The 276,658-nt window shown below is 48.1% G+C and overlaps 19 protein-coding genes and 1 long non-coding RNA gene across 50 annotated transcripts; 12 read left to right on the top strand and 8 right to left on the bottom strand.

The window, feature by feature from the left end:
- Window positions 1-15,070: 15,070 nt before the first annotated feature.
- Window positions 15,071-18,764, bottom strand: SPAAR (small regulatory polypeptide of amino acid response). 3 transcript variants are annotated; one of them, XM_037998263.2, is made up of 2 exons: window positions 17,081-18,764; window positions 15,071-16,532 (listed from the first exon to the last, which is right to left on the bottom strand). In XM_037998263.2, exon 2 carries the CDS (start codon window positions 16,261-16,263, stop codon window positions 15,991-15,993), a length of 273 nt encoding a protein of 90 aa, XP_037854191.1. In that variant the 5' UTR covers window positions 16,264-16,532; window positions 17,081-18,764; the 3' UTR covers window positions 15,071-15,990. The 3 variants fall into 3 exon arrangements, with proteins under 3 accessions (XP_037854191.1, XP_037854192.1, XP_072877870.1); XM_037998264.2 differs by having other exon boundaries at window positions 17,114-18,764; XM_073021769.1 differs by lacking the exon at window positions 17,081-18,764 and adding an exon at window positions 16,982-17,047.
- Window positions 18,765-18,822: 58 nt separating this feature from the next.
- HRCT1 (histidine rich carboxyl terminus 1) lies at window positions 18,823-21,002 on the bottom strand. Its single transcript, XM_007968770.3, has one exon. It carries the CDS (start codon window positions 20,427-20,429, stop codon window positions 20,067-20,069), a length of 363 nt encoding a protein of 120 aa, XP_007966961.1. The 5' UTR covers window positions 20,430-21,002; the 3' UTR covers window positions 18,823-20,066.
- Window positions 21,003-21,397: 395 nt separating this feature from the next.
- Window positions 21,398-26,020, top strand: LOC140712965 (uncharacterized). The gene is made up of 3 exons (XR_012094833.1): window positions 21,398-21,829; window positions 23,186-23,237; window positions 25,298-26,020. It is a non-coding gene; the product is annotated as an uncharacterized lncRNA (long non-coding RNA).
- A 25,896-nt stretch (window positions 26,021-51,916) lies between these two features.
- LOC103219870 (NADH dehydrogenase [ubiquinone] 1 alpha subcomplex subunit 5-like) lies at window positions 51,917-52,630 on the top strand. Of its 2 annotated transcripts, XM_073022196.1 has the most exons (3): window positions 51,917-51,978; window positions 52,013-52,045; window positions 52,375-52,630. In XM_073022196.1, exons 1-3 carry the CDS (start codon window positions 51,917-51,919, stop codon window positions 52,628-52,630), a joined length of 351 nt encoding a protein of 116 aa, XP_072878297.1. The 2 variants fall into 2 exon arrangements, with proteins under 2 accessions (XP_072878297.1, XP_037853504.1); XM_037997576.1 differs by lacking the exon at window positions 52,013-52,045 and having other exon boundaries at window positions 51,917-51,986; window positions 52,461-52,630.
- An 8,474-nt stretch (window positions 52,631-61,104) lies between these two features.
- LOC103219206 (olfactory receptor 13J1) lies at window positions 61,105-62,043 on the top strand. Its single transcript, XM_007968771.3, has one exon. It carries the CDS (start codon window positions 61,105-61,107, stop codon window positions 62,041-62,043), a length of 939 nt encoding a protein of 312 aa, XP_007966962.2.
- A 9,843-nt stretch (window positions 62,044-71,886) lies between these two features.
- Window positions 71,887-74,562, top strand: LOC103219207 (olfactory receptor 13C7-like). The gene has a single exon (XM_007968773.3). It carries the CDS (start codon window positions 71,887-71,889, stop codon window positions 72,871-72,873), a length of 987 nt encoding a protein of 328 aa, XP_007966964.2. The 3' UTR covers window positions 72,874-74,562.
- A 2,860-nt stretch (window positions 74,563-77,422) lies between these two features.
- Window positions 77,423-112,516, bottom strand: TMEM8B (transmembrane protein 8B). 6 transcript variants are annotated; one of them, XM_073021759.1, is made up of 13 exons: window positions 101,795-102,523; window positions 97,156-97,345; window positions 96,601-96,808; window positions 90,549-90,682; window positions 90,006-90,274; window positions 89,080-89,405; window positions 85,712-85,805; window positions 85,390-85,513; window positions 85,160-85,302; window positions 84,793-84,971; window positions 78,879-79,025; window positions 78,589-78,705; window positions 77,423-78,341 (listed from the first exon to the last, which is right to left on the bottom strand). In XM_073021759.1, the coding sequence occupies exons 1-13, from the start codon at window positions 102,300-102,302 to the stop codon at window positions 77,934-77,936; spliced, it is 2,847 nt and encodes a 948-aa protein (XP_072877860.1). In that variant the 5' UTR covers window positions 102,303-102,523; the 3' UTR covers window positions 77,423-77,933. The 6 variants fall into 6 exon arrangements, with proteins under 6 accessions (XP_072877860.1, XP_072877859.1, XP_072877861.1 ...); XM_073021758.1 differs by having other exon boundaries at window positions 77,423-78,345; window positions 101,795-102,521; XM_073021760.1 differs by lacking the exons at window positions 97,156-97,345; window positions 101,795-102,523 and adding an exon at window positions 93,586-93,640 and having other exon boundaries at window positions 96,601-96,727.
- On the top strand, window positions 102,601-113,498 carry FAM221B (family with sequence similarity 221 member B). Of its 2 annotated transcripts, XM_073021765.1 has the most exons (7): window positions 102,601-103,286; window positions 105,623-106,250; window positions 106,411-106,554; window positions 111,895-112,005; window positions 112,509-112,706; window positions 112,894-113,013; window positions 113,397-113,498. In XM_073021765.1, the coding sequence occupies exons 2-7, from the start codon at window positions 105,623-105,625 to the stop codon at window positions 113,432-113,434; spliced, it is 1,239 nt and encodes a 412-aa protein (XP_072877866.1). In that variant the 5' UTR covers window positions 102,601-103,286; the 3' UTR covers window positions 113,435-113,498. The 2 variants fall into 2 exon arrangements, with proteins under 2 accessions (XP_072877866.1, XP_072877865.1); XM_073021764.1 differs by lacking the exon at window positions 113,397-113,498 and having other exon boundaries at window positions 102,612-103,286; window positions 112,894-113,312.
- A 3,347-nt stretch (window positions 113,499-116,845) lies between these two features.
- Window positions 116,846-118,993, top strand: HINT2 (histidine triad nucleotide binding protein 2). 2 transcript variants are annotated; one of them, XM_073021767.1, is made up of 5 exons: window positions 116,846-117,044; window positions 118,170-118,310; window positions 118,405-118,509; window positions 118,615-118,687; window positions 118,797-118,993. In XM_073021767.1, exons 1-5 carry the CDS (start codon window positions 116,964-116,966, stop codon window positions 118,808-118,810), a joined length of 414 nt encoding a protein of 137 aa, XP_072877868.1. In that variant the 5' UTR covers window positions 116,846-116,963; the 3' UTR covers window positions 118,811-118,993. The 2 variants fall into 2 exon arrangements, with proteins under 2 accessions (XP_072877868.1, XP_007966984.1); XM_007968793.3 differs by having other exon boundaries at window positions 116,851-117,044; window positions 118,808-118,993.
- Window positions 118,994-119,092: 99 nt separating this feature from the next.
- On the top strand, window positions 119,093-122,182 carry SPAG8 (sperm associated antigen 8). Of its 2 annotated transcripts, none has more exons than XM_007968790.3 (7): window positions 119,093-119,862; window positions 119,965-120,796; window positions 120,921-121,095; window positions 121,298-121,343; window positions 121,427-121,541; window positions 121,670-121,732; window positions 121,847-122,182. In XM_007968790.3, the coding sequence occupies exons 1-7, from the start codon at window positions 119,825-119,827 to the stop codon at window positions 122,027-122,029; spliced, it is 1,452 nt and encodes a 483-aa protein (XP_007966981.1). In that variant the 5' UTR covers window positions 119,093-119,824; the 3' UTR covers window positions 122,030-122,182. The 2 variants fall into 2 exon arrangements, with proteins under 2 accessions (XP_007966981.1, XP_007966983.1); XM_007968792.3 differs by having other exon boundaries at window positions 121,670-121,750; window positions 121,847-121,951.
- Window positions 122,183-122,243: 61 nt separating this feature from the next.
- On the bottom strand, window positions 122,244-170,953 carry NPR2 (natriuretic peptide receptor 2). 6 transcript variants are annotated; one of them, XM_037998268.2, is made up of 24 exons: window positions 170,860-170,953; window positions 154,814-155,027; window positions 141,740-141,802; window positions 141,448-141,630; window positions 131,526-131,639; window positions 131,097-131,232; window positions 130,771-130,865; window positions 130,413-130,545; window positions 130,103-130,187; window positions 129,494-129,623; window positions 129,257-129,331; window positions 128,960-129,037; window positions 128,623-128,727; window positions 128,427-128,498; window positions 126,191-126,350; window positions 125,876-126,031; window positions 125,628-125,796; window positions 125,323-125,469; window positions 124,719-124,842; window positions 124,467-124,535; window positions 123,257-123,431; window positions 123,087-123,185; window positions 122,727-122,818; window positions 122,244-122,594 (listed from the first exon to the last, which is right to left on the bottom strand). In XM_037998268.2, the coding sequence occupies exons 2-24, from the start codon at window positions 154,814-154,816 to the stop codon at window positions 122,529-122,531; spliced, it is 2,529 nt and encodes an 842-aa protein (XP_037854196.1). In that variant the 5' UTR covers window positions 154,817-155,027; window positions 170,860-170,953; the 3' UTR covers window positions 122,244-122,528. The 6 variants fall into 6 exon arrangements, with proteins under 6 accessions (XP_037854196.1, XP_037854193.1, XP_007966973.1 ...); XM_037998265.1 differs by lacking the exons at window positions 141,448-141,630; window positions 141,740-141,802; window positions 154,814-155,027; window positions 170,860-170,953 and adding exons at window positions 137,676-137,881; window positions 138,704-140,195; XM_007968782.3 differs by lacking the exons at window positions 141,448-141,630; window positions 141,740-141,802; window positions 154,814-155,027; window positions 170,860-170,953 and adding exons at window positions 137,676-137,881; window positions 138,704-140,195 and having other exon boundaries at window positions 129,494-129,614.
- On the bottom strand, window positions 163,530-178,469 carry RGP1 (RGP1 homolog, RAB6A GEF complex partner 1). Of its 3 annotated transcripts, XR_005240408.2 has the most exons (10): window positions 178,314-178,469; window positions 177,816-177,950; window positions 177,312-177,448; window positions 176,950-177,033; window positions 176,702-176,851; window positions 176,279-176,425; window positions 175,939-176,066; window positions 175,553-175,742; window positions 170,515-175,020; window positions 163,530-169,988 (listed from the first exon to the last, which is right to left on the bottom strand). XR_005240408.2 is itself a non-coding variant. In XM_007968780.3 (9 exons), exons 2-9 carry the CDS (start codon window positions 177,929-177,931, stop codon window positions 174,797-174,799), a joined length of 1,176 nt encoding a protein of 391 aa, XP_007966971.1. In that variant the 5' UTR covers window positions 177,932-177,950; window positions 178,314-178,469; the 3' UTR covers window positions 163,530-174,796. The 3 variants fall into 3 exon arrangements, 2 of the variants coding, with proteins under 2 accessions (XP_007966971.1, XP_037854197.1); XM_007968780.3 differs by having other exon boundaries at window positions 163,530-175,020; XM_037998269.2 differs by lacking the exons at window positions 176,950-177,033; window positions 178,314-178,469 and having other exon boundaries at window positions 163,530-175,020; window positions 176,702-176,912; window positions 177,816-177,924.
- MSMP (microseminoprotein, prostate associated) lies at window positions 173,547-174,711 on the top strand. Its single transcript, XM_007968779.3, has 3 exons — window positions 173,547-173,676; window positions 173,908-174,016; window positions 174,391-174,711. The coding sequence occupies exons 1-3, from the start codon at window positions 173,547-173,549 to the stop codon at window positions 174,569-174,571; spliced, it is 420 nt and encodes a 139-aa protein (XP_007966970.1). The 3' UTR covers window positions 174,572-174,711.
- Window positions 178,458-190,860, top strand: GBA2 (glucosylceramidase beta 2). Its single transcript, XM_007968778.3, has 17 exons — window positions 178,458-179,345; window positions 183,001-183,092; window positions 183,296-183,411; window positions 185,819-186,037; window positions 186,671-186,910; window positions 187,104-187,206; window positions 187,370-187,523; window positions 187,601-187,726; window positions 187,924-188,096; window positions 188,305-188,409; window positions 188,616-188,723; window positions 188,822-188,973; window positions 189,094-189,200; window positions 189,352-189,494; window positions 189,573-189,688; window positions 189,788-189,979; window positions 190,279-190,860. The coding sequence occupies exons 1-17, from the start codon at window positions 178,987-178,989 to the stop codon at window positions 190,555-190,557; spliced, it is 2,784 nt and encodes a 927-aa protein (XP_007966969.3). The 5' UTR covers window positions 178,458-178,986; the 3' UTR covers window positions 190,558-190,860.
- CREB3 (cAMP responsive element binding protein 3) lies at window positions 190,727-194,948 on the bottom strand. The gene is made up of 9 exons (XM_007968777.3): window positions 194,811-194,948; window positions 194,567-194,717; window positions 194,428-194,495; window positions 194,224-194,313; window positions 192,487-192,593; window positions 192,328-192,396; window positions 191,598-191,682; window positions 191,416-191,500; window positions 190,727-191,334 (listed from the first exon to the last, which is right to left on the bottom strand). The coding sequence occupies exons 1-9, from the start codon at window positions 194,937-194,939 to the stop codon at window positions 191,000-191,002; spliced, it is 1,119 nt and encodes a 372-aa protein (XP_007966968.2). The 5' UTR covers window positions 194,940-194,948; the 3' UTR covers window positions 190,727-190,999.
- Window positions 194,949-195,538: 590 nt separating this feature from the next.
- On the top strand, window positions 195,539-231,279 carry TLN1 (talin 1). Of its 2 annotated transcripts, none has more exons than XM_007968776.3 (57): window positions 195,539-195,645; window positions 201,928-202,087; window positions 202,319-202,416; window positions 202,681-202,810; window positions 202,918-203,070; window positions 203,309-203,451; window positions 203,564-203,691; window positions 205,029-205,089; window positions 205,732-205,836; window positions 206,152-206,307; window positions 207,039-207,140; window positions 207,436-207,512; window positions 207,726-207,906; window positions 208,092-208,205; window positions 208,318-208,426; window positions 208,663-208,871; window positions 209,035-209,133; window positions 210,149-210,316; window positions 210,495-210,789; window positions 211,371-211,537; window positions 213,374-213,502; window positions 213,677-213,793; window positions 213,868-213,981; window positions 214,182-214,316; window positions 214,471-214,599; window positions 215,345-215,447; window positions 215,600-215,808; window positions 216,538-216,657; window positions 216,870-217,067; window positions 217,269-217,408; window positions 217,581-217,674; window positions 217,777-217,866; window positions 217,980-218,102; window positions 220,143-220,286; window positions 220,726-220,887; window positions 221,130-221,270; window positions 221,365-221,546; window positions 221,718-221,850; window positions 222,068-222,169; window positions 222,253-222,423; window positions 222,508-222,657; window positions 222,770-222,871; window positions 222,951-223,070; window positions 223,804-223,950; window positions 224,122-224,288; window positions 224,446-224,629; window positions 224,720-224,845; window positions 224,946-225,062; window positions 228,238-228,423; window positions 228,533-228,640; window positions 229,147-229,252; window positions 229,452-229,576; window positions 229,683-229,808; window positions 229,937-229,999; window positions 230,112-230,294; window positions 230,445-230,573; window positions 230,701-231,279. In XM_007968776.3, the coding sequence occupies exons 2-57, from the start codon at window positions 201,958-201,960 to the stop codon at window positions 230,824-230,826; spliced, it is 7,626 nt and encodes a 2,541-aa protein (XP_007966967.1). In that variant the 5' UTR covers window positions 195,539-195,645; window positions 201,928-201,957; the 3' UTR covers window positions 230,827-231,279. The 2 variants fall into 2 exon arrangements, with proteins under 2 accessions (XP_007966967.1, XP_072877858.1); XM_073021757.1 differs by lacking the exon at window positions 195,539-195,645 and adding an exon at window positions 199,937-200,044.
- Window positions 231,280-238,595: 7,316 nt separating this feature from the next.
- On the top strand, window positions 238,596-247,595 carry TPM2 (tropomyosin 2). Of its 4 annotated transcripts, none has more exons than XM_007968808.3 (9): window positions 238,596-239,571; window positions 240,031-240,156; window positions 243,817-243,950; window positions 244,045-244,162; window positions 244,257-244,327; window positions 244,789-244,864; window positions 245,046-245,108; window positions 245,281-245,350; window positions 247,444-247,595. In XM_007968808.3, the coding sequence occupies exons 1-9, from the start codon at window positions 239,458-239,460 to the stop codon at window positions 247,524-247,526; spliced, it is 855 nt and encodes a 284-aa protein (XP_007966999.1). In that variant the 5' UTR covers window positions 238,596-239,457; the 3' UTR covers window positions 247,527-247,595. The 4 variants fall into 4 exon arrangements, with proteins under 4 accessions (XP_007966999.1, XP_007966997.1, XP_007967001.1 ...); XM_007968806.3 differs by lacking the exon at window positions 244,789-244,864 and adding an exon at window positions 244,457-244,532; XM_007968810.3 differs by lacking the exon at window positions 247,444-247,595 and adding an exon at window positions 246,354-246,667.
- A 167-nt stretch (window positions 247,596-247,762) lies between these two features.
- CA9 (carbonic anhydrase 9) lies at window positions 247,763-256,186 on the bottom strand. Its single transcript, XM_007968813.3, has 11 exons — window positions 255,398-256,186; window positions 254,217-254,246; window positions 253,884-254,054; window positions 253,609-253,751; window positions 253,416-253,508; window positions 251,796-251,862; window positions 250,322-250,479; window positions 249,668-249,812; window positions 249,526-249,552; window positions 248,835-248,916; window positions 247,763-248,705 (listed from the first exon to the last, which is right to left on the bottom strand). Exons 1-11 carry the CDS (start codon window positions 256,062-256,064, stop codon window positions 248,645-248,647), a joined length of 1,644 nt encoding a protein of 547 aa, XP_007967004.1. The 5' UTR covers window positions 256,065-256,186; the 3' UTR covers window positions 247,763-248,644.
- Window positions 256,187-264,825: 8,639 nt separating this feature from the next.
- On the top strand, window positions 264,826-269,452 carry ARHGEF39 (Rho guanine nucleotide exchange factor 39). Of its 7 annotated transcripts, none has more exons than XM_007968817.3 (9): window positions 264,826-265,044; window positions 265,252-265,346; window positions 265,625-265,745; window positions 265,988-266,106; window positions 266,727-266,797; window positions 267,047-267,175; window positions 267,378-267,607; window positions 267,850-267,938; window positions 268,116-268,675. In XM_007968817.3, the coding sequence occupies exons 1-9, from the start codon at window positions 264,907-264,909 to the stop codon at window positions 268,126-268,128; spliced, it is 1,005 nt and encodes a 334-aa protein (XP_007967008.1). In that variant the 5' UTR covers window positions 264,826-264,906; the 3' UTR covers window positions 268,129-268,675. The 7 variants fall into 7 exon arrangements, with proteins under 7 accessions (XP_007967008.1, XP_007967006.1, XP_007967005.1 ...); XM_007968815.3 differs by having other exon boundaries at window positions 267,773-267,938; XM_007968814.3 differs by having other exon boundaries at window positions 264,827-265,044; window positions 267,773-267,938; window positions 268,113-268,675.
- CCDC107 (coiled-coil domain containing 107) lies at window positions 268,919-271,797 on the bottom strand. Of its 3 annotated transcripts, none has more exons than XM_007968821.3 (6): window positions 271,597-271,797; window positions 271,351-271,502; window positions 269,641-269,701; window positions 269,459-269,549; window positions 269,248-269,360; window positions 268,919-269,166 (listed from the first exon to the last, which is right to left on the bottom strand). In XM_007968821.3, exons 1-6 carry the CDS (start codon window positions 271,700-271,702, stop codon window positions 268,943-268,945), a joined length of 747 nt encoding a protein of 248 aa, XP_007967012.2. In that variant the 5' UTR covers window positions 271,703-271,797; the 3' UTR covers window positions 268,919-268,942. The 3 variants fall into 3 exon arrangements, with proteins under 3 accessions (XP_007967012.2, XP_007967013.2, XP_007967014.2); XM_007968822.3 differs by having other exon boundaries at window positions 269,269-269,360; XM_007968823.3 differs by lacking the exon at window positions 269,248-269,360.
- Between the last annotated feature and the right edge of the window lie 4,861 nt (window positions 271,798-276,658).

The raw sequence follows: 276,658 nt of genomic DNA, 5'->3' as shown, positions 1-276,658 counted from the left end.
ATAATTACATTAATGTGGTGGCATGCTAGATGCTCTGTGCTCTGTAAAAATGGACAGGACCAGGCCAGGCGTGGTGGCTCACACCTGTAATTCAGAACTTTGGGAGGCCGAGGCAGGAGGATCATGAAGTCAAGAGATCGAGACCATCCTGGCCAACATGGTGAAACCCTGTCTCTACTAAAAGTACAAAAATACAAAAATTAGCCAGGCATGGTGGCGTGAACCTGCAGTCCCAGCTAGTTGGGAGGCTGACCTCTGGAGGCGAAGGTTGCAGTGAGCCAAAATCGTGCTACTGCACTCCAGCCTGACAACAGAGGAAGACTCCGTCTCAAAAAAAAAAGAAAAAGAAAAAAAAAGGGCAGGACCCAGTCTCTGCTCACGTGGATAAAGACATCAGACAGTTTAGATGCTCACAGAAGGCTTTTATCAAGAGAAATAGTTTGTTGTAGGTACACTAAATTTCTGAGAATATTGGAGGATTATTTAAAGAGAGCATTTAGAAAGGTCATCATTGCCATTTTGAGAATAGAACTTTGAAAGTTAGTTTTGTTTTTAAATGCAAATAGAAAATTCATGTCTATCAAAAAGTAGCTATATGTGCCTAAACTGAATACTTAGTCAATAAAGTTTAAGATACTGTAAGCAAGTGGATCACATTACTGGTTTCTCTGATTTGTACCGTGAAATTATCTAGTTGCTATAAGTACACAAGAATGTCATCTAGTAGACACTCGAATGAACTACAAATCCTTGGAAGGTCAATTCAGACAAGCAAGTGTCATCTCGTCCATATTACCATAGGTTACCAGACTTCCGGATCTTACAGCCAGTGTAAATTTTAATGGAATTATATGGGATTGCCAAGATTTTATCTTGTCTAATTAGGATGTTAAACAACAATAGCTAATACCACCTACTACTAAAAAAAGACATTATAACACCTCCTGAAATAGAAAGAACATAATCCTGGAATAAAGAAAATGTACTTCAAATTGCAAATATTTAATTTTATTTTAAAAATGTACCATATTGCCTTTTTTTCTCATTTAGAAAATGAGACCTGGATTTTTTTTTTTTTTTTTTTTTTTTTTGGAGACAGCATATTGCTCTGTCACCCAGGCTTGAGTGCAGTGGCACAGTCACAGCTCACTGCAACCTTGACCTCCTGGGCTCAATTGATTCTCCTGCCTCAGCCTTCCAAGTAGCTGGGACCACACGTGCACACCATCAGGCCTTGCTAATTTTAAAATTATTTGTGGAGACAGGGTCTCCCTATGTTGCCCAGGCTGGTAACTCCTGGGCTCAAGAGATCCTCCCACCTCAGCCTCCCAAAGTGCTGGGATTATAGGCATGAGCCACCGTGCCTGGCTAAGACCTGGAAAATTTTATAGACAGGTAGGTACCAATACATAGGCTGGTATATGGGAACTGCTGCTCAGTTAATGATTCTTTCTGCATCCTTTGATTGAATATTCCCAGCAGTGGAGAGGTGCTATCAAAAAACTACCTCCTTCCAGTTCTGATGGATAGGAGGTTTCTCTTTAATGTAGGGTAAAGTTGGCAGCCTCCACCTTTTGGTTCTGGTTTTGGCCTAGAGCCCTCCATGAAGAAGGCTAAATCTTTTTTATTTACATGTGTGAAAGCAGCTCTCAAACCCAATCCCAACTCCTATAAGTTCTTCCTAGACTGAATCCCCAGTTCCTTCAGCCAGTTCCTAAACCATTCACTGGCAGAGCAGTAAGGTACATGTTCTAGCCTTTGAGTGGTCTGGTTCCTACAAACTAAAGATCATAGGCATAGAGGCCGGGCGCAGCAGCTCAGACCTGTAATCCCAGCACTTCAGAAGGCCAAGGCAGGTGGATCGCTTGAGCTCAGGAGTTTGAGACCAGCCTGGGCAACATGGCAAAATTCTGTCTCTAGAAAAAATACAAAAATTAGCTGGGCACAGTGGTGTGTGCCTGTAGTCCCAGCTACTCAGGAGGCTGAGGCGAGAGGATCGTTTGAGCCCAGGAGGCAGAGGTTGCAGTGAGCCGAGATTTCACCACTGCATTCCAGCCTGGGTGACGAAAGTGAAACCCAGTCTCGAAAAGAAAAGATCATAGTCATTTGTGAAAAGACCTTTGAATATTAAAAATCTGAAAACTTCTTTTACCAACTTAGAGCAGTATAAAAGCTTACTTATTTATCAGCCTTCTTGGCAGCTGGGAAGACAGGCATGCATGAAACCACAGCCTCTTCTATTCCAAATGTATCATCCATTATCACTAGATGCAGTTGCCTCCCCCACACCCTCTGAGTCACTGGGTAATGCTACGGTCTTTCATTTTCACCTTCATTACAAACCTTTCAAGGATTCTTGCTAGTGGCCTTTGCTTTCTCTCATTCCATGAAATAGAATGAGTATTCTAGTGAAGTGGGCAGAGAAGTTTGGCTTCACGGATAAAAGAGGGCTGAAGAAAGCAGAAACAGGGAACAAAAAGCAGATTGGTCATTTCAAAGTTGCTTTCCTTACAGGGTTAGAGCAGAGGGCACTTATTATTGTGCTGACTCGGGGTGATTGGAATCTCCTGTGTTTTTGGAAAACTGCCTCATTTCAAAGTCCAGTTTGATGACTTGGCAGTTAGCACAGGTGACTCCGTTCTGGTTTGATCCGGTCTGCTGGGGCCAGTGTAGGAGGCTCATCCAAAACAATGGCCTCCTCTAAACTATTTAACAGAATACAATGCATTGGTATGCTGTTTAATTTGTTTCAGCTCTGAGTGATAGAAAACCACATATCAATAGCAGTTTAAATAAGACTGTTTTGCTTTGGTATAAAAGCCTGGAAGAAGTCTGTATAGGACTGATATGGGCTCCCACAGTATCAGGAACCCAGGCCCCTTTTATCTTATTGTTCTCCCAAATGTGGCTTCTACTCCCAAGGCCACCTCTGTTCCAATCTGACTTATGTGGCTCCAGCCATTATATCCACATTCTGGCCAGATGAAGGAGAAAAAACAAAGAAGAGTATTCCACCTCTATTTAAGGACATTTCCCAGAAGTCACACACCACTTCTATTGGCCATTCCTAGTTCCAAGAGGGACTGTGTTGATGTTATTGCTGTTTTCTAATAAGGAAAAAGAGGAAAACTGAGGTTAGGAGGCAGGTAGGCCCCTGTGCACAGGGTCAGAGATAAAGTCAAATGATCACTGATGCAGCTCTGGTGATCAGCCCCTCTGAAAAATCACCAAACTTAACACCATATCCTAAGGACTCCAGACCTACAAGCCCCTAAAATGAAATCAATGAAAATGAGCAGTGGCCAAAATTGGGACCCGTGAGAATGTATCCAGTAGGATCATGATCAGTCAAGCAAATGGGTTTAACTTGGGTTTCCTGGATTTGTGTTTTGTTTTGCTTTGTTTGAGATGGAGTCTCCCTCTGTTGCCCAGGTTGGAGTACAGTGGCACAATCTTGACCCACAGCAACCTCCGCCTCCTGAGTTCAAGTGATTCTCCTGCCACAGCATCCCGAGTAGCTGGGACTTCAGGCGCGTGCCACCACGCCCAGCTAATTTTTGTATTTTTAGTAGAGATAGGGTTTCACCATGTTGGCCAGGATGGTCTCGATCTCTTGACCTCATGATCCACCTGCCTCTGCCTCCCAAAGTGCTGGGATTACTGGCGTGAGCCACCGCGCCCGGCCGGATTTGTGTTTTTATGCAGGAATTCCTTCCCAGCATTTCTCGGAAATATTATGTTTTTCCAAATGTCAATTTCTGAGAAAAAGAAGTTAAGATAGGTTTCTAGATAGGAACCTGGTAAAAGTGTTCTCATGTGCTAATTAAAGCTTAGCAATCAACATGTTGAACTAGATGTGACTAGTTCAAAGGAATCCACTGACACCAAATCAAAAGCGAGAGTAGAAAATACTGAGGCACTGATTGGAAAGTTAAGTTCTAAATGGAACTGGGGAGTAGAGGAGAGAAAAGGCCATCATCTAATCAGTCTTCCGACTGCTGTTGCCAGGGTAGAGGCAGTGCTGGGCTAGAGCTGGCTCAGGAAGAGCCAGTTGTGTGCCGCTCTTCCCAGCTCTCAGTGACATCACCTCAGTACCTGGGCGTTGACCATCGTGGGAGCGGTTATGCTTCCCCTCAGAATCTGGCAAACCCTACATATCAGAGCTTTTTTTTTTTTTTTTTCCAGGAGAGTCAGTTTACCAGCACACACTGGTTACAAGTGTGTGTTTGTGACCTAGTCTGCTTCTAATGGTAAGTCATTTTTGCAAATAAAACAAATATTGATAAGTTTGTACACATAGGATACTTCTACAAGTCCTATGAGCAGTGTCGGAAAAAATAACAAATTTTGAAAGCAAAATAAGTCTTGAAATTGGCAAGTCCAACAAAGTGATTCTGTGAACTTCATTAGTGAGTCTGAATGTTAGTTATTTGAACACTTCCCAATAATGATTGCTGGCATTTCCACGTGTTGAATATTCTCTATAGGCTAGAGTTCTTTGTAAATACTTTAACAGAAGAGATGCAAAAAGAAGACATTATTGCTGTTGTAGAACACTCCAAAAGGAAATCAGAAATTGCTCTAAAATCTGAATTAGTAAGAGCAATATTGATCTCAATGGCAAAATCAAGACCAGAATAAGCAGACCAAAAAGTAAAAATAAAAATAAAGCATCATTTAAAAAGGAAATCAGCTTCTATGAAGCAACATGTACCCTAATGGCTAACTTGAAGACATTAGGGGCACACTCAACCAACATCAATGAAAAATGAAAAAAAAAAGTTTTCTACATTTAGAATATTTGTCACAAAACAAAGATCAAAACTATCAGATGGAGCAATTAAAGTTTTGTGTTTTAAAAGTTCATTTTAAAAATAATAACTTTTAACATTAAATGTTTGTGCTATTTTTTTCCATTTTAAGTGATTTTTATCTGGCATTTATTTTGCAATAAGTTTCCCTCCTTTTTAATGTGTTCTATAGCCAGTGTCTATATCAGGTGGAGATAATTTTTACGTTATTGAAATAATCTTGTCACAACATATTGGTTCGTAATAATAAACCACAAGGAAAAGGTCTGAAACTTTTAGCATCAATTTGTCACTGACAATTATTAACTGTTTATTATTCTGGTCACTCATTATTTAAAAGCATGTAAATATAATGTTATAGAAAATATGAGCCAGGCGCAGTGACTCACACCTGTAATCCCAACACTTTGAAAGGCTGAAGCAGGAAGATAGCTTGAGGCCAGGAGTTCAAAACCAGCCTGGTCACATAGTAAGACCCTGTCTCTACAAAAGAAGAAAACAAAATAGCCAGGATTACGCTAATGGCTAACATGAAGATGTTAGGGGCACACTCTATAGACATGTACCTATCTCAGCTACTCAGGAGGCTGAGGAAGGAGGGTCACTTGAGCTCAGGAGTTGGAGGCTGCAGTGAGCTGTGATGGTGCTACTATACTCCAGCCTGGGTGACAGGGTAAGATCCTGTCTCAAACAAACAAACAAAAAAATGTAGCGTATAATTTCAGGAATGCTCATGAATTCCCAGAAATTTCAATTTCTCATTCCTGAATACTGAACAGAAGTATTAGTTGGGAATTTGGAAACATTATTCTGGAGCTTTCAAACCTTTTAAAGCAGGAGACCCCTTTTTATCAAGCAAAATCTACCTGGGGAACAGAAGATATAAAAGAGGCAAAAAGGAGGCTCTGGCTGAAGGAGAGGGGAGAATAAGGTCCTGTGCTGAACTTCGCGACCGGTTTGTTGAGTGACTTGTGGTGGGGTCCGTCACTTTTGCATCTCTAAGTCTCGGTTTCCTCATTTGTAAACTACGGTTAATTCAGCCTGCTCTACTGGGCCCCGAGCCTTGTTATGGGAGACAACTGAGAGATGCCTGGGAAAGAGCTTTGTAAACTTAGGACTCCTTGAAGGCCATTATGTGCCAGACAGATGTCAATGTCGCTATTCCGAAGCTCTGCACTGACCTCAGAGGGTTTGCAGCCTCACTGAGGAGAGGGGACGTCCACACACTGGATACAACCCTTGTTATAGGAGTCAGATGGGCAGAGCTGGGACTGGAGCCCTGAACTCCAGTGCCTCCTCCCGGCCGCTCTCCTGGGACCATCTCTCTGCCAGTGTTTGTCTCTTTTACGGACTGGGGCTCCAGGGTGTAAACAACACCTTGAGTTTAAAGTGCAGTCAGTCATTCTGTAAGTAGCCAGGATCAGGCTGTAAAACAGAAAATGTTATCCCTCACATAAAAATTATGGATTATGAAAAACGGAGTGTGAGTTTTGAGGAAGTTCAAAGTTCACTGAAATGGAGGCCAGAAAGTTATATTTTAGTCTGGAAGTGCCATAAAATGTAAAGGAATATGTCAGTTCCCCTTTCAGAACTTCAGCTCTCACCTCCATAGAAGCCAGCAGGTCTTGAATGACTCCACTTTTCCACTCAGAAGATCCACAGCGTCTCATTCCCCAGATGAGCTCACGCAGAAAAAGAACTCAAGTTGGTCCATCTGTTTCCTGAGTGGCCTTGCTAAGTGAAGCTCTGGTCTCCCTCAACCCAGGGAGTCCTTTTTGCAATTAACAGTTGTTTGTCACAGAACAGGATAGTCAAGTTTGCTTTCTTAACCTGTACTATCTTAACATTTAAAAAGTTATTATGTGTTAAAATAGAAGGCCATTGATTTGAATTAGCCTCCTTTATTGAGCCCAGCAGACCAAACCAATATGAAGCCATCACGCTTAATGAAACTAATTATTTTAGGAATATGTTCTTGCAAATGGTTGAGGTTCAGTAAGTCGCACAGCTGAACTTAATGAATTACAGTAGGTCAGCTGAGTTGAATAAGCTAAGATGTTTAGATAGAACTAATCAACCAATTAAGCTGTAACCAATTAAGCTGTCTCTGTAATTCACTTCTGTTCTCTATCTACAAATGTTGCCTAATCACGGTGTTGGCCGGAGTTCTCTGAACCTGTTTTGGTTCTGGGGCTGCCTGATTCCTAAATTGTTTTCTGTTTCTCTTTGTTTTGAATAATTTTAATTGCTCAAGTAAATTGTTGAACTTAATTAGTCTAAGGATTTTTCCTTTTAACATTGTAATTAAAAGGAACACATGCTTGTTCAAATAAGGTCGAACAGGACAGAAGGATGTGAAGTAAAACGTAAGCTTCCTCTTTCCTCCAAGCCTGTCCCCCAGAGGCCATCACATCCTTCCCGACGTTTTCCTAGGTTCATACAAACACATATGCATATGTGTAATTTAGGAGTTTTTTTTGTTCTTATTTTTGTTTTCTTGAGAAGGAAAAGTGTTTTTTGTTTGTTTTTGTTTTTGTTTTATGAGACCGTTCTGTAACTTGCTGTGTTTTCTCTATGTATAGAAGGCAGTTTCCAAGTCAGTACATTTTTGTAATGGCTGCCTATTATTCCATTTTTTTGTGGCTGTATCATGATCTTTATATCTTTCCCAATTGATGGGTACTTGGATTTTTATAATGTTTTGCTAATAGAAACAATACTATAAGAACATCCTTGGACATACATGCTTGCACACTTGCACAGGTGTTTGTGTAGGGTAAGGATAAGGATGACTGGGTTTGCACATTGCCCGACACCTGGTACAGGGCCTGACAATTGCCACATTACCACTCTCATCCTACTCAGAAAGAAGTGTAATTTCCGACTCCCATCCCTGTCTCTAAGGTGGTCAGCCCACCCATACTCCAGACCCAACAGCCTTCTTCAGCTCTAAGACCTGACCCCCTCAGACGCCACCTTTCTCTTGTTTCTTGGTGGCCAGGAATAGATTTAACTAGAGGAGCTAATTCAAGGCTAAGTCTTTGTGAGCACTAATGGTTGAGCTAAGAATACTCTGTTGCTATAACAACTTAGCATAAATATAGTGGCTTAAAACAACACAAATGCATTATCTTATAGTTCTGGAGATCAGAGTCCAAAATAGGACTCACTAGGCTAAAATCAAGATGTTGGCAGGGCTATGTTCCCATCTGGAGGCAACTGGGGAGAATGCATTTCCTTGTCTTTTCCTTTCTGGTTTCTAGAGACTCACATTCTTTGGCTGGTGGCCTGTTTCTGTCTTCAGGTCTTTCTTTCATCACCTGCCCTGACTCCTCTGCCCCCCTCCTCCACAGTAAAGGGACATTTCTTACTGCAATGGGCTTGCCCAGATAATCTGGGATAATCTTATTTAAGGTCAACTGATTAGCAACTGTGATTTCATCTGCAATCTTAATTCCCCTTTGTGAACACATTTTCTCAGCTTCTAGGGATTAGGACATGGGCATCTTTGAGGGACCATTATTATGCCTACCACAGATAGCGAACTCTGAAGGTGGGAACAGAGGCCCACCCAGTAGCCCTCTAAGGAGTTAGGTCTGTGTCCAAGAAAGAGCCGTCTGGCAGTTGGGTGGGCAGGGGTGAGGTGAGGCCAGGGAGGCCCCTGAGGAGATGACATGGTGAGGTCTGTGCAAGGACAGTGACAGTGGGGATGATGGAGGACATGGGGTGGGCCAGTTGACTGGCACCTGAAATAGGAGGCAGCCACCCCTTGCCTTGGGCCAGGCCCCACACCAGGGCTGTGGCTGTGGCTGTGCCTGTATCTCAGGAGGATGAGGACAGAGGGACCCTGTATGGGCCACCACAGCCCTGGCTTCCTAAGTGGGGTCCATAAGCAGCTGACAAGGCCTCAGCCTGGAAGTCATAGGTGGTTGCCAGGAAGCCCCTCCCCAGCTATGGACCCTGCTGTCTCCCTCCACTGCTGGGATGGGGAAGAGTTGCCTTGGCAGGCTCCTCAGCCTTGCCGGAACTGGGGACCTGGGATTAGGAGCCCTACCCTGTTCCAGGAGGTGCAGGCTGGGTGTGGGTACAGCCAGGCCTCTCACTCAGGCTAGTGAGCCCCACGCCGCTCCCTCTACTCTCCTCAGCCCACCCAACCTGCCCAGAAGCTCCAGCAGCAACCCCAACACCCAGAGTCCAGTGTTCCTGGAAACTTGGTAAACCCCCATGCCCTGCAACTCCCCAGCCTTGCCTACCTCAGCCATGTGAATTAGGCAGAAGAGGGGTGTGTGTGCATGTCCTTATCATTGTATCTGTTCTGAGAAATTCATCTGCCCCCATTTTTGTGTCTGTGTCTGACTGTGTTTTTGTATCTCTATCTTAAATTGGAGTTGGTTTGTTTTATAATTTTTAAAATCATTTTTGTTCCTTTGTTAGGTTCTTGCTTTCTTATTCAAGAGCAAACCATTCATTATGAGAAATTCAGATAAACACAAAGGGAAAATATTTAAAATGCACAAATAGGCGCGGTGGCTTACGCCTGTAATCCCAGCACTTTGGGAGGCTGAGGCGGGCGGATTACCTGAGGTCAGGAGTTCGAGACCAGCCTGGCCAACATGGTGAAACCCCATCTCTACTAAAAACACAAAACTAGCCAGGTGTGTTGGTGCCTGCCTGTAATTCCAGCTACTCGGGAGGCTGAGGCAGGAGAATCACTTGAACCCAGGAGGCAGAGGATGCAGTGAGCCGAGATCATGCCACTGCACTCCAGCCTGGGCAAAAAGAGCAAAATTCTATCTCAAAAAAAAAAAAAAAAAAAAGGTAAGAAAGTAAGAAATAAAATAAAATGCACAAACAATCCCACCCACCTAGAGACAATGGCCTATCAACACCTCGGCATATAGCTCCTCCACATCGTCTTCTATGCATCTAAGTGTGCAGCCACATTTATAGTCCTCTAATTTCCTTTTAATTTACCAATACATGATAAATGCCCTTTCAGGTTAATGAGTTTAGATTTACCTCATTGTTGTTACGCCTGCCTAGCGTTTGATTCTGTGGCTATGCTGCGATTTGCCAGCCCAGCCTCCTGCTGTTGGTGTCGAGGTGATTTCTAACTTTTCACTATTACGAATATGCTGGATGGAGGCACTGGGCAAGGGGTGCAGGTCTCTGTCTTCAGCTGAGTCTGCCTTTTCAAATGTCATGTCCTCAGGGAAATGGGGACCTGGCAAGGTACAATGACCCTTTTCTACTGCCTGGAACAACTGGTTTCCTTTAAGGAAGGTACTTTTCCGGAAAACATGTTATTTCAAGGCCTCCTAGATTCCGGAATAAAGCCTGTCCCAGTGAGAAACGCCACCCGGGTTTCAGGTCCAGGAATGCAGAGAAAGAGCAGGGTGAGGGTTGGAGGTGGAGGACGGGGGGCAGCGGGGTGGGGCAGACCTCTTTCCCTTGACCGCTCCTCACAGCTGTGTTCCCAGGATCTTCACTCTCACACATCCTCTAGACAAGCCAGGATGGGATTCTCATCTTCTCCATACAGCCAGGGAAACTGAAGCCCAGCAAATGAGTGGCAGAGGTGGGGATTAGCCTTTCCAGGTCCCCGTGGGGGCTGGGATGGGACTGAGCAGGGTTCTCCCTGCCCTTTGCCCCATGTAGAGCTGACAGAAGCCCCAGGAGGTGAAGGGGAAGCAAGACCCGTTGCTCAGAGAGGCACGACCTGTATCTCTGCAGGTGCAAAGCCTTAGGAAGGCCTTAAGCAGGCTGGGTCAGGACTGATGTCTGTCAACCCTTAATTCCAGCCCTCCACAGAAGTTTACTCTATGGTGGAGGCTTCCTGAACTGTCCATTAGAACTGTAGAGGGCAAAGACCTGCTTCTTCTTCAAGTCAAAGATGCAGACGGGGCCGGACGTGGTGGCTTACACCTGTAATCCCAGCATTTTGGGAGGCCAAGGCCAGTGGATCACTTGAGGCCAGGAGTTTGACACCAGCCTGGTCAACATGGTGAAATCCCGACTCTGAAAAAAAAAATACAAAATTAGCCAGGGGCAGTTGTGTGCACCTTTAATCCCAGCTACTCAGGAGGCTGAGGCACGAGAATCGCTGGAACCCGGGAGGCAGAGGTTGCAGTGAGCTGAGATCGTACCATTGCACTACAGCCTGGGCAACAGAACCAGACTCTGTCTCAAAAAAAAAAAAAAAAAAAAAAGCAGATGGGTAGGTGCCAGCAAGGCTTTTGCTCAGGTGAACCTGGGGCAAATCAGATCCCCTGGCTCCCTTCCTCCTGAAGATATGAACAGGGCCCCTGAGAATTGGCTGGGTGCAGATATCACTTATGGAGGAAAATGACAGCTTAGCATTGTTCTGCAGATTTGGTATTCGCCCAAAGTGGCTCACAGCGTGGGGGCTCGGTTCCCTCATCTGTAAAATGGAGTTGCTGTAAACACTCATGAGAGGACACAGAGGAAGCATGATGTGCCTGATGTGTCATAAAAGTCCAGTAAATGGGCCAGGCGCGGTGGTTCACGCCTGTAATCCCAGCACTTTGGCAGGCCGAGGCAGGAGGATCACGAGGTCAGGAGATCGAGATCATCCTGGCTAACACGGTGAAACCCTGTCTCTACTAATACAAAAAGTTAGCCGGGCGTGGTGGCGGGCGCCTGTAGTCCCAGCTACTCGGGAGGCTGGGACAGGAGAATGGCGTGAACCCGGAGGCGGAGCTTGCAGTGAGCCGAGATCGCGCCACTGCACTCCAGCCTGGGGGACAGAGCCAGACTCTGTCTCAATAAATAAATAAATAAATAAATAAATAAATAAATAAATAAGTCAGTCAGTCCAGTAAATGGAACCAGCAAGAGAAGTAGAATGAATGGAGAGAACGCTCGGTTTGGAAGCTGGGAGGCCTGAGTGCAAGTGTGGCTCCGCCCCAGATTCCAGGGTGACCTTGCACAGCTGCTTCCCTCACTGCCGCCAGATAAGCACTCCTGGCTTTGCTGCATGTTGGCGCCAGCCTCAGTCTTGTCCCTGCCGGCCACCTCCTGCCCTTGGGGACAGTAGAAGAGGCCACTGTCACAGAGAGAGGCTTCCGCTGCCCTGTTGCTGGGCCCCTCCCACTTCTTACACAGCAGGCTGCACTGGGGAGAATGGCAGGAGTACCTGGGACCAACAGACACCACAGCATACAAAAATACACACACACTCACTACACACAAACAGCTTACACACACACCACAGCATACAAAAATACACACACTCGCTACACACATACAGCTTATATACACACCACAGCATACAAAAACACACACACTACACACATACAGCTTACACACACACCACAGCATACAAAAATACACACACTCACTACACACATACAGCTTACACACCACATACACATCATACACACTCAAAACACACTACACACATAGAACACACACATCTTACACATATATACCATATACACACTTATACCATATACACACCACATACACTCATGCAAAACACACTAACATACAGAACACACACACTACACATATACACCTTACACACACACCACACATATCACATACCACACACACCACAACATGCACTCACACTACACACACTACACACAGTTTATGCACACACCACACACACACACCACATGCACATCTGGTGTGAACGTGTGTGGGGGGCTGCCCACTTCCCTCCACTCAAAGCGTCCTCATCACTGTCACCCCTCATGCTGCAAAGCGCAGGAGCCTCATCTCAGCTCCCCTGTCCAGCCCCCTGTGCTCTTGCCCTGCAGGTCCGCTCTCTCCGAACCCTCTCCCCCTCCATAGGGTTGCCAGATAAAATGCAGGGTGCCCAGTTATACTTGAATTTCAGATAGACAATGAACAATGTTTTAGTGTAACTATGACCCAAATGTTGCATGGGACATATTTATACTAAAACAAATTCGTTACCTGTCTGAAATTCCAATTTAACTGGATGTCCTGTCTTTTCATTTGCCAAATCTGGCAACCCCACACCCCCAGTTCTCTGCTCCCCACTCTCCCCACCTTCCTGTCTCAACTCCTGTTGCTTTTCCTCGGTCCCTCTCTTTGTCAGCCCATTCCAGGGTGCTGGCCTTGGCAACCCTCTTTTTTCAAACTCCTGCTCTCCTGGGACGGCTTCTTCCACCCCTTGGATCCACCTCCACGTGGGGCTGGCCTCACTAGCATCCTCCGAGGATCTTCTCTCCAGCTCCGGATACAGGAGCCGCCCTCCCTGCAGCGACAGCATGTTGCCGCACTGCAAGTGCCTCCAGAGGCTGGGCCTGCCAGCCTGGCAAGCAAGGCTGCATCTCTGCTGCCTGCGTCATCCACTGCCCGGAAACATGCTGGCCAGGTGTGGCCAGAAGCACTTCCCCGGGAGCCGGCTCTTGTCCAGCCTCATCTCCTTGTGCCTGGCCAAGCTGAACTGCTGACCTCCTTCCCCCACATGCGCTCAGAACCCCCATTCATGCTGTTCCCCCTGCCCGCAGTACCTCCCCCAAATTCTGCTTTCTGAAGTCCCCTCTCTTCTCCAAGTCCAGCTCACAAGGCCTCCTCCTCCCAGCTCCGCTTCCTTCCCCGAGCACCTACAGTGTGTTATCTGCAGGCTTATCTAGGTGTCCACGGGGTCCAAATGTCTGGTTGACCCCCACGTTCCCTTGGCAGGGCTGGGTACACAGTCAGTGTCCAGGCAGTGTTTACTGAATGGAGGAGTGAATGAATACGTGAATGAATGCATGGGTAAGTAAGGCGGCATCTACTCCAGGAGGAGACGGATGGGTGGGTGGATGCGTGGGCAGATGGGCAAGTGAACAAATGAAGAGCATGCCGGGCTTGGCAGACAGCCTTCTCCTGCAGAGGGAAGCCAGGCTCCCTCCCCATGCCCACTTCATCAGCACTTTGTTTCCACGGCCCTGTGATTCTAGCCTGCAGACCCTCCCAGACCGACGTAGTGAGCGTTGTGACCACACAGTACAAGAGCAGAGCCCTGGGCCTGGCTCCTGGTGAAGGGTGCCTGAGCTGGAGCAGAGCTGACTCTGGCTGAGGAGAGGGGGAGACTGAGGCCCACTCTTCTCCCTTCCAGATCTTGCACAGCCGTCTCTCCCATCATGAATCTCCTGTGCCCAGGTTTTTCTTTGTGTCTGGACACACTCACCCACCTCTGACCAGTCCAGGTTCTTCCAAGAACAGGACCCCACTGAGTTCCTATGGAGATGTGCTGCCCAGGTCCCCTTTAAAGGAAGGACTTCGGCCAAATGCAATGGCTCACACCTGTAACCCCAACATTTTGGGAGGCCAAGGTGGGAGGATCACTTGAGGCCAGGACAGTTCAAGACCAGGTTTGGAAACATAGTGAAATCCCATCTCTACAAGAAAAGGATTTTTTAATTAGCTAGGCATGGTGGCATGCACCTATAGTCCCAGCTACTCAGGAGGCTGATGTGGGAGGATTGATTGAGCCTGGAATTCGAGGCTGCAGTGAGCTATGATCACACCACTGCACTCTGGCCCAGGTGGCAGAGTGAGTGAGATCCCATCTCCTAAAATAAAATAAAAGAAATAATAATAATAAAATAGAAAGGAAGGACTTCGAGGCCTGCCTCAGCTGCAGAGAGCTGCCCTGGCTGAGGTTAGACCCTGGGGGAGGGGAGAAGGACTCAGAGATGGAGCAAAGCTGTGGAGATATTAAGGACCTGCATCACGGTTTGACTTCTTCCTCTACCCAATCTTGCTTCTTCCTTCTTCCCTTTAAAGGTGATAAATATCTTGCACTCAAACTTTGTCTAACTGTTGCTTTTAGAGAACACAGCCCTCAAAAGTTCTCTTCCCTCCATCTCCAGGGCCTCCCCACATGTGCCAGTTCCCTTCTCTGTGCATCTCTGAAGGCCCTGTGTGCAGGGCTGGCGTCAGGAGTGTCCAGAACATGGTCCCAGGACCTCCTGGACCTGGACTGAGCCCCGCCCACCATGCTCCTCCTCTTCCCTCTCTGTCAGCTTCACTCTCTCCCCGCCCCTTCCCACCCCCTGCCCCCACACCTCTCCAGCTCCAAGCCACTCTCTCTCAGAGCCCTTCCCGTGGCAGCCACATGGCAAGGGCAGCCTGTCTGAACACCCTTAGAGGCCAGAGCCCCCCTAAAGCTCAGTCCTGCCCTCCTCAACAAACAGGTCCTGGGAGAGCCATCTATTCAGGACTAGACACAGACATAAGAGCCAGGAGGCTCACAGTTTTGCACCCTTCAAACCAAATTCCTTAAATATAGTACAGCATTTATTCCATGGCCACGGGAGAATGGGTTTTCTGTTAATAAAAACTGAATATCTCCTTATTTGTGATGAAAACAAGAGCTCTGAATGTAACATAACATTTTAACTTGTCTGGAATTATCTTTCGGTTCCTGATTTTTCTGTCACTCTGAAGTGACACAAGTCATTCACATTCTCTAAGAATAGAAGTGACCTGTTGGAATATAGCAATAAAGTCTCATTAAAAATATGTTTAAAAAATCTTATTTCTGGCTTTCCTGTCAATAAAACATATTGTACTTTCTGTGGCTCTTATTTTCTGTTTCCTTTTGTGGTTTTTCAAATCAGATTTGGAAAGGCCCATAAAAGGATATACATTTTCAAATCAAAAGTAAATCACTTGTTCCCAGGAAGCACCTCTTTGGTTTCAGAATTTTAGGGCTGATTTCAGGCAACTGGCAGCAGGCCTCCGGGTTGGGTTCTGTGCAATGTGCAAAAGTAATCAATTGGGAGAGCAAGTAAGAAGCGGTTTCTAAAAATGGCCACTCGAGGGTGCTGCGTGCTCAGGTGGGAGTCATAGGCACACCGTTTACAATACATTCCAGTGATATTTCAGTGGCCGGTGTAGATCAGCAAAACCAGCCGACTGTGCAGTCCGGCGCTGTGTCTGTTCACTCACTCCTCAGACCCCTCCTAAGCCCCATCCTGTGGGTCGACCCTGGCTGGGCTGTCAGGGGTCCCAATAACAAGGATCCCCAAGCCTGGAGGGCAGAGAAGGCTGGAATGGGAGGAGACAGGAAGTTCACAGTACAGCAGGGGAAGGACAGGGAGAAGGCCCTGGGAGGAGGGGAAGGCCCAGGAAGGCCTGCTGAGGGGCGAGTGAGTCTGACCCATTGGCACAGCAAATCCTGGGGACTCAGGCCTCACATGAAGGTCCAGAAGTCCCGGGCACTCGGCACTGGCTGGGCATGGCGACCAGGCCCTGTGAAGAGAGAAGCCTCCTGGCGAAACGTGGCCACCGTGAAGCTGCGGCCAGGGCCCCCCTGAGGATCCTGGGCCCTCGAGTCACAGCTGAAGCAGCAGAGGACGCAGGTGATGGCCACAGTCACCACGAACAGCACCACCACCACCCCAATCACTGCCGTTTCCATGGCCCACTGAGCAACCTTAGGTCCTCTCAGAGCTTTCGCTCCCATCCAGAACAGGAGGCTCTTGGCGATCGCAGGTGCCCGGTGCTCCTCCGGCGGCTCTCCCTCTGTCTCCTAAGAAGATGCTGCTCCAAGTCCCTGGGTTGCTCCTGCTCCAGGCCATCAGGCACCGCCATGTGGCCCCACTGCGCAAAGCTCAAATCTCAGATGATCTCTGTCTATTTTCTAAGCCTCAGGCCAGGCCTCCAAGAGCTGTGGTCAGCTCCATGTCAGCTTCTAGAAGAAGCACTGTCCTGGAAGACGTGAGCACAGACTCCCTGGACACGGAGGAGGTGGAGAGGAGGGGTCAGAAGACGTCGCACAGAGACAGCCTAGCCAGCCCTGGCCCTCCCGTGACGCCTACGGATTTCAAGAGCAAGTTACACTCAGACCAAAGACAAAATACTCCCCCTACTGTGGATGCAGGAGTATCCCGGCTCCTCCCCAGGAGGGACCTTGGGCCAGTCCTTCAGTTGGCCTATTTGCTGCCTCCCCAGCCTGTGGGGGCAGGGACATGAGGAGGGAGGAAGGCATGCGCCAGCTCTGGGCAAGGCAGGGGACACTCACGGGTCACCCCAGGTGCCAGGGCCTTCAGCGGGGGCTGGAGGCAGGGGCAGGTTGCATTTGGCCTCCTTTTCTGCATGGCACTGGGATCATGCAGTTTAGATAGAGTATCGTGTTCTTCCCCGGGAATCCCTGCCCTGTCCATGACTGTGGGGCTGTTTACCCAGAGGTCCCGGAAGAGCCTTCTTAGGTGCTGGCTTCACCTGCCCTCTTTGCTGCCTGCTCAGCCCGTTGCTCACACTCTTGTACTATGAAGACTTACCCTGGGCTTCCCAAGGACCAGCCCTGGCTGTACCTGGTGCTGCGGCCTCCTGGACTGGTGGCTGTCCCAGGGACCTTGGCGTTTCTCCCTGGGTGCTGCAGCGTCCGTCCTACTTGGAACTTGGCTCCAAGATGTCTGAGCAACTGTGAGCACTTCCTGAATTCTTTCCTCCAATTGTGAGCGAGGGCCCAGGACCCACACTGCAGCTGTCCAACCCCCGCTCAGCAGTTATCCTGCCCCACCAGGCGCACCCCAGGCCATTTCCACCCTGCTCCCTGCCAGGAGGTCAGGGGAATAAGCTAGGCCCAGGCAACTGAGTTAGTCTGCCAGGTCAGAGCCCTTTCACACCCAACACCTCCTGAGACCCCCACCACTTCTAGAAAGGAGACTGGACTATTAGCCCCACTTTGTCCCTATTCTGGGAAACAGAGTCGTGAGAACAATAACTCCAGGCATGGGACCTCACCAGACATGATCTCATATAACCTCCCCAGCACCTCTGCATAGCGGTAGCAATACAGCCTCCATTTTATAGATAAAGATCCTGTGGTCATAGAGGTTACATGACCTGCCTGTAGCCCATTCTGAATTAGCCATGTTAACAGAAGTGAGCAGTGGCCGAGGAGGGACCGGCCTCCCTCCACTCCTAGCTCAGTGCACTTTCCAGTTACCGTGGGACCATAGAGCGACCATCTGATTCTGTGATTTTACTGATCTGGGTGCAAAGTGCCAGAAAGGGCAGAGGGCTGGCCCAAGTTCACACAGCCTGGGGCCTTTTCAGTTTCTCCAAGGCCCAAGGGAACTTGCTTTAGAACCAGTATTAGGAAACTGGCACTTTGCACAGAATGGGAGAGCAGCTTTTCAGAGCAAGCAATGGCCTGTCGTATTCTCAATCTGTCCCTTTTCTGAGATGATGAGACCAGCTGGGCCCTGGGCTCCTCCTCCACATGGAGCAGGCTGTGGGCTGCAACAGGAAGCCAGTTCCTTGGATTATTTGTATTAACTGGGATGGCCAGAAGAAAGGAGACGATGGGCAGATCTGCAGGGCCTGTGGTTTCAGATTGAGTTACCAACATCACCTCCTTAACTGGGGTGATAGAGGGCACCAGGGGACTATGCCTCAAGCTTGAACATTTGTTCCTTTGATTTCTCATCGCCTGTTCTTCCTATGTGCATGCAGCTGTAGGCCACCTGCAGATTGTCTGAGTGGTTCCTCATTTTTAAACTGGAATAAAGGCCGATTGCTCAGCGGGTTCTCTCCTGCCCTGCATAGGCTTCCTTTCCTATTTCCGGCTTTCAGGGAACCTCCTCTCCGTCTTTGATTCATCTGTGAAATCAGCCTGGAGATACTTGGGAAAGGGGCAGGGCTGCAGGGAGCAGCCAGAGGAGTCGTGGCAGGAATCCAGGAGGGGGATGGAGGGGGCTGGGCTAGGCAGGGCATGGGAATGGAGAAGGGGGTGGATTTGAAGGACACTGCAGAGAAAAATCAACACTGCACGGCAGCCTAGGGTCCACTTTCCCAACCCAGAAACCTAAGGTGGAGGAAATCAGTGTGAATTTGCCTCCTTCTCTCTCTCACACCCTCCTCCTCCAGCCCTCACAGAGAATCCACTGGGAAATAGAAAGGAAAGAGGACATTCTGTTCCCGTGAGTCACCAGGCCCCTGACTCTCTGGCCTGCTCTCCAGCCCCTCCCCACTGCCTCTCCTGGCCCCCAGTCCTCATCTCCCCCCACTTCCCACCTCATCTCACAGGCACAGGCTGAAGGCCTCAGAGCCAGACTTCCTCCCTCGCTGTGGATCCCACCAGCTGTTCACAGAGCATATTCCAACGAGCCTCCAGGCTTTGGCAAGGGGGCATCTCTGTTATCCAACCCATTTCAGAGAAGAGGACAGTGAGACCCCAGCATTCTCTCAAGGCCATCCAACACCTTGCACCCCAGCACCACAGACTCCACTTTAAAAAACTCCACTCGCTGCCTCCTAGCCCTCCCTCCACGCACAGGCACCAACTGGGGCAGGATGGCTGAAGACACAAGGCTTGGAGAAGAAACCCTGACCCAGTTACCAAGGAAAGTGGATTCAAGGCAGCTGGTGGATGGGGCTTCCTCAAGTTTCAGAGCTCAGTCTGCCCTGGACATGGGCTGAAAAGAGTACAGGGGCAGAGCCCTGGGAAGCGAGCCTCACAGCGGCTCCAACCTTCCTCTCCCCAAGGCCCTGGACTGTCCCATGGAAGGCCAGAGCCCTGCTGGTGCACACAGGACCTGCTGTGGACAGGGTTTTGTGCAAACCCTGAATCCTCCCTCAGAGCTCAGAAAGAGCCCACCCAATTCTTCCCACTCCACAACCAGCCCCTAAGACCCAGACAGAAGCTGCCTGCTCCAGGCACACACTTCCCATCAGAGAGGGAGGTCCCAGGGCAATGAGGACACAGGCCGGGCAGCTCCTGCCCTCCCGTTGCAATCAAGAGCCTCTTCACAAAAGCTTCTTAGTGGTTTTTATTTTCTTGGACTAAGGCACCGATGAATTGACTGTGCAGCCTCGTACTGCCTTCTCCAAACCAAAAGGACATTCTCAGGGCCTCTCCCAGTGCCCCGCCCGCCAGAGGCCTTTCAGCGGCCTGATGAGGAGGTCAAGACAGGCACTTCACATCCACTTGTGTGCTGGCTCTGCCAGGACACCCTTGTCACTTCTGGGGCTCACTGGTAGTTACAGTCACAAGGTGGGCTGTCCAGCCCCAAAAGAGCACCCTTACTCTCCACTCCCCAAACCCTTCAGCACTTCAGGCCCCAGTGTTCTTCAGTTCTCTGCAGTCATAGTACACTGGGGCATAGCATGCAAATGCCGCCAGAGCAAGCCCCAGGCCATTGTTCCCCTCATTCACCCCAGAGACGCATCCTTCCACATGGAAACATGGGGTCCACTTGTCCTGGGAACGGATGGCAGGGCAGGGGCAGCTGCTGTCCATAGGCACCGGCGGCAGCAGCCTCAGCGAGCGTGGCGGGGGTGGTGGCGGTGAGGGTGGTGGTGGTGGTGGTGGTGGTGGTGGTGGTGGAGGTGGTGAGGGGTGTGGCGGGGGTGGTGGTGGTGGAGGCCCACATTCGGCACGTGAGATACGTGGCCAGGATGATGGTGATGGTGGAAGATTCCCAGGTGGCCCCGCCGCCGGAAGGGCCAAGGCTGGGCCCGGCGGACTCGGTTTCCCCCTGCAGCTATACGGTTCCTCTCCACGTCACAGTCCTGCCGTCCATGGAAAAGGCAAGTGGCCAACAGCAACAGTAGCAGCAGAACCGCCACAGCAGCGCCTGTGATCCATCCCACGAGGGCCGTGCTCCCCAGGAGGCCCAGCATCTGGGAGCCGGACAGTCCCTCTCTCCCCAGCAGCTCCTCACTCCTTTCTCTCCTTCAGCAGCCTCCGCTCAGCCCTCTCAGTCACTGAACTTTGTTGTCTCCGCTGCGGGCTGGAGAGCAGCCAGGGAATGTGGGCGAAGCCTGTTTGGACTTGCAACTGCTGGCCAAGGGTGAAGCCAGGCTGCTGTTAACTCTGAGGAGGCCTGGCAGGGAGGCCGGGTGGAGACAGAGGAGCTGTCAGAACGGATCTGGTTGAGGGAGGAGCCCTGAGTCTAGAGGAAAGAAATCCTCCTGCTCCCTGCCTCAGTGACTTTCCCTCTCCGGGTTTCAGTCTCCTCTCAGAGACTGTGTGGAACAGAGATGAACAACACGGGCTTTGGAGCCAGACAACTCACTTGCTGTGAGATTGTGCACAAGTTACTTAACCTCTCTGTCCTCTGTTTCCTCTTCTGTAAAATGGCTGCTAACACTTCCTTCCTTAATAGGGCGTTCTGAGGACTAAAGGAGTTGAGATGCATAAATCAGCAACACCAGCTCCTGCACACGTTTGCCATTGATATTACTGCAATGGACTCCATGGCTCAGGAGACATTGTCATCTGAGAGTCTGTGATTCCCTGTCCTGCAGCCTGCAGAGCCCTCCGGGGCTGAGTCAGGCTCTGTCAGATGAGCCATCCTGAGCTCAGTGAGCTTGAGAAGCTCAGGGAGGCACGGCAGGCAGATTTTGCCATCCAGGGAGGTCCTCCATCCGGCTTGTGCTGGGAGGCAGGAGGGTCTGGGTGTCCGCCCAAGTTTGCTGGGAGGCAAGAAGGAGGCCACTGAGCTCAGAGAGGGCAGGCACAGGCCCAGCCTCCTGGTTCCCAGTTCAGCAATCTCAACTGGCCATAAATGGCATGCTCCTTGCTCTGTCACACCCCCCCTGCCCAGCAGTGGTGAGTGCCATTCCTACCTAGTGGAGCATTTACAGAGCGGCAGGATCTGAGGGGGCCCAGATCCTCTGTGTTCCTCCTGGGAGGCGCCGCCCCATCCTGCTGACAGGCCTCAGCCACAGGTGCTCATTGTCTCTCTGGCAACCCTTTCTGCTGTGGGCATGCTGGGCTGTTCTCCAAGCCCTTCCTCACATGCAGCGGGGCTCCCCAAAGCCCCAGCTCTGTGTCTGGCTCTGCAGGGTCCCTCCAGGCTGAGTCCCCAGCCCCTCCCTCCAGGCTCACTTCCCCGCCGCCGCCGCCGCCTGGAGGAATGTCTGCAGACACCGCAGGGCTGGTTCTCTGAGTTCTGGCAGCACCTCCACCCTGTGATGTTGGGCAAACCCCTCGCCCTGACCCAGCCTGTCTCCTCTGCAGAACTCCCAGGGCAAGAAGTGACCTCCAGGGACCCTTCCCCCTCTGACCTCAATCTGAGGTGAGTTCTCTCAGGGAGGCCTGAAACCCTTAATGAAAACCCTCAGCAGATGAAAAGGCTAAACATTCCCTTCAACCAAATTGGGCTCAGGGGGCAGCAGGTTTAATGAATCCTGGCACTTCTTTGGTCCTTGGGGGAGCCACTTGAACTTTTAATGATGCTGGAATAAGAACTCCTCCTGCAGACTCCTGGGGCCCTGGGAGCCTGGCTGCCTTCCCTAGGGAAGTTAAGCAGGGAAGTCTGCTGTGAGGAGGAGGAGGAAGCCAAACAGGGGATTTTCGTCCTCAGAACTTCTCCAAGAAGACTCCCACCCCACACCAGCCGCTGGCGGTGGGGCAAGACCTTACAACTATGAACCTGAAGAACTTCAATCAGCAAAAAGGGCCCCTTGGAATCACCCAGACCTAGCCTTCACTGACAGATGGAGAACTGAGGCCAGAGAAGGGAAAGATTTCCCTAAGTTCCCCCGGCTTTGTATGCTAATCTACACAGCAGGTACTCAACAGAGTACTGTCCCTGCAGTGAGGGAGCCGTCCAGAGTGAGAGCCCGAGATCAGCAGGGCCTTCCACAGAGACAGTTGGAAGATGAGGTGGAGATGCGAATAAACCTGGAGGGCGCAGGGGTTGGGGGGCCCCCTAACACATACACATACACATGACATCTGTTTCATTAGGTGCAGGTTCACTCCCCATCTGGGTAGTAGGATCCCAAAGTGAACATTTGATTAGATGCTTTGGGCACTCGTGGGGGCAATGAGGGACAGCCATCGAGAATACAGTCCTCCGTGACTTAACCCATTTATGCCTAAGGTTACAATTTTTTGAATTTTTGCAATCAGACCTTGGCAATGACCTTGATCAGTAGGATAAAAATAACTCCCACATGCTTAGCATTCCAATAATGGAACACCAGGCATAAATGTTAAGAAGTGACACAGCCAGGTGCAGTAGCCTGTAATCACGGCATTTGGGGAGGCGGAGGGGGGTGGATCATTTGAGCCCAGGAGTTCAAGACCAGCCTGGGCAACATGGCAAAACCCTGTCTCTTTAAAAATTACAAAAGATTAGCTGAGCATAGTGGCACATGTCTATAATCCCAGCTATTCAGGAGGCTGGGGCAGGAGGATTGCTTGCGCCTGGGCAGTTGAGACAGCAGTGAACCGAGATCATACCACTGTGCTCCAGCCTGGGCAACAAAGCAAGACCCTGTCTCAAAAAAAAGTGACAGAGACCTTCTTGGAGGCTTGACTGTACACTGTACACAAGGGTTTGCAGGACTGATAACTTTAAGGACACTGTGGCTGTACTTCCGGATCCCCCGCCTCAGAAAAGCTTGTCATTGTATTTCTTCCCCAGGGTTGGGACTTCCTAGCCAAGGAACAGGAGTTCTAGACCACACAGCTGATGGGTAAGCTTTTCGAAACTCATATTATTTAGCTTCATGCCCATATTTCCAGGGTACACAGACTCATGCACATGCTTGTAAATCAACATTGCTCTGTAGGAAAACTCATACACCAATAATTGTGTGTGCACACACACATGTAAATATGCACAGGTGAATACAAGTTCCAGACAACTCAAACTTGTGCTTGTAGTAGCTGCAGGTGGTTCTTGGCAATCTAGCCATAGCAACCACATTGTTTTCACTAATTGGTGGCACCACCTAGTGGTGACACTGTAAATAAATCCGTTTTGTATTCTGACCTGTCAAAAGTTACAGTATCTGATGGTTGTTTATAGGTCATAATTTGTACCCATGCATTTAAATCCTCTCTATTCCAAGTTCCTATTAAAATAGACAAAGAGGCAAAAGAGGGAAAAATCCTATTCCACACCAGAAATCAATAAAAAAAAAATCAAATTACTGGCCCACAAACTTTAAGGAATTTCAACAAGATACAGTACAAATGGAGCCAAGCTGATGCGTGTATTGACTAAAGAAGGACATTCCTGGGAAATAATGGAGGATACACCCCAGGAAAGTGTCCCTATAGCCCCATAGTAGACAGCCAGGACTAGGAACAAGGCTGAGATGGGCGTAAGCAGGAAACAAATTGAGCAACCTTGGGAACTGCGAATGCCTACTCACAGAGAAGGTAGCCAAGGCTCAGTTCGTCTTTTGGTTTGCACAGAAAAGTAGGGACATTGGCCAGCAGGTTTCTAACCCAGGTGCTCGTGCCAGTTAGAGAAGGGGGGACATTCTTCCAGCCAACCTTGGACTACCTCAACAAATAGTGAAAAGAAGTTGCAGAGCAGAACAGCAAATTTCTCTCCTGTTCTCAGAAGCTCTCCCTGCCCTAATCATGGTCGATGGGATCTCCCAATCTAGAAAACTAAACTATAAATATTCCATTTTTCTTCTTTTCCCATTGCCTGGAACCAACATGTTTGAAAATGACCTACATATCTTTCAGAGGACCCATTTCAAATCTCAATTCCAAACATATGTAGATCTAGGTCCCTCCATAAAGTGAGCAAATATATAATAATATCTAGACATACAAAAAAAGATGTAAGTTATTATATCTTTATCATTAGGGTTACTAGACTCTAAGAAACAAAAACAGTAAAATTCCATAATTTATATTGTAAATACAATTCCAAAATCAGCCTATATATGAATATGGAAAATATGCAAAAACAGGAAATTTATTTTCCAGTTAAAAACCAAATCTGGAAAGATTGCTTTGAGAACCTTCCCTATAACTCAGAAATAAATAAATAAATAAATAAATAAATAAATAAATAGATTAAAAGAGAGAGAAAGAAAAGAAAATTCCAGAAATCAAATATACCTATATAATAGGCATTCCAGAAATAGAGAATAGAGCCCATGGAGAAACAATCATGAAAGAAATATAAAGAAAATTTCCTGACTTGAAGAATTAACTCCTTAGATCAAAAAGTGACTTAGTACTCAGCAAACTATCTATCTACCTATCTATCTATTTAGAGACAGGGTCTCATTCTGTCACCCAGGCTGGAGTGCAGTGGCACAATCACAGTTGGCTCACTGCAGCCTCGACCTCCTGAGCTCAGGTGATCCTCCCACCTCAGCCTCTCAAGTAGCTGGGACTACAGGCGGATCCCATCATGCTGGCTAATTTTTTTTTAATTTTTTTGTGGAGACAGCGTTTTGCCATGTTGTCCAGACTGGTCTTGAACTCCTGGGTTCAAGCAATCCTCCCAACTTGGCCTCCAAAGTGCTGCGATTATAGGTGTGAGCCACCACACCCCGCTTAAGGAAACTATTTAAAGAGGCCAGATCATTTAGTTATATCCAGGTAAAATTTTAACATTAAAACAATAAAGAGAAACCAAATGGTATAACCATCACGGAAAACACTTTGAATTTTCATATAAAACCAAACACACTCTACCAGCTATTTACTGTTTCTAACTATTTACCAGCACTCACACTCCTTGGAATTTACCCAAATAAGCTGAAAACTTTTGTTCACACAGAAATCTGCATGTGGATGTTTATAGCAACTTTATTCATAATTGACAAAACTTGGAAGCAACTGAGATAGTGAATGGAAGCAGCAGGTGAACGGATAAATAAACTGTGGTACACCAGACAATGGAACAGCATTCAGCACTAAAAAGAAATGAACTCTCAAGTCTTGAAAAAACATGGAGGAAACTTAAATGCGTATTGCTAAGTGAGAGAAGCCAATCTGAAAAGGCTACATATGCGTGATTCCGTCTATTTAACATTCTGGAAAAGGCAAAACTACGGAGACAGTAGAAAGATCAGTGGTTGCCAGGGGCTGGAAGGAGGCAGGAGGTAGAGCGCAGGGAATTTTTTAAGGCAGTGAAACTATTCTATAAAACACTAGGATAGTGGATACATGTCATTTCGAAATTTGTCAAAATCCATAGAATGTACAACACCGAGTGAACCCTAATGTGAACGATGGCCTTTGGGTGATGATGTGTCAACATAGAGTAGATTACAGCAAATGTACCTCTGTGTTGTGGAACGCTGGTAATAGCGGAGGGGGGATTCATATGGGAAATCTCTGTAGCCTCCACTCAAGTTTCCTGTGAACCTAAAACTGCTCTAAAAAATAAAGTCTACTTTTTTAAAAAACAAAAGGAGTAAAGAAAATAATCCTACAAACCACAATAGGAGCTGTTTGAACTGTTTCAAAAAATAGAGACCCTTTTTTATTTTTTAAATTCATATAACTTACTTTATAAAACTAGCGTAACCTGATACCAAATATAAGAATCATATCACAAAAACAATACAAATCTCAGAATTTTTTTTTTTTTTTTTTTTTTTTTTTAGACAGAATCTCGCTCTGTCATCTAGACTGGAGTGCAGTGTCATGATCTTGGCTTACTGCAACCTCCGCCTCCCGGGTTCAAGCGATTCTCCTGCCTCAGTCTCCTGAGTAGCTGGGACTACAGGCACATGCCCCCACACCTGGCTAATTTTTTGTATTTTTAGTAGAGATGGGGTTTCGCTGTGTTAACCAAGATGGTCTCCATCTCTTGACCTCGTGATCTTCCTGCCTCAGCTTCCCAAAGTGCTGGGATTACAGGTGTGAGCCTCCGCACCTGTCCCAAATCTCAGAATTCTAACAAACTTATGTTATATTCCTAGCAGAACATTGGGAGACGAATACTCCATAAAATAAATTTATTCTAGGAATGTGAGGGTAGTTTCATATTTTAAAAATATGTTGCAATTAATTATATTAATAGGTTAAAAAAGTAAAACCATATGATCATCTCAACAGATGTCAAAAAGTAGTTAATAAAATTCACTATGCATTCCTGATAAATACAGGGATACCTCATTTTTATTGTGCTTCCCAGATATTGCTTTCTTTTTTTTTTTTTTTTTTTTTTTTCCCCTTTTAACGTATTGAAGGTTTGGGCTGGGCTCAGTGACTCACGCTTGTAATCCCAGCATTTTGGGAGGCCCCGGTGATGGATCACTTGAGGTCAGGAGTTTGAGGCCAGCCTGTCCAACATGGTGAGGCCAACCCCATAAAAATACAAAAATTAGCCAGGCATGGTGGCTTGCACCTGTAATCCCAACTACTCAGGAAGCTGAGGCACAATAATTGCTTGAACCCGGGAGGCAGAGATTGCAGTGAGCTGAGATTGCACCACTGCACTCCAACCTGGGTGACAGAGTGAGACTCTGTCTCAAAAATAAACAAAAACAAATTGAAGGTTTGTGGCAACCCACTTCGAGCAAGCCTTTCGACACTATTTTCCAACAGCATGTGCTCACTTCATGTCCCTTTGTCACACATTTTAGTAATTCTCACCATATTTCAAATGTTTTCATCATTGTTATATCTGTTATGGTAGCCTGTGGTCAGTGATCTTTGATATTACTATTGTAATTGTTTTGGGGCACCATGAACTGTACCCGTATAATATTATTCAATAAATGTTGTGTGTATTCTGGCTGCTTCACTGACTAGCCCTTCCTCCATCTCTCTTCCTCTCCTAGGGTTTTCCTATTCCCTAAGACACAACAATATCAAAATAAAGCCAATTAATAATCCTATAATGGCCTCTAAATGCTCAATGAAAGGAAAAGTCACGTCTCTCACTTTAAATCAAAAACTAGAAATTATTAACCTTAGTGAGGAAGGCATGTTGAATGCCAACACAGGCTGAAAGCAAAGCCTCTTGCGCCAAGCAGTTAGCCAACTTGTGATTGCAAAGACAAAGTTCCTGAAGGAAACTAAAAGTCCTACTCCAGTGAATACATGAGTGATAAGAAGGCGAAACAACCTTATTGCCGATATGGAGAAAGTTTGAGTGGTCTGGATAAAAGGATAACCAGTCACAACATTCCCTGAAACCAAAGCCTAATCCAGAGCAATACCCTAACGCTCTTTATTTCTATGGAGGCTGAGAGAGGTGAGGACGCCACAGAAGAAAAGTTCAATGCTAGCAGAGGCTTAAGGAAAGAAGCCATCTTGATAACATAAAAGTACAAGGTGAGGCAGCACTTGTACTTTTGTGATGTTGAAGCTACAGCAAGTTATCTAGAAGGTCTACCTAAAATACTCGATGAAGGTGGCTACACTAAATAACTGATTTTTAATGTAGATGAAGCAGTCTTCTATTGGAATAAGATGGTATCTAGGACTTTCACAGCTAGAGAGAAGTCAATGTCCGGCTTCAGAGCTTCAAAGGACAGGCTGACTCTCTTGTTAGGGGTTATTGCAGCTGATGACTTTATGTGGAAGCCAATGCTCATTTACCATTCCCAAAATCCTAGGGCCCTTAAGAATTATGCTAAATCCACTGTATTGATTTATAGATGCCTGTGCTCTATAAAAGAAAAAACAAAGCCCAGATGACAGCACATCTGTTTACAGCATGGTTTACTGCATATTCTAAGCCCACTGTTGACACCTACTACTCAGAAAAGAAGATTCTTTTCCAAATATTACTGCTCATTGACAATGCACCTGGTTATTCAAGAGCTCTGATGGAGATGTATGAGGAGATAAATGTTGTTTCCATGCATGCTAACACAACTTCCATAATGCAGCTTATGAATCAAGGAGTAATTTCAATTTTCAAGTCATCTTATTTAAGAAATGCATTGTGTAAGGCTATAGCTGTCATACAGAGTGATTCCTTTGATGAATCTGGGCAAAGTAATCTTTTGTGAAAGGAAGGCTCAATCGACATGGCAACATTTATTAACAACTTATTTTAAGAAATTGCCACAGCCACTTCAACCTTCAGCAATCACCACCTTGGTCAGTCAGCAGCCATCCACGTGAAGGCAAAGTCCTCTACCAGCGAAAATATTACAAATCACTGAAGACTCAGGTGATCATTAGCATTTTTTAGCAATAAGGTGTTTTGTTGTTTTTTTTTTTTTTTTTTGAGATGGAGTCTCACTCTGTTGCCTAGGCCAGAGTGCAATGGTGTGGTCTTGGCTCACTGCAACCTCTGCCTCCGGGGTTCAAATGATTCTCCTGCCTCAGCCTCTGGAGTAGCTGGGACTACAGGTGCATGCCACCACACCCGGCTAATTGTTGTTGTTGTATTTTTAGTAGAGACGGAGTTTCACTATGTTGGCCAGGCTGGTCTCGAACTCCTGACCTCATGATCCACCCGCCTCAGCCTCCCAAAGTGCTGGGATTACAGGCGTGAGCCACTGCACCCAGCCAATAACGTATTTTTAAATTAAGATATGTACTTTTTAGACATAATGCTATTGCACACATAATAGACTATAGGATAGTGTAAGCATAATTTTTTATGCACTGGGAAACCAAAAAATTGATGTGACTCACTTTATTGCACTGATTTGGAACTGAACCTGCAGTATCTCCAAGGTACTCCTGTGTTGCAAATGAGTAAAAAAAAAAAAAAAAAAAAGTGTACTATTAGGAGGATACTCTCTTAACATTATTAAAGGAAAAATATCTCAAACCAGTAGTCAACATCATGATTAATGGTGAAAAAAAATAGGCCTGTAATCCCAGCACTCTGAGATTCCCAATGAAACCAGGAACAAGTTAGAATGCTTACTTCCACCATTTTTAGTTAGCTTAATACAATAACAACATATAATAAAAGGTAGAAATATTGGAGATGATCTGATTATGTATCTAGAAAACTTGAAAGAATATGCCGGAGAACTATTAACACTAATAAGAGTTCATTTAAAAATTCAAATTTTTAAATAAAACTTAATTTAAAATTTTTACCAGGTGCAGTGGCTTATGCCCACAATCCCAGCACTTTGGGAGGCTGAGGTGGGCAGATCACTTGACGCCAGGAGTTCAAGACCACCCTGGCCAACATGGTGAAACCCCATCTCTAAATAATAATAATAATATAAATTTAGATTCTAAAATTTAAAAAATACAAAATCAGTGATTTTCCTACATAACAGCAATAACTAATTCAAAAACAGAATGAAGGCATTATTGATATTTAAAACAAAAAATATAAAACTTCTAAAAACAAACAAGAATAAACTTAACAAGAGATGTGGAAGACCAACATGAACAAAAGAAAAAGCAGCTCTTCACTGACAGCTGTGAAAGAAGACCTAACTGAAGCACCACACCATGCGTCTGAAAGGGAGGAGCCCGCATTATAGTCCAGGCTACACTTCAGTGGATATGGCTCCTGTGAGACTTGCAAACAACCTGCTACAAGTATCTGTTAAATAAATTCTTATACGCTATAGAGGTAATATTTTTGAAAAGTATTAATATACTTTTTTTGAGATAGGATCTTGCTCTGTTGCCCAGGCTAGAGTGCAGTGGCATGATCACAGCTCACTGCAGCCTTGACCTCCTGAGCACAAACAATCCTCCTGCCTCAGCCTCCCAAGTAGCTGGGACTCCAGTTGTGTGCCACCACGTCTGGCTAACTTTTTTTTTCTTTGTAGAGAGGTGGTCTCGCTATGTTGCCTAGACTGATAACCTGCTTTTTAAAGTTACTTTTCCAAATATGTAAGTTTCTTCCTAGTTGTTGCAGAGCATTCGCCTGAAGAGTGTTGAATTATTACAAAAAGAATGCAAGGGAGAAGGAGTTTAATATGCATGCAATCTTTGACCTTCAAAATTGGCCTTTGCCCTGCAAGTCAAGCCAGTTTCCTAAGAGGATTTTCCAAATTCTTTTTTCTCTCCTTTTCAACATACTGAATCAAGAACCAAATGAGGACCCAGCCCATGCAGATCTCCCATAATGTAGAAAGCTCCCCTATTCCACATGCGACAGCCATGTAGCCAAAGTTTGAAGCTCTAAGGTAGATGGAGGCCATGATATCCAGGCCTGGGAGAAGCCTGGTTCCTTCTGGCCCCAAGGGATGATGGGAAGGAGAGAGAAGAGAGGCATGAAGTACAAAATGTGTGTGGCAGCTACTAGGGAGCTTCAAAAATAAATGGAGAAGGCTACAGGAAGACAGGGCTAGAGGTGAATACACTGAGGCACTGATGTTATTTGGATGGGGAGTATGGTCTACAAAATCTAGGTATTCATGAAAATGTGACCTCATTTGTACATGCAGGGTGGTTAGTGCTGGCAATGTTTGTGTTACACATATAAACACACACAGACAGAAGTCTGAAGGGCTACATGACGCAATCTTAACAGGGCTTCCTCTGAGCAGTGAGTTTGCAGGTGACTGCTTTTTATTTGGCGTTTCTACATTTCTAAAACTTGCAACAATAAACATTTTACTTGTATAATAATGAAAGCAACAAAAGTTATAGCACCTTTAGAAAAATATTCAGAAAGCACGCCCACCAAGTAGAACAGGTCTGCATCCCAGCCAAGTGATCCACCCCATTCACCAGCAAAGAGAGCAGCTAGACCCCAGAATAATAAGCTTCATTGGTGTCATTTTAAAGATGCCCACCGGGCGCGGTGGCTCATGCCTGTAATCCCAGGACTTCGGGAGGCTGACGGGGGCGGATTGCCTGAGCTCAAGAGTTTACAACCAGCCTGGGCAACACGGTGAAACCCCGTCTCTACTAAAATACAGAAAAATTAGCCAGGCGTGGCGGCGTGTGTCTGTGGTCTCAGCTACTCGGGAGCCTAAGGCAGGAGAATTGCTTGAACTCGGGAGGCAGAGGTTGCCGTGAGCCGAGATCGCGCCACTGCACTCCAGCCTGGGTGACAGGGAGAGACTCTGTCTCAAAAAAAAAGAAAAAAAAAAAAAGATGCCAACAAGTGGAAGAGGTGTCCTAGATTCGCTGTCCTTGGGGATGTGTGGGAGCTGATTAATCCAAGGGGACTGCTTCTCCCACCCTCCCTGGACAGCGTGTCCATGGGCTTTGAGACATGTACATACAGTAAACGCAGTGAACTTTCTTGAGCCTAAGTTTGCCCTCATGCACAAAGAAGGAAGAACTGGAGAGAGATTGAATCTGTGCAGTCTAAGGTTTATTGCTCTCTGGATTTTCAAGTCTCTGTAATTTTCTGAAATCATTATCTAAAGATAATTGTGACATTTAGAATTATATTCATCGATGTGACTAACATCTGTTGAACTAGACTCTGTGCCTGGTGCTGAGGCTGGGTAGAAAAAAGACAATCCATGCCTTCCAAGAGCTTTTTACCTAGGACAGGAGACAGAAATGTAAATTATTACAACACACTGCGTAGATTCTGGGACCTAAGTGTTCACAAAGAAAGCACAAAAGAAGTCATTTATAAGCAATAATCTCTTTTCCTTTTCCTCCCTATTTTAATAATTGCTAGAATAATTACACTTTCAAATGTATCTCATTTAAATCTCACAACAAACATATTGTCCTGACATTACTAGGAGGCTTAGAGAGTTAAAGCTCTCACTGTTGCTGGGCACGGGGGCTCACACCTGTAATCCCAGCACTTTGGGAGGCCAAGGTGGGTGGATCACCTAACGTCAGGAATTCGAGACCAGCCTGACCAACATGGCGAAACTCCATTACCTACGAAAAATACAAAAGAATAGCCTGGTGTGGTGTCCAGCACCTGTAATCCCAACTACTTGGGAGGCTGAGGCAGGAGAATCGCTTGAACCTGGGAGGCAGAGGTTGCAGTGAGCCAAGATCGCGACACTGCACTCCAGCTTGGAGGATACAGTGAGATTCTGTCTCCAAAAATAAACAAATAAATAAATAAAGCACCCACTCTGGCTCACGCAGTAGTAAACGACAGAGCCAGAATCAAGTGCAGACCTGCCTGACCCCAAAGCCTACCTCTAACCCAGAACAACATTGTGCTAGACTGAGAGATGTAACTGTACGTGATGCTTCACTCAGAAAGCTTGCTCTCTGATGGGAAAGAGAAGTCATGTCTCTGAGAATCCACAGGAGAGAAAATCAGAACACAGGCATAAGAGGAAAATAAAGAGGAAAAGGAGAGAAGCTTTCAAGTTCTTTTGTCCTGAAATTTGAAAAATCTCCTGATTAAACTTTTGTAGAACAATGTTCAAAGAGATAATAATTTCCTGAGTGGGTTTTCAACCTATCCTACACACACATAAAAAGAAACACTTCTAAAAAGTAGACAATAATCAAAAAATGTTATGGGGAGATGGTTGGATAGACAAATTGATATGTGATAAATGTAGCAAGCAGTTAGCAATTGTAGAGACTAGTGTTAAGTGTATGGCTATTCAACTGTACAATTCTTTCAACCTTTCTGTGTGTTTGAAATATGTTTGAACTTTTCCCTATGTTTCAACCTTTCTATATGTTTGAAATATGAAGAAAACACACAAAAAATATTGGGAGAAAAAAGTAGACAATAGTTGTGGGAGAAAGTAAGTGAACAGAGCTTTCTAGTGCTGTCCAATATGGTACCCACTAGCCACATGGCTATTGGTCACTTGAAATGTGGCTAGTCTGAGTTAAGATTTCTGTAAGTTCCAAGTCTTTGCTATTGTGAATAGTGCTGCAATAAACATACGTGTGCATGTGTCTTTACAGCAGCATGATTTATAATCCTTTGGGTATGTACCCAGCCATGGGATGGCTGGGTTAAATGGTATTTCTAGTTCTAGATCCCTGAAATGTCCAACAATGATAGACTGGATTAAGAAAATGTGGCACATATACACCATGGAATACTATGCAGCATAAAAAATGATGAGTTCATGTCCTTTGTAGGGACATGGATGAAGCTGGAAACTATCCTTCTCAGCAAACTATCGCAAGGACAAAAAACCAAACACTGCATGTTCTCACTCACAGGTGGGAATTGAACAATGAGATCACTTGGACACAGGAAGGGGAACATCACACACCAGGGCCTGTTGTGGGGTGGGGGGAGGGGGGAGGGATAGCATTAGGAGATATACCTAATGTAAATGACAAGTTAATGAGTGTAGCACACCAACATGGCACATGTATACATATGTAACAAACCTGCACGTTGTGCACATGTGTCCTAGAACTTAAAGTATAATAATAAAAAAAAGATTTCTGTAAGAATAATATACACTCCAGGTTTCAAAGACTTAGTATACAAAAGAAAGTAAAACACATCATTAGTAACTGTTAAATCTTGTCTACATGTTAAAATAATCGTATTTTTGATATATTTAGTGAAATAAAATGTTATTGAAATTCATTTCACCTGTTTCGTTTCACTTTTCTAGTGTGGCTACTAGAAAATTTTAAATTCTGTTGCTTGCATTGTATTTCTACTGAACAGTGGCACACCTCACACCTAGATGAATCAAACGTAGACACTGATCTCAGAGAGCAGAAGGTCTAGGTCCTGTGGACAAAACAAGCCTAAAAATCATCAGATGATTTCAGCACACTGTAATCTCAGTGACTTTCTTGCTTGTGGATGTCCACTAGGTGTGTTTGGATTAGGCTTGGGGCATAACTACTTTCCTAGAGAATATTTAGAAATATGTGGGGGCATCTGGCGTTATTGGGATGACTGGGTAAGTATTTAGTGTGCAGGATCCAAGCATGACAAATATCCTACAATGAGTGTGATGGTCCCGTTGAAGGAAGACTTGTCCTGCCCAAAACATCAGTAGTGCATCTGCTGAGAAACCCAAAAGTAGAGGAAAAGTAACACTCCCCTTTCTTTCCTCTGGTTGAGGACTCTGAGGTCTGTTCTCCATCCCACATTGGGGCAATATTATTATTTCTTTTTATTTATTTATTTATTATTTTATTTTATTATTATTATTATTATTATTATTATTATTATTTTGGGATGGAGTCTCGCTCTGTCCTCCAGGCTGGAGTGCAGTGGTGCAATCTCAGCTCACTGCAACCTCCGCCTCCTGGGTTCAAGCGATTCTCCTGCCTCAGCCTCCCAAGTAGCTGGGATTACAGGCACCTGCCACCACACCTGGCTGACTTTTTTTGTATTTTTAGTAGGGATGGGGTTTCACTATGGTTGGCCAGGCTGGTCTTGATCTCCTGACCTCAGGGGATCCACCTACCTTGGCCTCCCAAAGTACTAGTATAGCAGGCGCGAGCCACCACACCTGGCCAGCAATATCATTATTTCTATAGAGTCAAGAACAAGGAACTTCTTGGGATACTGAGTCACATAATCCAATTCCATGCCTCCTTAAGGGTAAGAAAAACACCTGGGACAGTCAGGAACACCCAAGGGATTGACTTGCAGGAAACCTGTCTGATTCTGGAGATTGCCAATAGCAAGTTTCAATTAACCCAGACTAATTGGGCTTCTGGGAGGCTGTCCCCAGAGCTCAGCATGCCAGCCTCCAGCATCAGACCCTAAAGTGCCACGGTGGCAGAGCATTTCTGGGGATGGTACCCAATGAAAATGAGTCACTTCCCTGGTCTAATCTCAGGAGCTGGAGCTATGGGAGTTGGAGAGTGTGTGGGTGTCCCGTGTAACTCAGGTTGAAGGACTTGGAGTTCCCAAACCTCAGGAAATCCCAGAAAGCTTTGGTTGGGGAACAAGTAAGGGTGTGAGGACTCAGACAGGAGAAGAGGATCACTGTCAGCTTGTGAAAGGATCAGAAATCCATTCCCAGGAGGAGGTTCAGAGGTCCAGGCAAGAGATGATGGATACCCATGTCACAGCAGTGGCAGAGAGAGCAGCAGGTGGAACAGATTTCAAATCCATATCTATTTTTGAGATGGAATTAAAAAGACTTTCTGAGTCATTTGATGAGGAGAACAGAAGCAAGAGCCAAGCATAATTCCTACGTATCTGGATCGGGCAACTGTGTGGTAAAACAGGCAGGAGTAACTTTTTGAGAAACTTGCCAGTGCAGGCGAAGAGAGAGATGAGGCAGCAGCTGAAAGAGAGAATTATGCCAAAGATTTTTACTGTAAAGGTAAAGAAGATTGAGCTTTATATTCTCAGTAGAGTCACCAGAGGAGAGGGTCAGGACTCACAGAATGAGGTCCCCAGAGAAGGGAGAGGGATTAGAGTCAGGGAGAGGTGGAGTAGGATGTTTTGAGGTTGATGTTTTGTCTCAGTACCCAATGTCATGAGTCTCCTGTTCTCTAGAACCTTGACACGACCCTCCTTGGGCCTCATTTCTCTCTCTCTTTATACCCATATTAAATTTTTTTTTTCTTGAGACAGGGTCTTGCTGTGTCACCCAGGCTAAGTGCAGGGGCACGATCATGGCTCACTGCAGCCTTGACCTCCTGGGCTCAAGCAGTCCTCCCACCTCAGTCCCCCAAATAGCTGGGACTGCAGATGTGTGCCACCATGCCTGGATGTGTGTGTGTATGTGTGTGTCTGTGTGTGTGTGTGTATGTGTAGATAGGGTTTCACCATGTTGTCCAGGCTGGTCTCGAACTCCTGGGCTCAAGCAATCTGCCTGCCTCGACCTCCCAATGTGCTGGGATTACAGGCGTGAGCCACTGCACCTGGCCAAAAAAAAAAATTTCTAAGCCTATGTGCTATGTACTAGAAAAGTCTAAAACACAAGACTAGTTACAGAAAAGTGGAAAGCAAACGGATACAAAAGATATATAATGTAGGCTGAGTGCAGTGGCTCATGCCTGTCGTCCCAGGACGTTGGGAATCTGAGACAGGAAGATCACTTGAGGCCAGGAGTTTGAGACCAGCCTGGGCAACATGCCAAGACCCTGTCTCTGCAAAAAAAAATTTTTTAATTAGCCAGGCATAATGGCATATGCCTGTAGTCCCAGCTACTCAGGAGGCGGAGGTGGGAAGGTTGCTTGAACCCAGAAGGTCAAGGCTGCAGTGAGCCATCTTCATGCCCCTGTACTCCAGTCTGGGCAACAGAGCAAGACTCTGTCTCAAAACAAAAAAAAAAAAAGGAAAGAAAAGAAAGAAAGAAAAAGAAAAAAGGAATATAGAGCAAATACTAATGAAAACTGGTATAATTATATTAATAACAAACAAAGTAAATTTTAAGGCCAAATGAGATAAAGAGAGTCTGTATGTAAATATAAAAGATAATTTTCACCAGGAAGATATACCAATTCTAGTCTCATATGCACCTAAAACATAGTCTGAAAATATGTAAAGCAAACACTTATAGAACTCTCAGGAGAATTTCACAAATTCACAATGAATAAAAAAATTCTAACACATATCTTTAAGTAATTCAGAGCCAAAAAGTCAGTAGATATTTAGATTTAAACAAATTAATTTTAAAGTTTGAACAAATGAACATATACACGAACATTACCCTCAACAAACAAGACACATTATTTTCAAGCACACAGAATATATTTATGAAAAATGACCAGAAATCAAGTCATTAAGCAAGAATAAAAATGTTTTTTCCTATTGCTGCTGTAACCAATAACAAAAGGAAAAAAATTTTTAAAGATGGCATCATACAAACCACATTCTCTGACCACAAGGAAATTACATTAGAAATTCAGCTAAAATCAATTTTAAAAATTAAAAGGTTTACACAAAAATATTATTTGTTGAGAAATTAAGAAATAAACACTTCTGAAATAATTAAAAGAAGTAACAGTAGAAATTAGAAATTACTTGGAACCTGACAGAAACAAAATACTATATATCAAAGCTCATAAGATTAAATGAAATCATCATTTATATTGAGAAAAAAGAAAGTCTGGGATTTAATGAGTTTAAAAATTGAAAAAAGACAAACAGAATAAATACAGGAAAATAAAAGAAAGGAAATAATTAAAATAAGAGCAGTTAACAAAACCAAAATTTGATTCTTTGAAAAGACTAATAGAATTAAGAAAGTTCGGGAAATATTTATTAAGAAACAAAAAGAAACCAGGCACAGTGGCTCACACCGACAATACCAGCATCTTGGGAGATAGAGGTGGGAGAATCACTTGAGCCCAAGAATTCAAGACCAGCCTAGGCAACACAGTGAGACTCCATCATCACAAAAAAAAAATTTTTTTTTAATTTTTTTAATTAGCTAGGCATGATGGCACCTGCCTGCTGTCCCAACTACTAGGGAGGCTGGGGCAGGAGGATCATTTGAGCCCAGGAGTTTGAGGTTGCAGTGAACTGTGATCATGCCACTGCACTACAGCCTGGGTGAGAGAGCAAGACCTTGTCTCAAAAGGAAGAAAATAAAATAAAATAAAGAAGGAAAGAAAATAAACAAAAAGAGTGAAAGCACAAATCAAATTTTTTAAAAAGGATATCACAGATACTTCATATATTTTAAGACAAATGAAAAGATATAGCAAGAGGAAGGAAGGAAATAAACACTGGAGTAGAAACTAATGAAATAGAGAATAGAAAAACAATAGAGAAAATTAACAAAATCACAAGTTGGATTTTTTTTTCTTTTTCTTTTTCTTTTTTTTTTTTTTTTTTTTTTTTTTTGAGACAGGGTCTCACTCTGTCACCCAGGCTGGAGTGCAGTGGCACAATCTCAGTTACTGTAACCTCCACCTCCCAGGCTCAAGTAATCCTCCCACCTCAGCCTCCTGAGGAGCTGGGACTATAGGCCTACAACACCATGCCCAGCTAATTTTTGTATTTTTAGTAGAGACGGGGTTTTGCCATGTTGGCCAGGCTGGTCTCGAACTCCTGACCTCAGGTAATCCACCCACTTCAACCTCCCAAAGTGCTGGGGTTACAGGTATGAGTCACCGTGCCTAGCCAAGTTGGATATTTTTAAAAATTAACTAAATTTCAAATCTTTAGCTAGATTAACCAAGAAAAAAAGAGAAAAGACTCAAATTACTAGAACCAGAAATGAGAGACATCACTACCAATCTTACAGATATAAAAAAAAAATTATAAAAACACTATAACGATTGTGTACCAAAAAAAAGCAGATAACTTAGATGAAATGGACAACTTTCTAGGAAGGCAGAAATTACGAAAAATGACTCAAGAATAAATTAAAAATCTGAATAGACCTATAAAGAGTAATTTAAAAATTACTTTTAAAAACTACCCTACAAAGAAAAGTACAGGCCTATATAACTTCACTGGTGAATTTTACCAAACATTTAAAGCATTAATATGAATGTTTCACAAACTCTTCAAAAAATTAGAAGCAGATACCAAGAACATTTAATGGAAAAAGAACAGTGTTTTCAAGAAATGGTGCTTGGACACCTGGATATCCAAATGCAAAGAATAAAGTTGGACACTTACCATACACCAAATACAAAAATAGAATGAAGGTCTAAATGTAATAGCTAAAACTATAAAATTCTGGGAATAAAACATAAGCTCAAATCTTTATGATCTTGACTTTGGCAATGGAATCTTAAATATGACACCAAATACACAAGCAATAAAAGAAAAACTAGATAAATTGGACTTCATTAAAAATAAAGTTTTGTGCTCCAAATACACTATTAAGAAGTGAGAAGAGGCCGGGCATGGTGGCTCACATCTGTAATCCCAGCGAGGGATATTTCGGGAGACTGAGGAAGATGGATCAACTGAGGTCAGGAGTTCAAAACCAGCCTGGGCAACATGGTGATCCCCCATCTCTACTAAAAATACAAAAATTAGCCAGCGAGGTGGCATGTGCCTGTAATCCCAGCTACTCGGGAGGCTGAGGCACAAGAATCGCTTGAACCCGGGAGGTGGAGATTGCAGTCAGCCAAGATCACGCCACTGCACTCCAGCCTGGGCAACAGAGCGAGACTCTGCCAACAAAAAAAGAAAAAAAAAAAGTGAGAAGAGAATCCAAAGAATGGAAGAAAATATTTGCAAATAATATATCTGATAAGGGACTTATATGTAGAATATATAACTGTTACAACTCATTAATAAGAAGACGAACAACCCAACTTAGAAACAGGCAAAGGATTTGAATAGACATTTCTTCAAAGAAGATATAAAAATGACCAATAAGCACATGAAAAGATGTTCGATGTCATTAAACATCAGGATGCAAATCAAAACCACAATGAGATACCACTTCACACCCATTAGGATGACTAAAATCAAAAAGTCAGGTGATAGTAAGTATTGACAAGGATGTGGACAAGTCAGAAACCTCATACTCTCCTGGTGAGAATGTAAAATTGTGCAGCTGCTTTGGAAAACAGCCTGGCAGTTCCTCAAAAGGTTAAACAGAGTTACCACATGACCCAACAATTCCACTCCTAGATATACACCCAAGAGAAATGAAAATCTGTGTTCACACAAAAACTTGTACACAAATATTTATAGCAGCACTATTTGTAATCGCTAAAAGTGGAGACAACCCAAATATCTATCAACTAATGAATAGATAAATAAAATGTAGTATAGCTGTACAATGAAATATTATTTAGCCATAAAAGGAATGAAGTATTGTTACATGCTAGAACATAGATGAACCTTAAAAACAACATGCTAAGTGGAAAATCAGTTACAAAAAAACATATATTATATGATTACATTTATATGAAACTTGAAGAATCAGCAAATTTATAGGGCTAGAAAGTAGGTTAGTGGTTGCTTAGGGATTGGAGGATGGGGGCACAGGAGGATAGCTACAGGGTACCAAATTTCTTTTTGAGGTGATGAAAATGTTCTAAAGTTGCTTGTGGTGATGGCAGTTCGACTCTGTGAATATACTAAAAATCTTTGAATTATACTCTTTATTTTATTTTATTTATTTATTTATTTGTTTATTTTTGAGATGGGGTCTCACTCACTCTGTTGCCCAAGTTGGAGTGCAATGGCGCAATCTTGGCTCACTGCAACCTCCGCCTCCCGGGTTCAAGCGATTTTCCCACCTCAGCTTCCTGAATTGCTGGGATTACAGACCACCATACCTGGCTAATTTTTGTGTTTTTCATAGAGACAGGGTTTCACCATGTTGGCCAGGCTGGTCTCGAACTCCTGATCTCAGGTGATCTGCCCACCTCAGCCTCCCAAAGCGCTGGGATTACAGGTGTGAGCCACTGCAACCAGACCTGAATTATACACTTAACATGGCTGAATTGTATGGTATATCTCAATAAAGTTGTTCCCCCCCAAAAAAAAACAAAAAAGAAAATATAACAAATTAACTTGAAAACCTAGATGAAGTAGAAAAAGTCCTAAAAATACATAATTTGCCTAAACTGATTCATGATATGACAGAAAACTTATAACCATTTAAAAAATTGTCAGTAGTTAAAATCCTCCCACAAGGTGAACACTAGTTGCAAATAGGTCCAACTTACACAAACTATCCCAGTATAGAAAAATATTATAAGCTAGCATAACCTTGAAACCAAAACCTGACCAGACCTTATAGAAAAGGAAAATTATGAGACAACAGCCTTTATGAATATATATGTAAATCCTGAAAACATATTAACAAATTAAATCCAGGAGTGTATGGAAAACCTTATAAATCATGACAAAGACAGATTTCTTCCGGTAATACAAAGGTGATTTACCATTAGAAAATCAATTAACATAATTCATCATATTAAAAAAAATGAAGAAGAAAGATTACATTATCATCCCAATAGATGTGAAAACTATTGGACAAAATTTAACGTTCATTTATGATTTTAAAACTCTTAGAGAAAAAAAAATGAAAAACAGTAATATATTATGTCTTCATTTGGGTGAAAAATAAAGGGAGAACGTGTGTGTGTGTGCACGCGTGTGTGTGATGACTGTCGTTACAGTGTCCAGAGCGGAGAACTAGGTTATGAGGTGACCTGAGTGGAAGGGAGAGTTTGTCTACATATCCTTTTCTGCCTTTTGAATATTGTGCCGCAAAAATGAACAGACTATTAAAAATAAATTTTAACTTAACAATTAAATTACATTTGTAAAAAATGCTTAGCAAATTAGGAATTGAAAGAAACTTTCTTAACCTGATAAAGAATATCTAAAATCAAACATCACTGATATTTGCAGCTGGGCATGCTGGCTCATGCCTGTAATCCCAGCACTTTGGGAGGCTGAGATGGAAGGATCCCTTGAGCCCAGGAGTTCAAGACCAGCCTGGACAACATGATGAGATCCTGTCTCTACCAAAAACATTTTTTTTTAGTTAGCGGGACTTGATTATGTGTGTCTGTAGTCCCTGCTACTACTCAGGAAGCTGAGACAGGAGGATCACCTGAGCCCGGGAAATCAAAGCTACAATGAACCATGATAATGCCACTGCACTCCAGCCTGGGTGACAGAGCAAGGCCCTGTGTCAAATAAATAAATAGACAGATAAATAGATAAATAAAAGATACTTGAACGGATTAAAGATCAAGAGCAAGACAAAACTGTAATCCCAGCACTTTGGGAGGCTGAGACAGGCAGATCACCTGAGGTCAAGAGTTTGAGACCACCCTGGCCAACATGGTGAAACCCAGCTCTACCAAAAATACAAAAATTAGCCATGTATGATGGCACATGCCTGTACTCCCAGCTACTCCGGAGACTGAGGCAGGAGAATCACTTGAACACGGGAGACAGAGGTTGCATTGAGCCGAGATCACATCATTGCACTCCAGCCTGGGCGACAGAGACTCTGTCACAAAAAAAAAAAAAAAGCAAGACAAAGATGGCTGCTCTTACTACTTATTTTCAAAGATTATTATTCAAAGATTATTATTCTCAAAGATCTTAGCCAGCACAGAGGCCTAATAAAATATGTAAAAAGGAATACGGATTGAAAAAGAAGAAACAAACCTGTCATTATTTGCAGATGATGTTTGTCTTCAAGAATATCCAAAATAGATAAATTACTACAATTATTGTGATAGTGGAGCAATAATCCAGGCCTTAAAATCAATAAACAAAAATAACAAAAATTAATTGCATTCTAGTATAACAACAATAAACCCTGAAAATGTTATTTCCAAAATTGATCCTATTTACGATAACATTAAAATATAAAAAAAGCTGTTCCAAAAATAACAAATGTACAGAACCTTTAATGAGAAAATTTTTTTAATGAAATACATTTAAAGAAAATGAAAGCAAATGGAACAATATACCATGTTTATGGACTGGAAGACTCAATATAAAAAAGATATAAGTTATCTCAAAATTGCTTTATAGATTCAAAGCAATTCCAATCAAATTTCTGAAAAGTTTTTTTAGAATTTGTCAAGCTAATTTTAAAATTTGTATGCAATCATCAAAGCATTCTTGTAAAGAGAATACCAAAGCAGGGATATTTGCCATACCAGATAACAAGAATTATCCTAAAGCTCTTGTAATCAAGACTGTACAATATTGCTGCAATGATAGAAAAATCGCCCACTTTAAACAAAGAACTCAAGGGCCAGGTCCTATTCTTTCCATTATATCCACTTGGAATTTCTATTATCTGGATTTGAAATGATGAATATATCTTTCACATTATCTAATATTTCTTTTCATATATTTGCCTTTTTATATCACATTTGGGAGTATTCGTCAACTTGACCTTCTGGCTTGATAATCTGCTCCTCAGATGAACACATTTGAGGAGCATATTATCATTAGAGGAACTAATTCACTGAGGTTTTTTGTTTGTTTTTGCCTTTATTTCAATAATCAACAGAATCTCTAATTGGTTTTTATTTTCATATGAGCTTGTTATTGTTCCATGGATGAAAAATCCTTTCTTGTCCTTCCAATGGTATAAATTACACTTCTTTCAAAGTCTTGTTTACTTTATTCATGGTTTTCTTCAACGTTAGTTTCTCTTTGTTGGATTTGGTTTCTCACTTTTATGATGTTAGTTTTCCTTTGGCGTGTACTTATTCTTATTGTCAGGTTTATCTTTTTATTTAAGGTTCCATATTGGCCTGTCTGTGGATGTGGTTTTCATTGACTATCTCCAGAAATTATAAATGGGAGGATATTGTTTGTGCCCCTCATCCCTTCAGAGATTTCTCTGAGTTTCAAGTTCAAGCATTGGCAATGACTGACTCCGCTTAAGGGCAAATATCTGTGATGCTCACTGCTTCAACCTGCCCACTTGCTGCAAATTAGAGTCCCTAACTAGCCATCATGATGGTTGCCCCAGGTCCCTCCTTCTTTTCCTTGTAACTGTTGCCTCTGAACTAAGAACGCCTCCAGAACCACTCCCCTTATTGCAGTAATCCCTTCCTTACTTTGTTTGGCTGTGGTTTCTTCCAACAATTCAATCTCATCTGCTTACCATTTTTCAGGAATTCCTGAACATTTCTTGTTGGCTGGTAGCACTTTCTCTTGCTTTTCAGCACTGTTAAGAATTTATTTTCTAAAATACCTGGGAATAAATTTAGCCAAGAAGATAAAAGATCTCTGCAAGGAAAACTATTAACCATTGATGAAAGAAATTGAAGAGGACACACAAAAAATAGAAAAAAAACTTCATGTTCATGGATGGAAAGAATTAATATTGCAAAAATGACCATACTACCAAAGCGACCTACATATTAAATGCAATCCCTATCAAAATACCAGAGACGCAAGATCTTACTTTCTGGACCAAATTTGGGACATAAGTTTCTGATTTATAAGTTGACTGATATGAAAAGCCATCTAAATTCATAAAAGTGAAACTACATTTGAGGGTTTCCCCTCATTGAAAATGACATAAAGATAATTATAAAGCTTAGAGAAAGGGACAAGTCAGTGAATGGACTGCTGGATTCTGAGAGAGTAGATTCTTTTAACACAGATATGGGCTCTTTCCTCAGGGTCTCCTAGCAAACAGAAACTAACAGAACCCACAGAGGCAAAACAGATGATTACATAACTCGGGCACACAGATTTTATGTCTACCAGATTCCTAGCTCTGTGATCCTGCTGCCATAGGGAACTCCCTGGGCCTGAGCCCTGGAGCCCAGGATTTCACAGCTATTCCAAACCCCATCCCCAAAGATCACAGAGAAGAGCCTGATGGCCACCAGGGGGAGCCCAGAAGCTGAAGCTGATCAGTTCACCTGAAATCAATCCAACATCCATGCCTGACAAGAATAAAACATAGGAAAGAAGAAGGGTTTATCCCAGAAATACAAAGATAATTCAACATTAGCAAAAAAAAAACCACATTAATATAAATCACTTTATTAACATATTGAAAGGAGAGGAGCCATATGGTCAGGACAAACTAAAAGACCTGAATTGATGGAAAGACAAAAGACAATGTTCTTGGATGAGAAAACTTGATTTTGTAGTGATGTCAATTCTGTCCCAAATTAGCCAATAAATTAAAAGCAAAATCCCAGGAGAACTTGAAATGTGACAAGCTGATTGCAAAATTTAGCTGAAAAAGAAAATGTGCAAGAACAGCCAAGAAATGATTTAAAAAGGCTGGTAAGAGAGGATTTGGCCTAGCAGATATCAATATAAAGCTATAAATCACTATAAAGCTATAGTAATTAAAACAGTGTGACATGAGGACAGAAAGAGACAATAAAATTTCTTTAGAACATAACACTGGGTCCAGAAAGAGACTAATAAATTTGTAAGAAATTCGTATATGAGAAAGGTGGCATTTTTTAAATCAATGAGAAAAAAATGACCTTCATAATAAATTTTATTGTGGCAAGTAAATAAGCTTACTTATCCTACCTCACTGACTCAATAAGTAAATTCCAGATAAAATAAAAGTTAAATTGAAAAGTAAAACTTTTAAATCATTAAAAGAAAATACAAAAAGGAGAATGTACTTAAAACCTTCAGGATATTACACAAGAGACAAAATGAAAAAGAAACTTGCTACCCCAAATAATTAAACTCCTATATAATAAAAGATATCATATACAAATAAAAAAAGTAACTGACATAAAATGTTTGCCACATATGTAATACACAAAGAAATACTATAGAGAATATATAAAGAACGTCTAGAAATCAATATTTTCAAAATTAGAAAAATGAGCACAAAATATGAAGAGATAATCAACAGAAGAAAAATGTTAATAGCAAAAAATGACAAATAGAATTATTCTTAACATTTTTAGTGATCAGGGAAATGTAAAATAAAACAGCAAGATATCCTTTTTCACCCATTGTAATACAAAATTTAAAAGACTGAGGCCGGTAAGGTGGCTCAAACGTGTAATCCCAGCACTTTGGGAGGCTGAGTGGGGGAGAATCACTTGAGACCAGGCGTTCAAGACCAGCGTAGGCAAATAATAAGACTCCATCTCTACAAAAAAATTAAAAGAATCATCAGGGTTCGCTGGCAAGCTCCTGTAGTCCTACTTACTCGGGAACTGAGACAAGCGGATCACTTGCGCCCAAGAGTTCAAGGTTACAGTGAGCTATGATTGCACCACCGCGCTACAGCCTGGGCAACAAGGCAAAATTCTGTCTCCTTAAAAATTTGATTTAATTTAATTTAAATTTTAAAATAAAAAATAAAAGACTGATAACACCCAGTATCAGTCAGGATATGGAGAAATGGGTACTGCTGTATTCTTGGTGGAGATTTAAATTAAGACAGCATTTCTAAGCGCAATTTAGGGCATCTTTCAACAATTTAAATAAACATACCTTCAATCTAATAACTTGCTGTCAAAATATCTATCCTAGAGAAGTATTTGTACATGTGCCAAAGAGTCATGTAAAATGATACGATTTGCAGCATTGTTTGCATGGCCAAAGAAAACATTAGATATAACCTAAATGTCTAACAACAGGAAATACTCAAATAAGCTAAAATATATTCACACAATAGAATATTACATATAACTTTTTTCTGTTGCATGTTTGTTTGTTTTTGAGACAGAGTCTCGCTCTGTCGCCCAGGCTGGAGTGCAGTGGCGCAATCTCAGCTCACTGCAAGCTCTGCCTCCCAGGTTCACACCATTCTCCTGCCTCAGCCTCCCAAATAGCTGGGACCACAGGTGCCCACTACCACGCTCGGCTAATTTTTTCTATTTTTCAGTAGAGACAGGGTTTCACCGTGCTAGCCAGGATGGTCTCGATCTCCTGATCTCATGATCCGCCCGCCTCAGCCTCCCAAAGTACTGGGATTACAGGCGTGAGCCACCACACCTGGCCCTACATATAACTTTCAAAGAAACAATTACATAAAAATATCTACGGTCAGGTGCGGTGACCCACCCCTATAATCCCAGCACTTTGGGAGGCTGAAGCAGGTGGATCACCTGAGGTCAAGAGTTCGAGACCAGCCTGACCAGCGTGGTGAAACCCCATCTCTACTAAAAATACAAAAATTAACCAGGTGTGGTGGTGCATGCCTGTGGTTCCAGCTACTTGGGAGGCTGAGGAGAATTGCTTGAACCTGGGAGCCGGAGGTTGCAGTGAGCCAAGATCACACCACTGCACTCCAGCCTGGGCAACAAGAGCGAAATTCCATCTCTATATATATATAAATATATATGTGTGTGTATGTGTATAAATATATATATAGACAGAGAGAAAGTGTGTATGTATATATATACACAAGACATGGTATATTGTTAAAAGCAAGCCTCATATATTAAAGAAAGACACAGAGGATTTTAAAAGACTCTAATAAAACTTTTAAAAATAAAAAATACGATTTTTGAAATTAAAAAAAATCAAATGGATGAATGAACATGATATCCTGGATTGGATCCAGGAACAGAAAAATGATGTTTGTGGGAAAACTGGGAAAATTTGAATAAGCCTATAGTTTAATAGTGCCAATTATGTTTAGTTGTGCCACTGCTAATTTCTGAGTTTTGATAAGTATTTCATGGCTATATAAGATGTTCACATTAGGAGAAGCTGGTTGAAAGTTATACAGGAAATCTACATCCTATCTTTAGAACTCTTCTGCCAATCTAAAATTATTTCAAAATTTAAAACAAATTTCAAATGTATTAGATGAAATTAATAACAGACTAGAACCTGCAGCAGAAATTATTAGTAAACTTGATACCATAGCAATATACATTAACCAAAATAAAATAGAAAAAAATATAAATAAATAAAGTATCAGTGAGCTTTGGGACTTCAAGTAGCCTAATGTATGTACAACTAGAATCTCAGGAAAAGAAGCAATGAACAGAAAAAAAAAATGGAAAAAAAAATGATCAAAATTTTTCCAAACTTTAAAAAAAAACCTACGAAATCATAGATCCAAGAATCTCAACAAAGCCCAAGCAGAAGAGCATGAAGACAGCGACACCAAGGCAAATTATAATACGATTGCTTTAATCAGTGGTAAAGAGAACATCTTAAAAGCAATCATAGAAAAAGACATGTTATATATAGAAGAACAAACATAAGAATGACGGCAGTCATTGTCAGAAACAATGCAAGCCAGAAGACAGTGGTGCAGTATCTTCAAAATGCTAAAAGGAAAATTCAGCTGTCAGAATTCTATACTGAGCAAAATACCTCTCAAAACCGAAGTTAAATAAAAATATTTTCAGACATACAAAATTTGAAAGACTTTATTACCAACAGACCAGATCTATAAGAATATTAAAAAGAAGTCCTTCAGGTGGAAGAAAAATGTTATCAGAAGGAAATACCTATCTATACCAGGCAATAAAGAGCTCTAGAAATGGTAAATAGGTGAATACATATAAAATATTTTTACTCTAATTTTTAAACCTTTTAAAACACAGCTTGGATGTGGCCAATAAGAAGCTAATAAATTTTTTAAAGGAAGGAATATATAACATAGTTGACTATTGGAAGCAAAAGTAATAAGGTATTATAGAATTTTAACAGATGTGGAATTACGATATATAACAACAATAGCTCAAAACCCAGAAGAGGCGAAGTGAAAGTGCACTGTTGCAACATTTATATACTATAGGTGAGGTGGTATTATATTAATTAAAGGTAGATTAAAAGGGGAACAAATAACAGATGGAACAATAGAAAACAAACAGCAAGATGAAATATTTAAATCCAACTATATCCCTGGTCATTTTTAACATAATTTGTGTAAGCATCTAAATTAAAGGACAGAGATTGTCTGATTAATTTTTTAAAGATCCGGCCAGTCACGTGGCTCACGCACTTTGGGAGGCCGAGGAGGGCGGATCATGAGGTCAGGAAATCGAGACCATCCTGGCCAACATGGTGAAACCCCGTCTTTACTAAAAATACAAAAATTAGCTGGGCATGGTGGTGCGTGCCTGTCATCCCAGCTACTCGGGAGGCTGAGATGGGAGAATCGCTTGAACCCAGGGTGGAGGTTGCAGTGAGCTGAGATCACGCCACTGCACTCCAACCTGGCGACATAGCAAGACTCCATCTCAAAAAAAAAAAAAAATTAAAGATCCAACTCTATATTAATAGCAAAGTAGATATTAGAGCAAAAATATTAACAGGGATAAAGAGGGTCAGTTGAAAATGACAAAGATGTCAATTCATCAGGATAACATAACAGTCCTAAAAGCTTATATATCTAATGACAGAGCCTCAAAATACATAAAGCAAGACCTGACAGAACTGAAAGGAGGAACAGACAAATCTGTAATTGCAGCCAAAGATTTCAACATCCCTGTCTCAGTAGTTGAAAAATAAGTAAACAGAAAATTAGTAAGAATACAGGAGACTTGAACAATACTTTCATCCAACTTAATTGATATTTATAAAACCCTTCACCCAACAACAGCAGAACACCATGGAAAAAGACAGCTAAGGAGAATTCTCCTGGGGTCAAAACAAACCTCAAAGACTGGCCTCAAAACTACTCCTGCCCAAATGTAATTGGATCAGACTGTGGTGCAATGTATTCCCCAGCACATGATCAAAAACAATAAAGCAATCAGATGACAATTTGTGGAGCCTAACACTGGGTGTGATACCAGCAGAAGTAGATACTTTTACAAATAGATCAGGAAAAGTGACAGTCAAATGGCTCTGCTAAAACCACGGTTATCCCAGGGTGAATGTGCACATATGCAAGGCTACAGTCTCTGAGGAAAGACAGAGGCTTCATGCTGTGGGATAATAGACTAAATTAAATAGTCTAGCCAAGTCAGTAGTAAAGAAGTAAAAAATAACAAAAGCATGCTACAAAGAGGGGTGGAAGATCGATATCTAGAGTGGCTACCATATATTACCAAAAATAGAAAGTTTCAACAAAAAAATTATGAGTCATGCAAAGGAACAAGAAAGTATGCACACATGAAGGGGGAACACAGGCAAGAGAAACTGCCAGCCAAAGGCCTCAAGTCATATTTAGCCAATGAAGATTTCAAGCATCCACTATAACTATATTCAAAGAATTAAAGAAATTCATGCTTGAAGAACTAAAGGATCTACATATTTAGTGCAACTCCTATCAAAATCCCAATGATGTTTTTGCAGAAATAGAAACATCCATCCTAAGATTCATATGGAATCTCAAGGGACCTTGAGTAGTCAAAACAACTTTGAAAAATAACAAAGCTGAAGGACTCACACTTCCTGATTTCAAAACTTACTACAAAGCTACAGTAATCAAAACAGTGTGGTATTGGCATAAAGACAGACACATAGACCAATGGAATAGAATGAAAAGACGTAAACCCTCATATCAAGTGATTTTTGTCAAGAAAAATTAGACTATTTAGGAAGGGACAGTTTTTTTCAATAAATCATGCTGGGAAAATTAGATATCCACATGCAAAAGAGATTCTTTTGTAGTGCCAAATACAAAAAAAAAAAAAAAAAAAAAAAAATTCAAAATGGACAAAAGACCTACCAAAAACTATCAAACTTTTAGAAGAAATCACAGGGCAAAAACTTCATGAATTTGAATTTGGCAATAATTTCTTGGATATGACTCCAAAGGCAGAGGCAAAAAAAGAGAAAACAATCAACAAATTAGACTTCATGAAAATATTAAAATGTTGTGCATCACAAGACTATGTCAACAGAGTAAGAAAGCAACTCACAGAATGGGAGAAAATATTTATAAATTATATATCTGATGAGGGATTCACATCCATAATATAGAGAGAACTCTTAAAACCCAAAACAACAACAAAAAAATAGTGCTATTAATAAAAGGGCAAATAACTTAAATAGACATTTCTCCAAAAATCTATACAAATGGATAATAGGCACATGAACAAATGTTTATTGCTAAATCATTAAGGCAATGCAATCAAAATTACAATGAGATAAGATAGTCCATCTCACCCATTAGAATGGCTGCTATAAAAAAAAAAGAAAAAAAAAACAACAGAAAATAACAAGTGTTGGTAAGACTATGGAGAAATTGGAACCCTTGTGCACTGTTGGTGGAAATATAAAATGGAAAACAGTATGGCAGTTTCTCAAAAAATTAAAAATAAAATTACTATATGATCCAGCAATTCTACCTCTGGTGAGGGGTGGGGGAGTAAAGGAAGCTATGGTGACAATTTCTCATCAAATAGAGAATATTAATAAAGAGATAGAAACTATTTTGAATGGAAATTCCAAAATTAAATGTACAATAACCAAAATGAAAAATTCACTTAGAGGTGTTCAACAGTAGATTTGAATTGGCAAAAGAATCATCAAACTTGAAGATAGATTGATAGAGATTATATAATCTGAAGAACAGAAAGAAAAAGGGATAAAGAAAAATGAACATAGCCTTAGGGAAATGTGAAACACCCTTAAGTGTACTAACATATGAGTGAGATAGGATTACCAGGAGAGAAGAAAAAGAAATGAACAGAAAAAGTATTAGAAGATATAATGATTGAAAACTTCCCAAATTTGTTGAAAAACATTACACATCCAAGAAACTCTACAAACTCAAAGAAACCCACCCCAGACATATAATAGTAAAAGTACTTGAAAGACAAAGAGAAAACATTGACAGCAGTAAGAGACAAATAACTCATCACGTACAAGGGAATGATAATAAGATTAGCAGCTGATTTCCTATCAGAAACAGTGGAAGCCAAAAGACAGCAGGCTGACATATTCAAAGTACTGAAAGAAAAGCCTGCCAACCAAAAATATTAAAAACAGAAAAACTATCTTTCAAAAACCACGGCAAAATAAAGACATACCTACATAAACAAAAACTGAGAGAATTCATTGCTAGCAGACCCACTTTACAAGAAATAGTAAAAGAAATCCTCTAGGCTGAAAGCAAGCAAATACAGATGGAAATTCAAATCCACGTGATAGAACAAAGAGCACTGATAAAGGTAACTATATAATTATAAAAGGCAGTTTTAAGTGCATATTTCTTATTTCTTCTCCTATTTTTTAAAGAAATTATATAAAACATTATATATATAATTATATTCTTGGAGAAAATGTATACTCTAAAAATTACAAAATATTGTTGAAAGAAATTAAAGAAGATCCAATTGGCTCATCGGCACGGTCATGGCAGGTGTGCTGAAGAAGACCACTGGCCTTGTGGGATTGGCTGTATACAAGAGTCCACACAAGACAAGCAACTAAAATCAGTCTGCTAAAATGTAAGAGGCTAAGAATATTGTACACAAAGATCCTTGATGTTCTTTTTTTTTTTTTTTTTTTTTTTTTTTTTTTTTTTTTTTGAGGCGGAGTCTTGCTCTGTCGCCCAGGCTGGAGTGCAGTGGCACTATCTCGGCTCACTGCAAGCTCCGCCTCCTGGGTTCACGCCATTCTCCTGCCTCAGTCTCCCGAGTAGCTGGGACTACAGGCGCCCGCCACCTCGCCCGGCTAGTTTTTTGTATTTTTTAGTAGAGACGGGGTTTCACCGTGTTAGCCAGGATGGTCTCGATCTCCTGACCTCGTGATCCGCCCGTCTCGGCCTCCCAAAGTGCTGGGATTACAGGCTTGAGCCACCACGCCCGGCCCGATGTTCTTAAGCGAACCCCTAAAAAAGCAGCATATAGAAAGTATACAGAACAGATTCCAAATGAGAAGCTGACTATGGTTAAAGCAGAACCAGACGTTAAACAATCAGAAGACCAACTTCAAGGTGTTCAAATAAAAGAGGTGATTCTTCAGGTTGAAAATGAACTAAGTCTGGCGAGAAAAATGATGCAGTGGAAACCATGGGAGATGTTCATGGAGGAGCCTCCTGCCAATCAATGGAAATGGCCAATGTAATTAATAAATGACTGGTGGGTTGATGGGAAACTGAGATAATTAAATATTTTGTTATATTAAGAGCATATCCATATTATTGACATTTTATGATCAAGAAAAGAAATATAGAAAATATTTAAGAGACTTAAAATTAGTGATTATGGTAATACAGTCTTGTGAATCAATTTTTGATTTATAAAGTATTCACAAAATTATTACAAAGATGATATTTCTTAGAACAGAGAGGTCATGGAAAGATTTGAAAATTAATTTTTAAAAATCCTACAGATCTTCAGTGCAGAGGCCATAATCCAAAAGTAAAGTTTCTTTAGTAGTATCTTCAATACATCATTAATTTTTTTATCATCCTGAAGAAGAAAAAGTCCTTAATTATTATTGTCTAAACAAATGTATAGATCACTGTTTAAAGTAAATGATAAGAGTGAATATTTTCGAATGTGATAAAATAGCACAAGTGGCTGGTGATAAAATTTGAAATTATAGTTAACCTCCTTGACTGTAATCTTACGTATGTAAAGTAAAATTTAAATATATAATTAGGCCAGGTGCGGGCAGTTGCATCATTTGAGATCAGAAGTTCGAGACCAGCCTGACCAACATGGTGAAACCCCCATCTCTACCCAAAATACAAAAAAATTACCTAGGTATGATGGTGTGTGCTTGTGATCCCAACTACTCGGGAGGCTGAGGTGGAAGGATCACTTGAGCCCAAAAGGCAGAGGTTGCAGTGAACCCAGATCACACTACTGCACCCTAGCCTGGGTATCAGAGCAAAACCCCATCTCAAAGAAAAAAAATTAAAATTAAAAGTTAAAATAAAAATAGGCAAAAGAGCTGAATATACATTGCTCCAAAGAAGATGTACAAATAGCCAATGAGCACTTGAAAATATGTTCAACGTCATTAGCCATTAGAGAAATGCAAATCAAAATCACAATTAGATACCACTTCACTCTTACTATGATGGCTACACATATATAAAATTTTTTTTGAGACAGGGTCTCACTCTGTCACCCAGGCTGGAGTAGGGTGGTATGAATATGGCTCACTGCAGCCCTCAACCTTCTGGGCTCAAGCTATTCTCCTGCCTCAGTCTCCCAAGTAGTGGGGACTACAGGCACATGCCACCACGCCCGGCTAATTTTTGTATTTTTTGTAGAGACGAAGTTTCACCATGTTGCCCAGGCTGGTCTTGAACTCCTGGTCTCAAGTGATCTGCCCACCTCAGCCTCCCGAAGTGCTGGGATTACAGGCGTGAGCCACCACATCCGGCCAAGATGGCTATAATTTAAAAAGCAGATAATAACAATTGTTGGTGAGAATGTGGAGAAATTGGAACCCTCATGTATTGGGGAAATGTAAAATGGGAAAGTAAAATGATACTTTCCATTTTGGAAAATGGCAGTTCCCCAAAAATCTACACATAGAGTTTCTATATGACCCAGAAATTCCACTCCTAAGAAAATATCCAAGAAAGGCCAGGCGCGGTGGCTCACGCCTGTAATCCTAGCACTCTGGGAGGCCAAGGCGGGCGGATCACAAGGTCAGGAGATCGAGACCACGGTGAAATCCCGTCTCTACTAAAAATACAAAAAATTAGCCGGGCGCGGGTGGCGGGCGCCTGTAGTCCCAGCTACTCAGGAGGCTGAGGCAGGAGAATGGCGCGAACCCGGGAGGCGGAGCTTGCAGTGAGTCGAGATCGCGCCACTGCACTCCAGCCTGGGCGACTCTCAAAAAAAAAAAAAAAAAGAAAAAGAAAAGAAAATATCCAAGAAAAACGAAAATATACATCCACACAAAAACTTGTACACAAATGTTCGTAGCAGCACTATTCATAATAGTCAAAAAGTGGAATCAACCCAATGTCTATCAACTGATGAATGGGCAGATGAAATGTAGTATATCCATACAATTGAATATTACTTAGCAATAAAAAGAAATTAAGTCCTGATACATGCTACAATATAGATGAACCTTGAAAACATTAAGCTAAGTAAGAGAAACCAGTCACAAAGGGAAACATATTTTGTAATTTCATTTATATAAAATGTCCAGAATAGGCAGCTCAATAGAGACAAAAAGTAGATTTCCTAAGACTGGAGGAGGCTGAGGGAAAAGAGGAGTGACTGCTAAACAGTATGGGCTTTCTTTTGAAAGTGATAAACATGTTCTAAAATCAACTGTGGTGATACTCAAAACTATTGCATTGTACATTTTAAATTCGCCCATTGTACACTTTAAACTCCCCCATTTAAAGTGTACAATGCAACAGTTTTGTATTTGAATTGTACATTTTAAACGGCGGAATTTAAATGGGCGGCTGCATGGTGTTTGAATTATAGCTCAATAAAGATGCTATTTTTAAAAAGAACTAACCATTGATTCGCACAACATGGATGACTCTCAAAATAATCACGCTGAGTGAAAGAAGCCAGATTTTAAAAAGAGTACATTCTGCATAATTCCCTTTATGTAAAATGCTAGAAAAGGAAAGTAATCTGCAGTTACAGAGAGCAAATCAGTGGTTGCCTGGTTGGGGAAGAAAGGAATGGATTACCAAGGAGCATGAGAAAAATTGTGGGTATATTAGATAAGTTCATTATCTTGATTGTGGTCATAGTTTCATGACTGTATACATTTAAACTAATCAAATTATGTGATTTAAATGTAGTTGTACATCAATCATCCTTCAATAAACTTGCAACAAAAAAGCATACTAAAAAGTCACAAGATTATTTATATGTATAGATATACATATATAATCACAAGACCTATTTCTATGTATAGATATACATACGCGAATGATCAGAAAAGTATCTGGATAGATAGACACAAAACTAATAACAATAGTTACTTTTGGAAAAGTAAAAGTGTAAATTTATTTTGTGTAAATAAATAAAATTCTAATAAACTTCCTTTTAATTTTAAAATAGTGAAATAAAAATCTAACAACAATACCTAGTTCCAAAATAAAATGACCCTAATTTTTAAAGAGCCCCTTGGCTGGGCGCAGTGGCTGACACCTGTAATCCCAGCACTTTGGGAGGCCAAGGCGGGAAGATAACTTGAGGTCAGGAGTTCGAGACCAGCCTGGCCAACAGGTGAAACTCTGTCTCCACTAAAAATACAAAAGTTAGCCAGGTGTGGTGGCGCATGCCCGTATGCCTGTGGTCCTAGCTACTCGGGAGGCTGAGGCAGGAGAATCGCTTGAACCCGGGAGGCGGACCTTGTAGTGAGCTAAGAATATGCCACTGTACTCCAGCCTGGGCAACAGAGGGAGACTCTGTCTCAAAAATAATAATAATAATAAATATAAATAAATAAGTAAATAAAGAGACCGTTAAGCCTGCAGAGACATGGACTCTGAAAACTGTCGAGAACCTCATGGAGGAACCATCAAGATGGATGCTCTGAGCACAGGGTAGAGGGACCAACTGGAGGAACCCAGTCACTGGCTGCCTGGGCAGACAGGCTTTGCATTGACTGAGGGAGATAGGATTCAAGGGTGGACAAGTCAGTGTCAGAGTTAACCCAGGGCCATGCTCCTGCCTCACTAGGTGGTGCTGAGCTAGCCCCTTCACCCCTCTAGGGCAGTTCTCCCCCTAGACAGTGAGCATGGGTTATGATGGCCTTTAAGCACTTTCCTGCTCTGATAGTCTGTAATTCTACTGTGCTTCTTCATCCAGTTCAGTTCACTCCCCTATTCACTTTCCTTGATTTTGCACTTTTGTAAGATCCCTGAGAGTTGAGCCAAGACCTCTAGCTCCTCACCTGGAAAGCAAGTCTGCCTATCATTTGTTCACTCACTCATTCATTTATTTTTACATTTATTTATTCATTGAGAATTGCTTATGTGTTCATTTAATTGCTCATCATCCATTCACATATTCATTCTGTAAACATTCCTGGGTCAGCACTGGCTGGGGCCTGGCCTAAGAGGATGGTTCCTGTCCCTTAGCCACTTTCTCCAACTTTTCCACACCAATTAAGATTTCTAAATAGATTCTTTGTAATTGGGTCTTTGGGACATTATCCCTGAGGCACCCCAAAGTTTCTAAGCTGGGCACATTTCCTCTCTTCTCTCTAAATTTCCTCAGGGATCGCACAGTCCCTTGGTGCACAGAGTGCTTTGAAAGGTGCCACCTCCATATGGCCTGCCTGCTCCCCTGGAAGCTGTCGGCTGAGATGGAGCTGGGTGCTACCAGGTCAGGGGGTCCCTGGCTGCCCACAGTAAACTACTGGCCTCTCTGTTTCCTAATTTTACCAAACCTGACACATTGCCAAGAAACCCACTGAATTCTAAGCAGTTTGTGTAATTCTGCCAAATTCCAAAAGTTCCATTTAATTCTATCGAGTTGCAAACCCTTTGCTGAATTCTATGAAAGTTCAGGCATGTTTTCAGAGTTTGGAAAGCTGCGCTGGTGTGAAACTCCATGTCCCATCCACCAGGATTCTCTACGTTTAGGAGGCTTGGGCTTCCTTCTTTGAACTGTGTCCCCCTGGCTCCAGAGAGAAAAGGTCCCTAGTCTCAAACCCTCTGAAACATCCTCCAGTGAGCCAAGGAAATGGATCCAGAGAGCCTGAAGGTGAGTGAGAAATGGGGATGTGAAGGCAGAGGAGGGAGTCAAGAGCCTGAGAAGAACAGGGGCCTTGGCTTCCCCCTCTGATTGACTGTGCAACACTGGGCAAGCTTCTTCGCCTCGCTGGGCCTCGGTTTCTCCATGTATAACAGGGGGGCAGTCCAGTTGATCTGTGAGACCCTTCCCAGCTCTGCCAAGGTGTCACCTAGGCAGGGACCAGCCCGTGTTTGGCATCCAGCGGCTCACTCCCAGTTTGCCTTAGCCACAGAACATCGCAGCAAGACAGGAAGTCAGCCGTGGCCAGGCTGGCAGTCTCAGCTTGGCCTTCAGAACCTGGGAGAGGAGAGGAAGGGTGACATCCCTGCAGGCTGGCTGGGATAGGAAGCAGATAAGAAGTGAGAGAGAAAGGTGGGCATTATCCAAGAGGTCCAAACACAGGGCCATGGAGTGAAGAGGAGAGAAGGCTCAGCGCAGCCTTGGGGAGGATACAGGAAGGCTCCCTGTGGAGGTACCATTTGAACTGGTTTTTCTGTAGCATTCTGCCAGGAGGGAGGTGGGGGCAGAAAGAACATCACGGGCTCTGCAGACAAAGCTTCCTGGCCCTGCTTTGGGAACCAGAGTCCACAGCATCGGTCACATTCCTCCTCCTCCCGCAGGCCCCACCCCCTGGCTGAAGGGCAGAAGGAAGAGCCGGGTGGCCCCAGGTCTTTTGCGGCTTGCCCCTGCTCTTGGGCTGCCGTGTCCTTCTGGGTCGTTGTAGGCAGAGTTTGCTCCCTTCCCTCAGAGCTGCCCCTTCCTAGAGATGCCCCTGCTGCCCCTCCTGGCCGTGGTTTCCACATGCCTCCTCCCAGGGACAAAGGCATCTGCCCAGCCCTCTGAAGCACCCTGGCCCGGGTTCAAGGGGATGCACTACTGGAGCTGGATATGTGTGTGCACACATATGTGTAAGAGACAGTGAGCAGTACCTAATGTGTGTACGCTCATATGAATGACAACACAGGCACACACGTGAGCCTATGTGTGGCTCATACTCACAGGCACACATTTGTGCACCTGTATGTCACACAGGTATTTGTGCATTCTCCTGTAGGTGAGTGCACATGTGGCGGCCTGTATGTATATTCCAATAGGTAGCCAACACTGCAGATGCTTCCTTGTGACTTTTGGGAATAAACTGTAGTACCTGGAACCACGCAAAGAGGAAGTGGTGCCTGAGCCAGCCACTGGGGCCTCATGATGCCATCTCTGTGTCGCACCCTAGCCCTGGCACAGTGCTTGTTTCTGTTTGTGCCCTGTTAAATGGGGGTCCCTCTCCAGGAACCCAGCCTCAGAGTTTCCCTGCTGGAAACTCCAAAGTCTTGAAGGAAACTTGTGGCTCACATGTACCTGGGCCCATGGTGAGTCTGGACACAGTCAAGTGAGACAAGACTTTTTCTCTCAGGCCCTAGGACTGGATCAGAGATCTTGCTGCAAGGCACCCCCAAACTCCCTGAGGGAGGGCCTCCATGTGTGGGGTTAAGCTCTGAACCCTACACTTACACTCTGGGAGAAGAACGAGTAGCCATAGGGGCAACCCACCTGGAAACCTCATGAGTGGTGAAGGCCCAGTGAGACCTAGAGAGACTCCACTTGTGACCCTTCAAGTAGCCTGACAGCAGAAGGAAAGGAAGAAAAATATGTACAGGAGTAATGAGCTTCCTGTCACTAGAGGGAAGCAAACAGAAGCAGGATAAGGCTGGGTATGGGAGGTGGGGGGAGGATGAGGCTGGGTATGGGAGGGTGGGGGGAGAGTGAGGCTGGGTATGGGGGTGTGGGGGGAGGGTGAGGCTGGGTATGGGAGGGTGGGGGGAGAGTGAGGCTGGGTATGGGGGTGTGAGGGGAGGGTGAGCCTGAGTATGGGGTGTGGGGGGAGAGTGAGGCTGGGTATGGGAGAGTCAGGGAAGGGTGAGCCTGAGTATGGGGGTGTGGGGGGAGAGTGAGGCTGGGTATGGGAGGGTGGGGGGAGAGTGAGGCTGGGTATGGGGGTGTGGGGGGAGGGTGAGGCTGGGTATGGGAGGGTGGGGGGAGAGTGAGGCTGGGTATGGGGGTGTAAGGGGAGGGTGAGCCTGAGTATGGGGGTGTGGGGGGAGAGTGAGGCTGGGTATGGGAGAGTCAGGGAAGGGTGAGCCTGAGTATGGGGGTGTGGGGGGAGAGTGAGGCTGGGTATGGAAGAGTTGGGGGAGGGTGAGGCTAGCTATGGGAGAGTTGGAGGAGGGGGAGGCTGGGTATAGGAGAGTCGGGGGAGGGGGAGGCTGGGTATGGAAGAGTGGGGGAGGGCGAGGCTGGGTATGGGAGTCAGGGGAGGGGGAGGCTGGGTATGGGAGAGTTGGGGGTCCTCTCTGCCTAGGAAGGGTTTGCACTCAGCAGCCTGGGAGCACACCTGTCCTCGGTGGTCCCTCACATCTGGCACCACCTGGCATGTAGTAGGTCCTCAGTCACTTCCGGGTTCTGGGGTGAGTAAGTGAGGGAGGAATAAAAGACAGAAATGGTCTCCTGTAAGGGAGGCACTGAGAGGAACTGTGCTCTGCCCAGGCTTTGGCATCATGTCCCATAGGATTAATGACACCGTGCCAGATACCCTGGAACACTAAAGAGAGGTGACTTACGCTCTTTTGCTGGTGAGAGGATTGTGGCAGCATGTGGGGCACAGATGTCCATCTAAAATGCTAAAAGAACAAGCATTGTTTGAAACCTAATGGAGGCATACACCCACTCTGAGCATGGTGTATGCTGGGAGGGCTGGATTCTAGCTTCACCTCACCAGAGACCTGTTGTGTGACCTCAGCATCCCCATCTATACAATGGGAGATCCAACAAGTTGGCCTCTGGGCACGTTCCATGCTAATACCCTAGGAGTTCATGAAGTCAAAGCAACCCTGGCTCTGGCCCACAGAACAGAGGGGTTTGGAGCTGAGCCAAGAGCTCCATCAGATTTTAGCTGGGATACCCACAGGAAGGCAGATTATGAAGGTCCAATCCACACAGGGTAGCTAATGAAACAGGCCCTGGGCAGGGGGCAGGGGAACATGCCCACCAACAGCCTTCAAGGTCAGCAGCCCCTCTGACACACAGCACGGTGTATGCTTTGTTCATGGACACTACACCAGGCCTGAAGAGACAGGTCAGACCACTGCAGGCCGAGGACATTCCAGACAGTGGGAATAGCAAATGCGATGGCTCAGAGGCTTCCTTAAAGCCAGGAGAATCTCCACCTGCTCAGAGACCATCTAGCCCAATAGTTCCTCAAAGTGTGGTACCTGCACCAGCAGCAGAAGCATCACCCAGACCCACCGAGTCAGAAACTGGGTTTGGGGCCCAACAATCTGTTTTAAGAAATTTTCCAGGTGATTCTGGTGCATGTTAAAGTTTGAGAACTGTTGATCTAGCCCACTGTTTCCCAGACTATGTTCATAGAACACTTACCTGCAGTAGGTTAACGGGTGTTCTATAAAAGGGGTCCATGATCAAATAAGTTTGGGGTACACATGTTCTACATTGCTTTGTGGGAGTCATAGATCACATTAGCATTTAAAGGCTCTGAGAAGTCCTGCAGTAAAGAGCTTTATTTTTTATTAATCAAATGTTGTCTCAAATTGGTTTTTCAGATTGCTTACTAATGTTCTGATTAACATTCAGAGAATGCTGATCTAAATCAATCCTCACTTTTCACATGGAGAAATTGAGGCCTAGAGAGGGTAAAGGGATTGCCCGACGTCACAGAGAGCAAGTGTGGTAGTGCTGGAAAAGATCCTGACAGTCCATCTCGTCCCAGAAGGGGCTCTGTGAGCTTCCCCGCGCCCTGTACCCTCTCTCCTTTCATCCCAACTGTGGATCAGCCCTTCAGAACTCTGCAGCATGCAGCCGCTCAATAGAACAGGGGTGTCCGCATTCTTTCTGAAAGGATTTTCTGGCTACCCAGCCCTAGAGCACCTGCTCTTCCCTCTGTGCTCCGTCATGTACCTGGTGACCCTGCTGGGGAACACAGCCATTGTGGCAGTGAGCGTGCTAGATGTCCACCTGCACACGCCCATGTACTTCTTCCTAGGCAACCTATCCACCCTGGACATCTGCTACATGTCCACCTTTGTGCCCCTGATGCTGGTCCACCTCCTGTCATCCCGGAAGACCATCTCCTTTACTGGCTGTGCCGTCCAGATGTGTCTGAGCCTGTCCACGGGCTCCACGGAGTGCCTGCTGCTGGCTATCATGGCCTACGACCGCTACCTGGCCATCTGCCAGCCACTCAGATACCACATGCTCATGAGCCACCGACTCTGTGTGCTGCTGGTGGGAGCTGCCTGGGTCCTCTGCCTCCTCAAGTCGGTGACTGAGACAGTCATTGCCATGAGGCTGCCCTTCTGTGGCCACCACGTGGTCAGTCACTTCACCTGCGAGATCCTGGCGGTGCTGAAGCTGACGTGTGGTAACACATTGGTCAGCGAAGTCTTCCTGCTGGTGGGCTCCATCCTGCTGCTGCCTGTGCCCCTGGCATTCATCTGCCTGTCCTACTTGCTCATCCTGGCCACCATCCTGAGGGTGCCCTCGGCTGCTGGGCGCCGCAAAGCCTTCTCCACCTGCTCAGCACACCTGGCTGTGGTGCTGCTTTTCTACAGCACCATCATCTTCATGTACATGAAGCCCAAGAGCAAGGAAGCTCACATCTCTGATGAGGTCTTCACAGTCCTCTACGCCATGGTCACACCCATGGTGAACCCCATCATCTACAGCCTGAGGAACAAGGAGGTGAAGGAGGCCACCAAGAAGGCGTGGGGCAGGAGCTGGACCTCCAGGTGAGGGAGGGTGGGGCTCTGTACAGATGCAGGTTTCAGGTTAGTGGCTGAGGCCATCATATGCCAATGCCAGTGAGGACGTGGCAGGGCTAGGGCTACCAGTCTGGTATCTTCATCCCAGCAAGGCAGCACCAAGTCCCGCTGATTCTGCCACAGAACAGCCCTCAAATCACCCTCTGCTCCTGCCCCTGCCACTGCCATAGTTCAGCTCTCAGCATCACCCTGGCCTTCACACCCGCCTCCTGGCTGGTCCCAAGACTTCAGTCCTGTTCCTCCCTACAATCTCTCCTTCATGGGGCATCTTTTTGAAATGCACATGTGATTGTATCACTCTTCTCACTGAAATCCTTAGGTGGCTCCCCACTGTTCTCAGGACAAAGTGGAAGCTCTTCAGTGGGGCATTTGAGGCCCTCACAAGCTGGTCCTGCCTGCCTGACTCCCCAGCCTTCCTCCCCTCCCCCCCATCTCCCTCCTCACAGCCTCACACACCAGCCAGATGTGACCCCCACATGCCCTGCACCGCCCAGCTCTGTGCTGTCCTTGGGTCCTCCCCACGAAGCAGCACCCCCTCCCCCATCCCCAGCACACTACTCCATATGTAAAAGGACTGACTGCCCGACCCTTCAGGCCCAGCTCAAACACCACCTCCACCAGGAAGCCACCCTGCCTTGCTCCTCTTGCTGTGCCTCTGTGTTTTCAGCATTACTCCAAGAGCAGGGAGTGTCAGATTCTTCCCTCTCCCAAGGCCCAGCCTTGCCCAACCCTAGGCCCTGCACAAGTGTCTTAGAGATATAAACATGTCAGTGTAGGGGTGACAATGGCAGAGCCTGGAGTTCTTCCCAAATCTGAGCAGAGCTGAGACGGAGTCCACAGATGACGGAAATGGCCTAGCCTCCCTGGTAGGTGAAAGTAGAGGCAGCGATGAGGCCTGTATTAGTCAGGGTTCTCTTAGAGGGACAGAACTAATAGAAGATATATATATATATAGATATATATATAAAGAGGAGTTTACTAAGTATTAACTTACATTATCACAAGGTTCCACAATAGGCTGTCTGTAAGCTGAGGAGCAAGGAGAGCCAGTCCAAGTCCCCAAACTGAAGAACTTGGAGTCCAATATTCAAGGGAAGGAAACATCCAGCACGGGAGAAAGGTGTAGGCTGGGAGGCTAGGCCTGTCTCTCCTTTTTACAGTTTGCTGCCTGCTTTCTATTCACTGGAAACTGATTAGATAGTGCCCACCAGATTAGGGTGGATCTGCCTTCCCCAGCCCACTGACTCACATGTGAATCTCTTTTGGCAACACCCACACAGAACACACCCAGGATTCATACTTTGTATCCCACAATCCAATCAAGTTGACACTCAGTATTAACCAAAACAAGGCCCAAAGTCCAAGATTCCCAGACCTGTCAGGCCCTGGGACACCAATCATCCAGCCAGAGCCTGGAGCCTCACCATTCCTCCCACCTCACTCCGCCCAGCAGCAGCAGCAGCAGCAGCAGCAGCTGCTTCCAGTGCCCCCTTTCCTGGGATCCAGGCCTCACCTGACTTGAGGGGGCTTGTTCTACCCATCCTCACCTCATGCCCTGGGACCCTGCCATAGCTGTCCCTGCCTGGTGCTCAGCCTCTTCCAGCTTTCCTTTCTGATGACTCAGTGGACAGGCAGTGGACATTGACCCAGATTCACAGAGTATTTCCATTCCCTGCCCTGCCCTCGCCTCTATGGTACCATCTGTACGACGGGAGCAGTGGGGTTGCCCTGTGAGCAGCTGTCCACCTTTCCTGCCCCCGGCTATAGGTAAGCACAGCTTCTGCATGATTCCCCTCCCAGGGCTTTCTCCCTGTTTCCTCTGCTGGCCAGAACAGAGGCACAGAGAAGCACAGCTGGAGGAGTGAGAGACACCCAAGCCTGTCTGACCACGCATGAGAGAAGGTTGTCAGCAGCCATGCCAGTGGCCATGCCATTCTGCTGGGCCTTGCATACATGACAGGAGTTTGGGTTTTATTCTGTGGGCTCTGGGGGTTTACAATCAGATTGATTTTTAGCAAGGTCACTAATTAGATACCATTCCCTCTCTTGTGTAACACAATGTCCACTGTTAGGTACTGTGTAGTGAGGTAGGCAGTGTCATACACTGCTGGTGGAAATGGGGATAATTTAATATGAACTTCCTAGAAAGTAAGTTGGAAATATGAATCAAGGGCCTTTAAAACTTCCAGACCCCTTGACCCAACACCTCTACTTCTAGGAATCTAGTCTAAGTAAATAATAAAGGGCACAAAGATTTGGACATAAGGATATTAATAACAGCATTATTTGTAGTAACAAAAAAAAACCTGTAATAATCTTAATGTTCAACCATAGAAGAATATTTAAACAAATCCTGGTGGAGTCCAGTGGTAGTATGTGATGCAGCCATCAATAATCTTTTTTTTTTTTTTTTTTTTTTTTCAAGACAGGGTCTCACTTGTTATCCAGGCTGGAATGCAGTGGTACAATCTTGGCTCACTGCAGCCTCAACTACCTGGGCCCAAGCAATTCTCCCACCTCAGCCATCTGAGGAGCTGGAACTACATGCATGCACCACCACGCCCAGCTAATTTATTTTTAATAGAGACAAGGTCTCTCTATGTTGCCCACGCTGGTCTTGAACTCCTAGGCTCAACTGATCCTCCCAGTTCAGTCTCCCAAAGTGCTGGGATTACAGGCATGAACCACCATGCCTGCCCAGGAATCTTATTTTTTGAAGGGTATACGATAATGGGTAATGCTCATAATGTAACTAATAGGAAACAGAACACATAACACTGTATTTTAGTATGATCTCAATTTTAACTTTTTAAATATTTTTCTTACAGATCTCTGAATAAGTGGGTATCTAGGAAATACTGGAAAATGATGACCAAATATTAACTAACAGTTGTTTCCTTTGGGTGACAGGGTTACAGATAAATACTGGTTTTTAAATTATTATTTGTAATATTGTCCAATATTTCTATGATGACCATGACTTTGAACTTAAAAAATAATGGTATATGGAAGACCACCTTGCCCATACTACAGGACAGATGAGAAAGGCTTCCTCCTGAGGGCAGGGATGGGAGGAAGCTGCTGCAGGAAGCTGCTGCAGTCACCCAGTCCCTCAGTGAGGCCTGAGCCAGCTGGGCAGTAAAGGAGAGGGTGGCCCCAAGAAATATTGGGGAGATAGATATAGATGCAAAATAGTATTTGGGAGCTAGAGATACAATTTTTGGGATTACAGTTAACCCCTGAACAACACGGGAGTGAGGGGAGCCAACTCTCCTCATAGTAAAAAAAAATCCATGTATAACTTTCGACTCCCCCAAATCTTAACTACTAATAGCTTACCGTTGACTGGAAGCCTTATCAATAATATAAAAAGTCGATTAACACATAATTTGTATGTTATATGTTTTATGTGCTGCATTCTTACAATACAGCTAGAGAAAATAGAATGTTATTAAGAAAATCATAAGGAAGAGGAATAGATTTCCTATCTATTAAACGAAAGTGGATCATCATAAAAGTCTTCATCATTGTCAACATCACGTTGAGTAGGTGGAGGAGGAGGAGGAAGAAGAGGGGCTAGTCTTGCTGTCTCAGGGGTGGCGGTTCATCCGAAAGTTTTTTCAAATTGTAGCAAATCTCAAAAAAATTCCCAATATATTATTTGAAAAATACAAGTATAAGTGAGTTCATGTTGTTCAAATCGATGTTATTCTAGGGTCAACTGTATATATGTGTAAAATACTATTTGGGAGAGATATTTGGGATTATAGAGGTGGAGGAGGAAGAGTGAGGACCGTAGGTTGGTCCTGGGTTTCTGATTTATTTGGGGTGGACTGAGACACTGAGTGGGGAGGATGAGCACAGTAGATGGGGGAAGTGGGGAGATGGTGAGTTTTTCTTCGACCTGCTGAGTTCAGGGTATCCATGGGGGCAGCAAGAGGACAATATACTATAAGCAGATAGAAAATAAACAGTAACAACCTTTCCATTTTTTACTTCGACCTATGTTCTTGATAAAAAATCCAGAAGACAAATCATAGCATCATAGGAAACTTTGCAACTTCTTATTGAAGGATGACTTTTAGTCTCTAAGCTGTGTCAAGTTGTTATTCTTTATTGTGAAAGGACAGGAAGGGGAGGGAAGGGAACAGGAATAAAGAAATCTGTAAAAACTTCCCTGACCTAACAAAGTCCCTCGCCTGTACTTGGTGTCTCCTACCTTACAAAGCAATTTACTTTAAGCTTCGATGAATCCAGGTCCGTACGGCAATCCTGGAAGGAGACACCCCATTCTACAACCCAGACACCCAGGCCTAGTGAAGTCGGGCTCATGGGCCTGGAGCCTATGGCATCCAAGGGGCAGAACTGCAACGTGACCCAGTCTTCAGATTCTCTGTTCACTCTCTCTCCTATGCCCACTTCACCTCAGCAGGGCCCTCCTGGGGCAGGCTGAGGAACCTGGAGTCTCTGAAACCCAGGTCCCACAGCTGCCAAGCCTGCACCTTTGTGTAGTTGCAGAGTTTGAACTTTAAATTGGACAGGGACCGTGAGTTCCCTTAGAGCAGGGAGCAAGCAGACTGTCTACGTGGCAGGGGAACAAGGGGCAGGTCTTGGGAGGCAGTGGCAGGGCGAGGTAGGGGGAACCGTGCACTTGCTGGTAATGAACTCGGCACTTCCCAAACCTCAGCTCCCCTCACCTGGCTCCAGCTCCCTACAGACATTTAGGCCATGGCCAGTAGGTGGGAGGTAAGGAGAATTCATCTGACCCATTGCTTATTCTCATGAAATCATTTAAAACATTTAAAAGCCAAAATATTTGCTGGGGGACAGGGACAGGATGGTAATAATACCATCTACCGCTCACTGACTATTTACCAGTGCCAGGCTCCGTTCTAAGAGCTTTGCGTGCTTCCTCTCACTGGATCCTTAAAACAAGCCCACAAGGAGGTGCTGCCATCTCCATGGTACAGGTAAGGAAGCTGAGGCTGAGAACATTGTTAACAAGTGGAAGACCTGGGGCTTGGACCCTGGTCCTGTCTGACTCCAGGGCCATCCTCATCTTCTCTGCCACACAGCCAGGAAGCAGTGAAGCAGGAATCCCGGATCCAGGCTCTTCGGGGAAATTGTAACTGAAGCCTTCTTCTTATTATGCCCCTTTCTTTTCTTTTAAAATAATTTGTGAAGCCTAAAATAAGTATTAAGTGGTTAAAATTAGATTTACCAGACAATGAGACTGATATGACAGTTAGCTTGCAGAGTAACCCTGGGTCTATCAGACCTTAGGTTGGAAGTTGCTGGAAACATATGAGGAAATGTTTCAGAGATTACAGCGTACCAGAGATCGCCTAATTGGCTCCACTTCTCAGAAGGAGAAATCTGACCAAAGTCATACAGCAGAGGAGGAACGAAGGCCCCGATTCAAACCTGGGACCCGCCCTCCCAGTCCAGGGCTCATTCTAGGCATCACTCTGCCTCGTAAGAGACGTAAAACTGGGGAGTGAAACCAGGCAGTTATTTTCAGAGACACCCCAGGTCCTATCCCTCTGCGACTCTGATCTTCCAGGCCATGAGCGAGCATGACACTGCGTGACACTGGTAGATGGCCGCTAGAGTAGCTTTCTGAGAGTCGTAAGACGCCGTTGCACCCACACGCAGAGGGGCTGCTCAGCAGTAATTCTGGTTCTCTTCCTTCTGGGCAGGTGGTAGGATGTCACAGGGCCAGTGGGCTGTGGGCAGATATGACAAATGTGTCTTGTGGCTCAGAGCAGTGAACTGGTACGAGGGGCTCCAGTGTGTCCTTCCCCAGCCATAACCACTGGTGACGTCCCACAGGGTGGAGCCTCCATCTGCCAGCGGCTCTGAGAACTCTGAGCCACCTGGAAAGCCACAGTAGACATGTAGCATGAGAAATAAAACTTTGTCATGCTAGCCACTAAAATGACGAGGTTGTACGTTACTGTGACATAATTTAGCCCATCCCAACCCACCCACCAAGGGAACCAGCTCCTCTCTGATGTCCCAGCCTGTGCCCATGTTACAGGCAAAGCTGTTGGCAACATGGTAAAATGGCATTTTCTGGACACAGAGTTATTTCCTTAGGGCCATAAGCCAATGGTTTCGTGTGCTGGTTCTAGTTTCCATGAATGTGTTACGATCAGACTCTTAAGTTGAGGAAAATCCACCATGTTACTGACGTAGCTCTTCAGAAAGAGCGGGTGTTTCTGCAAATAGGAGACTGGCACCCCCCAAAGCCCTTCTCCTAGCAATCACAATAGCTGCATCATTCTGTTGCGGTATATGTGTTGGAGGCGGAAGGGGGAATGGATTTTGAGGCAAGACCTTGGGTTCAGCATTCTTTGCTTTTTTAGAGAAAGGGACTCACTCTGTTGCCCAGGCTGGAGAGCAGTGGCATTGTCATAGTTCACTGTAACCTCGAATTCCTGGGCTCAATGCTCCTCCCACCTCAGCCTTCTGAGTAGCTGGGTGCACAGGTGCAAACCACCATTCCTAGGATTGGGATTTTTGGCAGGACAACACGGGATGTCAATAAACAGTTCAACTCAAATGGCAATCACTGACACCTCCTGGCTGCAGGTCACTGGAGGGTGACAGTGATGAAGGACACAGCCCTTTCTGCAATAGCTCATAGTCTAGTCAGAGAGAGATAGACAAGAAAAAGGAACTATAATGAAGGCAAAATGAATGTAAACTCTGCTAATAGCTATGTGACCATCCTGTTGTCCGGGTAGTCAGTTTGTATGAAGCCATCTGAGAGAAGGCTGCGTGAGACAGTGGTGTGTGAACTGAGCCTTGAAGGATGAGTAGAAAAGAAAGGCACTCCAGCCTGAAGAAACTGCCCAAGAAGAGGGACGGGACTGGAGCACGCAGGCTTTGTCCAAAAGACGGGGAGTGGCCTGGTGAGGCTGCAGCAGTTGTGCGTGAGGGATGCGGTGGAGGCAAGGCAGGAGGATGGGCCACAGCCTACACACAAAAGCCCGCAAAAGCCTCTGCCATGCCCACTTGGTCTTACTGTTAAAGGTGTGAGTGATGAAGAAAAATGCAGTCAGGTGGTTTCCCACCCTTCACCTGCTGGAAACCCCCACATCTGTGTCCACCGTCAGAATTTGAGATGAACATAGTTCTTTCTGTAACAACACACCCATCAAAAACAAAGATCTTACAGTTCTGCTTTCCAGATTTCAGGCTTTACTTTGTCTTTACATCCCAGACGCAGAGAGAATCTCAGAGATCTAAAGCCCGGAGAGAGGAGGGGAGGTGTCCAAAGTCACCGAGTGAGTAAATGAATGACTACAAATTCCATGAGGGCAGGAGCCAGGTCTGCCTCTGCTGTATTCCCAGTATGTAGCCCAGGGCCTAACACATAGTAGGTGCTCAATAACTATTTGTTGAATGAGTGAATGAATGAGGCTTCACACTTGGGGAATTCTTTACTTTTTGCCAAGCCTCGCCAAGAAAAACCCTAACTATAGATGTTCACGTGGATCATAGTTAAAGGTCAGTTACTGACCAAGATTACCCAAGTGCCCCCTGTATGTTCCTGAAACTGTCCTTTAAGAATCACCCTGATTGACCGGGTGCGGTGGCTCACGCCTGTAATTCCGGCACTTTGGGAGGCCAAGGCGGGTGGATCACAAGGTCAGGAGATCTAGGCCATCCTGGCGAACACAGTGAAACTCCATTTCTACTAAAAATACAAAAAATTAGCTGGGTGTGGTGGCGGGCGCCTGTAGTCCCAGCTATTCGAGAGGCTGAGGCAGGAGAATGGTGTGAACCCAGGAGGTGGAGCTTGCAGTGAGCCGAGACCACGCCACTGTACTCCAGCCTGGGCGACACAGCCAGACTTTGCCTCAAAAAACAAAACAAAAAAAGAATCACCCTGATTCAGGGTAGAGGAAGGAAACCTGCACAGGCTCTGGAGAAAGCTGGTGTCATGGAGGACACTGGAGCCTTTGTCCAGGAGGTGGCTAGTACAGATGGAGCAGACACCTGTAGCTGACAATGGATGCCGTCCTCCATCCAGCCTCAGTGACAGGTCATTGCACCCCCGGGGCAGCACCTTCAGGTGTATGTTTCCTCTGAGCTACAAAGCATCCCAGTCTTCAAGGAGGAAGCTGAGTCTCAGAGAGGTCAAGTGTCTTGGTCAGTATCACACAGCTGGTCTGAGCTACAGCCAGGAGGCAAAGCTGGGTTTTGGAGTCATGCATTCGCTCTCTGTCAGGTGCCTGCAGTTCGCAGCACTTGCTGCGTGAGGTGCTGGTAGGAAGGAGGCAGACTCCTGACTTTAAGGTGTAGTAGGGAAGACAGGTGCACCACACAGCACACAATGACATGGAGGGATGGCCAAGGGCGGTGGGAGCACAAGACGGGAGCAGGTAACAGCAAGGGGAAGGAGTGGAAGGAAAAGAGACGGTGCAGCACTGGGCTCTGGAGAATAGGCGGAACACCCCCCACTGGGGATGGGAGGAAAGACATGCCTCCATCTAGGACACAGGTGCAGAGCTAGGAAAAGAGATGATTTCTTCAGGAAAGGGTGAGCCCTGCAACTCGACAAATGGTGGATAAAACGAAACAAGAGGAATAAGAGAAAAAAGAAATCTAGCCTGGAAGGACAGACAAGGCTCCATCGCTGTTGCAAAGCACTGTCCTCACAACCAATCCAGGAGCGGGTGGGGAGAGGTGGATTATATCTTCTGAGTGATAAAAGTTCACACTCAGCTCCTATTTTTCCTTCAGACCAGGGACCACCTGGCCATAAGACGGTTTTCCAGTCCTAACAAGACTACTGTTCTCTGGGGACACCTGGGCTTCCTCCTATGAATACCTGACGCTTGTCTTTCCCGAGAAGTGAGAGCAGCGCTGCATGGCGATGGAGGTCACCTGGGAGAGACCACAGCCTCGCCCACTGCTTCCTTTGCAGAGCTGGTCACGACTGACCGCACCTCCACCAGATTCATGTCTGGCTTCCCTCCTCGTGTGACATCATTGTATCATTTCTCCTACAAAGCAATATGGAAGCCAGAAAGTAAGTCACCTGGCTTTCATGACCAGAGTTCAATCCTGTGACCAGTAACTCTATTGAGACATGTATGTTCTTATGTGTCCTTTTAAAAAAATTAATGAATGGTCCATGATTCCTTAAGGAGAGATGACCAGAAATCAAGCTTACACATCCTGTGGGGTTGAAATATTTGATCTTCATGGCCCAAAGGAACACTAGGTGAGCGTCATCCATTACCCACCTGCCTTCCGGAGCTCATCTCACTTGACTCAGGGAATGGGGCAGCGCCTGTGACAGGTGTGGAATCCTTTTGTCCACTTATTTTCCTTATTGCTATAGCCCCAGCACCTGATACCTAGCATAGAATAGGTACTTAATATTTAGTGGATGGATAAATCTGAAATTCTATGGCCATAACTTGGTCATATGAAGCCGTAATGTAGAAAAGTTGCTTCCCGTTAATGGCCAAAAACACTTTGGATTCCAAAGGATCATTTTAAACATGAATCCTTCTCTGTTGTCTCCTCTGACCCCATCCTGGGGAAAGCAGAGAGGAACCTAGGGAACTAGAATGTGCCCCATCCTCCCCTCAGTGATGTCCGCAGAACTGCAGCACTGAGAAGGCCAGCATGCAGATCTGAAGTCCAACTCCCTCATTATACAGATGGTGAAACTAAATTACAGAGAGGGAGGCTGACCTGCTGCAGCTCAGACATCAGGTCACTGGGCTCCCAGGCCACTTGGAGCTTTTTCCAAAAAGCTGGGTGGTCCAGATGGAAAAGGAGAGAGAATGAGATGAAAGGGGCAAACCAGACAGCTGTGACAGAATATGTCCTGCTGGGGCCACACCAGCACTGTAACCTGGAGGTGCTCCTGTCTGTGTTCTGCCTGGGCATCTACTCCATGAATGTGCTGGGGAATGCCCTCCTCATAGGGCTGAATGTGCTGCACCCTCACCTGCACAACCCCATGTACTTCTTTCTCAGCAACCTCTCCCTCATGGACATCTGTGGTACCTCCCCCTTTGTGCCTCTCATGCTAGTCAACTTCCTGAAAACCCAGAGGACCATCTCCTTCCCTGGCTGTGCCCTGCAGATGTACCTGACCCTGGTGCTGGGATCAACAGAGTGCCTACTGCTGGCTGTGATGGCATATGACCATTATGTGGCTATCTGCCAGCCACTTAGGTACCCAGAGCTCATGAGTGGGCAGACCTGCATGCGGATGGCAGTGCTGAGCTGGGGGACTGGCTTTGCCAACTCACTGCTACAGTCCATCCTTGTCTGGCGCCTCCCCTTCTGTGGCCACAACCTCATCAACCACTTCTTCTGTGAGATCTTGGCAGTGCTAAAACTGGCCTGTGGGGACATCTCCCTCAATGCGCTGGCATTAATGGTGGCCACAGCTGTCCTGACACTGGCCCCCCTCTTGCTCATCTGCCTGTCTTACCTTTTCATACTGGTCACCATCCTTAGGGTACCCTCTGCTGCAGGCTGGCACAAAGCCTTCTCCACCTGCTCAGCCCACCTCACAATGGTGGTGGTTTTTTATGGGACAATCTCCTTCATGTACTTCAAACTCAAGGCCAAGGACCCCAACATGGATAAGATTGTCGCATTGCTCTATGGGGTTGTGACGCTCTCACTGAACCCCATCATCTACAGCCTGAGGAGCGCAGAGGTGAAAACTGCTGTCCTAGCTCTGCTGAGAGGAGGTCTGCTCTCCAGGAAAGCATCCCACTGCTACTGCTGCCCTCTGCCCCTGTCAGCCAGCATAGGCTAGGTTGTGCTGTGGTCATGACCTCAAACCTTCAGAGGCTTAAAGCCATTAAGGTTTGTTTCTTGCTCCTGCTGCAGGTCCACCAGAGGCTGGTGGGGCTTCTGCTCCACATCATGGTCTTCACCCCTCTGAGATTCAGGATGACAAAGCAGCTACCATTGGGAACATTGCTGGTCACCATGACAAAAGGAAAAGGGAAAGTAACAAAGCCTGCACAGACTCTTAAAGCTTCTACTCAGAAGTGGGTGTGTTGCCTCCACCTACATTTCAGTGGTCAACACAATGGCAACAGGAAGGCACAGGACCACACCTATTGTGAAGGGGGAGAAGCACGCTATCGTGTGTCTGGACGGCAAAAGAGAGGGACAGAGAGATTTGTGAATGGCCTAATGACTACCACACCAGCTGACAGTGTCAACCCAAGAGCTATTGGAGGTTTGGTTTTCTTTATCCTGACCATCTATCCTTCACAGGTTGCTGCCAGGTTAATCATCCCAAGAAAGCTCTGGTCAGCTCACTTGTGGTAGCTTTATACTGAGTCAACCAAACTAGGTTAGAGGGTCTGGGTTAGTGTTGGCCACAGAGAAGTTTGCATGAGATTTGGAAGGCAAAAGTGGGCCAGGTGTGGTGGCTCATGCCTGTAATCCCAGCACTTTGGGAGACCGAGGTGGGCAGATCACCTGAGGCCAGGAGTTCGAGACCAGCCTGAGCAACATGATGAAACCCTGCCTCTACTAAAAATACAAAAAATTAGCCGGGTGTGGTGGTGCACCTGTAGTCCCAGCTACTACACAGGATTGCCTGAACTTGGGAAATGGAGGTTGCAGTGAGCTGAGATGCCGCCACTGCACTCCAGCCTGGGTGACAGAGCAAGACTCCGTCTCCAAAAAAAAAAGAAAGAAAGAAAGAAAAAATGGAACAGCACCAGACACAGTGAGGGCACTCACATGTCGCTAATCTGCTGGCTCCCCGTTAGCACAGCCTGTCCAGTCCCCACCAGGACACTTCCTTCCACTGTGCTGAGTGCTGGACCAAGTGCAAGCTCCATGGCAAAGGTGCCAGCTTCTCCTGCAGGTCACCAGTCACTGAGATTGAAGGCACAAGGGCCATGCACAGGTTCGTTTGTCCTCCTGGATTATAGTGTGCCCTTACTGCCCCTCACTTCACACTCAGCCTTCTTTCCTAACTGCTAGCCCAGCTGAGCTGTAACAGCTTCAGGCCCAACACCAAACGCAGAGGTTAACAGTTTTGCACAGATTTCTCCAACTGCTCCCGTGACTGTAAAGTTCTCGTGTTTTTATCACTCATAGTGGTTCTGTTACTTTGGTCAAACCCGGATTGATTCATCACTTTTCTGATCAAGGACTTTTGACAGCTCCCATTACCATTAAGTCCAAATTCTTCAGTTGAGTCCTCAAGGCCCTCCAGAATCTGCCCCCACCTGCTTCTTCAGCCTGATTTTCCACTACACCCTTCACATGGCTGTCCACTCGCTACACTATCTGTACTGCCGCACCCCCACGTCTTTGTACCCTTGCATGTATTGTGCTGTTCTCTGATGATACCTGGGACTAGTTTTCAAAGCCAGGTTAGACATCATCTCTTTCATGCATCCTTTCCCATTGCACTTTAAGATCGTTCTCTTTACATCCTACAGCACTTTGTCAGATCTTCCACTTCACACTTGTCCCATCTAACTCGCATTCATGACACTTCACCACCGTGTGAGCTCCTTCAGGGCAGGATTCAGTCAGGTCTGGCTCATCTCTGTAGCTCCCACAGCACGTTCCCTGTGGAAGGTTTGCAGGACTGAATTGTCACTCAGAAGCCTTCAGAACATCACCCTGTGGGGATTGAGCCCTGTGCTGCTGAACATGCCCCAGGCAGCTGCAGGTGCTTAGAAGTCTCAGTCCAGTCGTATGTACAGATATGTGCAAGGGTGCAGCCATATCTGCCAGCCACAGCCCTGTATTCAAGGCAAGGGAGGGCTGTTTGAATCTTGGGATCTCTCCCACTGAGACAGGTCAGGAGACAACCAAGGATCCCCATTTTGGAAGCCTGGAGACAGGCCTGGTTCAGCAGCTACGTCCAGCACTGTCATATTGCTGGCCCCTTTCCCTCCGGGAATCCCACATGCACCTCAAACTGTCCAAAGTGGAGCTCATCGTCCCCCGACCCAAAGTGGTGTCACCATCGCAGGGAATGGCACCACCACCCCCAATCAGAATATTACCATCATCCTAGGCTCTCTCATACCTCACCGCACCACACATCCAGTCACCAAGTCCTAAAGAGTCCCTTCCTTTCCACCGACATTGCGTTAAGAAGGCTTCACCATTTCTCTCTCAAATGTTCCAATAGCTGTGTCACTGTACTTTGTCCTCCAAGGTCTCCCAAAGTCCATCCTCTGCCCCAGCCATCAAAACTCCAATCTGATCATGTTACTCTCCTGCTTAAATCTCTCCAATGGCTCCTCATTTCCCATAGACTAAAGACCCAACCTCCACTTGCCTATCCGACCACACCATTGACTGCTTACCTCCACTATCCCACTCCACACACAAAAGCATGTGCACGTGCACCGGCCCAGGCACACTGAACTATTCAGTGCCCAGAGTAAATATCAGTCTTTCCTGCCTCTGCATGCCCTCTTGCTGTTCCCTCTCCATGTCCAAACACTTGGTGACCTTAAGCTAACATATGTTGGACCACATCACATACCAGACTAGGCACTATACAAGTGTTCTAAGAGCTTTACTGACTGAAGACCACATGGAATGATGAAAATCTCAGGGGAGGGATGCCATATGGACACTGGTGACCACAAAGAACACTCTCCCATTATCTTGGCATCATGGCAACTCAGTTAATCCTAGTTCAAATGTCCCTCTTCCAGGATGCCCCTTATGACCCCTCCTCACTGGGTGGGATGCACCCCAGCTCCATCTCCCACTTCAGAGCTTTCTGTACTCTGCCGACTCCATCCAGAATCCCAGCTATATGGGTTCAAGCATCCCAGTGACATGGCTCTATACATCTTAATGTGGTATTTCTGATGTAGGAACAGTATTTTCTAAAATAGGAACAGACACGTAGCTCATATCCCCTCACTGCTTCTCACTACTTACTTGGCCACACCATTCTCTGCTCAGTGCCCCATGGAAGAGATGTGATTGCAGAAAGCAGATAACAAAGGCATGTTTTCCTGGCTTTTGGGGTTCAAAAGCCTAGGTCCTGAAGGGAACAGAAAAGGCTTAAGGCATAAATAAAATATTCGGGCTAGGTCGGGCGCAATGGCTCACGACTGTAATCCCGGCACTTTGGGAGGCTGAGGCAGGAGGATCACCTGAGGTCAGGAGTTCGAGAGCAGCCTGACCAACATGGAGAAACCCCATCTCTACTAAAAATACAAAAATTAGCTGAGCATGGTGGCACATACCTCTAATCCCAGTTACTCGGGAGGCTGAGGCAGGAGAATCGCTTGAACCCGGGAGGCAGAGGTTGCAGTGAGCTGAGATCGCACTATTGCACTCCAGCCTGGGCAATAAGAGCAAACCTCTGTCTCAAAAAAAAAAAAAAAAAAAAAAAAAAGATTCAGGAGAAAACATTAAGTAAGGCTTCCTCACCTCCAATATTAACAAAAGGGGGAAAGAAGAGAGAAGGGGAGAGAATGTAGTGAGAATACTGACACAGAGGGTACCAAAAGGGAGGGTCCCCGAGCCCCACATCTCAGACCAAGATAGATTTGCAGGTTTTAAAAGATGCAGCAACTCATGCCTTGTGAAAACCCAGAACAGAAATGGCTTCAAGGCGTGTCTGCATAGCCAAGGCCTCAGACAACTTCACAGTTCTCCACATATGGCCCAGAAGTGGCAGAGAGAACCTTAGGACTGAGAGGGTTATGCAAATGAGAACAAGAAATCTCTCTGCATCCCAGATGAACTGTCTGGACCTCTGACTGGGGACCAGATGGAACGATGGAAATCTCAGGGATGGATGAAGTATGGACACTGGTGATCAGTAAGAATGCTCTCCCAACTTCGTGGCATTATGTAAGACCCTCAGAACTCAGCTATGACCCTCATGGGAAGAGAAGGAATCCCGAATAGACAAAAGATCTTTTCTGGCACTCAGGAAAAATGGGGGCTCAAAACAGAAGTTACATTCTTGTGATATTTCTTGCACACCTGAGATGTGTACCTGCTATTCCAATTTCCTGGGATCTCGGCTTCCTTCTGTGTTGGGTGTGGGCGTCATGAGGAAAGTCTGTCTCGCTGATTTAAACCATCTCAGCGTATGCATACACACACACACACACACACACACACACCCCTCTCAGCTATTGCAAACTGGGCTCAATATGAATTGGGGAATGGACATTAGAAGGTGTTTAGAAATGAATGCAAGGCCCAGATGAGCGGGATCAGACTGTGTACACGGCATGACAAAAGCCTCCAGCAGTAGCTCCCATCAGCCCTGCTGATTCCCTGAGGGGCCCTCTTTCCCCCATTCCCCACACCCCTGACCCCAGGGGTAAAAAAGGCAGCACAGAACCAGTCTGAACCAATCATTCATTGGAGACACACAGACTTGTATCAAACGAGGATACCAGCCACCCAGACAGCCCCAGTCCCAGCTTCATCCATCCTGCAATCCCTCCTCCGCAGCACAGCACAGCCCAGACGCTGCCTCTGGAAAGGAAGCCTGAGGCCAGAGTTGCTGAGCCTCTGGGAAAATCTGGAAATTTGGTTTCCCCAAGATAGATTCCACCTCCTCTGGAATGATCCGTGTTCCTGACAGGGGTTTGTCTCCCTGGGAAGGAATCCATGTCTTGGGAAGGCTCCGTATCCCAGGAAAGGCTGCACACCTGCAGGAGGGACTCCTTGGTCCTGAGGGGCTCTGTGCCTGCATAGGCTCCAGTCCTTAAGAAGGACTCCATGATGCAGGGGGACTCCAGGCCCTCAGGAAGTTCTCCATGTCCTGGGAAGGGCTCCAGGTCCCTGGAAGAGTTCTGTGTCCTTGAGAAAGACTCCATGTCCTCAAGAAATACAGCCTGTCTCCTTCTAAGAGGGCTCCACGCCCCCAGAAAGAACTCTAGGAAGCGTCCATATCCCCCCAGGGCCAGGCCCAAAGCCCCTCTCAGCTGGCACAGATGCTGCTGACAGTGGCCCCTCCTGGGCCCACGAGGCCCAGCTCCTCCTGCTCGTTGATGCATAGCTGGTAACCACAGCCCCGGGCCCGGGCTCCAGACGGGACCCGGTGGTCAGTCTTGGCACGAGGGGGCAGCAGGAAGCCCACACTGCCCGCAATGAGCATATGCCAAATGCTGTGAATGTAGAAGTAGTTGTCCCGGGTCTCCACAAAAGCATAAAGCAGGACGGCGCTGCCTGCAATAAGGCTGCCCGGGCACAAGTAGAAAAGCCAGCGGCGCCACGTGGGTGGGTAGCAGTGCCGGCGGCGGACGCTGCGTACTGTCTGGGGGAGACAGAGAAGTGGGGCTCAGGAATTCCAAGCCCTGGGACCCAAGCCACAGTTGGTCACTCTCAGGTTTCCTCTTTAGGTTGTGACCTAAAGACATCTTCTAAGACTGGAGCGGACACTGCCAGCAGCAGGTGATGATGACAGAGCTAAGCCCACCTTAAACTGGGGACCAGATACCTGGGGCCCCACACCCAAGTCCTGCTGGGACCCTCCCCCAACGTCCCTCCCCACCCTTACCCAGGCAGTGGCCAAGATCCCCAGGGCGAAGAGACTGGGTCCAAGCAGGTTCCAGAGTCCATGTCGGTCAAGCTGCAGAGCCATGGACAGCAGCATAGCTCCCAGCAAATACAGCACCTAGAGAAAGAGACTCCAGGGCTGGGCTAGGGCCAGGTGACAGACAGCACTCCAGGGGCTGGGTCAGAATCATGAGAGGCACTTGGAAATGCTCCCAGGGAGAGATCATTTCAAGAAGTGGATTTCAAGAAGACTTGGCCATGGCTGTTCCCCAGGGCCCACTCTGGACTGACCTGCTTGACCACGGGCTGTAAACGAGCCATGGCAATGACAGTGACCCACACGGACATTAACGAGCCCAGGAAATCACAGAACTGCAGCACATCGTAGTCCATGATGCAGAAAACCACGATGCCTGGCTGGTCACAGGCATGATAGAACTGAAGGAAGAAATGACAGGCATTGAGAGAACGTGAGGCAGAGGTCCAGGTCTACAAAACTGGAGGGGGTGGGCCCAGGGGTGGTGTGCTGCTGTCAGAGCAGCAGAGGTGAGAGGTCACAGATGAGAAGATCTGGGAAATGCCTGACTCCCCAAATCCTGAGAAGAATGTGGTAAGGAGGTCCAGTCTGCTGCATAGCTAGTATGTATCTGGCAGCCCTGACCCTGGTCCTGACCTTCCTAATCTTCCTGCTTCTGGAAGGTGTTGTGGAGAGTGCCCTGCCAGGGGGTTCTGATATCCTCAAATTGAAGCCAATCCTGTCCCCGTCTCCTCATGCTCACCATGGATCCCACCTATAATCCCCATCCCTGGCCCAAGCTCTGGGCTACCCAGAATCCAAATCTCCCCGCTATGTCCCAGTTTCCCCTGATAGCTCAGACTCTGAACTGGGCTTCACTCTCAGGCCTTCCACCAACTGACCCTCTTCATCCCCTCCCAGCAAATGCAGGGAGTGTGTGGCAGGTAAGAAAAAAGGCAGTCCCTAAGGCCATGGAGAGAGGCATGGCACTTCACATCATGGGGAAGAACATGGAGAGGGGACAGTGTCCACCCATCCTACACTCTGGAGAACATAGTGAAGAGTAGACTATTGAGGAGGTTCGAAGGGGATGCAGGGAACAGAAGTGGAATTGGATCAAACTCAACTGGACATCCTAATTAAGGAACCAAGCAAAGTCTGCCACTAGCTCCCTTGTCTGTAGTCCTGACCCATGTCCAGATTGTCTCTCTGGACAATGCCATGGCTTCCAGCATTCTGTGTTTCCTTATTTGTGAAAAAAGTTTTCTAGGGATAACTCTTTAGTGGCAGAGATGCCACCAAAAGAACTGGAAAACATACTCAAAGTCAGTCTCTAGAGACAAAAGATGAAAAAGAAATCGCTGTTTCCTTTGACCCTACTGAAGATGTCATCCAGTCATTCAAATTGCAAAAATTACAACTCCAACAGACAAATATGGAAAGGAAGAAGCTAGGATCTAAGAAAAAGAAAACAAAATGAAGAAGAAAACCTGGGATATGAATTGGCATCGGGATACTTTGGGTTTGATTCCTTTAAATTTTAAGCTGCAAGACTCAAGCTTGTCTATCTATCTTCTTTCTTTTCCTTCACTTTGGAGGTAAATAATTTTGTTCCTGCAAGAAGAGACTGCCTTAGGATGAACATGTTTTAAGTGAGTGTTACAGGCTTTCAAAAGGGCTTGTTATTTTGGGGACATGGTTCCCTTTTAATATACTGTTAAATTGAAAAAGTGAGTTCTTACTGGGAAATTTTCAGAGACTTTTCATGTAGGTCCATATCAACATTAGAATTATTTTTTTTTAGGTTGGGTGCAGTGGCTCACGCCTATTAATCTCAGCATTTTGGGAGGATGAAGTGGGTGGATCACTTGAGCCCAGGAGCTCAAACCAGCCTGGGCAACATGGTGAAACCCCCATCTCTACAAAACATACAAAAATTAGCTGGGCATGGTGGCATGTGCCTATAGTCCCAGCTACTTGGTGGGGAACAGGGAATTGGGGGTGGGGGCAGAAGGGGCTGAGGTGGGAGGATTGCTTGAGCCTAGAAGGTCAAGACTGCACTGAGCTATGATCATGCCACTGCACTTCACCCTGGGTGACAGAATGAGACCCTGTCTCAAAAATAAATAAATAAATAAAAATGGTTAAGTAATTAATGTTTGAATATGTCTAAGAGACTGGTTTATTTTTCAACTATTTATATGTGCTGATTCATTAGAAGTTAATTTAGTTCCTAAACAAATCAATATTTTGGTCTTTTTTTATTTTAGTTATAGGACATTGATTATTCTCTGCCTCCAAGACCAGACATAAGTACTATAGGCCACTAAATTACCCCAATACTGTTTTATGACTTGGATTTTATTTTAAAGCACTAATTTTACATCCAGGCTTAACCAAACACTGGCTCCACATGCTTCACTTTCAAGTTCATAGAAAGAAATGCCCAGAAGTTTCTGGAAGAGGGATTTGTACTGTATTTCAGATAAAGGAAGATATATATCAGCAGAAAAAAGGCAAAGCTGAATCACTAAACACTGAAGACACATCTAGGGGAATAATTAAGGGCTGACTTTCTCCTAGGAGTTTGCACTAAAAGAAGAATAAAGAAAAATGGAGATATTATCTCCAGAGTAGAGAGGATTTGAAGAAATCATCTCACTAATATTTTGCGACTGATTATCTTCCAAGTATACTAAAAGGTCAAAGAGATTGTTTTAGGTTGTGAAAAATCCACAGGGATAGAGTTAAATTAAAATTGTAGCATGAGGGAATTAGTCCACTAAAAATTGTGGACTAATTTTTAGATTGGCATTCGTTTTGTCAACAGCAATAAAAAAGTAGAAGTGACACAGAAAAATCAGGGAATTTAAGAAAAAAAATTAGACTACAAACTAATCTAAGTTGATAACTTTCTCAGCTTTGGACATTATTTATGAAGCAATGTAGGGAAATTATCCTCACATTTTTTTCTGTGGAATTTTACATTTTTGTAACAGTACATCTAATGGTCCAAAATGGGCTATCCAGGTACTGCAGAATGGGGACTACAAATGCAAACATAGTTAATTCATACCAATATTGGGATATAACGGAACTCGCTGTTACTCCCTTATTTCCTGTTTTCTGCTTTCATTTTCTCTTGGAAAGAGTTACGGGATTTTGCCAAGGGACACTGAGAATGACCTGGGATGGTCTGAGGGATGTAAGGGGTAATGAGAAGGTGGCCTTGTAGCCAGGATGTCGGCAATCAGCAAGGACACCTGCACAGCCCCAGAATGCCAGCTCTGTCTGGGTCTTCTGAGATCTAATTACAAGGATTCAAGGAACACTGTGACGGATACACAGTTTGAACAGTATGGGTTCAAGTTGCACAGCAAAAATTTTGGTATCTTTGCCCTGATGGTTTCTTATATTTGGCTTAGTTGTATTTTCAGATCTCTTGACTGGCTCCTATCTTTTAAGAATTTGGTGAGAACTACTAAACTGCGGCCATGCCTTTTTCTACATACTCCAGGCCTTAGGAGAAACTGAAGTCAGGTTAAAAGCATATCAATGCATGCTCACTGCCCTAGTGCAAAGGGAGCAACATAGCTCATCTGTTACTTGCTAGGGATCTGGAGTCAGGCTCACCCAGATTCTAAGGTAGATACTCACCTTCTACCTCAGGCAAAACATTTAACTTTCCCTTATCTACAAAAAAAACGATGACAAGAATAAAAGCATGTATCAACTATTACAGTACTATTGTGAGGATTAAATTAGCAGTGTCTGAAACACAGCACATATTCAGTATATGTCATTTTGTTGTAAACATTACCTGAATTGTTTGCCTATATACAAAAATCAAATGCTAAGTTTGTGGCCTGTTTTTTTTTCCAAAACATATTTTATATCTGTAAACTCCTGAATCCCTACTGTCTGCTCCTATGTCCCAGATAAGAATGAATTACCACTCCCAAGTGTAGACTGTCCTGGATTATTTGAAGACAAGGAAGATAACTGTCATCTCCTGTCCTAGTACTGACAACTGCAATTTGACCAATGGGCCCTTAAATGGACACTGCTGCAGAATGAAATAAGTCTAAGAATGGCAAGGAGGGACCACAGAGAACCTACAGGGAAAAGAGAAAACACAGCTTTATGTTCTGGCCCATGTGGAAAAGAACAGGAGTTAAAGCAGGGCTTTAGGCAACACCTCAAAGCCAGCAGCTTTTCCTTATTGCCTTACTTAAGACAATGGGAGCTTTTGGCCCAGTGCAGTGGCTCACGCCTGTAATCCCAGCACTTTGGGAGGCCAAGACAGGTGGTTCATGAGGTCAGGAGATTAAGACCAACTTGGCCAACATGGTGAAATCCTGTCTCTACCAAAAATACAAAAATTAGCTAGGTGTGGTGGTGTGCACCTGTAGTCCCAGCTACTCAGGAGGCTGAGTCAGGAGAATCACTTGAACCTGGGAGGCGGAGGTTGCAGTGAGCTAAGATCGCGCTACTGCACTCCAGCCTGGGCGACAGTGAGACTGTCTCAAAAAAAAAAAAAAGGAAAGAAAGTGGGAGCTTTTTATGTGACTTGAGGCTCTCCCTGCTACAAGGAAGGTCTTTTCAGGTTGACAGACACTGTATCCAGATAAGGAAGAATCATCTAGCACTGAACACTCTGGAGCCAATCAGGATGCTTGTGTCAAGTCCAGAGAGTGAATACGCTCTCCCTACATGCTGCAGGCTCCTGACACACTTAGGTAGGCTTACTAATTATGAATCACATTCAATCTGCATGTAGCTGAGAGTGGGCTGGTGGAACAGCTGTTGCTGGAGGATTTGGTGAGCCACAGTAGAAAGGGCATCTGGCAATACGAAAGAGAAACAGTGTCTAATATAAAAATAGAATGAGGCACTGTGGGAGCAGGCCTAAAAAGGGGCCAATCAAGCAAAACTGGGGTATGTGCTTCTCACCTAGCTTAAAGAGCCAAGATCTCTCTCTGCAGCGTGGCTGCAGCCTCTTCTTCCACATCTCTGGATGAATCTCCAGCAGGACCCAGGCCCCTCAGTTTCAGCACATTTGTCCCTGCTTTCTCCCAGATGAGAGGTATGATTTTTCTAATTTAGACATATGTCTGACCTAGTAATGCTGGACACCAGGAAGGCCCGTTTTGGTTTCTGTGATATCCTTGCTGCCAAGGCCTGAGAGTCTGAAATCATCTAAGAGTTTTTGCAGTGCTCACATGCATGTCACATGGTGTCAAGAGCCTAGAGATGAGTTGAAAACATTCCCAGATGTGACACTTCAGGGGTAAAAAGTCTACTTGGGGGTTAAGTCACATCAGCAGGCTCATTTCTCTACCTTTCCTTATAGTTTCTGGACACTTGCTTATAATGAACTTTTCTGATTATGGAGGAGTGGGGAAAACACAGGAAAGAGATTGTGGCGATTCTGCAATGGGAATGGAGGGGTTTTAAACTGTATTAATTTTCATCAAAATGCACTCCTTTGAGCTGGGATGTGATATGATACTGCCACATCTGACAATGCCTCAGGACATAGTTGAGTCTGTAAAGCTTCTCAGGACTCTGAAAGTCAGACTGTCCTATATAATCCCCCAATACAGAGATCCCCTCTATCTTTCCAAAGTTCCCATGAGAAATCAAGGTGGCATGGCGACTGAATGGGGACACCATTTCAGACCACAGGAACGAACATGCTAACGGTGTAGAAGTCCCCAGTGTGATGGAGAAGGGGAGCTCAGAGTAGCTAGCTCTCACATCATGGAAGAATGTGGTGAAAATGAAGACACTCCATGCAGAGGTGTGGGGGAAAGCACAGATTTCCTGCCCCCATACACAGAACACGGTGACTGTGTAGACACAAATCCATACTGTAGGCCAGTTTCTTGGCCCATGTGTTGAGTAAAGGTCCCCTCAGCCCTCAGGGTGGACAGAGTGTGGAACAGCTAGAGGCCCAAACTTACTTTATTAAGTTGAGAACAGTTTTGTTCATTTCCTCCAATGTGCCTTACAAAAACGACCCTTTTCTATGCATGATAGGTTGGGAAGCACTGCTGTCTCTGTCTGTAGAAGACACAGTGAAGGCACGTACATTCCCAAACCTTCGGAGAACGTGGTGGAAATACAGACTGTGACCCACCACCACGCACAAGCACCCAGTGATAAGATGCAGACACAGCCGCATACCGTGGAGAAGAACATGGTGAAGGTGTAGACAGCAGCTTCCAGCACATATCGACTCCGAATGGCCAGGACCACAGGTGGCAGAAACATGAGGTTGCTCAGGCAGAGCAGGAGTGTGGACAGCAGCTGGAATCCATAGGTGAGCGCATCTGCACTGTCGGTGCAGCCCCAGCCTCTCCACCCTGCGGGTGGGGAGGGAACAGGATGGAAGAGGACAGACGGCAGCCATGGGCCTATGCCACTGCCCGTGGAGGGTGGTCTCACCCCGGCTCTGCCAAAGCCGTCCCCAATTCAGGCTGCGCACTCCCCTACTCCCGCCGCCTGCCCACAGGCTCACAGGTCCACCTCCAGTCCACCGCAGCCCGCTCACCAGCCTTGCACTCGCAGGCTGCATACAGATAGTTGTGTGTGCGCAGCAGCTTGCACTGGCCATACGGCCCGCAGTCGTCCACGCATGGGGACAGGAAGGTGCGCATCCGCACCTCGGCTGTCGCGTTGCGGCACCGCACGAACCTGCGCACACACTCGCAGTCACCTGGGGCCCCGGGCCACCCCGGGCGAGTCCCGGTCCCAGCCCTGGCCCCGCCCCGCCCCGCTCACCGAGGCCCCACCCCGCACAGGGAGCGAAGGGCCAGGAACCAGGTCCCCGTCTGCGGGAATGGGATTCGCAGCCTGGCAACCCTGGTAGTGGCACTGACGGAGAGGAGGAAGCCGGCCAGGGACTCTGAAGGGAGAAGGAAGGGGTCAGTGAGAGGAAAGAGGAGTCAGGACCCAAGAACCCTCACCCACCTTCCCCCACTTCCCGGAACCCTGGCCTACCATTCCTCCATTCCATCTCTCCCCACCTTCACCTCTGCCCGCCACTACCACCACCACCCCTACCACACTGCAGCTTCCTCTCCTCCCCCATTCCTCACCCCACCTTTGGAACAGGTCACTGCTGCATCCCCCAGGCTCAAGGGCACCTCGTGGGTCAAGCATCCAAACACTGTCACGTTTTCCTGGCGCACGGAGCTCTGGGGAGGGTAGGTATGGAGGTGAGGTCGCCACATCCTCCAGCTCCACCCACAGCCACCCTCGGACTCCCACCCCTGTTAACCCACACCTTCCAAGGACAGCCCATTCCTCCCGGCGCTCTGCACGCCAAAGCTGCCCTCTCACCTCCATTCTTAGAACAGAAAAACTGAAAAACAACAGATCCTCCACAGCAGAAATCTTTCAAGGACTGATGAGACGGCAAGGCCCAATTCTGAATCTGTTCTTTGGGCAGAAGTGTTTCAATTCTGTCCGAGCAAGAGAGAACACCCTCTTTTTCAGTCCTATCTAGCTCACTGAGGGGAAGGAGAGCTGTTGCCAGTTATAGAAACTAATTGTGGACAAAGGCAATTGTAAGGTTTTCCATCATCTTCACCTGGACCCCAAGACAGGCAGAGCATGAAGACACTCACTCCAATTCAGGTGAAATGATCCTAGGTATGAACGGTGGTAACAGAATGCCCAAGAGATTAAATGTAGCAACATGGCAGGGATTAAAAGAAACCAGCTAATCTGCAAGAGTAAATGTAAGGGGTTGTCTACAAGAATAAAGGTAACAGGATGCCATAAACTCACCTCATTCAAGAAGGATTTGAGGCAGCTTACATAAAATAGAATACAATAAATGCCTGAGGGAAACTTAAAAATCAGGATAGGAAAATAAAGTCTGTCCCTAATGTAGGCCATATATTTGATATTGACTTCCAAGCAACCAAAGCAAAGGAAGTATAATGAGTTACCAGATTTGCAACTACATAATATAAAAGCTAATCAGAGTCTCTGGAGAATCACAGCATCCAAAGGGGAAGTTCTGAGAGAAATTCTCATCAAAGCAGCACTGTGTGTTGTCATGCATCCTGTCCTCAGCCACAAGAGTGAGTTTCATACAACTTGCTTATATAACTTCCTTCAATGCAAGCCCGGGGCAATATGCCAAAGTATTACTCAGTGAAAGTCTTTCTAGGAGGGAGCCAAAGAAAAAAGTATATGCAGTTCTCTGATCCAAATGTCCAGTTCTTGATCCAAGGGGAGAAAAAAAATCAAAATATTTGGAGGAAATACCTTTCAGAATAAACAGAACAGGCTGAGGTGGGTAGCACGTGTCATAGAATGCAGATGATGGAATGTAAACAGATGCTCATTAAAGTGAATGGATAGGAATGCAGAGAGGGAAAGGGTGAGGGGCTGGAGGAGGGCTAGGCTTCTATTTTCCGGGTACTGAGGAAGAAACAACAAGTATGGGCAAGGCTGTCCTCTAATTCAGGGTCTACAGTTTCAAGGTCGAATCAAGATCTCACTGTCATTGCCCAGAGGCATGGCAATAAGCAAACACAAAATACATACAGTCTTAGCGAGAACAAAGAGAGAATTTGATTATGTAAATAAGAAATATACTCAGGGTGAATAAATGACTCTAACAGGACCACTAGAAAGTTCTAAGCCATGTCCCATAAAAGGCCACATGAAGCCACAGACCAGGCCTCAGGTTGGCTGATGGGAAAGTGGTCCCTGCCCTCAGAACTGGAGGATAGTAGAGTTAAAAGGATCCCTGGCTGGGGGAACAGTATGTAAGTTATTGGATCAAAGCTAAGCTGAAGATATTCTCTAATGGGCCAGCATAGGGCTCCGCCCTCATCTCAGTCTTAATGCTGACAGTAATGACTAAGAAGTACAAAAAGTTGGCTTTGCAAGTGTGTGAATTACACAAAATGGAGAAGGCCTGAGTCCCTAACCAGTATTAGGCAATGCCTCAAGGAGGGACATAAATTCTTCCATTCAGGTTCAAAAATTCACTGCAAAAATACAATATGCGAATTGGCACCAAAATGTGTATGCCCCTTGATTACAACTAGAGAAAAAAAGCAATTAATGGGGAAAATAAATGGGAGGACATAAACCAAAAACAGCTGTGGGCCAGGCACAGTGGCTCACACTTGTAATCCCAACATGTTGGGAGGCCAAGGCAGGCAGATCAGCTGAGTCCAGGAGTTTGAGACCAGTCTGGGCAACATGGTGAAACCCAGTCTCTACTAAAAATACAAAAAATTAGCTGGGTGTGGTGGTGCACTCCTGTAATCCCAGCTACTCTGGAGGCTGAGGCACAAGAATCGCTTGAACCCAGGAAGCGGAGGTTGCAGTGAGCCAAGATCACACCCCTACACTCCAACCTGGGCAACAGAGTGAAAGACTCTGTCTCAAAAAAAAAGTTAAACAGTTGCATTAGGGAGATATTTTCCCCTATTTTCCAAAGTTTTTATGTGATCCTATTACTCTTATAATTAAAAAAAAAAAAAAAAAAAAAATGTGTACAACTGGTTTGAAGAAAATACAAAGGAAGGAAAAAGACCCAGGGATCTCAATTCACCACAAGCCCTAGGTGATCGCACAGTGTAATGCAGCTGCTGAAAAAAGTAACTCAATCTCAGGCAGCACAAATGCAAGTCTTGTTACCTGCCACCTCGATCAGACCACCTCAGATCACTTATTTCAGAGACACAGTGACCACTAGAAGTATGACCAGGTGAAACAGTGAAAGAAGGGGAGAGATCCAAATACCAAGACCCCAAAGACACTGAGGTTCTTCAGCTTTTGGGAGGTTGGAGGTAACATCTGAAGGGCTGTAAAAATAGGACTGGGACGCAATAAATGTATCATACTAATGTAAGATATTCATAATAGGGAAAACGTGAGAGAGTGGGTATATGAGAACTTTGTGCTTTCTGTTCAACCTAAAACTGCTCTAAAAAAAATTAGGTCTATTGCTTTAAAAAAGAACAAGACAGAGATAGATTTACTGGAAATGGCTTCTGGATATGGCTTTTACCCACTGAATCAAAGATGAGTGGGTAAAAAATTCATGGAGACAGATTTTGATGGGATGTCAGGAATGCCTCTGGCAATCAGCGCTATCCAAACATGAACTGTGTGGCCTCAAGAGGTGGTAAACTCCCCATCAAAGGAGATTTGCAAGAAAAGGTTAACAACTGCCATAGTGAAAGGCCAGTAATGAGCAGGAGGTGAGCCTACAAAACTGGGAAACCCCAGACACTGAGTCGACCTGGTTGACCTGCCCATCTGTAGCAGAGTCAATACGCCGAACATGTTTGCTAAGTCATGGTCTCTAATTGTCAGGATGGGTGGGAGCAACCTGGATAGGCTTTTACCTCCTGGAGGAGGTAAAGACCCCAACACCCCTGACACCTTTCCCTGCAAGCTCCCCGGGAGAGCAACCTCCCCACTCTCCATAAAGAGTACCGCATTGAGCTGGAGCTCCAGGCTGAGGACGCCTCCACTGTCCAGCACTGGCAACAGCCTCATGGCGAACACGGCTGGGCGCTCAGGGGGAAGGGCCACACTGGGGCCAAAGAAGATGTAGAAGTGGACAGAGAAGGTGTCCAGCTCGTTGCGCAGAGTCGGGCGCACTGGCCAGCAGTGCTCGGGTGGGGATGTGGTCCCAGGCCCCTCCGCAGGGGTTCCAAGGGATGGTGGCTCTGGGGGCAGTGGCTGGTTGCCCAGTGACTGGGGCATGTTCATGGCAGCTCCAGGGACCAGGGCTCGAAGCAGGCCGGGCTGTGGGCACTCTGTGGGGCAGAGGAAACCAGAGCTTGGGCCTGCAGCCTTTACAGTCCTGAACTTACTCATAAACAGATCTGAGCTAGACAGCATTTCGCAAAGAGTGGGGAAGGATGAGAACTAGAATGCAATGTCCCTTGGGAGTGTGGGGCATCCAGGGTCATAGGGGTTTCCTAATGGTGACAGCTAACGCAATACCACACTGGAGGGAACCGAGGTCATCTATCCTTCCCTAAAGGCAGTGAAGATGCTATTGAAACAGATATTAAGTATGACAGCCTGTCTCACTGACTTGCAAGGGCTTTGGCAAGGACAGTGTCCCAGAGGTCCTGGATGTCTCTGCCTACCCCAGGAAACTGAGAGATTAAATCAAAGAAAGTAATGAGGTCCTTTAGTTGTCTCAAGTCAGATGCAAAAAAAAAAAGTTATCTAAAAGCCTTTCAATAACTTGGAGCTCCAAGTGGGATGGCTTCAGGGAGCGTGAAGGAGCCTGGGTGGGGAAGGGGAGGTTGTAGGGATGTGGCAGAGGGCCACTGAACAGAGCCACCCCAAGTCACTTCCCAGCCACGGATATCTGCACAGACTAGGGCAAATGCAGGGGTTCTGACCTTGCAACCGCACACACAGCTGGAAGCGGATGGTCCTACCAGGGCCCCGGGATGATGTTTCCACACGCACGTAGACCCAGTGCCCCCAGGGGGGCAGTGCCAGCTCTAGTTGGCATCCCGAGGCACCTCCACAGGCCACAGAGCTTGAGTTGTGCAGGGGTGGGGCTTTGGGACGCAGACGCAGTGACAGGGGGCAGGCAGATACCCCGCGGCCCCCCACACACGCCAGCTGTGCTGAAACCCTGTAAGTGAAGCTGGGCACAAAGACCCTGGGCAGAGGAGAGGTTGGGGGTAAGAAGGCAAAAACAGAGACGAGAGGAACACAGGGCAAGGGAAGCACTAGGAAGGAGGGGGCGTGGGGTGGGAAGGAGGGGGCGTGGGGTGGGAAGGAGGCCTGTTCAGGTCTCCCGCTCTGTTCTGGGAGGGAGGGAGGCAGGGATCCCACCCAGGGACCAGGCAGGTAGGCGGAGAAGAGAGAACCCTGCAGCCTATTTGAGGCCAGAGAAGTGGGAAAGGACCAGGTGTGGGGAGTCTTTGACTTACTTGTAGAGCGCTGAGCGATTGTGTGGGGAGAGGGTTTGCTCTGAGGGCCGGCCAGGAACCAGTACAGCAACGTCCAGCAAACGCCGGACAATCAGCTGCGGCTGAAGGAGGTACTGACACTCATCCTGGAGACCCTGGGACAAAAGCAGGGGTGGCAGGAGAGGGAGAGACAGCAGGGGCATGACTAAACCAAGGCAAACAGAACCTGCTGGGTGGGCCAGGGAGAAACCCCCACCCTGGCCACCACTCCCAGGACTCTAACCCAGGTCTCTCTAAACTCTAGGTCCTTCTTGCCTGAGCAGTCATTTCTGGTCATCTCTGTCCCACCTCAGTCTGCAAGGTCTGCTGGGATCCTCAGCACTGGCTGAGGTTTTGGGATTCAAACCCAGGCCCTCCTGACAATCAGGCCTGGCTTGCCCCGTCTCCCAAGCTAACCTCTCCCCCTGAGCATTCTGGGCCAGCCCAGCAGCACTGTGATCTCCAACCAGCCCATTCCGGACCAGGCTCAGGAACTTAGAACACTGGCTCTTTTAGGCAAAGTGGGGTGAGGTGGAAAGCTCCTTCAAGGCCTCCAATCCAACCCCCTCACTCTCCCCGCCACCAATCTCAACCTTTAATTTCCTCTAGTCCCCACCCTGCCCCACTCCCACGTGCTTGTCCAGCCTCTGCTTTCACACTCATTACACCCAGGTAATGAGCAGCCCTACATAGGTAATGAGTGCTGGGCCACTCATTACCTTCCAGGCAACCTCAGACTATAAGCAGCTTGAGAACAGGAACTCTGTCCTATTTGATTTTTGTTCCTCTAGACACAGGGCCTCACATAGAGTGCATACCTCACAGATGAATGTTTGCTGAATTAACAAATCAGTAAATAGATCACAACATCTGGGGGAAGTGCTGACCTTGCTAAAGCCAAATCCTGTCATTTTTTATGCCCCTGCCCCAACTCTGCCTTCAGGAGACCCACTAATCTGTCTGGTCCCTCAGCCTCAGACTGTGTTTCTTCTGCTGCTAAAGGATATCAACCATGTCTCCCCCAGCTTCTCTTCTGGAGAAAATCCCCAGCTCCTTCTCTGTTGACACCCCCTGGCCCGCACAGCCTTATCACTCACTCTCCAGTGAGCACAGTCCCGTTTGTCACAGTTCCTCTTCTGCAGCACGTGCAGCTATATGAGCCCTACAGACCTCACAGTTAAGGGGAAGTGGGGGCTCCTAATTAGGTCATACCTTCAAACTCTGTTCTGTGACAAAAGTTCCAGGCCCTGACATCCCACTGAGTTCCATGGCTCAGAACAAGCCAGTCAAGGCACTGACTTCCAGCAAAACTCAACAAGGCTAGAAGGTCTGTGCCTTTTGCATCCCCAGTGTCTAGTACACCATCTGGCACACACTAGGTGCTAAAATAGCTGTTAAAGAATGGGTGTCAAAAAGGGGGTCCCTTCAGAGAGCTCCTGAACCAACCTAGATGTTCAGGTTTGGTGTCAAACCCTAAGAACCAAAAGACTCTCACAAGTCACTGCATTGACCCCACCTCCTAAGGCAAGAATTACCACCATAATAATCTTGTAGTGAATGAGTCCCAAGGGTGGGGGCTCATGCTCCAGTGGTGGCCCATTTCCTTGCTAGACAGTCCAGGAAAGAAACGCTTTGCTCCACGTTTTGGAGTTTTGCTTGTGTTTGATTCAATGAAAGATAGTGGACGTGACCTGTTTGGTTAAGATGTGCTCCTTCCTTCAACTGTGTAACGTGCCAGTCCCCCCTCTTCATGCGGAGGGAGTGTTTAGTCAGTGGACACCAGGGGAGATGCAGGGAACTGTCACCCAGTGATGGGGCCAGAGAAAGAGCACCAGAAGTCAGGTCCTCAAGAGCTGCCAGGGCAGATGCCAAGTGAGAGTGTCCCAACTGAGCCAAGAGGCCAGAAGAACATCAGCAGTCAGGGAGGCCCAGGGCCCAGGCAAGGAAGCTCGAGAAATTAGGAGAGGCAAAAGTGAGACATGGATGGGCTACAGGCTGAAAGATCCTGGAGTGGAAGGCATGGTAGGTAGATTCCTAGAATGTCCTCATACGTATGGGCTGAGTTTCTTCAGAAAGACCTGAGCGGGGTGGCCAGTGCCAGACTCTGGGTGGGGCTTGCAGACTGAAGATGCCCAAAGACACTTAGCGTTCTCTGTGGGAATAGCGAGTGCACAGCTGAGCCCATGCCCACAGTCAGAAAGCACCCAATCAGTGTAGAAGCAAACGAGTGTTCGACAGACTTCAGGGGGCAAGGGTGAAAGCAGGAAGACCACTTATGAGGCTACTGTGGTAGCCCTGCAGAAAGCAGAGAAACTGTGCTGGATGTGGAAATGAAGAACTGTAGATGCGTTCAGGGCATGCCTCAGAAGTAGTGTCAACAAGACTTTTTCTTTACACATTGGTTGTGAGGAATCAGAAGAAAAGAAAAATCAAGGATTTGGGGCACTTAATTTGGGGCTTGAGCAATGGGTGGATGACAGTGCAATTTCCTGAGGAAGATCACAATAACTACAGAAGGAAGCAGCATGGACTGGGAGCAGTGAAAAGAAATTAAGGAGTTTTATACTTTTAGCTTCACTTTGATTTGGTTTTACTAAATACTCTTTGAGACATTTCTTAGACATCCAATTGGAGATGTCAAGTAAGCAGTGGGATATAAAGTCTGGGATTCAAAGAAATTAGGACTGGCTGACTACTCTTGGAAGCATTAACATACAGACGGTAATTTAAACTATTGTGCTGGAACACCACGCAAGAGAATAGAAAAGTAAAAAAGGAGCTGTTCCAGGACCAAGCATTGGGCCACTACAACATGGAGATCAAGCAGAGGAGAGGCCAGGAAAGGAGACAGAGGAGTGGGCAGTGGGAAAACCATGACAGTTCTGTAAAGTCACAGAGGCCAAGAAGGGAAGGTGTTTCAAAAAGGAAAGAGTAATATAGGGAACTAGTTAACAGCTAGTTACTAGTTAACTCTGGGGAGGGGAATTGGAGACTGAAAGAAGGGAAGAGGAAAACTTACTTTCCACTGTATGTCTTTTGTACCGTTTGAATGTTGTACCAGGTGCACAGATTGCCTATTCAAAATATAAATAAAATAATTTAGGAGGAAGAGGAAAAGCAGCTGCACTATTAGCAGATTCTAACCACCTCTGCTGAGATATTGAGTCACGTGTGGTCCTAGTTGGTGGATTCAACAGAATCCTTTCTCCTGTACAATTGACTTCTTCACTTTCCTTGTTGTTGCTTTTATTATTTTACCTACTTTTTCAAATCTTAGACACAGGAAGAGGAAGGATAAGAAGAGAACCTGTGCTCTAAAGACATTTAGGAGTACTTTCCCCTTATGAGCCATTTGGGCGCCAAATGGTATCCACAACCCAAAGGCCAGCCCCTCAGAGCAGACTGGCAACTGGGCGCCTTAGAATGAACACAGGATCCAAAACAGGAAAGGCAAGGAGATGGAGGCCAGGGACAGGACAGAAGTGGCTGGTAGGAAGAAGGTGACAGGGAAAGGAGGTGAAACAGCATCATGTGCCAGACTCTGCACTGAAGGCTAGGAATACATAGTAAATAACACAGACACAGGGTCTGGCAGAAGTGTGGGACTAGAGCTCATGAGGGTGGCCCAGACCAGGTAAGTCACTTCTTTTTCACAACCTTTCAGGGCTCCCTATCACGCTCAGGATACAGTTCAAATGTCAAGGCCCTTCATGATCTGGCCTCTGCTCATCCCTCTACCTTCCTCACCACCCCAAAACCAGCCCACACTGAACCACTTCAGTTCCTTCTAAACTTTGGGCCATGCTACTCCCACCACCTGGTATGCCCTTCCCTACCTTCTCAACCTCAGGCCTCGCCACTTAACAGTTTCCAATACCACCTCCACCACGCTAAGTTAGCCATCTCCCCTTTATCCTCCTAAAACATCTCCTGTATCTAACATGCATCTTATTTATTTCTGTGTCCCCAGCACACAACCCAAGGCCTGGCACAAAGCAGGTACTAAAGGACTGAGGCTAAAGGGAGATCTGAGTTCATCCCCAAAGCTGAGAAGGGCCCTAGAAACCACTGCCTTCTTATCGCTGGGACTCTTCAGTTCCCACCAAAGGATATCCCTAAACCCACATAAACTCCTGTGTTTGCCAAGCCTCACAGGAAGCATACCATAGTAGCAGGAGGAAACAAGTTGAGAAGATGGAGGAATGCTCTAGACAATGAACCCACAGGCTGGAATCCTGGAAATTAACCAGCATCTGGAGAGCTGAAGAACCCTTAGAGGACCATATAAGATTACAGAAGTTTATCTAATTCTTAGAAGGACCGACATAAGATCCTTGCCCCATCAACCTCTCAAACAGGCCTGGCGGAAGCACTACATCTCTCATGGCATCCAGACCCACTGCTGCTTGTGGGCAGAGTGGGATGGTCCTCTTCTGTCTAGCCTCACCACATACCTGGGGGAGCTCTGACCAGGATTCCAGTTCAGTACCAAGTTCCCCAGGCCCCACTTCCCATGTCTAGATGCAAATATACATGTGGGGCCTAGTTCTTTTCTCACTGCCCAACTCCCCCTTGGTCTGGGTACTTGAATCACCCTTTAAGGTCTGATCAGCTTTTCTCTGCACTACTATCTCCGTTCCCCACTGTCCCAATCTGATAGCCATAAGCAATCCTGACCACTTCTAACTGGGCCTCAGCTCCCACAATCCCAGCCTAGGCCTAGGCCCTAGGTTCCTGCTTACCTAGAAAGGTTTTTGGATAACTACAGCCAGGCTTCAGGAGGATTTTCCCTGTCAGTTCTCACAAAGTGGGTCAAGGATCAGAGTTAGGATAAGGAACATCCCTGTTGGGATTTTGCCAAAGACCTACGAAGAAGTTCCTTCTAACAGAAGAACCCTCAGTTCTGATGAGAGTCAAGGCCTACCTAGAACCTAGGGCCCCTTCCAAGCTAGCTCCCAACATGCTGTCCTTCAGCAGGCTCACAGGCCTTGATGGGGAGTTCTTTTGCACATCCACATCACTCTCAGGAAAAATGGCCGTCACTGAGGCCTAGAGACACTACCTCAGCCCTACTTCCCATCTCTGACAATAGCAGTTCCATCACCCTTGTCCTTATGTGAGTCTCAGCTCATTCAAAGGCACTATTTACCACATTTCTGAGTGCTAGAGTCCTGTTCTTTAAATTCTCGCTCTGTTCTTGCTCGTTTATTCACCCTCACCACAGGCCCCATGCACATGGTCATCCCACGCTGACAACAGCCAGCTCAGTACACCCCCTGCTCCTCCTCCAGTGAATAGGAGTAGGAGACCTGTCTGGCCTAATCCATGAGAGTGGCAGGAAAACATTGTGGCATTTCCTTCCACTCCAAACCAGAGAGGCGTCTGACCTTTGAACCTGCCCTTCAGTCTTTAACAACCTCTATGAAATAAGTGCTTGGGGTGGCTGATATTTGGAGAAAAGTGAGGCAAAGGCCAGGATGGACACCAGCTGCCCAAAGCCTCCTTTTAGCAGGAAAGAGCTCCTCTTGTGGTCTTCTGAAGGGTGTAGGAAGCTGTCTGAAATTATGATGCAAGAGGAATGCATTCTCCCAGATGGATTAAAGGCTGGGCCGTAGGCTAAGAGAGTCTTCAGGGCTATTGTCAATCAAGATGTAGAATAAAACCAGTCCTGGGTGTGTGCAGCAGATTGGACCAGCCCATAGTTGGCTTCTGTTCACCTTGATTAACACTTGTGCCTTCCACTAGGAAGCGGCACTACTCCCCCATGCCAGAGCCTCTGACTCCAGATTCTCAACTTTCCCTTCAGCTTACCTGGACCCAGCATGTCCTCCTGGGTCTCCCAAGTTGCCTCCTCCAGATCATGGCCTCTGACCCACTAGGTGACCTGCTGGCCTTTAGCCATGCCCCACCCCAGCCACCCTTGTGCTGCTGCCCACCCTGACACAAGGCTGGCGTGCCAGGGAGCCTGTGGGGGGAGTTCAGCAAAGATGGAAGGGCAGTTCTAGACCCCCGAGCCTGGGCAACATCAACCCACCTTGACAGAGATGTGGCCATGGGCCTGGGGAAGGTGGGCAGCCAAGAACCAGTCCCCAGGTAAGGGGCTGCTGACGTTAAAGATGCCTGAGGTGCGGTTGGGCAGTGTCCAGCTGAGGGTCAGTGAGAAAACCCCAGGCACAGCTGTGTCCCCTGGGAAGTGTGTATGCAGGGGATTGATGACAGGGGGTGCCCCGGACCGGAAATACCTGGGGGACCAGAATTAGGAGAGAAGAAAAGCAGGCAATGGGGTGGGAGGCAGGAAATGGAAGAAAGAAAGAACTGTCACTCATTACCGGTAAAACAAATAGATTCCCTATACTGACACATTCAACAAAGTGGTTCCAGGTCAGGGGCCACGGGTGAGAGATCAGCTCAAGCACTCGCACAGTCATACAGTAGTCCGGAAGTGGTCATGTGACAGAGGTCATGGCCCTCACTCAGTCACACTTCAATCTGGACGTGGGTTGGGGTCAGGGTCAGTTAAAATCACACTTTAGTCTGGAAAGTGGTCAGGGGTTGGAAGTGAGGTTGGGAAATTAACTCAGACACTCACACAGTCACACTTTGGTCTGGGCAGTGGTCCCCAAAGGTTCCCCCTTGCTCCTTGAAGATGATGAGGTTCCAAACAGCCAGGAATGTGTCCTCGGGAACATGGAAGTGGAAGAGCTCAGTGCTGGCAAAGGAGCGGAAAGGACTCAGCTTGCGGGGTGAGCAGGTGGAGTAATCAGTCAGGAAAAGGCCTCCTGGGAAGCAGGAGAGAGAGAAAGGAGCAGGGCAGGACAGAGGGCATTTCCATTAAGCAACAGGCATGCCAGTCTTCCTCACTGATAGCATCAACTCCACAAATGCTCTCCTCTGAGCCAGGAACTAGGTTTCAGGCTGCAGATCTGAAACCTAGCCATCATCTGGTTTAATCCTTACGTTAATCTTATTTTTAAAAAAAAACCCTCCTTTTACAGATAAGGAAACTGAGGCTCAGACCTAGATCAAACTGAGGATGCAAATCTAGCTCTCTCTAAATCCAAAACTAAGACCCTTTCTTTGATTTCACAGCTGCCCCTCACTTAGGAGCCGTTTTCTCCACTTACCAAACTTAAAAAAAAACAGATGTGGGGAAGGGGTGTGTGTGTGTGTGTGTGTGTGTGTGTGTGTGTGTGTGTGTGTGTGTGTATCTTGGCATGGGCTCTTAAGCCACTAAGCAGGCTGGAACTCCACCTGTGGGGCTTGGGAGTCAGCATGGAACTGTGTAACTTCCTTGTTGATTTTCTTCCCTTCTCTGTTCCCCTGTGGTTAGGAGCAGTAAAAACCCTCAGCAGCCTCACAAGCGCTGCCTGTATACTGGCTCAGGGCAGGAGAGGGGAGGGGAAAGTGTGGTACGGCTGCCAGGGGCCTGCTTGGGTGGCAGAAGGACAGGAGCTGGCAGGCCACCATGAGAGTCCCCAGGAAAGGAGACTCATCAGGCCTCCCGGGTCAGAATGTACAGCTAGTAGGTGGGGGCCGGGGGAATGTTCTCCCAAAGGGAGGCCCAGTGAGGCAGTAAGTTGGTGACCCAGTGGATTTCAAGCCCCTTGGGAATCTTCAGAGCAGGCTGAGTTGGGAGGTGGGGAGGAAGTGGTCATCTCTCATTAAAATGCCAAGATACCTGATCATGATTGTCAGGAGCAGAGCCAAGGTAAGCAGAAGTCGTGTCAGCAGCTAGCCAGGCAAGGGACTAGAATAGCTGTCACAGTGGAGGCAACCCAGGGGAAGAGGGTCCCAAATGGCAGGCAAGGTCTCTCAGAGTAAACCTTTGGGGAATCTGACTGCTCTGGAGACTTCGGACCAGCCTGAAAAGAAGCCCAAGATGACACCTCTAGGACAGGTGAGAAGGTGGGGAACTCAGCAGCTTCAGGACACACCCGGGGCTGGGGTACCGACTACTCTGGAGGGGCATTTTCAGCCAAGCAGGAAATACCCTTAGGGCTAACCTAGTCCAATCATCTCCCTCTCTGGAGATGGGAGAGATTAACTCCAAAAATGAGGTGTTTTTGAAATAAAAAAGAAAGGGAAAGGGAGGCTGCTGAAGGAGGAACGCTGAACCAGAGCAACCCCAGGAGTCACCCCAGAGAGCTGCCCTACATAGGTGGGGGCCATTGGAGGTCATGGTTACACTCAAGGACTAGTCTGTCCAGTTCAGACCACATGATCAGTTTCAACTGTCAAGAAGGAAAGCCTGCCACCTTGCAAGCTGAGCACTGCCCAGGAACCCAGAGAGGCTACCAGTGCAGCATTCAGAGAGTGACAGAGATGCATCCGAGAGGGATAAAGGGAAACAGAACCCACTGATGGGGGAGACAGGTTTCCTAGGAACCCTAGCTGTGCTAAGTAGGAGGCAGAAGGCTAAGAGGTGAACAGCCTGGATACTATTGTTAGAAGAAATCAGAACTCTAGCACGCCTTCTGATGGGGTTAGGGAGGGGCTGTTCCTCCTCAAAGCTGGTACCAGGGATGGGTCATCTGATCAACCATTGCTACTGTTAGGAGAAATGTTGGTCAGTCTCTCAGTGCAGACCCTCAGAGGGCTAGTGGTGAAAAGTTTAATGACCTCTGGGAAACATGGACAGACAAGCACAAAGATGCTTGTAATTCAAAGGACCACGGTATGGCCTGGAGAACTGGGGAACTAGCTAAGCCATCCCCACGTGGCCAGGGGCTACAGAGGTCACAGAATAGGCCTGTGAGATAAAGGAGTGAGCAGCAGCTGGGAATGCTAGGAGGAACTTGGAAGAAGTTCTGAGGGCAGATGCTTGAAAAGGGTCCACAGCCCCATTCACTCCAAACTTTGGTTTGTGGTTTGAACAGGGCCTTTCAGAGCTGTGTCCAGAGGAAGCATGAGTAAGGCCCTTACCGAGTTCAGATGAACTTATTCCGGGTTCCCCAATATTTCTATGATGAAGCTAGGGTGATTCCGACCATCACCCACACCACACACGCACACCCCACACAACACATAGGCTGAGGCTAGCCCTGCTAGTAACAGCACTAGGTAGAATAAAAGCCCATTTTTTTTTTTGACTAGCAAGGCGTGTGTGGGTCCTCAACTAAGCCCAAGGAAAAGATCCAAGGATCAGGAATGGGACCACTAGACCCAAGAGATAACTTCCATTCCTGAAATGAAACCGAAGCAACCAATAAGCACTATGCAGTCCTGTGCCATGATGATCCTATGACCCTGCCAGCCTCTTCTCAGACAAAACCCATCGTGACCATTAGGTCACAGAGCACCCTGCACTTAGGTCCAAAATTGCCAAGGCATTCACTATTAACAGCACTAAAGGCAGCCCTGCCTCCCTTTGGGTGGACTGGTACTCCTTTCCAACTTCATTACAATTCTCCCCAAAGCACCTGAACCCGCTTCTGGGCAACAGTATTTTTATCCACAACTTTCAGCTGTATATGCTCTGTGGCCATCAGTCACCCTGCTCTCCTCACTCGCCCAATGCTTGCTCAATGGCGCATGAAGCAGCCATGATGGCAGGGGATAGAAGCTAGGAACTTGGCTCAACAGCATAAACTCCCCGTCACCAAAACTGAAAACCTGACTGGCTGCTGCCTCTGCCCAGTGCCCAACTTGACAGCAGCAATAATCAACACTGAGTGCCTCCATGGCTCCTTCCTTCAAGGGGACTGGCTGGGGGTGGATGGATAACTTATATTCGTTCCGGGAGGCACCCAACACTGCCCTCACCCTTGGAACTGTTGAGAAAGGGTCTCCAGCCCCATTCACAACTTCAGTGATCTGCTCATATGACGAGCAGGCAGAGCTGAAGAGGAATGTACATGGGCCACAACATGTCCCCTCCCCTTCATACCATAACACAGGTGCTCAGAAGATACACTGGCTCACATGCACCCCACACACATGCATGTGTCTACACTCACCAACACACAAGCATGTACACATGCTGCCAGCCTTCCCACAATCCCTCAGTTACACACATAGACACGTAAGTGACCAGACATCTCTGCAGGGGCTGTGACCTTTCATGTGCATTCATCTCCTTAAGTTTGTACACTGAACCAGGCCCCCAGAGCTCAGTCATACCCACTCTCCACCCCCAGTTGCTCTGTTGGCTGTTATTTCCTAACACTCCATCAGGCACATCTCCATCCTAGAGTGACACACACCAGAGGTGGCTATGGACTTGGGCCATGAAGACTAGAGTCATTTCATGATGTAGTCATCTTCATGGCACATCCCCTAGACCAAGACACCCCCTCCTCCTCCTACATTCCACCCATTAAAATATTGGACCTCTCTCCTGTCCAAGTCACTTCCCCACTGGAGGGTGGCCCTTGACTGACGCCCAGCAAATAAGGAACAGTTTGTGGATAAAGCCCCCTTGTGGGCAGACTGGGGAGAAGGGAGGTTACGCTTTGAGCCTTTCCCCACTTGGGTCTGTTTTTCTATTAAGTATACATTGCAGTGGAGAGAGAAAGAAAAAAAAAAAACCCACTAGTATGAGATAGGAATTAGGAAACCTTTTTTCTAGCCCCAGCACGCAGCCTATCACAAGCTATCTGAACTTGGACAAATTGCTCCCTCCCTGAGCCTCAGTTTCCCCATCTGTAAAATGGCCTCCGAGTTTCAGCCCTGCTCTAAAAGTATCAGGAATTATTCCTAGGCAAATCAATCTTCTTTGGAACAAGAATCATTACAAGAAGAAAACTCATTATAATGGCAATTAATCCATATTCATCTGTTTGCTACATACTATCTTTAAAACTCTTCTTCATGCTGTTTGAATGCATGCCCAATATCTCAAAGGTTTAGGCTATATATTCCCAGACTGCACTAGGGGCTTCTGGTGTGGGACTGTCTCTCCCCCATCAAACTTTGTGAGCAGGGGCAAAGCCCACAAGATTTCCCTGGAAAAGCAAGAGTCAAAGTGGGGTCAGGACAGACACCAGAAAATATCTTGGAGTCTCTGTCCTAGAAACTGTAAGCCACCTGCTGAGCCTCAAACCCAATTAATTACCACTCTTTTGACCCTGCCAATCCCTCTGTTCTCTAAGACTTCTCTCCTCTCTATTTCTCCCACTTGCTCCCCAATGATCTAGTTCCCCAGGTCCCACCACTCCTGAATCTCTCCAGCCCATCCCTCCCTGCCGGAACCCCATTCCTGCCTCAATCTTCCCTGCTTCTGCACTCACCAGCCCCCGGGCCAAGGACAGAGAACAGCAACAGCAGCAATAGGGCTGGCGGCAGCTGAAACCCAGACTTGAGTCTAGGCTGGGAGAGCGGCAGAGTATGAGAGATGGGGGGGACTAGCGGGAGAGACTTGGGTAAACACAGAGATGAGGGCAAAGGCTGAGATAATGGGTTGGGCTGGGCTGGACACTGGGGCTTGAACAAGGGCAGGGAGTGGGATGGAAGGAGGGGCTGTGATGGGGACTGCAGCAAGGGACGGGGTTGAGCCAGGGCCTTAAGCAAACACTGGGAATGGGGTTGGGACAGGCCCTGGGCTGATATTTGTGACAGGGGGTGGAACGAGGGCCGAGGCCGGGATGGGGGCCAGGCCAGGGGCAGGGACTGGAAGGGGGTCCTGGATGGAGTCCCAGGCAGGGGTTGGGGCCGATTTGGGAAGCGGGGCGAGGGCGGGACTGGGGGCCAAGGCGGGGATCGGGATAGGACGAGGGGCCGGGACAAGGGCTGGGCCATGGCCCGGGGCGGGGGCGGGGCCGGACAGGCCAGCGCGGGGCGCTCGCAGAGCTGACCCGCGGCTCCGCTCCCCACCCCCGGGGGGTGACCTCCGGTGTCCTCACGGGCACGGAGTGGGGGCCGGGGATCTGGGTGGGAGTTCAGGCCTGGGCGACTCCGGGCTGCGCTGAACCGGCGATAACCAGGCCCCGCGGCGGCGGCCTCGGCTTGACGTCGGCATGACGCCCCGCCCCCCGGCCGGCTCAATTGGTCCCTGTCAGTAAAGCCCGCCCCCGCCCTACTCTATTGGTCTCCAACTTAGTCCTGCCGGGCTTCGAGGACACACAGACTCCGCCCCGCTACCCAAGACACTGCCTTTCTCACCCAAGCACAGAGCCCGAGGTCCCCTCAGATCCTCACAGCCCCCAACGACCGGCCCACAGATGTCTCAAAGGAACCCTATCCTCACAATCCCAGAATCCCAGACTCCCCCGGATGTACGCACAGATCTCCGCAGATCCTACCCAGACACTCGCTCACAGAGATCCCGCAACACACACCCCACTTTTCAGAAGTAAACCCCCTGGGCTCGCCCCCTTGAGGCCCAATGCAAGCTCCTCAGGAGACCGCACCCACCGGGGAGGTGACTAGACCGCCGTTGCCACGGAGACTACTAGGCGTTCCAGTTGCCCTGGTGACCTGTGCCTACTCTCCTGGCCCGGGTTCCGGAGGCTTCAGTCAAGCCCCTCCCTCATCGGCCCTGGACCCCTTGTCCCTACCCACTTCCCCAGGTCATGCCAGAGCTCCTTTGCGAAGTTCTGCAGATATCCAAGTCCCCTCCCCAGATAGCAGACTTTCAGGCAAGGCATTTCAACACTCAGCGCCTGCAGCTGGGGCACGTCCACAACCAAGAGCTTTCCCTCCCTGAGGATCAACACCTCCCCCTGTCATCCTAAGGCAAGGTCTTGACCTAAGGACTTGTAACAACCAAGCCAAAACCCAGAGGTAGGTAATTTCTCCAATGGCCCTCCCCCTCCTCCCCCTAAGACCTCTGTCTCTCTCCCACCCCTCAGTCCCTTCACATTCTATACTTCTTGTTGTCGTTTTTTGTTGTTGTTGTTGTTGTTTGAGACAAAGTCTCACTCTGTCCCCCAGGCTAGAGTGCAGTGGTGCGATCTGGGCTCACTGCAACCTCCACCTCCCAAGTTCAAGTGATTTGCTTGCTTCAGCCTCCCCAGTAGCTGGGACTACAGGCACGGGCCACCATGCCCGGCTAATTTTTGTATTTTTCATAGAGACGGGGTTTCACCATGTTAGCCAGGCTGGTCTCGAACTCCTGACCTCAAGTGATCCACCCGCCTTGGCCTCCCAAAGTTCTGGGATTACTGGCATGAGCCACCATGCCTGGCCCACATTCTGTACTTTTCATCCTTACTCTCCTCCTCCACCCAATTTCCTCCTCCCCTTCTCTTTCCCCTTCCTCACCTTTCATCGCTGGTCCTCCACCCTTAGGCCCCTTTACTCTCTAGCTGACTCTGGTCATCTTCCTCCCCATAATCCTACCTCTGCCCCTAATTCCCTTCCCAAACGTCCACTTCAAAAAGGCTCTGATTAGTTTAAGGAGTGATATATCTAGTGTCTCTGGAACATGGGGGAAAAGTAGGGAGCATGGAAATTTAAGGCAGGAATCCTCAGGCTGTGTTGAAAATGATGACAGGCCTTGAATGCCAGGGCCAAGAAATTTGGACTTAATCCTTTAGACTGAGTCATGGAATGTTTTTAAGCCACAAAGTGCCAGTGTTGGGTTTGCACTTTAGAAAGATCCTGATTGGGTCAGGAAAGAGGACTACATCCTTACAGGATAAATTAGGTATATCCCCCTCCCCACAGTATCCTAGGCTCACCCCAGCACAACATCAATTTATTTGTATTGCCATTGTTGGTTATTCGGTCTTTCTCCCAGACTCAGCTCAATCTAGAGCTTAGCACAGTGGCTCAGTAAAAGCATCAGATTAGGCTCTTTGTAAAAGTTACATAAATCCATGAAAGAATGGGTGATTAAAATGCTGTGGATGGAAGTAGAGGGGCAAAGTTGTCACACAAAGGCTGAAGATGATGAGAACTTGAATAAAATTGGAAGGGAGAGGAGAGAATGCATTTGGGGAATATTTAGAAGATAGGAAATACAGTTATTGGTGCCTATTTGAAGATGGAGTCTAAGGGAAAAGGAGAAGACTAGGATAATTCCCAAAGTTCAGTTTTGATGCCTGTGGAAACACTCAGTTAGAAATGCCCAGCAGGGGCCAAGCATGGTGGCTCACTCCTGTAATCTCAGCACTTTGGGAGGCCAAGCGGGGCAGATCACCTGAGGTCAGGAGTTCAAGACCAGCCTGACCAACATGGTGAAACCCCATCTCTACTAAAAATACAAACTTTAGCCGGGCATGGTGGCACATGCTTGTAATTCCAGTTACTCGTGAGGCTGAGGCAGGAGAATCACTTGAACCCGGGAGGCGGAGGTTGCAGTGAACTGAGATTGTGCCACTGCTCTCCAGTCTGGGGCAACAGAGCGAGACTCCATCACAAAAGAAAAGAGAAGAGAAGGGAAGGGGGAGGAGAGAGGGGGAGGGCAGGGGAGGGGACAGGAGGGGACGGGAGGGAAGGGAAGGGAAGGGAAGGGAGGGAAGGGAAGGGAAGGCCAGCAGACAGGTGGATATGAGTGTGAAGTACAGAGGTTGAAAAAGGTCTGAGCTAGAAATTTGAATTTAGGAGTCATTGGTACACAACTGGAAGTAGTTGAAGCTTTGAACATGAATGACATCATTAAGGGAGGAAGATGTGTGTGGTGCTTAGACAAAACCAGGCTGCGTGCAGAGTCTTGCCTTATGCGACATAGCATTCCCCTGCACTCTCAAGAGCCAACCCCAACTTTGGCTTGGTATTGCCAGTCTCTAAAACTCCATGGTCTGACCTCCAGGGTTTTACGAAATGCCAAGGACCCTGCTCTTGGACTGGCCAAGTGGCGGTGTTCAGACTCCCTCCTGGGACATGGTTCTCTGCTACCATCTACTGATGAGATTCTAACTACTTCAGTCTTTCAATCTTTAAGTTCCACCTCCCTAACAAGCCACAGCAGCATGCCATATGAGGTCTGGACACATGGGTGAACCTCCTGGCATCACACTCTAAGACCCAGAGTTCATGTTGTTTCCCTCTGATATCTCAGGTGCACTGAGAATCTTATCCAAACTCCATAATGCACTGCGAACCCTGGGCTGTGCCCTGACTTACAGGCCCTCTATTTCCAAACTAATGAAGCCTGTACCCTGTTCTGCCACTAGATGGAAGCAGATGAGATCACAGAAGAGCCTCATACCGCCATGGATGCAGAGGAGCACCCCCTTTCAAAGGACCCCTCTGCTGAGGACTTACAGGAGAACCGTATCTCTGAAAGCTTCTTGGAGCCTTCCACCTCTGAGACCCCCTTAGAGCCCCATACCTCTGAATCCCCTTTGGTGCCATCCCCTTCCCAGATCCCCTTAGAGGCCTATTCCCCTGAAATCCATCAGGAGCCTTCCATCTCTGAGACTCCTTCAGGGACCCCTACCTATGAGGCTTCATTGGATAGTCCCATCTCAGTGGTACCAGAGAAACACCTTACTCTTCCTCCCCAATCACGAAACTATGTCTCTCTGTCTTCCTCTGATACTTTGAAGGAAGACCTCTCCTCTGAGTTTTCTTCCAATGAGGTCCCATGGACAAGGAGGTCTACCCATTTCTCTGAATCTGAGAGCCTTCCAGAACACTCTTCTTCAGGCCCTTCAGCCCAGGTCCAAATGGATGCATCTGAAAAGCAGGAGGAAGAAGCAGGAGAGGTTGAAAAGGGAGTAGATGCCAGTGACAGCACTGATCACACAGCCCAACCTGGACACCAACTAGGCAAGAAGAAGAAGAAGAAAGGAGTTAGCTGTAATTGCACCTGTCCTCTCCCCTGTCCTGTTCTCACTACTGTTCACTGTTCTTGACTTGCCCCAGGAGGAGGAGACTGGGTTACTCTTGGACATGGCCCCTTCTCTTAGTTTTAGGGCCTTCTCACTTCCCCCTGGTTACTCATCCCCTCCCATCCTAGGTTACACAGCCCGCCCAGTGGTCCCTGCTAAGCAGACAGAGCTGGTGGAAGTGGCTAAGGCAATGCATAGAGAGGAGTTTGGTGCTCAGGTGAACAATCTTTTCCAGTGGGAGAAGGATGCAGCCCTGAATGCCATCCAGACAGGTGAGCCCATGTGGCCTTACAGAGGCCTGTGACAGGCCCATGGGCATCCTCTAATCCAAAAGATCTGGGAACCTGAACATTCAGCAGATAGCTGCCCCTTTTGGAAATGGCAGTACCACCTGTGTGGAAAAGAAGCAGGCAAGTGGGCCAAGGAATACAAGGGTGGATGCAGACAAAAAGTGGGGAGATTCATATAAAGCCCAGGTAGAAACAGGTAGCTGAACTAAAATTATTAAAAACAGAAGGGTCAAGGGCCCACCCCACATATAGGGCCTAGAGAGCCTACAGACCCTAAAGCAGAGATGGCCCAGGACCCTGGACAGTCCCCAGGAGACTTGCTGTTCTGACATGACAAAGACCTTAGTCCCTTTGGTGTAACTCCATTAAAAGGCTGACACCCCTGCATGCCAGGCCCATGCTGGGTGCCCAAAAGCTTTGAGTTCTGTTACCAAAGGGGAGAGCTGTGTCCTCTGGCCCTGCTGATTCCAAGCCTCAGCCTACGATTAGTCCTCCTGACAGTCCTGTTAGTGGCATGCTGCGTACAGATGAACTTGTAAAAACGTGCCATCCTGTGCATGAGCATGTCTACCTGTGTTATGGAAATTCGTATCTATAGGGATTACCTTCAGTAAGAGGGCCACCCTGACCTGCTATAAGGATTCAGGTCTTTCTGGACTGAATTCAATAGATGTTATGACATTTATTTTGGTCCTTCATACTTCCTTTCCCTTTATGATGGGAACAGAGCTATGATGACAGGCCTAAAATATAAAGACAACCAAGTAATTCTAAATGCTTATCCTTCCTCCATGAAATTTACTTTCCCCTTTCCCATGCAGGGACCCTCCAGCTCCCTGCCCTTGCCCCCCCACCCCCACCCCACCCTGCCACCGAGCCAAGAAAGTCATAGTGATCTCATTTGTTTCCCAGTCTCAATTCAGGCATTGAAATGGCTTTGTTTGCTATATTAACATATTCGGTTACTCTTATTTTCTTGCAAATTCTGGCTGGCAAGGTGGCTTACATCTGTAATCCCAAAACTTTGGGAGGCTGAGCCAGGAGGATCACTTAATTGCCCAGGAGTTAAAGACCAGCCAGGATAAGATAGTGAGACCCCATCTCTACAAAAATAAAATAAAATAATCCAGGCATAGTGGTGCACACCTGTAGCCCCAGCTACTTAGTAGGCTGAGGTGGGCGGATTACTTGAGCCCAGGAGGTCAAGGCTGCAGTGAGCCGTGATTGTGCCAGTATATTCCAGCCTGGGTGACAGAATGTCTCAAAAAAAAAAAAAAAAAAAAATGCAGGATGTGTTCAGTTCGCTCATTCCCCTTCTTAGAACCTCCTGTCTACTCCCCACTCCTCAAGGCCACTGTATTTCTTTTTCTTCTTCAAATTGAACTTCTTCATCTTCCTGTTAAACAGGAAGTTTTATAAAGAAATTCGTGTCGGCCAGGCGCGGTGGCTCAAGCCTGTAATCCCAGCAGTTTGGGAGGCCAAGACGGGCGGATCACGAGGTCAGGAGATCGAGACCATCCTGGCTAACACTGTGAAACCCCATCTCTACTAAGAAATACAAAAAACTAGCCGGGTGAGGTGGCGGGTGCCTGTAGTCCCAGCTACTCCGGAGGCTGAGGCAGGAGAATGGCGTAAACCCGGGAGGCGGAGCTTGCAGTGAGCTGAGATCCGGCCACTGCACTCCAGCCTGGGCGACAGAGCAAGACTCCACCTCAAAAAAAAAAAAAAAAGAAAAGAAATTCGTGTCATTCAACCCTGAACAATTATATTTGAGGTCCCCTCCTAATAGTGGGGATGTTGAGTCCTGGGTAGTCCATAACAGTCTATGTGATGTGTACAGAAATATCAAGTGTAACCTTTGTTTTTATTCATTCAACAAACATTTATTGAGCACCAACTATGTGCCAGGCATTGAGCTAGCTATGGAAGTGGTAATGCTGGTGGGGGTTCAAAGCCAAAATACTTGGCACTCTAATGAGAGATACCAATAAGTATAAGGACAATTATAATTCACTCTAATAATTGCTATAATCAAGGTTATCCTAGAATGCTGCATGAGCAGGAAAAAAGGGGCATCTTATCTGGAGTGCTTGAGGAATAATAAGCCTTGGAAGGAATGACTTCTCAGCTGATATCTGTAAGATGAGTAAGAAGAGGTGGCCAAGTAAAGAGTGCTGTAAGATGAGACATGATAGGGTAAGGCACAGCAGGAATCTACAGCAATGCACTATGCCTGATGCATAGAGTGGTGGGGGAGAAGAGCCAGCTCTGCTCTAGAAGGGCAGAATTCTGTAGGCATTTCTGTGCCAAGCTAAAAGCTAGAATTATATCCTGAGGGCAACTGAGAGTCACTAGAAGGTTTTAAGTAGGACAATAACATGAGTGAATTTCTGTTTCTGAAAGATCACTCTGGCAATAGGCTAGACCGGAGAAAGACAAGACTGGAGTTGTGAGGCTAAGAGAGGAGGTATGGAAAGGCAAGTGAATACATTGTGAGGCACTGGTCATAACCAGGTAAGAAGTAGATGGGCTTAGGAAGTAGACAGGTTCAAGAAATGCTAACAGGCCGAGCATGGTGGCTTGCACCTGTAATCCCAGAACTTTGGGAAGCCAAGGTGGGTGGATCATCTGAGGCCAGGAGTTCGAGACCAGCCTGGACAACATGGTGAAACCCTGTCTCTACTAAAAATACAAAAAATTAGCCAGGCATGGTGGTGGGCACCTGTAATGCCAGCTACTTGGGAGGCTGAGGCAGGAGAATTGCTTGAACCCGGGAGGTGGAGGTTGCAGTGAGCTGAGGTTGTACCACTGCACTCCAGCCTGGGCAACAGAGCAAGACTCTGTCAAAAAAGAAAGAAAAGAGAAAAGAAAAGAAAAGCTAACAGAGTGAAACTGACCATTGGAACACTGGATGTATAGGATAAGAGAGAGGGAAATGCCTGGAATGCCACCTAAGTTTTTGGCATAAGTAAGTGGTAGGATGATGGTGCCATTAACTGAATGCCTGGAAAAGGGTAGATGCTTGGTAGGCATGTGTTGGATGAACAGAGGACAAAGGATGAAAGCCAGGTTTGGAGGGAATAATTGGGCATAAGACATTTGAAGCGCTTATGAAACATGCTGGCCCAAGAATCTAGTAGACAGCTGGCCATATGGGTCTGAAACTCGGGAGAAAGGGCTAGGCTGGAGACATTGTTCCTATAAAGACAGCTGTGTGTTTTCTGGAGCCATACGATGCATAAAGAGATGTCATCTTGCAAATGTGATTATGTGATTATGGAACTGGACTGTATTAGACAGAATCAAAACGGCATCCCAAACAATGTCTCCTCCCCCGCCAGGCCTTGTCCACCCACAACAGGAAGGGAGTTTGGAATCAAGACAGAGAGTAGAGGGTCCCACTGGAATCCACAGCCACCTTCCAATTGTCCCACTTTAAGAGCACTAACACTTGTAACAGAATCTGAAGTATAGTCACCAGTCTCCCTGTTCAAACTCCAGTCTTCTTCATCTGAATGCTGGGCACTGATTCCTACACTAGTGCTTGGACTTGACTCCCCCTCCCCAGGTCCTCCGAGCAGGCCTTGATCTATGGGCCTCACCTCCTGTTTTTTTAATGTATCCTGCTACTCCAGACAGAATTCAGAACTCCTCTAGTGGAATCCTGGCTCCCGCCCACCCGCATTGTGACTGCCTATAGCCTGCTCTCTCAACAAAGCCTCCCTGGTGTAAGGGGGCAGTGGCACTACAGGCAATCAGCATCAAGACAGAAGCAGCAAAGCCAAAAGCCACATCTAGACAGGCTTTAGATCCTGACAGACTATGGGTAAGACAAGAAAACTTAATCTGAGGCACGGAATTGTGAATTGTGGCCCTGACCAGAGTCAAAGACCAGATGATGCCACTCTCCTTATTCGTGTTACGGAGCCTCAGGGTTATGCCTGAATACTGGCTCTCTCTTCCTCTTGAAGGAATGAGCTCATTTGTTTAATCAGGCAATCTACATTCTCTCAGCAACCATTTTGTGCCAGGCCCTGTACTAGGATTAGAGATATGGGTGAAAAGACAGCTCCCTTAAAGAACTCATGGATTAATAGGAATACAAGGGAATGGTCTATTATAATGCACTGTACTGCGATGGGAGTAGCACAAGGAGCTACGGATGGCAAGAGGAGGAGCCCAGACAGACAGGGGAAGTCAGGGACACCTTTTTGGTGGAGGTGACATTTCAGTTGAGCCTTTAATTGGGACTAAGAATCCTACACCTGGAGGTCCACTCCATGGGGCCTCATACAGGATTCTTGGCTAGAAGTTGGGGTACTCTCAGCTCTTATGGAGAATGAGAAAATCTGAATGGTGAGGAGCACCACCCTCACCTCAAGACTGGCCACGAAGTCAGGGATTCAGACCTCACTGCTGAACACCAGCTCTCAAGGGTTGTGACCTCTTACTGGTGCCTACTCTCAGGGACACTTCTTAGCCTCACTTTCCTTTCCACGCCTCCTTGCTTAGCCTCACAACGTATAATTTTTGGTCTTCACCGCTCATGACTGCTACCTACCCCTTTCTCCTGACCCTTGAAGAACCTTTGGCAGCCCTTCTTAGGTACATAGAGGGCACTGGGACAATAGCACCAGGAACACAGAGGGAGGTATTAAGGTACCAACCTGGAGACTTGAGAGGAAACCCTCCACCTACCTTCCAGCACCAGGGCTATCCAACCTCCTCCTCCTCTTCAGGACCTTCAATAACCACGCTCCTTAGGAGCCAATCCCATTGTCCATACACCTGGCCAATCATCTTCCCTTTCCTTCACCTTAGACACCTCAAGAAAACAAAGCAAAGTTCAATCCCATTGTCTGTACACTTGGCCAATCATCTTCCCTTTCCCTCACCTTAGACACTTCAAGAAAACAAAGCAAAGTTGGGCTTTAGTGGGATCAGGAGAGGAGATGAGAATCCCTGTGGTCACAGAAAACTCAGTGAGATTCATGTTCATCCTCAAACAAAATTTCATCTATAATCTTCCTGCTCAGAAACCAAAGACTCTCTTGAGTCATCTCTGGCAGGCTGACAGAGATGGAGTGGATCCTGGGTAGAAAGAGAACTGAAGACACTTGTGGGGTAATGAGAAAATCCCAAGGAAAAAGAAAATCTAAGGGGTAGAGGTGAGGACTTTCAGGTGGAGATAAAGATACCTGGGGGTGGGAGAGGTAAGTTCCCCCCACCCCCTCACCCCCATCAAGGGATAGGTAAGAACACTTTGGGGGAGCTTAGAATTTTTTTACTTCTCACTTTTCCTTATTAATCCTGCACACCTAGGTCTCTACATTGGCTGGCGCTGCCCCCATTACCTATGGGACTGTTTCCGGATTGGGGATGAGTCCAGATGCTTTTGTGGACACTTGTTGAGAGAGCACCGGATCATCTCAGGTAGGGGAGAACTGACCAGCCCCTCTTGAGTGTGGAGGAATAACTGTACTCTGTCATGTCTTGGGAAGTATGAGAGAGAGCATGTGGCTGGGCGCAGTGGCTCACCCCTGTAATCCCAGCACTTTGGGAGGCGGAAGCAGGCAGATCACAAGGTCAGGAGATCAAGACCATCCTGGCTAATATGATGAAACCCCGTCTCTACTAAAAATAATAATAATAATACAAAAAATTACCTGGGCATGGTGGCACGCGCCTGTAGTCCCAGCTACTCAGGAGGCTGAGGCAGGAGAGTCACTTGAAGCCAGGAGGTGGAAGTTGCAGTGAACTGAGATCATGCCACTGCACTCCAGCCTCGGTGACAGAGCAAAACTCCGTCTCAAGAAAAAAAAAAAAGCATGTTTGAGTGCGTAGGGGGTGACGGGGATGGAGGATGGGGTTGGCACAAGAAGGCAAGGTCCTATCAGATACTGGTCTAACCCTACCATCCATCCCCAATCCCACAGACATATCCGTGCCCTGCAAGGTGAGCCAGTGCTGCTGCCTCATGTTCTGCTTTATCCCATCACGCCCAGAGGAGGTGGGTGAGTTCTGGCTCAAGAGACGGGCCACCTTTGACCCCAAGGCCTGGAGGGCCCAATGTCGCTGCAAACACAGCCACGAAGAACATGCAGCCACTGGGCCCCATCCCTGCAGGCATCATGGTAACTTCTAGGGCAAGAGGCATATTGGGAACAGGGTAGGTGGGGATAGGATGCAGTCTGGGGATAATGATGGGGAGCGAGTATGAGAGCCTTGGGCATGCGGTCACTGAGGAAGAGATGAGAATGTGATCAGCTCCTGGGGATACCACCATTTCCTAAACTCTTCTTGGTTGCAATTTTGCCCCAGGCTGTTGCTGCGGCTGTTTTGAGTCTAATTTCCTCTGTGCGGCCTGTGACCGGCGCTGGGAGGAACATGGGACTTTCTTTGAGACCCAGAGGACCCGGCGACGAGGAGGGAGACCTCATGGTGAGGCAGAAACCTGGGACAGGGGGCCATTCCAGGGTCTGTAGTCAGAAGGCCAGGCAGGAAGGCACTCTCATCCTCGACCATCCCCTCCAGGACTAGCGCGCTCCCTCAGCCCACCTCCCCACCACCCACCTACCTGCATCCCACATCTGCACTGGTTTTCACCCCCAGGAGCAGACTATGTACCTTTTGCAGAGATGTCTGTGCTCCGAGAAGCCATCCTCAGCAACTCTGACTTCGAGGCCCTGCTGATACAGGGGCCCTCTGGCCTTCCCAGCTCCCACCCTAGTTCCCCGGGACTCCCTGCCTCACACAACCTCCAGCCTGGCCTCCCTTCTGACCCCCATACCTGACCCTTTCACCTCTGCTCTTCCCTCCTCCAGGGACAGACACTGTCAGCAACTGGCACAGGCCTTTGTGAGTCTGGCCCAGATCAGCAATAAAAGAGGAGTCACTGGAACCTGACTTGGCTCCATATGGGACAGGTAGATCCCAGCCCAGGGAGAGACTGCCTAATAACTTAGAGTTGACACCTATTAGGCACAGGAGAAAGCCTGGATCTGGCCATCTGCCTCCATCACACCCACATTCAAGCTGCCTGCTTGAAGGAAAGTGGCTTCAAGGAAGCCAAAAAGGGAGGACGTTTCAAGAAGGATAGAGTGGGAAGTGATGTTAGATGCAGTTGGGGCACCAATAAGATAAAGACTGAAAAGTATCCATTGGGTTTTGCAGTTAGAAGATCTCTGGGAGCTTCAGAGAGTGCAGTTTCACACTGGTGCAGTGGAGGCAGGAGTCAAACAGCAGTGAGTTTCAAGGAGTCTCTTAAAGAAGCTTAAGTCAGACAATATCCAGAGGGAGTTGTGGAGTCAAGGAAGCACTTTCATAGACAGGAAAAGGAAAAGAGGCCAGTAGACTAAAGGACCTTGAAGGACCCAGAAGAGAGAGAAGAGATGCCTGGTGAGACAAGATCCCAGAGATGGAGGAAAGGGATGAGGTCAAAGCAGAGGTAAAGGGATTTGCTCTGGACAGGAGAAACACCACTTCCTATGACCAAGAGGAAGGAAGAGGATGGAGCCTTCCCAGAGTTTCAGGGAACAAGAACCTGTGGAAGTTCCCCTCTGATGGCTTCTATATGCCCTGTGAAGTAGGAGATAAGGCCAATGGCTGGGGGTCCAGGGGGAGAGGGATAAGAGTAGGGAGTAGGAGACAAGAGAAGAAAGGGGAAGGTTTGGGAAGGCTAATGTAGGGAACTGGAGAAAAACCTGATCAGTGGGTAGTTTAGGATTTGGGCACGGTTGGAAGTGAGAACCTAGTTAGAGGAGCAGAGAAGCCAAATATTTAATGGGTTGATGATGTGAGGGTATCAGGGAGGATGATCAGGAAGACTAAGCAAAAGAAGGCGTGAGGATGTGAAGGGAGCATACGGTACCAACAGGGAAAGAAAGTGATGCCAGGAGGCAAATGTCAGATTGAAAAAGGGAGCAGTCAAAGGAAGAGAAGTCTCTAATGAGGTACAGTAGCAGATATAAGGGCAGGGGTTGAAGTACAGGAGACAGTGTTCAGAGGCTGCAGAGCATAACATCTTTCAGATGAGGGCAACTGTAGGTGATAAGTGCTTGGAGTAGAGAAGACTGTGGGCCAGGGATCAAAATCAGTGAATGTGGGAAGTGACTAGGAAGTCCATAGGTTCTTATGGGAGTAGGAGATTCTAACACTAATAGGCTCTGTGACCCCACACAAGTCACTGTCCCTCTTTAGGCTGAGTTTCTGAACCTGTAAAATAGGAATAACCTCTGTGTTGCCTGCTTTCTATGAGAACCAAAGAAATAACTAATTTCAAAGTGCTTTGTATCCACCTATCCTCCAGACTGGCTTCCTTCCTCTTCCCAGATCCCAGATCCACTTATCTCTTGCCCTTCTCCAGGACAATTCTAGGGTCTACCAGTGTCCCAGAGGCACCACAGAGAACTGCAACCTCTGGGGCCCAGAGAAGAGGCCATTCTACATTTCCTCACAATTAGGGGGGCCATCTGTTCCTCCAAAGGAAGGAATGTAATCTGGACTGCTAGGATCCCTGGGGAAAATCACAGAATCAAATGTCTGCCCTTTGGAGGAGAAAGGACTTTCTAACAATAATACAGCTATACAAAAGAGATTGTACTATCTCTAGAAGAGAGTTCGCCAATAGTAGTTATATGCGCCATGATAACCATTCACCTAAAACTAATTCAACTAATAGTCAACAATAGAGTTAGGATTACTCTATTAATACTCTATGATAAACTCATTGAAGGAAATAACAAGCAGCTAATACAAACTATATTTACATAGACTGTACAAATATGAAAAATTGATTACACATGGGTTAGTATCATATGCAATACATAGTATTACATATTGTGAAAAAATGACAGGAAACACCAGATGTTATTCATTCAACAACTACTGAGCACCTATATGTATCAGGCCATGTGTTAAAAAAAAAAAAAAGAAAAAAAGAAAAACCAAAGAAACACAGTGGTAACTTGTTCTATGTGATGTCAGACTAAAACTTACTTAGTGTCTGAGAACATTAGTATTTTGTGACCCCACGTTTCTTATGTCAAAAATATATATTCCAGCAGTGCAAACCTGACTCATTGAACACGCCAGGCACCGGCCGGGTGCGGTGACTCACACCTGTAATCCCAGCACTTTGGGAGGCCGAGGCGGGAGGATCACGAGGTCAGGAGATGGAGAGGAGACCATCCTGGCTAACACGGTGAAACCTCGTCTCTACTAAAAATACAAAAATATTAGCCGGGCATGTTGGCAGGCTCCAGTAGTCTCAGCTACTGGGGAGGCTAAGGCAGGAGAATGGCGTGAACCTGGAAAGCGGGGCTTGCAGTGAGCCGAGATCGCGCCACTGCACTCCAGCCTGGGCGACAGAGCAAGACTCCGTCTCAAAAAAAAAAAAAAAAAAAAAAAAAAAAAAAAAAAGCCAGGCACCGAGCTAACTGTATCACACACCTTTTCTGATTAGAAAAGAACAATGAATACATACTCCTTTGCTTATTATAATAGTTGTGCGGTAAGATAGGACACTCCTATATCCGCCTGCTCAAAAAAAAAAAAAAAACAAATGCAAAAACCACAGAATTTTTAACCTATGGAGTGAATGCGTTAACAAGAACATAGAATTAAGGAAGAATTTCCCTTAGATAAGTACATTAAAATCTCCAAAATGCTCAAGGGACTAAAACTGCCCTTGTGGAGAAAATGCTGCGCATCAGCCCCGCCAGTTAAAACAAACAAACAAAAAAAAACAAGCAAAACCAAAAAAACACACCTCATCCCCGTTCACCTTTAGCCCCATCCAGGGTGGTTCTTGGAGCCAATAAGCGCCGGATGCCCCCAGAGCCCCGCCCTCCTCCTGGCCAAAGCAGCGAGAGGGTCTAAAATAGCCCTTTCTGCAGCAGGTGACGGAGCCACGCCCCCTTCCTCCCCGCGCACCAATAGGAACCAGACCTGAAGAGGACGAACCAAGAACGAAAAGCCCCACCCACTCGGGAGCCGCAACCTAGAAGCCAGGGTAGTGTATCAAATCCAACTAGGAGAAAATCCCACCTCCAGGCTCCTTAATCCTTCCAATGGAGTGGAAGTTTCGCTCATAGCGAAACTAGTTAGGGGATCCAATGGGAAAAGAACGTTCACACGGACTACAAGTCGAAGCCAATGGAATGGAAAATTGTCCTCGCGTTGGTAGAAGCAGCCAATGAGATGAAAAGAGCCCGCCTCCAAAGTGGCTGCAGAGCCAATGGGGCGAATCGTGCCCAGGGGCGCGCTCCAATGGGGTAGCAGGGCTCGCCCGGCCGCCGCTACCCCGCTTCCCCGCTCCCGGACTCCCCACCCCCGGCCGGCCGCGGAGCCGAGTGCTGACCCGGGTGAGAGGTTCCCGCGGCTCTGGGAAGATGGCGGCAGTCGTGGTGCTGGCCACCGGATTGCGCGCGGCGCGCAGAGCCGTGGCGGCCACGGGGGCGCGCGGGGGGCAGGTGAGAAGTGGCGCGGGAGCGAGTAGGGGGTCCTGCGGGCTCCGAAGCCATCCGGGGCCAGGGCTCCCGAAGGCGCGCAGAGCCGCGCAGAGGTCCTGCCTGTGGCCTCTGCCCCTCCGAGGCACAAGCTCCGGGGCTGTGCGGTGAGGTCGAACTGGTGGCTGCAGAGAACAAGCTAGTGATGATCCCCGCCCTGCGCAGGCCCGGTCGCCGAGGTCGGGACAGGGTCACTGCAGCCGCTGCCGCCTTCTTTCCACTGCCTGCAGCCCAGCTGGCCCGGTGCCCCCTGCAGGAAATGAGCTTTCTCTTCATGGAGCCAGTGATCTGCCCTCCTCAGGCCTCTGGCCTCCTAATGAGCACTAGTGTTAACCGCTCTTCTGCACTTGCCAAAAGTGGCTGGGAGGTCAGAGAATTCATTCCCTCCCATTCTCCCCCAACGTGATGCACTGACGTCAGCCTTTTTGAATCCCCTGGAAACTGGGACTGCCTTACCAGCAGTCCCCTGGAGCTAGGGAAGCAGAGATCACTTAGCTGAACTCTTACCTCCACTCATTCAAGGGACAAGAGTTAAAATTCAGAGTCACATGTGACACCCAGATGAGGGGTCAACTAGTGTCAAACAGGGCGATTGCATTAAAACCTAAATAAAACAGGCGACAAGGCTTAAAAGATCAGAAAACAAGTAACGGAAATAAGTGGAAATGTACTAACAAGGTGAGAGTGGAAAGAGATTCAAGCCATCGTAAGAGATTATGGAAACCACTCTTTTATTTTAGAAGCTGAAAGAAGGAATTTATCTGAGGTAATTCAGTGGTGTGGTAAGATAGGAACTGAGACCAAAATCCCCAGTATCTCATTCTAGATCCTTTCCCTAAACAGTGCTGTATTTCATAGACATGTGAGCAGGAATCAACTGCACTGCTGAATCCTGGATAATAATACTGCCTGTTATCTAACCAGGTCCAGCACCATCTGGCCCTACCCTTTGCTGCTGGTGCTCTGAAATTCAGGAATTTTCCTCCTGGGTGGGAACCACAAATAGGTTCTTAGAAGGACAAAGTTAACAACTACCAGAGCACAGCTTCTGCCAGCACCCTCCTTTGAATATGGTCGATCTACCTTCAGGTCCGAGGAGCTGCAGGTGTGACTGATGGGAATGAAGTGGCCAAGGCCCAACAGGCAACTCCTGGGGGAGCAGCCCCAACCATCTTCTCCCGGATCCTGGACAGGAGCCTCCCAGCTGACATTCTTTATGAGGACCAGCAGGTGGGGTGCTCTTAGGACCCATCCCCTTAGGAATGTTGTCGATACCATCCACCCTGTTGAACTAATGTGGCCTCTGGCCTGTCACTGCCCCCAGTGTCTTGTGTTCCGTGATGTGGCCCCTCAGGCTCCTGTGCACTTCCTGGTCATTCCTAAGAAGCCCATTCCTCGGATTAGCCAGGCTGAAGAAGACGACCAGCAGGTGGGAAGAACAGGGCCAGGGTTTGGCTGGGAAGAGCCCTGGACCCAGCTAGAGGTCTTGCTTCCTATGAATGAAGCCACCTATGTCCCTCTGCTCTCCCTATAGCTTCTAGGACACCTACTCCTTGTGGCCAAGAAGATAGCAAAGGCTGAGGGCCTGGGAGATGGATACCGACTTGGTGAGTGACTTTTGGCCCTTGGTCCCTCACCTATGAATTCTCATTCCTACTTCTCAATATGATCTTCATTCTTTGACCTCTGCCATGATCCTGACTCCCTAACCCCAAGCTCAATTTCAGTGATCAACGATGGGAAGCTGGGTGCACAATCTGTGTATCATCTGCACATTCATGTACTTGGGGGCCGGCAGCTCCAGTGGCCCCCAGGTTGAACCTGCCAACTGACCAAAGGACACCAGACTCTGGATGCTTGGATGAAAAGGGAAAAATTGACCCTGTGATACTAATAAAACTGTTATCCTTTAATTATGCTCTCTTGTCTTTAATATAAAATTTTTTACCACAAAGGGGAAAGAAAACTGATTCAGGGCTATGATGCCCCTTGACTGGTCTGAGTGAAAGACACTGAGGAGGGTCCAACCTGTGGTTAAAGGTTGCCTGCAGATATGTAAGTCTTCTTGACAAGTGGTCCACCCTAGGTCAAGCTTCTAGAAAAGTTAACAGTAGGAATGAGCCTAAATGAGTAGGAAGAAACTGAAAGCCAGAAGAAACTGAAAGCCCATCCTGGCCCTTCTTCATAGGTCAAACCAGGTTCTAAGGGGGCTTAGGAGGAGGGCTGTCAATATGAGGATCTTTTATTAGAGGAGGAGTAATCACCCAAACAAAAGCGGCTGCCTTTTCACTATTCCATGTCTCACCATTTTGCTCAAGCTAGTTTGTTTATTTTCAACCTTAACATTTGTTAAAGACCCTACTGACTTTTGAGAATGAACTAAGCAAACTAAAGGAAAGCTACTGTTGCGTCTCTGCAAACACCAAGTAGGCTGTTACCTAATGCCACAGGGCTGTGCCTGTTTACAACATATCCCCATAAAGCATCACCTTAGAAAACCGCAAAGACTGTTCTGTTCGGGCGTGGAGAGGGAGGTCTTAAGTCAGCGGAACCCTAAAACCCAGTCTGAGGCGGATGCCGCCGGAACCGGAAAGCGGTCCTCCCTGACAGCACTAGGCTGAAGACTTCCGCCCCGCAGAGGATTTGCCTCCACCCCCACCTGCAAGTCCGCCTAGCTCTACTTCTGCGCAGGCTCCAGGAGTTGTTTGCTGTCTCTATGGCAACCCAGTAGCTGGAGTCTGAAGATGGAGACCAACGAGTCTACGGAGGGATCGCGGTCGCGGTGAGAGCCGCAGCTCTGGCTGCAGGCAGAAGGGGACGAGGAAGGTCAGCGGACTTCCTCTGCTGCGCTTTTGACAGCCTTGTCGTTTTTGCTTTCTTTCAGATCTTTAGACATACAGCCCAGCTCCGAAGGACTGGGGCCCACTTCGGAACCGTTTCCTTCTTCAGATGACAGTCCTAGGTCGGCCCTGGCAGCTGCAACCGCAGCAGCTGCAGCGGCTGCATCAGCTGCTGCAGCTACCGCAGCCTTCACCACCACCAAAGCAGCTGCATTATCTACAAAGACCCCAGCGCCCTGCTCTGAGTTCATGGAGCCATCCTCTGACGCCAGCCTTCTTGGGGAGCCCTGTGCGGGACCCAGCTTTACCCACAATATAGCCCATGGGAGTCTTGGCTTTGAGCCCGGCTATGTTTCCTGTATTGCTCAGGACCCTTGCACTACAACCGACCATAGTTCTAACTCTGACGTTGTTCCAGGCTCTAGCTCTGGGCCTGTTCTTGGCTCCAGCTCAGGTGCTGGCCATGGCTCTGGCTCTGGCTCTGGTCCTGGTCATGGCTCTGTCCCTGGCTCTGGCTCTGGCTCTGGTCCTGGCTGTGGCTCTGTCCCTGTCTCTGGCTCTGGTCCTGGTCATGGCTCTGGCTCTCATCCTGGTCCTGCCTCTGGGCCTGGTCCAGGCACTGGCCCTGACTCTGAGCTCAGCCCCTCTATTCCTCCAGGGTTCAGAAACCTGGGGGCAGATCGAGTCCCTAACTATACCTCCGGGAGTCAGCACTGCCCCTGGGAGCCCCAGAAACAACCACCTTGGGAATTTTTGCAAGTTTTAGAACCGGGTACCCGAGGACTATGGAAACCCCCAGACATTAAAGGGAAGCCTACGATTCACTATGAAACATTGCCACGGGGCCAGTGCCTCCTCTACAACTGGGAGGAAGAGGTATTAAAGTTTTGGCCTGCTCCTTTTTCTTGAAGGCTGCCCTCAGTTTCTTAGGGGAGGCAGTAGTTCATATAAGGGTGGGTACCAGAAGGGATATTATAGTCATTTAACTTGGGATCCACAGAGAGCCACCAACCACCTGGATCAAGTCCCAAGCATGCAGGATGGCTCTGAGAGTTTTTTCTTCCGACACGGACACCGGGGACTGCTGACTATGCAACTAAAGTCACCCATGCCCCGCAGCACCACCCAGAAAGACTCCTACCAGCCACCAGGAAATGTCTATTGGCCACTTCGAGGTGTGAAATGTGAGAGAGTGTAGGCCAGAACGAGTCCAATAGTCAGAGGGAAAAAGAGGAAGGAATTTCTGGTGGGGCTGTGGATTGTCCAATGGATATAAGGGCAGAACCCCCAAGGTCTTTCTTCCTTTTCTCAAGTTAGTTTCTTCTGGGCCACCTTCTTAACCAGACCCCACCCTGCCCACCCCCCGCCCACTCACAGGGAAGCGTGAAGCCATGCTGGAGATGCTTCTGCAGCATCAGATCTGGTAAGGGATTGGGTAAAAGGGAAGAGGGAGGGGGAGGAGAAAAATTGGGTGAGAATGGCCTTGACACCTCTCGGGCTACATAGTAAAGAGGTACAGGCAGAACAGGAACCCACAAGGAAGCTCTTTGAGGTCGAGTCTGTGACACACCAGGACTACCGAATGGAGCTGGTGCAATCAGGGACTCCTGCCCCAGCAAAGGTGAGAATCCACTCCCCACCCCCTGCCACTTGCACAGCTGGGCTCTGACAGGCTGTGGTCAAGTACCGGGCCCAGAGGTTGAGAGAGAGGGCTGAAGGCCAGGAGTTACTCAGTACCCTCCCTCACAGCCTCACGACTACCGCCAGGAGCAGCCTGAGACCTTCTGGATACAGAGGGCACCACAGCTACCGGTGTGTGAGGGTGACTAGGTATTGGGGGCAGAGCGGGGCAGGAAAGGTAGGGCAGAGTTGTTTTGTTCTGGCTTGGGGAAAGCGAGACCCATCCTCATCCTGGCACTCCTCCAGGGTGTCAGTAACATCAGGACATTGGATACACCTTTCCGGAAGAACTGCAGCTTCTCAACACCAGTACCCTTGTCTCTGGGGCAACCTTTGCCCTATGAACCTGAGAATTACCCCCACCAATTGGGAGAAATCTCTTCCCTTCCCTGTCAGAGAGGAAGGCTGGGTGGTGGAGGGGGTGAATGACTCCTGTCAGGGGTGAGGAGGGAAGTGGGATATGGAATATGGAATCTATTTCTGTCTGCACTAGAGAGGTCAGGAGGAAGTTAATTCTCACTGTACTTGAAGAGGCTTTACATAAAGGGTTCTCTCTCATCCCGAGACTGCTAATTTAGTGATTATGTGAGTCACTGCGTGCATACCCCACAACCTTTCCTTGGGATTGCCCCATCCCACACTATGACATCAGAACTTTTTTTATTATTGTTTTATATTTGACCAAAATATTCTGGTTTAGATACAGATATTTACAGAAAGTAGGGAGGAAGGGGACCAAGCCAGAGAGGGACAGGTATATGTACAGGGCTGAGCTGCAGAGGGCTACAACTTCCATATAAGGTAGGTTTTTTGTGGCTGTTTTCCATTACATATGAAAATGTCCATTTCTGGTGTGTGCAGACATGGTGGCCACTGCCCACCCAGGTACCAGCAGCAGGAGACTGTCTGACTTGGGAAGAATGGGGGTTTACAGGAGTCCAGGAGGTCCTTTCCGCTCTCCTAAGAGCCAGTATGTTCGCATCTTTCCTTTTCCCTGGAAGTGGGAGAGTGGACAGGATTCAGATGCTTCAGCGTTAGTCCCTTTGTCTCCCTCTCTTTCCCCATGATTCCCATAATCACTTTCACCCCCCTTTCCCATGCCTCCCTCCCCATGGCCTGCCGTCACCTTCATTTCCACATCCCCCCGGAGCTCTAGCTGGAAGCATCCTAGCTCATCTAGGGCATCCTTGGTGGTAGAGGAGACATGGATCTTCAGCGCTGGGGTGGGTGGGATAGGGAGGATGATGGAAAAAGGAATCAAAGAAAAGGCAAAGAATTGGTGATACTGTATAGCATCATGCCCGACCAGCCATTCCAGGGAAGCTCCCAGACCTCCCAATGCATATCTATTAGAACCAAAATATGCCCAAGGATGCAACACTAAGGAACTGTGGTCTCCCAGATTAAGAGATTGGAGGAACTATGAAAAGAAGAAAAGGGCAAGATAAATTGAGGCCAACAGTGGGGTTGAGGGCTAGTGTCTTACCTTGACCATTAGACTCCATTCGAGAAGCAGTGTTCACTGTGTCTCCAAAAAGACAATAACGGGGCATCTTCAGGCCAACAACCCCAGCACAGACTGGCCCTATGAGAAGAAACAGGTTGGGAGAGTCTGGGAAAGGTGGAGATTAGGGCTGGAGTGAGAGTCAGCCTTACCAGTATGGACCCCTATGCGTAGCCTCAGCTGGTCATGGGGTCGGTGGCGGATGCGAAAGGAAGAAACTGCATCTAGTAATGCTAGGGCCATACGAGCAATTTCTGGTGCATGCCGTTGACCATTTCGGCCTGGGAGGCCAGATACCACCATGTAAGCATCCCCAATCGTCTCCACCTGATTGAGAGGGGGATTAAAAGGTCACCTCTATTTGTATTCATGGGGATGGGAAAGAGTAGAGGGAGACAAGCTGGACATCATCCTGACATCCTGGAGGCCAGAATATTGACTAGAAAATAAGTGCCATGGTCCTGAGAGTCTAGGGGAGACGAGATGTCAAGGGAATCTTTAAGTCCTCTTTCTCCACCCAGCACCTGGTGAATACTCAGTACACATTTGTTGAATGAATGAACACCCTGTCTGCAGCAGGACATGGACAAATAGGCTCTGCCATCAGGAAATGGGAAGCAAGAAAACAGGCTAAACTCAAGAGGACAGAGGCTGGTAAGGAGGTAAAGCAGGCCCAATGAAATGACCAGACAGCCCAAACTGTCAGGAGGAAAGCAGGCATTTGATGCTGGTAATTGTACCAAAGGTATGTAAGAGAATGAATGTCATTGTTCTGCCACATGCCAAACAATGTTAGGCACTTTCCATACAACAAATCTATTATTCCCATCTTACAGATAAAACAACTGAGGCTCAGGGAGATTCTGTTACTTACCTATAAGGCTACATAGTTAGTAACAAGCCAATATTCAAATTCAGATGATTTTTACTCCCAAAGACAATAAATCCAACTCAATGACTTCAACAAAAAGTTTTACTTTTTTGTTGGGAAAACAAAATATATTTTCCCTCACCCCACTAAATCAGTCTGGACCCACATCCTATATGATTCTTCCATGTCTGGAGAGGACTGGAGAGAAATGTTGGATAGGCTGTATTTATACTCCAGGGAGATAGGAGCTAAATCTCATGATGGTTCTAATTAGGGAAGCCAAAGGATTCACAAGAAATTCGACTGGAGTGTACAATGACAGTGCTGGAGCTACATCTGTTTACAAAGTACACCCCAGCACCAGGATGCTGGGGCCCCTGGAGGGAAAGCTGATCATGGGGTGGGTAAGGTGTGTGGGGTTCAGGGAGACTGGCTTTCAAAGGGGGTCTCTATTAAAGAGTCTTCTATTGAAGAGCCACCCCAGCTCTCACCTTGTAGACATCAAAGTTGTCAATTATGGCATCAAAGCAGGTATACAGGTCATTAAGAAGTGTCACTACCTAAAAGGGATAGAAAAGCAGAGGCCCTGAAACTTGTACCCAACTTTCTAAGAATTCTTAACCCACGAGCCATCACAAGATGTGGGAACTCTAGAACAAACTCATCTTCCCTGTTATCAATGAGGCTTCCCCAGGTCCCTACCCACCCGACCCCACCCGCTACCTCTCACCCATGGCTCTCACCTGCATGGGGGTGCTCTCTGCTGACAATGCTGTGAAGCCAACAATGTCACTGAAGTAGATGGTAACACTGTCAAAGGCCTCAGCCTGTACAGTCTCTCCCCGTTTTAACTGCTCTGCCACTGAACTAGGAAGCAAGGGTGCTGTGTGAGCCAAACTCCAAGAGAGTAGGAGCAGAAGAGAGAGGGAAGGTGCATGTGGCTACAGCAGATATGAGCTGAAACAAGAAAGCTGGGCTTTGCAAGTGGGAGGGAGGAAAGTGGCTGGGAAGACATTACAGTCTAATGCAAGGTAAGGCGCACAAGTGGCAGGGGCTTTTGAGGGGATCCCTGTGCATGGGAGCTGTCTTAAGTTGGGACTGTTTTACATACACTTGCTGAAGCAAGGGCATGGTAGAGCAGTGTTGTAAGAAGGGATGGGAAGCCAGTAAGAAGGCAGCACAGCTGATGCAAAGACAGAATGACAGCAAAAAATCTATAGCCAGGGGGACTCCCTGTGGCCAGCAGCGTTCTGAGGGTTGGGAGGCGAGTTCGCAGGTGCCTGATGAGGCAGAGCCCAACAGAGCAGAATCCCAAAGGAAAATTCAGGAAGGGGGACAAAGTCTCACTGGGGTAGAATTTGGTAGAGCAGAGCCTCAGCCTTGCGTTTTTCCTCCAGATAGGCCTGTGTGCGTTCCTCCACCAGCTTCTCCAGGTTATTGGCATACTGTTCCATGCGCAGCAGGAGATTGTCCAATATGCTGGTGCCACCCTCCCTGTGGGGAGGCCAGGATATGGCACTTGCTCTAAGATTCTGAAGACTCCCAGGACTTCCTATCCAACCCACCCTCTGGTCCCACCTGCCCCACTTCATGCACTAGGACTAATGAGGCTTCTATCCCTGGGAAGCCCCTGCCCTATAATGCCCTCTCACTTGTTAAAGCGTCGAATGAAGCCCTTAATCTGTCCAAAGTCTGGCCGCTCAGCTGGGTCCTGAGCCCAACATCGCTCCATCAGCAAAACTAGCTCTTCATTCAGCTGGGTCCGGTCAATGCTTGGTCGGAAATATGGCCGCTGACCATTTCGTACCTTCTGGACAATCTCTGAGGGTGATCAAAGGTTTGGATGAGGAACTGAGTTCCCCCAGGAAGAAGAGGCTGTGGGTAGTGGATTGACTCTTACCTTTGGGGCTGAGGTCCAGGCCCTCCAAGTAGAAAGGACCACTGCGAAGTGCTATCTCCTGCAGGATGATCCCAAAGCTATAGACATCAGCCTTCTGCATGCCTGTGGTTGGCAAGGGGTTCCCACTGAGCAGTTCTGGGGCAGTCCACAGCTTCTCTGAAAAGAGGAAACAGGCTGGCCAGGTCCCCCAAAATGGGGTACCCCCAAGCCCACCTGGGCTCATCCCTATATTACTGTCACTCCACCTCCCTCTCCCACCATCCCTAGGTGGAAAAAGCAGCAATATATAAAGTGGGTTGTGGGGGTGGGCCTCACTGGCATAGAGGGCATGGCTGTCATCAGGTTCAGCAGTTGATCGGAAGCTGGCCAGGCCATAGTCTGTGATTTTGAGCACAAAACGACTATCCACCACACAGTTGGAGGACTTGAGACTCCCATGCGATGAAATAATGCTGTTGTGGAGAAAGGCCATGCCCTGCAAGGTACAGATCAAGTCATGGGACTAGATCATATCTGGCTTAGAATACCCTCTCTCCATGAGATGGGCGCTGGCTAGCTGTCTACAGATCTTAGGTCCACAAAAATAATAAGCTGATTTTGGAAGGCATCCTTTGCAGCTTCCACCCAAGGAAGCAGGAGGAACAGAAGAGTCATCTCTTCCTGGTATCATAAGCAGGACACAGGCACCCAGCCACCAGGGACAGGGAAAATGCTTAAAAAGATGGATAAGTGGAGCTACCAATGACTACCCTGGAAAGGGCAGTCAATCTTCTGATTAGTGAAGAGAACAGAACTTGGGTGAAGACTAAAATGATATGACACCCATGGTGGCCTCAGATACCTGGCTACTAATTAGAAAGACATGACTTGAGACCCAGGTATGAAGAGTAGCTGGATATACCAAGGAAGACCAGTTGTAAACTTTAATGCATAACCATGTATAGGTGGGCAAGTCCGGGTAGAGGAGGAATAAGATCTACTAGAGGGAATGCTGGATCAGAGAGAAAGTACAGAACATCATAAATCAGAAAAACCTGGAAAATGGACAAAATCTGCTAAGCCAGTGCAGAAGCCTAAAACTGCTGGCTCCGTGGGTCCACAGAGGGAAGAACATTTGCCTCTGAAGAGCTGAAAGATGGCCTTAAAGGCCGGGCTCAGTGGCTCATGCCTGTAATCCCAGCACTTTGGGAGGCCAAGGCTGGCAGATTGCTTGAGCCCAGCAGTTCAAGACGAGCCTGGGCAACATGGCGAAACCCCATCTCTACCAAAAATACAAAACTGAGCTGGGCACGGCAGCACACACTGTGGTTCCAGCTACTCAGGAGGCTAAGGTGGGAGAATCACTTGAGCCCAGGAGGTCGAGGCTGCAGTGAGCAGTGATCTAGCCACTACACTCTAGCCTGGGCGACAGAATAAGACCCAGTCTCAGAAAAAAAAAAAAAAAAAAAGTCTTAATGATGCTCCCCAAAAATGAAACCCTAGGAGCCACCCAAGTCAGTTCAGGTGAGACAGAAAGAGGATACAAGGTTCAATATGCTAATGAAAAACATTTCTGTCTAAATGTTTAGCTCTGGACTTAATTCATAACTCTAATGTCTAATCTCTAATCTCTATGAACTCTTCCTTTTTATTTCTTTTGGTATCAACAAAACTTTTGGGAATCTCTGAAGTTGTGAATTTACTTGTGTGGAAACTGTGCAAAGGATGCCTTCAAAAATCACAGGATTAGGCTTCTGGCTTTGTTGTAAATCACTTTTCCACCAAATCACTATTCTCTCAAGAGTCATGTTTTTCTTATATTTATCATCACACCTCTAGTTGAGCATGGCATTGGCTTTACTAATATTTTATCTCTCACTTGATAGCAAATTTTCACACACAAAAAAATACTTTTTAAATAATTTCATGAGAAGTTAGCAGAAAACCAAAGCTAGCTTCAAATACAGCATGGGGTGATCCACTGGGGTGCTCACTGGCTATGAGACTTATTTCAGAAAACCTGTCCAACTCATGCAAGATTCTATTTTATGTTCCACAAATCCATGAGCCTCTGAGTCATCTGAATATAGCTGAAACCTAGTATAACAGAAGAGTACCAAAGGTTTTTAGTACAATCTTCCTTGGTTTCTCTTAGTTCTACTAGTAAAAGTTCCTTTTTTAAATTTCAGTTTTCTGAACAAAAGGGCAGACATGCCCAAATATTGGTCAGAGAGTAAAATAATGAGAGGAAATATAGGAGATAAATATGTTCAGAGACCCCACTCATTTTATGAGCTCTTCGAGGTAAAAGAGATGATGGAAAGAGACTTGAGATATTTAAGACAGAAAGACAGAAACTCTCTACAGGGACAGGACTCCTTGTGGCAGGTAAAACTCACTCTCCCACTTATGAGTTCCAGACTCCTTATTTACCCATTATTACCCCCCCATGGGAATAAGGGGAGATGAGAGAACAGGACTTTCAGAGGACTAGAAGGAGAAAAACCACAATCAAAGAACAGTGGAAGTGATTTAAAAGTGGGTGAACTTTTAAGGAGTGGGGAAGACTCACCTTAACAAGGTCATTAATGAGTGAATAACGAAACATCCAGTCCAAGTTGATGCTGTCATTTTCTAGAATATCCTGGTAAGTGACATGGAATAGATTGTCTGTCCTGGTCCCACTAGCTATCACCTGACATAGAGTCAGTATAATTTTGGGTCTATCCTCCCCACCCCTGCCATAATCTCCTACACCTATCTCTCACCTGTAAACTCCCACGAGGACAATATTCAGTGACAATGCAAATGTTAGGAGGGTCTATGCAGGCGCCAATGAAGCGAGTGAGGTGGTTGAACTGAACATCTCTCATCTGGCAGAAAAAAAACAATGGGAAGGATAAGAACATTGGAAGAGTTAAAAATTAGATACAGAAACTTACCACTACATACGAGGACCTTTCTCTTAGTTGTATCTACAATTTTAAAATCATTTATAAATCAACCCCTTGCCCATCTAGCCAATTTTACTATTTCGTAGTTTTCCCCACTCCTCTTCCCCATCCCTGTTTACCCCTTACCCTCAAACCATCCTCCATTACATACATGTTTGAGTTCGAACAGAACCTGCCGGGTCAGCTCAATGCGCTTTTTATTCACGTGTTTGATGGCGACAACATTTCCCTGATGGTGGGAGTGAAAGGGGAAAGGAAAATGAATATCAGAAGTTCTGGGTGCAAGGAAATGCTAGAGAGCAGTGGAAGCATCCAGGAGCTCAGCTGGGCACAGAGAGGGGGGTATGAGGGGCAGAGGTGCAGGGGCAGAGGTGCAGGGGCAGAGGTGGCAGATGGGGATGAGGAAGGATGAAATGGTGGGGACCAGAACAAGCAGATGACTGTTCACCTTGAAGTGACCGGTGTTGGCAAAGATCTGGTATTTCCCATGGGCTGTCATGAGCGAGCCGTAACTGGATCCCCGCTGGGGCCAAGGGCAACATGGAGGCGGAAGGATGAAAGGAACATTAGATGATGGTGGTAGTGCAGGGGCTATCATTACAAGCCAATGTGCTGGGAGAGATCCAGGGTAAGAAGGGACAGGAACTCAGAGGGAGGCAGAGGGACAGCTGAGACAAGGGCTCACCAGCGACAGTGTGAGGCGACTGCCTGCACCTTTGTGATAACGCTCTGAGTTGCCAAACTGCAGTTCTTCCCAGCGAATGCGCCACAACATGCTAGCCAGCTCCTTCTCCAGCATCAGCTTTCTGTAAGGACTGCACACCTCAGTTGACCAGCAAGCCAAATCCTGCCACCCCCAAGCCAACAGTGGGGTTGCAGGGGCTTCCCTGCAGCTCCTGAAGCTGCAACTGTTACACCTAAGAGACAGGGCTGGAAGATAAGGCTGCATTCTCGGCATATCTGGCACATGCCCTATGCTCACTAACAAACACAGAGATTGGGGGTGAAAGTTCTTTCCTAAAAGAAGACCAATGGAAAATTCACCTTTGATCTTAACCCCACTGAAAAACACTAGTTAGTATATCCAGTCTAGAACCAAAAGTGGAACAAACACCTAGGCTAAAAGACAACTAAAGAGAGAGGCTAGAGAGGAAGACACTGTTGGATCTAAGAAACAACCAGCAAATTAAGAAACCTGCTACCCTATCCCACATTATAGGGACCACCTGGCTTCAGCCAGAGGCTGTGTGGCAGTGGGGGTAGGGAGTAGGTCAGCAGGAAACACAGAACTCACCGGAAAATTAGGAAGCTGGAAACACCAAACATGATGAAGGTGATTCCTGTGCCCAGAGCCACAATTGCCAGAGTTGAAAGTGGAGCTGAAGGGGAGATAGAGACCCTGAGGAAGACTGTGTGTGGACTTGGCAGAATGGAGAATGGGGTGCATAGGTGCATAGACAGATTCCTTGGGAGTAGGAAGAAATGAGGGAGGGATGCAGACGTAAAGGCAAAAGCACAGTTAAGAGTGGAGGGTCAGTGAGGGTGGAGACCACGAATGGAAAGCAAAGGGAGGAAGGCTGCTCCCAGTCCCTGCACACACCCACTTTTATCACAGGATGGGTCGTCCAAGTCAAAGGCACAGGGGGGATTGTCCGAGGGAGGAGCCCCCTTCACCCAGGGAATAGGCCGTCCCGTCCACCAAATCTGCTTCTCAGCTCCCGAGTAGTGGGCTGCAGGCTGTAAGGAAGCAAAAAGCTGGGCCCACAGGCCTACTCCCACCAGCCTCCTCCCCAGACTCCAGCTGTTTTGCTGCTTTTCTCCCCAGCCTACCACCCAGCCAGGATGCAGCACCAGCAGATAAAACAAGTCCCTCCTCTAGTACTTTTGGTTCTGCCCCCACTGAACCCTTGAAAGCTGGATTTTGCAAGGCCACACTCTCTTCCCTGCCTCCTCCCCCATCACCTGAAAGTCCCCAGAATCCAGGTCTCCCATGGCCCACAGGACAAAGTCAGTCTCCCGGTCATTGTTCTTGTCCATGACAACCAGTCCAGTTACACCTAAGATAGAAAAGAGTGTCCTTACTGTGAGTTCTACCCTGGGCTCCTCTCCCACTCACCCATGCCTACGGCTCCCTCAGAGTCTGCCCCTCCCTGATCTTGAGGTGTGGACACCTCTGCCACATTCACTAACCCCCACTAAAGCTGTGGTGACCCTGACATCTGTTTCGTCTTCAGCCCACTCTATTCCTGACATCAGCCCTCAGACCCCCATCGACCCCTCTTCATTACCATGGTATCTTCGTCCCTGCATCTTCTCCACAATTCGAAGTCCATCCTCCCGGGTGCCTCCTTCCTGTATTGTCTCGTTTAGGACTTCAGCGTATAGCAGGATCCCATCATAGAAGCAGCCAGCGATGAGGTTCATCTGGGGGTGGCAACTTCAGCAGTACTCTCCAAATGTCCTGCAGGGCCCCTTGCCCACTCTCTGGGGTCTCCCTTCTACCTAGTCTCTCTACTGGTTTGCTTTCTTCCCTCCTCTCATTCCTAAAGTGCCATCCCTTCCTAACTACTCCCTAGAGCAGAAGGAAAAATCCTGGATGGAAGTGGATACCCCCCAAAGTTGGGCTTGCTCCACAGCCAAGACTTGATGCTGAGTTTGGGAGAGAAGCCCTTCCCCAAAGCCTGGTCTGACTCTCAGGAAGGGAGAGATCTACTTACCAGGGAAGGGCCCAGCTCCACACCAAAGTCTTCCCGGGCTCTTATCAGCAGACGATTCTGGAATTCCTGATACTCAGGATTTGGGGGTTCTCGGTATGTGATCACCAATACAGTCTGTACCAGCAGCATATGGGGAAGAGTGAACAGGATTCAAGATAGGCATTAGGGGAAGAGAAGATGCAGGACAGGGAAACTTGGTAAAATATACACAATATAAAATATACACAGGTGTGTCTGAAGGCTTTGAAAGGCCTACTAACCTCTGTGTGTGTGTGCGTGTGTGTGTGTGTGTGTGTGTGTGTGTGTTGTGTTTCATACATCTGGGAAGAGGGAGTGGCACTCCTCCTGAAAGGTAGATAGGACTGGTTCTGGGAAGGTGGAAACTGGCAAATAATAGTCAACCCCATCCCCAAAGCCCAGCCCAACATCTTCCAGAGCTCCCTTCCAGCATCCAGGTTCCCGCCAGGCCACCACAGCTCACATTGCTCCTCTGTCCCATGTTTTCTGGGTATCTGCTCATGACCAAGGACAACACCCACCAACAGCTCCTCTCTGAGGTGTTAATCACTGTTAATGTCATCAGTAAAATACTGACATTGTCATTTGGGCCACTTGAACACAGTGTCTCTGCCCAGTGAATTAAGAGAGATTTCAGGCCCTATGACAACTGAGGGAAATCCTTTGAGACAGTTATTCCACCTGTGAAGAGCTGTGTGCTCATCCATTTAACATGTGTGGAACACCTACCCCAAACAGCACTGTCCTGCTCACTGAGTAACAGATGTGTCACAGTCACATGCCCACACACATTTCACAGGTAAGCAAATGACACATGTGATCTCAGCCATGCACACACCTCACTGGAGCATGAGTCAGCATCTCTGTCTCTCACCGAAGTGCCTGCTTGGCTCCCATTAATCTCACACGTTTCTCCTGCCTGAACTGCTGGACCTCCCAGCCTCAGGCCCTGCCTCAAGCCACACAGTCACTGAGACCAATCTCTGCTCCAACAGGAAACTGGCATCACAACTTCAAGGAAAGACTTCAGTTCAATATATTTTGTGAAACGTGACTTTGTGAAATGATAATTTAAAATCTGGTCATTTCTCCCAGTTTTGTTTATTCTTGTCGTAGAAAGTACACATGGACCATAGAGATATGCTGCACTAGACACATCACATATGGCCTATTATGTATCAATTCATTTCAGATAGGAAATAATAAAGTCTATTTCTAATATGCATTCATTACATTAGACTGCAGCTTGCCTCAAGATATCATTATTCTTACTAGAGCATTTGGCTCCCTGATTACACACTTCTAATATTCTCCCAGTCTCAGGTAAAAATTTTTTAAAAAGACAAGGGAGGCCGGGCACAGTGGCTCACACCTGTAATCCCAGCACTTTGGGAGGCTGAGGCGGGCGGATCACCTGAGGTCGGGAGTTCAAGACCAGCCTGACCAACATGGAGAAACTCTGTCTCTACTAAAAATATAAAAATTAGCCGGGCGTGGTGGCACATGCCTGTAATCCCAGTTACTCGGGAGGTTGAGGCAGGAGAATCACTTGAACCTGGGGGGCAGAGGTTGTGGTGAGCCAAGATCATGCCATTACACTCCAGCCTGGGCAACAAGAGCGAAACTCCGTCTCAAAAAAAAAAAAAAAAAAAGACAAGGGAACTGAGGAAAGGGTTGAAACAGTTCATTCAGTAGCACCTGTTCCAAGAATTAAAGAAGAGGTAGAATATTTTTGACAAGCAATATAAAACGTTAGGAAAAGGCAGGGTGTGGTGGCTTACGCCTATAATCCCAGCACTTTGGGAGGCCAAGGTGGGCAGATCACGAGGTCAGGAGATCGAGATCATCCTGGCAACACGGTGAAACCCCGTGTCTACTAAAAATACAAAAAGTAGCTGGGCATGGTGGCAGGCGCCTGTAGTCCCAGCTACTCGGGAGACTGAGGCACGAGAATGGTGTGAACCCGGGAGGCAGAGCTTGCAGTGAGCCAAGATCGCGCCACTGCACTCCAGCCTGGGCGACAGCGAGAGTCCATATCAAAAAAAGAAAAAAAAAAGTCAGGAAAAGAGCGAGAAAAGATCAGGTTCAACACAATTTATATTTCAATAAAGGCCGATGAAAAGTTTTTAACATATTTTTAACACAATTCTCTAGGTTGGCTGGTTTGCTAGGCTAGCAGTTATCAAACTTTTTGGTCTCATAATCACTTTGCACTCTTAAAAATTATTAAGGACCCCCAAATAAAGTTTATTTATGTGGACTATATCTATCAGTATTGACCATCTTAGAAATTAAAACTGATAAATTTTGAAAATGCAAGAACACACAAGTACACCTGCTATAGCTGTCCAAGTGATGACATCATCATGCCATGTAACTTCTGGAAAACTTCACTACACAATCACAAAAGAACAAGCATGACAGGCAGATAAGATCTTAGTATTATTTTTAAATAGTTTTGACCCCACGGTCCCCCTAAACTGCTATGCTAGAACTGTTTTTGCTGTGGTTACTAGTTATAGTTGTAGTACCAAAAGACAAAAATGAAAAAACAAACCAAAAAACCCCAACCTCAAACAGTTTCTGGGCTTGCTCAGGGGCTTGAGATTGTTTAGATTGTTTAGGATAATTGTGTCTCATTTCACAGTGGACCCCAGGTGGAAAAAACAAGCAAAGGCCACCACAAACGGGTGCAGTGGTGGCTGGGTGCCAGCAACACACCTAGGAAATGTGCACCATCAGGAGGCACCTGCCTCTACCTGCGGACCCGCCCACTGAGACCTGCCCTGGCCACGGCAGGAGGGTGGTCAACAGTGGCCTGACAAGACGAGTGATCTCCAAGCCCTTGGTTTGGTGCTTTCTTCCATTCTTGCCACTAGTGCTCCCTGCATGTAACCCAATCTCATGCTGGTCATGTAGGTTGTGACCTATGCCTGGGTTTCTAACCCTGCAGTCCTCCACTGACCAGCCTAGCCCTCTGGATCCTCAGAGCCCGGTCATTGCTTATTTAGTTCCACTCAATCTTTTCTTCCCTATCCTGGTTGATCACCTAGTTTACATTACTTGCCAGCTTTACTCCTGTCTAGATGAATCCCTCATCCTATCCCCCTCTCCCCAACACACACCTAATTCAATTCAGCAAATATGTGTTAAACACCTACTACATACTAGACATATGGAATATGAAGATGAGCATGATCCCTGCCCTGGAGCAGCTAGATCTAAATGGGACAGAAAAATCATATCAACATACTTGATTTCAGAGCTCTCTCCCCAGTAGCCAGTATCAATACAGCATGAGCTAGGGCCTTTCCTTGAGCATGATACCCTCCTGGAAAAGCTGTGGGCATCTGTGTCAAGGCCTCCTTTCCTCTATTGCCACCTTTTCCAGGCTGGCCTGGTCTGGGACCTCAGAGGGCCAGTGTCTCTGGGAGAAGGGCTCTGTGCTCTTTCATCCTTGCTTGGCTGGAGCTAACTGCCCAACTTCCCTCAGCCCCTCCCCTGCTTCCACACTGGAAGGTGGGGGGGAGAGGCGGGGCACCTCATCACCCCTCAGCCCCACCTACCCAAAGCCTTGACCTTCCCATCAGCATATTCCTGGCTGCCTAGTTCCCTTCGCTTGTGTTGCAGCAAAGGCTCCCTCTTTATTTCTGTCTGAATAATGCCCACAGTGAGGGGGAGAACTGAGAGTTAATTGATATAACTGATTATTGGATGACTAGATCCCTCCTCTCCCTACCCTTAATGCTGGGGACCCTTGGCTGGCCAATAATTCTCACAGAAGAAAGCGAGGCTTTTCTTCCACAAATAGAATACAGCCAGCAAGGCGCAGTGGCTCATGCCTGCAATCCCAGCACTTTGAGAGGCCAAGGCAAGAAGATCATTTGAGCCCAGGAATTTGAGACCAGCCTGGGCAATATGACAAGACCCCATCTCCACAAAAAATAAAAAATTAGATGGGCATGGTGGCATATGCCTGTAGTCCCAGCAACTCGGGAGGCTGAGGTGGGAGGATTGCTTCAGGCTGGAAGGTCAAGACTGCAGTGAGCAGCTGTGATCACACCACTGAACTCCAACCTGGGCAACGGAGTTGACTCAAAAAGAAAAAGGATATCACCAGGAAGGTTATGGAGTGCTCCCATCTGAGAAGGCCACAGATCTTCTGAAGTCCACACCAGCTGAGGTATAATCCCCTCGTTCTTCTCTTCATAGCACTCTATTCCTTTCCCCTTTATGTTTTAGTAACACATCACAATATGTTTCTACATTTGTATTTATTTGCTTACTTGTTTACTGCCTGCCCATCCTACCAAATGTAAACTCCAAAAAGGCAGTAACTAAGTCTGTTATGCTCTCCCTTGTATACCAGTACCTAGCACAGTGACTGGACATGATAGGTGCTCAGTAAATACTAATGAAATGAGTCAGCCTTCAAATAAATCAAACACTGACTGAATAATATGGTTAGTTCTATCATAGATGGAGTTAAGCAAAAGAGTAGGAAATTCAGTCCCACTTAGGGATTCTGGGATCATTTCCTAGAAGGGAAAAATAACTGGTATGAGTCTTAAAGAATATGGAAGCATTACCCAGACAAAGGTGAGAAGATTGTTTTAGGAAAACATTATAGCATAAACAAAACCTGTCCTGCCACTGCCCATATTCAAGTGTGACAGTCACAGACTCATTCTCAGGCATGTAAACAGCTATGTCATCCACAGTCAGACACACACTCGTCAGTCGCAACCAAATATATAATCACAGCCACATAAAACCTTACTCACTGGAGAAGAATGGCCACCCAGGTCCAGCCCTTATACACAGCTACTTAGGACCAAATAATCCCAGAGTTTAAAGGACCTTAAGGTTATCCCATAAGCCACCTCCAATCCTTCTTGGTAAAAAGGAGGGATATGGATAAATACATGGGAAACACTTATATGAGGGAAGGAAGAGCATTCCAGACAAAAGGAAAAAGAACATAAAGGCATAGGGGCAGGAAGGCCCTGGGGTTGGGGGAACTCAGAGAGGCCTGGTGGTTTGCAGTTCTCAGCATGAGGGTACCAGGAGGTAAAACTGAAAAAGTGGTTTCAGAACAGACTGCAGAAGGTCTTAAATGTCACAATAAGGAGTCGGGATTTTATTCTCTAGAACACAAGTCACTGAAAGTTTTGAGCAGGAGTGAAATGAACAGAGTCATGCCAACATTCCCCACAAATTTTCTGAAATCTGAAATGCATTTCTTTCCATTCCTGCTATCATCACACTAGTTCAAGCATATCTAACCTCACCCCCTTCTAACCTGTTACAGTTGGTCTCACTGCCCCAGGTCTCCCTCTCTTCTAATCCTGAATTCTGTCACTACTGTATATTTATCTCCACACACACACACACACACAAAAAGTCAAGGACCCCAAATTCAAGTCCTAGTGCATTAAGACTTAGAGCTCTCCTTAATCTGATTATACCTTTGCAACTTTATTTCCTGTATCTCCTTTAAGTGAACCCCTCATTCTTGTCAGGTCAGTATCTTCCTGGTCTCTCAAACGCACCCATTCCTCTTTTTCTCTTTGCTCAGGAGGCCTGGATCTCCTCTCCCACTCTAACTATGAATATGACATCTATCATTAAAGTCACAATAGGGTCTCACTTTCTGTATAAAAGCTTTCCCTAAACACAGCCCACATTGACTCTTCCTCCTCTGAGCCACTAAAGTTCTTAGTGTCTGTTCCAGGACACATAATCATATCCTTTCTCAAACTTTGTCTAACTGTACCAGAACGATGCCTCACCTCTCCATAAAGAGTGGAAGCCCACCCAAGGGTTAGGATCAAATCTTTTCCTGAACTTTTCTCCCCCACAATATAGCCTACTACTGGCACTTAGGAAAGTCAGTGTTTTAGGATTTTGGAGGCAGCCAAAGTCAGTCTTGGCAGCAAGCACACTAAGGGTCACAAAAGTAGAGAAGAAAGAAAGGGTGACACTAGACTCAGAACGCCTCTGTTCATTTTACTCCTGTGGCTCACAATTCCTCCCTGGTTCGTAGGGTTTCTGTGGGGTCTTGTGAGAGATAGGGAATTTCTAACGAAGCACCTCTTCCCCCTCCTCCTTCAGATTTGGCTCAAATGATACCTGAAAGGCCTCTCTGAGGGCCTGGGCCTGTTCCCGGGTGCGATTGTCCTGCCAGGGCCGGCCTGTAGCACGTGTGGGGCCTGCACGGAGACTCTCCCCAAAGACATCCAGGTAAAAGAAGACATAATCCCCATTGGTCAGATTCTCCCTCTGGGCCTGAAGCAGGATCTCATGCAGCATCTCCAGAGGGCCGCAGATATACACAACTGGGAGCAGGTACATGACAGAGGAGCACCCTGAGAAAGTATCCAGCTCCCCCACACAGCCCCCTCTCTGAATCACTGGGATGTCCCTCTTCAGCAAGAAAGAGAGTGCCCTAACCTATCAACCCCAAAGCAGATGCTCCACAGCCTGCACCCCTTGGAGTCCACCATAAGTACCCTGGGACCATCTGGACCATCTGGCAGAAGTCAGAGCCCGTCCAGACCCCAGAGGAAGGGAGCTGTCACTCTCAAGCCCCTCCCTTTCCCAGAGCTTCCCTTGCTGCTCCCCACCCAACCTGCCTCACTCCCTGACTCTTCCCTGCCCTTCCCTGGGCTCAAAGGCACTGACAGCACAGATTTCTCAGTATGAGCTTTACCTGTCTTTCCCAAATCTGCTGAGCCTTGAGCCCGTTCATGGAGCCCTCATTATTTTTACACCACCAAGGGGTCTTGGCGCCCAGTCTGGGTGGTAGCTCTGATCACAGACAGGGCACATTTCAGAGTGGCCATCAATCACATTCATTACTCTAGGGTGCACACATTGCTCCTGAAACTTAATATCCCCTCATTTTCACATTCCACCTTGATACAAGCTTCACCCCTCATGCTCTCTTTTGCCTTGTTTGCATCTGCTTAGGGTGTTCACGAGCTCCCATCATGAAGCCTTGGCCCTCTCACAGGTGCTCTGTCCATGTGTGCTTCTTGATCCCAACCACCACATACAGCTGCTCAATGCCTATCTCCATCTACAGTTCCCCAGTGCTGAGCTTTAAGGACACAGCGACCCTCCTCCCCTGACCCTAAAATAGCCCGGGCCACACTCACTGCGCCCGTTGGCCCGGATGAAGTGGGTGGCCTGCTCAGGGCCCCCTGGCTCTCGGGCATACACCTGGTGCTGCACACTGAGGTTGCTGCCCTGCAGGGCCTCAAAGACGCCCTCGATGGTGAAGTAGTGAGGCCGGTCATCTGTGCGAGCATCCAGGTACAGCAAGGCAGCACGGGCAGTCCAATTGAAGTGCCCGTGTAGTGTCACCACAAACTCACCCAGCTTGGGAGCAGAGGGGCCAGTGCGAACCAGGGTACGATAATGGTCATTCTTAGCCGAAAAACCAGAGGCCACAGCACCCGCAGTCAGCAAGGGAAGGCGCCAATGGGAGGCAAAGCGGGCCACAGAGGCAGCAGGGTACACGCAACCAGGGCCTAACAGCAGGTCGGGGTCATGGTACAGCTTGAGGTCCACAGCGCTCAGTGGTGCCAGGTACTCAGAGCAGGCGCCTTCCAGTTCGGAGCTGACAAACCGCAGGTCCACGGGCAGTGCCCGGCCCAGCGCCTCCACAGCTAGTGCCACAGCGGGTCCCACCCGTGGCCAGGCCCAGGCATAGCTCAGGTTGTGTTCTGGCAGCACCACCGCCAGCGTCAAGTTCCGCACCCCGGGAGGACGCACCCCACCTGCCAGGGCTGCCACCAACAGCAGGAGTGATGGCAGCGCCATGGGGATAAAGCAGCAGCCCCACCGCCCCCAGAACTTGGGGCTGCTCTGGCCTACAGGGGAGACACGAACACCCCCCAGCCTGGAGCCTGGGGAAGAAGGCCAGGAAGAGGAGGAGGAGTAGGCTAGGTAGGCTGGGATGCAAAAGGTGCTGGGGGCCAGGGAGAGGATGGAGAGATGGGAGGAAGGCGGGGGACGGGCAAGGAGTGGGTTACCAGCCTAAGGCAAGGACTGAGGACTGAGAGCGGGGTGGCAGGGGGAGAGAGGCACCGAGGGGTCCTGCGGCCCGGATGGGGACAGTGCGAGGTGAAGTAGCCTGATGAATCCAAAGCTGAGAAGGAAAAGGGGATCTGGGACTGGGATGGGGTGGGGGTGGGAGGCGGGTGGTACAAAGAAACGGCCTGGGGGAACCTCACAGCTGAAAGGGCCGGGAGGGCAGGAGGACGCTGCGACACATAGGACCAAGGGGGTAAGGTGGGAGGGTGCCCGCGCCGCGGAAGGACGGACTGGGATCATGGGCAGGCGGGGAGCGAAGCGAGGCCTGGGCCGGAGGGCAGGGGAAGGCAGGGGTAAATCTCCCTGTGAAGACTTCTTCCGAAGCTCCTGCTTGGACTAACGGGCCCGGGCGCTGGTCCCATCCGGAGCTACGGCGGCCCCGCCCGTGTCCCCGCTCCTCTCTGCTCCGCTTCTCCTGGGCCCCGGCGGCCGGCGCTGCCCGGCGCTTCCTCCCGCCCCCCGCCTGGGCCCCGCGCGCGCCGCTCGTCCGGGTCAGGTCGCCTCGGCCCTGCCCGTCTCCGCTCGCTGCGCCGGCGGCCGAGTGCGACTCCCCCGGGCAGGCCGCCCGCCCCCGCCCCCGCCCCTCCCCCGCTGCCCCTCCTCCTCCCTCCCGGCCCCACCCTCCGGCGCCGGCTGCCTTCCCCCACCCCCCACCCGGGCGCTCGGGACCGCCAGGTCCCAAACCCACCCCGGTGAGCACTTGGGGGCTCCACACCAAGGCCTCGCCGACCAGCAGGATTCCCGGGCGCTCCCTCACTCTCAGGGCCTACCCCGGTCTCCCCCACGCCCCTGGTTCCCCCGCCGCCTCTCCTTCCATCTCACACACGCCGGCGACCCCAGGGTTTGTCCTCTCCCCCTCGCTTAGCCCGCTCTTCTTGGGTCTCCCCTGTGAACTCCCTGAGTCCCTCAGTGGCTCCAGTCTCCAGGAAGCAGTCGAGGATCCCCAGACGTGTGGTGTCCTCACCAGCCCCCCCACCTAGCAAACCATAGCGCCCTCCCGACGGCAGTGCCGCTTACTCCACCGAGGACCATGCCCGCTCCCTGGACGGGCCCCTCCAGCAGCCAGGGGCCCCTGCGCTACACTTCCCACTAGTCCTTAGAAAGTCCATGAGGCTCCTTCTTGCTTGGGACTCAACCCTAGGCCCCCCGCTGTCTCCATGCCCCCTCTGCCCTCCCCGTGTCCTCAGAGGCCCACCGCAGCCCGACCGGCTTCCTCCACACCATCTGCTCAGTCAGGGCCTCGATTTTCTTTTGTCTCCTGCACAGCGCGGGCTGGCGCCTGGGGAAAGCCTGTAACGGACGGGCGGGACACTCCCCCGCAGTGGAAGCCCATCCACCCTCTCCTGGGGTTCCACCTTGCTCCCAGGCTTCCAGCCTTAGGAAGCTCTCCCCGGGGTCCCCATATCTGGAGTGCCAATCTGACCCCAAGAACAGCTTGTGAGGGATGATCTCATGGTGGCTGAGAGGGACTGCTATGGGACCTTGGGGATTTTCCTCCAACTGTCATAAAGGACATGCACATAAGCCCATTCTCTGCCCGCGCTGAGAGCCACGGTTTCTCTCCCCCTTCAAGCTATTTCTCCAGAAATCACCAAGAGCGCTCTTGGAGCCCTGGAGTAGGGTGGGAGTGTATAGGGCGAGGATGGGCATGGTTTCCCTGAGATGAAGGCGACACCTAGTGGTTTGGGGGGGGAAATTAAGGACAATGCTACTTTATCCTTAGGCACGGTATTTATTGAACACGGGCTGCCTAGCACAAGCTGTAACTGTGAATACAAAGAAAGCGAAATGATACAGCCCTTACCTTTGAGGAACATACATTTGCAATCCCTGGGGCACAGAGGTCAAGAGCAGGCCGCCCCTGACAATGTTCTTGCCTCAAGCCCAGTAGAAATGGAAGCCTCAGGACGGCTCCTTCTTTAACGCAGAGGGGTGGTAACTCTAGTTCCAGGCTCCCAATACTGTAGTGAAAAGGAATTTGTCCTATCTGGCCAAGGCAAAAAAAAGGAACAGTCAAAAGAATGAGGAGACAACATGAGAAATACTTTAGACCAAGTCAACCAAATAGAATAATTGATTTTTAAGCAACTACTCACTGTTTTATGAGACAAGCAAATCCAAAATGACAAAATTCCTGAAAGAATTACAGAATGGCAGGGCTAGGAGGAATCACATAAATATATTGTTTAGCCCTTTCATTTAAAGATAATTGAAAACCAGATCCCAGAGAGGAAAGTCGCAGTGTCCTTACTTGCTCCTCTCCCCCAATCCCATATGGCTTTTTAGTTGCAAAAGAGAGACTAAAATGCAGGTTTCATGGTCTCCAAGGAGAGGCTCTTTACAGATATTTTGCTGACTCATGGAACTTACCACAGAAAGCTGTTCTTACAGTATAATAGCTACCAAATACCCAGGTGAGTCTCTCTGGAACATCTGCAGCCCTCAGTGAGGATCAGCCACCACTACCACTGTCACCCCGACTCCTAAGCAAGTACAAGTGCATGATATGTCATTATTCTGAACATTAAGGACAATTCATTATGTTAGGGATTAAACATTCAAGCATCTTGCCTTTCCCTCTTCCTTCCAGTTGGCCACTTAACTAGAAAGTAGGAAGGGGCCAGGTGCAGTGGCTCTTGCCTGTAATGCCTATAATCTCTATTAAAAACCAAACAAATCAATCGGATATGGTGGCACGAACCTGTGGTCCCAGCTACTTGGGAGGCTAAGGTGGGGTGATCGCTTGAGCCCAGAGGATAGATCTTGCTGGGTGACAGCAAGATCCTGTCTCCAAAAAAAAAAAAAAAAAAAAAAAGGAAGTGGAAGGAGCCTGGTGCAGTGGCTCACACCTATAATCCCAGCATTTTGGGAGGCCAAAGTGGGAGGATCGTTTGAGGTCAGGAGTTCAAGACTAGCCTGGCCAACAAGGTGAAACCTCATCTCTACTAAAAATAGAAAAATTAGCTGGGCATGGTGGCAGGCACCTGTAATCCCAGCTACTTGGGAGGCTGGGGCAGGAGAATCGCTTGAATCCGGGAGGCAGAGGTTGCAGTAAGCAGAGATCACACCACTGTGCAACGGAGCAAGACTCCATCTCAAAAAAAAAAAGAAAGAAAAAGAAAAAGAAAGAAAGAAAAAGAAAACACAAGTTAAAACTAAAAATCAATTTTAAAAGACAAAAGGGAAGTGGGAAGGAGTGGGGACATAAAAGATAAATCACCTAATGAGGTTTTTTATTAACATACAGTGAAGGGCTTTTGGTATTTATTTTTTCATGTTTGAGGGGAAGCTAAAAATATTAGATAAATGAGACCTTCGGTTATGTATATATCCCACTATCCAAGCTATCACTGCTCTCATTGATATGGACAATAATATTTTGGCTGTATTTGGTGACCCTGCTGCAATACATAGAAAACCTGGGAAATTTAGATTCTACTGGCCTAAGCAGCAACCAGCTAGGGTCCAACTTTCTCTTTGTAGCACTGTCATGGCCTTCTTCTACTTCACAGACAGATACCAGCTATAATTTCTTCTGGATAGGGTCAGTCAACACCTTATCTCTTTTTTTTTTTTTCTTTTTTTTGAGACAGAGTCTCACTCTGTTACCCAGGCTGGAATGCAGTGGCACAATCTCGGCTCACTGCAACCTCCACCTTCCAGGTTCAAGTGATTCTCCCGCCTCAGTCTCCCAAGTAGCTGGAATTACAGGCACCTGCCACCACGCCTGGCTAATTTTTGTTTTTATTAGAGACAGTGTTTCACCATGTTGGCCAGCTGGTCTCAAACTCCTGACCTCAAGTGATCCACTCGCTTCAGATTCCCAAAGTGCTGGGATTACAGGCATAAGCCACCATGCCCAGCCCCAAACACCTTATTTCTGATGCAGAACTAAACTGCAGAGCATCAAATTGGCCAGCTACTAGAATCTCCTATGGTTTCCAAGCTGCCCTGTTCCTTCTTCAAAAGAAATCCTAATCCTGGTTTCACTCAGGCCAAAGGTGCCTTAAGACCCTAGCTGAGCTCTGCAACCACCATGGGATTCAGGCTCATGCTAATCTTCATGACAGGCTCTGATGCCCCAAACTGACAGCATTAAACGTTTTATAACTGACCTATTTGTGCAGCTGAATCTGGATCCTCAGGTTTATTCTACACCAGATCATGCCTCCTAGGCCTACAGAAATCCAGAAAACAAAATATCTTCCAGGCTTCTCTCTGCTGACCTGACTAGCAGAAATGGGCTTTGACTCCATGCAGTTGTACCCTGCACACAGACAGACAGTTCCAAGAGAACCTGCCAACAGAGGGCAGAGAATAGCCATGGAAAGGTAGATCAAATAACGCAGGAAAGATACACTTCACAACACATCTCAATAGGAAAAGGAGAAAGTAATGTAGAAAAAGAAATGTAGTAAAGTATATAGAAAGCAAATACAGACTTTATTCAAATTCTGCATTCTTTACTTTAGCCCCATAAGGGAGAGACAGAATCCCGAAATCAGGTCAAACCTCTAGTTCCCCTCCAACTCCTACTTCCCTCCCAGCCACGCAGCAGTGCACAGTATGGTTGGAGATCTAAGATCCAGTTCATCTTCTCACAGATATTCAACAGCCTCAAAAGGCTGCTGTGGGCCAGGTGTGGTGGTTCATGCCTATAATCCCAGCACTTTGAGAGGCCAAGGCAGGCAGATCACCTGAGGTCAGGAGTTCAAGATCAGCCTGGCCAACATGGCAAAACCCCATCTCTACTAAAAATACAAAATCCAGGCGTGGTGGCATGCACCTGTAATCCCAGCTACTCAGGAGGCTGAGGCAGGAGAATCGCTTGAACCCAGGAGGTGGAGGTTGCAGTGAGCTGAGATCGCACCTCTGCACTCCAACCTAGGGGACAGAGCAAGTCTCTGTCTCAAAAAAAAAAAAAAAAAAGGCAGGGGGATGGCACTGCTGTGATTGTTTAAAGGGTCAAGGGTTTTTACTTTGAATTCATACACATCTTTGTAAGTTCAAAATGTTTTCAAATCAGATCCCAGCTTCCAACTTACCTGAATAGATATATGTTTTAAAAGATAAACAGGTATCATATTCTAAGGACCAGAAATATCAGCTTTGTGAAAATACAGTCCAAACAAGTCATTTTCCCATGGAAATTGTTTCATAGACAGCCAATGATTCCTTAGAGAGGAATTTAAGAATCCTCAGGAGAAGCAACCACATACATTTATTTTCTTGATGATTCAAGCTCCAGGTGAACCATATTTCACCTGTCTGCTCCATCTGGGCCTGGACCGGCACCTCTGTGAGTCTCCAGGAAGGCCCTGGTGGTCTTCTCTGCCGTCTCACACTTGGCCCATCTTCCTAGGTATATAGATTGTTTCCCTATTTTCCTATTCCACTCTTTGTCATTATTACCAACCCCAGTAGTTATTTACGACCCCTTGGGAGCGTCCGATAGCATGAAGTCTCAAATATAATATTCCCTGAAATAATCTCCCCACTCAATTTGAAATTCCACTTCACAAAATCTTTCACTGAAGAAAAAGTGGTAAGAGGCAAGTGGCAAGAGGGAAAGGTGTCCCCTTGCCTTTTAAGTCCTGCTAACTCCACAAATATCTGGCATAAAATGAGGCAAAGGAAACATGGTTGTCACTGCTTCTAGAGACTGGAAATGCACTAGTCACTATTTTAATCTTCTGCTCTGTGTAGAATTTTCTATGGAAACCAAAGACTGGGAAGAAGAGAAGAAATCTGAAGTAAAAATGGACAAAACTGTACTGCAATATGTCATGAAGAACAAAGAGAAGCTAAGCAGTAGTGATGTAAGACTGGTGGGCAGACAGACTGAAAGCAAGAAGAACCGTGAAGAGGTTCCTGGAGAAACCCAAGCCTGAAATGCTAAGTGCCTAATCAAGGATGATGGGATAGTAATGGAGAGAGGAACAAATCTAAGGTAATTTGAGGAAAGAAACAACAGGATTTGGTGGCCAACTGGATATCCAAGACGAAAAACAGTCAAAGGCAGGGGTCGCAAAGGCAAAGGTGGTCATAGGCCAGGCAGGAAATGCAAACGGAAGAAGGAGCTGAGTGGAGACTGGCAAGCCATGAACCCTGGCTCCATCTAAAGTGGATGCTGGCCCTGGGATGGAGCCCAGGGTGGCCAGTTCTTACTCTGTGTTCTCTCTGGGTCTCTCCAGTCTCACTTCCCTCCAGTCCAGCCTCCACGATATGTTCAGGTGCCAAAGCGACCTTTTGAAACAAAAACCTAATTATGTCATGTCACTGCTTAAAATCTTTAAATGGTCCCCCTTGGAGGCTATGTTTTTCACACTGTTATTTTTAGCAGCAAAACTATTCCTTCAGATGAAAACATACATGTAAAACAGAAAAAAGAAAAAAAAAAAAAAAACCCCAGCTGCTCCAGCTGAAACAGTGGGGGTGGGCCCAGAAACCCTTCGCCTTCACCTCATTCTCAAACAGAACCCCTGAGGCACCTTCAGGGAACCTCTGGGCAGCAGCCTTCAAACAGTGGTAGCACAAAAAGGCTTTCCAGGGACTATGTTTGTGCAGATAGCTTTAAGGGAATCCATCTCCAGACCCTGAACCTCCTTATGTACTCAGTCCCAAAACTGATCTGCCTGAGAATGACCTGTGCTCACAACAGTTGTGCTGACAACAACCCTCCCAGTTTACAACAGAAAGGCATGTCCCTCCCCCAAGCCAAATTTTATTATGATGAATTATTCTAGGGTGTAAAAACTTTTGGAGCACCAAGAAAAAGGATATATACATCAAGTATTGGTCTAGGGAAATTTGTGAAGATGAATCAAAGTGCCTTCAATGAATGGGGCTTCCTGTCTTTCCCCACCATATCCATGTTCTGTGAAGAGTAAAGCTTGGCATTAAAATGGGGTGTTTTCAACTGAGCGGGGTGGTGTGTGCCTGTAGTTTCAGCTACTCAGGAGGCTAAGGCAGGAGGATCTCATGAGACTAGGAGTTCAAGTTTAGCCTGGGCAACATAGTGAGACCCTGTCTTCTGTTTTAAAAATATATAGAGATAGGGCAGGGCACGGTGGCTCACACCTGTAATCCCAGCACTTTGGGAGGCTGAGGCAGGTAGATCACAAGATCAGGAGTTCAAGACTAGCCTGGCCAAGAGACCAGCCTGGCCAATATGGTGAAACCCCGTCTCTACTAAAAATACAAAAATTACCCAGGTGTGGTGACAGGCACCTGTAATCCCAGCTACTTGGGAGGCTGAGGGAGGAGGAGAATCACTTGAACCTAAGAGGCAGAGGTTGCAGTGAGCCGAAATAGTGCCATTGCACTCCAGCTTGGGTGACAAGAGCAAAACTCTGTCTCTAAATAAATATATAAACATCCTATCTCTCACCACTTACAAAAGTCAACTCAAAATGGATTAAAGACTTAAATATAAGGACTGAAAACCATGAAAGCACTAGAAAAAATTTCAGGAAAAACCCTTTATGACATTGGACTGGGCAAGGATTTTTTGGATAAGATTTGAAAGGCACAGGCAACCAAAGCAAAAATGACAAACGGGATTGGATTGCATCATATTAAAAAGCTTCTTCACAGCAAAGGAAACAGAGGACAAAATGAAGAGGCAAGCTACAGAATGGAAGACAATAATTGCAACCTATACATCTAAACGGTTAATACCTAGACTATATAAGGAACTCAACAACTCAATAGCCAAAAAAAAAAAAAATCCCAAATAATATGATTTTTAAAAAGGGCAAAATAGACATTTCTCAAAAGAATGCATACAAATGGCCAACAGGTATATGAAAAAATGCTCAATATCACTAATCATCAGGGAAATGCAAATCAAAACCTCAATTAAATATCATCTCATCCCAGTTGGAATGGCTATTATCAAAAAGACAAAAAGTAACACATGCTCATGAGGATGTGGAGAAAGGAGAACTTTTATACTAGTGTGAACATAAATTAGTATAGTCATAATGAAAAACAGTATAGAGGTTTCTCAAAAAATTAAAAACAGAACTACCATATTATCCAGTAATCCTACTAGTGGGTATTTATGCAAAGGAAATAGTATGCTGAAGAAATATCTGCACTCCCATGTTTATTGCAGCTCTATTCACAGTAGCCAAGATATGGTATCAACCCAAGTGTCCATCAACAGATGAATGGATAAAGATAATGTGGTATATTTACACAATGGAATACTATTCAGCCATAAAAAAAAGAATGAATTCCTGTCATTTGCAGCAGCATAGATGAGCCTGGAGGACATTAAGTTAAGTAAAATAAGCCAGAAAGACAAACACCACAGGATCTCACTCATATGTGGAATCAAAAAAAAACAAAAAACAAAAAACAAAAAATCTGATCTCTTAGAAGTAAAGAGTAGAATAATTGTTACCAGAGGTTGGGAAGCATAGGTAGGAGGGGTGGATGGGTTGAGGTGGGCCAACTAGTACAAAGTTACAGATAGACAGGGGGAGTAAGTTCCAGTGTTCTATTGCACAGTAGGGTGACTTTGGTTAACAATATTATTGTATTTTTCAAAATAGCTAGAAGAGAGGATTTTGAATGTTCCTACCACAAAGAAATGATAAATTTTTGAGCTACTAATTGCCTTAATTTGATAATTATACACTATACATGTATCAAAACATCACATTGTATTTCATAAGTATATATAATTATTGTCAATTAAAAATAAAATAAAAAGAGAAAATTAAACTGAAAAGTTTTACAAGCCACAAAAATACTTCAGCTACATTGAATAAAATCCATGAATAAAAAAATTAAGGGCTGGGCGCAGTGGCTCACACCTGTAATCCCAGCACTTTGGGAGGCTGAGGCCAGCAGATCGTGAGGTCAGGAGATCGAGAACATCCTGGCTAACATGGTGAAACCCCGTCTCTACTAAAAATACAGAAACTTAGCCAAGCGAGGTGGCGGGCGCCTGTAGTCCCAGCTACTCGGGAGGCTGAGGCGGGAGAATGGTGTGAATCCGGGAGGCGTAGCTTGCAGTGAGCCAAGATTGCACCACTGTACTCCAGCCTGGGGAGCAGAGTGAGAGTCCGTCTCAAAACAAAATTAAGTAACTAGCCAGACATGGTGGCTCACGCCTGTAATCCCAGCACTTTGGGAGGCTGAGGTAGGTGAATTACCTGAGGTCAGGAGTTCAAGACCAGCCTGACCAACATGGAGAAACCCCCGTCTCTACTAATAATACAAAAATTAGCCAGGCGTGGTGGCACATTCCTGTAATCACAGCTACTTGGGAGGTGAGACACAAGAATTGCTTGAACCTGGGAGGTGGAGGTTGCAATGAGCCGAGATCCACCATTGCACTCTAGCCTGGGCAACAAAAGAAAAACTCCATCTCAAAAAAAAAAAAAAAATTAACTTATTTCATAGTTGGTGTACTTTATTCAATAAAATAGTTAAAAGTCTACTTCATCTGGCCTGGCGCAGTGGCTCACACCTGTAATTCCAGCACTTTGGGAAGCCGAGGAGGGTGGATCACCTGAGGTCAGGAGTTTGAGACCAGCCTGACCAAACATGGAGAAACCCCATCTCTACTAAAAATACAAAAAGTAGCCAGGCGTGGTGGCACATACCTGTGATCCCAGCTACTCGGGAGGCCGAAGCAGGAGAATCACTTGATTCCAGGAGGTGGAGACTGCAGTGAGCCGAGGTTGCACCACTGCACTCCAGCCTGGGCAACAAAGCGAGACTCCGTCTCGAAAAACAAAAACAAAAACAAAAAATCTTGTAATAATAAAGTTAGATTTCAATTTAAAATTGTGTGAGTGGGTTATTATTTTAAGGAGCTCATGAACAAAAATGAGCTCTACAGCTCAAAATAACACTTTGAAAATCAGTGACTAAACAATGACTCTTGATGCTACCAAACCTAAATCTTCCTTCTAATAATTATTTTCTAACGGCACCTTTACTAACTTAAAATAAAATGCATAGATAATACAACCTATCTCTACACATAATTTCAAAACATCAATAAAATGTCCTAACTGTAATATAGAAGAGAAATAATAGCCAGGCATGGTGGCAGATGCCTGTAATCTCAGCTACTCGGGAGGCTGAGGCACAAGAATCCCTTGAACCTGGGAAGTGGAGGTTGCAGTGAGCCGAGATCACGCCACTGCACTCCAGCCTAGGCAACAGAGTGAGACTCTATCTCAAAAAAAAATAAAACTAGAGAAATAAAAGACAATAACTTATCTTTAAAAATAGGTATTTCAATATGTAAATGGTTACATATAACTGTGATAGAACACCAAAGGAGGCACTCAACTAATTGTAATTAGATGCTTCCATCATCTAATTACAAGGAATGAACAAATTTTGATTTAAGAGATCAGAAGCCACTCCATAAAGAAAGATACGGCATTAAACACCAGTGTTAGGATAAGCAATAATAGACCAGATGTATTTATATATAACACCCTACACAACTGTTTGGTGCAATATTTGAAGACTCTGCAGAACTCAGGATCTCTAAATCATGCCGAATGCAGGACATTTATTTGACACCTAAAAGGTATTGCCAGTGTCAAGGTACAAGGATTAACAACCAAAACAAGATAAAATTCCTTCTCTCATGGAATACATTCTTAATTATGTGGAACTGTCCTCACATTGCAAAGTCTAACATCTGTGGCCTCCAACTACTACAATGCCAGTAGCACCCACTCTCATCACTATAGCAACCAAGAAAATGCCCCCTTCCTCCCCACCACCTCCCGCCTGCCCTCCTCCCTCCTCCCCCCTGCCCCCACTACCTCCTGCACACCCACCACCTGCCAAAGTGCCCCTCCAGGAAAAGTACTACTGCTGTTCAGAGCCACTAGCCTGCAGGGTGGAGAACAAGAATCTCAGCCCACCAGGTGGTCCTGGCTCCATCTTCCTCTCCAGCCTCCTCTGCAGCCACATATGCCTTCTAAACATATAGAACTATCTATAATCCTCTAAGTGGGCCACGTTATTCCATGCCCATGGGTTTTCTGTCAGCCTGAAATGTTTTCTCTTCCGTTGCATTCTAATTACTCTTCTTTGAGGCTTAATCAGGCCACTTTTCAATTTAATTTAATACATTGGTTTTAAAGTAGGTACTTTCTACCCCATTAGATTGTGCATTCCATGAGAAGGAATTTTATTGTCCTTAATCTTTGTACCTCACATTGGCAACACATTTTAGAATTCAAATAAATGTTTTCTTAATGGATATATGAGTATGGATGAAGGGATTCACTTTATTTTTATTTTTTTATTTGTATTTTGAGATGGAGTCTCACTCTGTCACCCAGGCTGGAGTGCAGTGGTGCCATCTCGGCTCACTGCAACCTCCATCCCCCGAGACTCAAGCAATCCTCCCACTTCAGCCTCCCAAGTAGCTGGGACCACAGACACACACCACCACACCTGGTTGCTTTCTTTTTTTTTTTTTTTTTTTTTGTATTTTTGTATTTTTGGTAGAGATGGAGTTTCACTATGTTGCCCAGGCTGATCTCGAACTCCTGAGCTCAAGTGATCCACCCTCCTCAGCCTCCCAAAGTGCTGGGATCACAGGTGTGAACCACTGTGCCCAGCCAGGAATTCACTTTAAAAGAAAAAGAAATTCCTCTGAGACTTCAGGGAAAGGTGGGACAATGGATTCAGGGATAGATTTAGTGATGGATAAACTGAACTTATCTGTTGAGCATTGAGCTTGGTCAGGTATAAACATAACCTGCCACTCATCACAGTCTTCATCTGTGCCATGACAAATGTCTCTTTTGTACCTCTTCACAACATCATGGTCAGAGTCCATAACACTCTGCTCCCTTTTGGTTATTTAAAAACTCAGTCCAATATGGCTTAAAACTCCAGTCTCAGGTCCAATGCAGAACTCATCGTAAGCCATGGCTTAAGGAGCCTGCGGTGGAGAGGAGAATATGATCCCTTCTATTGATTCTGCTCCTCCTCTTCTAGTTCTCTGGAAGGTTCTCCTGAAGGGTTTAGCTCCTTGGTGGTTGGGAACTAAGACGAGGGAGGGGAGGAAAAGAACAACTCTCTTTTTATTTAACAAGATAGTTATCACAAACCACTGTTTGCTGACAGTCCATGCCAAACTCTTGTTTGGCAGATGTCAAAATGCTATCTTTCTTGGGCACGGTGGTTCATGCCTATAATCCCAAGGCATTGGAAGGCTGAGGCAGGAGGATCACTTGAGCCCACGAGTTTGAGACCAGCCTGTGCAACATAGGGAGACCCTGTCTCTAAAACAATTTTTTTTTTTAATTAGCCAAATGTGGTGGCACATGCCTGCAGTCCCAGATCCTCGGGAGGCTGAGGCAGGAGGATCACTTGTGCCCAAGAGATTTGGGCTGCAATAAGCCATGATCACAACACTACACTCCAGCCTGGGCAACAGACCCCATCTTTAAAAAGGCCCCCAAAGTTCTGGCTTCTAAGTTACCCTGACCCTTGCACTTCCCCTCCTTCCCGCAGCCTAGGGATGACAGAAAGTTCCTAAGGTTGCTAATCTTCCCCCGCATTGCCTCACCTTCCCTTGAAAGGCTTCTCAGCTCTTCCACCACATTCACAGCCAGCTAATTCTCTGGATTAAATGCCCTCTGGTTTAAATGCTCAGAGTGAGTTCTGTTTTCCTGTTTGGACTCTAAATCTGGCAGCTAAACAAAAAAAAATGAATTTACTGCACTGAGAGCAAAGACTCTGGCTCCAAAACTGCCAAGTTCAAGGTTCACTGCTATCAGTGTGGGTCCATCCAGATGGAGTAATATAGAGGAGTGAAGAGACAGAACTAATTTCCCTTTTCTCCCAAAGGAACACAGGAGAGAAAATGAATTTGGAGAAAAGGGCATTATAAATTTCCTGCTTCCCAATCCTCGGGACAATATGGGGAGGGGGTTACTTAAAAAGACAAGGATGTGACTGAAGCCCCGCCCCCCACCAAAAGTTGGGATGAGTCAAAGAGGGGAATTGACCTATATAAAAACCAAAAACACTAAAAAGATTATAGTACTCCCCTCCTCCAAACAAGAAATAAAAATAAAATCAATAAATTCAAATTTCCCCATAGCAACTACTTCCTTGTTTTTTGTTTGTTTTGTTTTGTTTTGTGTTTTTTGGTGGTTTTTTTGTTTGTTTGTTTTTTGAGAAGGAGTCTCACTCTGTCGCTCAGGCTGGAGTGCAGTGGCCCGATCTCGGCTCACTGCAAGCTCCGCCTCCCGGGTTCACGCCATTCTCCTGCCTCAGCCTCCCGAGAGAGGGAGTCTCACCGTGTTAGCCAGGATGGTCTTGATCTCCTGACCTCGTGATCCGCCCGCCTTGGCCTCCCAAAGTGCTGGGATTACAGGTGTGAGCCACTGCGCCCGGCCAACTACATCCACGTTTTTAAAAACACATCAACATCCTTTCCTCCAAATCTATTTAGTACCACTGCTTTGCTGAGCCCCTAAAGGCACACACTTAGTCTGCCTACCGGGTCATCCAGCAAAAGGCCTGTGCAGCCTGCCCTGACCAGAACTGAGCACAATCAGTCTCTCAGGGAGGGAGGCGTTTGCTGCCAAGGGGGAGTAAGGTGCTGAAGCTGAGTCTCCTGAGGACCCAGCAGTGTTAGAACTGGGGTATGACCCCTTCAGAGTCCCATGTCCATTCAACCAAAACCAGAATAACCCAGATTAACCATTCACTTCATTCAACCAAATTATAATAATTTTTTACTGTTTTAATGAAATTTACCATCAAAGAATAAAGTTTTTGCACCAATACACGTTTTTAAAGTGGCTTTAAAACTGAAATAACAATGGACTATTTTTTCACATTAAAAAAAGATCTTCAGAAATAATAATATGGGCCAGGCGTGGTGGCTCACACCTGCAACCCCAACATTGGGAGTCCAAGGCAGGAGGATTGCTTGAGCCCAGGAGTTCAAGACCAGCCTGGGCAAATAGCAAGACCCCGTCTCTTTTATTTATTTTAAAAATTAAATAAATAAATAAATTTTAAAAAGAAACCTGGGGTTGGGCTTGGTGGCTCACTCCTGTAATCCCAGCATTTTGGGGGGCCAAGGTGGATGGATCACCTGAGGTCAGGAGTTCAAGACCAGCCTAGCCAACATGGTGAAATCTCATCTCTACTAAACACACAAAAATTAACCAGGCCTGGTCCTCCCAGCTACTTGGGAGGCTGCGGCAGGAGAATCGCTTGAATCCAGGATGCAGAGGTTATAGTGAGCCAAGATAGCACCACTGCATTCCAGCCTGGGTGACAGAACAAGCCTCCATCTCAAAAAAAAGAAAAAGGAAACCTGGAACAGTATAAATCAAAATGTTCAGAGTGACTGTCTCTTTAGGAACAGTATGTGCTAGAATATATATATATATATATATATATATATATTTATTTTATTTTATTTTCTTTCTTTTTACTTAAGACAGGGTCTCGCTCTGTCACCCAGGCTGAGGGGCAGTAGTGCGATCTCGGCTCACTGCAGGCTCAACCTCCTGGGCTCAGGCAATCCTCCTGTCTCAGCCTCCCGAGTAGCTGGGACTATGGGCATTCACCATCACACCTGGCTATTTGTTTTTTATTTTTTGTAGAGACAAGGTCTCACTATGTTGCCCAGGTTGGTCTTGAACTCCTGGGCTCCAGTGATCCTCCTGCCTCAGCCTCCCAAAGTGCTGGGATTACAGGTGTTAGCCACCATGCCTGGCTGTATTTTTCAATAATTATGTATTACTTTTGTAATAAGAAGCTACATGTGGGTTTTTTAAGGTACCACAAGGATGAAAGAATACTAAAGGAGTTTTTGTAAATGTCACTGAAATAGGTCTGTAGTCTCCACTTACCGAATACACCAGTAAAGTCTGAGAGTTTTACATATAAATTTGCAGCATATTTGTTTATAAAGAAATATCACTTTAAAACACAACTTTATAGCTCTTTTATACAACCCCACCACAGTTAGTATGCAGCTCAAAAAATATTTGTTGAGTAGAATTGAGTAGTCTAGTATAAAATTTTTACAAATGATCTAGCTGAAGAAGAATACAGTGGAGTTGTTAGTTTGCATATGACAGTAAGTGCCTCCAGTTACACATCAGTCACATTTGATGTTATTGTCATCTATTTAAAACTCTTACCATGGTTTCTATAATAGCTCATACTCATAGTCATCCTTCCATCTCAATATCCAGCTGATGTCTCCCCATGATGAAGATCCTCTTCTTCCTCTGAGCTCGAAGCTCCCAATCTCCAGGCTCTAGTCCTCAGATTTCTGCATTCTTCTTTCCACACTCATTTCCTTGGTGAGTTAATCCATAACCATGCCATCACCCGTCACCTTGATGCATATAACTGACAGTAGAAAATGACCTTGTTTCACTGGGTGTGGGCATATGTGTCATTGTCACTACATATGTAAGGTATCTCAAAATTGCACAACCGTAATTAATAGAATTTTGTAGTACAACTCCCCAAGGAAAAGACTGCTTGGAAGATTTGAGGAAGAGTTGTTGGTACAAATGGCAACTCCTGCCTCCCCTCCCCCAAAAGCAAATAAAATAAAAATAATACATAAATAGAAAAAAAGTAAGCAAAGTATGGGTTTAAAATTCTCAGGTTAATGGTGTTATACCTTGTTTGGGGAAGGAAGGAAGAAACTATGTAAATGCAATAATTGGTCAATGGAAGGTAGAGAAAAAAGGTCTTAGAGTCTACATTTTTAAAACTCACTTACATGAACAAAGTACCCATTTTTATCAATCACATCTTTGTTTTTTAATTTTTCTAGCAGTCAGTCCCAGCCAGCTGATCAGATTACTCTCGTGTACTCAGCTTTAAGGCAAACCTAACTGCCTCCCTTCTCTTCCAATCAGATTTCTCCCCTTAAGCTTCTCCTACATATAAATTACAAGCTACCACTTAAACCCAGGGTATGTTAAATTTAGGTCCTGAAATAAGCTAAGAGCTAGCCTCAGACCCAATTCATAGAACATAGAGATTATAGATTTTTGGAATTAGAAGACAGCAATTTTGGGCTAATTTTTCATCAATCTTAACTGAAGGGTAGAACTACTAACCTTAACATCTAGCTAATAAATATGTTTCAGACAAGCAATACAGGAGAGAAGGAGATGGTTAAGGAGAACAGAACTTCCAAGGCTCAGAACCACTAACACCTCCAGAAGGGGTAAAGGAAGCATCTAATCATATCTAGGCCAATAAAGCTGGGCTGTGTTCTGGGATGACTGCTTTTTAGGGCAGTGCGTAAGGACACAGATTCCGGGACTTGCCAGCCAAGCAGAGGGGTTACTGTAAATATTTGTTATGGAAGTTACTCCTCAGAAAAGGGGTGCTAGCCAAACTAAACCAAGATCAAGAACCAAGGAGAATCAACTGGGCTAGAGAATCAGAGGGGCAAAGATAGAGGCACAGACACAGAAAAAAGTAAGGTCAGCTTCTAGGAAGTGATAAGAGGGCAACAAAATGAATGGGATGCTTCAGATCCAGAGACTGAAATTCACTCTGATCCTACCAAACCTCACCAGGTTAAAGGTTTACCTTGAAGGTATAATACACCTGTGTGAGCACCTGCTCTTTCCTCTAAACCCCTGCTACTTCCTGGAGTTCAGGTTTTCTTCTGATTTGACAGGCAGAAGGTTGCTGTGTTTAATAGGGAGAGGCTTAGGGGAGGCTGGGAGCTCCAGGTGTGTTCCTCTGATCCTCTGTAGCCTACCCACTCATTCAATTATTATAAGTAACCTGAGCAACTCCAGGAGTGCAGCCAAACACTCTGACACTCCCCTACAGCTGACTGTAGTGGTACACCCTCCATGACACCACACTGTCCAGGTTTTTTCTAACCACCTGGCAACTGTTTCTCAGTCTCTTACCGATTCTTCCTTCTCTACCTGCCCCTGGGTTGATTGATGATCCTCAGGGATCTATTCTAGATTTTTTTTCCACTCAACTCTCTCTATATATATACGGTAATACCTATGCCTGTTGCTCCAATAACCAATTTCTGTATGCCAAGAATGAATCGCTAGTCCATTTCTATCAGCTTTCAAATCATATATCTAATTGTCCACAGGATATCTTCACTTGATGGTCTTGCAAGAACTTCGAACTCAACATCCAAACAAGACACATGATTTCCCTCCAAAATATGTTCCCACCCAATGTTTTCCTACTTAGCAAAGGACACTATCATCCACATAGGTGCTCAGCCAAAAACCTCAATTATCCTTGAATTCTCCATCCCCCTCACTACTCTCCACATCTAAGCCTTGCTGGACATACCTCCAAAATATGCCCCAAATCTATCTTCTCCACTACCTCTACCCTATGCAGTTCAAACCACCATCATCCTTCATCTGGACTAATATAACAATACCTTAACTTGTCTCCCAGCATCTAGTGTTGATCCACTCCAATCCACACTATAAACATTCAAAATGCAGTGCTGGTAAGACTCTTAGAAAGAGAAACTGAAGCAGTCCCTGCCCCCCGGCTTGGCAGTGAAGGAGCTGAAATGAACCAGACATGCAGATTTGAACTATATTAAAATTTTTTTAATTCTTTTTTTTAAAATGCAATGCTGGCAGTCACTCCTCTGCATAAAACCCTTGAACAGCTTCCCATTGTGCTCAGGATGAAATATAAACAACTGATCCTGAATTTCAAGGTGCCCCATGGTCAGGTCCCTGCCTCTCTTCAGCCTCGTCTCACGTCACATCCCTCTTCCTCACCCTCTATACTCTAGACACACTGAACTTTCGTTTCTTTAATCTCTCTCATCTTTGCACATGTTGTTCCCTCTGCCTGAAACTTTCTTTGCACTTTTCATCTGATTACCTCAAAATCATTCTCAGGTCACAGCACAAACCTCCCTACTTCCTTTACAAATTATGTTCCCCCAAAAATGTGTACTCCAATAAGACTCTGTATTTTCTCAGTAACATTTCTGAAGCTTAATATTGTTCAAACTTCATTGTATTCGTGTGTGTTTATTCCCTTACCTCTACAAAATACTGTGTCCTCAGTCCCCAGCACAGTGTATGGCATAACAGACTCAATAACAGAATGAGTGAACGAGAAAAAAAAAAAACGAATGACAAAATCAGGATGGGTTGAGCTCCTCAGGGTGAGGAGAGATAACAGGTGGATGCTGATGGAAACAGCATCAAGGACAACAAAACAAGAACCCGTCCTCCCAAGTCTGACAGGGCCAGGTACAGTAGATGTATTTCAACCACATGGTTCTTTCTTCCTTGGCAATGGGTGCAGCCAGGGCTGTGACACTAGTGGTGCTGAGGCAGGTACACATGGGCACGCAGTGCCCCTGCAGCTGAGTGCACCTAGCTCCCTGCTCAGCTAGGCCGCTTGCTACCTAACTTACCTCAAATGGACCCAATCAGTCCCCATTGGACACTGTAAACAGGCATGCCTCATTCCACATTCAGTCCTGTCTCACTTTATCGAAAGTGGTGGGTGAGCTGAGGGCACCCTCTACTCACATGAAGGTCTTGTGCCTCTTCACAATTGCCTACATTGTCCCTCATAAGCCCCAAACCAGTTTAACATAGTCCTATCTGATCAATTAATGTCTTTTTAGGTACTGCTCAGACTCTCTTGAATAAAAATTGCTCAGTCTCTCAGATAGCAACCCCTCTCCTGCTTATCTACCTGAGATGGATCTGGATATATGAGGGGAAGGGGACTTCATAGCAGCAGGAAAAAGTTGCAACCCTTGAGGAAGTGCTCCTCCAGCTTCTTAAGATCTCCAGGCCAATGTTCCTTTGCCCCTGTTTGCTGCTTACTCTGCAGGCAACCATGGTCCAACTCTGTGCTAGTATAACTCTAGGGTCTCTCTCAGCCTGGAGACAGCCTGAGTGGTACCCTCTGGCAGAATAAATTGCACTGTCTTCCCCAGCACTATTTTTTCTGAGTGCGGTTGTGATCCTATTGCACCCCTCAGACGTATGCAACAGAAACCCTTCATAGTCTCTGTGCCAAGGGCTTCCCTGTTGCACATACGGAATGCCCCACATCTTGACCTCCAGGGTCAGACATCTCCATAAAGTCTCACTGATGTCTCTTTCAAAATAACCTCTCCACGGTCAGGCACAGTGGCTCATGTCTAATCCCAGCACTCTCGGAGGCCAAGGTGGGTGGATCGCTTGAGCTCAGGAGTTCAAGATCAGCCTGGGCATCATGGTGAAACCTCATCTCTACAAAAAAGACAAAAATTAGCCAGGAGTGGTGGCACATGCTTGTGGTCCCAGCTACTTGGGAGGGTGAGGTGGGAGGATGCAGTGAGCCATTGCACTCCAACTTGGGCGACAGAGCCAGACTTTGTCTGAAAAAAGAAAAAAAAAAAATTCTGGCCAGGCACAGTGGCTCATGCATGTAATCCCAGCAATTTGGGAGGCTGAAGCGGGCAGATCACCTGAGGTCAGGAGTTGGAGACCAGTCTGGCCAATATAGCGAAACCCTGTCTCTACTAAAAATACAAAAACTTAGCCGGGTGTAATGGTGGATGCCTATAATCCCAGCTACTCAGGCTGAGGCACAAGAATTGCTTGAACCTGGTAGGCGGAGATGGCAGTGAGCTGAGATCGTGCCACTGCACTCCAGCCTGGGCGACGGAGTGTAAAACAACAACAACAACAACAAATGTCCACTTAATGTCTACGTTTCTTTTCCTATCATCTAGTTCTAGTCTTACCAGGCTATGTCCAGGCTCAGCAAGAAAGAATGCCATGATGAATTTAATGATGTCTGTTATGGAAAGATGATAAAGGAGTCAAGCCATGAATAGTGTATTTGCTGATATCATCTGTTTCCTCAAATCCATCAATATAAATTAATCTGCCCTCTTTATCTACTAAAATCCTAATCATCATCCAAGACTAGGTCATACAGCTCATCCTGCTCTGACTTAACACCATTTATTATTTGGCTATTTAATACTGGTATTAGCTTATAAATGTTAATAGTAAATAGAACTTATTTTTGATACTTGAAATGGCTTGAAGAATGGTGGTATCATTAACACAAAGTATGACTCGTTTTAAGGAATACATGAATGGCTAATTATAGAAGGTGTCTGGTCCTCTGGCTATCAGAAAAGAGATCTAAGAGTTCTCCAAAGGTACTATTAATGAACTCTTTTGGAAAAAAAACAAAAAAAAACAAAAATAAAACCAATTCACTTAAACCAAAGAAAAGAGCATTAAGTCTGGTCATTACACCTCAATAGTAACAGGAACATGAGATCATTTGATATGATTCTGCATCCAGTACTGCTCTACCACATGACACATTGTATTACAGTTGGTTGTATGCAGCCCAAGATTCCCTTTTCTCTGCAGATCAGTGACTCTTTGTGGAAAGAGGTTCATGCTCTATCACACAATAATATTAAGAAGATTACCATCGGCCGGGCGTGGTGGCTCAAGCCTGTAATCCCAGCACTTTGGGAGGCCGAGACGGGCGGATCACAAGGTCAGGAGATCGAGACCATCCTGGCTAACACGGTGGAACCCCGTCTCTACTAAAAAATACAAAAAACTAGCCGGGCGAGGTGGCAGGCGCCTGTAGTCCCAGCTACTCGGGAGGCTGAGGCAGGAGAATGGCGTGAACCCGGGAGGAGGAGCTTGCAGTGAGCCGAGATCTGGCCACTGAACTCCAGCCTGGGCGACAAAGCAAGACTCTGTCTCAAAAAAAAAAAAAGAAAAAAAAAAAAAAAAGATTACCAACAATGCTTCCTTCAATTGAGGATTTGAGAAACCACAGAGAGGCAACAACATTTTTCTTGACTTTAACATATATACAATGGATGCTCGTTATAATAAAAACACAATTTTGCCCACTCCAATAAAAACTCCAAGGGAGCAAGGACATTGTCTAGTGTTTTCATTACTGTAACTCCAGTGCCTGACTCATAGTAGGTAATCTATATATATTTTACTACTGAACAGTTACTACTTAATACATATTAGATGAAGATAATACACAGAACAAAAGTTTAATATTTCTATTCTACAACCTGTCTGTCATTTGAAAGAGGCAGTCATCTTTATTCTAGATTCTTCCTTTCCTACTGTGTCTTTTGTGCAGTAAGAACAAAATTAAGCATGCAATCAAAATGGATCATAGACATAAAAGACCTAAATGTAAAAGCTGAAATCATAAAACTTTTAGATATAGGAGAAAATGTAGGAAAAAAAAAATCTCTGTGACCTGGTATAAGGGAAGATTTCTTATGCAGGATACAAAAAACACTAGCCATACAAGAAAAAAGCAAAAAATTAGACTTCACCAAAATTTAAAACTTCCGCTCCTCAAAAGACACTATAAAGAAAACAAAAAGGCAAGCCACAAGTGGGGGAAAATATCTTTAATTCATATACTCACAAAGGACTTGTATCCAGAATATATAAAGAACTCTTAAAACTCAGTAACAAGAAGCCAAACATTCCAGTTTTTTAAATGGGCAAATAATTTGAATAGATTTCACCAAATATGAGATACTGATGACAAAAAAGCACATAAAAAGATGCTCCAAGTCATTAAACATTAGGAAAATGCAAATTAAAACCACAATGAGGCAGCACTACACATCTAGAGTGATTTTTTTTTTTTTTTGAGAAACTGACGATACTAAGGCCGGGTGTAGTGGCTCACGCCTGTAATCCCAGCACTTTGGGAGGCCGAGGCAGGCGGATCACGAGGTCAGGAGATCAAGACCATCCTGGCTAACACAGTGAAACCCCGTCTCTACGAAAAATACAAAAAATTAGCCAGGTGTGGTGGTGGGCGCCCATAGTCCCAGCTACTCAGGAGGCTGAGGCAGGAGAATGGCCTGAGCCCCAGAGGTGGAGTTTGCAGTGAGCCCAGATCATGACACTGCACTCCAGCCTGGGCGACAGAACGAGACTCTGTCTCAAAAAAAATAAAAAAGAAACTGACAATACTAAGTGCTGACAGGGATGCAAAGCAACCAGAACTCCCATATAATGTTAGTAAGTGGAAAACTGTACAGACGCTTTGGAAAACAGTATGGCACTTCTCTTTTTAAAAAATGTATCTTATTTTATTAATAAATTAGTAACTTTTTTTTTTTTTTTTTTGAGACAGGGTCATGCTCTGTTACCCAGGCTGGAGTACAGCAGCAAGATCATGACTCACTGCAACCTCCGCCTTGCAGACACAGATGATCCTCCCACTTCAGCTTCCCGAGTAGCTGGGACTACAGGCCTGGGCCACCACACCCAGCTAATTTTTGTATTTTTTGTAGAGATGGGGTTTCGCCATGTTGTCCAAGCTGGTCTCAAACTCCTGGACTCAAGCAAACTGCCTGCCTTGGCCTCCCAAAGTGCTGGGATTACAGGCATGAGCCACTGCACCAAACTGGCAGTTTTTATTTATCAAGTAAAACATTCACTTACAACAGGACCTAAGATTTCACTTCTAGGCATTGATCTTAAAAAATGCAAACATATGTCCACAAAGACTTCAATGTGAGTGTTCATAGCAGCTTCCAAAAAAGTGGAAAACAGCCCAAATATCCATAATCAGATGAATGAACTGCTGTATGTCCATACAATGAATTATTGCTCAGCAGTAAAAATGGACAATTTTTTTTTTTTTTTTTTTTTTGAGACAGAGTCTTGCTGTGTTGCCAGGCTGGAGTGCAGTGGCGCCATCTTGGCTCACTGCAACCTGTCTCCTGAGTTCAAGAGATCCTCCTCCCTCAGCCTCCTGAGTAGCTGGGACTACAGGCGTACACCATCACGCCCAGCTAGTTTTTGTATTTTTAGTCAAGACAGATTTTCACCATGTTGGCCAGGCTGGTCTCAAACTCCTGACCTTCCATGATCCGCCCACCTCGGCATCCCAAAGTGCTGGGATTACAGGAGTGAGCCATCGTGCCTGGCCAAACTATTAATATACATAAAAACATGAATAAATATCAAATACAGTGTGCTGAGTTAAAGAAGCCAAATGCAGAATGCAAAATACATACTCTGTGACTCCATTTACATGAAACTCTACAAATCTACAGTGATAGAAACCAGATCAGTGTGGATTGCAATGAGTGGGGAGTAAATGCAAAGGGTAATAAGGAAATTTGGGGGCAGTGGTGGGGTGGTGACAGAGATGTTCTATATCTTGATTGGGAAGATGATTACACAGGTATATACATCTATTAAAACTCACTGAATTGTACATTTTAAATGGGTACATCTTCTTGTATATAAATTATATTTCAATAAAGTTGAAAAAAGTATTTTGAAACGGTTATTTAAAAGTATTTTTTGTTATCAATAGTAGCTGGCCAACAAATCATTATAGAGATTAAGCAGCCCATTGGTAATATAAGGTTATCCTTGCTCCATTAGCCTTCTGAAACATACCAGAAGAACGAGTTCTCTGTCAGTGGAAATGGAGGTTAATTTCTTATTCAATTCACAGAAGTTAAAGAGTGTGAATATGCACACTTCTCATCATTAGCTTAAGTCAAATTTTAAAAAATCAGACAAAGCAATAAGAATTAAAATTAACCTTTTTCCACTGAGGGAAAACTAAACACTTCTCTTCTTCTTCTTTTTTCTTCTTTCTTCTTCTTTTTATTTTATTTTATTTTATTTTATTTTTGAGACAGAGTCTCACTGTTTCCCAGGCTGAGTGTGGTGGCATGATCATGGCTCGCTATAGCCTCAAGCTCCTAGCCTCAAGCCGTCCTCCCACTTCAGCCTCCTGAGTAAAAAAAGGAAGTCTCTCTTCCTCACCTCCTCTCCTTTCTCAATCTCTCTTATCAGAGTTAATGTCTGTCATCAATCTGATGTGTTTTCTCTTTTTTTTTTTTTTTTTTTTGAGATGGAGTCTTGCTCTGTTGCCCAAACTAGAGTGCAGTGGCAAGATCTTGACTCACTGCAATCTCCATCTCCCAGGTTCAAGCGATTCTCCTGCCTCAGCCTCCCAAGCAGCTAGGATAACAGGCATACACCAACACACTCGGCTAATTTTTGTATTTTTAGTAGAGACAGGGTTTCGCCATGTTGGCCAAGCTGGTCTCAAACTCCTGACCTCAGATGATCTGTTTGCCTTGGCCTCCCAACGTGCTGGGATTACAGGCATGAGCCACCACGCTCAGCCTAATGTGTTTTCTTCCAGGCAATTTCTATATATTCATTCTTGTTTTAAAAAATGCATGCATGTGAGATATAAATAGGATTATATTATTGGTATTATTATGTAACTTGCTTTTTATAGGCTGTGATTTTCTATTTCTTTTGTATCTTCTTGTCATGCCTGATTAAAACCGTACACATGAAAATCCTGCCAAAGGTGAAGTCTAGGAATAGGGAGGAACTCAGTTAATCTCACTATTATATAGCCCATTAATTACTCATAATAGGATGGATTTAGGCTCACATTCAGCTGAACAATGAGGATCCTAAAGAATGCTAACACAAGGCTAGCCTGAAAAGTTCTTATAAGAGATAGGGAGAAGGTTCTTAAACAGGGAAATCTCAGGATTAAAACAATGTTCCAAGAAGAATAAAATGGCAACAGTATATATAATATAGAATAGAATTAGACAGCAAGGAGACTAGTTAAGTGGCTAATACAGAATAGTAGATTAGAAGAAATGAGATTCTGGATTACAGTGGTGGCCAGTAGAAGGGAGAGAAGCTTTTACTGAATTCTAACAAGGCAGACTTGTAGAGTGGAGGAAACAAAAGATTTGAACTAGAAGAGCTAGATTTGAGTCCCAGCTCTGAAATTTACTAGCTGTGTGACCTTTGGCAAGACACTTCTTCCACATCTCAGTTTCCCTGTCAATAAAAGGAACATCTTGAAATATCAGAGCCTTTAACTTTTTTTTTTCTTTAACAGCAGAACTATTTTTTTTTTTTTTTTTCAGTTAAAAAGAAAATCTTCAAGGAAGCCAGTAAATTTAATTTGTAAAACAAATAAAAGCAAGATTGTTCTGGTTGAAGCATAGGTAAAGGGCTCAGAGCCTCAGCTAGCCTTCATTTCAACCTTGTCAGCCACTTCTGAGGCATCCTTCAGAAATCTCCAGAGGGCTGAGGAACAAAGTTTGAGAAATCTCTAAAGACTTTACTATCAGCTCTATTATCACTTACTTAAGGGGGTAAAATTGACAGAGGTGCCTAGAAAAGTAACAATGAATTTAATAGTGCCACAGAATCACATGACAGAAAGGGCGAATTGACTTTTCCTAAATATGCCTGCTTCTTCTTGCAGGTTGAACCCAATTTAATGTCTAAAACCTCATCTAACCCTTGTGCAAACAGTCATCTAACCCGTATATAAACAATATGGACACAATTTACTGCCTAACAATTCAGCTCATTCCACTTCGGGGTCCGCAAATGAATCAGAAGTTCTCCTTATCAAGCCAAAGCTTGTCCCCCATCACTAAATAAAAGTTCTTTATCTTCTGGAACTAAACCAAGTAAATCTAATCGCTCCTTCATCATGACAGTCCTTCAATTGTTTGAGGAGAGCTATCACATCTGCCTTATTTCCCTGTATTCTCCCTTGCTCTGGCATGGCATGAATGTCCCAGGGAGGCAGCCTGCTCCTGTTTTGGGTCAAGTCGAATTTTTTTTTTTTAACAGAATCTCACACTGATCTTAGCTCACTGCAACCTCCATCTCAGGTTCAAGTGATTCTCCTGCCTCAGCTGGGATTACAGGCATGTGCCACCATACCTGGTTACTTTTTTGTATTTTTGGTAGAGACGGGGGGTTTCACCATGTTGACCAGGCTGGTCTCAAACTCTTGACCCCAAGTGATCTGCCTGCCTTGGCTTCCCAAAGTGCTAGAATTACAGGTGTGAGCCACCACGCCCAGCCCGAGTCAGTATTTTTAAGCATCTAAGCACAAGTAGGTTTTCATTTATCCACGGCTTTAAAGAGACTTAATTAATCAAGCCAGATGATCCTCCTTTAAAAAATGACTAGCTGGCCGGGCGCGGTGGCTCAAGCCTGTTAATTCCAGCACTTTGGGAGGCCGAGACGGGCGGATCACGAGGTCAGGAGATCGAGACCATCCTGGCTAACAAGGTGAAACCCCGTCTCTACTAAAAAATACAAAAAACTAGCCAGGCGAGGTGGCGGGTGCCTGTAGTCCCAGCTACTCGGGAGGCTGAGGCAGGAGAATGGCGTAAACCCAGGAGGCGGAGCTTGCAGTGAGCTGAGATCCGTCCACTGCACTCCAGCCTGGGCAACAAAGCAAGACTCCGTCTCAAAAAAAAAAAAAAAAAAAAAAAAAAGACTAGCTTTGATAAGTGTAAACAGAACCCAAATTCATTGTTGTTGTTGTTGTTGTTGTTGTTGTTGTTTTTTAGACAGGGTCTTGCTCTGTCACCCAGGCTGAAGTGTAGTGGCACAATCATGGCTCACTGCAGCATCGACCTCCCAGGCTCAAGTGATTCTCTCACCTGAGGCTCCCGAGTAGCTGAGACTACAGGAGTGCACCACCACACCTGGCTAATTTCTGTATTCTTTTTTGTAGAGACAGGGTTTTGTCATGTTACCCAGGCAGGTCTTGAACTCCTGGACTCAAGCAATCCACCTGCCTCATGTTCCCAAAGTGCTGGGATTACAGGCATGAACCACTGCACCTGGCCCTAAAAATAATCTTTTCTTGCTAAACATTAGCTGCTTCCAGTATATTAGAAGTAGATTGCCAAACCTTTTGGCCCAAAGCAAATTGTAAAGAAATTTAGCAGGGATGCAAAAACATCTAAGACTCAAGGTCCAGTGAAGTAGGCATAAATAACATAAATAAAGAGAAGCATCCTGATTTCAAAGCTTGCATCTAACAACCAACTCCCAGGGAAATGTAGTTCTCATGATTACAAATTCAGTTATCACCAAAATGACATGAAATATCAATGCTAGAAAGAAAGCTTCATTCACCATTCCCTATCCCACCCACCCCATAAATCTACTACCAGGTCTGTGAAATCAGGATCTGTGGCTTGGGCCTCAGTATCTGCCAGTCTGGGTAGTTTGGGGGATGGGGAAAAGGAAGTATGACTGAGTCCCTAAGGAGAAAGCAAGCCAGCATAGCCACAGTCCGTGATGCCTGTGGGAGCACTGAGCCTTTACGGTTTCCTGTGCTCCAGTTGTCTTGGTAACCTGAGGCCTCCTTATTTGTGTTGGCATCATGGGGCCAAAAGCGGAAGCAAAGCTGGAACACCAGGAAGACTTGCAGGGAAAAAAAATGTAGATAATGCAGCAGTTATGCCACAGGAGGGTCAAGCCTAAGGCAGAAGAATTACCTGGTTGGGGGTGGGAAGGTAGTGTCTTGTAAAAATCAGATCTGGGTTCTACCTTCAGCATTTCTGATTCAGTAGGTCTAGGATACGCTCAGGAACCTGCAATTTTAAGAAGCTACCACCTACCAAGTAAGTCAAAGACCACACTTTTAAAACTCCAGCTACAAATCAGCAGTTAGGAAGAGAAAGTATAACCATTTAATCAATTTCAAAAAGCTGATATTCTAGCACAGTAATTCTCAACACTGGGGTAGAGGGCATATTTTGTCTTCCAGGAACATTTGGCAGGATTTGGAGACATTTTGGTTGTCACAACTGAGACAGTATCACTGGCATCTACTGAGTAGCTGCTGAGCATCCTACAATGCGCACAGGACAGCACCCCACAACAAAGGATTATCCTCCAAAATGTTAACAGTGTCACAGCTGAGAAACTCTGTGCATGAGGATATTCCGCTCTCCCAACAACCACCCCCTCCCCTCGCCCATTAGCCTCAATCTATTGGAAATCAATGCTATACAGTTTAGGTCACAATGCAGAGACTTATGTGAGATCCCCTGAAAAACTTTTGAGACCCCAGAAATCTTTTTCAAAATAGTGAATTTCATTAAACAGATAGATATGGAGAAGATTAGAACAGACAATAAAGGAAAGTAAGTATGGGAAACAAGGGTGAACCAAAAAGGAATCAAGAGAGGCTGAGGCACTGGGTGACAGCAGCGGGAAATCAATGCTGCCCCTCAGTGAATGCAGCCCATTTGTAAAGAGATGATAAACCCATGAAAAAATAACATAGGCACAAAAAAGGAAAAATGGATAAAGGAACTGTGTAGAAGTAGCTTTAGGATTTGTCAAGTGTAAATCTGGATGAAAAAAGGACATTAGAGATTCTTCTGCAAAAGAATGCTTAAATAAAAATTCTACGGCAAAGACAACAGGACTTCTAGAAGGAGGTCAAGAATTATATCAGAAAGGAAAAAAATTCTAGGTATTTACAACCCTCTACTCCTAACCACCCCCAAGATAGGTGGATCCAGAAACTGCACCTTGGTTTTACTGAGCAGAGATCATGAGAGGGAAGGGAAAGTTGAGAAGCAATTGCATATCAAATAATTTTTTTTTTTTTTTTTTTCTAGAGACAGGGTCTCACTCTGTCACCCAGGCTGAAGTGCAGTGCAGTGGTGCAATCTTGGCTCACTGGAGCCTCAGCCTCCTAGGTTTCAGTGATTCTCCCATCCCAGCCTCCGGAATAGCTGGGATTACAGGCATGCGCCACCACGCCCAGTTAATTTTTGTATTTTTAGAGACAGGGTTTCACCATGTTGGCCTGGCTGGTCTTGAACTCCTGGTCTCAAGCAATCTGCCTGCCTTGGCCTCCCCAAGTGTTGGGATTACAGGTGTGAGCCACTGTGCCCGGCCCATCATCTACTGTCTGTAATAATTTAGAAAACTGGCACCAGGATTATGAAATTAACTATACAGTGTCTGGCATAACACCAAGCTTAAATGGTCACTCAGTAGACTTCACAATTATGGCCACTTTATGCTTCTGGATGCAAAACGTTGGGAGAGTTTGAAGTGGATATGAATTTGAGAATGTGTTTTATTGTAGGAAAAATAATGGAAACATAAGCATCTTTTTCTAATCACAGGAAAGTTTAAGGCTTTGGTGAAAGCAAGCATAACTGAGTTTAAAAACAGTCTAGAATAAGAAAAGGGTAATAGAAGAGGAAGGAAGGCAGAAGTGGACCATGCAGAATAAACAATCAAGCCTAGCTTTTTAAAAAATCTGAGGTCTTACTAAAGAGAAAGGAGGAAAAGGGAGGATTTCAACATAAGAGTGTTAAAGGTGGAAAAGAGCCAGAAAGGACTGTGGGGCTTTAAAAAAAAAATCAGTGAAGCAGTAATGGTGTATGTTGGCAAAGAGAAGTGTAGAGTTGAGAGAAGGGAGAGAATTTATAGTAGAGGAAGTTAGTGTGAAGTTTTCCTCTCAAGATGCCCAGCAGAGCAAAGAAGGAATGAAGGCAAAGGCCACTGGGAATAGGGTAGGGCTGGGGCTAAAACAGCATGGGAGAAAGCAACAGGGCCCAAAGCAAGACATTTTTCTTTTTTTTTTTCTTTTTTTTTTTTTTGTTATTATTAATTGACCCAGATTTGCTTGTTTAGGACCAAAGGCAATGCAGAGTTTAAGGATCTTTATAATTTATAAAGTAATCGCCTTTGGCCCAACACAGATCATAAGGATCATGACAGAATTAGTGTCTCTGAAACAAATACAAAATACCATTTTAGTGTTGATTTTAGAAGAGAAGTCAGGCTAATAAATTGCTGTGTTGTAGAAATACCATGGTGAATTAAACAGCTTTAACTTTTTCTGTCAGCCACAGGATAAATACAGAAACTGTATAGTTACATACACATCCACAGAAGATAGTAGCCTAACATATATGCTAAAACTGTGAGTTGTCTTTGTATACCGTAGTCCAAGGCTCCCATTCCAAGAAATGTTTTACTTGGTTCAAAATGTATAGGACCTGTTAGAGGGCTACACAGAAAAAAGGTTAAAAATAAAGACAGTAAAATGAGGGAGAGGTAAAGTGGAAGTGCAGCACTACTGATCCAGAAAAACTGACGCATCAGTCACAAAGAATTCAATCAAGTCAGTGAGGGGAAAATGGCAGAAAAGTCAAACAAGAAAAATGCTCAACACCATATTATTAATCTGAGAGCCTCACTTTGGGTTTTAAGTCAAATATTGAATTAGATTGCGCAACTCTTCTATTTTTATTTTTAAATTTTTTATTTTTAAAAAATCCAAAATTACCTAAATCGTTTGACAAATAGAGTCATACAACTTTAAATGACTATAAAAATGTGCAGATCAGTGCCAATTTTTTCGGCAAAGGCTGAATGGCAGACAGTAATCCAAGACGCAGACAACCTTGCTTTTAAACCATCCGTTACACGAGACCAGCAGGCTCCCTTCTACCTGTGAGACCAAATAATCCCAAAATGTACCCAAATAATCATAACTCCCCCTACTCCCTAAAACCTACCCTTCACTGTCTACGCCAGACTCTGGACAGACCTGATGCCTGGGGTTTAGCCATTTCCACCTTCCCACCTGATGTTGGTCTCCCTCCTCCCTCCTCAGGTCCCTCAGTTCTCCCAGGCCTAACTTGGCGTGTTTCCTTCCTCTGTCACCCCAATCAACCCGGCTCCCCTGCCCTTTCTGGGCCTCGCCATCTGCCGGTTTCCCCTTTCCTCCTCGGGGGTTCCTCCTTGCCCTGGGGTCTGCTCTCGGTCCGCCAAGTTCTCCCAGGGGATCCCTCCCCACCTGCCTCCATTCAGTCAGACTGTGTTCAGTGTCCGTTTCGCGCCCGTAGCGACATCAGGACAGAAGCCCACTAAGTGACCCTCTGCTCCCAGGAACCCTCCTGGCTCCTCCAGATCCTCCGGGGCTCTGGCCCGCAGCTCCCCTCTCCCTCCGGCGGCGGGGGTCGGCGGTGACTCACCGGAGGGCCTCCGGGGTTGGGGGTGGGGCCGGAATACTCTCACTTCCTCGCCGCGCACCTGCCCCGAGGCTGGAGCGCCGCCCGGCCGGGCCTCCGGCGGATGTTTTCCTTGTCCCCATGCTTGCGGTGCGCGCCAGCCGCCCCCTCCGGGCCCTGGGCGCCAGCCACCGAGCCCCGGGGACCCAGCGGGCCTGGTCCTCAACGACTCACCCCCTCCCCATCAGGCACGCATGCGGGCTCGACCCACACCTCTGCGCCGCCCCCCCCCCCCCCCCCCCCAACTTCTGGGAGAGGGCTCCTGGCTCAGCCCAGCCTTTAGCTTTCCAGAAGCCCCTGTATGCCTACCTCATCTTCGTTACAGGCGATGAACCCTCACTTCTGTCCCCGTTTCCGCACACGCACCAATCCCCACTGGGGCTCCCTTCCCCTTCAGCATCACCCCCACCTTCATGCGCCCCAGCTACCCACTCACGTCCGCCCCCTATTGGGCTGGCTCTAGCTTGCAGAAGATGGCCCAGAGTCCAGCCTCCTTCCAAGGTGTCCACTGGACCCCCTCTCTGGGAAAGGCGGCAGAGCTACTGGCCACTGACAAGACCTTTGGGCCCTCGTGCTAGACAGGCCTTCGAATCCACCTGCTCCGGCCCAGAGAGCAGGCCCAGGCCGTGCCTCCCACACTGCAGCCGACCTCACAGCACCCTGCTTCAACTGTGAGTTTTTTCTTGGCACTCCTCTGAAACGGAAAGGGCATCAGTCCTGACTAGGGCGAACGTGAGGTCCATTCTGCATCTCCATCCACCTTAGCTGTCTCCTTGGAAGAGGACAGGAAGGCAGTATGAGGTGCACTGACACAGTCATTTCTGAACCCTGAAGAGATGACAGGTAGGGCGGCCCGCCTTGAAAAGTCAGCCGAAGTTGTATCTGATGCACTAGGTGGCAGGGAGTGAGTCTTGGAGTAAACGGGACTGAAAACTTAGAAAAATCAAATAAACGCCAAAGAAATTGTCCTTATGGGGAATACGTGGAACATGGGTCTTTGAAGTATGGAAAATGAAAGAAATCCAGTTTGACCAGGGCCTTTAGTGCCAAAGAGATGGCTAGCAGGAGAGTGGTGAGAAAGGAGAACTGGAGAGTTCACGTGAGCGGAGATGGGAAGAAATGGATCCGAATCCCAGTGAGAAAAAGCAGGAGACTTAAAAGGACACCTTGTCCCATGGTAGAGGTGAGGGTGCAGATCTGGGGGAAGAAGGCTTATTGGGAACAGTTTTTCAAACTAGACATTCAGAAGTCAATACAAGGGCCAAAACCAAAATGCTCCTGGAGGTACCTGTTTTTGAAAGAGGTGGGAAAGGTGACATGGAGCAGGGGTCTCCATCCCCCAGGTCACAGACCAGTACCAGTCTGTGGCCTGTTAGGAAGCGGGAGCACAAAGCAGGACATGGTCCGCGGACGAGTGAGCATTACTGCCTGAGTTCCTCCTCCTGGCAGATCAGCAGGGGCATTAGATTCTCAGAGAAGTGCAACTCCCCATGCAAGGGATCTAGGCTGCATGCTCCTTATGAGAATCTAATGCCTGATGATCTGAGGTGGAACAGTTTCACCCCAAAATCATCCCCTCGCTGCTATCCCCCTCTATCCACTGCTGGAAAAATTGTTTTCCACAAAACCGGTCCCTGGTACCAAAAAGGTTGGGGACTGCTAACATGGAGCATGAGTGTGAAAGGGGCAGAGGTCTATGCCAGGAGACAGCCATTCCCAACAGAAGCCCTCAGCTATGCACAAACTGCTTAATGTCATTCAAAGAAAAGGATGTCACCCATTTTGCCTCTGAGCTTTAACCCCAATCACAGCAACTGCTATTTCCTGATGCTTACGTACCAGAGATGGTGATAAGAGCACTGCATGCATTATCTCATTTAATCCTCATAACAGCCCGATGAGTTGGCATTACTATCCCCAATTTATAGATGAGGAAACAGGCTCAGAGAGGTGAAGTAATCTGACCAGGTTACATAGCTAAGTGGAGTCAGGATCTGAATCCAAGAAGATTGTCTCTGCAGCCTATGCGCTCAATCATGCATCCTGGGCTCCTCCAGAACCTGTGGGAAACTCAGAGGATGCCAAATGATAAATTCCTAAAAACCACACTCATTACATATGGGAGGAAAGAGAGGACACCTCTGTGAACCTGGAGTGATTCATCCTATCAGGGCACATAGCGATGCTCCTTTTTGAAAGGGGGAAAGAACCATCCCCAGAGGTGGGGTGATCCCACATTTGCTGTATGTTTGAGGGTGATAAGCAATGGACAGTTCACCTCTGGAATGCCTGAGGAAAAGAGACCCTCCCCACCATCTCTGAGGGGCAGCCCTATTTCTTGGATACATTAGGGAAACCTTGCCCCAGGATCTGAGGGAAACACAGTCTCCATTCCAGGTGCCTGCTCACTCTCCTGGAGCCTCTGGCCGTCGCACCCTATTGCAGCTCCTGGGTTTGGCTGGGGCACAGGATTAACCATCCCCAGGAAATGCCTCCCTCCGGTCCAGGCAGGGATCCCAGCATACACACCCCTGGTGGTGGCAGTGGGGGAGAAAGGGGGAAGGTGGAATGCTTCCTTCTCTCCAGGTCAGGGAAGAGATCTGGGGACCACCTGGGGGCCCTCACCCCTCCTGCCTCCTTGCTGGGGAAGTGCCCAGTCCAGTGCCTGCTCCATGGCCACCTCCCTCCCTCTAGCTGTGCCGGGGCATGAATCAGCTCTCACAGCTTGTTAAAGCTAGACCTCTTGTTTTCATGCCCTCACCTCAGGAAACAGAGTTACAGCTTTTCCAGCTCTACTCAGCAGGGGGCCAGGGTCCTCACTTTATAAACATCCCCAGCCTGTGAGAGCAGAGGGCAGGGAGATAGTGTGAGACAGGAGCCCAGGGGAGAAAGAAAGAAACTAAGACTCAAGGAGCAACGCAAAGCAAAGTCAAGGAGTCAAGACCAGAGTAGCTGAGCAGAGGCCAAGAAGGGTCCGAGACGGCTGTGCAGCAGTAATGGCCCTGAGGATGCTCTGGGCTGGACAGGCCAAGGGGATCCTAGGAGGCTGGGGGATCGTCTGCTTGGTGATGTCTCTACTCCTCCAGCACCCAGGAGTCTACAGCAAGTGCTACTTCCAAGCTCAAGGTAAAGTGGGGTGAGGCATTAGGAATGAAGGAGCAGCAGAGAGGGCACAGGGAGGACGGGGCCTTAGAGATGATCCCATGTCAAAATACCCAGGCTCCCTTCAGCTGTGAAAGAGGAAAGACAAACTAAATATGGATATAGTGTGTACTTACCGTCTCCACCCCAGACCTGAAGAGACTCTGCCTCTCATCAGCACTCCTACACCCACTAACATTTTCCATTCTTCCCTAGCTCCCTGTCACTATGAGGGGAAATATTTCACCCTGGGTGAGTCTTGGCTCCGCAAGGACTGTTTCCATTGCACCTGTCTGCATCCTGTTGGTGTGGGCTGCTGTGACACGTGAGTGACCAAAGATAGCCAGAGAGAATGACTCTGATGTGAATGACTGAGGGATGACCAGGGAGGGACTAGATTGCTGTGATGTAAGAATGAACAGAAGAGCAGTACAAGATGGGCCGAACATGAAGGGCCCAACACTAGTGTGAAAGATAAGGCCTCAGGCTATAAATCAGGGGAGGTTGGGGTGTACCTGGAGAGAAAATACTCCTGTTATAAAACAAAAAGGCCCACATATGGTAGGTGAGAGCTTAGGAGGACCAAGGGGCCACTGAAAGGGGCTCTAGTGGGGAAAGCTGTGAGAGAGGGAACATGTGGGCAGGGATAAAGGCAGCCTTTCACTGTGCTGATTCCTTCCCCCATCCTTGGTTTCCCAGGTCCCAGCATCCCATCGACTTTCCGGCTGGGTGTGAGGTACGTCAGGAGGCAGGAACCTGCCAGTTCTCCTTGGTGCAAAAATCTGACCCTCGGCTGCCCTGCAAAGGGGGAGGGCCTGACCCAGAATGGGGCTCAGCCAACACCCCTGTTCCTGGGGCTCCTGCTCCCCACTCCAGCTAAACTCAACTGATCACCCATCTGCTGACTGCTCACTGCTGCTGCCACTTCCAGGGAAACCACTAGCAGCTGCCAATATATTCTGAATAAATAAATTAATGCTATAGCTGAAAGCCTGACTCTCACTGTCCACGACATTGGACCCCAGGTGGAAAAAGTGGGTCCCACTAGAGTCCAGGTGCTGAGTTCTCAGTATTCGCAAGGAACTAGCGCCAGGGTGGGCCAGTTTCAGATGGTTATGGTGCTGGTGCTAGGGCCTGGGGCAGCATATGAGGCCAGGGTGGGGCTGGTAGGCAGCACCTTGATGGGGAGGTCCCAGCTGAAGGTGTCTACAGGTACTTGCTCAGGACCTGTCCAGGTGGTAGGTTCAGGCTGTTCCACAGGGGGTAGAAGTACCAATCCTGGTTCTCGGGATGTTACAAACTCAAAATGCAATCTCCACTTCAAGGACACTACGGAAGAAAAAGATTAAGGTACAAGCATTAGAAGCCAGCGGGAGTAAAAGTCAATGACAGGATATAGTTAGTGAATGAGAAAAAAACAATCTGTATTCAGGAAGAGAGGGAAAAGTCACAGAGCAGGGAGTTGTGATTAAGGGTTTTTCTGAAGCAATTCGGTAGTCCCATAGATGTGAGCTGAAGATAGCAGAATGAAAAGAATACCTAACATAGCAGAATAGAATACCTAACAACCCAAGAGTGAGGCAGTGAAGTCCAGGTAGTGTGAAGTAATCAAAAATCAGTGTATCACAAGCTCCCAGTAGGTAGGCATGGGGAAGGAGTTCTATCAAGCTGTTAGGAGTTTAGGGGTCAGTGCATCTAAGAAACGGGAAGAGGCTGAAGGTCTGAGAAACTGTTCAAGGTCAGAGGCTAGATGTGGGTATGTCTGGGAGTGTGTATAAGGAATCAGGATCCATTACACCCCCCCTTAGCACAGCATTTTACTGTCCCCCTCTCCCTTCTCCAGTAACAGTGAGGGTCTCACCAATGGCTGTACAGAAGCCTGGGGTGGAGCTGAGAGGGATTGGGAGGGAGAAGCTGGTTCTGGTTGTATGCAGGCAGGATTCCTGGTGCCGGGCGTGAGTCACATGTGACACAGAGGGGACACCCCCTGCCCCACGTCGCCGCTGGTACTCAGGCTGTACACGCTCCTCGGTCTGTAAGCTGACTGAAAACTGGGAGCAAGAGATGTGTGCTAACAGGAAGTGCTGTCTGTAGGTGAGAGGACAGCCCAACCTCAAGCTGTTTTACAAAGGGACCCTGGATGACCCCACTATCCCCTTCTACATGCCACCCCTCTTTCTACAGGCCTTCCACCCTAGCCCTTCAACTCCAGCACCCAGCGGATAAGAAGCTCTGCTCCCTTCTTACCTGCAAACAAGCTACAGTTCCTTCCCCTAAGTTTAAGGTCCCCACCACGTCCTCGCCAAGCCTGTACACAGATTTGAAGATGCCAAACGTCCCAACTTTCCCTCGGCCATCACTGATATTGTATAGATCTGGGGAGAATAGGACACTATAAGCCTGGAGTCTACACACTGGGGAACGTCTAGGACTGGGCACCATAGGCCAAAAGGTGGTGCTTTTCTTTATAATTGGAAGTGTGAGGTATCAGGGGATCCACAGAAGTGTGTGGTGGTTAGGAGACTGTCTGAGATGGGAATACAATGAGGGGAAGGATGGGGTAGGACAATTCTGAAAGAATTCTCACGGAGGCTGCGGCAGGATGTGGCAGCCATTAGGCGCTCCCCAGCCAGCTCAGCTAGCCATGAATCCTTCTTCCCACCTTCATCCTCCTCCAAGAATGGACTGGATGGGGCTACAGCCTCATCCTGGGGAAACCGGACATCCTGAAGGCCTAGAGAAAGAATGAGTGGAGAGGTAACGCTGAGAGGGAACAGAGATGACAGTAGAGGTTAGGGTTTTAGATTCCAATGTGAGACGGCTGAAGGTAAGGGGCGCCAGGGCTGAGGTGTACATCTCTATCTCCAGAACCCTCCCTTCCTTCCCAACTCCCGAGCACCATCACTGAGACCAGGAACTTTCCCTGCAGCCCCTCTTGCAAGCCCTCTAAGACAATTTCTGCTTTGGCATGGTCCTTCCCCAGCCCCTCCCTCCAGGAGCCCTTGCTTACCAGTCAGCACAAGAACCCTCAGAGGGACTCTGAGTAACGTGATGGGGGAGTTGACACGCTGGCAGCCAATGGTCAGTTTGTAGACGTACTTCACTGACTGACCCCGAAAGGAGGGTGGTCCCTCTATGGGCAGCACTTCACTGTAGGAGTCTGGTTGGGAAGTAGTTGTCAGGGCAGCCAGAGGCACCAGAGGAGTTCTCCCTCCAGGAGGCTTAGAAGGCAATTCAGGGATGGGGACAATCACTCACATGATTTGGACTCTCCAGGATCTAGCCTCAGGTCACAGAATAGAATTTTTGGTGGAGTAGAAAGGATACACTGACCCCTCTCACCTGAAAAAGGTAAGAATTACTAATTTAATGACCCATTGTCCAGTACTGAACAAGACTAGCATGGCAAGTGGAGACAGTGAAAAGCTGCCAGGCCCTCTTTCCCTGCTGTGAAATGAGAATAGTCTTCTACCCTCAAAGAAATAGTCATGCTCCCCAACATTCCCAGCACAACAGGGACTATAAGAACAAGAACAATTAACAACTTCACCCATGGGTGACAATGCCTCCACACACACCCCCCACACCCCACCTCTCCCAGGCAAATGCCCCTCTCTAACCTCGGTGTGGCAGAAAGACGGTCTGGCTGTCCGGCTGGACATCTGGCTGACTAGAGTCAGGGGGAGGCAGTGCTACTCGACTCTCACTGGCATGGAACTGGCAGTGGATTTGAGCACTGGCCCAGGCCAGGGCCTCACTGTGGGAAGAGGAAAAGGAGGTATCCGAGGTAGTTCCCGACCTCACAAATGCTTTTCCAAGCTCCCTATCGCACTGTCTTAACCAACAAGGTTAGTTGGCTGTCCTAGTGATCAGGAAATCCAGAACTCCAAAGAGAAACCATAAAATAGTAGCAAACTGTGGGTAAAAACGGGAATGGGGGAGGGGAAGGAAAGCGCACAGCTATGTCATCCACATCTTCTGTTAAAGAGCCCTCTCCTACAATGAGAGCACAATGAGCAAGAGGAGGTAGTGTCGCTACAGGACAACCTGAGCTCTGCCTCAGCCCCAGAGATAATCTGGCTTCTTCCCAGAAGGGCCACCACCTTCAGTGCCAGCATCCCCACCTGGATGCAGAAGTGGCCGTGGGGGGAAGGGGGTTGGTGACGGTCACTACACACTCCAGCGCCTCCCCAGCCAAAAATACAGGACCCCGGCTCAGCTCTGCTACCACTTCAATCATGGCAGCTCCGGAATCAGATCTAGAAGGAAACAAGGTGGGGCGGAGGTCAGCACCGTGACAGGGAGGGGCGTTGCGGTGAGCACCTAGGGCTGAGGATAGGGGTGGTCAGCACCGTGGTGCCTGAGGGAGCGCCTGGATATAGGAAGGGTAAGCGGGTGGCAGGGAGGTGGCTGAAGACTCAGTACTGCCCAGGGGGAGGACGTCGCTCTGGGCCCTGGACCCCTGCCCCTGTGCGCCAGGTTCTTCTCCCTGGGCACCCCCGCGGAGTTCCCAAACTGGCCTCCGCTCCTCCTTTCCTCAAAGTTCCACGTCCCAGCCCAAGATCACGGCCGCCCATCACCTCGCATAGTCGACACTAGGGATCAGGACCCCCAGGCCTCACCTGCCCGCCCCTCGGGGTCCCGGTTAGGTGCGCTGCAGCGGCAGCGGAGACGTCAGCGGCAGCGTCCGCTGGGCGGTAGAGGCGGGACTTCCCTTCGGTCCTCCACCCTCCGCGGAGTCCCTTCCGGCCGGAAGCGCCCGGCAGGCCAGACCGGAAAGGGCTCGGGTTATCCCGGCGCCCAGGGTCACCTTCCCACGGGCTGGCACCTGGGCGCGGGCGCTGCCCCGGAGCCGGCCTGCGGGACCTGGCGCCCAATCCTGGGGGACCCGGTGCCGTGGCCCAGGGGCCGGGCCGAGGTCCCGGGGGCGGTGCCTTGCGGGCCCGTCCCGGGGCGGTGCCTGGTGGGCTGGCCCCGCGGCTCCTCCCCTCTCTGCGGGCCCAGTCGCCCTTTGGCCGGGCGAGCTAATCATCGCGGCTCAATGACGACGAGGCCCGACCCTTCCCGTCCAGGACCTACAGAGACAACCGAAGGAGAGCCCAAGGCGGCTTCATTGCTGTCACCGCCGCCACTGAAGCAAGAGCTCCCCGGCTCCACTGAAACACCAGCTCATCTAAGCTTTCCCCAACGCCCGGCCCTCCGGGACGATACCTAACAACCACCGGCGCCCACATCTGGAATAGGCTGGCGAGATACTTAGTATCCGAGGGCTCGGAACTTGGAGCCATCGAGGTCATGGGGACCCAGGATCCAGGAAACATGGGAACTGGCGTCCCAGCCTCGGAGCAGATAAGCTGTGCCAAAGAGGATCCACAGGTTTATTGCCCTGAAGAGACTGGAGGCACCAAGGATGTGCAGGTTACAGACTGCAAGAGTCCTGAAGACAACCGACCCCAAAAAGAGACGGGCTGCTGCAATCCGGAGGACTCTGGGCAGCTGATGGCTTCCTATGAGGGTAAAGCTATGGGCTACCAGGTGCCTCCCTTTGGCTGGCGCATCTGTCTGGCTCATGAGTTTACAGAGAAGAGGAAACCCTTTCAAGCTAACAATGTCTCCCTAAGGAACATGATAAAGCATATAGGCATGGGCTTGAGGTGAGTAGACCCCATTGCCTAGAATGCCTTTGGCTTCACTTTGTTCCAGCTCAAAACTAGCAGAGGTGGGAAAGGACAAGAAAGCAATTGGGCTTCTTGTCCCAGTGAAGCGGCCTCTATCCCTGGCATATTTTAGGCCTATGGTTTTGGACCATGAGACCAGGTCACATCTCTTTGCAACACCATTCCCTCCCAGTGTTTTGTCTTTTCAGAAGGAAACAGTAGGAACATTTGGTCATGCAGTCAGCCTTTCCCATTCAGGCTCCTTCTCACATACTGGTTTCCAATGACTTCCCTTTGGGATTAGCTATACTTTGTGGCAAAGTAAGAAAGGATAATCTGGCTGCTGTGATACACAATGTTGTTTTTTTTGGGGGTGGGGAGTCTCAACCCCTTCCTGCAAGCAGCTGGGGCATTCTCTGTACTTCTTTAGGTACATTGTTAGAGTCCCAACACTACTGCTTCTTTCCTCAAGCTTTAGCTCCAGGGAGTAGGAAAGAGCCTCCCTGCCCTCAACTCTGAAGTGATGAAAAGGTGCTGTCTTTCTATTCTGGGAGAGAGAGCTCTTGATATTAAAAGTCATTTATCAGAGAGGCACTGCCATAGAAGTAGAACCTGTCTAGATCCCCACTGAGTTCAAAGACTAGTGATGAGGAGCCAGACCCACTAACAGGAACAGGTGGATGTGAGTACAGAAAGCATCACCCTGAGGTCATCCTGACTCAGTCTACACAATAAACACATAACTGTGGAGGGAGGCATAAAGCTTGGGAAATCCTGCCCTGATAGCTTCTAGAGTAGGAGACCCTTCATTTCCCCAGTAAGTGCTGTGGGGCTGTGATGGGGAGGTCAGTTATCTAACCCCAGCCCTGGGGAGTGGGAAGGGCCTGATGCTGCCTGCACATCTGGCTTTGCTGGTGCCTGTGGGTGGCCTGCAGCAGAGAAGAATCATCCCTCCAGGCTGCTTCTGAAATCAATTCAGTCCAACTTTGACCCCAAAAGCTTTTGGGTCAAAATAGGATCTAGTGTACAGAGAGAAGTACACTGAGTTGCATGTGGTGGGAACAATGAGATCAAGAAAAGATGGGCATCCTAGCCTCTTAGCCCTTAAATATGAACTGGGTCATAGAGGCCTGAAGCTGTGCTCAACCCCCTGGACCCTGGCTCCCCATTCCAGGATAGAGTGGGGGGGACTGATACAAGGTTTTTGGAATAGGATGAGTTCCTGTGAGGAGAAAGCACAGGTGAGACAAGAATTCTAAGTGATAACTCTTGAGTTGAGGTTGAAATTGTGGAGAAGGCCAACTAGGTCAGGAATGGCCAGCTACCATATTAAGGGAGTGAGAGAGCTCCTAAGACGGAGCTGAATTGGGGACACTCTGACCAAGAGCTCCAGCAAGACAGAGTTCTCTGGGCCTTACCTCGGTAAGAATTCAATTTCAATTGTTCTCCCTTCCAGCCAGAGTCCACTCATTCAATAAATATTTATTGAGTGCTTCTTCCGTGCCAGATAGTCCTTTGTTCTGCCTATCCTCATAGATTGCAGTTACTCTCCCTGGTTGCCCTAATCCTCGGCCGCACCCTCCCTCTACCAGTCCTTTCTGGCCTCTAGTTTCAAAGTCCAATTTTCTCTAAGCTGGCAGAAAGGATTCTCTGCCTTCTTGTCATCCCATCCTTTGTCTTCCTTCCCTCTTCTTTCCACCCCTAGAATGTGCTGTCCCTTTTTTTTTTTTTTTTTTTTTTTGAGACAGTCTTGCTTTTGTCACCCAGGCTGGAGTGCAATGGTGCGATCTCAGCTCACTGCAACCTCTGTCTCCTGGGTTCAAGCTCTTCTCCTGCCTCAACCTCCCAAGTAGCTGGGATTGCAGGTGCCCGCCACCACATCCGGCTAATTTTTTTGTATTTTTAGTAGAGACGGGGTTTCACCATGTTGGCCAGGCTGGTCTTGAACTCCTGACCTCAGGTAATCCGCCCACCTCGGCCTCCCAAAGTGCTGGGATTACAGGTGTGAGCCACTGCACCTGGCCGCTGTCCCTATTCTCTAATCACATTTCTCCTCTTCTGCTCCAGTCTGTCTGTTATCTCTCTTGTGCCCCATCATTTGTATGTTCATTCATTTGTAAATTTGGCAAATATGCATTGACTGCAGACCATATGTCCTGCCCGGTGCTTGGACCTGAGGGTAATATTCAACTAGTCTTTGTCATTGTCCGTTTCCCCAAGGAACTTAAAAATATGTCAGCCTCACATGAGGAACACTGAAATAACAAGGTAATGTCTGATTAGGAATTGAGATAGCAGTTTGTATACATGAGTAATAATCATACCTGTACTTTATGGCTTTCTTATCTATTATGTCATTTGATCTTTCAACCATTTTATTAGCTAGCTAAAGCAGGTGGTATCCCCATTTTGTAGATGAAGAAACTGGGACTTAGGGGTTACTTACCCAATTATTTGGTTAGAAGTGGTGTGACTGAACAGTAGGCATAATGTGGTTAGGTAGGGAGGACAGTGGAAATGGGAAAGAGTCTGGCAAGGCAGGGGCTACTTGGTGAGGACCCATCTGGAATGAGAATTTGTAGGAAATAAGATTAGAAGATAGGCTGGGACAGATGTCAGAGCCTTGAAAACAGAATCATTTGCCTATTGAAAACAGCCTCAATCATTTGCCTCTTGGATACAGGGCTGTAGCAAGCCCAGGAAAATGTTGGGATTTTTTGAAGGCTTTACCGAGAGCAAAATCAGAAAGCTTCACGGTTTAAATGCTGAATTAAAAAAAAAAAAAAAAAAAAAGACTTGAGAGGAAATGCCCAGAAGTAAATATAAACACTGATTGTCTGTGGGTGAGATGGTTTTTTTCCCCCTTTCACCTTTCACAATTAGAAAGAAAAATGATCATTTTAAAAAGAAGAAAGGCCACAAGCAGTAGCTCACGCCTCTAATCCCAGCACTTTGGGAGACCGAGGCAGGCAGATCACCTGAGGTCAGGAGTTCAAGACCAGCCTGGCTAATATGGTGAAACCCCATCTCTACTAAAAATACAAAAAAAAAAAAAAAAAAAAATTGTGCCAGGCATGGTAGTGGACGCCTGTAATCCCAGCTACTTGGGAGGCTGAGGCAGGAGAATTGCTTGAACACAGGAGGCGGAGTTTGCAGTGAGCCAAGACTGCGCGCCACTGCACTCTAGCTTGGACAACAAAGAATGAAACTCTATCTCAAAAAAAAAAATAAAATAAATAATAAAAATAAAAATAAGAAAGTTATCCCCAGCAGTCTATGCCTGTTTTGGAGGTAGGGGATTGGGGGTGGAGGCTGTAGGCCAGGAAACCATAAATGGTCCTTTCAGCACCTCAGACAGAAGCTCCTGATGTTGGAAGTAAAGCAGTGGTGGTGGCACTAGAGAGAGAAGGAGAGATCAGAAAGCCCTTTCTGAGGAGAAAAAAGGAGAGAAACAAAGCCACTCCTACACTTTAGCTGGGGTGACTGGGAAGATGAAGGGACCTTGAACTGTATAGAAATCAAGAGGAAGAGAGATTTGAAAGCAGATGTCCTTGGGACATTTAATGGGAGGTCACAGAGACAGGCAGGTGACTCAGCCTGTGAACAACTGCCCACCTGCCCCCTTCCACTCACATTGCCTCTTGCTTCTCAGGTACCTGCAGTGGTGGTACCGGAAGACCCAGGTGGAAAAGAAGACACCTTTCATCGACATGATCAATTCTGTACCCCTAAGACAGATTTATGGTGAGCCTCACCCCATCTGTGCTCTGCTCAGAAAAGGCCCAGCCTCCAGGTCTACCACAGTTAGGCAGAGGCTTCCAGTTTATGCAAATTGCACTGTTCCATTCCCTAGGTTTTCAGAAGAACCAGGCTTTATAGTCTAGAAAGTTAGAAATATGCTTATTTTTTCTCTCCCAATACCCTACTAACCATCCTGATTTCTCTAGGTTGTCCCTTGGGTGGCATCGGGGGAGGCACTATTACCCGTGGCTGGAGAGGCCAGTTCTGTCGTTGGCAGCTTAACCCTGGAATGTATCAGCACCGGACAGTCATCGCTGACCAAGTAAGAGCCAGGAGGTGGAGAGGCCAGGACAGTACCTCCCCAGGCCAAGAAGGAAGGACCTCTTGGCTAGTGTAGGAGGTAGCAGTTAGATGTGAATATGATTCAATCCAATAAGTACTCTCAGGATGCTTCCTGTGTGCCCAGCCCTGTGCTAGGATATACTGTAGGAATAAGACACACACAGAGCACACATTCCTTGAAAGAGTAAACAGACTTGGCATTTCTCTAGCAAATGCCTCCTGTCTACCTCACTGGCCCAACCCAACTAGCTGAGGCAGCCCCCAACCACAAAGAACGCAGAGAATTCCCAAATCACTTAACCTGGCTAAAAGAACATTTGGTAGGACTGGAAGGGAGAAGAAAACCCAAAGTCTATAAACTCATGGGAAAAAAAGACATGTAGTACAAGGTTCCTCACCCTGATTGAGGAACCTTCACCAAAGTTCAGCTCCTCTGCTGATCACTTCCCTGGAGGTCTCTCTGGCTTAGGGTCTAAAAAGCTCCTTCTCTCCCGGGCTTAGATCTCTAGCCTTCTTCCTTCTTCTGAAGCTTCACTTTTTTCCTTTTGCTCCTGCATCACATCTGGGCCTTAAATTGCCAGAAGTATGTGGCCTGCCTTTCATCATCTCTCTCTAGTTGACCACCCCTTTAGAGTTGTCTAGGAAGTTCCTCTTTCCTGGCTCCAGCATTCAGCCTCATCATCAAAGGAAAAATGACTAGCAAATCTTTAGTCCAATTAATGACAATGCCCTTCCTGGTTCAGGTTTACCAGCCCTGCCCATGTTCTAAGATCCCTCTCTGCCTCATCCCTTAGGTATCCTGAGGGGAATGGCTTCTAGAATTGTGACTCTACCATTAAAGTAATTATTGCATGCTTAACATGTGCTAGACACTGTTCTAGGCTCTTTTTATACTGTTTAATATTAAAAACAATCCTACAAGGGAAGTACCACTATTATGCTCATTTTGCAGATGAGGACACTAAGATCCAGAGAGGTTTAGTAACATGCGCAAGGTCACAAGGTTGGTAAATGGAAAGGTTGGGATTCAGAACCATTTCTTTCTGTGGTGAAGAGCTTGTGGTCTTAACCATTATGTACCATTCCAACGAAATGAAAAAGTATTTTATATAGTTGTCCCTCAGTATCCATGGGGGGTTGGGCCCAGGATCCACCATCCGAGGATGCTCAGTCTTTGATTTGAAGTGGCATATAGTATTTGCAAATAACCATTGCACATCCTCCTATATACTTTAAATCATCTGTAGATTACTTATAACACCTCATACATTGTTACATAAACCCTCGTCATACCGTACAAGAAATAAAGTGTATGCATATTCGGTACAGATGCAACTTTTTTTCCGCATATTTTAGATTTGGTTGGTTGAATCCACTGATGCGGAACTCACAGATACAGAGAGCCGACTGTATACCATAAAAATATTTGGCATAGTTTGAACCAGGGAAAGGGATATTAATCCCTCATAGCTCCTACCTTCCAAGAGCTAAAACTTTTTTTGAGAAAACAAGACTTAGGGGAAATGGAGACAGAGACCACATCAGTGCTAAAAGAAGAGGGGTGGATAGTATACTGTGGAAAAAGGGACGGTGCTGCAGATTTCACTCATTCCTTCCACATACACACCAACTCTGAAGAATGGTGCATCAGTGAATTAGAAAATGTCCCTACCCTCAGAAGAACCCATAGAGCAGTCAGGGACGCAGAATGGTCAGTCAATACATTATAATACACCAAATGCTAGAATAGAGCGGGAGGGGGGCACATATAATGACTCACTGCTGGAGGAAGTAGAGGAAGAGGAAGAGATGGCTTTTGACCTAGGCTTTGAAGGATGAGAGGTTTCACCAGATAGCGAATAAGCATGAGCACAGGCATGGAGGAGGGAATGTAGTGTGCTCAAGGAACAGTGAGTATTTTTATATGAGCAGAATATAGGTGCTTGAAGAGGTGATGAGTCTGATGGGCAGGGAGAGGCCAGCTCAAGAAGGGCCTTGAAAGCCAGGCAAGAGTTGAGACTTTAGCCTGAGGGCCATAGGGAGTCACTGAAACATTCTAACCAAGGACGACATATTTAGATTTGCCTGTGAGAAAGATCACTCTACTACCCAGATGAAAAGGGCCACAGAAAAAGCAGGAGATTGTTTGGGCTTAAATGAGGTGCTAACACCACCATAGTGGAGAAGGGAGAGAAAGCTTGGGAGATAGATGGATGAGGAGGTAGTAGGACTTGGTGATTCACTGAGCCTGGGGGATGACTTGAAGCTGATGGTGCAATGGTAACACCTGCAGGCTCTGAAAGGGGAGGAGCTGATTTGAGGAGAGGGAAGACTTAGTTTGTGGTGCCTGTGGCTTACCCCGTTCCAGCTTATCTGCCCTCTTTAAGTTCACAGTGTGTCTACGCCGGGAAGGGCAGACTGTGTACCAGCAAGTCCTGTCCCTGGAGCGCCCAAGTGTCCTCCGCAGCTGGAACTGGGGCCTGTGTGGGTACTTTGCTTTCTACCACGCCCTCTATCCCCGAGCCTGGACTGTCTATCAGCTTCCTGGCCAGAATGTCACCCTCACCTGCCGTCAGATCACACCCATCTTGCCCCATGACTACCAGGTGAGGCCCCCATGTCTGTATTTTCCATTGCCCTCCCTTCCCCAGGACCTTGCCTCTGCTAGAAACTGCATGGCCTGCCAGGCTCCACGGTGGCTCACGCCTGTAATCCCAACACTTCGGGAGGCCGAGGCAGGCGGATCACGAGGTCAGGAGATGGAAATCATCCTGGCTAACACATGAAACCCTGTCTCTACTAAAAATACAAAAAAAATTAGCAGGGCATTGTGGTGGGCGCCTGTAATCCCAGCTACTCGGGAGGCTGAGGCAGGAGAATGGCGTGAACCCAGGAGGCGGAGCTTGCAGTGAGCCAAGATCATGCCACTGCACTCCCGCCTGGGTGACAGAGCAAGACTCCGTCTCAAAAAAAAAAAAAAAGGAAAAGAAACTGCATGACCTGTGAAAGGGAGATTGAAGCCATCACACTGGCTTCCCAGAACCACCGCCCAATTGGTTCTGGTCTTCTATGTCCCGATAGGCAGCTTGCCTGGGAATACAGGGAGATGCAAGTGGACAAAAGAAGAGTATACTGAGGAGTATTTGAGTCAGGTCCTGTGTGCGCCCAGGACTGATCTAGGAGAGTGGGGTCAGGAGGGGCTCTACTGGGACCGTCTGAGTCTAATGTTCTGCCCCCAGGACAGCAGCCTGCCTGTAGGAGTCTTTGTGTGGGATGTGGAAAATGAAGGGGATGAAGCTCTAGATGTGTCCATCATGTTCTCCATGCGGAATGGACTGGGGGGTGGAGACGATGCCCCAGGGGGTTTGTGGAATGAGCCCTTCTGTCTGGAGCATGGCGGGGAAACTGTCCAGGGGCTGCTGCTGCATCATCCAACCCTTCCAAACCCCTACACAATGGCTGTGGCTGCACGAGTCACGGTAAGGAAAGAGCCTGCCCTATACCTTAGCCCCTGAACCCCATCTCCACCCCAGCATGGTCTCTTCATCCACCCTCATCATAATCCCGTAAGCCCCTAGGTCTGGGAGGTTAAGAGTAAGTAAGAGGAGCTGGGGAGCTAGCCGGGACCCAGTGTACTCGTGCCTGCCCTCACAGTCCCTGGCCCCTTCACAGGCAGATACCACGGTAACCCACATCACAGCCTTTGACCCTGACAGCACGGGGCAGCAGGTGTGGCAGGATCTACTTCAGGATGGACAGCTGGACTCTCCCGCTGGTGATGGGGGGTCTGACTGGGAGATGGTGGGAAGAGAGGTTGTCCCTGTCTTGGGACCAAGGGTGGGAGGCCTGGTAATAAGTAGGCCTTGTTTCCCTGTTAGGGATCCCTATCCCTGGGGTTGCAGGGGCTCCTGTCCTGAATTCTCTTGTGCTTCTCTCAGGCCAAAGCACCCCTACGCAGAAAGGAATAGGCATTGCTGGAGCTGTGTGTGTTTCCAGCAAGTTGCGACCTCGAGGCCAGTGCCGCCTGGAGTTTTCACTGGCCTGGGACATGCCCAGGATCCTGTTTGGAGCTAAAGGCCAAGTCCACTACAGGTGAGGGGAGCAAGAAAGTGTAAGGATCCAAAGCTCTGACCTGGGGCTTGTGTTCATCCTTCCCCTTCCCACCCCAGGCGGTATACAAGGTTCTTTGGCCAGGATGGAGATGCAGCACCTGCCCTCAGCCACTATGCACTGTGCCGATACGCAGAGTGGGAAGAGAGGATCTCAGCTTGGCAGAGCCCGGTATTGGATGACAGGTGCCAGTGGGGCCCATCTCTTGCCTTTCTCCTAGGCACTCACTCCGAATGGGACTCCTCGATTTACTCTCCACCCACCAAAGTCAGTAGACTTGCACTGGGATTAATTTGATGCTCCTACTCTGCTGAACCCCCAAATCCTTTCCATCTTGGGAGGTGCATGTTCCTTAAACCATTTCCTCCTCCTCACTTCCCAGATCACTGCCTGCCTGGTACAAATCTGCACTGTTCAATGAACTATACTTCCTGGCTGATGGAGGCACAGTATGGCTGGAAGTTCGTGAGGACTCCCTACCAGAGGAGCTGGGCAGAAACATGTGTCACCTCTGCCCCACCCTACGGGACTACGGTCGATTTGGCTACCTTGAGGGTACAGGATGCTGGTGGGCTGGAATATGGCAGGCCATGCCCAAGCCAGGATGATGGATTTGCCTACCCCAGGATATTGGTTAGGGTGAGGGGGTGATGGGTGTGGACTAGTGACAGTGCCCCACTTCCAAATCTAGAGGACAAGCTACAGAGGGGTTTGAAGGGGAAGCAGGAATTCTGGCAACAGTGTTTCTCATTCATTCCTCCAGGCCAGGAGTACCGCATGTACAACACATATGATGTCCACTTTTATGCCTCCTTTGCCCTCATCATGCTATGGCCCAAACTTGAGCTCAGCCTACAATATGACATGGGTGAGGATCTCTTTTGTGCCTCTTCTGCCCTCTTGGCTCCCCATACCCCTGAACTTCTGTGGTCCCTCAGATTGTCTCTTCTTTCCCTTCCCTTTATACGTATCTGCATGCTGCTTACTGGTTCCCCACTGTGGTCACACACATAGCTCTGTGCCCCTCCTCAAGCATGCCCATTCCCTGCCTCCCTTCTGTGTCTGCTCCCGCAGCTCTGGCCACTCTCAGGGAGGACCTGACACGGCGACGGTACCTGATGAGTGGGGTGATGGCACCTGTGAAAAGGAGGAACGTCATCCCCCATGATATTGGGGACCCAGGTAAAAGTCCACCCCAAGGTCAGCTTGCCTCCCTCAACTTTTGTACCCTCTACCCTACCCACCAATGCAAATGACCCAGGTCCCCGCCTCTCCCACAGATGATGAACCATGGCTCCGGGTCAATGCATATTTGATCCACGATACTGCTGACTGGAAGGACCTGAACCTGAAGTTTGTGCTGCAGGTTTATCGGGACTATTACCTGACGGGTGATCAAAACTTCCTGAAGGACATGTGGCCCGTGTGTCTAGTAAGGGATGCACATGCAGTGACCAGTGTGCCAGGGGCATGGCTGGTGTCTGGGAAGAGTCTAGCTGGTTGCTGCCTTTCCTCAGTACCTAGGTCTTCAGCATCTTGGTCCCCTCTCTAGGCTGTGATGGAGTCTGAAATGAAGTTTGACAAGGACCATGATGGACTCATTGAAAATGGAGGCTACGCAGACCAGACCTATGATGGATGGGTGACCACAGGCCCCAGGTTAGCGGGTAGGGGTTTCCAGGAGGCCTGAGGTGGGAAACTGGGCACCAAGGGATTGTAGGGCTCAAGAAAAAATGACTCATTGTCTGTTACACTGCATGGGAGTAGCTGGAGCTGCCAGTCTGACCCCCAAACCCATGTCCCTGATCAGTGCTTACTGTGGAGGGCTGTGGCTGGCAGCTGTGGCTGTGATGGTCCAGATGGCTGCTCTGTGTGGGGCACAGGACATTCAGGATAAGTTTTCTTCCATCCTCCACCGGGGCCAAGAAGCCTATGAGAGACTGCTGTGGAATGGTGAGTTCGGGGAGCCTAAGTAGTCTTAAAGCAGCTGAGGGGACACCAGGTGCCTTATTTTCTCTTCCTCGACTCCAGGCCGCTATTACAACTATGACAGCAGCTCTCAGCCTCAGTCTCGTAGTGTTATGTCTGACCAGTGTGCTGGACAGTGGTTCCTGAAGGCCTGTGGCCTAGGAGAAGGAGAGACTGAGGTGAGAGAGACTAGGAGGAGGAGCCAGAGAGAAAACTGGGTTTTCCCTGAAGGTGAGAAGTAAGTATATGAGACTGTGTTCCTGCCATTGCCCCTCCAGGTGTTTCCTACCCCACATGTGGTCCGTGCTCTCCAAACTATCTTTGAGCTGAATGTCCAGGCCTTTGCAGGAGGGGCCATGGGGGCTGTGAATGGGATGCAGCCCCATGGTGTTCCTGATAAATCCAGTGTGCAGTCTGATGAAGTCTGGGTGGGTGTGGTCTACGGATTGGCAGCTACCATGATCCAAGAGGTAATGCACTCCCTTTCCCATCTCTCTACCATCTGTATCCTGGCCCAGAAAACTTCCTCAGCCACCAAATTTCTTCAAGGCATAACCCAATGCCATCTTATCCATCTATAAAGCCTCTCATTTTTCCCTGGTATGCATTCTAGCTCCTGCCTTCTAGGCTTGCCTGTGGGTCACAGTTACCTCCTCCACTTGCTTCCCACTCCTTGAAGGCAAAGACTCTACTGCCTCCATCTATCCAGTGGAAATGGCTATTCAGAGGGTGCCAAGTTAGTATGTATGACTGTCATCTCTCCCAACAGGGCCTGACTTGGGAGGGCTTCCAGACAGCTGAAGGCTGCTACCGTACCGTGTGGGAGCGCCTGGGTCTGGCCTTCCAGACCCCAGAGGCATACTGCCAGCAGCGGGTGTTCCGCTCACTGGCCTACATGCGGCCACTGAGCATCTGGGCCATGCAGCTAGCCCTGCAACAGCAGCAGCACAAAAAGGCCTCCAGGCCAAAAGTCGAACAGGGCACAGGACTAAGGACAGGGCCTATGTTTGGACCAAAGGAAGCCATGGCAAACGTGAGCCCAGAGTGAACCGTCTGAACTGTGGGAGGAAGGCGTTAACAGCCCAGCCTCCAGCCTGGCCTTTCCTCCTTCCCCTCTGAACTTCCTGCAACCCTGAGCCATCAGGACAATCATACCCCTTCCCTTCTCCCCACCCAGTTGTGCCAGTAAATGGGGGTTGAGGGTGACCCAGGCAGCATTAGAATCACTTATTTATTTCTTTCCTCACCCGTTCCCTCACTGCATGAAATGTTCAGGGAGGTCAGTTGATTTCCCCGGGTACATTCATGGGGTGACAGACACATGGGTACAAATAAAAGACCCAGAAAGCCAGTAAGTGTGGTGTGTTTGAGCCCTCAGTCCTCCTGATAGGGCATAGGAGCTGCAGCCAGCCCTCGCCCACCCCTTTTTATTTGGACACAGATGGGGAGCCCCACAAGCTCTTGCTGAGACCCCCTACATATCCTCATATCTAGCCTGAGTATCTGTTCTGCAAGATGACAGAGGGGCTACCGGTAGGAAGCCATCCCCCCTTCCTTGTGAGATTTGCCTGCAGGGGGAGGATGGGACCTCGGCAGAGAGGCTCTGAGAAGAGGTCAGGGAATGGCCACTCCAGGGGAGGCTCTGCACTGGGAGCCTGAGGCATGTAGTACAGTAGGCAGGAAGAGTTGCCAGGAGCCTGGAGTACGTGGTCTGAGCTGTCCAGCCACTGGTGTGTGCTGTCTTTTGGCACCTCTGACTGCAGGGTAGGCAACTCCAGCTGGTAAGGGTTCTCACTGGGGAGGGCACGAAGCTGGCGGGACAACACTGAGGAGACAAAGAATCTTCAGAGGCCAACCCGGGCCTTTCCCCTTGCCCATGTCTGAGAGCTATCCTTAAGCCTCTTACCTCCATGCTCAGCTGGCAGGCTCCCCCTTGTGTCAGAGGAGTACATAGCAGGTACAAGGAGGAGGCAGAAGGAGACTAGTAGGACCTACAGCAGAGGAAAAAGGAGATGAAGAAGGGCTGTGGATTGCACAACTGTCCCCAGCAACTGAGAAAAGAATTTCTCCCCTCCTCACTATCCTCACCAAGATGCAGGTGCTGCTACTGCTCGTTTTGTTTGATATCTCAATCACCATGGCCTGGAGTTTCCTCAGTTGATGTATAAGGGACCTAGAGGAAGAGAGGGGCCAATGGTGAGCATCCCCTGGCCTAGCACCCTGAGACACAATGAAACTCCTGTTCAGGCCACCTCCTCCATCTCTGCACTGGATCCTCTCTCTTACTTTTCATTCTATTTTTGCAAACGACTTCTTCCACTCTGGAAAAAATGCCTGAAGTTCCTCATTAAAACAAACAAAAAAAAGCAAAAACAAAACAAACTCTTCCAGGACTTAACCTCCTTTGCAAATATCATCAGTAGTTACCCATTGTCCGATCAGCTATGCACATAATCCTCACCGGGCATTCTCTATGTTGTCTACCTTCTGTCCCAGCTCACATGTGTTCCAGCCCAAGAGGACTATGCTGGGCTAATCCTCTTGCCTAGGATGCTTTCTCTCTGCCTAGAATGCTTTCCCAACCCAACCCCAGAATCCTATGAAAGCCCATGAGGTCTTTCTTACCCCCTTTCTTTTTCTAGGTACTTAGCTTATTCTCAGTTACTTGTAGATGTATTCCCCACTACTGTGAGCTTCTTGGAATCAGAGACCTAGTGAAGGCAGCTACCCTGTTAGAAATCAAGTGTAGGGCAGGGGAAAGAGTGAGAAAACATTAAATGAGGAGCATAGGAAGGGAATGGTTTGGAGGGATACTTACAAATTCTGTTCCTCAAGAAGCTGTACTTTGTTCTGAAGCTCCATATTCTGGGCTGTGTATTTCAAGACCCTGGGGAAAATAACAAAGATATGGGGATATGGCCTGTGTCCTCCCTTCAAAAACCTAACACTTACAACTGAGTCCCTCTCCCTTTCATACCTGCTCTCTAAACCCCCAACATACACCTTCTTTTTCCTGCGGCTCTCTTGAGCAGATCTTTTATTTCGGATCTTCCTCCGCACACGTTTCAGAATTTGTTCCTCCATCTGAAAGGAAACAGGGAAAGGGGTATCATTAGAGGGACTCTAGAACAAGAAGTTGAAAGGCAACTGAGATCCATCTCTTTCCAATACAGAAATCCCTTCTACAGCTTCCCTGACCAACAGGCATTCACATTCTTTCTGAATGCCTCCACGGACCAGCTGTTAACCCTAACAAGCCAGACCATTTTAAACTATTAAAAAAAAAATTGGTCAGGCAATATTCAGGTGACGTGGCTCATGCCTGTAATCCCAACACTTTGGGGAGCTAAGGCAGGAGGACCGCTTGAGCCCAGGAGTTTGAGACCAACCTGATCAACACAGTGAGACCTTGTCTCTACTAAAAATAAATTAGCCGGGTGTGGTGGCACATGCCTGTGGTCCCTGCTCCTCAGGAGGCTGAGGAAGGACAATCACTTGAGCCTGAGATGTCGAAGCTGTAGTGAGCCATGATCTCACCACTATTCTCCAACCTGGGCAGTAAAGCAAGAATCTGTCTTCAAACAAAAACTTCCCTATCCTGAACCAACAGCTGTCTCCTTATAATTTCTATCCGTTGGACTTACCTAGTATCTCTGGGGCCAAATAGAATGAACCCTGTTTAGCTATTTTCAGGCACTTAACATTTCCTCAGAGAAAAAAAGTTCAAGAAAAAAACAACTTAGACAAAAATTTTAACTCATCTTCTCAGGATAGACTGCATCTTCTTAATATCTGTCAAAGATGTGCTCTAGCCAGTATAAAGGAAAGCAAGATAGTGACTTATGGAGACAATAACTCTTGCTACAGTTTCCAAATCCCATTAACTTTCCTAGTAGCCACATCGCACTGCTGACTCATCTTGTACTTTGAAGGAATTAAAATTCTTTTCTTTTGGAGGCCAAGGTGGGTAGATCACTTGAGCACAGGCGTTCAAGACCAGCCTGGCAACAAGGCAAAACCCCATCTCTACTAAAAACACCAAAAAAAAATTTGCCGGGCAGGGTGGTGTGCACCTGTAGTCTCAGCTACTCAGGAGGCTGAGGTGGGAGAATCACCTAAGCCCAGAAATTCAAGGCTGCAGTGTGCCATGATCACATCACTGCACTCCAGCCTGTGCAACAGAGCAAGACTTTGTCCGAAAAAAAAAAAAAATTCCTGGAACCTTTCTATTAATGAGCACTGATTTCATCATAGTACCCCAGTACTCTGCTTGTGAAGTTGCCACTGATTGCTTAAAACTGGAAACTAAGGATTTTACATTTATTCATGTACTGCTTAGTCCAACCGTGTTGAACTCTCTAAGCAGTTCTACCATTCAGCAAGAGGTGGATTACTATGAAGCCAATGAAGTGTCAAGGCCCTTCACTTACACAATCCTTTCCAAGGCCCAATACTAATGTTGCACTGATAATTTTGAGGGTTTTTTGTTTTTGTTTTTTAACAGAACACCAAAATTTGTGTAAGCCCAACGAAAACGAGGCTCTGCCTTGCATCTAGCATATTGGGTACCTGCCTCAACTTCCTATTAGCAATAAATCTGCTAAGTTTCTCACCTCAATCCTTTTTTAAAGTTATTGATATAAAGTTAACAGAATTGGCCTACTTGGGACTTTTAATCCCTTTTCAGCCTTTGCTCAACTAACGAGAGTCTTACCTTAGTGAGAGGAAGTGTCTCAGGCAGAATAAGCCCCTCCTTCTCCAATAGACTCTTCTCCTCATCTGTCAGTACCAGCCTAGCAATCTCCTAGGGTAACCAGAAAGTGGGCGGCAGTTGCATGGGGATGTCACAGAGGCATGGGGAATCCTGCCCCCACCTGAGGAATGTGAGAGTAATCTTCCTGAAAATGAAGTCAAGTACCTGCTCTGCCAGCTCCTCCATATGCTGTGGAGTCATCTGGGTCCCCTCTTTTCTACAGCTCTCACTCTCTGCAAAAGGGAAAGTATGAATAGCCAGGCCCATGAACCCTGTCCTCCCCGCAAACTTATTTCAGACTAACCTAGATCCATAGAGACAGGTTCCCGTGGGAGGGAGTAGGTGTGGTCATGGTGGACAAGGCAGGGGTTGGAGTTGCTGAGAACGTTCAACGACGACGCTGGGGGACTCAGCAGGGAGCTCAGCAAATCATCTACCTCCCAGTCGCTCGGTACCTGCGCAGGGTTCCAGTGAACAGGCCTTGACCTATCACCATCCCCTGACCTCATGGACATCCCACGCTTTCCCCAGTCAGAACCCCAACGCACCTCAGAAAGCGGCAGCTCCCAGTCCAGCGGGGCCCTCACGGACTCATCGGGCGCCGTCCCCAAATCTCCACTTTCCTCTAGCAGGAAGCCCAGCAGGTCTTGGTCACCAGCGTCCAATTCCAGCTCCATTTGGGACAACTACGGAAAGGGTGGGCCACCGGGCCCCAACGTCCAAAGCCCAGACACGAGCCCCAGGCCAGCTGCAGGCCTCGAGCACCTATCCACTGTCCCTCTACGGCCGGGCTTCCCCGCCAGGGGCTTTCCGTAGCCCTCTCCGGACCCGCCTCCCAGGCTCAATTCTCCTCAGCCTCCAACGCAGCGAAAGTGACGCACCCCACCCCGTGGCACTGTGGGACTTGGAGTTCCCTCCAACTGAGAAGAGGCCTGGGTGCCGCGCCACGTCCCAGGGGCTATGCAAATGTAGGGGACGGCCCTGCTGCCGCCTCGCACCCCGAGGGCGGGGGTTCCGGGGCTCCGGCTCCGCCTTCTCCCCCAAGCTAGAAAAAGGAAGAGTTCTGGCCTGAAAGGGAACTCGGGCGTCGTCTTGGCGTTCTCTCCGGATTGCGCCGCACCCTCGCTTCCTGCCAGGGAGGGGCTGCCGGCCTTTGGCGGCCCCCGAGCATCGAGAACGGGGCCAGAGCAGCTTCCTGCCTGCCCCCCGCGACCATAGAGCGCTGCCCCAGGGCGCCGCCCGCGGGTGGGGGACGTTCCCAGGACGGAAGTGGCCGAGAGAGTGTCGAAGGGAGGGCGAGGCCGGAGCCCGAGGGCGACCCGAGTGGCGGCAGGGCAGCGGGCCGGCGGGCCGGCAGGCGGGGCGCAGAGCCGGGCAGCGCAGGTAGGCCAGACCGGGCCGGGCGGGGGCCGTAGGGTGGGGCCGCGGAGCTTGGCCCCGGGGGCGGGCGGGGCCCTGCCTCTCCTGCGTGTCCGGTTCGGGTCCTGTTAGTTGGAGAGGTCAACGTCCAGCGCATCTCGGCTTGGGCTCGTCGTGAAGTAGGCCGTCTTGGGGGAGACAGGCCTCTCCTGGGGGCAGTCCTCTGCCTGGGATAGGCTTTGGGGAGCGTGAGAAGTCGGGTGGCAGCGGGGCGCAGGGCGGGGACGGGCTTTGGTGTTAGCTGATAGCGGCCATGTGGGTAGGAAAGCTTTGGGTGAGTTGGGGATTAGGTGGGGTCCGTTTAGGAATCAAGGGTCGCTATAGGAGTTAAAAGCTGGGGTTAAAACTTAAGAGTTAGTAGTGTGAGTCAGGTCCGTTTTAGGTAGGTAAAGTTTAGATTAAGGTCATTATTTTGTTTGCTGGGATGGCCATCATACGTCATAATTTGAGTTCAGGGTCGGGTTAAGGGTCAACAACAGGAATCAGGTTAGAGCTTGTTTGAGGGATGAAAGAATGTTGACATGGTCGGTATTAAGGATAAACAGTGAAAGCGTGAATTAGGAATCAAGTTACAAATGAACTTCAGGCTTAAGGGTCAACATTTAGGGTTAACATCGGGCGATTTGGTGCTAAAGGTAAAACTTAGATCAGTATCAGGGATGAGGGATTGGATATGAGTCTCTGCTGGGAAAGGGATGAATGTCCAAGCCGGTACTGGGAATCAGGAAACAAATTAGAGATGGGGTTAATGTTAGGAATTTGGGGCAACTTAGGGGTTGTAATTGAGGCTAGCATAGTTGGCCTTGAGCAGATGAAATGTAAGAGGTTGGCAGTAGGTAAATGCCCTTCTTTTATAGGGAAGTCCTTTATTCCTGTGTAGTTACAGGGGCTTCTTTTCACCCAGAGAGATAACAAACTAATTTCAGGCTAGTGTTCTGGCTTATTGCAGGCATCTGGGATTCCAGCATCTTTATTCCATTCTCTAAGCCTAAGGCCCTTGCTGTGGCCACCACAGTTAGGGGACAGAGATTCTGGACTATGTTGTTTACATACAACATAGGTGGGAAATAGGGACCCAGGATGTACAAGGCCTAGTCACAAGTTGGAGACTGCCTAGGGAAGAAGGAGCTGTTGATTATGGGGGAAGCTGACCAAGGAATCACTGTTGCCACGGGAGAAGGGAATAACTGAATCCCCTGAAAGTTTAGCTTTGCTCTCTCCCACTTCACTTGTTCTCTAGGTATTAAGGCCTCCTCTCCAACTCTCATCCCTGACTCTGCATTTCACACCCATCCTGACTATCCCCTTACAAAATACTTCTCTTGCCTTTAACTGTCCCATGCTCATCTTATCATCCGTTCCCATCCGCAGTTCTGCCTCCCTCACCAACCCTTAATCCGCACATCCTACCTGAATTTAGCCTCATCATAACCTGAACTTTCCCATCATTTTAAATTACTCTCCTACCATTTTCACCCAGTCATGTACCTACATTCCACCTGATCATCAGCTGAATACCCTACTCCCAGCCCCTGCTGTGTGCCACCCCCTAGATCTAAGCCTCTTTTAATTTCTTGGACGATTTGTAGATCCCCTTCCCCCACTCCCCAACAGAAAAGAGGAAACGAGACCCAAAGAGGAAACTGGGTCTTGCTGATCCCACGCCCAGCCAGGCCACTGACCACACCCCCATTTCACTCCCAGCCTGACCCTGCCACTGACCACAGCACTGTCCTCTACTCAGCCTGACCCAGCCACTGGCTATACCCTATCCCCCATCCCCCATCCCAGCTCCAGTTTACTTAGACATTAACAATGTCCCTTCACTTTCCCACCCCCACCCCAGTCTAATTTAGCCACTGACCACAGGCCTATCTCTTCTCAACCTCCTATAGCCTGACCTGGCCTCTGACCTCACACCATCATTCCCTGACTTAGCCACCATCTATGTAATCATTCCCCTTCCCCCAACCTGATCCAATGACTGGTCATATATGTATCTTTTGTATGTGTATTTTTCCCAACACCATCATCACCAGCATCCTTTTTCTACACCCTGTCTTCCCTATTCCCAGCCCGATGCAGTCACTAACCCAACCCCATCTGCCCCTAGTGGCTACTAATCATATACTCATCGCCTTTTTCCCACAGCCTAACCACATCCCCTAACCATAGCCTCATCCTCACATTCTCTGCCCAACCTGATCCTTTCCCCTCTTCCCAGTTCCTCGCCTAAACTCAAGCTGCCCCAGCCACCTGATGATAGGAAGCTATGGGACCCTTACCTGACTACCTTAGTAGATATCAGGTCCTGTCAATTCTACCTCCCCAAACTTCTTCTGAGTGACATCTTCCTCAATGCCATTCTAACTCCGGCTTCGTTACCTTTAATTTGTACTAATACAGTGTCCTTCTAACTAATCTCCAAGGTAACTGCCGGAGTTATTTTTCTAAAATCCAGTTCTGGTTATGTCTCTTCTCTGCTCAAAGACTCCTTAGCCTCCTTTTGTCCTCCAATAAGTAAAATTCCTCATACCCCTCTCTAGCCTTCCTCTGCCTTTCCATCCTAACCCTGACTTCCCCATCACTGCTCCCTTGCAGGTACCCTGTGCTTTAACCAGCCTGCCTGCTCACTTCCCTGAATGCTCCTCCACGATTTACTGCTTCTCCATCTTTGCTTATACTATTTCTCTGCCTGGAGTGAAAACTGCCCCTGACACATCTCCAGCTGGCTGGCGTAGTGGAGAGAGCTTGGGTTTTGCAGTCAGAAACCTGGGTTCAGATCCTGGCTTCACAACTTATTACTTGGAGAAGTATTTGAACAAGTATTTAACATCTTTGAGTTCTGTTTTCTGATCTGTAAAAATGGAAATAATGGCACCTACTGTAAGGATTAAATGAAATTATGTATACAGTGCAAATGACATAGAGTCAATAAATGGCAGATCACTATTATTTTTTATTATCTCTATTTTTTAAAATTCTAACTTCAAATGATACCTATCATGGAGACTTTTTGGTTCCCCTTGCCTAACCTAAAGGGATCTCTCTGAGCACACACCTTTTGGCTCTTACCACATCCTGCCCTCTGTTGTGATTCTGTACTTGGCTTATTCACTCACCTCATGGACTGGGAGCCCTTTGAACACAAGGGCTAGGTCTTACTGATCTTGGTCCCCAGCCACTGAAAGTTTGGCCCAGGGTCTTCCCCACAACTGGCCCTCAAGGAATGCTTGCTGGGTGAATGGAGAATGTCTACATAATAGGAGGAGAGACTCTGAGTGCCAGGTGTGCTTGTTGTGGAGGTTATCTGTGCAAACGCCGTGTGCGTAGGATGGGCTCCCTAGAAGAAGGTAATGCAGTCCTGATGGGATCTGTGTAGGGGCTGTGTGATTGAGATAATGTGTATGTAGAGACAGTAAGGTAGCTTTGTGGAAAAGAGCTCTGCATAGGCTGGGGTGCATTTGGGCAGAATGAGTGTGCATGTGGGTGTGGAGGGGCTGTACTGGGGGAAGTTCTGTGCAGCCCTTCAACTAGCTGCCCAGTCCAGCTTTAAATGAGCCTCCAGCAGCCTGAGGCCGGATATGTCAGTCTCACCCACAGCCCTCCCCCGCTGCCAGTGGTTGCGGACTCAGAGGCCAAATTTGGTAACAGACTGAGTGTTACTCCCCCATCCCTCTTATATTCTGACTGTCTTAGGCTCTTTCCTTTTGTCCCTCTTTGTAACTCCCTATCTTTCTGCAATTCCCCTTGTGGGTATCTGCGCAGCCTGTATTCTCCAAGTACCCCAACTTTCTTAGCCCCAATACCCTTACATTCCATTCCTTGCTGGGATTTGACCTCCTGTCCTCCATTCCCCCTCTCCAATTGCCCAACTCCTTTGGAATGCATCTCAGGAATGTATTGAGGGAGGAGTTCCCTGGGAGGGGGACACTGCAGTGGGGAGTTGCTGTTCCATGAAACACAATGGAAAGGGGAGCAAAGTTCTCAGGCCAAAGCAGGAATGAGCTAGCTTCTGCTCATACTTGTAGCAGCCTTGTTATTTGCCACCACCACCCCCAATTCACTGATCAGTATTTCACGTCCACTCACCCTCTTGTAGCTGTGTGAATATCCACTCTGGACCAGCTCGGGAGTAAGGGTAGGCATGACTCAGCTCCCTTATCGGGGTCTCACCAGAGGCTTCCGTGCTTGAGGAAGAAGGGGGTGTGTAAGTGTCCGGAGGAAATGGGGGGAGACATGCAGTTTCAGCTTGATGTGAAGGGTCCCTTCAGTCCTGCTTCTCGGCTCCACAGACTCATCCAGCTTCTCGGATCCTCCAGCCCAGCCCTCATTCTTTCATGGTCAGCAACCCCATAGCCAGGTCTGTCCAGCTGGGACACCAAAGCGGATAGTAATAAGGTTGGGCAAAGTGTCCCAGGAGTGGGGAGGGAGGCAGAGAGCTGGAACTGGGGAGACTGGGAGGGTCCTCACTTATTTGGGAGTAAAGACAGAGAGCTGTGGTTCTTCTGAGACTCTGGACCGCTTATAAGGTCAGAAATGGTCTATCTGCCGCTCGGTACCAGACCCCTGATCTACACCTTTTTCACACTTGTGTCCTGTCTCTTGTTTCTACTTAGATTTTCAGTTCTCCTCATCCCATCTCTCCTAACTTCTTTACCCTCTACCCCTTAGCTTCCCTGGCTTTTAAATGCCTTCTGTATCCTAACACCCCCATCTCCGCTTTCCAGCCTTCCCCTCTCACCCTGCTTTTCCCCACCTGAGGCTTGTAGTTTGCCAGGAGGGGAATGGGCAGCTTGTATTTGCTCATTCTCTTAGTTAAGAGGCACCCAATCCCTGTACCAAGCTGGGGCACATCATCAGCTGCTGGGCAGACTTGTCATCTTGCAGCCTGTGCGCCACCTGCTGCCTCCAGTGTCTCCTCTAGCCGCTGAGAGGGGGTGCCAGGAGGGTGGAACAAGGTGGGGTAGGACTAGTATTCTGAGCTGCACTGAAAATACTGTCAGGGGAAGTGGGTGAGACAGAGCAGAATTTGAGACAGACTTGCTGAAGAGGAGAAAGCATAGGAGGAGTTGCGGGACTGAGTATTGGTGACTTGGAACAAGCAAGGACTGAGTTACAGGAACTGGGTCCTTTCTCTGGCCTGCCTTGAAAATGTTTCCTGGCCACCCAGAGTCTATTTCCCCTTCTCCAAAACACAAGAGTTGATCAGATAACTACTGAGATAGACCCTTTTGAGTTAGAGAATCACATTTCTAGCTTGACTGCCTGGGAAGCCCAGTACAGGGCTAGGCTCCTTGAGAAGGCCCTCAGCATGTCAGGTTAGAGAAAAGCTGGAGCAAGAGCGGACCTCTGGATGGCTTGAGCAACCAGTATTTGGTCTCCCTGACAGGGAGCCCTAGGGAATTATAGCATCTTCATTTTGCAGAGAAGGCAGCTAAAGCCATGAGAAGGAAGGTCACGTGGTGAGAAGAGAGCTCTGAAAATCCCAGACAGGGAAGAGCCAGCAGGACACAGCAGGAGACAAAGAGAGAAAAATACTGAACCAGGCAAAAATGAAAACAAGGCAAGAGTAGGGAGGGCTAAGAAAGGTGATCAGGGACAAGGGGCAAGAGAGACACTTGGATGAAAGTAGGGAGGTACAAATTCCAGTGGTGGGGCAGGGCAGTGTCCTCAGGTAGCACTGCATTTCAGACCTGCTGTTGTACCTTGCAGACCAGCTTCTCCTTTCCCTCAGATGTCTTAAATTGTCAGGACTCGGCCAGGCGCAGTGGCTTACGCCTGTAATCCCAGCACTTTGGGAGGCTGAGGTGGGTGGATCACAAGGTCAGGAGATCGAGACCATCCTGGCTAACACGGTGAAACCCCGTCTCTATAAAAATACAAAAAATTAGCTGGGCGTGGCAGCAGGCGCCTGTAGTCCCAGCTACTCGGGAGGCTGAGGCAGGAGAATGGCATGAACACAGGAGGTGGAGCTTGCAGTGAGCCGAGATCGCACCACTGTACTCTAGCCTGGGCAACGGAGCGAAATTCTGTCTCAAAAAAAAAAAAAAATTGTCAGGATTCATTCTTTTGATGTAAATAATTTTTCACTCTTTAAAATTATTAAATACAGTGAAAACAACCTTATTACTATCTACTTTGGTGAGTCCTTTTCAAAAACACTTTTCCCTGGGACTCCACCATCTGGGGGGCCTCTTCTCCCACCAGAAGAGTGTATTCTAATGCCCTGATGCCATGGGCCAGGTATAGCCAGGCTGGAGAAAAGCTGCCACCATGGTTGCACTTTCGCTGAAGATCAGCATTGGGAATGTGGTGAAGACGATGCAGTTTGAGCCGTCTACCATGGTGTACGACGCCTGCCGCATCATTCGTGAGCGGATCCCAGAGGCCCCGGCTGGTCCTCGTGAGTCTGACTCCCCAGGTGGCTGGAGTGGGAGTCTTCAGTCCCTTCTTGTTCCCAGGCTCTCGGCCTTGAGAGTTGACCCCTTTGTCCCCTAAGACTACTCACCCCTCAGGTCTGTGTTCCCTCCTTCTTTAGGCCCAAGTTCATGGGAGAAATAGGGGCAACATGGTACAAGCTGTTCAGCCACATTGGAGTCTTCATAAGCCTAAGGTGATCCATCCTCTCTTTTAGCCAGCGACTTTGGGCTCTTTCTGTCAGATGATGACCCCAAAAAGGGTATATGGCTGGAGGCTGGGAAAGCTTTGGACTACTACATGCTCCGAAATGGGGTAAGTACCCCTTCATCAAGGACCACCACATCCCCTTCCATCAGCTTCTCCCTGTTCCACCTCCTGTTTTCAGCACCCACATCGGTTGTCTCTTAGCCCTCCCCATGCTTTCTTCCTATTAACAGACAGTCATAATTCCCTGCTTTTGAATGAACTACCATAGTCTTCCTTTCAGTGCTCCACTCTCTCCCCTCAGGCTGTGTAAAGAGGAAATAATATCCTTAGCTCAGAGTAGGTCCCTGTCTCTTCTTCCTACCCTAACAGGACACTATGGAGTACAGGAAGAAACAGAGACCCCTGAAGATCCGTATGCTGGATGGAACTGTGAAGACGATCATGGTGGATGACTCTAAGACTGTCACTGACATGCTCATGACCATCTGTGCCCGCATTGGTAAGGGGCCCCAGTACAGTTGAAGGCCTGGGTCAGAAGGCCTCAGCTCTCTCAAAAGGCATTGATGTAGTACCTGGGAAGCTAACAAGCCATCTCTCCTTCCCCAGGCATCACCAACCATGATGAATATTCATTGGTTCGAGAGCTGATGGAAGAGAAAAAGGAGGAAGTGACAGGGACCTTAAGAAAAGACAAGACATTGCTTCGAGATGAAAAGAAGATGGAGAAACTAAAGCAGAAATTACACACAGATGATGAGTGTAAGCAGAACCAGAAAAAAGAGGGCTTTTGAAATGGGAAGGGTGGGAAGGGGCTTTAGCATCTGCTTCTGCCAGGCACTGTTTTACACCCTGGGGATACGTCAGTAAGAAAACAAAAGTCCTACATTCACGGAACTTACATTTAAGTAAGGAGAGGTAGGAAGTGGAGAAGTAAACAGAGACCAGACAACACAGGGGCCATGGGGGTTTGGCACTGAGGGGACTGTCTGTATCCCAGTGAATTGGCTGGACCATGGCCGGACACTGAGGGAGCAGGGTGTGGAGGAGCATGAGACGCTGCTGCTGCGGAGGAAGTTCTTTTACTCAGATCAGAATGTGGATTCCCGGGACCCCGTACAGCTGAACCTCCTGTATGTGCAGGTATGCAGAGGACTTGGCTGGGGTGGGGCAGGAATAGGGAGGGGTCGGAAGCACAGTGTGCGTGTCCCTGCACCCACACACAACATTCGCCTCCTTGCCCTGTGCTCTCCAGGCACGAGATGACATCCTGAATGGCTCCCACCCTGTCTCCTTTGACAAGGCCTGTGAGTTTGCTGGCTTCCAATGCCAGATCCAGTTTGGGCCCCACAATGAGCAGAAGCACAAGGCTGGCTTCCTCGAGTGAGTGACCCACATCCTACACCCTGTCAGGGCCCAGCACTCCCTGCCATTGTGACCCCAGTGGACCTGTCTCCATTCCAAGCCTGCTCCCCCTATTTCTTCTTCCGAGGTACCAGGGTTTGACTGACATAGTTACCCTTTTAGTTGCCATCATCCACTGTCTCTTCTCTACCTCTGGAATATGAATGTAGTTCAGTATCTCTGCCCCTACCCCCATCTCTGAAGCAAGCGTGTCACTTTTTTTTGAGATTGTCTGAAGAATTTTGCTGCAGTAGCCAGAGGGAAACAGGGTAAAATTTTCCCTATAGGGAACATGGGTTAAAAGTCTCACAAGCCTCATCTGCTGGTGTTTCTTGGAATGCAGAGTTTGGCGTGGCTTTCTCAGCTTCCTAAGTGCATGGTCATCCTTCTGGAAAGCTCTTTCTCGTCTTGGTTCCCTAAAATGGTGCTCTAGACCCACTTTCCCTCAGGGACTGAGCCTCTGACTTAATTTTCCTCAGTCCCTTTCCCTACAGGGAGAGACACAGGTCACGTTAAGAATTCATACTGGACAGGCGCAGTGTGGCTCATGCCTGTAATCCCAGCACTTTAGGAGACCAAGGCGGGCAGATCACCTGAGGTCGGGAATTCGAGACCAGCCTGACCAACATGGAGAAACCCCATCTCTACTAAAACTACAAAATTAGCTGTGCGTGGTGGTGCATGACTGTAATTCCAGCTACTCAGGAGGCTGAGGCAGGAGATTCACTTGAACCTGGGAGGCGGAGGTTTTCATGAGATGAGATCATGCCATTGCTCTCCAGCCTGGGCAACAAGAGCGAAACTCCATCTCAAAAAAAAAAAGAAGAGTTGCCGGGCGCGGTGGCTCAAGCCTGTAATCCCAGCACTTTGGGAGGCCGAGACGGGCGGATCACGAGGTCAGGAGATCGAGACCATCCTGGCTAACACGGTGAAACCCCGTCTCTACTAAAAACACAAAAAACTAGCCGGGCGAGGTGGCGGGCGCCTGTAGTCCCCACTACTCGGGAGGCTGAGGCAGGAGAATGGCGTAAACCCGGGAGGCGGAGCTTGCAGTGAGCTGAGATCCGGCCACTGCACTCCAGCCCGGGCGACAGAGCAAGACTCCGTCTCAAAAAAAAAAAAAAAAAAAAAGAAGAGTTTACGCTAAGTCACCTCTATTTCAGAAGATAATCTAGACTCTATTCCCTCAGAGTCTGTTTTCTCCCCAAAGATAACACTGTCGTAGGTATTTCCTCATACCCCCAGGCCCACAGTTCATGGCCCACATGTCCCCTGATGCTGTCTACCACATGCTGACCCTCCCTTTTCTGGTGTAGCCTGAAGGACTTCCTGCCCAAGGAGTATGTGAAGCAGAAGGGAGAGCGTAAGATCTTCCAGGTGAATGTGGGTAGGGGAAAGTATTTGGGATGACCGCGGAGCTTTGCTGCTTAATCTTACTGACTAAATGGCCCCCCGCCTCCTCCCTGTCTCCCCTAACTCAGCTTTCACCCACCAGACTGTTATCCCACCTCACCTCTGCCAAGAAAGAAGATAACCTGGGCTTTTAGTCTCAGCTCCATCCCTGCTTTTGCTGTGCAATTCAGTTCAATATTCTTGTATTCTTTTATTTCCCTCTAATTTGGGATAACAGTATTTGCCCTGTGTAGGACTGATAGGAGGATCAAATGAGGTAGCATAATCTGAAATTACTGTGGAAGAGTACAGTCTTTGTCCATATATAAGGTGTTACCCCCCACTCTGAATACTCAGCCCAAAAGGCCTTCTCTTTGCCCTTCTACTTCCAAACTCTCTGTTCATATCTCCAGAATGTCTACAAGTTCCTTGACTGTATCCCTTGACTCATTGCTTCTGCATAGCCCTTATCAGTCTCCATCCCGTTGCTCTCTCATTCTCATATCTTGCACTCCTCAACCTTTCCAGTCTCCCCATAATTCTCTCTTGTTATAGTTAGCATCCAACCTTAATTCCTTAGCTGTGATATTAAACTATTTGCTAAATTCTTCCCCGTTTTATGCTCAGGCACACAAGAATTGTGGGCAGATGAGTGAGATTGAGGCCAAGGTCCGCTACGTGAAGCTAGCCCGTTCTCTCAAGACTTACGGTGTCTCCTTCTTCCTGGTGAAGGTAGGTTATAGACCCTTTCCACTGCCCTCCTTGTTTCCCACTCTTGCCCTTTTCTGTCTCTGAAAGTCTCTCACCTTGCCCTCAGTCACATTTCCCACCATTCCCTGAGATTCCCATTCTCTTCCTTGCTCTGACCTCATGAAAACCTGCCTGTCATCAGCCCTCCACCACCATTTTCCTCCCTACCCTGCATTTTCCCTTGTCCATTAGCCCTCCGGGCCACCTCAGCATCCCCTATGGCTGCAAGCTGATCTGATCATTCACCTCTCATTTGACCGCTGACCTGTAACACCAGCACCAACCTCTGCCTCATAGGAAAAAATGAAAGGGAAGAACAAGCTAGTGCCCAGGCTTCTGGGCATCACCAAGGAGTGTGTGATGCGAGTGGATGAGAAGACCAAGGAAGTGATCCAGGAGTGGAACCTCACCAACATCAAACGCTGGGCTGCCTCTCCCAAAAGCTTCACCCTGGTGAGTCTGGGGACTCCAACAAGAAAGTGCTTTGGGAGTTTCAGAAAAGGGACAGCTGCAGAGGTCTTTTCCCTCTCTTGGGGTAAGTATACTGAGTATTACTCCAGAAAAAAGGAGGTTAGAGTAGATGGAGAATCTTCCTCTGGGAGAGTGTGAGGCTTAAATGAAAAGGGTGATGGACTTATTCTTTAAAATCAGCAGAACAAAAATCTCATCAGCAAACTGAGATCACTGGAATTCTTGGGGGTTGGTGAAAGGAAAAATGTGATAACCTCCCTGTTTCAGCAGCAGCTATGTACAGTGAATTTTTGACTTTATATTATAGGGTTATGAATTGAAAACTGATACCAACTTGATAAAGCACCCCAATACCAGAAATAGAAATTATAGGAAATGCTGTTTTTTCCCTTTTGGATACTATAGCCAACCTTAAAGTGTGGCCATTTAATGCCAAATATTATATCCTCCCAATTTTATCATCAGAGTAAAAATAAGAGACTTCCTAAATATGTATTTGAAACCATGTAGTGTAGAGGCCACTCCTCAGAAGTAAAAAATTTCCCTCCAAGGAGGAAAATAAAGAGGAGGTTCAAGAAAGGTGGGCATCTTCCAAGAGGGCTGTTGCACGGGAAGGCATCTCATCAGCTCAACCTTGGGCCTCCCATCCTAGCCATTATCCATTCTGGATAAATTAGAGCTTTCCCACTGAGTCCCCCACCTTGTCACCCTAGGACTTTGGAGATTACCAAGATGGCTACTACTCAGTACAGACAACTGAAGGGGAGCAGATTGCACAGCTCATTGCCGGCTACATCGATATCATCCTGAAGAAGGTGAGCACTGCCTGCCCCAGCCTTCTCCTTATCTCCCCTTCCCCTCTCCACAAGCCAGTCCTTTAGAAATGGGCACTCAGAATGCTTGAACCTGGGAGGCAAAGGTTGCAATAAGCCGAGATCATACCTCTGCACTTCAGCCTGGGTGACAGAGCCCTTTTTTGTCAAACAAACAAAAAATGAAATGGGCACTTAGCTTCTGGAAAATGGCTGGTTGTGGGAACAAGAGGCTGCCTTTTCTCCACTTCCCTCTTCTTTAAGTATCCTAACTCTTGTTCCTTTTTTCTTCCTACAGAAAAAAAGCAAGGATCACTTTGGGCTGGAAGGAGATGAGGAGTCTACTATGCTGGAGGACTCAGTGTCCCCCAAAAAGTACGAAGGGAGTTGGGCTGATCCCATTTCCCAGGGGTAGAGAAGGCAAGGCCTGACTCTAAGGACTCTTGGGAGGTGGGGAGTCCTTAGAATGGTTATTTAACTAGTTGCAGGCTGTAGTGAAACCTCACACACCTGCAAAGGTAGTGTAACCAGGTGGGAGGGGTAGAGATGAGGAGTCCTCTGTGAGCTCAATAGTTCACCCCTCTACAGGTCAACAGTCCTGCAGCAGCAGTACAACCGGGTGGGGAAAGTGGAGCATGGCTCTGTGGCCCTGCCTGCCATCATGCGCTCTGGAGCCTCTGGTCCTGAGAATTTCCAGGTGGGCAGCATGCCCCCTGCGCAGCAGCAGATTACCAGCGGCCAGATGCACCGAGGACACATGCCTCCTCTGGTAAGTGTCATATGTCCACCAAGGTGCCAGGGCTCTTCTCTCACCCTCAGCTGGGCTGAGCCAGGAGTTAGGCAGTCTTTTCCCAGGTCCCTATTTGTATTCTCTCCCTAGCCCATGGTTCTCTTTTACCTTCTCTTTTCTCCAAACATCCATTTCAGTCCCTGTTTCTCCCCATTTGTCTTTAGACTTCAGCCCAGCAGGCACTCACTGGAACCATTAACTCCAGCATGCAGGCCGTGCAGGCTGCCCAGGCCACCCTGGATGACTTTGACACTCTGCCACCTCTTGGCCAGGATGCTGTAAGTATGGGATGGAGGAGAGGCCCGTGGTACTGAAGCTGAGACTCCAAGGGACAGGGATGACGTGAACCAAACCAGAGCAGATCCTGAGGTCTTTTCCTCTCTCTTTCAGGCCTCTAAGGCCTGGCGTAAGAACAAGATGGATGAATCAAAGCATGAGATCCACTCTCAGGTAGATGCCATCACAGCTGGTACTGCGTCTGTGGTGAACCTGACAGCAGGTAGGCCGGATGCTAGCTTCCGGGTGTGTGATGGGGAGAGAGGATGTGAGTGTGCACAGGCATGCATGTGACTGGCTTCGTGTATGACTGTGCCTTGACTCATTGTGGAAGGGACTGTGTGTGTACGTCTCTCCGTGTACGTGTGTGTGACTAACTGGGTGTGACTTTGCTCCTTCCCCAGCCCTTCGTCTGGCCTGCCCTGTCTCTCATGTTCCTCTTTCTCCTTTTCCCCTTAGGGGACCCTGCTGAGACAGACTATACCGCGGTGGGCTGTGCAGTCACCACAATCTCCTCCAACCTGACGGAGATGTCCCGTGGGGTGAAGCTGCTGGCTGCCTTACTGGAGGACGAAGGCGGCAGTGGCCGGCCCCTGTTGCAGGCAGCAAAGGGCCTTGCGGGGGCAGTGTCAGAACTGCTGCGCAGTGCGCAGCCAGCCAGTGCTGAGGTCAGGGGCTACAGGGTTGGGCTAGGGTGGAGACAGGGTTTAAGCCCAAAGAGGAGGGACAATCCAAGCCACAGGATGGAAACCTAGGTCCCGTGGGCCTGTGAGATGCACAGGCATGTGGGCAGGGATTGGGCAGCTTCTGACTGGTGTTCACTCTCCACAGCCCCGTCAGAACCTGCTGCAAGCAGCTGGGAACGTGGGCCAGGCCAGTGGGGAGCTGTTGCAACAAATTGGGGAAAGTGATACTGACCCCCACTTCCAGGTTGGTGACTTACCCAACCCCCCAGAACCCCAGAATCTAGGAAGTAACTTCTGCTCATAAATCCAGTTGCTAGTCCTGGCCTCTATGAATTGACCTCTAAAAACCAGTATGATCCTCTATTTCCAGGGGATGATACTGGTAGCTTCTGATCTCTCTTTTAGGGGTTAGAATTCAGAACCCCTGAATCCAAACTTAACCTGCTGGTTTAGTATTGGCCCTCATTTATTCTTTAGCCCCTTGTCATCTTTTCCCTCTCTTCCCCATACATAGCCCTTGCCCCAACTTGAGGACCCCCACAATGCTATAGACCACGCCACCCTGAGGATAGTGTTCCTCTAGCTCTCCCCCTTCCCACTCCATGCCAATATCCTCAGCTGATTTTTCACCCTGAATTTCCCATGCAGATATGTGCATCCAGAGGGGCTGGGGTTCGATCTCCCCCCGATTCCCCTACGGTAACAGCCTCTGGCCTGGGCCTTCCCAGCTTTGTCCTCTCTGAGCCGCATACACTCGTTTCTGTACTTCTCCCTCAGCCTCCTAGGGGACCAGAACTTGGTGGGAGATGAAGAGGCCTGGCGAAGGCAGGCTTTGGGAAATGAGATCAGGTAGGGTAGTATAGGGACTTGCTCCCAAGATTCCAGGATGACCACTTCCAATCCAAGATCAAGAAGTGGAGTAAAGAAGCTGGGGGTAAAGGGATCCCAGGAGATACCTCCTCTCCTCACCCCATTGTAACAGCGCCACCCCGTTCTTTCCCCGTCACCATCGAGTGTATCCGCCTCATGTGTGTCTCCATTTGGTGTAGGCTGTATTTCTCTCGGTGTGGGTTTGTTCTTCAGTAGAGGTTCTGTCCTGCTGGGTGCTCAGGGCAGTGGCTCGGGGTAGGTTCTGGTTGCTTCTGTGTGCACTCTCCTTTGATGGGATTAATGGGAATAATGAAGCAGCTTACGCCTCTGAGAAGTGTCTGTGAATCCCAAGCCTGATCTCAGTCATGCTAACTGCTGTTTTCTTACAGGATGTGCTAATGCAGCTCGCCAAAGCTGTGGCAAGTGCTGCAGCTGCCCTAGTCCTCAAGGCCAAGAGTGTGGCCCAGCGGACAGAGGACTCGGGACTTCAGACCCAAGTTATTGCTGCAGCAACACAGTGTGCCCTGTCCACTTCCCAACTAGTGGCCTGTACTAAGGTGAGCCCCAAAGGTTGCTCTAGTCTGTGCTGAGGGGTGATACTACCACACACACGTGAGCCTTTCATTTTATTTCTTTGGCTCTGGAGGCCTCCTCACCCATCCCAGTTACTGCTATGAGCAGCACACTCTACCTCCTTTCCCTTGCCTACATCTCTGACATTCACTTTACCTACAGGTGGTGGCACCTACAATCAGCTCACCTGTCTGCCAAGAACAACTGGTGGAGGCTGGACGACTGGTAGCCAAAGCCGTGGAGGGCTGTGTGTCTGCCTCCCAGGCAGCTACAGAGGATGGGCAACTGTTGCGAGGGGTAGGAGCAGCAGCCACAGCTGTCACCCAGGCCCTGAATGAGCTGCTGCAGCATGTGAAGGCCCATGCCACAGGGGCTGGGCCTGCTGGCCGTTATGACCAGGCCACTGACACCATCCTTACTGTCACTGAGAACATCTTTAGCTCCATGGGTGATGCTGGTAAGACACCCACCCCCAGGAAAACAAAAAACCCCACCAGGGTTCCCTAAGCCCACTGGACATCATCCCTTTGTGGACCCAACCACTTCACCCCAAGAAACTCAGCACAGTGTGGGCTTGCCAGCCACACAATCATAGGCTCATCATTAAAGCTCTCTGAACCCTCTGCTTCCTCTTCTGTAAAAGGAATATTAAGTCCTCTACCTTCCCTGGAGCATTTAAAGAATATACCAAAGTATGCACAAAAATATATAGAAAGTGGCATGAAAGTGGTATAGCCTTCCCTACTGTACCCCTGACCCCAAAAGTTTTCAGAGTGTCTCATCTCAAGGCTACTGGCTGAAAATACCCATTGGAGACTGTCCTTCCGTAAGAACCCACTGGAGAATCTGTTTTTCTCAAGATCCTAAACCCAGAAAAAAAATAACCCTAAAGAAATCATGCAAGAGCTTTTGCCAGTCTCTTTTCTGTCCCTAAAGCCCCCGTCTACCTTGTCTACATCACTTTTCCCCACCTTTGTCCCCACCCCTGACACCTCAGTATCTCTGGCTTCCTTGCCTGACTATGCCCTGTGCTCTCAGGAGAGATGGTGCGACAGGCCCGCATCCTGGCCCAAGCCACATCTGACTTGGTCAATGCCATCAAGGCCGATGCTGAGGGGGAAAGTGATCTGGAGAACTCTCGCAAGCTCTTAAGTGCTGCCAAGATCCTAGCTGATGCCACAGCCAAGATGGTAGAGGCTGCCAAGGTACAAAGACTTCTGTGCACATCCCCAGACTGGGCCCTGGAGGGCAGTAGAAAGGTCCAGATGGTCACCCTCATCTGATAGGGGAGACCCAGGAAAAGCAGAAAATACAAGAGGACAAGTATAGGAGCACTCAGGAAGTGAATGAGCCCTAAGGCTGCAGGTGAGCCATGGCCCAGGTTTTGTTTTGTTTTGTTTTTTTAAAAGAGGTAGTCTCACTATGTTGCCCAGGCTTGTCTCAAACTCTTGGACTCAAGTGATCCTCCCGCCTTGGCCTCCCAAAGTGTTGGGATTACAGGCGTGAGCCACCGCACCTGGCCTAAAATTATTTTTTAATTGACATAATTTTACATATTCATGAGGTACATAGTGACATTAAAATACATATATAGCAATCAGATCAGAGTAATTAACATAGCCAGCATTTATCCAAATATTTATCATTTGTGTTGGGAACATTCAGTATTCTCCAACTATTTGAGACTATATAATATATTATTATTATTTTTTTTTTTTTTGAGACGGAGTCTTGCTCTGTCGCCCGGGCTGGAGTGCAGTGGCCGGATCTCAGCTCACTGCAAGCTCCGCCTCCCGGGTTTACGCCATTCTCCTGCCTCAGCCTCCCGCGTAGCGAGGACTACAGGCGCCCGCCACCTCGCCCGGCTAGTTTTTTGTGTTTTTAGTAGAGACGGGGTTTCACCGTGTTAGCCAGGATGGTCTCGATCTCCTGACCTCGTGATCCACCCGTCTCGGCCTCCCAAAGTGCTGGGATTACAGGCTTGAGCCACCGCGAGACTATATAATATATTATTAACTTTAGTCATCCTACAGTGGTGTAGAACGCTAGAACTTACTCCTATCTAGCTGTAATTTTATGTCCTTTAATAAATCTCTCCCATTCCTCTGTAGTAGGCAACCAGATCCTTTTTCTTTAAGTCCAAGGTCTTTTTTTTTTTTTTTTTTTTTTGAGACGGAGTCTCGCTCTGTCGCCCAGGCTGGAGTGCAGTGGCCGGATCTCAGCTCACTGCAAGCTCCGCCTCCTGGGTTTACGCCATTCTCCTGCCTCAGCCTCCCGAGTAGCTGGGACTACAGGCGTCGCCACCTCGCCCGGCTAGTTTTTTGTATTTTTTTAGTAGAGACGGAGTTTCACCGGGTTAGCCAGGATGGTCTCGATCTCCTGACTTCGTGATCCGCCCGTCTCGGCCTCCCAAAGTGCTGGGACTACAGGCTTGAGCCACCGCGCCCGGCCTTCTATTCCTATTTTTACCTTCTTTGCTGCTAGCCTGCCTGGGATTCCTCTCCTTCCTGGTCTCCCCTGTGAATACACATAGGCATTCAGTCTCTGGGGCCTCTGCTGCCAGCCGTACAGAGAAAGACAAGGCAGTAGGACACTGAAACACCAGGATGCAGAGAACCATCAGAAAGAAGCCCAGATGATTCCTAGGCCCCCTGGGCTCTGGGGCTTTTCAGTTGGCAGGAGTAAGCAGGTCCCTTGCTTTAGTATTCCTGAGATGCCTGCTCTAAACTGAGTCCTCCTTTGCCCAGGGAGCCCCCCTACTCACCTCACTGATGTGTGGTATTCCCCAAGGAGGGGAAGGCAAAACATTTCCACCTTAAGAAAGGATTTCAGCATCCGGTGGGAATCCTAGCCCCCTGAGATTTCCCATTGACCTTCATGAGGCAGCTCCTCTCAAAGGTGATTGTTTTTTGGTGGGGCCAGTTAGAGATGACTTCAGGAAAATACGTGAATTTTAAACCGAGTCTAGAGAAGTGAGAGAGGAGCTTCTTTAGGATCCACAGGAGAGCTGGGTGATGACTGTCTTTCTACCTCTCCCTCAGGGAGCAGCTGCCTACCCTGACAGTGAGGAGCAGCAGCAGCGGCTGCGGGAGGCAGCTGAGGGGCTGCGCATGGCCACCAATGCAGCCGCGCAGAATGCCATCAAGAAAAAGCTGGTGCAGCGCCTGGAGGTGAGGCTGGGAGTTTCACCAGGAGCAAGAGAGAATGTGGGTGCTGTGGGAGGAATTAACTGGAAGGGAGCTGCGGAGAGTAAGTTCATATGTCCTTGGGGCATAGCCTGGGCGAGGTAGGCCAGGGACTGGGCATGGGAATCCATGGGCTTGGTCTGACTACTCTCTTCACAGCATGCAGCCAAGCAGGCTGCAGCCTCAGCCACACAGACCATCGCTGCAGCTCAGCACGCGGCCTCTACCCCCAAGGCCTCTGCCGGCCCCCAGCCCCTGCTGGTGCAGAGCTGCAAGGTAAGACTCTAGGAAGCGTGTGGGAGTGGGAAGAGGGGGACTTGTGCGTCTCTTATGACATTTTTCACTTGCAGGCAGTGGCAGAGCAGATTCCGCTGCTGGTGCAGGGCGTCCGAGGAAGCCAAGCCCAGCCTGACAGCCCCAGCACTCAGCTTGCCCTCATTGCTGCCAGCCAGAGCTTCCTGCAGGCAAGGCACCCTCTCCGCACTTCTCTGACCTGACCTTCCCACCTTTCTAAGCCTCCATCTCCCATAGTTTGAATCTCTGCCAACAGCCTCTTTCCCAATACCAAGCCCCAGTGTTCCCTACGTCTTGATCATCATCAGTCCTTGTACCTAAGCCCAGAGGGAGGATGGCACACTTCATCCACCTGCCTATTCCCCAACAGCCAGGTGGGAAGATGGTGGCAGCTGCAAAGGCCTCAGTGCCAACGATTCAGGACCAGGCTTCAGCCATGCAGCTGAGTCAGTGTGCCAAGAACCTGGGCACTGCGCTGGCTGAACTCCGGACGGCTGCCCAGAAGGTATGGAAGCTGGTTGTGGCTTTGGAAGATGAGGCTGGAGTTCTGTAATGAGAGGAAATCTGTGCAGAATAACCCGATACGTGGATAATTGTGTGATCAGAGGCATTGGTGAGACACAGCAGGACCTCCTACACCCAAAACCCCTTTCTTATAGGCTCAGGAAGCATGTGGACCTTTGGAGATGGATTCTGCCCTGAGTTTGGTACAGAATCTAGAGAAAGATCTACAGGAAGTGAAGGCAGCGGCTCGAGATGGCAAGCTTAAACCCTTACCTGGGGAGACAGTAAGTATGTTTAAGACCTCGTTCTTACTCAAATCCTAAAGTCTTCCTTCCCCTCCGTGCACCAGAGCTGCTCAAAACCTTTCCTCCCTCCCTCCCTCCCTCCCTCCCTTCCTTTCTTCCTTCCTTCTTTCCTTCCTTTTTTATATCCTCTTTCTTTCTCTCGTTTCTTTTTCTTTTCTTTCTTTCTCTCCTTCCTTCCTTCTCTTTCTTTCTTTCTCTTTCTCTTGTTTCTCCTTCCTTCCTTGTTTCTTCCTTCCTTTGTTTCTTCCTTCCTCTTTTCTTCATTTCCTTTCCTTTCCCTTCTTTCCTTTCCTCTTTCCTATTCTCTTTTCTTTTTCTTTCTTTTATTTCTTTTTTTTTTCCTTGATGGAGTGTCGCTCTGTCGCCTAAACTGTAGTGCAGTTGTGTAATCTCAGCTCACTACAACCTCCACCTCCTGGGTTCAAGCCATTCTCCTGCCTTAGCCTCTTGAGTAGCTGGGATTACAGGCATGCGCCACCATGCCTGGCTAATTTTTGTATTTTTAGTAGAGATGGGGTTTCGCCATTTTGCTCAGGCTGGTCTTGAACTCCTGACCTCAGCTGATCCACCTGCCTCGGCCCCCCAAAGTGCTAGGATTATAGGTGTGAGCCATCACACCCAGCCCAAAACCTTTATTTAAATTGCCACCTGTCCCCAAGTACCTTCTCAGGTTCCTTCTCCTCACCTCCTTTCTCAAGTCCAGTTCTTCCCCCTTCATCCTTAGATGGAGAAGTGTGCCCAGGACCTGGGCAACAGCACCAAAGCCGTGAGCTCTGCCATCGCCCAGCTACTGGGAGAGGTTGCCCAGGGCAATGAGAATTATGCAGGTATGTGGGCAGAGGGCCAGGCATGGGGCATATTGTGAGGGAAGTAGGAAAATGGGAGCTGGATGAGGGATGGGACTGACAGAGGAAACCACTGGAATCAGGGCCTGGCAATGAAGGCACCTTCCCTTCCCTCTTTCTCCGCATCTCCCCAGGTATTGCAGCTCGGGATGTGGCAGGTGGGCTGCGGTCACTGGCCCAGGCTGCTAGGGGAGTTGCTGCACTGACGTCAGATCCTGCAGTGCAGGCCATTGTACTTGACACGGCCAGTGATGTGCTGGACAAAGCTAGCAGCCTTATTGAGGAGGCGAAAAAGGCAGCTGGCCATCCAGGGGACCCTGAGAGCCAGCAGCGGCTTGCCCAGGTCAGGTATTGGGAAGGGGCCACTCCCTCCCTCTCCCTCTCCCCCAGGTTCCTTCATAAGGCCCACCCTGATTGAGGCCAAAGCTTCTAAGCCTCGTCCGCACTGACAGAGCGATGTCTTCTCATGTCTGCTCTTGAGAGCCCCTCTGTAGATTCCACCCTTATGTTCTCTTGGTCTTTTATTTTTTTATTTATTTTATTTTATTTTATTTTTTTTTGAGATGGAGTTTCGCTCTTGCCCAGGCTGGAGTTCAGTGGTGCAATCTTGGCTCACTTCAATCTCCACCTCCTGGGTTCAAGTGATTCTCCTGCCTCAGCCTCCCTAGTAGACGGGACTGCAGGCACATACCACCACACCCAGCTAATTTTTGTATTTTTTTTAGTAGAGAAAGGGCTTTACCATGTTGGTCAGGATGGTCTCGATCTCTTGACCTTGTGATCCACCCACCTTGACCTCACATAGTGCCGGGATTACAGGCGTCAGCCATCATGCCCAGCCCTCTTGGTCTTGTAGAAGTGTCTCAGTTGGATTCAGTCATGGGCCGAGCTAAACACCAAGTTTGGGGAAGTTTAATTACTGTCACTTGAAACCCTAACCTCAGCCTGTTCACCTACAATGCTTTTTTCACTTTCAGAGGCAGTAGAGCTAGTCATCTCCCAGGTCGCATGAATGGAGGCGATCACTCAAATTTTTTTCACTTGGGCAACCCTGTCTCCTTTCTCACCCCAGGTGGCTAAAGCAGTGACCCAGGCTCTGAACCGCTGTGTCAGCTGCCTACCTGGCCAGCGCGATGTGGATAATGCCCTGAGGGCAGTTGGAGATGCCAGCAAGCGACTCCTGAGTGACTCGGTAGGAGGACGGTAGGGGGTGGGGGAACGTAGGAGTCAAAGAATGCCAGGCCTCTCCTTCCTCCCTCTCGGTTGTCCTTTGACCCTGACTTCCCAGATCTGTCCCCTTTCATTACTCCCATGCTATGTGCCCACCTTTTCAGCCCTCCTTTACGAAACTTCTCCCTGCATCATTCCCCATTCTTCTGTCTGACTTCCCCTCTCACCCTGCAGCTTCCTCCTAGTACTGGGACATTTCAAGAAGCTCAGAGCCGGTTGAATGAAGCTGCTGCTGGGCTGAATCAGGCAGCCACAGAACTGGTGCAGGCCTCTCGGGGAACCCCTCAGGACCTGGCTCGAGCCTCAGGCCGATTTGGACAGGACTTCAGCACCTTCCTGGAAGCGGGTGTGGAGATGGCAGGCCAGGCTCCGGTATGAAGAGGCAGAGGGTCTGGTTGAATGGTTCCCCCTAAGGGTTAGATAGGAGGCAGTTGGGTGACCAGTCCTGACTTGCTCCTGGCTCCCTTCCCTCCCCAGTCTCTAGCACTTACTTGAGTGTCTGGGAAAGAAGATCCCTTTTAGAGACAGATAAGAAAGGACAGGACAATGCATTGACTTTGTCAACTTCAACAGAGCCAGGAGGACCGAGCCCAAGTTGTGTCCAACTTAAAGGGCATCTCCATGTCTTCAAGCAAACTTCTTCTGGCTGCCAAGGCCCTGTCCACGGACCCTGCTGCCCCTAACCTCAAGAGTCAGCTGGCTGCAGCTGCCAGGTAAATAGTTGCTGACATGCCCAGCCCTGGACTGTGTGAGAGAGACTGGGGAACAGGCAGTTCATGAGAGCTTCCCGGCTTAAGAGTGGCTATAGGCAAAAGATAAATACTTACATAGGACCCAGAAATTATGACCTATTCACCTATTCACTCAACTTTCTGTCCCTCCCAGGGCAGTAACTGACAGTATCAATCAGCTCATCACTATGTGCACCCAGCAGGCACCCGGCCAGAAGGAGTGTGATAATGCCCTGCGGGAATTGGAGGTAGGCACATGGCAGGCTGATGGCATTGAGGTTGAGGGAAGTGTTCTGGTTTTGGGTCTGAGGGAGGTGTCTTGGATCTCACTTTGCCCTCCCCCTACACAGACAGTCCGGGAACTCCTGGAGAATCCAGTCCAGCCCATCAATGACATGTCCTACTTTGGTTGCCTGGACAGTGTAATGGAGAACTCAAAGGTCAGCACAGCCAGGAACTCAGAGGAGAGAGGGCAGTAGGATGGAGCTAACCAGATGCTGACCTGGGATTCTGAGAACACGCTCTGACTCCCCTGATGTACTCTGTTCCTCAGGTGCTGGGCGAGGCTATGACTGGCATCTCCCAAAATGCCAAGAATGGAAATCTGCCAGAGTTTGGAGAGGCCATTTCCACAGCCTCAAAGGCACTTTGTGGCTTCACCGAGGCAGCTGCACAGGTTATTTTCCTGAGATGGGTTCCTTGAATGGCCCCTACTTTCTTTACCCCGTCTCCTCTCAGCCTGACATACCTGTAGATAAATCAAGTTTATGTTTGCAAAGCCAGCTCTGTGGTATCTGGGTTGTCCTCCTGAAGTGGAGACACTTATCAGCAATTACTGAACATCAACAGTTCTGATTGCTGTAATTCCTGAACCCTGGTACTTTGGTTAGGATTACACTGCCCAACCATGAGGCCTTTTCCAGCTGGCTTTCTCAAAATATACTAATTAGCTTATATAAACCATTTTTTCATGTAATTACTACTTTTTTTTTTTTGAGATGGAGTCTCGCTCTGTTGCCCAGGCTGGAGTGCAGTGGCGTGATCTCTGCCCACTGCAAGCTCTGCCTCCCGGGTTCATACCATTCTCCTGCCCCAGCCTCCTGAGTAGCTGGGACTACAGGCACTTGCCACCATGCCTGGCTAATTTTTTGTGTTTTTTTTTTTAGTAGAGACGGGGTTTCATCACGTCAGCCAGGATGGTTTCGATCTGACCTCATGATCCGCCTCACCCTCCCAAAGTGCTGGGATTACAGGTGTGAGCCACCACACGTGGCCTGTAATTCTGTAATTACTACTTTCTTTCTTTTTTTTTTTTTTTTTTTTTTTTGAGACAGAGTCTTGCTCTGTCACCCAGGCTGGAGTGCAGTGGCGCGATCTCGGCTCACTGCAAGCTCTGACTCCCAGGTTCACGCCGTTCTCCTGCCTCAGCCTCCCAAGTAGCTGGGACTACAGGCATCCGCCACCACGCCTGGCTAATTTTTTGTATTTTTAGTAGAGACGGGGTTTCACAGTGTTAGCCAGGATGATCTCAATCTCCTGACCTTGTGATCCGCCTGCCTCGGCCTCCCGAAGTGCTGGGATTACAGGCATGAGCCACTGTGCCCGGCTGTAATTACTACTTTCTTAAAATAGTACTAGTGACAAAATTTCTAGTTACTTGAGTCATCACTTAACTTTGCCTTTTTCGACGTTATCAAGTATAAAACTACCTGTTAGCTCTAAAGTATTTTGCTTTAGTATTTGAATCCTTAAAACAAACTGGCATGAGAGTTCGCCTCAGACTGTTTTCCCTGAAAGCCTACCATCCTAGCCCTCCATCTCCACCACCTCCCTGTGCCCTGACAGAATGGGTGCCTTGCTCTAAGTGGCTTGAGTTGTTTTTTTTTTTTTTTGGTTGTTTGTTTGTTTTTGTTTTGAGATGGAGTCTCACTCTGTCGCCAGGCTGGAGTGCAGAGGCACAATCTCAGCTCACTGCAACCTCCGCCTCCCAGGTTCAAGAAATTCTCCTACCTCAGCCTCCCAAGTAGTTGGGACTACAGGTGTGCGCCACCACACCCGCCTAATTTTTGTATTTTTAGTAAGAGGGGGTTTCACTAAACCTCTTTGTTGTTTGTTTGTTTTTTCCCCCCAACTTGTGAAAATGCATAGAGGAAAAAGCAAAGCTAATGTGTATTGATTGAAGTATGAATCAAACATTAGGATGTTGTTTCTGTCATAAAAACGGCTTTTTAATCCCTCCCTTCCCTTTCCAAAAATACCTGATGCATGGAGGTGCTGTAAATGTGAATTAGCCTAATAACCTTCATCAGGTTTGAACTGTCTTTAAAAGAGGCTTTGCTTGTGTGCACAAAGGTGTATATTTGTATTTCACTCTTAAACTTTTTACTAAAGTAAGCCATACTTTTTACTCTAAGACCCAGCATACACAAACATATCTAAATAGAGATTTGATGAAAACCCTTGTTACATAGTTTTCCTTTTGATTAACTTTTTTAATCTTCTGAAATGCTTGAATATACTTAATGAAACAGGAGAGTATTTTTTTTCTTCTTTACAGTATAACCATAGTTTGCTAATGTATCTCCACTCATGGAGAACTCTGGAAAATAAACCCTGTTCTCTAAACTTACCTCTGTTCTCTTTTGTCCCTGCTATCACTATTCATTTCCCACCTGCAATCTTTATTCCTCACCCCAACCCCCTTTTCTCTTCCTAGGCTGCATATCTGGTTGGTGTCTCTGACCCCAATAGTCAAGCTGGACAGCAAGGGCTGGTGGAGCCCACACAGTTTGCCCGTGCAAACCAGGCAATTCAGATGGCCTGCCACAGTTTGGGAGAGCCTGGCTGTACCCAGGCCCAGGTAACTCAAGGGAATAGGGACCACAGGCAAGTCTGAGAAAGGGCAGGCCAACCCCATGGAGTAGAGGGAGGTGAGGCATGTGGGAAAAAAGGCAGGGACCCATCTCTGACCTTGCACACATGGCTTCTCTTTGAGTAACTGTCTTTTTCTGCCATGGGTCTCATCATTTTTCAGTTACTGCTAAATTCACAACTTCTCTGTAGATATTCGAGCTTACTCTCCCACCGGCCCTCTTATGGCTTCTCCGTTACTATGTCTTTCCTCTCCCATGCCCAGTTCATTTTTGGGTGTCTCTGTCTCCTAGATCTTGACTTCTCAGGTGACTCTGTTTTGACTCCCCAGGGTATTACTCTCCATCCTCTGACCCTAAAATGGCTCCTCCTTGGGTATGTACACCACCTTCCTGCCCTCATCGTGGCTCTCCCACATGTCTCCTCAGGTGCTCTCCGCAGCCACCATTGTGGCCAAACACACCTCTGCACTGTGTAACAGCTGTCGCCTGGCTTCTGCCCGTACCGCCAATCCTACTGCCAAGCGCCAGTTTGTACAGTCAGCCAAGGAGGTGGCCAACAGCACAGCTAATCTTGTCAAGACCATCAAGGTTCCCAGTGCTTGAATTCCCAGCCTCTCCCTGACCTGTCCGATCTTCTCTCCCGAGTCCCCCAGTTATTCTCTGAGGCCTTCTACCAAATCCCCTCTGCCTGAGCCCAAACTCTTTCTATCCAGACTGACCACCTAGCCTCTCCCCAAATCCTTTAAGTCCCGGGAAGGAGACCTGGACTTCACTTCCTATACCCCCTATGCCTGCATCCCAAGTCCTGAGAGCCTCTCTGTCACTTCTAGGCGCTAGATGGGGCCTTCACAGAGGAGAACCGTGCCCAGTGCCGAGCAGCAACAGCCCCTCTGCTGGAGGCTGTGGACAATCTGAGTGCCTTTGCGTCCAACCCTGAGTTCTCCAGCATTCCTGCCCAGATCAGCCCTGAGGTGAGGTGATGTGAAGGGAGATCTGACGGGCCAGCTTATCACCTCATCTTCCAGGGAATCCTGAGACTTACCTTCCTGCCTCCCCTCTCCCCAGGGTCGGGCTGCCATGGAGCCTATTGTGATATCTGCCAAGACAATGTTAGAGAGTGCTGGGGGACTCATCCAGACAGCCCGGGCCCTCGCAGTCAATCCCCGGGACCCCCCGAGCTGGTCAGTGCTGGCCGGCCACTCCCGTACTGTCTCAGACTCCATCAAGAAGCTAATTACAAGCATGAGGTACTGAGGGGTGGAGAACCAGTGTGGCTGGGGGGCACACATTGTGGCAGAATGGAGGATGGGCACTTAAGTGCAATTAGATGGGATGGTGTTGGGAGGATACAGGGGAAGGATAGGCTGGCCTTGCACTAGGGGATGTTCTTGATGTTGGAGCCCCTGATGTGTCTGCAGGGACAAGGCTCCAGGGCAGCTGGAGTGTGAAGCGGCCATTGCAGGTCTGAACAGTTGTCTACGGGACCTAGACCAGGCTTCCCTCGCTGCAGTCAGCCAGCAGCTTGCTCCCCGTGAGGGAATCTCTCAAGAGGTGAGGGGGAGAGGGTTATATGGAAAGATGTGTCTAAGAAGAGAAATGTCAGACTCAAAGAAGTTGGGGGATCATGGAGTGGCTTCTTAGGGACATCAAAGGGCTAAGATGTGCCAAGGAGGGTTAGGGTATTCGGTATGAAAGGAAGAGCAGTTCTGTGTAGCCAGAGGGTCCTTCTGCAGGTCACGATCAGGGCTAAAGTCCACTTCCTCCCCAGGCCTTGCACACTCAGATGCTTACTGCAGTACAAGAGATATCCCATCTCATTGAGCCACTGGCCAATGCTGCCCGGGCTGAAGCCTCCCAGCTGGGACACAAGGTACCTATGGAGACTCATGGGAAATCCCAGGGAGTAGGGTGAGAAAGAGGGAACCTGACCCCTAGTCCAACCCCTTGCCTCAGGTGTCCCAGATGGCCCAGTACTTTGAGCCACTCACCCTGGCTGCAGTGGGTGCTGCCTCCAAGACCCTGAGCCACCCGCAGCAGATGGCGCTCCTGGACCAGACTAAAACATTGGCAGAATCTGCCCTGCAGTTGCTATACACTGCCAAGGAGGCTGGTGGTAACCCAAAGGTATTGAGGGTTGGGAGGGAGGAGCTGTTACTAGCAAGAGGCTGGAGAAACAGGAACAACAGAGCTCTTCTCCTCTCCCCACAGCAAGCAGCTCACACCCAGGAAGCCCTGGAGGAGGCTGTGCAGATGATGACAGAGGCCGTAGAGGACCTGACAACAACTCTCAACGAGGCAGCCAGTGCTGCCGGGGTCGTGGGTGGCATGGTGGACTCCATCACCCAGGCCATCAACCAGGTTAGAGTCTTGGGGTGCCTGTAGACACACTGAGGCTACCCTGGGCCAGAGCCTCCAAGCACAGTGGCAGAGACCCTAACAGTCTTTCCCTTTCCCTGTCCTCCCCCTTCAGCTAGATGAAGGACCAATGGGTGAACCAGAAGGTTCCTTCGTGGATTACCAAACAACTATGGTGCGGACAGCCAAGGCCATTGCAGTGACCGTTCAGGAGATGGTGAGTTTGGGCGAGTGCCAGAGGACTGCCCTCAGAGAGCTGACTTTGGATATAACTTCACTCCTTCCATTATCACCAGGTTACCAAGTCAAACACCAGCCCGGAGGAGCTGGGCCCTCTTGCTAACCAGCTGACCAGTGACTATGGCCGTCTGGCCTCGGAGGCCAAGCCTGCAGCGGTGGCTGCTGAAAATGAAGAGGTAAACGTGGAGGCAGCTCTGCCCTGCCCCCTGCCCCTTGTTCCTGATGTGTCAGCGTCTAGGGCTGTCCCACCCCCACTCTCTCTGGTCTTTCATAGAAAGGGGAACAGCCTCAGGGCCACTCTGCTGAAGACTAGTGAGGCTCTGGGTAGGGACAGAGGATCAAAGCCTTCTTCAGTCACGGGTACAAAGGAGACAGCTCAGAATCTGGAGCCTTCCCGGACCTGCCTCTCTGGCTTCTGTTGACCCTCATCTGGGCCTACGGCTACTTCTTTGCTGTGCTGCCAGTCCATGTTCTTGTCTTTCTTGCTGCAAGGCCATGAAGCTCTTCCTTACCTAAGCCTCTAGCTTTCCAAGAAAGCAAGTAATTGGATCTTAGTAGGACACATGTAATCCCCATCCTCAAAACCCTCCATAACCCCATACAGGCCACATGGTAATCCACGGCCCTCTGATTCTAACACTCAAACATAAAGTGCTCCTCCCCTCCTCCCCACTGTGCTTAACACAATCCTCACCACTTAGTGCCTGCATGCTACTATTTTCCATGTGTAGGAGGTTACCTCCTGCCTAAAGGACATGAAACCAGAAACGTCCTTATGCTGGGAACTTTCTCTCTCTGCTGCTTTAATCTACGATGCATGTTTTTTCTATGTCCTTAGTGACTTTTCCAAGCACAGTGGTACCCTGAGTGCCCCTTGTAAAATCTCTCTCTTTTTCCCTCGGCTCACAGATAGGTTCCCATATCAAACACCGGGTACAGGAGCTGGGCCATGGCTGTGCCGCTCTGGTCACCAAGGCAGGCGCCCTGCAGTGCAGCCCCAGTGATGCCTACACCAAGAAGGAGCTCATAGAGTGTGCCCGGAGAGTCTCTGAGAAGGTGACAATGCTCATCCCTGCAGATGGTGGGACTGCCTCCAAACTCTGTAGCCTTTGCCATCCTCCTCCAGCCCTCTCAGCCCTCTCCTCTTGTCACTTCTCCCAGGCATGGGCAACCTTTTCATTTCACATGGCACCTTCCACAGTCACCATGTGACTTTCCCTACCCCAGGTCTCACACGTCTTAGCTGCGCTCCAGGCTGGGAATCGTGGCACCCAGGCCTGTATCACAGCAGCCAGCGCTGTGTCTGGTATCATTGCTGACCTCGACACCACCATCATGTTTGCCACTGCTGGCACGCTCAATCGCGAGGGTACTGAAACTTTTGCTGACCACCGGTAAGACAGGACCTGGGCCTAAGGGAGGCAGACAGGTCAGGGCATGGGGCTGGAAGAGGCAGGATAGCATTCGCTGGAATAGGGAAGACCTGGACCAGGCACCTTGGACAGGCTAGAGTGAGTAGGGGAGATCTGACTAAGCTGGGCCCTCTTTCAGGGAGGGCATCCTGAAGACTGCGAAGGTGTTGGTGGAGGACACCAAGGTCCTGGTGCAAAACGCAGCCGGGAGCCAGGAGAAGTTGGCACAGGCTGCCCAGTCCTCCGTGGCGACCATCACCCGCCTCGCTGATGTGGTCAAGCTGGGTGCAGCCAGCCTGGGAGCTGAGGACCCTGAGACCCAGGTAGCGGTCTGATGCCCCTAATTCCGGCTGGAACCACTTCCTGTCCCGCTTCTTCCTCCCATAGACCAGAGCCAACCCTCTCCCATACAGGTGGTACTAATCAACGCAGTGAAAGATGTAGCCAAGGCCCTGGGAGACCTCATCAGTGCAACGAAGGCTGCAGCTGGCAAAGTTGGAGATGACCCTGCTGTGTGGCAGCTAAAGAACTCTGCCAAGGTTGGAGAGAATGAGAGAGCAACATCAGGAGGGGCACTGGCTTAATGTACTTCCTCCTGTTCCTTAAAATCATTCCTCTACACTCCTCTGATACCTCCAGGTGATGGTGACCAATGTGACATCATTGCTTAAGACAGTAAAAGCCGTGGAAGATGAGGCCACCAAAGGCACTCGGGCCCTGGAGGCAACCACCGAACACATACGGCAGGAACTGACGGTGAGAGAGAGTCTGGGGCATCAGGGACTTGGGTCAGAGAGAGGGATCCTGAAAGCCTGTGAACCTGTGCCACACATATACTCACAGACGGAGTCACACACAGTCTTCTCTCTCATCTATCGCCAGACTTTTTTTTTTTTTTTGAGAAGGGTCTCGCTCTGTAGCCATCCTCCTCCAGCCTTCTCAGCCCTCTCCTCTTGTCACTTCTCCCAGGTGTGGGTAACCTTTCCATTTCACGTGGCATCTTCCTCAGTCACCATGTGACTTTCCCTACCCCAGGTCTCCCACGCCCTCCTGGAGTGCAGTGGTGTGATCTCGGCTCACTGCAACCTCCACCTCCCAGGTTCAAGCAATTCTCATGCCTCAGCTTTCTGAGTCACTGGGACTACAGGTGCATACCATGCTGGCTAGTTTTGGTATTTTTAGTAGAGATGGGGTTTCACCATGTTGACCAGGCTGGTCTCGAACTCCTGGCCTCAAGTGATCCTCCCACCTTGGCCTCCCAAAGTGCTGGGGTTACACTCATGAGCCACTGTGCCAGTGAGCTACACTCATGTCTGTCCCCTACCCACTTGTTTATTCTTTAGCATTTGGCAACTGTCTTTTCACCACCCTCCCTCTTTCTCCAGTCACTAGTGGCCTCTTAATTGCCACATTCAGTGGCCAAGATGGCGCCACTGCACTCCAGCCTGGGCGACAGAGCGAGACTCCATGTCAAAAAAAGAAAAAAAAAGAAATTATTTTTTCCCTTGGCCTAGATACTGGGTTTTTATCTTGTTTCTCAAACATCATCGAATCACCTTTAACCTAGTAAATGCAGAGGTCTTCCCAGGGTTGTACAAATAGCCTTCTTTCTCTCTTCTCTTCTTTGGCAAGTTTAACCACTTTCATTATTATTCTGTAAGAAGCAGACATCCAGTTCTGAGTTGAGTTATTTTCAACTGCCTGTTTGACATCACCACCTAGACACAGTGCCTCTGAACCATGACATGGTCCTCCTAATGGTGGGAACACCCTTGCACTCATGAAGATTCCACCTCAGTCATCTTTGACTTCACCATCTTAGCCACTATATCCAGGCTATTGCCATGTTCTTTCATTCTTCCTCCCTGGTGCCCTGTCCGCACTCTGGTTCACACTTCCATACTCTACTGCACTTTGGCTGTGGCACCAGCTTTCTCCCTGGTCTCCCTGATTCCGGTCCCTGCCACTCTCATCTCTCCCTAGTCATCTTTCTGATTTCTAAATTCATCTTTCTAAGGTTCTGTTTTCACCTTTACTTGAAGATGTCCAAATTGGAACTCTTGACTCTTTGCCTCCCATACCTGGTCCTTTCTTGGTCTTCCACCATCTCAGTAAATGGCACCTTATAGTAACTCGGTTCCTAAAGCCAGAAACCCAGCTTCAATATATTAGACTTCTCTCATTCTCTCATTCCCCACATCTAAGTTTTGTTAGCGCCCCTTCCAAATACAGCTCATTTTCTCTTTTTATCTCCCACCACTACCACACTGTCCAAACCATCATCAGTCCTTAATTGGATTTATACAGTAGTCTCTATCCAATCACCGTGCTTCAACACTTGCCCCCTCCTTTGTACACAGTAGCCAGAATTATGTTTTTAAAATATAAATTAGAGCTGGACATGGTGGCTGATGCCTGTAAAATCCCAGCGCTTTGGGAGACTGAGATGGGAGGATCACTTCAGTGAGTCCAAGACTAGTCTGGACAACATAGCAAGATACTGTCTCTACAAAAAAATTTAAAGATTAGCTAGGCAAGGTGACCCACGACTGTCCCAGCTACTCATGAGTCTGGAGGCAGGAGGATCCCTCACACCCAGGGGTTCAAGGCTACAGTGAACTATGATCACTCCAGGGCACTCCAGCCTGGGTGACAGAGCAAGACTCTGTCTTAAATATATATTAGATTATGTCACTTCACTACTTAAAACCCATCAGTGATGACCCTGCTTGCTTCTCCAATCTCATCCTACTCTCCTCCTTTTTGCGCCCCATCCCCCTGCCCTATCAGTTCTGAGAACATGCCAGGCTCTCACCTGTTGCAGGCTCTTCCACTCACTTTTCTCCAGCTTTTTGAACACTGTGCTCCTTCCAGTTCCTCAGGCTTCAGCTTCAGTGTCACCTCCTCAGAGGGCCCTTCCCTGACCACCTATCTGAAATAGTTCTCATCACAGCACTCTTTTTAAATTCTCTCATAATCCAAATCACAGTCCTCAGTTTTACTGCTTGTTTACTTATTTATTACCTGTGTCCAAAACCAGAATGTAAGCTCCGTGAGAACAAGGAGCATCCCTAGCCCCTTGCATAGAATCTGCCACCTAGCTGATCTTTAATAAATGTTTGCAGATTGACCCCATACATCAAAATATTTTATGACTTTCACATATTATGTAAAATTCCAAGTTCTTCAGTGTGATATTCAAGGCCCCAATAACCTTTTCTTCACCATTCCTATATTCCAGAACATTCCTTGATACTTTCCCACTTGACATCTTGGTTGTAGGCCGGGCGCGGTGGCTCAAGCCTGTAATCCCAGCACTTTGGGAGGCCGAGACGGGCGGATCACGAGGTCAGGAGATCGAGACCATCCTGGCTAACACGGTGAAACCCCGTCTCTACTAAAAAATACAAAAAACTAGCCGGGCGAGGTGGCGGGCGCCTGTAGTCCCAACTACTCGGGAGGCTGAGGCAGGAGAATGGCGTAAACCCGGGAGGTGGAGCTTGCAGTGAGCTGAGATCCGGCCACTGCACTCCAGCCTGGGCGACAGAGCAAGACTCCGTCTCAAAAAAAAAAAAAAAAAAAAAGGAAGACATCTTGGTTGTTCATGTCCTACCATTTACCTAAAATGTCCTCCTATCATCTTTTATGTATATCTTTTACGGCCCAGCTCTGCCTCTCACCCCTTCAAGGGTTCTCTCTATTTTGGGAATGAAAACCCAGCCAAAAGCCATTTTTGTAATTACTTTTGTGATTTCAAACAAACAAACAAACAAACTCCCCAGTTGCTTCAGTCAGAAATGATAACCAGCTGCCTTCTGTTACATTCACTGTGATGTGTGAATGTCTGCACCAAATCACATGCACACAGAGTTCTACACTGTCTCATAGTCTCAGCCACTGTAAAATCTTTCTTCTTGTTCTGCCCCCACAGGTTTTCTGTTCCCCAGAGCCACCTGCCAAGACCTCTACCCCAGAAGACTTCATCCGAATGACCAAGGGTATCACCATGGCAACAGCCAAGGCCGTTGCCGCTGGCAATTCCTGTCGCCAAGAAGATGTCATTGCCACAGCCAATCTGAGCCGCCGTGCTATTGCAGATATGCTTCGGGCTTGCAAGGTAGAAATCCTTGAGGCATTTCCATGAGGCAGCTTTGGGGAAGAACATAGTGGGAAAGAAACTGTAGGGATCTGGGATCCTAAAACTTAACATATTACTCTGGGGACAGGAAGCAGCTTACCACCCGGAAGTGGCCCCTGATGTGCGGCTTCGAGCCCTGCACTATGGCCGGGAGTGTGCCAATGGCTACCTGGAACTGCTGGACCATGTGCTGCTGGTAAGGGAGGGCGTAGCTTGTTCCTCGTACCAGCCTCTCTGAATACACAGGCCTCTTCCTGCAGGCCTCACACCCTGCTCTCTGTTTGGCTCAGATCTCCTCCCTACCCCACCTTCTGTTTCCCAAATCTGTTCTCCTTTCCAAGTCTCCCTTTCTCCCAGGCCCCATCCTTCTTATCATCTTTGGTTCTCCCAGTCACCTCTTCCTCTTCCTCTTTTTTCTCCTCCCTTCCCATCTGACCACCCCCTTCTCTACCTTCGTCATCTCTTCTTTCATCTCATCATTCTCCTTGCTCCTTGCAGCCGGTGAGTGACACAGCCCCACTGTCTCCATCATGCGTGAGGTGTGATGCATGATGTGTGCTTGGATAGGCAGCGTGGTGTTTGAGGGCTGTGGTGTGGAGTGCTCTAGGGATGGGGTGAGGGGGCCATGGTCTGCCCTATTTCATAGATCAGGGTAGACCCTAAGATGTGATGCTCTTTGTCCCCTGCCTGCTTCTTGCCCAGACCCTGCAGAAGCCAAGCCCAGAACTGAAGCAGCAGTTGACAGGACATTCAAAGCGTGTGGCTGGTTCCGTCACTGAGCTCATCCAGGCTGCTGAAGCCATGAAGGGTGAGGGGTGACCAGGGACAGGGACGGATGGAAAACCCTTATCATGGTGTGATCTCTGCTTCCTGGCTGGATAGCTCTGTGCTAGCCTCTGCCCATAGTCCCCACAGGTGACAGGGCCTGATGATACTAACCATGCCCTCTGGTGCTTTTGACCTCTGCACTCTGCCTTAGCCTCTTTCCTCTTCCCTCATCCCACTAGGAACAGAATGGGTGGACCCAGAGGACCCCACAGTCATTGCTGAGAATGAGCTCCTGGGAGCTGCAGCCGCCATTGAGGCTGCAGCTAAAAAGCTAGAGCAGCTGAAGCCCCGGGCCAAACCCAAGGTCAGTCCTGCTCCCTTCCTCTTCCACCCTCACCATGGCAGAGTGTCCCCACCTTCAGCCCCATCTCTGACTTTACATCTCTCTCTGCAACCTTTGCTTATTGCAGGAGGCAGATGAGTCCTTGAACTTTGAGGAACAGATACTAGAAGCTGCCAAGTCCATTGCAGCAGCCACCAGTGCACTGGTAAAGGCTGCGTCGGCTGCCCAGAGAGAACTAGTGGCCCAAGGGAAGGTGAGTGCTTAAATACCCACAAGAATGGGGTCGGGTCGGCACTTTGATGTCCACACCCATATCCATAGCCAACGAGTCTTTGAAGTGAGGAAAATGCAGGTCTAAGCAGGCTCTTCTCCTTCCTGCAGGTGGGTGCCATTCCAGCCAATGCACTGGACGATGGACAGTGGTCTCAGGGCCTCATTTCTGCTGTAAGTGTGCAATACCTGCTAGGTCTCTTTCAGTTTGAGAGACTTGAAAAGGCTGGAGTGGGGATGGACCAGGGCAAGGGACATATTTTTAAGCAAACTCTCCCTGCTTTAGGCCCGGATGGTGGCTGCGGCCACCAACAATCTGTGTGAGGCAGCCAATGCAGCTGTGCAAGGCCACGCTAGCCAGGAGAAGCTCATCTCATCAGCCAAGCAGGTAGCTGCCTCCACAGCCCAGCTCCTTGTGGCCTGCAAGGTCAAGGCTGACCAGGACTCGGAGGCAATGAAACGACTTCAGGTGAGAACCCTGACCCATCCCATTGTCCCTTGGGCTATACTGCTTCAAACTGTCACTCCCAAGATGTATGTTTCTATGAGAGAATTGAGGGACTGTCTTAACTGGGACCCTATGTGAGTTCTCAACTTAGGCCACTTTCTCTCTGCCCAGGCTGCTGGCAACGCAGTAAAGCGAGCCTCAGATAACCTGGTGAAAGCAGCACAAAAGGCTGCAGCCTTCGAAGAGCAGGAGAATGAGACAGTGGTGGTGAAAGAGAAGATGGTCGGCGGCATTGCCCAGGTGAGCTTCACCCCAGACACTGAGGGATGCTGTCAGGAGGGCAGTCACGTTGTCTGTACTGGTCCCAACTTCCCTATGCCCCTGCCGTACATCCTCACTGAACTAAGTCCCTGATCTCCACCCTCAGATCATCGCAGCACAGGAAGAGATGCTTCGGAAGGAACGAGAGCTAGAAGAGGCGCGGAAGAAACTGGCCCAGATCCGGCAGCAGCAGTACAAGTTCCTGCCTTCAGAGCTTCGAGATGAGCACTAGAGAAGCTGCTTCTATTTAACACAGACCCAGCCCAGAGACTCTGCCTGCCACTACCAAAGCCTTCTGGGCTGTCAGAGCCCAATCTGCCCAACCCCAGCACTTCCCAAAGTGCCTGCCAAACCCCAGGGCCTGGCCCCACCCAATCCCACAGCACATCCCCTGTCCACTCCCTAACCCCAAGTGCCTTCATGCCCTAGGGCCCCCAAGTGCCTGCCCCTCCCCAGAGTATTAACGCTCCAAGAGTATTATTAACGCTGCTGTACCTCGATCTGAACCTGCCAGGGCCCCAGCCCACTCCACCCTGCCAGCAGCTTCCAGCCAGTCCCCACAGCCTCATCAGCTCTCTTCATCGTTTTTTGATACTATCTTCCCCTACCCCCAGCTACCCATGGGGGCTGCAGAGTTGTAAGCCCCAAACAGGTCATGTTCCAATAAAAATGATTCTACCTACAACCTCTGCCTGGCTTCAAGGGAGACAGAAGATTTCTCCCAGGGCAGTAGGAGAGAGAGTGGGGTTGAGTTCTGTCACCCTCCTTGATCCGGCTTGAAATGGGAGCGAAGACTGGCAGTCTGCCCCTGAGGTCGCTTCATCCTTGCACCCGGACCCCTAAAGTCACCCACTGGGGAAGCTGTGCCTGAGAAGTCATACTCCTATTATCCTCACCTCACTGACCAGCACCTAAGCCTCACAAAGTGTTGTTCTGCTGCTGCTGAGACAGCAGCTACTACAGCTCCTTGTGGCTACCAAGACATTCTGTTCTTCATGACTACTCAGGGTATGTCAACAAATCCAGTCCTTGACCAAATTCAAATTTTCAAGCTTTGCTAAAAATAATAAGCCTGTAAGTGTCTGAGCCTAAGAGAACTATGGCCACAAAATTGATTGAAGCCATTAGCAAACAAAAAAATCCCAACTTGAGGCTGCCTCGGGTAGGCACCACTCTTGATTGGGTTGGGGCACTCCTGCCTAGAGAATCACTAAAAGGGAAAAGCTTGACCCAGGTGTGAGAATTTATTGTTAGAGGGGCAGAGCTCCCCTAGTGGCCAGGCAGGTGCTAGCAGCCCTGTTCCAGCTGCCCTGCTAACCTGGTGGGTCAGTGGAAGGAGGCAGTCCGGAAGATGGATGCTGTGTGCTTCCACGTCCTCATCCACTCACTCTGCCCATAACGTATGGACTCTCTGACAGTCGTCTTAGGTTGGCCTCTATTTTCATGAATGATTCTTTAGTCAACACTACCGCCCAGTACATTATTTCCTCAAGTAGAACACAAACGCCACCCATCTGCTACTAACACCTTCTACTCCCACCACATTAGGGAAAGCTTGAAGTAGATGGAATGTAGCTGGTACGGTGGCTCGAGCCTCTAATCCAAGCTACTTAAAAGGCTGAGGCAGGAGGACTGCTTGAGACCAGGAGTTCAAGGCTGCAGTGAGCTATGATGGTGCCACTGTGCGCCGGCCTGGGTGACGGAGTGAGAGCCCTTCTCTAAGAAATAAAGTAGATGAAACTCTAGGACAGCCCATTAGAGATGGTGCCAACTTCCTACCGTCACTCCTATCACCTGTGATTCATTCATTTAATATTTACTAAGCCATGCTTGTGCTAAGCACTGGAAAATTGAGATGTATTATCACTTCTCTGACGCAGAGGACTGGCAACTCCAGTACATACTGCAGGGGCTCCCTAATCCTAGATTCAATGTCATAGTATGAGTTGAGGGCCTTGGAGATCAAATCCCTTCTACAACCTCCCCGACAAGTGGTAGTCCAGACTCTGAACTCCAGCTATGAGCCCAGGACAGCTGCTTACTCCTGTTACCATTTCCTTGTCATGTCCTCAGGAACTGGGTCCAATCACGTACTTCTCACTAGTGATACCTTGGGAGCCATCTGGGGAGAGGCTTTAAAACCCATTAGACCAGCAACTCTTCAAATGTGGTCCTCAGACCCCTAGGGTTCCCTAAGACCTTTTCAGGGGTCCATAGGTCAAAATTATTTTCATAACAATACCAAGACATTATTTTCCTTAGCTGGGGATGGTGGCGCACACATGTAATCCCAGCTACTCGGGAGGCTGAGGCACCAGAATTGCTTGAACCTGGGACACAGAGTTGCAGTGAGCTGAGATCACACCACTGCACTCCAGCCTGGGCAACAGAGCAAGACTCAAAAAAAATGTACTTGATGAAGTAAAAAATAATTTTTTTTTTTTTTTTTTTTTTTTGAGACGGAGTCTCGGTCTGTAGCCCAGGCTGGAGTGTAGTGGCATGATCTCGGCTCACTGCAACCTCCACCTCCTGGGTCCCCATTCAAGAAATTCTGCCTCAGCCTCCTGAGAAGCTGGGATTACAGGCACATGCCACCATGCCCAGCTAATTTTTGTATTTTTAATAGAGACGGGGTTTCACCATGTTGGCCAGACTGGTCTTAAACTCCTGACCTCGTGATCTGCCTGCCTCAGCCTCCCAAAGTGCTGGGATTACAGGCGTGAGCCACCACGCCCAGCCTAAATGTATTAATTTAATTAAACCTTAATCCTGCAGGAAAAGTCTTTTCAACATTCTGTCTGATAAAGTGGGAAGTATGCATAAGGCATTTTGCATACCAAGGTATGATGGTTTTCAGGAGGAAATAACTCAGACTATTCTTTGAGTTCTGAGCTGAACTAGCTGCTTGCTTGTGGAATGCCACGTTTACTCAAAAGAATGACCGACAAACTGGTTATCAGACTTAGGTAGCTGGCAGAACTTTTATAAAAAGGAACAAAGTGAGTCTGTCACTTCAGGGAAAAATCTGACAGTGTTTGCTGCCAATGATACAGTTCAGGCTTTCAAATGAAAAATCGAATTTTGGAACACTTGTATTTGCTACATGAGCTTCACAGCTTTCCAAAATTTAAAACTTAAAGACTTTACTGTTCTCCAGTATAATACTATGAAGAAAAACAAAGACTTTACTGTTGAAACCTATTGTGATTTTTTATTTTATTTTATTTTATTTATTTATTTATTTATTTATTTATTTGAGACAGAGTCTTACTCTGTTGCCCAGGCTGGAATGCAGTGGTGCAATCTCAGCTCACTGCAACCTCCACCTCCTGGGTTCAAGCAATTCTCCTGCCTCAGCCTCCTGAGTAGCTGGGACTACAGGCGCCCGCCACCACACCCAGCTAACTTTTTGTATTTTTAGTAGAGACAGGGTTTTGCCATGTTGCCCAGGCTGGTCTCAAACTCCTGAGCTCAGGCAATCCACCCACCTCGGCCTCCTAAAGTGCTGGGATTAAAGGCATGAGCCACCACGCCTGGCCTGAAACCTATTGTGATTTTTAAAATAATGTATAATGAAACATTAATATTTGGAAGATTTGCATAGCTCAGTGAATCAATTATTTTCCATATGACCAATGCACAGTGTTACAAAATCATGCATGGGTAAAAGATCCAATCAAGGTGCAGTTCAGAAAAACGGATTTTTTTTTTTTTTTTTTTTTTTTTTTTTTGAGACGGAGTCTTGCTCTGTCACCCAGGCTGGAGTGCAGTGGTGCAATCTCGGCTAACTGCAACCTTCGCCTCGCAGGTTCAAGTGATTCCCCTGCCTCAGCCTCCTGAGTAGCTGGGATTACAGGCGTGTGCCACCACCATACCTGACTAATTTTTGTAGGTTTAGTAGAGACAGGGTTTCACCATGTTGGCCAGCGTGGTCTCAAACTCCTGACCTCAGGTGATCCACCCACCTTGGCCTCCCAAAGTGCTGGGATTACAGGCGTGAGCCACCGCATTCAGCCAAAACAATGGATTTTAGTTTAACAGTACAAAAACGTCATTGATATCATTTCAGGTTCTACATTGCAACTGCCCCTTAAGAAACTGCCAATTATCAGCCAGGCACAGTGGCTCAGGCCTGTAATTCCAGCACTTTGGGAGACTGAGGCAGGAGGGTAGCTTGAGCCTAGGAGTTTGAGACCAACCTAGGCAACATAGTGGGACACCATCTCTATTTAAAAAAATAAAATAAAAGGCCAGGTATGATGGTGCACATGTGTAGTCCCAGCTACTGGAAGAGACTGAGGTGGAGAGAACACTTGAGCCCAGAATGTCAAGGCTGCAGTGAGCCAAGCCGTGATTGTGTCACTGCACTACAGCCTGGGTGATAGAGCCAGATTTTTTCTCAAAAAAATCATAAATAGGCCAGGCCTGGCAATGGTGGCTCGCACCTGTAATCTCAGCACTTTAGGAGGCCAAGGCAGGCAGGTTACTTGAGTTCAGGAGTTCGAGACCAGCCTAGCTAACACAGTGAAACCCCATCTCTACTAAAAATATAAAAAATTGTCCGGGCATGGTGGCTGACGGCTGTAGTCCCAGTTACTCGGGAGGCTGAGGCAGGAGAATGGTGTGAACCTGGGAGGCGGAGGTTGCAGTGAGCCGAGATTGTGTCACTGCACTCCAGCCTGGGTGACAGAGCAAGACTCCATCTCAAAAAAACAAAACAAACAAAAAAATACAACAGTTAGCTGGGTGTGGTGGCTTATGCCTGTAGTCCCAGCTACTCAGGAGGCTGAGGCAAGAGAACCACTTGAACCTCGGAGGCGGAGGTTGCAGTGAGCTGAGATCGCCCTGCTGCACTCCAGCCTGGGTGACAGCACAAGACTGTCTCAAAAAAATAAAAAACAAATAATAATCATAATTATAGACAGACCAGGCTTGGTGGTTCACGCCTGTAATCCCAGCACTTTGGAAAGCCAAGTCAGATGGATCACTTGAGGTCAGGAGTTCGAGACCAGCCTGGCCAACACAGTGAAAGCCCATCTCTACTAAAAATACAAAAATTAGTTAGGCATGGTGGTGCATGCCTGTAGTCCCAGCTACTCAGGAGGCTGAGATAGGAGAATTGCTTGAACCTGGGAGGCGGACATTGCAGTGAGCCAAGATCGCACCACTGCACTCCAGCCTGCGCAACCAAGCGAGACTCTGTCTCAAAATAAATTAAATAAATAAATAAATAAATAAATAAATAAATAAATCTTTCCAATTGCTTACCTGTTGTGAGACCGGATTTTCTTCATATGTCTCAGTAACCAACATAAAGCAACAGATCAAATATGAAGGAGATATTGAGAATCCAGCTGTCCCCTTGGAAGCCAGAGAGTAAAGAGATTTGTAAAAATGTAAAATAATTTCCATACTCTCATTAATTCGGGGAATGGGAATATAGTTATCTTTCATTTAGAACATTATGTTAACATGGTTAATGTGTAATGAGTTTATTTTTGTTATTGTTAACGAATTGATACATATTTAAAAGTTTTCTTGGCCGGGCGCGGTGGCTCAAGCCTGTAATCCCAGCACTTTGGGAGGCCGAGACGGGCGGATCACAAGGTCAGGAGATCGAGACCATCCTGGCTAACCTGGTGAAACCTCGTCTCTACTAAAAAATACAAAAAACTAGCCGGGCGAGGTGGCGGGCGCCTGTAGTCCCAGCTACTCAGGAGGCTGAGGCAGGAGAATAGCATAAACCCGGGAGGCGGAGGTTGCAGTGAGCTGAGATCTGGCCACTGCACTCCAGTCTGGGCGACAGAGTGAGACTCCGTCTCAAAAAAAAAAAAAAAAAAAGTTTTCTCAAGTTTCATTTTAATATGGCAACTATTGGTAGATATAACCCACTTCAACAAAAAAGCTGGGGGTCTTCAATAATTTTTAAGAGTGTGAAGGGTTCTAAGACCAAAAGACCCACACCATATTAGTGTATTTGAAAAGTACCCAGAACTGGCCGGGCGCGGTGGCTCAAGCCTGTAATCCCAGCACTTTGGGAGGCCCAGACGGGCGGATCACGAGGTCAGGAGATCGAGACCATCCTGGCTAACACGGTGAAACCCCGTCTCTACTAAAAAATACAAAAACCTAGCCGGGCAAGGTGGCGGGCGCCTGTAGTCCCAGCTACTCAGGAGGCTGAGGCAGGAGAATGGCGTAAACCCGGGAGGCGGAGCTTGCAGTGAGCTGAGATCCGGCCACTGTACTCCAGCCTGGGCGACAGGGCGAGACTCCGTCTCAAAATAAAAAAAAAAAAAGAAAAGTACCCAGAACCTGGTACATAAAAAACTCCTCTGGCAAATGTTCATGAAGTGCCAACTCTATGCCTGGTGCTGTGCTCGGCCTTGGGAATTCAGAATTGAGAACAATCGTTTCTGTTGAGGACTCACAGACCGGCGGAGGCGCCAAACCGGTATAAGAACAGTTATACCATGGGACTAGGATGAGGGTGAGAGCCCGCACCAAGAACACGCACCTATTAGGTGAGGCGGTAGGAAGAGTAGTGGCCAGGGAAGGCTTCCCAGAAAAGCTGACATTTGATCTGAGTCTTAAAGGCCACTAGGAATCAGCCAAGGGGAAGGGCATTTTAGGGAGAGGGAACAGAATGCATAAACTGTGGAAGCTTTAAGAAAAGTATGGCTATTTCCAGCTCCTGCACGTAGCTCATTACGAATGCAGCATGAGATACAAGTCTGAATACTGGGGGTGAGGTTGGGCATGGAAGGAGATGAGGCCAGAGAGGCAGGCAAGAGCCAGAACAGCAGGGCTTCTATACCATATTAAGAAATGTGGATTTTTTTTTTTTTCTCCTCAAAACAGGCAGGGTGCCCGCACGCCTGTAATCCCAGCTACTCAGGAGGCCGAGTCGGGAGGATCACTTGAGCCCATAAATTCAAGACCAGCCTGGGCAATCTAGCAAGCTCCCGTCTCAAAAAAGGTGGGGGGGACAGGGATTAGGGAGGGGTTTGGAGGATTTTAGATAATATTCGCATTAACTTTTAAAAAGATATTTGACAACAATGTCATGGGACAGTCAAATGAATGAATGAATGGAGGAACCAGAAGTAAAACTACAAAACACTTAGACTGGAGAATGCGTAAGGAGCGGCCAGAGGCCAGCCCAGACCGACCCCAGGAGGAACCTCATTGGTAGAAGCAGCCTCTCCAGGATTAGGTGGATGTGAGACGCCAAGGGCAGGGGAAACCCAGTGGTCCAGCATAGGCTACTGGTGGATGAGGGGTCTTCCACGGAGTTAGAGGAACACTGCGAGGTCAGGCCAGGGTTGCTCTCCGTGTGGCTAGCAGGCAGCTAAACAGATCTGAATGCATTTCCACGCCGCCTCCCTACCGCCCCGGCCCGCGGCCTCGGGTTCCCACGGTCCCCAGTCCACTGCAAAATCCAGGCTTCCCGCCCCTCTACGACTGGAGGGTAGGGGCGAGGCTAGCAGCTCCCTCCCGGCTTCCTCCGCTTGTTCTCTCCTCCCCTTCCCCCTCCTCCGGGCGGCTCTCCACTTCCTCTCTCCCCTCACCCCACCCCAGGGAAAAACGAAAACAAACACCCTTGCGCCCCGCACCTCCGACTCCCGGACCCCACGACCCGGCTCCGGAACTGCTTTGGCGGCCTGGGTCGGAGAAGGCACCTCGCCCCGGACCCCCTACGCCCTGCAGCTCAGTGACTCTTCGCCTCGCCCTCCGCCTTCCCCGCCCCAGCCCGACTCCGCCTCCCAGTGGGGAAACATCCCAAAAAAGGGCAGAAAAGAAATTTCAGCACAAAGTTGGCCCACTGGGAAAGAGGGGAGCGTCCGCGGGGAGCCGGGGAAGAGAGGGAGGGCGCGCGGAGGGGAGTGGGGCCAGGCGAGCTGGGGTCCGGGAGCGGAGGGGTTCGGGACGTGTCCGGGTGGGAGCGGGGGCGGGGAACGCGCGGTGACCAGCCCGGCCACAACCGCGTGGAAAATATGCGGGACACGTGGGGGGCTGGGCGGGGAGCTGGGTCCTGAGCCGCCGGGCGCTCGCAGGAAGGGCCTGGCTCCAGGGGCGGGGGCTGGGAGGGGAGGCGAGGGGATGAGAGGTCAGGCCGGTCCCGGGGGCAGCAAGCCCAGCCACCGGGGCTCTGGGCTCGCCTCCTGCCTCAGTTTCCCCAAGCCCCCGATGAGACTCCGCTACTACCACCACGTCGATAATGCAAACTTAGAGGGACTCTGGGTAAACTGAGGCACTCAAATTGCCGAGGAGCTCCGCCTCCCAAGAGACATTTAATCCGGGGGGATTTGCAGGAAACTTCTAAATTAAGGGTAGCGGCTGCTGCAGCTGAGGGGGGGCACGCCCGTCGCTGCGCCCGGGCAGCTGCCGTGAGCTCACGCCCCGAAATAGCCCCAGGGGCCCCAGCCGCAGCTGCCACTGGGTCCGGCTGTCACTCAGAGGAAGCACGGAGCCCCCAGCCCAAGGGTCCCCTCCCCTCCGCAGCGCCGGAGTTTTTCCAGCCGACCGTCTGCTACTTTTTCCTCCGACGGCTGGCGGGGAAGAGGGGAATGGGGGCGGGAACCCAAGGCCCAAGGGAGGCGGTCCCCAGTGGGTGGGCGAAGGGGGCAGGCGCGCCCCCCGGCCGGGCCGTGCTTCTGCCCCTACAAGGTTTGGGCCGAGGTGGGGGAGGGTCCTGGTTGCCGGCCCCGCCCGGTCCCTCCCCGCCTTTTAGGCGCCCGCGCGGCCGGGACGTCCCAGCCCCGCTTCGTCCTCCTCTCCTGCCACCCGTGCACCCAGTCCGCTCAGCCAGCCCAGTCCGTCCGGTCCTCACCGCCTGCCGGCCTGCCCACCCCCCACCGCAGCCATGGACGCCATCAAGAAGAAGATGCAGATGCTGAAGCTGGACAAGGAGAACGCCATCGACCGCGCCGAGCAGGCCGAAGCCGACAAGAAGCAAGCTGAGGACCGCTGCAAGCAGGTTAGGGCCGGGCCCAATGCAGCCTGCTCTCCCCCCGCCGCCCCCCCCCCCCCCCCCCCGCCGAGGGCAGGGGTGGGCTGCTGCCATGGGTCCCCCAGCCCCGGGCCTGCCCACCAGGGCTCTCTCCCACCCAGTGTGCGGGCTGGGCATTCACAGTACCCTCAGGGACTTCGCCAGAGCCGCGTATCTCCCCTTCCCATAGCCTGGGGAAGCCTCAGGACCCTGATTTCCACTCCTGCCCTTGCAGAGCATGGTTGGTCCTGCTCCTTGGAGCTTGAAGTTTTTTCTCTGTACCCCCAACAAGTCCCACCAGCACCCTTGACTGGACTGTCCGTCTTCTGTTATTCCACTTCCATCTCAGTAGTCTCTAAATCTTAGTAGGGCCCCTACACACACCGCATCTCCATTCTGGGCCTGGGCTCCCTCCCACCCTGGCTGACCAAGTCCCCTCTGTCCCAGCTGGAGGAGGAGCAGCAGGCCCTCCAGAAGAAGCTGAAGGGGACAGAGGATGAGGTGGAAAAGTATTCTGAATCCGTGAAGGAGGCCCAGGAGAAACTGGAGCAGGCCGAGAAGAAGGCCACTGATGTGAGTGTGGACTTGGGGGACAATGGGAGGAGTTAGGGCACTAGGGAGGGGCCCCCCAGGTATGGGAATAAGGGGATTAGGGGCACCTTATCCCCTTGTGTCCCCAGCACCAGGAAAGAAATAGTTTCATCTCAGTAACCAGGGTTAAGGTAACCTTACACAAGTAATCCAAGACAGTGTATAAATCAAAACCACCTACCACTCCCCCCAGAGGACTTAGCCCTGTAATTCTGTTTGGTTCCAGCTTTTAGAATGTACAGTGATCAAGCAGTGAGTCAGTGTGGGGGTGGAAGGTATAAGAATTTACCATCTACCTCAATTAATCCTCCAGCTGAAATTGGAGAGGAGACCGCAGCCATTTGGGGGTGGGAAGATGTGGGTGTGAGGTACTAGCAGGCGGAGGAGGGAGAGGGATCCAGAGATGAGGCCTCACTTGAATTACAACCCTAAGGGGCCATTAGAAATTCCCTGGCCTTGACCTCTGGCTTCAACAGCCCTGCTGTGCCCTGGGGCCCCGGCGGCTCAGGTTCTAATGGCTCCTCATTTACCCTCATTAAGCTGTCAGCCTGGAGACCACGCCAGGCCACAGGGCAGAGGGACAGGGCCACAGATGCCAAAGCAGCTACCTGGACAGGTTATTTACCCTGAGATTTCTCTGCCCACCCACAACCCCAACCAGACTTCACTTCCTGCCATTCCCAACCCCCTCCTTAAGGTAGGAGAATGGCCATATGGCTTTGGACATGGTAGTTTCCCCATTTTCTGCCTCAGTTTCCCCATCTTCCTTCCACCCAAGATTGTTTTAAGATGAACCTGTGGTTAGATTAGCATAAAGCATGGTCTGAACATCAGAGATGACATTGCTGTTTGTGTCGACTGCTCATGTTCCCAGCCCCCCAGGGTTGGGCTTCTGTGACCTCCAGCCTCCAGTTTTGGTTCTCCACCAGTCCTGGCACTTGGGAGGGAGCTGACCTGCAGCTGCTAGCACAGACGACCCTGGGCATCTGACACTCTATAAATAACCAAGGCCCAGTGCAGCTGGAGGCAGGATTGGAAACCCAAGGAGCTGGTTGGGGCTGGAGGGGCGGGGGGACAGGGACAGAGCTGGGGAGGCAGAGCCACGGCACCAGCAGTAGATAGGAAAGACTGCCCAAGCTTATTGGTGACCTTGAACACAGCACTCAACTTACATGGTGCCTCAGTTTCTCCCTCTCTCTTGCTTCCCATTTTTCTAATGGGGACAGTAGTGCCTGTCCTGTGGCTAGAGAGCAGCCCCCGTAACTGGGAAGAGCTTGAGGGGCAGGAAATGGCACATATCAGTCCCATGATGAGGACCTTAGGACTTCCCAAACTTTCCAGTCTTTTGTCACTCCACCATCATGAAGAGTTTTTCTTTTACAGTCTCACCTCTCTCTAGGGTAGTCCTCCAATGTTCCCCACAGTGATTCTTCCCAACCCCCAATGCTGTCCCCAGAATCCTTCCACACTGAGTCATTCGGCCCTGTGCCCATGATGGGCCCTTGTCACTCTAGGTGGCCAAGCTCCAGGTGCCTTCAGCACCTGGAAGACAAGCTACCATCTACTCTCTATATATGGTGCTGTTTCTCCTGCCCTACAGCCCTACCAAGGACCTGCTTCCTATGCTCTGTCCAAGTGCTGCCCCCAGCCTCTCCCTCCACCTCCTTCCCCTACACAGGTCCTCTCTCCTCTCCACTCTGAAATCTCAGGGTCTCTGTGTCCTTGTTTTTGACAGAGAAAGGGGATAATCTAATATTTATGGAATGTGGACCCTGTGCAGGCAATGTATTCAGTGCTTTCTGCATGTTATTTTACGATTTCCCAAACTTGGTATATCATCAAAATCACTAGGGGGCTTTAAAAAAAAAGAGAAGATTTCCCAGCCCCCACCCTACACATCCCAATTCAGTGAATGTAGCATGGAGTAAGAGAACCTGTTTAGTTTGATGGGCCTCACTGGGGGTCCTGTTGATTAATTGAGTATCAGAAACACTGGATTATCTCAGAACAGCCTTAAGAAAAAGGAACTGTTATTGTTAACTCCAACTTGTGAAGGAGGAAAATGAGGCTTAGAGAGGCTAAATAAGTTGCCCACAGTTACACAAGTGTTGAGTGGCTGAGCTGTGGCTCAAAGACAAGTCTGACTCAGAGCCGATGCTCTTAACACCAGGCTGCACTGCTCCTCTCATTTTCCTTTATTGGCACTCGCCTTGCTCTGCCCTTTTTCTCAGTGTTTGACCAGTTTTTATGAATTTTTTCCAAAACCTCCATGGTTTTGCCTCCTACTGTAAGCCCAGGGGCTGAGTAGACATCTCTCACACTGCCCCTGCATTGCCCCCAGCTCTCTGCTGGCCTTGGCAGGGAGCCCCTTGCTACAGCCATGGGTATCCCTTATAGGCCTGCTCTTGGGCTTCTTGCTGGGAGTCTGCCTTGCAGCTGGTAACAGATGACATCACTGAGCTTGATTTTTTTTTTTTTTGAGATGGGATCTTGCTATGTTGCCCAGGCTGGGCTCCTAGGGTCAAGCTGAACTCCCGCCTTAGCCTCCAGAGTAGCTGGGATGACAGGCATGCACCACCATGCCCAGCATCACTGAGCTTGATTCTCTGACTGGCTATTCTTAGCAGCAGTGACGTCTCATTGGCCTGATTCTTTCCCCATCCCCTTACCTGGGCCAGGCTTTGTTGTGTAGGAATCAGAGCTGCATCAGACCTGGCCCCAGCACTTGAAGTACTCTCACAGGGAACAGGAGGACTCGTGTGCAGGTGACCTTTGGGAAACTAACTGTGCATGGTGCAGGAGAGGCCCTGCAGCAGGGGAGCGGAGCTCGTCAAGCAAGGAATGCATGTTTTTTTGAGATGGAGTTTCGTTCTTTTTACCCAGGCTGGAGTGCAGTGGCACGACCTCAGCTCACTGCAACTCTTCTGCCTCCTGGATTCAAGTAATTCTTGTGCCTCAGCCTCCCAAGTAGCTGGGATTACAGGTGCCCACCACCACGCCTGGCTAATTTTTTATTTTTAATAGAGACAGGGTTCCACCATGTTGGCCGGGCGGCTCTCAAACTCCTAACCTCAGGTGATCCACCCGCCTCAGCCTCCCAGAGTGCGGGGATTACAGGTGTGAGCCACCATGCCCGGCCTGAATGCACTTTTTTTTTTTTTTTTTTTTTTTTGAGACAGAGTCTCGCTCTGTTGCCCAGGCTGGAGTGCAGTGGCCAGATTTCAGCTCACTGCAAGCTCCGCCTCCTGGGTCTACACCATTCTCCTGCCTCAGCCTCCCGAGTAGCTGGGACTACAGGCGCCCGCCACGTCACCCGGCTAGTTTTTTTGTATTTTTTTAGTAGAGACGGGGTTTCACCGTGTTAGCCAGGCTGGTCTCGATCTCCGGACCTCGTGATCCACCCGTCTCGGCCTCCCAAAGTGCTGGGATTACAGGTGTGAGCCACTGCGCCCGGCCGAATGCACATTTTTACTGGAGCACAGTCTGGGCAGAAGATGATTGGTTGGGAAAAAATTACATAGAATGTCTAGAAACCAGGAAGCCTCAGTTCTTTCTGAGAAGAATCTTGCCATCCTCTGGAGCCTCTCTGATCCTTATCCAAGGCTAACGAGGCTTTTTTGACACCTGACCTCTGACCCACAGGCTGAGGCAGATGTGGCCTCTCTGAACCGCCGCATTCAGCTGGTTGAGGAGGAGCTGGACCGGGCCCAGGAGCGCCTGGCTACAGCCCTGCAGAAGCTGGAGGAGGCCGAGAAGGCGGCTGATGAGAGCGAGAGGTGGTTGGGGCCTCGGAGAGGACGGTCCGGGAAGGAGGAGGGAGCCTGTCTCTGCTCGTCCCGACCCCACGCTCACCCTCTCCCTGTCTTTCAGAGGAATGAAGGTCATTGAAAACCGGGCCATGAAGGACGAGGAGAAGATGGAGCTGCAGGAGATGCAGCTGAAGGAGGCCAAGCACATCGCTGAGGATTCAGACCGCAAATACGAAGAGGTGACAGCCTTGCCCCTCTGCCTGCTCGCTGCCCAGCCTGCAACATGCCCAGTCCTTCTCCACTGATCTACCCTCTCTTTCTCACTTCCCTCAGGTGGCCAGGAAGCTGGTGATCCTGGAAGGAGAGCTGGAGCGCTCGGAGGAGAGAGCTGAGGTGGCTGAGAGGTAAAGATCCCCGGGGGTGGCAAGAGGGCCCATTGGCCCTGGGGCCTTCCACATAGTGGGGAGGTAGCATCCTAGGCTTGGGGCTGTAGGGACAGGCCCTGTTCTCTGACCCCTGCCCGCTGCCCCCAGCCGAGCCAGACAGCTGGAGGAGGAACTTCGAACCATGGACCAGGCCCTCAAGTCCCTGATGGCCTCAGAGGAGGAGGTAGCGACCCCTCTGAACCTTTCTGGGCAATGGCACCTTCTCTGAGCTCACCTTCCCTCCGTCTCAGCACCGCAGACTGCTCTTTCTCAGCTGCTGGGGATCAGGAAGGGCCTGGGGCTTCTGAGCCCTGCCTGCTGTCACTCTCACAACTTTGCTCTTCTCTTCTCTCCTCCACCCATCCCCCGCTGTGCCATCTCCACTGTCTGGCTTCGCTGTGCCCTCACACCCCGCTCCCCCTGCCACACACCCCCTGCAGTAAATGTGGGGACCTAGAGGAGGAGCTGAAAATTGTTACCAACAACTTGAAATCCCTGGAGGCCCAGGCGGACAAGGTAGAGGGGAGCAGAGGGGCAGTGAGGATGGGGTCCCACAGGGGAGGGAGGCGAGGGGCCCAAGGCAGGGAGGGGCTGGGTGTTCAACAGAGGCAAGATGGCCAGGAGCCTATGGGGTACAATGGAGAAATGAAGGATCTGTGGTGGTGCTGTACTGATGGTCTGTGTGTGTCCCCAAAAGTATTCCACCAAAGAAGATAAATATGAAGAGGAGATCAAACTGTTGGAGGAGAAGCTGAAGGAGGTGAGAGTCCTCTTCCAGTTCCCAGTCTCCCCTCAAGCCACCCTAGTCCTTGCCAGAGACAGCCTGTGGCAGGACACTTGAGGGTTCGGATGGGCAAGAAGCTTGACTTAGGCAGTGGTCTGTGGGAGGGCCTAATTATTTGCCATTTCTCCCACCCTGCCTTTACCCCCAGGCTGAGACCCGAGCAGAGTTTGCTGAGAGGTCTGTGGCAAAGTTGGAGAAAACCATTGATGACCTAGAAGGTAAAACAAGCCTTTATAAGTAGGTCCACACCTGCCGTGATTATCAGTCTGTCCCGTACCTTCTCATCCCATTTTATTTGCTACCAGTAAACTAGGATTGGACCACCTAGGACCCTACCAACTCCCCAACTCTGTAGGCCATGTCTACAATTCAAGTAATTGTAGTTGCCCATGGCACAACAACTCCAGTGCTTCTCAAACTTCAGCATGCATGAGAATCACTGGGAGATTTTTAAAAACAGATTCCTTGGCTTTGCCCCAAAGAGATTGCTGACTTTGGGCTGGAGGATTTACATTTCTAGCTAGTTCTCTGGTACTACCAATGCTGCTGGTCCTCATGCCACACTCTAAGTGGCACCCATATAGACAATTGCGTCCCCGAGTGTAACGCAGTAGAGTTCTAGCTCAGAGACTGGCTTATTAACTAGAGAGCTGTTGGACTGAACATCTAGGTCTGCATGACAACACTCATAGAGAACACTATTTTAAGCTAGATTTGGCAAAAGCAAACATCCAGATATTTGTGAGTCTGTGGCTATTTCTATTGTTAATGGTGTTGTGGCTAAAGTTGCCTTTCCTTTTTATACTGTGATAACCCTTTCACTTTCCCACTTCTCTCGCTTCCAGCCTTCTCAGGCAAGTTGCAGTTTTACCTCCGGCTTTAGGAGGTTTGCCCTTTCTGGCTCCAGCACCCTCCCTCTCCCTGCAAAGCAAGCACTTCTGCTTGTCGAGAGCACTGTGCCCACAGCTCCCTGGGGAGACAGGAGCCTCTGTGGGTAGAGCCAATTTGGGGTACAGAGAAGGACAGAAAAGAGATGGGGTAGAGATGGGGAGAAGGAGTTCCCGACAGCCGTCCAACCTGTTTCCTGGCCTCCCTCTCTCACTCTGTCTTTGCATACCTCTGATTCTGTTTTTCTTTCCATTGCCCTCTCTCCTTCCTTTCCTCTTTCCCTCCACTCCCTTTCCCACACTCCCACCTGTTTGCCTCCCTGGACCCCCCCAGATGAAGTCTATGCCCAGAAGATGAAGTACAAGGCCATTAGCGAGGAACTGGACAACGCACTCAATGACATCACCTCCCTCTGAGCCCCACACCAGCGTGGCCACCTCAGCCCTCTTCTCTCCTCTCCTCTCCTTTCTGTTCTCTCTATGGGGAGGGGAGCAGGCAGGAGGAGCAGAAATTGCCAACATTGCACAGCCAGGCTGGGAGCAGCCTAGGGAGAGCCCCTATCATGCCCACCACCCACTCTGGCACTGGCTTCATCCTTTACCTGTCCCCTCCACCCCCCTTTGCTGCTTAATAAACTCTGAACTTGGTCTCCATGCTGTTTTCCTGCCCTCCAGAGAGCACCTCTGTCGCCACCACGGAGCACTGGTTCACTCCTGACACCCTGACTCTTACTGACACCCCCAGCCCCTGCACTGAGCCCACCCACAAAACACCGTAGCCCACGCTGAAACCCCTCTGCACAGACGCTCCCTGGCTGCCACGCTCTGACTCACCGCTGCATGTGGGCACGTGTAGCCCCGTCAAACCATGACCCCCTCTGGCGCCAATCACTGACGTCAGAGCACTTAGCTGGGGTTCCAGGATCAAACAGAGTGACTGGAAAGGAAGTAGGGTGGTGAGGTGCAGGACAGGGGCAAGAAGGTTGCAAAAGGTCTGGAATGGAGCTTGGAAAAAATGTTGGCTATCAGCAAGATGGGGCTTTCACTGCAGTGGCAGGTCTGTTTTCTACCTCAAGTCTCCTGTCTGGCCCTTCCTTTCCTGGCGCAGTCTTTGTCTTACCTTCTGTCTCCAACTTTCTTAAACCTTCTAAAGAGGAGGATAAAGTAGTTTATGACTCAGGCCTCCCCACCCCACCTCCATGACCCTAAGGCCTTGAGTGAGGCATCCATGTCCGTCTTGTTGCCCTCATCCTGGTCAGTCCATCCACTTGTCCCTGCCATGGGGCCCTGAGGTCCCTGAATGCATGTGTCTTCCTGTGTCTCCTGACCCACTCAATGTTTATATGTCACCTTCCCCTGGCCCTGCCCCCCCACGTCTCCCCCTTGTGTCTCCCTCCTCCCTCACCCGCTGCTTCCCCTCACAGAGACCTTGGCCAGTGCCAAGGAGGAGAACGTCGAGATTCACCAGACCTTGGACCAGACCCTGCTGGAACTCAACAACCTGTGAGGGCCGGCCCCACCCCCAGCTAGGCTGTGGCTGCTGCCCCAACCCAATAAAACTGATGTTACCAGCTTCTCAAGGCCCTTTAAGCCTCTCTTTGGTGTTGGCAATGGAGTTTGAAGGACCCCTGAATGAGCAGGGCCTGGGTCCTTGCTCTGCATTAGGACTTCCTTTCCAGGGGAAACTGGGATGGGGGGCCTGGACTCATTGAGGAGGGGCTGTGAACAGGCTGTGTGAAGCAGGAAGTCTGACAAAACTGGGGAACATCGTAGGCCTTGTGCCCTACAGCCTGAGGAGCTGCCATCTATAGCACCGCCCTGTTCCAGCAGCCAGCTGGGCCAGACAGCACATCCTGAAGCAAAAACTGTAAGAGGTGACACATTTTCTTTGAGCAAAGTGAAAACCCAAAAGCCTGAGTGTGATGTTAAGCCTAGGGCTGCTCTCTGCCCTACCCCTCAACACATACACTGCACACACACATACACACGGCCATCCCAACAGTATCAGTCATTTCTATCCTCTTCCTGATAGCATCTGTGGTAGGCAGAATATTCCCCTTCTCCAAAATGTCCATGTTCTAATCCTGTGCATTGTTCTTACCTTACATGGGAAGAAACTTGGTGATTAAGATTTTGAGATGGGGTGATTATCCTTGGTTATCTAGATAGGCCCAGTGTAATCCCAAGGGTTCTTAAGGAGACAAGGAGGTCAAATGTAGAGGTAGGAGTTGTGACAATGGGAGCAAGAGATTGGAGTGATGTGTGGAAGTGGCCGGAAGCCAAGGAATGCAGGTGGTTCCTAGAATCTGAAAAGGGCAAGGAAACATTCTACTTTTAGAGCATCCAGGACGAGCAAGCCCTACTGACATCTGACTGCTGACCTCCGAACTGTAAGATAATAAATGCATTACCACTAAGTTCGTGCTAATAATAATAGGAAATTCAAATACCATCCTTCTGATTTGGGGGAAAAAAGGTGACGAACACATATTTTATTATAAATATTTACTTTAAAAAATTACTTGGCAGTTAAAAGGAAGTAGTGGCATAATGAGCAGGACAGGACAGTACGGCTCCCCCTCAGATGCCTCTGGCTGGCTTCTCACATTCTCGAAGATCCAGCCTCTAGGCTCCAGTCTCGGCTACCTCTGCTGGGTGGTAGCTCACACCCCCTTTGGTTCCCCTTCTGTGTGTACACAACAGGGAAGACTAATCAGAAAACTGGCCCAGGAGCAGCTCATTTGCATGCACTTTTTATGAAGTGACTCCACACGGTTGGGGAAGGGTGTGCCTGAGGAAAGGGTCAGTGTAATACCTGTGTTGCCTTCTCATCTGCACAAGGAAGGCGACGCTGGTGACAGCAAAAAGGAGGCCAAAAACCAGGGCTAGGATGTCACCTGCAATGGAGAGCAGAGAGGGCTGCTTTCGGAAGGAAGAGGGGTCTGCAGAGTTCCTCAACACCTGCCTCAGAGCACTCCACCATCCCTGCCCCAAGTTCTCAGGCAGCCCCCAGTGCCTCAGTCTCCAAAAGGGGCCAGCCAAGGGATGAGGGTGGATACACAAGAAGGGGCAAGATAAGCACCGTTTTTCCTTCCTAAAAGCCAAGTCAAAGGGCTGTTTGGGGCCAGGCACAGTGGCTCATGCCTACAGTCCCAGTGTTTTGAGAGGCTTAGGTGAAAGGACTGCCTGAGCCTAGGAGTTCGAGGCTGCAGTGAGCTATGATCTTGCCACAACACCCCAGCCTGGACAAGAGTGAGACCCTGTCTTTAAAAAAAGGGGGGCGGGGGTTGGGGAGAGGGATGCTAGGAGATTTCTCAAGCTTCATTCTAATCAATAGGCCCTGGGGACAATGGGGAAATCCCCACCATGATCTGCCTCTAATATTGGGATTGGGGTCTGTTCTGCGGAAAAGGAGAGGGAGCAGAGGCAGTCCTGAGCAGCCCTGAGGCTGAATGGTGCTGAGGAGTCTCCTGACATCAGGACCGAGAGGAGGGGCACAGACTCACCAGCAGCCAGGCAGGAATTCAGCTGGACTGGAGAGAAAAAGGGAGATGTGAGAGGCAGGCTGTGACAACCAATGACAGACACTGGCACACACATGGGAGGATAAGGAACCCCCGGCTGGGGGGACACCAGACAAAACTGTACCTGGCTCAGCAGCCCGAGGACTGCTGTCCACTCCAGCAGGGAAGGAGGCCTCAATCACTCGCCCATTCAAAGGCTGCGTCACTCGGAAGTTCAGCTGTAGCCGAGAGTCACCAGGTCCCCACAGGGCATCAGAGAGGGTGTGGAGCTAGGGAGGTCAGTAGACAGTGTGGGTGCGTTCATGGCATGACAGGAAACAAGGGTCCCAGGCCAGCTCACAACCAGCACCTCAGGGCTCCACCCTCCATCTCCTGTATTCCCCACCCGGCCCCTTGGTTTCTTTTATAAATAAATTAATGTATCCTAAAGATAGTAGGCAGCAGTGGGATCACATAGCTCACTGCAGCCTCAAACTCCTGGACTCAAGCGATCTTCCAACCTCAGCCTCCTGAGTAGCTGGGACTAGGCGCACACCACCATGCCCCGCTAATTTTGGTTTTGTTGGGGTTTTTTTGGTAGAGATGGGGTCACACTATGTTTCCCCGCCTTGTCTTGAACTCCTGGGCTCAAACCATTCTCTCACTTCAGCCTCCCAACGTGCTGGGATTATAGGCGTGAGCCACAGAGCCCAGCCTTGATTTCTTTCTTCTCCTCTTTCTCATCTTACATCCTCCTTCCCCCACACCCACTGTGTCCACACACACACCCCAGGCCCACCTGCTTAGCACTCAGCATCACTGTCTGGTTAAACACAGTCCAGATGACACCCTGGGCACAGGGCGGTGTAGTCAGAGACCCCTCATATCGGAAGTAGCGGCTGAGGTCAGAGGGCAGGAGTGCAGATACGTCCAGTCCTGGGACCTGAGTCTCTGAGCCTGTGGAGAGGATCTATGTTGGGGTCTCACCTACACTGCACTCCCTTAAAGCTTCAGGGTATAGAGATACAGTTTCACCTCCCAGAAGCCAAGGTAACTCAACTCTCTGTGACCACTTCTTCACTAAGTGCAGGCCCTTCCCATAAGACATAACTCAAAAAAAGTACTGGGCATTGGGGCAACTGGAAGAGGCCTGAGGGAGCAAGAGAGGGAGAAAGAAAAGAAGGAGAGAAGGGAAGGCGGGAGGGAAGGGAGGAAGGAAGAGAAGGAAAGAAGAAAGACCATCTGAGTCTACACTCTTAACTCTGTGTACCATCATAAAGTGCTGGGCCACAAGTTTAAGCCCAGAGCGAATTAAAAAGAAAAAAATGAATCCCAGCACTTTGAGAGGCCGAGGCGTGTGGATCACAAGGTCAGGAGCTTGAGACCAGCCTAGCCAATATGGTGAAACTCTGTCCCTACTAAAAATACAAAAAAATAAAAAATAAAATAAAATAAAATAAAAAATGATCTGAATAACTTGTAAATAAATATGAATATTGATACAAAACAGACACAAGAAATGCAAAGGCAGAGTTCTACCTAGTCTAGCAGAAACCTAAAAGTCTAGTAGAGTGAGATTTAAAATGGCCCAAGAGTGACTAAGAAGGGAAATATTTCCAACAAAAGTATTTACAAAGTTAAAACATTTGATGCTTATTAAAGATAAACAGTCCTCAGAAAAAGTTTAGCTCTCCAGACTTGACCTTGACAATTCCAAACACCATTTTTTGGTCTGTTTTTGTTTTTGTTTTTTGTTTTTTGTGGGGTTTTTTGGCTCATTTTTTTAGACAGAGTCTCGCTCTGTCACCCAGGCTGGAGTGCAGTGGCGCGATCTTGGCTCACTGCAACTTCTGCCTCCTGGGGTCATGCCATTCTTCTGCCTCAGCCTCCTGAGTAGCTGGGACTACAGGCACCCGCCACCATGCCCAGCTATTTTTTTGTATTTTTAGTAGAGATGGGGTTTCACCATGTTGGCCAGTATGGTCTCGATCTCTTGACCTCGTGATCCACCCGCCTCGGCCTCCCAACGTGCTGGGGTTACAGGCGTAAGCCACTGCATCTGGCGGTTTTTGCTTGGTTTTCAATCTGTAGGCAGCTGTTTGCAGGTAACTGTGTCTGTCAGCTTCATGGTTATTATCAAGATGAGCACTGGCTCATGCTTCAATCCCTCCTGCACTGGAGAGAGCCCATCTCCAGCCTCAGACCTGAAGCTCCCAAGGGTGATTCTTTATGAACTAGGCCACAGAGATTAGTGGCCAGACCAACAAACTGACCTTCCTCAGCGATTTCTTCCAAGTGAGACAGCAACTGCTCATAGGCACTGTTTTCTTCCGGGCCCTCCTGGGGGATGACATTGTAAGACAGATGAGTGCATGTATCAAGGACCATAGCTGAAGGCCGGAACATCATGGGGGTTCCCATGGTCCTCTCCCATTCCTCAGCTCTGAAAATGCTGAGGGAACGTAACATTGTAATGGTGGTTGATTTTTGTTATTGTTGTTGTTTTTGGGACAGAGTCTCCCTCTTAAAATCTTATGTATTAGTACTCAAACTCTATGTACTCTTGCTATGCAAACCAGCAAGCTTGGTGGACTGGTTTTCAATGACAAGCTGGAGAGGGGGAGAGAGGCCACTTTACGAGGATACTAGGCTCTCAGTGACCTGGGCCCTTCTAATGTTTGCAGTCTCACTCACTGCTGCCTCCATACATACCCCCCACAGGAAACCATTTTGTGTTGGTGTCACCTCTGCATTCACCTTCATGATTCTGTGTTTGGCTTTTCAAACACAACCTTTGTGTTGGTGTCACCTCTGCATTCACCTTCATGATTCTGTGTTTGGCTTTTCAGGTGAGGTCCTGACGTGCCACTTCTTTTATTTATTATTCTTTTTTATTTTGCTTATGAACCTAATGTTAAGAACATTATAAACCTAAGAGTATGAACGTATTGACATGCTATGTCAGAGGCATTTCTCTGAACTTTGTGTTGTGTGGCTGGCGTTAAAGAATCAGTGAGTGTGGCTGGGCACGGTGGCTCATGCTTGTAATCCTAGCACTTTGGGAGGCTGAGGCAGGTGGATCACTTGAGGCCAGGAGTTTGAGACCAGCCTGACCAACATGGTGAAACCCCGTCTACTAAAAATACAAAAAAAAAATTAGCTGGGCATGGTGGCACAAACCTGTAATCCCAGCTACTCAGGAGGCTGAGGCAGGAGGAAACCCGGGAGACAGAGGCTGCAGTGCCCCAAGATCACACCACTGCACTCCAGCCTGGGCGATAGAGAGAGACTCTCCAAAAAACAAAAATCAGTGAATGAGTGAACCTAGCAGGCATCTCACCATCCCTTCCCTTTACTGGCCTCCTCTAATCATAGTGGATGTAGCCTTGATTATTATGGGTCCAAAGAGGTCACTAAACACTGCATTTCACAAAGGGGAAATGATGGGTCATTAGAGTATTAGAGAAATTACTCTTCCTGATATCTAATGTACTGCAGGAGCCATTCCCTAAATAGGCCATATTCTGAGACTTTGCACATTATGTTCCCTCTGCAATGAACACTTCCTTTTTTTTCCTACTAGTGAAGGCTTTAAGTGTCACCTCCTTTGTGACCACCATTTTTACTATGTCCTTCCTATGTGTCTGTCATGTCAGCCTCCCCCACTGGCTGTGGGCTCCTTAGAGGCAAGGACCTACAGCTTCAGAATCCTTGTTGTGGACTGGTGCCTGGTTCACAGTGGGTGTTAAATGAACGAACAGTGCGTGAATGAGTTTGTCAGCCAGGGGCCAGGGTGAGCATGCTGTGATGGGGTCTCTGGCGCCACGATACAGAGTCCGGGAGGGAGCATGGGATGGGAAAGCGGGGAGTAGGGGGTGTCCAGGATCTGGTACCTCCAGAAAAGCGGCCAACACGGCCAGGCCTCCGGGGCGCCCCAAGGCCTCGTCAACTCTGGCATAGGCGGTGCTGAGGTGAACCACGTGGATCTGGAGAGGACACGAGGGTAGCAGAGGGCCACGTCTCTGGCCTGGCCCCGCCCCGCCCCGCCCCGCTCCTTTGCCCCTTCTCGGCCAGCTCCGCGCTCACCTCGGCAGGGAAACGGTGGCCTTCCACAGTGTGCTCCGAGCCCGGACGACCTGCAGCCCCCCAGTGCAGATGCAGCTGCAGAGCCCGGTACTCCCGCCCGGGACCCAGAGCCATCTCTAGCCCGGAAGGCAGGGTCAGTTGCACTGCGTAGGGAGAGGCAAGTGAGCCGGCCCCGCCCGGGAGGGCCAGCCCAATCCCCGGGCAGGCATTGCAGCGAAGGTTCCCTTCCCTGCGCCCCGCCCCATCCCCAAGTCTTGGCGAGTAGACCCCCTCACCACTGTGGCCATTGTTGCGCAGGCGCAGTTCTGGGAGCAGCGGGAGCTCGAAGCCCAGGAGTTCCAGGGGGCGCAGGGCGGGGCAGAAGGCGGCGAGCTGGGGGCGGATATCTACCGGGGACTGGAAGCGGCCCGCGCAGGCTGGGGACACCTGGGGCCAGGGCGGGTCGCCTGGGGTGGGAGAGTTTAGTGAGGAAGTCTGACGCCTAGGTCAGAAACTCAGGGAGCCCGGGTAAAAAAGGTGAGGGGGTGGGACGGCAGGCGGCGGGTGGGACGGGAGATCCATAGAGCTGGGTTCCCAGATTGGGTCTGTGCACCGGGTGGGTGTCTCACCTCCATAGCGCCAGTGTCTCTGGTTATCCCCTGTATAAATGAAAAGGATGAACCGCCCAAGCTTAGGGCCCAATCCCTTCCTGGCGGCCAAAACGATGTCACAAACTCAGATGCCTTACAGGGGCATTACCGGTAACAAATGCCTTAAGCGGGCCAGGTGCAAAGCTCGAGACCGCACTCAAACTCAACACCGCAACTGGGTGGGCCAAACAGCTATCCTACCAGTTTGCAGTCATTGTCTTAGGGTCTGTAAAAGTGAGTGGCTGCTTCAGGCCAGGCGCTGTGGCCTACGCCTGTAATCCCAGCACTTAGGGAGGCCAGGGCAGGTGGATCATCTGAGATCAGGAGTTGGAGACCAGCCTGACCAACATGGCGAAACCCCGTCTCTACTAATAGCCGGGCGTGGTGGCGCATGCCAGTAATCCCAGCTACTTGGCAAGAGGCTGAGGCAGGAGAATCGCTTGAACCCATGAGGTGAAGGTTGCAGTGAGCCGAGATCGCGCCATTGCACTCCAGCCTGGGCAACAAAAGTGAAAGTTCGTCTCAAAAAAAAAAAAAAAAAAAAAAAAGTGAGTGGGCACTTCAGTCCTGAGTCCCAAATGAGTGAGTAGTACACCATCTTTCCTTTCTCCCTTCTTTCTTCTCCCAACTCATCCCTCTGCCTTGTCTGGTCTCCAACCCCTTTCCCCAAATTCCTGGCTTGGGAGTCAAGATGCCACATTTCTCTACCTGCTGTGTCCTTCTTCCTAGGCCTCAATTTCCTCATTGTAGACTGAAGATGAGATGACTTCTACAAGCTCTTCTTGCTTGTCCTCTGGTACCCATTTCACCTCCTTTTCTCTTCCCCTCAAACTCTGGCTCTCCTTCTTCACCTATTTTTTCTCTGTCTGCACATTTTTTCTCTCATCTGCACTTATCCCTTTCTCTTCTCCAGCCTCCCCCTTCTCTCCCATCTTATCCAACTCACTTCTCTCCTTTTGCGCCCTTTTTATTTTCTCTCCACATCTGTCCCTTTCTACCCCCGAGAGTGGGGATGGGGATATTGGTATGGGACCTATGGAAGGGCTTCTGTGAGAGTACAGGCTCCCCTCCTTCGCTAAGTGACCAGAGCCTAGGCTGGGGTATGGGAGGGGAGGCATGAACCTCCTGAAACCTGGATTTGGAGACTGGTGACCACTTACCTTCTTTGTCCCTGTGGGCATTATTCTGGGGTTCTTGGGGATCTCCAGGAGCCTCAACAGTAGGTAGATCCTCTAACTTCAGAGAGCCCTCTTCTTCTGATTTAGGCTTAACTTCAGGTAGATCCTCCTCTCTGGGTAGATCCTCCTCTCCAGGTAGATCCTCCTCTCTGGGTGGATCCTCCTCTCTGGGTGGATCCTCCTCTCTGGGTGGATCCTCTTCACTGGACAGATCCTCCTCACGCAGTGGGTCATCTTCCCCAGAAGAGCCTCCTCCCAGCGGGGAATCCTCCTGCATCTGGGGCAGCCTCTGGGGATGGGCAGGCACCAGAAGCAGCAGTGACAGCAGCAGTTGCACAGTGAGGCCTGGAGCAGGGGCTGGGATCAACAGAGGGAGCCAGGGGCTGGGGCACAGGGGAGCCATGCGGCTGACTGTGGGGTGTCCCAGCACACGGTGTGTACGGGCTGTACGTGCATTGGAAACAAGAGCTGGGTGGGGGAGGAGCAAGCCTGGAGGGGAGCAGGCTGACTCACAGAGCGCCCTTTTGCAGAGATGGAGCCAAAGTCTCACAGGTTTGTCTGGCCCTGTGCCCCCTCCCCCATACCAAAGCCAGGATGGGGGTGGAGTGAGGGTCAGGTGTGTGCACAGGCAGAAGGTTATCGGGGCCATGGACTCAGCTTGGAACCCAAGGCACCACCTGGCACTATGCAGGCTCTCCCTGGCACCACCCAGCTGCTTGCCAGCCAGCCTCAGCTAACCCTGGCCTGCTTCCCAGCTCCAGGCACAGAAGGGGAAAGGCAGGGGAGCTGGGGCCCCCATGTCCTCTGGCTGAGAGGGAAAGCAGCTTATGTATACATCCCTGACTCCACTAGGAAGCAGGTAAAGGGGTAGGGCAGGCTGCTAGGGGAGCCCGAGGTGAGTTAAGTAATGGGTATGTGGGAGACAAATTTGAGCTTGAATCAAAAGCAAGTGTATGTGTCAGAGGGGCTCTGATAGGTTTAACCTATATTTATTTTTCATCACGTTACTCAACTGCTCAAAAGTCTTCATTGGCTCCCCAGTACCTACCACAATATGCACATTGTGTACTTCTGACTTCCAAGTCCCTTCAAAGCCTTACCCAAGAGACCTTTCCATCTTGTCTCCTACTACTCTCCCTCATACTCTAGCCAAATTAAACTATTATTTTTTTCTCCAAACCTTTTACCACCTTTATTAATCTAGTTCTTGCTCCCTGAAATGCTATTTACTATTGCATCCAACAAATATGTATTTAGTACCACCACAGGTCCAGCACTGGGCTATGGACTAGGGACATGGAAATGAATAAGATACAGTCCTTCATTTTGGGAGGCTGAGGTAGGTGGATTGCTTGAGTCCAGGAGTTCGGACCAGCCCGGGCAACATGGCCAAACCCTGTCTCTACTAGAAATACAAAAAATTAGCCAGGTGTAATGGCATGTGCCCGTAGTCCCAGCTACTCAGGAGGCTGAAATGGGATGATCGCTTGAGCTGAGGCGGTTGAGGCTGCAGTGAGCTGAGATTGTACCATTGCACTCTGGCTTGGGTGACAGAGCAAGACCCTGTCTCAAAAAAAAACAAAAACAAAAACAAAAAAAAACACAAAAAACCAACTGCCTGCCCTGAGGAGCTCGCAGTCTAGTGAGTGAGGGCAAACCCTGTCAATATCATAATATTGAGGGAAGAGAGATGAATTCTGCTTTAGAAGATAATATAGAAGTAGGCAAATTTGTTTATATCCTTGAAGAAATACCAGTTCAATTGGTAAAAACAATAGGGAGAATGATATTCTGGGTGAAGGGGAGGCATAAAATATTATGAGCAGGAGAGTGACAGAATCCAATTCTCATACTAGGTCATGTTGAGGGCTTGAAGGCTAGTATGGAGCAGAGATTGCAGGGGAAGACTGGGTGCAAGGAGATGGGGTAGAAGAGTGTGAGGACCCCAAGGATGGGCTTAGGCCTCCCAGGTTTTTTTCTTTTCTTTCCTTTTTTCTTTTCTTTTCTTTTTTTTTTTTTTTTTTTTTTTTTGACAGAGTCTCACTCTGCTGCCCAGGCTGGAGTGCAGTGGTGCGATCTCGGCTCACTGCAATCTCCACCTCCCAGGTTCAAGTGATTCTCCTGTCTCAGCCTCCCTAATAGCTGGGACTACAGGTGCATGCCACCACACCCAGCTAAGTTTTGTATTTTTGGTAGAGATTGGGTTTTGCCATGTTGGCCAGACTAGTCTTGAACTCCTGACCTTAGGTGATCTGCCCACCTTGGTCTCCGAAAGTGCTGGGATTACAGGCTGTTTTTTTTTCTAATTAATTATTTTTAAAATTTATTTTAGAGATGGGATCTCACTATATTGCCCAGGCTGGAGGGCAGTGCCTATTTACAGGTGCGACCCTGCTACTGATCAGCACTGGAGTTTTGACCTGCTCCAATTTCCACCTGGGTCAGTTTAACTATCCTTAGGCAACCAGGTTGATGCAGAACTTAGTGCAGACACCTGACTGGTATACTACACCTCAGCCCAGAACTCCTGGGATCAAGTGATCCTCCTGCCTCAGCCTCCCAAGTAGCTGGGACTACAGGCACGTGCCATCACCTCTGGCTAGTCTGCCCTTTTAACAATTTATTAAGCCTCCTCTAGTCCTCCAGGTGCTGTTCTAGGCCCTACAGATGCAGCATTGAATAGAGAACAGCTCTACTGTTTTGTAGCTCACATTCTAGTAAGGCTCCATTGGCTTCAATAAACCACAAGAGAGTAAGGCCATTTCGGGTCCATCTAGGGCTAATACTCAATAGGCACACACCAATATGGTTGAGTAGGTTAATTAAATATATTAAGATATTTCTAATTCTGTTGGCATATAGCCATGGCCCCTAGCTCCAGGGTGACCCTGCTACCCTAGCTCTTCTTTAGGGACCCTCTAGACCTCCTGATCCCTTATCTAAAGAGGTATTGCCTGGCATAACAGAGTCCCCAGGAGCCCACTTGAGTGCCTCAGCCACCTTCAACTCTGATGGGTCAGTGCTTGTGCACTTGCTGCTGTGTTGCAAATAGTTTTACTGGCTGGGTACGTTGACTTACGCCTCTAATACCAGCACTTTGGGAGGCCAAGGCAGGCAGATCACCTGAGGTCAGGAGTTCGAGACCAGCCTGGCCAACATGGTGAAATCCCATCTCTACTAAAAATACAAAAATTAGCTGGGCATGGTGGCAGGCACCTGTAATGCCAGCTACTCAGGAGGCTGAGGCAGGAGAATCACTTGAACCTGGGAGGCGGAGATTGCAGTGAGCTGAGATCGTACCACTGCAATCCAGCCTGGTGGACAGAGTGAGACTCTGTCTCAAAAATAAATAAATAAATAAAAATAATTTTTTAAAAAATCCTGGCTAACACAGTGAAACCCCGTGTCTACTGAAAATACAAAAAAAAAAAAAAAAAAAAAAAAAATTAGCTGGGTGTGGTGGCGGGCACCTGTAGTCCTAGCTACTCGGGTGGCTGAGGCAGGAGAATGGTGTGAACCCGGGAGGCGGAGCTTGCATTGAGCCGAAATCGCACCACTGCACTGCAACCTGGGCGACAAAGGGAGACTCCGTCTCAAAAAAAAAAAAAAAAAGTTTTACTGTTCTCCCTGTCTAATCCCTTCTGTTATTTGAGACTCAGATGAAAGGCCACCTCCTTCAGGAAACTCCTTAACCAACCCTCTACCATTAGTCTGGAAAAGATCCCTGTTATCTTTGAGCCAACCCAGTTCTTTGCCTGCCCTCAATAATAACCTTGTCCACCATCTAACTCATATAAGGGTGATTTATGACATTTTATGTGCTCTAACAGCCTTCAGCTCAGTACTTGATTGAGTCAGTCTTTTATTCAACAGCCATTATTGAGCATTTTCTGTTTGTAGATTACCTTGCCAGGTGCTTGAGAAATACCAAATTGACTAAGATATAGTCTCTGCCCTCAGGGAGCTCATTGTCAATGACCTGTGCATGTCAAACCACAGCTATCCCATAAACAGGACATAACTTTTTACATTATTATTATTTTTGAGACAATGTCTTACTCTGTCACCCAGACTGGAGTACAGTGGAGTCATCATAGCTCACTGCAGGCTCAATCTCCCAGGCTCCAGTAAACCCCCCACCTCAGCCTCCTGAGTAGCTAGGACCACAGGCACAAGCCACCACCCCTGGCTAATTTTTTAATTTGTTTTGTAGAGACAGGGTTTTGCTATATTGCCCAGGTTGGTCTTGAACTCTTGACCTCAAGTGATCCTCTGACCTCAAGTGATCCTCCCACCTCAGCCTCCAAAAGGTTGGGATTATAGGTGTAAACCACCATGCCTGGCCTCACACCACATTTTTGTGGCACTCCAAATCATCTGTGTTGTCAGATGACTGTCATATTGTACACCAAAATATATATGGCTGAATAACAGTTGTCCTCCAAATGGTCATCCTGAGATGTAGTCAGCCTAAGATTCTAGGGTGCCATTTCTGGAGCCAAATTCAGAGCTCTCCATGGCAGTGTGGTCCAGGGTACACTCTGAATGGCCAGCTGATTGTCTTGGTCAGCTCTGTCTTTAGCTTGGACCTTGCTTGGCCCCTGACACATGGAAGTACATGGTAATATCTGAATTGGACAGGCCTATACAAGACAGAATGTGGTAAAGACTAATTCAGCTCTCTGTTACAGCTCACTCATTTTCCACATGCGATTCCCTATGGCTCTGTTTCTCTCCTTGTCTCTCTCGTCTCTGATCTGAGTGGAGAATGTGGACTCTGATCCTGGATCATGCTGGGAGTCTGCCAAACCCTCAAACAATTTGAGTTATTGTTTCCTGAGTCTTCCCAGGTTGGGACAGAGTGTACTCAGGACTGACTGATGAGGGCACTCCACACCTGGATCAGGACCTCTCTGATCCAGGTTATTATAGGTCAAGTGTTTGTTCACGAGGGTTTGTGTTTTCAAACACTGAAGGGTCATGTTACTAAAACATGTCTCTGCCTATCCCAGCATGGCAGAGGAGGAAACTATTCACTGGTTGGGTAGAAGGGAAAATGGTCCCTCTCCCAAGTCATGGCTTGGGGGCAAAGACTGATCAAATTCCTTATAAAAACCTTGAGGCTGACTTGTAGTTCTGGCCACCTCCCCATCTTTATTCATTTCCAAGGGCTGCTGTAACAAATTACCACCAACTGGGTGGCTTAAAACAACAGAAATTGATTTTCTCACAGTTCTGGAGGCCAGAAGTCTGAAATCAAGGTTTTGGCAGGGCTGGACTCTCTCTGAAGGCTCTGGGAAAGAATCCTTCCTAGCCTCTTCTAACTTCTGGCGGCTCCAGGCATTCCTTGACTTGTAGCTGCATTACTCCATGTCTGCCTCCAACTTCGCACGGCCTTCTCTTGCCCCTGTGTCTCCACTGGGTGTTTCTCATTGAGACACTTGTCATTGGATTTAGGGCCCACCAACATAATCCAGAATGATCTCATCTCAAGATCCTTAACTATTGGGAGGCCGAGGCGGACGGATCACAAGGTCAGGAGGTCGAGACCATCCTGGCTAACACGGTGAAACCCCGTTTCTACTAAAAATACAAAAAATTAGCTGGGCATGGTGGTGGGCGCCTGTAGTCCCAGCTACTTGGGAGGCTGAGGCAAGAGAATGGCATGAACCTGGAATGTGGAGCTTGCAGTGAGCCAAGATTGCGCCACTGCACTCCAGCCTGGGCCACAGAGCAACTCCATCTCAAAACAAAACAAAACAAAACAAAACAAATCTTTAATTAATTATGTCTGCAAAGACACTTTTTCCAAACAAGGTCACATATGCAGGTCTTGGGGATTAGGACATGGACATGTCTTTATGGGGCCACCATTCAGTCCACCATCAGTACAGTGGAACTGAAGTGGATGCATAGGATGAGAAGAGATGAGCTGATATTGAAGACTCTCATGCTTTTGCCCTTATCCTGCTCCTTATCTTTGCAAGGCAGTGTCATCCACTCTCATGGCTCCTAGAAATTGATGATACCCAAGTATTCCCAGGCTGGACTCTCTCCCCATGTCAGACCCATAACCATCTGCCTAATAGACAAGACCCAAGACATCTCCACTTGAATGTCCCACAAGTATTTCAAGTTTAACAGGCCCCAGGTTGAATTTGTCTTCCCCACAAACCTCCTCTTCGTCCTCCTTCAGTGAATTGCACCACCCTCCGCCTAGAAGCCAGCAACCTGGTACCATCTCTACTTTCATTTTTTCCTTCACCCTAGCATTCAATAACCATGCCCTATAGATTCTACCTTCTACATTTTTCATCCACATTTTTCATCTTTGCTCACACTTACATCAGCTTTTACCTGGATAACTGCAACTGCCTCCTGATAGGTCTTGCTGAGTTCAGCTAACCAGAGTGATGTTTCTAAAATGGCACATCTCATGATCTCACTCCCTGTTTAAGGCCTTTCAATGGTTTCCCATTGCTCTTAGGATAAGGTTCACAGTAACTGACGTGGCCTTCAGTGGGCCACCATTGCCCTGGTTTCCATGGCGGGCTTGTGACCTAGGGGGGTCCAATCAGTGAAGCTCTCTGTCTGAAGTATTTGATGGCTAAGGGAACCAACCCTGCGGACAACACATAAAGAAGCACACAGTCATTGTAACTGTGTGCAGCCATCTTGTATCCACAATGGAAGCCAGCCTTAAGATGAAGGTAAAACTATGGAAGGCACGGTGGAGTGGTGGAAAGAGGTCCTTGGTAACGTGATTGAGCTGCTGGATTAGGCCAACACTAGGGCCCACCTGCTTCTGGACTTTTCAGTTGCATGAGTTAATAAATTATCTTAATGTTTAGCCACTTTGAATTTATTATTACTTATATCACATTTTACTGATATAAATTACTTCTAAGTTTGGCCTCTGTCTACCTCTCCAGTCTCCTTTGTCATCGCTCTCTCCCTTGCAGTCCATGCTCTCATCTTACAGAACGTCTAGCAGTTCCTTAAATTCATCGTATGCTTGCATATGTGTGTGTCCAGGCCTTTGTCCATGCTGTTTGACTCTTTTTTCCACTTCCCCTGCTGCCAGTGCCCAGCTCTGCCTAGCCGGGTTTTATTCATCCTTCAGGTCATCAGTCCACATATCACTTCCTTTGAGAAGCCTTCCCTGACTCCTACACTAGGATCAGTCCCTTCACTGCATGATTGTGTAGAAGCCTACATGTCCCTTGTAATGTTTCCTCATTTTATGGTGACTCCTTACTGTATCTGCCATGCTGGAGTGTAAGCTCCCTATGGGCAGGAGTCATATTTCTCTTGTCCACCATTTCATCTTCATGCCTAGCACAGGACCTGGCACATGATTGGCATTTAATTTTTTTTTTTCTGAGATGGAGTTTCGCTCTTGTTACTCAGGCTGGAGTGCAATGGCACAATCTCAGCTCACTGCAACCTCTGCCTCCTGGGTTCAAGAGATTCTCCTGCCTCAGCCTCCCAAGTAGCTGGGATTACAGGCATGTGCCACCATGCCCGGTTAATTTTGTATTTTTAGCAGAGACAGGGTTTCACCATGTTGGTCAGGCTGGTCTCCGACAACACATAAAGAAGCACACAGCCATTGTAACTGTAACTGCCGACCTTAGGTGATCTGCCTACCTTGGCCTCCCAAAGTGCTGGGATTACAGGCGTGAACCACCACACTCAGCCTAATTTTGTTGAATGACTGATGATTGTTGTTCAAAGCATCCCTAGGGCTTCTCCAGCATCCATCGGGTTGAAAGCAAAATTTGAGGATAAAGAATAAAGGGGTTATTGACTACCCTCTGAACCTCCTCCTGTTGGCCCCTCCTATCTTTGGCTGTGGGAGAAGAGTTTAGCAGCTGTTCCAGGTAGAGTGTGGTATGCCTGACTTGCTCTGTGGGAAACTTGGTCCCCAGGGAATTAGTTGTCGCCAACTGTTTTCAGTGTGTCCTCTAGGCTTTGCCCTCTTCGCCAACTGATGCTTACAGGAGGCTCTATTCTCCACCCCCTCCCACCCACCCAAATCACTAACACACACTGGCAGCATTCACAAACATACCCATCACCAACTGCACCCCAGGTGTTGTGGTCTACTCTCATCACCTGGGCTCACAGTGACACCAATTACCACAGGATTATCTGTCCTCTTCTATGTTCGAGCTCTTAGTGTGTGGACTGTCTCACATTCACTTGAGACAGTGTAACCAGTCCTCTACCTATTTGGTATCACTACCAGTTTCCTTGGGACATAAGCCCAACGTACAGTCTGATCCAAACTCTCCCCTTCCTTCAACCAAGCGCTTCAAGTTATTCCTCCCTGGTCTAAGCCCAGCATTCTTTCTTTCTTAGAATTCTTGGAATGTCAGAGCTGGTGGGGAGGTGGTGGGGACCTCAGAACCTTGACAATCCCCTGGTTCTTGGCTCAGGGTCCAGATTCCTAGGAGTCCAAAACAGTAGGGAGGGGGCCTAAAGTTTCTGACATTTTGTTTTTTTATAACTTTTTTTTTCTAACTACAAAGTAATGCATGCTTAATGTAGAGCACTTGGGAAAGGCAGAAGTATACGGGAATTTTAAAAATCGCCCTGTCTGTCCCGTTCATCCTTTAGCTTCAGTGATCCAGTGCCTGGCACAGATACAGATTAGGTACTTAATACACATTTGTTAAACAAATTATCTTCAATTTCATTACCCAGAGATGAAAACCACAGTTAACTTTTTTTTTTTTTCTTTTTCTTTTTGGAGGGATGGAGTCTCGAACTCCTGGGCTCAGGCGATGCTCCCGCCTCTGCCTCCCAAAGTGCTGGAATTACAGGTGTGAGCTCTCGTGCCGGCCACACAGTTAACTTTTGCTTGTTTCGCCTTCAAACATTTTATATGTATTTTACTTTTTCTTTTTTTTTTTTCAAAGGGGATATTATACACCTTTGTAGCCTGCTTTTTTCCTGTCAGCAATATACTTACTATGTGTGTTTTCCCATATTAATAGCTTCTTCACAACACCATTTTTAATACTTTCATATCATTCCTTCAAATAGCTATACCTTTTCCTAGCCAATTCTGGGAACAACCGACCCCCTGGTATTCGGCATGGGCCCAGGACAGAATGTATACTGTAATGATCGCGCCCCACCCCCATCCAATTCTCCAGATAGGACACTAAGTTCCTGCCAGCATCTGCAGCCTGTCTCCTGACTGAAAGTTCAGGCTGCTGCTCCAACATAGTGCCACTCAGAGGAGGGCCCCACAGCTGCCCCACCCCGCCCTGCCCCTGCCCCTGCCGGCGCCGCGCACCTAAGGCGCCGCCCTGGCGGTGGGGCAGGACGAAAGAGACCCTGCGCGGTCCGGCCGGCCGCCGCGCATGCTCATTCCTGCGCGCTGCCCTCCCCGGCCCCGCCTCCGCGGCTCCCGCCCTAGAGCGGTTGGGATTTGAATCTGCTGGGGGTTGCAGCCGGAAGTGTCTATCCCCTAGCCAGGCATGGAGATCCACTACCCGGGTGTGCGGTCCCCGGTGCAAGAGCAGCGTGCCCGCTGGGAGCGGAAACGCGCTCGCACCGCCCGGGAGCTGCTAGAGACTGAGCGGCGCTACCAAGAACAGCTGGGGCTGGTGGCCACGGTGCGGGACCTGGCACACACTCCCATTATGGAACAGGGACCCCAGGGTGTGGGAGGGTCTCTACGAGGTCGGTAACCCGGAATAGGGTGGTCTTGGACTATCCCTCTGCATGCAGGGAGCCTGGGCAGACTTCTGCGGTTTCTGGGGGAGCTTGGCGTTAGCCTCCTCTTCCTCCGGGCTAGGAACCAATATTCTTTCCTTCCGCAGTACTTTTTGGGGATCCTGAAAGCCAAGGGGACCCTGCGACCACCTGAGCGCCAGGCCCTGTTTGGCTCCTGGGAGCTCATCTACGGCGCCAGCCAGTAAGTGGAAGGGGCACAGGGAGAGGAAAGGAGGGAGAGTCCTGGCCTGTGGCCGTGCACAGAGCTTGGAGTCAGACTCAGGTTGTATCAGGTTCTATTTGGAGTCCGCCAGTTACCTCACCTGTGGCCTTGGCCCAGTGCCTTTAGCATGCCCTTGTTCTCCATCTGTACAATGGGGTAATAGCACTACTATTAGTGCTATTAATTCTCATGAGAACTAAATGAGGTGGTGCTTGAGTGGCTCTAGAGCTGCCCTTTTGCTGTCCTCGCCCACACAGGGAGCTGCTTCCCTACCTGGAAGGAGGATGCTGGGGCCAAGGGCTGGAGGGCTTCTGCCGCCACTTGGAGCTCTATAACCAATTTGCTGCCAACTCGGAGAGATCCCAGACTACCCTGCAGGTAACCTGGAGATGACGTCAAATCTTGCCCCTTACCTTTCCCCTTCATCTGGAGACCCAAACTTTATACATTTCCTGCATTTATAGAGCCCTCTGGGTGCTCAGCTCTGTGGTAAGTTCCCTGTAGGGAGACAGAGTTTCTCTTAGGAGCGCACAGCTTACTGAAGGCTGGGAATGTGGATACAGATGAATGCAATATAAGGAGTGGCTTGTCTCCCTGCTTCCAATCCTTTCTCCCTCCAGGAGCAGCTAAAGAAAAATAAAGGTTTCCGGAGGTTTGTGCGGCTTCAGGAAAGCCGCCCTGAGTTTGGGGGCCTTCAGCTCCAGGACCTACTCCCTCTGCCTCTGCAGCGGCTCCAGCAGTGAGTGAACTTCCCTTGATTCCAGCCGCCTCTCTCTTTGAGATTGTATGACTGCGGCCCTCAGCTTTGTGGGATGTCTTGGGGTCGATCCCAAAGCCCTGCCTGGACCCTGAGCCAAATTGCTTCTAAAAACCTTTTGCAAGAGTAAATGTGAACCCATTGGAGTACTGAGGGTCTGCGGCCTGAGGCCCTCAGCTGAAACTGTGGAACTTTACATTGAAGTGAGGGGGGCCTCACTAGGGCCTGAGGCACGGTTTCTGGAAAAGTTTCAGATGAGGGGCTGGCCTGGCTTAGAATTTCTGTCTCTGGGTTAAGCCTGAGTTAAGGGCTATAGTCAGGCTATCTGTAGCATCCTCCTTGGGTTGATAAACTTTCATCTTCCAGTCTGGCCTCCTGAACTATGGCTAGTCTGCCACTGATACTTCAGTGCGCGATGGAAGAGGGCTGTGTGGTGTGAGCCCTGGTTCTGAGTCCTACATGAAAGAAGGGGATACAGTAGCCAGAAGCAGATCTTTCCTGGCCTTGCAATTGAAGTATGGGTAGAGGGTGATCTGCACATCAGGCAGGGGGAGTTTTGCCTGGCTGTGCTTCCCCTCAGACTTCCCACGGTTGAATTCCAGGTATGAGAATCTCGTCGTTGCTTTGGCTGAAAACACAGGTCCCAACAGCCCTGACCATCAACAGCTCACACGTAGGTTCTTGCTTCTCTGCAATGCAGGCTGGAGGCTTCCTTTCCTGTATCCCTTTCTGACTCTGACCTCCAACAATGTCTGGTATGACCCTATCTTCCACTGACATGTATGCAGTATCCCTACTGCTCTGCCTTTTCTTCAAGAAGTCAGACCCTGACCCTGGTCCCCTCCAGAATAGCCTCTTTCACAACCATGCCACCCAAAGTCAAAGTTTTATGGGGAGTAAGGTGTGGGAGATGTTATTCCAGGGGCTGCCCGACTGATAAGTGAGACTGCCCAGAGAGTCCACACTATTGGTCAGAAACAGAAGAATGACCAGCACCTTCGGCGTGTCCAGGCTCTGCTCAGTGGACGCCAGGCAAAGGGGCTGACCTCAGGTAGCCTGCCTACTTCTCCCTCAAACCTCAACTGCCCCATCTTTTATTTTTAACTCTCCAAATGCCAACCAGCTGCTCTTTTCTTACTCACCCTTCTTCCTGTATTGACCCAGCACATAACCCCTGTTTTCTTAGCTTCCCTTTCCTCTTATTCCCATGGATCCTGAAGCTGCCCTAGAATAACAGCGCTCCCATCTCCCAGGGCGCTGGTTCCTACGCCAGGGCTGGCTGTTGGTGGTGCCTCCCCATGGGGACCCTCGGCCCCGCATGTTCTTCCTCTTCACTGATGTGCTCCTCATGGCCAAGCCTCGACCGCCACTGCACCTGCTGCAGAGTGGCACCTTTGCCTGCAAGGGCCTCTACCCCATGGCCCATTGTCAACTCAGCAGGGTCTTTGGCCACTCAGGAGGCCCTTGTGGTGGGTTGCTCAGTGTAAGTAATAGGTGGGAACCCTAGACCCAAAATATGTCTCAGATGCTTATGGGCTGGTTTATCTCCCTGTTCTGGGTCCCTTTTCATAGGAACAGCACCATCTACATTGAGAGGATAGCTGGGGCTCAGGCTTCATACCTAGTAATTGTCTCATCCCCGAATTAGCTCCATGGAAACAGCAAGGGCTTCAGCTTTAGCCTGGACCTTTCTGAGCCATGCGCTAAGAGGTGGTCTCTCTCTAGCTGTCCTTCCCTCATGAGAAGCTACTGCTTATGTCCACAGACCAGGAGGAGCTGTCACACTGGTACCACAGTCTAACTTGGGCTATCAGGTAAGTTGTGTCTTCCCTCAGGAAGGGTGCTGTGATGAGGCCCACAAGCAGGAAACAGGCAGTTCCTGTCTCGTGCCTTACATTGGTCTGGCACACCCCAGCCACCAACCCCACAGATGATTTTGTCTGAAAAACAGCACTCATGCCAGTGTCTGAACTGTCTTCTCTCCACAGCAGCCAGAAAAACTAGAGGAATCTTACAGATTCCAGAACTCAGGATACCTCAGGGATAGGTCACAGCCAGGAGTACAAAGGAATCTTCTTCAGTACTGAACAAAACAGAACCCTTCATGATTTGACAAAGGTCACTTTGTGTTTCCCTGGACCAAGCTACTCAAGATCACCTGACCAACTCTTAAAAATCACGACCAGGCACAGTGGCTCATGCCTGTAATCCCAGCACTTTGGGAAGCAGCAGTGGGAGGATCGTTTGAGCCCAGGAGTTCAAGACCAGCCTGGGCAACACAGTGAGTGAGACCCTGTCTCTATTTAAGAAAAAATAATTAAGAAATTTTACTAAAAAAGAAGAATCAGGAAACCAAGTCTGACCCAACGGAACCAGCCCCTAACACAGATGAGGGGATTTGGGACTGATAAGCTCCGTGCTGTGTCCATGGCCCATCATTTATCAAGGCTGCAGCTTTGTAAATGTGGCTATTTTTATGTTGTGTGTAGTTTCTATCATTTATTTTTCCACTGGATTTGAGTAAAGTTTTTTTCTTTTTTTGGGGAAAGACACTTCTGTCTCAGTTTTGCTATGAGAAAAGGGATTTTGGGGCCCTAAACACAGACATGCTGGTGGCTTCAGGAATACAAGGAAAAGAGCTGGAGCTCCCTCTATCTTCTCTGCTGTCACACTGGAAGGCAGCCTCTTTTTGTCCTAATAAGGACAGCTCTTCAAGAAGACCCAGTTGTCCTTAGGCACCTAGTATGGGTGTGTACAACCAGCTAGGATGGAAAAAACACACAGGAGCACCCCATCACAAAAACAGACTTTGTTTTACTCAACCTTCAGCTATCGTCCCTCCTTCCCAGCCAGGGCTGTGACTGGGGCCCTCTGCCACAGTCTGGCTGCACCTTCTCCGTAGCCCCCGCTCCACCTCCCGGGAAGTAGATAGGTTCCATGTCTCTGTGGTCCAGTTTGTGGGCTCCTCCCGGTCCTGACTGTCACCAACCTCCTCCTCGTCCTCCTTTAAACAAAAGTCCTCAGGAAGAGGTCTGCTGGTCTCTGTGTGGGGAGAGATCAGGAATGTTCCAGTTTCAGAGACTTTGTCTCCACCTCCAGCAGACTCGCCTCCCAAGCCTTCACCTGATTCTGAAGCCTCCATACCCTTGTCCGGCTTGCTGTCTTGCAGCAGCTTGTGGATGGTCCGTAGCTTCATGTTCAGAAGCTCCTGCTGGGCTCCAGCCAGAGTAGTCACACTGAAGAAATGTCCACTCAGTGGCTCCCAACCTATGTCCCCATTCCTCCCTCCTGCCACAAATTCCCCAAAAATTAACAGAATCATTGCTCTCCTCACCGGTCAAAAAGCGGGTCCAGCTGGGCCATCAGGTTGTTCAGGTGCTGCTCCGTCTGGGCCAGCTGTTGTGTCAACTGGGCCAGCTGTTGCTCTGGGGATAAGGCAAAAAAGGGGGGCAGAAGTGCTATCTTCTGCTGTCCCCTAATCTCCCCCTACCCAGCACAGACTTCTGCTAAACCCACCTGACTGCAGTGGCTGCTGCTTGCTTGCCTCCTTGTGGAGAACCGCAGTTTCATCTTTCCCCTGTTGTGGAAGAAGGAAAGGGCAGTACTGAAGCAACAAGGTTCTGCTCCATCACCTCAGTCTCCAGAGCCAGCCAGGAGAGAGTGCAATTTGAGGTGGAGACAGTGATTGGGTTTTTAGCTCAGAGAATAGCAATTCTAGTCTATCTAGCTCCTCACCCAGCACATGAAGCAACATGTCCTATGTCCCACACACGGTCATTCAGTTTACTGAAAAACACGTCCAGGAATGAGCAACTCTCTCCGGTTTGAATATAGCTCTGGTGGCTGGGCGCGGTGGCTCACACCTGTAATCCCAGCACTTTGGAAGGCTGAGGTGGGTGGATCACCTGAGGTCAGGAGTTTGAGACCAGCCTGGCCAACATGGTGAAACCCCGTCTCTACTAAAAATACAAAAATTAGCTAGCATGGTGGCAGGTGCCTGTAATTCCAGCTACTTGAGAGGCTGAGGCAGGAGAATCGCTTGAACCTGGGAGGCGGAGGTTGCAGTGAGCTGAGATCGCGCTGCTGCACTCCAGCCTGGGTGACACAGGGAGACTCCGTCTCAAAAAACAAAAACAAAAACCCTGGTTGTTAGACAGTTAGTGCATAAAGCCAAAATTTGTCCTTTATGTATCTTCTTTCCATAGTGCTTACTGGAGCCTTCCAAAATAATGTCTCCTCAATGTGACAGCCCCTCAGGAATTTGAAGACAATGGCCACACCCTCACCCCCTTTCCTGAGTCTTTTCTGGTTTAATAACTTCAGTCTTTACAGTCAGTGCTCACTGATGGTGGTTTTCTCTGGTGGTTTACTGAACATGTAGTGCTCTTAAAGCAGTGCCCTGAGGCGAATACAATTCTCCAGGGGCATTCTAATCAACAGGTGAAGCACAGTGCCATGTTCCCAGCACTGATTTGGGAAGTGGCTTGTCACATCCCACAGTGAACTCAGTCAACTGGAATGCCTAAATCTCTTTCGTAAGAGTTGCTGCTACTTTATGTTTCTTCCAGACTGTACTCAGGTCCAAGAATAGAATTTACTAGTCTGTCCTCAAAGTTCATCATTAAATTCAGTCATTCATCCTAGCCTGTCACATCTACCTGGGGTCATTATTAGCAATCTCTTCTAGTTCCATGCATCTAAACTGGTTCCATCGGTTCTATTTTATAATGCAACTACGTAATAGGGTCAGGGCTAAAGACACAGCCCTGGAAGGTACTACTTTTCAAAATGTACTGTCAACTCACATTTCAGGGCCTCCTTCCCAAGGAGAACATAAGACCACTTCATATCTGGAACTCTAGAAACACGCTGCAGCAATCAACCTCCTGTGCCAAGGTAGCCCCACTCTTGTAGCATGGACACTGCTAGCTGGGTTCAAATCCCAGCTCCAGTAGTTGCCAGCGCTGGGTGACCTGGAGCAAGTGACTACTCTTCACTGGATTGTGGGAGAACTAAATGTGATGGTCATTATTTATTTACAGTTCACCACACGCTCTTCACATCCATTACCTCCCTGGATCCTCAAAATAACCTCATAATATTGGAAGGCCAACGGACCATTTGTCTTTATTTTACAGAAGGGGAAGCTGTGTCTTGCTCTTAGAACCCTGGCGCCCCCGTGGGAGATTCGGGCTCAGGGCATCCCCACCCCCAGCGGTCCCGCACCTGCAAACACTTGTACAGCACAAAAGCCACGACGGCCGCGGTGTAAAGCGCCCCCAGAGGCAGCGACCCGGCCCGGGCCCGCTCGCGCTGGTCCTTGAGCGGTGGTCGCCGTCGGGGTTCCGTGGCCCCAGAGCCGGGGTGGGCTGCGTTCCCTGCGGAGGGAGGACACAGGGAAGTCAGCCGAGTTGGGTGGGGCCTGGGATCGGTGCGCAGTCCTGGCCCTGCTCCAGCAGCCCTCGCTGATACCTGGGTGTGCCCGGAGGTCGGGACTGGCGCGGTCTCCTAGGACCCCGGGCAGCGCAGACACAAGCAGCAGCCCAACCATACCGAAGAGCGAAACTGGGCCCGCCATTGCCAGCCCACGGGTGGAGGGATGGGGCGGGCTGTGCCGAAGCGGTCCGGCGTTGACCGGCCGCCACAATGCGCACGCGCACGCGCACGCGAGCAGGCCCGCTACGGGCCTCCCGGGGAGGCCACGCCCACCCCTCGTGGGGCGGGGCCAGAACATATTTGCATAAGACAGTGTCATTGCAGCTTTCCTGCATTTGCTCATTCCTTATCTATTAAGCTATTCTGCTAGCCACAAAGCCTCTGGAAACCTATAGTCTTAGAAAGTTATGCCCAAAAACGGTTTGTTTTTCTCTCACGCCACCAACTTTCTCACCCTAATCTAAAAATAAAATCTCTTTTAGGGCTATAAAGTAGCACCTATGCCAGTTGTAACGTGGATCGTGCTGAAGGCCTGTATCCTAGGCTACAAACTGGGGACTGTGTTCCTCCGCCACTGCCTAGGGGAAAGTCCCCGGACCGCGGGCAGAGAGTGCCACGTGCGTAAGCACTTAGACGTTCCCCCTTCCCACTGTAAAGTCCGCCAAGAAGCGTGTCCCGCTGAGCGGCGTGGTGCGGGGTCGTAGTCCGTCAGCTCTTCTAGTTACGCAGGCAGTGCGTCTTGGCGCACTAACCACACGGGGCTCATTCTCAGCGCGGCTGATTTTTGTTCCTCAGACAGGGTCGCACACTGCTGTCGCGGCTAACTGCATCCTCGACCTCCCCGGGCTCACGCGATCCCTCACCTCACGCTTCCAAGTAACTGTGACCGCGGGCGTGCGCGATCATGGCCGGCTGAACTGTGTTTTTTTGTAGAGATGGATTTTTCACTTGTTGTCCAGGCTGGTCTCGAACTCCGGGTGTCAAGCGATCGGTCCACCTCGCCCTCCCAAAGTGCTGGGATTACAGGCGTGACACCGCGCCCGGTCACCGCGGCTGCTTTTTATGCGCGGGCATCTTTACTCTGTTCTTGGCCTTGCTATGAAGTGTGCTCATTACTCTTCAAATATGGAGCATTCCTGAGAAAAGAGAATGCCTCCTCTTCTACCTCCCTCTGCATCTGGCAAACGCTTTAGTAGCCACCATTCATTGTGTAGCTGGTACACAACTTACGGACTCTGCTTGGGCTAGAATCTTGCCTCCTGTACTCAAGAGCGGTGACCTTGGGAAACTTCTGTCTCTCCGTGCCTTCTTTTCCACTCTGAGGAATGAAAATAAGCACTTACTTCAAGAGCTATGATGATTAAATGGAATCACTCAAGCAAAATACTCAGAACCGTGCCTACGTATTAGTGATTTTTTTTTTTTTTTTTTTTTTTGAACGGCGGATCGCTCTCTTGTCTAGGCTGGTCTTAAACTCCTGGACTCAAGGGATCCGCCCGCTTCAGCCTCCGGGGTACAGGCACATGCCACCACGACGGACTCTAGTGATTTTTTTAACCTGAGCGACTACTACTATAAACCAGACAGTTGAAATTACATTGACTCTCTCCCTGACACGCTGCTGCATTCCCTTTCTGCATAGCTGGGTTCTACACAACCTTCAGGTCTCAGCTCAAGTGTGTTCCATCATTCAGAACCCTTAATTCAACTTCAAATTTATTTTTTAGTACCACAATTTCACTTTCTTCAATACCACTAGACAAGCAGTCCCCAATCGACCTTTTTGGCATCAGGGACCGGTTTCGTGGAAGACAATTTTTCCACGGACGAAGCGGGGTGGAGGGATGGTTTCCGGATGAAACCGTTCCACCTCAGATCATCAAGCATTAGATTCTCACGAGGAGCACGCAACCTAGATCCCTCCCATGCGCAGTTCACAATATGGTTCGCGCACCTATGAGAATCTAATGCCGTGCTCATCTGACAGGAAGCGGAGCTTAGGCGGTAATGATTGCTGGCCTCGCTGCCCACCTCGTGCTATGTGGCCCGGAGCCTAATAGGCCATAGGCTAGTGCTGGCCTGTGGCCAGGGGTTGGAGACCCTTGAGCTAGGCTGGTCCTAAATTCCACAAGGGCCAGAGCCACCTCTTTTTTCTTTACCATTTTGCTTCCAGAACCGAGCATAGCACATGGCACCTGGCGATAACAGGCACTCAATGAATCGTTGTTGAATGAAATTAATGAATAGTTGAAATGACCCAAAAGGGTAATATAATTAAGCTCTTTCAAAGAATGAGGAAACTGCAATTCAGGAAGGTTAAGTATGTTATTAATAGGTAAGAGGCAGGGTGGAGATTTCACCAGTTTTCTGCCGCTCTCTATACCTTCTGTTGAACAGCCTTTCCCCATTCTTGTCTTCCATGACTTCACCAGGCAGGCAGGTATTCCTCCTGTTCCACAGTCTCTTAATGTTCCACAGAGCCTTTCATGGTCTCTTAATTGGGATACACTGGGTAGTCTGTCTAGTTAGATCAAGAGCTGCCAGACAGGAAACCATGTTCCATTCATCGCATTTTCATCTCCAGAGCCTGGCATACAAACAGGCAATCAGTACATCATGTGTGTTAAATAAATGAATGAAGCCAAGATCAGTGGCTCATGCCTGTAATCCCAGCACTTTGGGAGGCTGAGGTGGGAGGATCACCTAAGGTCAAGAGTTCGAGACCAGCCTGACCAACATGGCTAAACCTTGTCTCTATTAAAAATAGAAAAATTAGCCAGGTGTGGTGGCGGGCGCCTGTAGTCCCAGCTATTTGGGAGGCTGAGACAGGAGAATCACTGGAACCTGGGAGGTGGAGGTTGCAGTGAGCCGAGATTGTGCCTCTGCACTCCAGCCTGGGCAAACAGGCAAGACACTGCCTCAAAAAAACACAAAACAAAACAAAAACAAAAATTAGCCAGGTGTGGTGGCCAGCACCTGTAATCCCAGCTACTCAGGAGGCTGAGGCATGAGAATAGCTTCAACCTGGGAGGCGGAGGTTGCAGTGAGCAGAGATCGCGCCACTGCACTCCAGCCTCAGTGACAGAGCAAGACTCCATCTCAAAATAAATAAATAAATAAAATATGGGTGTGTCTTCTTATTTTTCCTGAAAGGAGGGGGAAGGACAGGACAGGGAAAAACCCTCACCAAGGGGAGTTGTCATAGTCTAGTTCAAGGGTCCCCAACACTACTGGTCCATGGCCTGTTAGGAACTGGGCCACACAGCAGGTGAGCAGCGGAGGAGCAAGGGTGAGCGGCAGAGTACGGAGGGAAGCTTCATTTGTATTTACAGCCACTCTCCATCCTGGCATTACTGCTTGAGCTCCACCTCCTGTCAGATCAGTGCAGCGATAGATTCTCATAGGACCACGAACCCTATTGTGAATTGTGCATGCATATGATATAGGTTGTGGGCTCCTTATGAGAATCTAGGCCAGGTGCAGTGGCTGATGCCTGTAATCCCAGCACTTTGGGAGGCCAAGGTGGGCGGATCTCTTGAGGCCAGGAGTTCAAGACCAGCCTGGCCAACATGGTTAAAAAAAAAAAAACCTTCTCTACTGAAAATACAAAAATTAGCTGGGCATGGTGGCGCATGCCTGTAATCCTAGCTACTTGGGAGGCTGAGGTATGAGAATTGCTTGAACCCAGGAGGCAGAGGTTGCAGTTAGGTGAGATCAAGCCGCTGCACTCTAGCCTAGGTGACAGAGCAAGACCCTGTCAAAAAAAAAAAGACAAAACAAAAAAAACCACAATGCCTGATGATCTGAGGCGGAACAGTTTCATCCCAAAACCATCCCCTTCTCCCGCACTCCTGTGCATGGAAAAACTGTCTTCCACAAAACTTGTCCCTGGTGCCAAAACGGCTGGGGTCCAGTGGTCTAGCTGATGACTCAGTGACAGTCTGGGTACACAGAGCAGGGTTATAGAAACCTTGAATCTAAGCCAGTTGGCACAGTTGGTGTAAATAAGGGGTTCAGGCCAGATATAATAATGATAAGCGGTCCCCAACTGATTACTGCCTTTAGAGAACTCAGGGCACTATTGCCAGATCTTTTTTCGAAGGAATTAACAAATCAGGATTTTAAACATTTGAAATCTCCCAATTTTTAACTGTTGACAAGGAATCAGTGGCATACTTAGCATATCTGACACCAAGTAGATGTGTGTGTGTGTGTTTCAGACAGGGTCTCCCTCTGCTGCCCAGTCAGGAGTGCAGTGGTGAGATCATGGCTCACTGCAGCCTCAACCTTCTTGGATCAGCCTCCTGAGTACCTGGGACTGCAGATACACACCACCATGCCCGGCTAATTTGTTTTTTGTTTTTTGTTTTGTTTTGTTTTGTTTTTGTAGAGACATGGTGTTGCCCAGGCTGGTCTTGAACTTCTGGCCTCAAGGAATCTGCCTGCCTCACCCTCCCAAAGTGCTAGGATTACAAGTGTGAGCCACCTTGCCTGTCCTGGATCATTTAAAAAACATTTTTCTTTCTTTTCTCTTTTTTTTTTTGAAACAATGTCTCACTCTGTTGCCCAGGCTGGAGTGGTGCAGTGGTGCAATCATGGCTTACTGCTGCCTCTATCTCCCAGGCTCAAACAATCTTCCCACTGCAGCCTCTTAAGTAGCTGTGACTACAGGCACACATGCCCCCATGCCTCGCTAATTTTTTAATTTTTTGCAGAGATGGGAATCTCACTATGTTGGTTAGGGTGGTCTCAAACTCCTGGGCCCAAGCCATCCTCCCACCTCAGCCTCTCAAAGTGCTGTGATTACGGGTGTGAGCCATCGCACCTGGCCCAAATTTTTCTTTCTTTTCTTTTCTTTCTTTTTTTTTTTGAGATGGAGTCTTGCTCTGTCGCCCAGGCTGGAGTGCAGTGGTGCGATCTCGGCTCACTGCAGCCTCCACCTCCTGGGTTTAAGCAATTCTCGTGCCTCAGCCTCCAGAGTAGTTGGGATTACAGATGCGCACTACCACGCCTGGCTAATGTTTGTATTTTTAGTAGAGATGAGGTTTCACCATGTTGACCAGGCTGCTCTCAAACTCGTGATCTCAGGTGATCCGCC

This window comes from Chlorocebus sabaeus, chromosome 12 (assembly GCF_047675955.1).
Source record: "Chlorocebus sabaeus isolate Y175 chromosome 12, mChlSab1.0.hap1, whole genome shotgun sequence".
In the NCBI taxonomy this organism is placed as follows: Eukaryota; Metazoa; Chordata; class Mammalia; order Primates; family Cercopithecidae; genus Chlorocebus; species Chlorocebus sabaeus.
Note: the sequence above shows the minus strand (reverse complement) of the source record. Positions and strands in the feature narration are given on the sequence as shown.

Coding starts and splice junctions, on each gene's coding strand:
- SPAAR (XM_037998263.2), bottom strand. CDS start 16,263: ATGGGAGCGAAAGCTCTGAGAGGACCTAAGGTTGCTCAGTGGGCCATG.
- HRCT1 (XM_007968770.3), bottom strand. CDS start 20,429: ATGCTGGGCCTCCTGGGGAGCACGGCCCTCGTGGGATGGATCACAGGC.
- LOC103219870 (XM_073022196.1), top strand. CDS start 51,917: ATGGCAGGTGTGCTGAAGAAGACCACTGGCCTTGTGGGATTGGCTGTA. Junction 51,979..52,012: donor GCTGTATACAAGAGTCCACA/CAAGACAAGCAA, acceptor TCTGCTAAAATG/TAAGAGGCTAAGAATATTGT. Junction 52,046..52,374: donor ATATTGTACACAAAGATCCT/TGATGTTCTTTT, acceptor CCACGCCCGGCC/CGATGTTCTTAAGCGAACCC.
- LOC103219206 (XM_007968771.3), top strand. CDS start 61,105: ATGCAGCCGCTCAATAGAACAGGGGTGTCCGCATTCTTTCTGAAAGGA.
- LOC103219207 (XM_007968773.3), top strand. CDS start 71,887: ATGAAAGGGGCAAACCAGACAGCTGTGACAGAATATGTCCTGCTGGGG.
- TMEM8B (XM_073021759.1), bottom strand. CDS start 102,302: ATGGCCCAGCCCTTGTCCCGGCCCCTCGTCCTATCCCGATCCCCGCCT. Junction 85,806..89,079: donor TGGAGCTCCAGCTCAATGCG/GTACTCTTTATG, acceptor TACCCTCCCCAG/AGCTCCGTGCGCCAGGAAAA. Junction 85,303..85,389: donor CTGTGCGGGGTGGGGCCTCG/GTGAGCGGGGCG, acceptor GTGTGTGCGCAG/GTTCGTGCGGTGCCGCAACG.
- FAM221B (XM_073021764.1), top strand. CDS start 105,623: ATGGAAGCAGATGAGATCACAGAAGAGCCTCATACCGCCATGGATGCA. Junction 106,251..106,410: donor GAAGAAGAAAGGAGTTAGCT/GTAATTGCACCT, acceptor CTCCCATCCTAG/GTTACACAGCCCGCCCAGTG. Junction 106,555..111,894: donor CCTGAATGCCATCCAGACAG/GTGAGCCCATGT, acceptor CTGCACACCTAG/GTCTCTACATTGGCTGGCGC.
- HINT2 (XM_007968793.3), top strand. CDS start 116,964: ATGGCGGCAGTCGTGGTGCTGGCCACCGGATTGCGCGCGGCGCGCAGA. Junction 117,045..118,169: donor CGGGGGCGCGCGGGGGGCAG/GTGAGAAGTGGC, acceptor ATCTACCTTCAG/GTCCGAGGAGCTGCAGGTGT. Junction 118,688..118,807: donor GGGAGATGGATACCGACTTG/GTGAGTGACTTT, acceptor GCTCAATTTCAG/TGATCAACGATGGGAAGCTG.
- SPAG8 (XM_007968790.3), top strand. CDS start 119,825: ATGGAGACCAACGAGTCTACGGAGGGATCGCGGTCGCG. Junction 120,797..120,920: donor TCTACAACTGGGAGGAAGAG/GTATTAAAGTTT, acceptor TGGGATCCACAG/AGAGCCACCAACCACCTGGA. Junction 121,096..121,297: donor TGTCTATTGGCCACTTCGAG/GTGTGAAATGTG, acceptor GCCCACTCACAG/GGAAGCGTGAAGCCATGCTG.
- NPR2 (XM_037998265.1), bottom strand. CDS start 139,370: ATGGCGCTGCCATCACTCCTGCTGTTGGTGGCAGCCCTGGCAGGTGGG. Junction 129,624..130,102: donor TCCAGCTTCCTAATTTTCCG/GTGAGTTCTGTG, acceptor TGAGGTGTGCAG/TCCTTACAGAAAGCTGATGC. Junction 126,032..126,190: donor CAGCCATGCCCTCTATGCCA/GTGAGGCCCACC, acceptor TCCTCTTTTCAG/AGAAGCTGTGGACTGCCCCA.
- MSMP (XM_007968779.3), top strand. CDS start 173,547: ATGGCCCTGAGGATGCTCTGGGCTGGACAGGCCAAGGGGATCCTAGGA. Junction 173,677..173,907: donor GTGCTACTTCCAAGCTCAAG/GTAAAGTGGGGT, acceptor ATTCTTCCCTAG/CTCCCTGTCACTATGAGGGG. Junction 174,017..174,390: donor GGTGTGGGCTGCTGTGACAC/GTGAGTGACCAA, acceptor TTGGTTTCCCAG/GTCCCAGCATCCCATCGACT.
- RGP1 (XM_007968780.3), bottom strand. CDS start 177,931: ATGATTGAAGTGGTAGCAGAGCTGAGCCGGGGTCCTGTATTTTTGGCT. Junction 177,449..177,815: donor ACGGCCACTTCTGCATCCAG/GTGGGGATGCTG, acceptor CTCTTCCCACAG/TGAGGCCCTGGCCTGGGCCA. Junction 175,743..175,938: donor GAACTGTAGCTTGTTTGCAG/GTAAGAAGGGAG, acceptor TCTTGCTCCCAG/TTTTCAGTCAGCTTACAGAC.
- GBA2 (XM_007968778.3), top strand. CDS start 178,987: ATGGGGACCCAGGATCCAGGAAACATGGGAACTGGCGTCCCAGCCTCG. Junction 186,038..186,670: donor TCTTGCCCCATGACTACCAG/GTGAGGCCCCCA, acceptor TTCTGCCCCCAG/GACAGCAGCCTGCCTGTAGG. Junction 189,201..189,351: donor TGGGTGACCACAGGCCCCAG/GTTAGCGGGTAG, acceptor GTCCCTGATCAG/TGCTTACTGTGGAGGGCTGT.
- CREB3 (XM_007968777.3), bottom strand. CDS start 194,939: ATGGAGCTGGAATTGGACGCTGGTGACCAAGACCTGCTGGGCTTCCTG. Junction 194,496..194,566: donor ACCTGTCTCTATGGATCTAG/GTTAGTCTGAAA, acceptor TCCCTTTTGCAG/AGAGTGAGAGCTGTAGAAAA. Junction 192,594..194,223: donor AGACACTTCCTCTCACTAAG/GTAAGACTCTCG, acceptor GTTTCCTTTCAG/ATGGAGGAACAAATTCTGAA.
- TLN1 (XM_007968776.3), top strand. CDS start 201,958: ATGGTTGCACTTTCGCTGAAGATCAGCATTGGGAATGTGGTGAAGACG. Junction 208,872..209,034: donor CGCAGCCAGCCAGTGCTGAG/GTCAGGGGCTAC, acceptor CACTCTCCACAG/CCCCGTCAGAACCTGCTGCA. Junction 217,068..217,268: donor AGATGGCAGGCCAGGCTCCG/GTATGAAGAGGC, acceptor CAACTTCAACAG/AGCCAGGAGGACCGAGCCCA.
- TPM2 (XM_007968808.3), top strand. CDS start 239,458: ATGGACGCCATCAAGAAGAAGATGCAGATGCTGAAGCTGGACAAGGAG. Junction 243,951..244,044: donor GCGGCTGATGAGAGCGAGAG/GTGGTTGGGGCC, acceptor CCTGTCTTTCAG/AGGAATGAAGGTCATTGAAA. Junction 245,351..247,443: donor AACCATTGATGACCTAGAAG/GTAAAACAAGCC, acceptor TTCCCCTCACAG/AGACCTTGGCCAGTGCCAAG.
- CA9 (XM_007968813.3), bottom strand. CDS start 256,064: ATGGCCCCGATAACCTTCTGCCTGTGCACACACCTGACCCTCACTCCA. Junction 253,509..253,608: donor GCCACCGTTTCCCTGCCGAG/GTGAGCGCGGAG, acceptor TGTCCTCTCCAG/ATCCACGTGGTTCACCTCAG. Junction 248,917..249,525: donor GAATTCCTGCCTGGCTGCTG/GTGAGTCTGTGC, acceptor TCTCCATTGCAG/GTGACATCCTAGCCCTGGTT.
- ARHGEF39 (XM_007968815.3), top strand. CDS start 264,907: ATGGAGATCCACTACCCGGGTGTGCGGTCCCCGGTGCAAGAGCAGCGT. Junction 266,107..266,726: donor CCTCTGCAGCGGCTCCAGCA/GTGAGTGAACTT, acceptor GTTGAATTCCAG/GTATGAGAATCTCGTCGTTG. Junction 267,176..267,377: donor GGCAAAGGGGCTGACCTCAG/GTAGCCTGCCTA, acceptor CCCATCTCCCAG/GGCGCTGGTTCCTACGCCAG.
- CCDC107 (XM_007968821.3), bottom strand. CDS start 271,702: ATGGCGGGCCCAGTTTCGCTCTTCGGTATGGTTGGGCTGCTGCTTGTG. Junction 269,550..269,640: donor GCAGCAGCCACTGCAGTCAG/GTGGGTTTAGCA, acceptor CCTTATCCCCAG/AGCAACAGCTGGCCCAGTTG. Junction 269,167..269,247: donor TATGGAGGCTTCAGAATCAG/GTGAAGGCTTGG, acceptor CTCCCCACACAG/AGACCAGCAGACCTCTTCCT.